This window comes from Aythya ferina (genome assembly GCF_964211825.1).
Source record: "Aythya ferina genome assembly, chromosome: 12".
Taxonomy (NCBI): Eukaryota; Metazoa; Chordata; class Aves; order Anseriformes; family Anatidae; genus Aythya; species Aythya ferina.
In genome coordinates, this window is record NC_140308.1 from 21265668 (window position 1) to 21554025 (window position 288358).

A 288358-nucleotide genomic window follows, 5' to 3' on the forward strand; every position below is an offset into this window, starting at 1 on the left:
CAGCACTTTTTTTTTTTTTTTTTTTTTTTTTTTTTATAATACACTGTCACTATCATGTGGCAATCGCAAGAAATCTACTCTTCAAAAACTAGCTCTTAACTGCTGCTCAAGACCTAAAAAATGCTTTTTTTCCAGATGGCCTGATGATAATGGCTTTTCACAGATCAGCCACAAAAGTTGGTTGTTTTGTTCTCACTTCAGTGAAATAAAATGCCAGCAATGCCACAGTCAAGTTAACCTCAAAGAAAGCAGACACAATGAACACAGAATCAGGGGATTTGTCTAAACAGTGAATTGGGTAAAATGCTATATTCACTTCTGGGGCTGCTAAACCTCATCCGGAGAGGTGGCATAGGAAAGCTGAGGCTTCCTGTACTTGCTTTAGGAGTACACACAAGTTGACACACACACACAAACTCACATTAATAGAAGCATAATTTTTGTTAACTGATCTTAAGGTCAGTGCCCAAGTCCGAGTTGCACCCTGTGAAGCATGACACTAAGAGAAGTATCGTGGGGCTAATTACAGCTCAGTAACTCTGAGACCAGTCTGCAATGGTCCCCTGCTCAAGTTTAAGCCATGAGGGTATTTGCCTATGGAGCACCAGCTCAGGTGACAGCCACAGGAGTTCATACCAATGAAGGATTCTCTTCGATGTCAGAGATTCTGAACTTTAAACTCGAGTGCAGTTTGGTAACCACTTATCAATAAAGGGATAATAGAACTCAAAAGGGCGTAAGAGACAAGAAACAAGAGTAATCAGAAGTACAGAGTTGCAACTCACAGATTGCTGATTTCCACAAACAATGAGAGCATATTCGAGAAAATATAACACTACTTTTGCTCTGCTACTTCTGCTCCTTTCCTCTAAATCCATGAAGGTTTTTGGTCTGCTGTAGAACAGTTGTTCTTAGGACCACAAATTTAAAGGCAGGAGCAAGCACTAGAGTGCCACGTCCCATTTCAGGAAGTTTCAGCTAGCCACGCACATGCCAGATCAGACCTTCTTAATTCCCTCACATTAGAGAATTTAGACCAATTATTTCTCGAGTTCCATAAGTGTATAGATTATCCAAAATGCACTATCACCATTTAAAAACCTGACATCTGCATTTTAGATGATACTGAAGCATCATACTCTGAACAAGAGCATTTAAAATTATCTCAGAGAATGTTACATATTTTCATGGACTTTTGCAGTCTTACATCTGTATCTATAACAAATGAGGAATAAGATTTTTTTTCTTCCAACCATGCAGGAGTAACATCTACAGTGATAAGCAGAACTCACTGCATCAATATTTCAATCCATTTAACACAAAAAACTCATTTTGGAAATGAAATTTAAGGTATTTTTTTGTTCCACAAGTCATAAAAACAAGAAAACCCTCATTTTCAGTTCAAATTTTTCAGTATCTTCAATAAGAAAAAAAATATATTTACTCTTCTGGTTTTCATTCCATTAAATCACTATAGTTATCAAATTTAATTATATTTTTGCCTGACTTAAAACCTTTGTATCTCAATATTTTAAGGTATGAATAGCAAAGTTATTTAAACCCAGTACTGAATAATTAACGTAGTCAGTGAGAATAACTGTGTAGGTATAAAAAAAAAAAAAATTAAGTCATTTTTATTAATTCCTTCTCTTCAACTGGGATATTTTCTGAACAGTCATTTAAAAAAAAAAAAAAAAATCTAGTAGAAGTACCCAATTAATCAAACAAAAATTTCATTTATATATCTTTTTAGAAATACTGTCTGTATAGTGTTTAAAGAGAATCACTTTTATTCAGACAACTTAAAAAAAAAAAAAGAAAGAAAGAAAGCTTGTGGCAGTAAGATTTTTTTTTTCCTCTATCCAACCTGTTTGTACACATAGTTGTTTGCTTAAGTAAGAGATCCCGATGAAATCCCATCACCTGTTTCTCATAATTACAGCAAAATGTCTGGTACTGAGCATGATCACATAGGAAGTGGAAATATATTTCAGCTGACAGATATCTTCCCCTAAAACATTTTCTTTGCATTTTTGACAAAAAAAATAGTGAAAAATACAGATACTGAATGTATTTGTGATATGTCAGTATTTTCTAAAACAAAATGCTAAGGCAACAGGCATATCATAGCCTGATCTCTGACAAACTGAAGCAGTAAAATAAATAAATAAATAAATAAATAAAAATTATAAAAAGAAAAATTCCTAACAAAATGAAGGAAGCATAAGAGATGCTAAAAACATGGTACATCTGCAAAAGTAAAAATCGTTTTAGAAGTTCTTTGGCCAAAGAACTCTCTCCAAGATAAGAGAGCTTTGAAGGAGTTTCTCAGTCAACCCATGTAACCTACGTGCTTGCAGCAGCAGCAGCTCTTCTCCAAAGACAAAGCAGAAGCCTCATTTTTAAATCCACTTTCTGCCTTGCAGTACATCAAAAGTTGTCTGGTTTTGCTCTCTCTCTCTCCTCTAAGAAATATTACTTTAACTTCTCATCATAAAAAGATATGATTCTGATGTTTATACTATGAGCTACATTTGTCTTTAAGAGCAAGATGTTGAGTTTATATCTAATGATGAAAAAAGCCTTTAAAAAGGAAAACTCATCACAACTCATTATGTACTATAAAGGCCACAATTCAAGGATTCTGTAATTCCAGTGATGATCATTTTAAAGTAGATTTACAGCAGAAAATAGTTAGATCCTTTGACTTTAGTTATAATTTTCCATTTTGTAATTTAATACTCCTTTAGTTTATATTTGCACATTAAAAATATAGCATCTAAAAGTCCGTCATTAAATACTTTTAATATGTGTAATAAATAAGTTTTACAGTATGCATAAATCTAAAAACAAAACACAGCTTAAATTGTTAATCTTACACTTTTTCTCGTTAATTGCAATACATAAACATATGCTTTATACAAAGATATTTGCTACAAAATAACTATAATAAATACATTTTACCACATGTATTAATCTTAATAGTTACAAGCTGTTAATCTTATATATTAGGTAATAATTTGCAATAAATAATTGTTTATTATCTTGATGTTTGCTTGTCTTGGGTTTTAGCAATATGCAATAAAGAAACGCAATTTTGAATAATTTGATTGTAAGACTGCTGGGAAAATACTGTAAGTTATAATTAGCCGAGGGAGGATTTTGTTCACTAAATGAACTATATAGATATAGTTCAATAACAAAAACATGCATTATTGCTACCATAAATAATTTTAAAAGTTAACTTCGGTTTCAAGTAATAAGAGATTTTTAAAACTTAAATGCAAATAAAATTAGTAGAATATTTCACATTCTTTACTTCTTTTATCATTTTATGTTCAGTGAAAACGGCAACAAAAGAGAAGCCTTTCAGCATTTTCTAAATATTTGCACATGAATATAACTTACATATACCTGAATACAAGTACCCACTTCCAATGTTTGTCTGTTCAAAAATAGATTTCAGTATCGAACTATCTTCTGCCCAGTTCTAGTATAATATGCATTTTACCATGTTTGCTGATCTTAATAGAAGCTTATACATAAAGGATAATAATTTATCATAAATAATTGTTCGTTATCTTGATATTTTCTCATTCTGGAATTTGGCAATATGCAATAAAGAAACACATTTTTGAATAATTTAATTGTAAGACTACTGGGAAAATGGGGACAATTCTAATTAACTGAGAGGATTCCTCTGAAGGAGGCTGCTGCCTCAAAAAAAAAAAAAAAAGCTACAAAAGTTTGCTTTTAAGAAAATGTTATCTCAGTTTAGGTAAACAGGTATGGTTAAAGCATTTCAAATGTATCACATCTACAGAAACAAAAGGACTGCTATGATACTAAATTAAATGCTGGTCCTGAAGCCACAGAGAACTTGCATTGGGCATTAAAAAACAGGTTAACATCAGTTAATGTCTCTGTACGTAACACTCAACCGGTCAGCACATAATATGCATTTTTAATGCAATGGTATAATTTTGTATGTGTTCATTATTGCCTTAAGTTCTAAAACTGATAAACACAAAAGTGTAACCTGCCTATAAGAAACTCAATAAAAACAAGGCAAAGATAATTGTGAACTCTGCTGTCCACTGGCAGCCTCAACAGGACTGTGACACACTTTAATCACCACCATGCCAAAGCAGAGTGCGCTTGTGCTTCCTATGGTCTGTATTCAAAGAACAGGCATTCCTGTCACACACACAAAGCAATGTCTTCTTCTAAAGTGAAAACTTATTATGAAATCATAATTTGCAGAATGTAGTCTTAAAATAATTTAGGGATTTTATTCAACTCTGCTTTCAATGCAGTTTCACTCTATTACCCTATTTGATTTCCCTCTAATCTGGCTCTGCTTCCAATCTGTAAACCATGCAGGTTAAATAAAGAGAAATTACCTTACAGTACATACTGAACGATATTTTACCATACATACATTACCATACAGTACAACTGAAAAATAAAATCCATCAGCAGATCACAGTATTTCACAGCTTGCTTATTCCTTAAGTTATTATATGTATACCTATAGAAGCTCCAAAAGTTATCTGCAGATAAACACTGCCATATGTTGCTATGTTTATAACACATTACCACTTATTATTAAAAAATAAATATGCATGCACTTATGAATTTACAGTAATACATATAACAATTATCATATTGTAAAAAAACAGTGGTAAAAGAATAATGTATTTGGAGGTGGATTTATAAAAAACTACTGATATGTACACATTTTAAAGTAATACAAATCTGAATAAAGGTGCTCATAAAATGGAAATTATTGTTACAGTCTTAAACATTACAGAACTTTCAATACATGATCAAAACAAAGTCACTAACTTGAATAATCCCATCGATTTTAATGGGACTATTTGAATAAGTAAAGTATGGAAGGATGAACATGATACCAAATCTGTGATGGGAATGAATTCAGAAACCCTTCACACTTTATCCAGGAATGATTTCCATCTAGAACTTGGGAACTAGAATAAGGCTAGCTCAGGTACCTAAAGGATTTTGTATCCAGCATGTAACAGGAGAAAACAGAAATCCAGATCTTCCATTCACTAAGGATAAAAGGGAAATATCCTTAAAACAAAAAATGTTTTTTGTATCAGATGAAAAGCATTTGTTAAACAAAGAGCAAAAGGAGCCTGCTATTCAAATGAAACTCTGTACTACAAGAACACAGACCTGTATTATTAGAGGCTTCACAGCAGATGGAAAAGCTACTTTGTTGTAGCCTAAAGATGTAAAATGCAATACCAGTCCCTAAGTGGCACTGGTACAACTGTGGAAATCATACAGCCAGATGAAGCACATAAATTTCTCATATGAACAATTGTTTTCATTTTCCTCCCATGCCACTAGATATTATAAGTGGAAAGTAAAACAAAAGTAAATATGTTCATTCCACTCTTGTGATCAGTGATAAATGAAAGGCTATTGAGCCTGACAAAGGTCAACCGTGGCCTCATTGCAGCTCGCTGATGCACCGGCGCGCCGCAGGTGCGTGTGCCTCCACTCCCACCAACCGGCCACGCGTGGGATCGCCCCGGCCCCGCAGCGCTTGGCACCACCCGGAGCTGTTTTATCAAAGGTGCGGAGAAAAAAACAAACGCGACGCGTTCAGCCTGCAGAGACCACCAAGAGCCTGCTGCCACGGCCACGAGGCTTCAATCGAGCTGGAGGAAACGATGACTTGTCGGGAGTGCTGCCTGCTAAAAATCCCCCAAATGCGGCAAGAGCACTTCAGAATCTTGTTCACAGAACCAAGGCATGATTTCACTACACTTATGTTTTTAATAAACTCCAAATCATCAGTGACAAAGAGTAAAAACTAAGAGATTAACATACAAGTGACTTTCCTAAAAGTTCTCTTTCCTTCCACTTCCCATTTACACAACTACGGATTTTCCCAAAGTTCTTTGCATCTCAGCTATAGCTGCCAGCTACAAGCCAAACGCTTTTGGGTGCTTAAAACTAATTTGTTTACTACTTCTATATCATGCTCGCCCAATATTACCATATATTCATAAGAGCCTTGAGTCAGCCAAATTTTAGAAATACTCTGAATTTTTTATTCATGTAACTAATTTCTAATCACTCAATAGTATTGTTAGCCATAGCAGAAAAGGATTTCAGGAAATGGTATAAAGTATTCAGAATAAGCAGAACTGGAATAATGCCTTATATTCTGGACATCTGATTTCATTTCACAACAACATATTAACTACTGTGAGATGCTATGATCAGGATACAAAAAGAAAAGTTATCCATTACTATTACAACAGAAAAGTGGGAAGATGCTGCACCAAACTGGAAAATGCGTTAGGTGGGGAGAAAAAAAAAAAAAAAAAAAAAAAAAAAAAAAAAAAAACAGGAGAGAGATAGAAATATTCTAGAAGAAGCTAAGACCTAAGAAAACATGCAAGTCAGATAAAACTTTTGGAAGTGGCCAAGAACAAGACCTGTTTAAATCAAAAATGCTTTATTTTTTTCAATCACTTTTATCATGTGATATTTGACATGGCAGCTCCATTTTCATTTATCAGTCTCAACATCTGCCTAAAACTATGATCTCTGTTACTTGGTTGTGAATTTACATAGTGTTTATTTTCCAGCAAATAGCACAGAGCAACTAATGATAGAGAAACTAAAGAAAACAAGTACTGTTATTTACATGTTCTCATTATCTTGGAAGAAGGAAAAAACACTGAAGACATTAAGTCAAGCATTACAAACCCACCATAAATGCCAGGGGCAGCAATGGAAGACAGTAAGATGCATGAGGAGAGGCAGTACAGATGCATTTCAAGGGGATGGCACAACTGCAAAGCTCCAAAGGATGGCACATGTGACACTGAAATCCCAAAAGAGAAATCAGACCTAGCAGAAGCATAACTATCTCCAAACAAAACGCACACCCTGGAAATAGTCAAAGGTGTACGTGACAGTAATCTACCTGCAAATAACTTAATGGGACATGGATGTCTCATTCTCATTTATGTTCCTAAGAACAGCCCATTTGCAGTTCCTTGTGAATGACAAACCCATGTTTTTGTTGTTGTTTTTCACATGAATTACAGACTTCTCAGATTTGATTAATTCTTCTTGAATTACCAATAACTTCATTTCATCTTCAAAATGAAAAGGACACCATAAAGATAATGCTAGGTATGTACAGAAACAAACAGCAGTCAGAATATGGCTCCATAGTACCATTACTGCAGCCTTGTATATATTTAGCTATTCTGGGGACTCATGTCCTGGCACTTTCCAGAATCTGGACAGGACAAAGAAAAAAGTTACGTGATGTATTCCAAAGTTCTCAAACCTGTTTCTCTGCCACATTTTAAATTTCATGCTTAGGGGATATATTGGATATTTCTGGCAACATAGCCAACAAAAGATGTACACAATCTTATGCATTCAAAATTAAAGTGGAAACAACTAGCAGAGATTCTTGTGAAGTGAAAAAGAATTCTTCAGTTAAGGGTAATATTCCATAAAATATGAATGGCAAAACTTTAAAGAAGATACACCACAAAAACCTCATTTCCTACCACAGATCTAATTCTAGATGTAAAAATAACACAGTTCAACCTTATTAAAAAAAAAATAATAATAATCACTATTTCACTATTGTATCTGGGAAGAAGTAACTCATATCAGGTGTCAGGCTGAATGTTACACTGCATAAAATAGATCACTGACCCCCAGTATTCTTTTGGCAATGAAGTTTATTACCTCCACTTTCTTCTCTTCCTCACAACCTGCCTCCTTTACAGCCACCACCTTCCCTTTCCTCCCTCAAATTCACCACACTGCTTCTCACCACTGCCTGATGCTGTCTTCTTGTCTTCCCTCCTTTGTTTTTGACCCCTGCCGCTACCTCCCTCGTCCCACAGCTGCCCAATTTGGCAGTGTCAGCACAGGGCCCAGCCTAATAAGCCTGAAAGAATTTATTAATTTAGGCTTTATGCCATGCCTCAACACTACTGGTGTACCCTGGTAGCGGGGATCCATAACATGGAGAGTTTCTACTGTTTAATGCAAAACTCAAATGTTTCAGAATTAAAAACAGAATTGACAATTAAGATATTCTGTAGGTAGACAAAGTTTGGGAACAATTCTCTACATATATAAGACAATTGAAGGTACAACTGCTCCTATTCATCCAAATCATTGATACAATATAAAGCACTGTAATTCCTATGCTGAAGATGTCTTATCTTCATACTGTGTGGGTTTTGTGTAGCTTGCTATTTTAAGGTAAACCTAAAGAAGACTTCTGTACACATGGAAAGCATCACAATTTCATTGCACATAGAGCCATAAAGGGAAGTCTTGTGTCTTGTGATGCTCAGAAAGGCGTGTTCCCCTGCACCCCCAAAGAAATAGAGAATAAAATATTTTTTTGAAAAATGCTGTATGGACCAAAAAAAAATTTTTTTTTCCTAGATGTGATAAAACTATAAACCATTAGTAACTTGACACCAGATAGTTAAGCAGCCCATTAATTATCAGTTAGTACTGGCAAACCTGGTAGTGTTTATGTATTTTGCATACCTTATTTTGCCAACATCATTTACACTTCATTAGCACTATTAAACCTTAATATCATTTTTGTAATGTAAAAACCACCACTACTGTCTCCACCAAAAAGAAATACTTAAAACAGTATTAATATGATACAATGGAAAATTGCTAAACAATAAAATGGATCCCTAAGAAAATTTGATATAGATTTCCTGTATTTTCCCTGCACTATATTCAACCCTTCTCACAAGGCATACAGCAAAATGGCAATGAAAAGTGAATTTCCTGCTGTTACAGCTACTTTGGATGCTCATGCTTCTGTTCCTGTGGAGACAGCTTGGATCAATTTCAAGAAAATAGCCTTTATCTACACTTTTGCACAGAAAACACATTTTTATTTTGAGGAGATGCAGTATTTGTCTGTGGTCAGTATTTTAATTTGCAGCATAACAGTGTTGTAACTTGCATATAATTAAAGCACTGAAGACTATCAGACAAAGATTTACAAAACAGTTGAAGAAAGACATTTTTGAATTTTCCAAATAGAAAAGTATTTAGTTCAGGACTCTTAATATCATTTACACAGTGTACATATACTATTACATACACCTACCTACAGTTTTCTTTATCTGTTAAAGTAGAAGCAGAAAACTAACTGAGAAACAGTACGAACACGATACTGGGTCTAAAGATACTTGTATTGTCATTTGTAGATCATCCATGTCTTCTGAGTTCATCAGGCTGAAAAACAAACAGCTAATCCTAATCCAGTCACCAGGTGTGACAGTATTCAGTCATTAGCATTATATTGAAGTTTATGGCCTGCTTGTGTCATCAGGAAGACAATGAAATAAGGCTTATCTGTTTTCAGATACAGACATTCAAGTAAATTAATGCACAAAGAAATGAAGTGTGAGGTACTTGCTACCATCACTGAGAAATTAATGATAATCTGTATTTAGTTAAGGCTGTAGTTTCACAGAAAAAAAATGAGTAAATGCACTTGTATACAGAATCACAGAACTGTAGGTGTTGGAAGGGACCTCAAAAGATCATCGGGTCCAACCACCCTGCCAAAGCAGGTTCCTTACAGGAGGCTGCCCAGGTAGTCCAGATTGGCCTTGAATATCTCCAGAGAAGGAGACTCCAAAACCTCCGTGGCCAGCCTGTTCCAGTGCTCCGTCACCCTCACCGTGAAGAAGTTCTTTCGCATGTTGGTGCGGAACTTCCTGTGCTCAATCTTGTGGCCATTACCCCTTCTCCTGTCCCCGCAAACCACTGAAAAAGAGGTTGGCCAAATCCCTCTGTCTCCCACAGCTCAGGTATTTATACACATTGATGAGATCCCCTCTCAGTCTTCTTTTCTCCAGGCTGAACAGACCCAGGTCTCTCAGCCTTTCCTCATAGGGAAGATGCTCCAGGCCCCATATCATCTTTGTGGCCCTCCTCTGTACTCTTTCCAGGAGATCCCTGTCTTTTTTGTACTGGGGAGCCCAGAACTGCAGACAGTACTTCAGGTGAGGCCTGACCAGGGCACAGTAGAGGGGTTAAGGTCACCTCCCTTGACCTGCTGGCCACGATCCTTTTAATGCACGCCAGGATCCCATTGGCTCTCTTGGCCACGAGGGTACACTGCTGGCTCATGGTCAACCTGTCATCCACCAGGACCCCCAGGTCCTTCTCCTCAGAGCTCCTTTCCAGCAGGTCATCCCCCAGCCTGTATTGATGCATGTGGTTGTTCCTTCCCAGGTGCAGGACTCCACACTTGCTCTTATTAAATCTTATTTGGTTTCTTCCTGCCCATCTCTCCAGCCAGTCCAGGTCTCGCTGAATGGCAGCACATTCACACCATAGCTAGTCTCATCATATCTTGTACTTAAACACCCTCAGAAGTCACAGACTTCAAGAGTGCAAGACCAGACACTTGGGCAGTTTGACCGAACACCAAGCAGAATGTTAATGAAACTGGAATCATCCAGTAAGCCAGGTCTGAACTGAATCTGACATTCTGTTCAAACAGACAACATATGCATTACCTGCTTTTTGTTCTTACTTCCAATCTGTTGGATAAATATGGAAAAGCATTTATAAACTGCACACTCTAAACAGACAAGTCTATTTTGTAATTAAACAAATCAAGCATCTCTGCAAGCTTTGCACAAGAAAAACCAAAAGACTCATCAAATCTAAATATGAGCATAGATGTTCTTGCATCACTTAGAGACTTAAGAGCTGATAAACAATAGCCTAGCTAGTTCCCTGTTTCACTCACCAATTTCAGTGCAAATATAAATGTAAGGTAAATAAAATATGATGATATACTGGAACAAATGGACTAAATTAATAAATTACTATTTCTTTCTCTGTAGTACATGAACACACCCTACCAAAAGCATTGCTCCCATTATGAATGCCAACCCTCTGGAACAGCAAAAATGTCCACATAGATGTAAGCACTATTCTCAGTTGTAGAGGACATAGCAATAGCTGTAATAGTGGAACACAGCAAAACAAGGACAGTCCTTCAGTTTTCTTCATACAATTTCACACCAACTTACAGATATTTGTAAGGGAAAACAATGGAAATGAACTACTTTGATTATTGCTAAAACTGTTAGATTTGTCTCATAATAAAGAGTTTAAATACAAAGTACAGTAGGTGTAGTTCCTTCTCTATATACTCCATAAATCTGCTTCTTCAATATACAATTCAAAAAAGCCCCTAATTGCTATTGCTATCATGATAAACATTGGAAAGTTCTGCTTGACCTTTTATTAAAATTTTTCTATACCAATATGGTTCTTTTGCTACAAGCACCCTAAGGAATTATGAGAAATACTTTTTTCTGTAGTTTAGCCCATGTGCACTTAATAGGCTCACAAATATAATACCATTATAAAAAAGAAAAACTGCCAACACTGCTAAAAAAATTGTCATAACACTAAATTATTATATAAATATAAAAGGAGTATGTCTGTAAAATATTCACTCAATGAAGATCCCAAGGTGATGATTTTGCTATGTTGTTTTTATTCCTGGGAGATCCATAACGCATTTGGATATGCCACATGTCACCACATGAATCAGGCAGTTAATGCATGTGCTTTTAGAAGCAGAGATGTCTTCCCAATAGAATGTGCTATAAAAAAAAAAAAAAAAAAAAAAAAAAAAAAAGTTGAGATTCTGTGCTGCTTTGTCTGATAGGCATAATTTAATGTCTTGCTTATAGTGCTGCATCTTAAGGAAAAATGTGTGCTGTCCTATGTAGTTATTTACAACATATTACTAAATCTATGCAAATATATTTCCCTGAGCTTGGTATTATATAAAAAAGGTCAACAATGTTTGAAATATTTTGAACCACATTCCCAATATATTTTGTATATAGCACTAATGTCCAATATACATATATATATCTTAATATATTTCCAGATTTTTCTATTAATTTTATCCTACTGTAGATTATTAAATAAATGCAGGGTTTTTATTGTTTTGGGGTTTTCTTTGTTATTTTTAAAGACTGTAGAAATTTTCCTATCTAGCTATGGCTTTTCATTATGAACGCTAACCATACATTTGTTAATAATGCATCAGTTAAATTACTACATACTATGTTGGCATTATTTAATAAAGTAAATAATAGTCAATATCCAATAGGTAGACACTCGTGAAAAAAGTTGAGAGGGGAAAAAAAGTGTTATATTCTGCTTCCTATATGATTTACTCCATAATTTCTACCGTTCATTTTCTTTTCTACTAACTTTTAGACAGAAGATACCCAAGTACCATTTATCTGTCTCCTTTTGCACTGAGTATTTCTCTGTCTTTTAGGAAAATTCTAGACATTTAATTACATTTACATACCCTCTTCTCATTTTTACCTTTATATGCACATTGTTAATGACAATTTTTTCCTGCAAATGAAATTGTACCATTGATTATTAGTTTGTGAAAACTTGTGCATCTCAGAAAGCAAGAGCAGTTTTAAAGGGAGTATATTTTTTTTCCTCCTTTTTTAATACAGGTTAGGGACAGTGTACACTTTCCCTACAGAAACTTGGTGTTGTATTTGAACTCAAGATTTCAAAGCTGAAATGTTCCTGTATGGGTAGGATACATTAGATCTACTGAAATACGAGAACAATTTGTCAAGTAAATCATGTCTTTCCCAATTTTGCACACCTATGTTTTCAGTAATGTTCCATTAAACTGACATGATGCAAGTTTCACTTAGGAAAGGTGTAGAAAATTTCAGAAGTGTATACTACCTTACTAATTTCTATAACATTTTAGCCCTGTAATGTCATTAATCTGCTGATGATTTAATTCTCTGTGTGGAGTTTGTTATTATCAGAGTGTTTTAATTTCTAATTTGTTTCAGTCATCTCTGACAGGTTGTACTCTTCACCAGTTCACATCAGTTGCTTACTTTAATATTCCTTTCAGCAACTACTTCATTATTATCTATCCTCATTTTTCAAGTAGTAATAAGGGGTTTTGTTAATTACTTACATAGTTAAATTCTAATTCTAATTCCACCAAACTGGCAGAACTGTAGTTCTGAAATTCTATTCGGGGACATATTTCCCATAGAGAACAGCGTGTATTTGCGCATGTGATAGTTTGTGTTTCCAAATCAAACAGTGTACCATGCAGGTAATTACTTCATCAAAACTGCATACAAAACCATGCTCAGCAGCGTAACACAACTTAACCCTGTTTTTACCATGCATATTTCCAACATTGACTTCCTACTTTCTTGTTAAAATACTCATCAGTACTTTCTCTATTTCTTTCCTTCCTTAGTATGGTCTGTTATCACCTGTGGATTTGCTACATGTTCATTCACCTGAATGACGAAATAGCATGGTAATTTGGAAATGATAATATACACACGCAGCTGTGTTTAGATCTAGGATCATCCTGGTGTGGTGGTTTTACTCAGGTGGGCAGCCAAGCTCCACCACAACTGCTCTCTCACTCCCCCTCTCCTCAAAAAGGAAGGGGGAGAAAATACAACACAGAGAACTTGAGGTTTGAGATGAGAAAAGTTTAATTAAAGGGAAAGGGAATGGGGAGGAAAAAACAGAAACAAAAGAAACAATCAGTCCGTGCGGAAGCACAGACAGAGAAAAAAATTATTCTCTACTTCCCATCAGCGAGCGGTGTTCAGCCACATCCTGGGAAGCAGGGCCTCAAAACGTGTAGTGGTTGTTCAGGAGGAACAGCCCCCTCCCCCACGAGAGCCCCCCCTTTTATTGCTGAATGTGACATCAGGTGTTATGGAATATCCCTTTGGTTGGTTTAGGTCAGCTGCCCCGGCAATGTCCCCTCCCCATCACTTGCCCACCCCCAGCCTGCTGGCTCTTGGGGGCTTGGAAGGAGTCCTGACGCTGTGCCAGCACTACGCAGCAATAGACACAACACTGGAGTGATATCAGTGCTGTTCCAGCTACAAGTGCAGAGTACAGCACTGTGCAGGCTGCTGCAGGGAAAAGGTGACTCCAGCTCAGACAGACCCAACACACCTGGTCAGTCAGCATTAGCTCCCAGTGAACTTTTAAATGTACCAAAGTCATACAGAATATTGATAAAGAAAGCAGATGTTTAACACCATAGTCATACCAAGTAACAGTAATCAAGTATACTAACAAAAGAAAGCTCTCAAATCCTAGTACACACTCGACTTAAACAAAAACAAGAGTTTTTGTTTAAAACCACAATGATAACAATGCAAATAATATCTACAACTGGCAGAAAGTTGTTATGAAATTGTTTCTGGGAAAATACTTCGAGTTGTGCCCATGATACTTGTCTAGAAGAATTAACAAATTTCTCCAGTAATAAGATCCTTACTCAACATTGGAAGTTAGTTTCTTAGTGTTATCCTTCAAACGTGTACATCAACATCACTGCAAAATTTTCCAAGGCTCATTGTCTCCACTTGACAAAGGTCGGTATTTATTCTAAGGTAAGGGAGACCTGTGAACTACACTGCACATCTCTTCACATCGTTTCCCCAATTCCAATAAAAAGAGGTATCTTTTCTATTATACTTCACACATTTTCCCCCATTGATGCACAGAGAAGATACGGGAGGAAAACTGGCAACATATGATGCATTAAGAAGACTTTTCAGAAAAAAACTGTACCCCAAAAAAGAACAATACCTCCAGCAAAGCTGCTTCACCTCGAGTTTCTGTGATGTATACTACTGCAGAGGAGGTACAAAGCCATATCTTTGATATTTGGGACAACTGTTTGCTTTCTTCAATACCAAATCTCCCCTAGCTATTATGACATTTTCATACCTCTCTAGCATAAAGGAAAAAGGAAGCGGTACAAAATTTGCAAAGATTCCCGAAGTCTTTTTAAACAAAGACATTCAACAAAACTAAACATTATGTTTTGTAGAGGACTTAACCAACATCACCACAAGTGATAGATTGCCTTATGATAAGAAGGTACCATTTTCAGACTCCTTAAGAACTAAACTGACAAATATGAACTTCATGTCATAACAAATTAGTAAACAGTTAATCATGTAAATTTGTCAGTGAAGGTATGGTTACTAGAATCTATTTGTATATTTAAATAGTGAGTCACTTTAATATCATTCCTCAATAGTAAACTAATTTAGCCAACTAATCCGGTTTATTTCCTAAATATTGTTCATTTCTATCAGTTGGATGATTTTTTTTTTCCCAGACACTTACATAACAAGCATTAAAAAGATACATTCGGCAGCTACAATTGTTAACATAACAAAGGCTATATAGAATCCAGAGGTTATTGCATTCTCCCAAAAGTGTTTAAATAATAGCCTAAAATCTGAAGAATTACTTTAATACTTCAATAAAAATAACCCAATTCAAAGCATTTTCAAGGAAACAGAGCTCCTTGCTCTAGGCTACCGAATAATGGCTGAAAGAAAGTATATAGCTTGTCACTTCTGATTAGAGAACTGTGCCTCTGTGCTTTGAATGAGAGGCATGTCTGGTAATAAGAAGTGCAGATATTAAATTTAATAAAATAATGTGGAATACAATATATATGAACTTGACCAAGTATAGCACAAAATGTAACATACATTACCCTGCTCAGTCAACTACTGTGGCCTAACATCTAATGACAGACTTAATTTCCATTTTCCAAGGAGACTACTACAAAAATACAATTTTCAGATTATACAAGTATTTTATCAGACTACACAAAAATGTAAGCAAAATTGCTTTACATATCTACATGAATACATAACAATAGCAGACCATTGCTAGACTACAAGCTGCTCAGCCCTAGAAGTCCACAAAAAAATACATTAGGTCTTGTAAATAATTAGTTACAGAGACCCTGATGCTAATATGTCACAGCATCATATTATCCACAGTGTATTTCTTTCTTTCCAGACTTAGGGATACATTGGTTTGGGGGTTGATTGCTTTTCTGTTCTTGCTTTTTAAAAACACTATCAGGATACAATATTTACATGTTAAATATAAATAAGTTAGCTGCTTATAATTCAAGTATTCCAACAGAAGCCATAACAGCTTTGTCTTTCAATACATTAACCTTCAGCATGTATTTTCACAATTAAATAACAAGCTCCATACAGTGCTTTCCACTCCCTTTCTAAGATAGAACTATGCTACCTGTGATATGACACATGAGGGATTTTAAAACAATTCTAAGAGCTAATCCCAGTAAACCCAGAATTAAAGTTCTTGTTTCTATATTTCACTTTCAAAATATTTAGAACTTTGACAGATGTGACATTATGTTTTCATTAAAACAGCTGATTTCAAAATGCTGCACTGTGCAAAAGCACCATAAACAGTTTATGATGAACTGCCACACTCTTAATTAAAACAATAAATCCAGTGCACAATATTTGTGCAGCCTCTGGTTTGACCTTTGCCTCTTACTATCCACTACCAGAGCTGCTGCCTCATTCTGTGCACCAGATGTAGAAGGTTTTAAACCATGATCTGAAAGGCAGTAAAGATAAAATAGGAGAAAATGTGCCATTACTCTTTGTAGTTATGATTAATTCAGTTCATATTTTACAATCTGGTTATGGAGTAAAACTGCAGACTTTACATCAAGTATTTGCCATTCAATACACCAAATGTATAAAAATGCCTGATATTTTAGCAAATGACACAAAGCTAATTCACAACCACCACATGAAGGACAGAAACATGAATAATAATAAAAAAAAGGCATTAATTAGCTATCCAACTAAAAGAACAAATCTGTCTCTGTCAAAACCACTTGATGGTCAGTCTTGGCAAAAAATGTATGTTACAAAAACAAACAAACAACAAAAAAAAAAAAACACTTTCCCTTATTTCTCTACCACTTGATTTTAAGCTTAAGATTAAATTAGATTAAATCTAATTTTAAGATTAGATTTAAAGATTAAGATTAAAATATCCTTGAAATCTATCTGGTATACATGAACAGAAATCAAATGTTATTAACTACTATAACTACTACTATTAACTACTACGCTGTAATTATACCAAATTTCTTCTATTTTCACAGAAACAAAGTTGAACGCAGAAATAACTCAAAGAGCTAAGTTTAGGAAATGAGCTAGGATCCTGGAGTACTAGTTATTCTAGGAAGATATCTTACAGAAAATAAGACTGTAAAATCATCTAAGTTGGAAAAGACCTTCAACATTGCCAACATCGACCATTAACTTGAACTGCCAAGTCCCATCGCTAAAGCACATCCCTTAGTGTCCCATCCACACATCTCTAAAAAAGACTCCAGGGATAGGCACTCCAGTTCCCTGGGCAGAAGAGAAACATGCAGTTTTCATGAAAAGAGAAACAGATAAAACATGCAGTTATTGGAGACTTCAATATTTCCGCCTTTCTGTGACTCTTCCCACCTACATTGGTGAGACTATAAAAAAAGTTCACAGTGAATAAGAACTTATAAATTAAAAATTGGATTATACTTCTGAAGATGTATTTAGAGTTTTACTTGCATTATCACAAGTCTTACAGAAGTGGTTCTAAAAAAACTATGGAAAAATAAAGACATGAATTATTAAGAGAGCCAAGAATCTCTGCTTTTTTAGCCTAACTCAGGCCAATGATTCTTCCAAAGCCTTCTAGACTTGGTGATTTTCCTGCTTCCATTTCCAGATTTCTAAAGAAAAGTGGGGGAAGTTACTGTGTTTGCCCAGTCACTGAAGTTGTTAGCTGATTTCTGCAAAGCAGGAAATTCTTACAGAATACCTATGATACAGGTATGCAAAGGGAGAAATTTCACAGAAGCTCCTTTGTGACATACACAGTACTATACTTCTTAACAATAGTCACCACAGAGAGAAGTATTTACACACATTTAAATTTATCTGAATTCTACTGCATAAATATGAAGCCTATTGTAAGTGCTGCAAATTCCTCTTAATTTTCTTGGGTTGCTTTGTATACACTACAGTTTAATCATGCACTGCGAGGTGAAAATTTCAGATCCTTGCCAGCTGATTGCTTCGTGTGTAGTCTGAATATTGCAAATCTCAAATTCAGTGTGAAGTTTAATTGCTAAAATATGTCCACAGTTTAAGCATAATGGAATAAGATGCCCACATCTGCTCAGAAAAGACTACACTTCTTACTGTTTCCAATCATTAAAAAAAAAAAAAAAAAAAAGTCTACTCCAACAAACCCCAAACTCAAAGAAAACAGAGGACAAATATTTTCTATATTACAAAACTTCATTTTCTATGCCAGCAACATTATTATAGAAGGCCTGAGTCTGAGTCATAATATAAGAATGTTTGGAGTTGACCTACTTATTACTCCTCCACAATTTTCATGGAAACTTTTAAAGATAAGCAAAAAGTCTAACTTGCCATCAAGTAACTATTATTGCATCAAACAATTCTTGTGAGAACTCTCTTACAAATAGAATACGTGTTTTTTACACCAGATTTATATATTCACACACTCTATATATGTACCTTTTCCATCAGAAAAACAAAAAATTGAACTTTTTTCCTCACAAACGTATGAAAACAGGAATACAGAGTGTTTTCTGGAATTGTTCTAACTGCTTCAGCTGCTGATCTGAGCAGTAGAACACCCTTGCAAACAATTTGGCCCAGGCGGTTTGTGATTGCCATGCCAGTTGCAGACACTTTGTACAATGAGGTTCTGTAGCAAGCATTAAGGCTGGGTGAGGGAAGGGAAAAGCGTTGGGGAAGAGGGTGATTTGATGTAAAGAATGACTGAGACTTTTAATATAAAATAAAAATCAAAAAGCCAAAAAACATCACAATCCCTTTTTAGTCCTCTACAGGAAAATCTGGTTTGGACAAGGCTTACTGTTATTTCATCTGCAACTTTTCTTCTGTCCCTACTGACACAGCAGGATCCCATCAGCCAGCTTGGCTACACAAGTAATATCCATGTTGGAGTACCAAAACCCCTGCAATTCTTTAGCCAACAAGGAAACAGGAGCCAGAATACTGTGCAGTTGGTGGGACAACTTCCAAATAGCTAACTAATCTTTAATGCTTTCACAATACTGAAATTATTTCTTCTAGCATATCAACAACAACATTTCATCAACAAACATTAAAATTCCAGGAGGTGACTTTTAAGATGTAATTCAATTCTAACATAGCTTTTTCAAAGCAGAAATCTTGACCCCGCCTGCAGCAAACTTACCTGTCAAGTTAAAGCTTTCTAATGAACAGATGAACATGTATAAGTGATGATTGTTTGTTTTTAAATGGACACTGACATGCAATAAAATAAAATCTGCCCTTCTTCTAAATATCTATTGCAAAGAAAGGGAATACCAAAATTTCCAAAAATCAGGTGTAAGGTTATTTGAACATTAACCAACAGCATATTTTCTCTAACTTAGTTCTCAGAAACACCTAAAACGTTTTATTCAAAACACTCAAATGTTTCAGGAACTTGCAAGTTTGGGCCCATAAAAACAGGTGACATTTGACAATGTTTCAAGACACAGAAAACGAGTTTTTAGAAGTATTGGGCAAACTTAAATGAAGGGTGATGCACAGGCTGTTATAACAGTACTTGCATGCCTACAGCAGAAGAGTTCATCCTTTTAGAAGAAAACATTGTGCTACAGAGTATGTCACACAGGGCATAAAATTTAAATAAGCTTTAAATAGGAATTTTGCCTGAAGATCCATTCTACTCAAGGCTCTGGTAGATGCTTTTCTGAAGAATATTTTTGATTCCATGCAAAGATTAATTTGCCTTCCTTTTCCTTCCTGAAGGAAGCAGTTGGTCAATTTTGATGAGGTTCCTGGTGTAGACAGCCTCACAAGAAATGGCTTTGCATAACCAATTAAAGTAGTGGAGTTCTGATTCAGAAAATATACTGAATACAGAAATTAATACTGGCACATCTATGTATAGAATACAGATTAAAATAAGGAAGTAGAAAAGAAGGCAGAACCCTCCCTACCCACCTTTTCAACCAAAAAACATCTGCATGGTTTTCTCTGGTTGGATTACATTAACAGAGCATATCTGGGCAAAGACAAGTTATGCCCAGACATAAAATGACCACAACCAGCCAGCAGCAGCCCACCTGTGCGACAAATCCAGAAGCAACCAAGATCACTCTAAACTTAAGGCCGCAACCACTTGAAGAGCTGAACAAAGCTACACAAAGGCTTTAAAGTAACATCAGTCTCTGAATGGTATTTCCACTAGGTCAATCAACAGTCCACCAGCTGGAAATTATAATTACAGATTTAGCATGATGTAGAACCACAAGACCACATTCTTATAACACTTTATGATCCTTTGAAAGGAAGAATGAAACACATGGAGAGAAAAATTCGCAAATTCACCCTCCCAATCAAAATACTTTTTGCTTTAGAGTTACCTTTCCTATACCACAGTACTCTCAATATTTCAATAAAGAGAAATTAAATTTCATTTTGCAGAGAAAAAAATAATAATTTAAAAAAAGTAGAAATTCACTTTTTTTTTTTTTTTTTTTTTTTTTAAACAACAAAGGAGCCAATGAACTGCTCAGACTTTTTTTTTTTAAACTAAGCTTTGGCTTTTAAGAGCTGTCAATCTTTTCAGGATTTCAGCTTACTTCAGCAGAACCTGCACATGCTTAGAACCCTAAAAAAAATAAAAATAAAAAAATAAAAATAAAAATATTTTCTCCAAGTCATATTGCAATTAGAGATGTAGTCTGGACTGCATGGTACCTGACTTTGCTTCTAAATTGAGAAAACTTAAAATCAGTCATTCAGATTACTAAATTTAAAATAGTCATAATAACTACTTGCTGAATAACAAAGATCACAAATGTTACTTCAGTCCTTACATTCAGAAAGAGGACATCCGTTTGTCTTCAGCAGAGACATTCTGTTTGAAAAGTGCACACAATATACTATTGACATTGCCAGAAACAAATCTGTAATGAGATCTATGTTTTTAAAGTTCTCCTAGAACTAGAAAGATTTAGCATTTTACTTTAAAATAAAATTAATTTCTGTAAAAGTGTATTAACAATCATTGACGGACATTAAATGTGCCCAATAACATAACAGTTCTGAATTATTTATTTCCAAAGTTCTTCTAAAAGCTGAACTTTTATACTTTCTTCTTTATCCTGACTCTGAATAGCAAAGATCTGAAGAACTGGAGAAGAGAAGATTATGAAAAATAAAATATATGCTTGAGTCACGCTATTCTTTAACCTTCTAAGATAGATCCTGCAAGAAAACTGGGCATGTGAAGATCAGCATGTGAAAGATAGCATCCATTAAGGTTTATGCTGCAATGGCTTCAGGTTTCATGAATAAAAAATATGAGTTCAGTCAAGAAAAGTGGTTGCATAAAATTGAAAAAGAAATACAGTAATCATGCAAGGCCTAAAAAGTCCACGTTCCTTTGCACACAGTTACTGCCATTTACCTATTATTAGAGTAAGAAAAGTATTTAATGACTATTTGTTTAATTTCAAAGCAGACATGAGAAAAAAATAAGTAAAAAGGTATCTTGAAGAAAATCTAAACTTTGCAGACTATTATACTCAGGTAATGGGTCTTTTCTCACTGGAAAATGCATGTAAAGCATGGAATGGAGGAACTTAACCAATATCTTCAATGTCTTCTAGCTCAGTAAACGAAGAAGTATCCGTAGAGGTAAGAAATCTGTATTGTAACAAACGGACTAGGAAGAAAGAATGATTTTTTTTATGGCCTACATAACAGAGTATTTTTTTTGCATTCAGTGGATGAATCCCAACATCTAATCTAAACAACACTGATGTTCCCCTGAGCCAATAAGCATTTCCAGTGAAAACAAGTTTACCTACTTTAATGACAATAATCTAGAATAGCATGCCTCATATACAGATGATGAGTAGTATAACTTTCGTTCTCCCTGCTTGATTATCAGTGTTAGCAGTATTCTGGAATGAACTGATATACACTGGGTACATCTGCATACCCATGCAAAGTCTTCAGGGCTCCAAAACATATCTACACTCAGATTTGTAGAGGTTGGTAAGTGATTAGTTGGCAGACGTATACGGTCAGTTTAAAAGCCCAGCTCTGATAAGACTATCTGAATGAGAGAAAACTCTAGATTGCACAGAGCAGCAATCACAAAACTTTGTAAATGAAACAGGTATACCTTTCTGGTAATGTTATCCACTGACCATTTATCACATTTATATAACTGTAAAGAATCTTCCTTTTTAAGGCTAAGGAAAAGGAGTTCTGTTTACTAAGCTGATTAAACAAATATTGAATTTATCACTTTCCAGTGTTTTCATAACTTTTTATTTTTTTTTTTTGACTATTTACATTATGCACTGAAGCTACAGCAGTTCTAAATAAGACAAAAATCTTGCATTAATGTTGTGAATAAATTCTCCCTAATGAACAATCAGTACCTGTAGGGTACAAAGGAAATCCCAAATATCATGATGCTACTATATGATTTGAAATCTGTGAGCATTATTCAAGGAAAAAGCCCACATTTCATGAAGAATTGTTCTCAAGTTATACCTGAGAATTTTTTTTTTTTTTTTTTTTTTTTTTTTTTTAGCAGAGGCTTTAGGATATCATTCCTAGACTAAATCAGTTGAAAAATCAGTACTACTACACATGGAAAAGCAATGCTTAAAAATAAATAAATAAATAAATAAATAATCCTACAAAATGAGCCGTATTTCATCTTTATAAGAATGTCTTGGTAAATTCCACCACTGGGATACTGGAAGAAAGAAGAGGGATACATCTCCATCCCATTTTTATGTCTTTTCCCAGTGCCATTAAACTATTCTCCCTCTCTCTCTCTTTTTTTTTTTTTTTTTTTTTTTTTTTAATTGTGGTATCACCACTGGGAGCAGGTGCCTTGAAGTGGAGGCACACACCAAGCCTGACCTCCCTGTGAACAGTTCTGAATTCCCTGATCTTGTTATGAATATTTTTTCTTCAAGTGCAAAGCTGCAAAATGCATGAAAACTGAAGTAATTCAATTAAGTATCTATTCTGAGCTGGAAAAGACCATTTTGTTAGAACCAGTGGAGCACTAGTTTAACCCTGGTGCTCAGAATTCCCAAGCAAGTCAGCACATTAAGCCAGCTCTTCAACTTAAGAACAATTACTGTCATTTATCAGCCTGAATAGCAATAATGCACAAATCGACAGCTTTCAAGAGGCAAAGAGCGAACTAGGTGTAATGATATGCAAAGCCACAGCACTCTACATTTTGAACTGTCTTCAGCCCATCAATACATCTCCAAGTACCTACAATTTATCAGCACAAATGTGGTACCCAATGAAGGCAGGACCAAAAAGATAAATATGAACAGGGTGGAATAAAAGGTTTGAGAATGTTTGAATTTTATAATGATGAAGTACAGATCACATTCTTACAGCATTTCACATGCAGTGACCTGATCGCATCACATTTTATTCAGCAAGAGGAAACTAGGATAAGAGATAATCTTTCTTTCAGGCAGTTGTAAGCAGCTGCTCTGCTTTTTTTTTCTTCTCTTTTCTTGTTTCTACTCTATATTTTCCTTTATTTCTTTTTCCACTTCCATTTCTATTTCAATCATGTACCTATGCAGCAGTTATATAGTACAGTTACTTTAATTGAAATATATAATTAACAATATCATTGTTTTTATCTCAAGAAATCACAATATATACAGAAGGCATCACTTGAGTCTCTCTACCTCATAAACCCATTTTAGCTATTGAAGGTTTAAAAGAATACATTGGAATTACTGAATAGCATATATACCAAATGGCATTCTGCTGATGACAGGCTCAAGAATACAGAACTGATTTCATCTGTACCTAAGCTAACTGTGGGGGAAAAGGGGGGGAGAGGTGACTTCTTTTAACATAAATAGCTCTGTTCTGAATGGAACATTTCAGCAACTAGAGCTATTGCAGCAATTAAAGGCATTTAGCTTCCTCTGCTCATATAGGGCTTTGCAGGCAGGGACAGGCATTTGGATTACAGGTTAACGTACAAAGAGAATAAGGACATCTCTATGTTCTACCACAAGGAAAAAATAATAGGATTGTCATTATTTCACCTGAAAGTCTGGCAGTTCAGAAACTACCTGGAACTGCTAGTTTTATGCCTTTTAATTTTCCTTACTTTCTGATTATTACAGCATGTAAACTACTATATGTAGTCCTATCCTGAGTCAAGATTCCAAAATGTTCACTTGAGTTAAACAATTGCTTGGGAATGTATCTTGCACAGAGGATCTCACTGTGCAAGCTATTTTCCTGAACTAATGTCCATCTTCCAAAATTTAACAATGTTATAGAAAGTACTAAGATGTTCGGATAGATTAAATGAGATATAAGGAGAACTGAAAGTGGGCTTTGCCATGATAAAACAGTTTTGTAGTTAAAGGATAGAGATCAAGAGGCCTGAAGTTTATTCCTAGCTTTGCTAAGGATACTTCTCATATAATTTTGAACACATCACTAAAACCCATGCTTCCTCGGTTCCCACAGAGACAGCTCTTTTTCTAAACACAGAAAATAGCTACTTCAGGGAACAGATGACAGTTATTGATCAATGGAAAATGGAACATCATGATCCATGAACATCTGTGTGGTATTCCTCTGCAGAACTCTAGAACAATATTGTCTTCAGCCTTCAGAAGACAGAATTTGCACAGAGACACAATACATCATATGATATAGCTCACAGTTGAGAGGGGTTAGCAGAAGCTTTCGTATTATTTAAAATATGATTTTAACAAGAAATGCAATTTCCTCCTGTTCTATCTCTCTGGAATTCATTCACCTACCTTTAAATATTGGGGGGCAGGAGGAGGGAGGAGGAAAATTAGTTATATTCAAGTGCTCCAGGTTTGTTTTTCACATTCCTTTTCATTCCCACTGACAACTTCTTTTCAACTTCTTTTACCAACTTTTACCATCTTACCATGTGGGCTCATTACAGTTTCCTAAACCTGTAGGTTTAGTAGCTAGTAGTTTTTAAGACACCCTAGGTTACCAGCTGCTGAAAAAGGTGCAGGTTTCCTAGAGATTGAGAGGACATCAACCCACTGAGAATACCTTAGAGATCATCAAGATGTCTCAAATGGCAGAAAATGTCATAGCATGGGATGAGCTAAGCCTAATGCATCCTTTCCCCGTAGATCTTTCTTATACTGTTGATTACGCTGGACTACCAGTTAGTAATACAAATATTCAGTCACAAGAAATAACTTACTATCAAGAAAACTGATGAACAGGCTACTAAGGAAATAATGTGTAGCATCATCTCATCTGAAGGGAAAAACAGAAATCTACCACTGATAAAGACAGTACAGTTTTGTGACTAAGAACAGCTGTTCTGTAACAAATGGCTTCTGCATTTAGTCTAGTAATCTGATTTCAGCTCATTTAGCAACTCGCATGCTTATCTATATACAACTGTGTGGATAAGAGGGCTATAACACTCCTGTAGTTCCTTTGATAAAAAAAACATTTCAGTTTTAGAAACCTACAATTTCCAGACCAGCATATCTTAAAAATCTCATTGCTCCTGGTGGGTTATTTGTACCAGTTGCTATCAGAGTATAACCAACTCACAGTTACTACTCTTAGCACCTTTTCCCTTACCTATTAATTAGATGCAGTTATATCTATTAATTGCACTAAAATTTGAGAAGCTTTTCAAAAATTACTAAATTTGTTTTACATATTCCTGCAATATATACACACACATACAATATTTTTACTCTGTATCATTATACTAAAATTCATTAAGGTCACTATTATATTGCTTTCAATATCTGCTTTTTCTCATATTCTGCATGGCCATCCATATAATAAACTTGATCTATATGAATCAGTAAAATTCAACATAAACCACCATCAGTGAACCAAGCAATTCAACACCACATTTCCACCTTCTTACAATTATTCTTATCCTTACGTTGTCTCGGTCAATACTTGGGAAACAATATATATGTACTAATTGGTAGTCAGAAAGTTATTAGAGTTCTTTTCAGATGCAAGAGAAGATTCTACCTTTTTTTTTTTTTTTTTTACTCAGCAGCTCTTTCTCATTTTCTCCAGGAGATATGAAATTTAGATTTTTCTTTTCATCTCAGTCGTGCCACAGGAAAAGACAGTTTCTTTCAGATTTGATGTAGAATCTATGCATGATCTCAGAATGCATTTTGTTAATGACTGAATGTCACCTGTGTAAGGTAGAACAGTAAGGACAGCCAGGTGAGCAGACTATCTAGGTCCAACATTTTACCAAAGGGAATCCACATGAAATGAAACATAATAGTATAATTTTCCAGGAAGCTGAATGTGAAAATGTCTAAATAGTGTACAATGGATGCTTATTTTGATATCTCTCTCTCTTACTTGTTACTGTGTTGGCAACACTCATGATATTATCACAAGTCTCCTGTTAATTGGTATTCCTTCTCATCTAACAACTCCCACAGCTGTATTATTATGTAAAGAAATCTCATTTCCTTCTTTTTTTATTGTTTCTAAAATTCAGTAATGATGAGAAAACAATGCAAGCTCGAACCCAAAACTTTCAGAATACTAAAGGAAAACAAACAAAAAAAAAAATCTGAAGTTAATTGTTTACAAAAACTGTTTTAAACCAATGTCACTGCTTTATCTGAAACACAGTGGTCATTGTTACATTGTTCCTATAAGTAACGGCTCTGAAGCTACAGTAATGGTAGTGAATTTTCATCGCTGTAATTTCTGACATGTTTGTGTCAGCCTCACTACTGTTATCAATTTCTATTGCTCCTGTCTAATAGCAGTATCAGAAATGCAAATGTACTATAAAAATCCAAATGTAAAACATTAAGTTGATAAAAAAATAAATAAATTATTCAGAAGAGGAAAAAATCAAATAAAAGAAATGTGTACTCTGAACAATCTAAATGACAAGTAATTGTGTCAAATCCTTTTGTTCATTTCTTATGCCTAAACTGACTGAGAGTTTCATCTTGCTTCCTCTGAATCCAAAATAAAACTTCCATCTTTTTCTTTGAAAGAGTGCAAAAAGATCTTTAGGAGTGAGATACTCTGTTCAAAATACTTCAAATTTATCTACTCCTTGCCTGAAGTAATATGCAGAAATAAAACAGTAAGAAAAATTTCTAAGAGTTACAGTTTCAAATGTTAATTCACTTAGACAAAAACTACTGGCTGGGTTCTGCTTGGCTATAAATAGAAATTTATTATGGCACAATAAAAGTTGATTACCACATTTTGGCTAATTACCTAATTAATTATCATAACCAGTTGTCAGAACTCAAGATGGCTTGAAGTGACCTGGAGGTCCAGGAACTTCTAGGCTACTTACACCATTGGAAGAATATAAAGAGTGGACTGGCAGACAACCACATTATTCCTCCTTCCACAAGATCTCTGGTAAAATTACCACTGGCACTCAGAGTTCCAAGCAAATGTTCCTTAACAATGTTTTTCACAGACATGGAGAAATGATTCACCACTACACTGCCCACAGCTATGAGAGAACTGTTAAAATGATTATGAAGCTAACAGAATTAACCACACATACTAGCAATATAATCTACACCCAATTTATCTATAGATATCACAAAGTAATGACAGATCAGCAGCCACTTAAAAGGCTCACTTTTAAAAGATGCAGTTAGCTTCCAATTTGTAACAAACCCCCCCAAAAAAAGAGGAACGTGCTCTGAAGACTATTTGAAGATTAGTGGGAATTATGTCCGTACTTTTAGAAAATGTTTATCCTCATCTTCGTACACAACTACTTTATTACCAATATAGTTCTGAGTATGATTTAGTATCCATCAACTTAATTAAACTGTTGATTATAGTGAATGATCTCTAACTTTTAGTAAAATTAGATGAAACAGCAATATTAACGATTAGTTATCGATTACACTTCTGTAGATAAATGTATTAAGTACTAACTATATGACAAAGATAGTAAGAAAGCTCTGGCCATGACCAGGCAGCAGAAGCCTATGCTCTGCCCATTCACACTACAGGGCTGAGAGTACTTAGGTTCACACTAATGTGTAGAACAGAGCCCTGAAGAGCACCTGATTCTTTTTTCCCCAGACTTGGCATTTCTTCTTTGTTTTGAGGGTAAAGTAGTAAAGCTACAGAATACTCAAGGAACTAGAGGAAGAAAACCTCTGAATACCAATTCCAGCTCATCCACAATTTTGTTGCCTAGCAGACATCAATGTTCATACACCTGAACACTGGTATGGCTTTTTTTAGTTCCATAAGATGGTTTAACCTGACAGCTAATACCGTCAGTATCATAGAGGGAGCATACATCATATGTCAGGAGCATGGCAGTAACGAGGAATTCTGGCAGCAGCAGTCCAGCCAATCTCCTCCTGAATAATGGCCACAAAAGACACAATTATTTTGACACAGCTGGATCATCCTTGGAGTTATCTTAATTTATGTTAAGACAAAATTGATGCCAATGTATTGCAGAATTTTTCAAAAGGGGATAGCAGAATTCACTCTTTCAAAGTGCCACAAAGGCTGATTTCACTTAATATAAAAGATTTCAGCTTACCATAATCAGTCCTAAGGGATCTACTAGCACAAAGCTCTTCACTGGAAATGCAGGTATTCTTTTAAAACAAAATATTATTAACTATGGATATTTAATAAAAAATTGCTTACAGACATGGATTTTAATGGACAGGAAAGACACGACGCTATAGCCTTTTTATCCTTGTTTCCGTTAACTGCATAACAAGCATGAAATATATATATATATGAGATGATATGGAAGACAAAGTGAAAAACAACATAGAGTAAAACATTCTCAAACTGAAGAAAACTTCTTGACTCTTGTTATTCTTCTCTTTGAAGTATCCATTCAGTAATTTAAAAGAGTGTAGAGTCACAAACTGAGAATAGAGTGCAAATCAGGGATATTTCAGATATTCAGATCAAATGTTGATATGATTAAACATGTTACAACCCAAAGAGGGTTTTCTTCAATGTCATCTTATTACATGGCAAGGTAGGAAAACAGACAGTTCAATCACAAAATCATAATGTTTAAGCAGCATGAAATCATAAAGCTAGCAACAAAACAGGTGAAGCATGCTACATTTAAGATTCATATGCTTCCTTTTACCCTAGCACAGTATTGGCTTACTGATAGCCCTAAATGGCCAGTCCATGCTGGTCTCTCCAGCACAAGAGGAGTGAGCAATATTATTCTTTTGGGTGTACTTACTCTACTGCACTCCATCATATAAAAATAACGCACATGAATAGTTAAACTGTTTGTCCAACTGTAGACATAGGTTACAAGCTACCATAAATTGTGTTGTTGTTTAGACACATACATAAAGCTCAATGCATACAAATAATCTTTACTGTCACATTGAAGATCCATTGAAATTGGCATACTGCTACAATATAATTTGGTAATTTTATTTTGTTACAGACATCCTGATCCTCTTAAAAACTGATGTGAACTAAAATAACAAAATATTTGCACAATTGTCTCTATAATAGAAAGTCTAAATGTGTACTTTATTTGGTTATTTAGTGTTTGTTTTTTTGTTTGTTTGTTTGTTTTTTAATGTTAGTTGATTCTGAGATCACAGGTGTTGACATTCTGAAGCTCTTGGGGAGCAAGCACATCTTGAAAGTGCTGTCTTCGTAAGTTTTAACTCAGTATAAATCCAGACTACACCTCAGAGAAAATTCCCAGTTTTATATTGTGCCTGAATGTGGCAAAATAGGCGTTTCTAGATACTAAACTGAAATTAGAACATCACAAAATCAAGAAGCATGGTCATTTCCTCTCTGCACTGAAAACGGACTCAGTGCAGAAAGGAAATGAAAAGAACAGCTTGTGTGACTTCATTGCTTCCCTTACACAAGGTACGTTGAAGGTTTCTTCATTCTCTGCAGCAACTCATGTTGGATAAGTGTGGAACTGACCTGCAGAATTCAGCCCATCAGTTATTATCACAGATCTTCCTCATGCAATTTACTTCCTACCAGAGGGACAATAATATCTTCAGAAATAACTAAATAACCTGAGAGAAGTGAATTAGGTTCCTAAATCACTTTTTACAAATTTTAATCATATGTCTCATATAGTAACATGTGCTCATTACCACATAAATACACCTGGTATACTCCCATCAATCAATAACACAGTATCAATGACATTTATAAATTGCATTCATTGTTCTTAAAAAAAAATATTTGAACCAATTTTTCCCAAATAACATTAATGCAATAAAGATTTTTTTTTTCCAGATATGCTTTGTCCTAGCATATGAAACTTATTGTTGCAGTCAGAAGAAAAATAAAATAAAATAAAATAATAATAATCACAGAATCACAGAATTTCTAGGTTGGAAGAGACCTCAAGATCATCGAGTCCAATCTCTACCTAACGCTAACAGTCCCCACTAAACCATATCCCTAAGCTCTACATCTAAACGTCTTTTAAAGACTTCCAGGGATGGTGACTCCACCACTTCCCTGGGCAGCCTGTTCCAATGTCTAACAACCCTTACGGTAAAGAAGTTCTTCCTAACATCTAACCTAAAACTCCCCTGGTGCAACTTTAGCCCATTCCCCCTCATCCTGTCACCAGGCACGTGGGAGAACAGACCAACCCGCACCTCGCTACAGCCTCCTTTGAGGTATCTGTAGAGAGCGATAAGGTCGCCCCTGAGCCTCCTTCTCTCCAGGCTGAACAAGCCCAGCTCCCTCAGCCGCTCCTCGTAGGACTTGTTCTCCAGGCCCCTCACCAGCTTCGTCGCCCTTCTCTGCACCCGCTCAAGCACCTCCATGTCCTTCTTGTAGCAAGGGGCCCAAAACTGAACACAGTACTCGAGGTGCGGCCTCACCAGAGCCGAGTACAGGGGGACAATCACCTTCCTAGCCCTGCTGGTCACACTGTTTCTTATGCAAGCCAGGATGCTGTTGGCCTTCTTGGCCACCTGAGCACACTGCTGGCTCATATTCAGCTGACTAATAATTAATAAGGGATGAATTAATGGAATATTCATTTGCTGATGGTATTTTTATTTCATTTCTTGAATGCTATCTATCAGAACATGTTTTAGTATTTTTTAGATTTGTCCTCAGGTAAGACTGAATCAAAAATTTGTAAGTTTTTCCTTTCAGCCAGAAAATCACAGAGACTGAAAACTTCTGCTTTAAAATATTGAACATGAAGATCAACTTATCAACCATACTACTAAGTTTTACTTCCAAAACACTTTAAGTAGATCACAGGTATTCTAAAAGTAATCCCAGTTTCAATTTGTAATGACTTGACAAACCCCATGAAAAATCAGGGTTACCCTTGCCTTATGGATTATCTGCTAAAGTGGAATCCATTTATTTTTTTTACTTTAAAGCATTGAAAGGAAACCACCACCTAGAATTCAAAGAAATGTGTCCGTGAGCACTCACGAATGTATCACCATAGATACTTAACATGTCGCATAACAGCAAAATGTTTTGTAATTACTCTATGAAGTTAGTCTTATCACTTGTAAGTTCCAAAAAAAATGAAAAGGGGAGGTAGGGGGGATAATCACTTTTTATTTCCTCTCAGTTTTAACTTAGACATTTCTACCTAACGTTTATGCATCATACGACAGAGATTCTATATAATTGAATACATTCAGTTCTCTCTTTTTTTTCTTAAAAGTACAATATTAATAAACTCTTACATGCAAATTTATTTGCTAGCTATCAGATATTTGATTATAAAGTTTTCACAGTTACCTAACAGGTTCAAGTTTAATTCACAAACAACTAATAATTCAGCTTCCGAAACTTTGTGTTATTTCCCACCAAAGGCATTCACCCACATCTACAGTTCAAAAAGTTTAATCTTTTATTGCAGCATTACCAAGGGTCATGATGGTAACTCCAGCCAAGATAGGAAAACAGCACTGCTATTAATTATTGTTATTTACAGTATGCAGTAGTAAATTAATTGGGCAATAAAAGGTATTGCTATGATTTATCAGAGTATTAAAAACTCATTCACTTGCTTATTTTTTTTCTGCTGAACTACTGCATTCAGTATCATAAAGCAAGCTATTTACTTTTTTATTTTAATTAGGTGACCTGGTTTTGGAGAAAGTAAAATGAAATCATTATGAATCTTAGTGAGAGTAGATGTCGTATTATTGTTAGGAGAAGGAAGATTGAGGTTAAATATTTTAAAAAGATTTCCTTCATCTTACATTTATGCAACTGCAGAAAATCTATCAAAAAGTTTGTTCAGGAAGTCCAGTGTCTGGATAACATAAAACCTAGACAAGACACAAGAAACATGAGGAAAGTCCAGCTTAACAAAAAGAAATGATTAGTGACTAGATATGTTTTTCTCATTATTTTTTATAATTTATGGAAAAGTATTCACTGACAATGCCATTGCCTTTGGCTGTTAAAAATAAAGTTTTTCTGCTTCATCACCACCCTTTTACAGATTTTTTTCATATATAAACTATGTCTATTAAAAATGGAAAAATGTAACTAACATCTGGCAAACCTTTATGTTGTAACATATTCATTATTGTTGTACAAATAATTAATAAGCTATTGTCTATTTCTTATCATCAATACAGTCTCTGGAACTACTACCTTTGTGCTAAAACTGCTAAAATAGACAATATGGTGCAAAGATGTAAAGACCTGGATTACTGAGCTCAGCACTTCTGCTTGCATGTATGATGCTCACCAATATATTCCGTGTAAAAAATAATGTATTATTGCATAACATTCTTAATTGCATCTCTCCCTGCAGGACTCTGCCAGAAACACTGCATGTTGTATCTTTATAAAGCATATTATGTAGGAGTAATTTAGAAAAGCAGAGAGCTAGTAAATAGATAGCTATTGTACATACAGTTACCATGTATCATGCATTTAATAACCTACACTTTTCTGTGGACAGTGAATATTTTAGTAAACCTAAATGGACATTGAGTCTACATGCTTATATATGGCGTGATATTTAACTGTTCTTATAAAAAAATAAGCTATTAGCCCTAATTACATATACTGTTTCCATGCTTACAAACACTGTCAAAACAATACTTCAGATACAGGCATAGTTAGACTTGATGGTTTTCCAAATTTGAAGTTATTTAAAAGTTGGAGAAGAGGAAGGTTTTATGAACTAGGCTGCCAGGGGAAGTGGTTAAATCTGTTCTCTGAAAGCACGTTATCATTGTGCTTTCTAGAGAAGAGCAACAGAACATGGCACATGCAGGGCTTACACCTGAATGACTTTCCAAGACTTCTTTGTGTACAGTCTCTGACAATTCTCCAATGGTCACTGCTATTTAGAGCATTTATCTATGTCTAAAAGGATGGAAAAGAATAGAAAATAAAAAATAAAATAATAAATAAAATAAAATACCTTGTATATCTGCAGATAACGTGGATCCTTGGGATTTGCATGCAAAACCACAGACAAAAAATTTTCTGTCACTTAGGAACTACCAGAAGAACCACAAAGGTTTCCTTTAATTTCCATTACAGCAATTTGGAACAAACTCTTCGAAAATGCTTACAGGAGGATTACCTCAGTTTTCCTCCCATTCCCGTTCTTTTTATGAAACAGGAGAAAACAACCCAAACAGCAAATTTGCAATGGTCAAAACAGTATGTTATGAATCTGTGACAGTAGTGAAACCTTTCCTTCCACAGTCATACAGCTTATCAAACAGCTTATGAGCAGATTTGCCATTGAAAACTGCCTCTTAGGCAGAAAGAAAGCTAAGGTGAAAGTGAAGAAAGGACTAGAACAGACATGCAGATGGCTTGACTTGTATTGCTCCTCCCCAGTTCTGTACTGACATTCACTGGCAGCCTTTCCACTGTCCTGTGTCTACTTACCTAACTACTGTCCTTAATAACAGATCGTATTCCATGGTCATAGATGGAGAGAGTTTGTAAAAACATTGGATGCCATAGTCAACGCAGGAAAACAAACAAACAAACAAAAAAAAATGTATATATATATATACATATATCATTCTCGCTATGAAGAAAGTAGGTCACATTTTTTAGGAATTTTATAGAATTATTACCCTCACAGGGTGAAGTCACTGCATCTTCCCAGACAAAAAAAAAACAAGTTCATTAATATCAATGGCAGTCTTACATGAATATTAAGAAATTGTTAGTACAAAGCTGTATTGGGTTCCTATACCTAGGTTTCAGGAGCAGCAGCAACCTCTGTGAGGAGAGGCTGGGGATGGCCAAAACCGGTTCCAGCTGGTTCCAGCTAGTTCCACAGCACCTGCTGCAACTAAGTCAATCAGCAGCACTGGGACACCTCTGGGGCAGTGTGCTGGGGAGAGGGCTGCCAGTGCCTGTGAGGAGCCAAGGAGTGTCAGAAATAGCTCTGTGAGCACCCAGGTCAAAGCAGAAGGGGAAGGCAAAGAAAAAGGAAAAGAAGAAGGAGAAGGAAATGCTCTTGATGCTAGAGCGGAGATTCCCCTGTGGCTCTCCACCACAGTGGTGCTGGTGGCAGTTTCTTGAAGGAACTGTGGCCTGTGGAGAAGACACACGCTGAAGCAGGGGAAAAGTGTGAGGAAGAAGAAGGAGCAGAGAGGAGCTTCTATGGACTGGCCATATCTTAGCCTGTGGAGGGTAGGAGTAAGGTGAAGGTGGTTCTTCAATTTTGACTTTGTTTCTCACCATCAAAGTCTGTTTTAATTGGCAATAAATTAAATTATTTTTCTCCAAATCGAGTCTGTTTACCTGTGATTGGAAAGTCTTTATCTTGACATATGAGCTTCTTCACCCTTTCTTCTCTCCCTGTCCCATTGAGAAGCTTAGAAGTGAGAGAGAAGCTGGGTAAGCACCTCCACAGACTGCTGGATGCTACCAGCTGGCAGCTGGGGGAGAACTGAAAAGGGGTGAAGTTAAAGGTAGTAAATATAAAAACTTAGGGAAATGCAAGATTTACGTGAAATCTTATCCCCATCTAGATTATTACATACTTTAAAATCTGCAGTCAGTCTCTGATACATTTGGATATTTTGATCACACATCCATACTGCCAATATTTATTTCAGTGACACATTTGGGCCTGTGTGTTCATTTAGTTCCATTCTCAGCACAGAACTGGAACCCTAAATACAGCCTTAGTCTGTCAATGAGTATCATACTCTGTAGCTACAACACGCATAATACATATTAATTTCTTCCAGTATCACACAGTTCCTTATGTGTTACACTCTGCTGATTCCACCTTGAATCACAGGCCTACCATCTTCTCTGACATTTTGAAAAGTGACTTTTTTCTCGCAGTTTCCCCCCTTCCCCACCAATTTCATGCTTCCATGTCTCCTTTACTTAAGTTACCATAAAATTCTCCCAAGAAGGCTTAGCAAACTTCTTTCCTATCAGTAACGACACTCCTGACTGGCCACCAAAGAGTACCACTCTTACACACTCGATTTGTGTAGCAATTGTGATATTGATCTAACAGTCCCCAGAAACACAGCTTTCAATGGTTACAATAATTGAGCAAAACATGGGCATTCTGGAATTATTAATACTATCACAGAAAGATTAATTTCCTTTTGATATTCTTCTATCAGAGACTCTACTTTGATTCACTGATGTCACAGAATTAGTGCAATACATAGCCAAGCAGTATGATATTAAAATCAGACATTATTCTGCCTCCAATATCAAACAATAAAGAAGCAGGTGGCTTGTTTCAGACATGGCTTTCATGTCTGAGTAAAAGGCTGCATAAATGAAATTTATCTTTTTTTCTGGAAGTTGTTCTTGTTTCGTTGCATATATGGATGAAAATCTTCAATGTCTGAAAAGACTATGTGATAAAAGGCCAAACATTCAACGGTATACAGAAGATAACTGGTTTTATAACCTTGTATGTATGGGGTCTTCAGCTTCAAAAGGGCTACAAAAGAAAATGTGTTTAAAAAAAAAAAAAAAAGTTCAACTCATGCATGTACTTTTGCATAATATACTTGCTAAACATTCAATTCTAATAACATTGTCCTTCTGTATACAAATTTTACTTAACAACACGTGCTACACTTGCTCTGAAAGGAATTTCTCCTCATAGTTAATTAAAAGCAATGACACTGGGTTTGTAAAGTCAATCATTAGTCTTGCAGTGTTCTACATTTCAACGCTACACCTGAACTTGCCTCTCCAGTGAATTAAACAGAAATCCTACTACAATTTTATCATTTGTTTCAAAGGAAGGTAAATGAGACTCAATCTCTTCCTTCAGATGTGTCTTCCCATGAGATTATAATCTAATGCAAGTTTTAGACAGCTATTCTTGTCCACCAGTAGATGGGTGGAACATCAGATGTCGCAGAATCTTTGAACTTCAATTGCATATATAAGGGCAGTGTGGGTAACACATTCCTGTATGCCAAAGGGTCAATTCTACTGCTATGGCTTCATGTAATACAGTTTCCAACAGCATAGGAAAGTAAATGATCAGAACTAATGAGAATGGGAAAGGAAGAGCAAGCAAATATATATACATATTTAGTCAAACAAGAAGAGTCAAAATATAGAAATTAAAGAAATCTGTAGAATCTTTAGAAAGAGATAATACCTCACTACTTCTTAAAATAAAAATAAAAAATAAAAGAATAAAAGAAACTCGACAGAGAAACATGAGATGCTGCTAAGTGGATTAGCTGCAATACAAATCCTATTGAACATAACAGGCCTTCTAACAACTTGCAATTTGCATTTCTCCATGGAGGGTTGATGATTAGTTTTACATTAATTGCAGCAACCTGTTAATACTACCCATGCCAGCTTCCACTGGCATTCAGAAACACTTTTGTGTTGTTGTTGTTGTTATCAATTCTTATTTGTTGTTTTATGTTTTTTAGGTTAACATATCAGTCCAGTTGAGTTTTGAGTTAATAACATAAAAACCAGATATCTTTAGAAAGTTCAATATATCCAATGATTTTGTTTTATGTAAAATGTGTTTAACAGTCTCAAGTCTTTTTTCCTATATTCATCACCAATTTTACCAAAATCCTTTGAAAAAAATAAGTATCCAGACATGCACAGAGGATACATTTTCAAGTTATTTTTCTTTGTTGTGGTGTCCCCTTCTCTTCCACCCCAGAAAACACCCTGAAAATTGTATTCAGTAGCATTTTAACATAAGTGATGTTTAGAAAATACACCATTCAAGATAGTAAAAGCTTTTTCTAAAGCTAAACTAATAACAAGATCTCCAATTTTTGGAGTTAAATAAAATAATTCATTTTCTATCAAATTAATTGAATGGCCAGTGAAATCGTAGTCATAGAAGGTGCATTGTATATTCACTGAAATATTTGGCTTTGCTATCAACAGATCAAGTACTCTGTTTTATGTAGAATAGTATGCGGTTTACTTAGCTTGGACATAAAGTCAGCAGAAAAAGAGTGGAAGCTTTCAAAAACAGAACTTCAACTTACTGCTGTTTTCCCATAAAGCTGCAGAATACAAGTCCCTTTCAGCTGTTAAAAGATTGAAGAATGACTTGGAGTAGACCAATAATGTCAGAAGAACGGGGAAGTGCACACTAGACAGCCATAAGAACTTCATTTGACTTGTATTGGCAATTGATTTAAATGGAATTGCAACTACCCATCAAGGTCAAGAGTGCTTTCTTGACATTAGGGACCTCTGTGTCAACTGCAAATGTACAATGGTCATCTATTTTTTACAAACATGTTCAAATCATTATAAATCATGTTTTAGAATGATTGTTTTAATGTTATAGGTAATGTGATTTTACTGAACAGTAGCATTTCTAACTGAACAGTTTGCAATATGTACTTTGCTACCCAAATTATTCCACAACATAATAAAATAAATTTTATAAGACACTAGACATCTTAACCAAAAGAGATCTCATCACATACCTTCCATGCCAGTATAGCAATGGTACTTTTTAAGACAGCAATATTGTGACTTTAGGACAACATGGTGACATGTAGCATTGGTGCATGAACATTAGACAAATGCTAAACTAACACTTGAGCAAAACCTAAAACACTGGCTTCAGGTCAAAATGTCTGGGGTATTTGGCAATTTCTGTAATAGATTCCTCTCTCACTGAAGGTGAGGACAAACAGTCTATTTGCATGTTGTATACTTATAAAGAGCCCCCAGTGTGACAGTCTAGTTATTTTCGTCTCCAACAACATGTGTGTTTATGGTGTTTTGAAGACAAATAAAAGGCATGTCTCTGATTTTGAGATACCAATAATCTAGTATCCTGACCTACAGAGATTAGGGGTACCCTCTAAATCTTATTTCTATTTATTTCTAAGACATTACTTATGTTAGTTCCTGTGTTAACTATGTTTGTCTCATAGATATTTTTGCCTTACTGTTATTACTGAAGTAAATACATTTTGACAATAAAGAGCCAGGAGGTTAAAATTAGAAAGAAGAAAGCAAGCTCACATTGAATTAAATTCCTCACCAGAATAGTATTATTATTCTGCCTATTTTGTCAATCACTGCATTCATACGTTTGGAAATGTGGTAAAATGACAGAAATTAGCTTAAGAAAAAGAAAATTGTGACAAAGAGAAAACTACAGTATATGTCAGAAGTAAAAGACCAGATCTACATCTCAGTGAAGTCAATATTTATATTGGTGTTGGTAACCATTGGCACAGCCCTAACAGCATTCATGCTTTCTAAACTCCATTTGGCTTGTGATTCTACCTCTGCTTTATTTTCTGCTGAATTATTTTACCTGTTTCATAGCTTGTCTTTAATCTGTTATTGGGACTCCTTTAGCAGTGGTTACATACATGTTTTCCTTCAAATAATTTTGTGGCATGTATAATCACATTGCTATCAGTTTTCTGCATTTGTTAAGGTCAATACTTTTGAATGTCATTTCTTTAACATTAAGTTGCATAATAGATACTTAAACTTTTGACTTCTAGACCAAGCTTTTGTTAGCCTTGCTGAAGAGCAATACATGACTAGTAATGCAGCCCAAACAGCAGGATTGTTGTGGAGTATTACAACACTCTAACTTACTAGCCAGACACAAGTTGCTTTAAAAGTTTGTAAAAACAAATGCTTTTAACCTTTTCTTCTAGTGCCTCCTATCTTGAGTAGTTAGCTAATAATAATTTAGTAACCTAATAGTAATTGACAACATAGTAACCATGTATAGTAACAGTATAGTAACCATGTCCAGAAAACTGACATGAGCAATATTATATCACCCAGTATACTGGCTTTCAGACAACTATTTCATTACCTGCAAACTTCTTGGTAATGAATATGCTATTAAAAGCATTTTTTGTTTGTTTGTTTTTTATTTCCATGTTTCTCATGTTGTAATTCTCCAATAAATTTCTCTGACTTCCTACATAAATAAATATCATTATTCCTTATTATTAAAAGAAACAAACACATTCTCCTTCACAGAAAGGGTGTCATATAATTAGATGACCTTCCTACATAAAACCATGAATGAAAAAGTACCTGACAACTTGCAGGAAAATATTTAATCAGGCATTAGGACATTAAATATAGTTAGTCAAGACACAAGACATTATTGTACTAACAAATGCATTCAGAAACAGTCTTTTATACTACAAGAGATCAAAACAGACTTTAGTTTTACTACATCAAGACAAGTCTCAGCTTTCAAATAAGTTATCACCAATTTCTTCATTTGGTTGTTTTAAACATGCTTTTAAAACATACTTGATAACTAGTAAAAATTGTATACAATGCAAATGACATTTCAGATAAGTTTTATTGACTTAATGCTCTGGTAATAAAATTATAACAATCAGTATTATTTTGATTTATTGCAAATTTTACTTTCACCTTTAATGGATTTGGTGTATGGTAGAATTGAATGTAATGCTGCTGCCACCTCAAGGTCACTACTGAAAAGTGTGATGGTTCATTTTGGTCTGCTCGCATCTAATAAGCAGTATTAGGCAAGATTCAGTAACTAAGAATGAGTGGACTCCTTTGTTTTCATTCAACCGTTCAATGCTCATTGTGTGCAGGTGTATGTTTCCAGTGAAAACATAGTTGTGTATACATGCACATGCATACACATGCACCTGTAGACCCGCATGTATGCATAGTGCTAATGGTTGAAAGAAAATCTTTGGGTATTCAGGAATTTTCATAAAGTGAGCCAAACCCTGAGTTCCTAATTTTATAAAGAAATTCACAAACAAGAATTTAACTTAGTAAGATTGAAAAGGGACTTAAAAATTTGGTCCAGTATCTTCTCAATTTTTTATTTTTTTTTTACATTCAGATGAAAATCATGGTAGGATGTAGAACTACAGTTTTTCCCATTTATATTATTATTTTAATATATATTTGAGGGAGCAAAGCTGTAAATGTACAGTAAGTTCTATAGCACAGGCAGAAAAGTTGTGTACATTTTCCCATTTAAGGTTTTAAAGGAGAAATAAATATTTTAATTTAGAAAATTTGAACAATGTATTTATTAGGTGCCACGGAATATCTACAAAGTGTTGCAAGTTGTTCAGAAATTATATAAATTTGTACTCCTGGAGGTTCTAGAGGAGCAAAACAGAAGCCTCATTATACAGATGACAAACATGTGGTCAGCTGTATAAATTTTGCAAAATTTATCAAGGACAATGTGACTGCTACACTGAGCCTATATGAAAAATGTTACACTAAAATTTACATTTACTGCTTAAAATCCATCTGAAGCCTGTATGTGTCTAGATTCAGGGGGGGGAAAAAAATCCCATCTGGCAAAAAAACAGGATTGTACTTCAAATAAAGAAGTCTGATGGAGAATTTACCTAAGTAGAGATGTCAAAAAGAGCCTCAACAGATCAGAAGCAGCTTAAGAATATGGGAGGAAAAATATGCATATAATTATCAAAATGAATCTTCAACTTAAACTGACACAAAAAGATGCACGTTACCACTTACTGAAATACATGCTCTTAAGAAAAAAATCCCCCCCCCCCCAAAAAAAAACTACAAATATTTTCATAGCAAGCTTCTGAAAGCTGTCAATATTTTGAAAGAGTAGCTGACAAGCTTCAAATGTATTTGTGCACGTGTATGTTTATAACCAAACTCAGATGGAAATCTTACAAAGCCAAAGCTCAGATGAACTTTTCACTGACAGACCTAACCATAGCAGTGCAGCAGCTTAGAATCAGCAAAAGTGATTTCTATTCTGTCCACCTCATATCCACTTATTTACACATAATACGTATACACATGTGCCCAACTACGAAATACCTGTGAAAGGCAATTCAAGTCCATGGGTCAAAGAGATGCCATAGCACACCCTGAACTGGTACACAGACTGAATAATGAGGGATTCAGGGTACCATCAGACAGTCCATCACCTAGCCATGTAGATCTTTCAGCTTTTAATCCTGAATTACCCATAATGAGGAACTTGTGTTCTCCCAAAAATGTTTTCCATCAGTTGACACTTAGGCCCAGGTGTGCAAAGTTCTCAGTACTATGAACTTTTCATAGAATCATAGAATCATAGAATCATAGAATATCCTGAGTTGGAAGGGACCCTTAAGGATCACCAAGTCCAACTCTTGACACCGCACAGGTCTACCCAAAAGTTCAGACCATGTGCCTAAGTTCACAGTCCAATCTCTTCTTAAATTCAGACAGGCTCGGTGCAGTGACCACTTCCCTGGGGAGCCTGTTCCAGTGTGCAACCACCCTCTCTGTGAAGAACCCCCTCCTGAAGTCCAGCCTAAACTTTTCTGCAGTCCTAGATTGTTCAAGGACTTGGGTAGCTTCTAAGTACCATTGTATTTATTTTTCAATTACAAAATACAAGACCATGTAATATTTTGAATTACTCAAAAGTGCTTGTTATTTTTTATTCAAAGTACACAGTTTCCACCCTGAACATGAAAACTTAATACCTTTATTCTGGCATATATTGATAATAGATACTGAAATTAAGTCATGAATATACCAGAGTTAAACATGACTGGATTAACAAAAATTTTGATAGCATTTTATCCTTTGGGAGCTAACATGTAATACATACTCAAAGAGTTATTTCTTGCACCAGGAAATTAGTGTATTTTAGTTAATGATGACGAATCTAAGAAGGAGGAAAAGCAATGCCTTTTAACTGCAACAAACAAACAAGCAAGCCATAAAACAAACAAGCAAGCAAACAAACCAATTATATCAATTACAGAAATACTAGCTATATTCAGACTTCCAGTGAGTCCAATTATTTTTAGGCCTCTTTTTATATGTGATATACTAATTTATGTACTGTAGAATTTATAAGTGTTCTACACTTAGTGTGTAGAACACAATAAAGACAGTCACTACTAGGACATATATGAATGGCAAATTCAACAACTGGGATCAGTATGCACCTGCTATAATGCAACACGTCATGCACAGCTAATTTCTCTTAAGAATGTGAAGGACACTTATGTATTTTCACCAACTGTAACAAGAAAGAACAGTGGTAGTTTGCTGTCACTGTTGTAGGAGTCTTTTGTGTATATGATTCTCCTTGCTACATCTGCCAATAATAAATCACATTTTACACTCCCTTCATTGGATTACATACCTGAGAAAGCACTGTTCTGAGTAAGAGCTGGCAAAAATATCAGTATCTATACAAAGAAGTAAAAGGGAAAATAATCATGGATGTTAAAAATCACGTGTACATCATATGGCAAGTGTCTGAACTGCCTTGGTATTTTCTGTTTAGCTGTATTTTTGTGTTTCTTTATTCTAAGTGTAGCATTCCCATGGCCAATTCAGCAATACAAACGAGTCCAAGCTTTCCTCATGATTTCCACTAGATTAAAACATATCTGTCCACACTGCCTTTATGTAAGGCATAAAGAAAATTGCAGATTCTAATGCAGTGAAAATTGCAGAAAACTGCAGATTCTAATGGCTAGGAGAAAGCCTGGGTATTTTGAAGACAATGGTAAAACTTCTATTAAGAATCACACCAACTAATTTATCATTTCCTGAAAAAGATGGTGGTAAAGTAAAACTCTTTCTCTACAACCATAAAGCTGAGGGAAGCAAGGGATTGAATATAAGGATTTTTAGTCTAATTTTCTGTACAAATGTCCTGGTTTCAGTTAGAACAGAATTAATTTTCTTCCTAGTAGCTGGTGGAATGCTGTGTTTTGGCTTAGGATGAGAAGAGTGCTGATAACACCCCGATGTTTTAATTGTTGCAGAGCAGTGCTTATACCAAGCCAAGGACATCTCAGCCTTTTGCTCTGTCCTGCCAACAGGCAGGCTGGGGGTGCAGTAAGAGCTGGGAGGGGACAGACCCAGGACAGGTGACCCAAACTAGCCAAAGGGGTATTCCATACCATCTGACGTCATGCTAAACAATATATAGGGGTGGCTAGCCAGGGGGAGGGGGCCAGACTGCTCGGTTAGGCTGGGCATCGGTCAGCGGGTGGTGAGCAATTGCATTGTGCATCACTTGTTTGTACATATTATTATTATTTTCCTATTATCACCATTGTATTATTATTATTATTATTATTATTATTGTTATTATTACTTTTGTTATTAATATTTTCCTGTCTTATTAAACTGTCTTTATCTCAACTCACGGGCTTCATTTTCCATTTCTCTCCCCAGTCCCAGAGAGGGAGGGTGAGCGAACGGCTGCGTGGTGTTTAGCTGCCAGCCAGGTTAAACCACAACAACAAAGTAAAGTAAATGTGATTTTAGGAGACAGAATAAGTCATGAGTAAGAAAAGTAAAAGAGATTTCCATTTAATTCACAGAAAAGTATACTTAAAGTACAGGATGGAAAAAAATCTCATTATCTGATAATGTGTCATAAGGTGTAGAGTAATGAGAGAGATTCACTGATTTGCAATGTTAGCAGTTCTAAAATAATTAAAACACAAGGAAAAACAAAACAAAAAATTTAAAAATGTCAAGGCTGTTGTCTGCATATACAACATGCGTTATATTTACAACTTCTTAGCAACCTAATAATTTAGATTTAGTAAACATATTAGTAACCATCTTCTCAAAAAATGGAAGACACAAGTATAAATTAAATTTATATAAATCAGCCCCTAGATGTCATTGCTGCAGCTGAAATACCACTCCTGTGGAATTAGGTAAATTCTGTATTAAGAAAGGGCTATGTAAAGCTAAATAAACTATCTCTGTAATATAAATTCTGCTCAGTTTTAATGCCTCAGCGAAGCACATAAACCTCTGAGGCTACAACAACAAAGATAACTAACAATACAGAAGAATGCACTAGATTCTGGTTCCAACAGCAGGTGCACACAAAAACCTCAAAGGACTTTGGAATCTAGAAGTCACAGTATGAAATATTGACATTTCATGTGATTAACACATCTCTAATTCTATCTGGAACAGATGTACATCTTCTCACTATATATACAGAAGTTGAACTATTTTTTAAAAATAGTACAAAGCTTTTTTTCTCTACAATACATGCATCATGGCAGCAATGGGTTCCAGAGCTTACTTGCACATGTATAAGAAAAGAAATCTAAAAATTCTTTAACTTGTTTTGAAAGTTCAACCATTTGACTTTGCTGATTATCTAATTAGCCTAATGGTACAAGAATCAAAATTAAAATGTAATTTCTTTGTACCACACCATTCATTGCCTAAATGAAACAATGCATCAAATTTTTGGTACTTCTAGTAATTCTGAATCCATCTGCAATATTTTCTCTCAGAGTATAATATAGACCTATTTCATAAACTAATAATAGTATCATTTTTTTCCTGTATAATGTTCTGACTTTTTTTTTTTTTTACTTACTCTCTGTATTATTGTATGTTATACACCAGGGTTGCAAGCTCATATATTGAGAGGATCAAAACATCCCAAGCATGAGGCTCCATTTCCCACTAAAGAATCCCAAGCTGCCAGCCTGATAAATTTACCTAGCCAATACAAATGCAACTATGTAAGCATATTATCTTGCAATTTTCTAATGAAGAAACTTGCAAAACTTTATTTTTCATATAAGTATTTTATGATTTTATGCATCTAAAAAAAAAAAAAAAAAAAAAAAAAGAAAGAAAAAGAAAAGAAATTAAAAAAAAAAAAAAAAAAGATAAACCTAGTATGCAGATCTGAAAATACTGAACAGATTCTGCTATTCGTAGAATCACAAAATCATAGGACCATAGAATCATAGAATGGCTTGGGTTGGAAGGGACCTTAAAGATGATGTAGTTCCAACCCTCCTGCCATGGCAGGAATGCCACCCACAAGATCAGGTTTGCTAGGGCCCCATCCAGCCTGGCCTGGAACACCTCCAGGGACAGGGCATCCACAAGCTCTCTGGGCAACATATTTCAGTGCCTTACCACTCTCTAAGTAAAGAATTTCTTCCTAACATCTAATCTAAATCTCCCCTCTTTCCATCTAAAACCATTCCCCCTTGTACTATCATTATTTTCACAAGTAAAGAGTCCCTCTCCATCCTTTTTATAAGAACCTTTTAAGTACTGAAAGGCCGCAATGAGGTCTCCACAGAGCCTTCTCTTCTGCAGGCTGAACATCCCAAGCTCTCTCAGCCATGTAGGAGCTATGGAATACTCTGTACTCTGTTATTCTTCTTTGTTAAAATTAAAGCTAGACTAAGTTAAAGATTTCATTCTCCTTGTAAGTATGATTGTACAAACATTTTTTTACACTTTTACATTAATTTGAAAAGCTTCTTAATTCACAAAGTTCTAGGGTAGAAAATACATCTTAGGATAGGGCAGTGGTCAGATTTGAGCAATTCTGAACTGCAGGGCAACCAGCAGGCAGACAGAAATGCAAGTCTGGTATTTGACTTGTATTTAAATCTGCTTTAACGTTATTCAGGGTACTAAATTTGCCACTGAGGCAGTTCAAAACCTAGTGGTTTTAAACTTTAAACTTTTAAACATTTTCTCCAAACTGTATGGGTACAATTTCTGTTCCTTGTATCCTACAAGAAACTGCACAGACTTCACACTGGTCAGCAGTCAAGCTCTCCCAGAACAGTGTTTCTGCAGTTCCAAAACAGACTGTATTGTAAATAAATGTTATATGTGAATCCTATACTAATGGTTAAATAACGCCAAGTGATTACACACTAATAAGCAAAAAATCAGCCAAAAACAATGAGAAGAGTAAATCCAGGATTATGTGTTGCAATTAGTCTATAAATATGATAGAAAAATTCCTAGATGCCAACAGTCTTTCAATGCAACTTCTAATTTCACTTTTTTATTGTGGATCTACCTTACAATAGATAAAGGCCATCTCCAGGCTGCCAAGACCTAAAACTTAAGTGAAATGCAAAAGAAAAAACTTTCTTCACATGCCACTCAGAGTGCTCGGACAGAACCACTTTGCACCCCAGCAGGAGATGCACAAGGCAAAGCTCCTGTTCCAACATGTGCACCATGCAAGATTCACTACTGTTGTACATTGAGCCATGAAGAAATTTAGCTAATCTTCACTCAAGAGACTCAGGGGCCTCAGTTATATAATACATTATAATAACATGCAAATTATAAAGCTTTTGGAATGATTTTGGAACAGCCAGTCACCAAGGTACAGAAAACTCATGGACTAAACTGAATTTTCTATTGACAACTATATAACTCATGACTCTACAACCCATTAATGAAAATAAGCCTAATCATTAACCAAGATGACTGAAAAGAGTTTGAGACTGAGACCATGAAAAATAAACAGAGACCTTATACTTACTATTTGTATATTGCTATTATTTAAAAAGTTTAGACAAAGTATATATTTTCCAAGTATTTACTTCAAGATAGCATCTTTGCTGATGTAGCTTCTAAATTTTCTAAAGACTATGCATTACTCTTTTAAATTAAGCCTATAATGTTTACCATAAAACTTATGCCACAGACATTCTGTACATATTTACAATGATTACAAAGCAATTTTGTATAAACTTCTTACAAAAATATCAACATTCTGAACATATTGTGCTCAATACAACTGTCTCATCTCTACTACTCAGGGACAGTTGCCTTACCCAAATTTCATTTGATTTCACGTTTCCTTCAACTTGAAAGCAATGAAAATGAAAAATATGAAAAGAACTTTGTGAATAAAGAAGCTTTTCAAATTAATGTAAAAGTGTAAAATCCATATCTGTTTTTGTTGTACAATCATACTTACAAGGAGAACGAAATCTTTAACTTAGTCTATCTTTAATTATAACAAAGATGAATAACAGAGCACACAGAGACCGTTAATTATTATCAACCCTATCAACCCAGTATTTTTAATCCAGACATGTCAGATCCTGGCATATTTTGATTGGATAAAGGAGGGTGAGAGTTCAATGTCTTCAAGAGTGTTTCAGTTCAGATAACTTGTTAATTAAACTATGACAAATATCTGTTATTTGTGGAAACTAAGCTTTTAAAGAAACAGTGCCCACAAAAGATAATCACATTTCTACAGAAAGGCCCCAATTAATACAGTAGGAAAAAGATGCAACAAGCTCCTACTTTTATTACTACTACATTTTGAATTGTGAACACTGTGCAGTTTCAGCTGTTGGTTTTTTTTTTTTACTTTTTTTTTTTTTTTTTAATGAAATGTATTTTGGTAGCTGTTAAGAAGATTGTGAGGTTGTATGCCTACATTTTCCCTCTAGTAATTTCTTTAAAAGGAGATCTTATTAAAATCTTTGTGTTATTTAACTGCAGGATAGTGAAATGAAAATCCTAACTCTAAAACCAAGGTAGTTAAATAGCAGGAGAGGTAGAATTAATCTTGTTCTGCCTTACCACCAGCAGTCCATTATTCTTACCAGCTGGTTTACTTCACACACTCAGAACTGAACAGACAGATCCAGTTTCTGAAGTTGTCATTAGAGCTTCTCTACTGGAAAGTCAGGACCAGTTTTAAGCCTTGAGTTCTTTCCACATATGCTGTTTTTACCTAGAGACCTCTCATCTTTAGACTCAAAGTTGTGTACTTGCTGGGCACAGCCTAAAGCCCAACTGGGCCTGCACTCAGCACCAATATCCATGCACCTTCCTTAGCCCAGCTGTCTTTGCAACTTTACATTGTGGATGCAGACCCAAGTCTGTACGTGCTGGTCATCTTCCAGTGCCTTTTCCAAATCTCTCAAAATTCCTTCCTTCCCAATATATGAGAGGACAGGTCACATGACTAGGAAGAAGAAAAGAGAAAGCAGTGACCTTTCTCATGGCATACATGTAAGAGAAGTTGCAACACCAGCTGTAGCAGCAGCAAAGCAGGTCTTTTGCACAGGTGTTTTTGGCACAACTAGCATATTTCTGCCACTCGGTATAACACCCTTCATCCCACCCTTAGTATGCAGCTGAGTCAGAAAGGCAAGATAATGGAAGGCAGCGCTTTAAAGAGTTGATGTGTAGGTGTAGGGTGGGAAGTGCACAAAGTGTACAAAGATTTAGATTAGAATATTTATTTGAGGTAACAAGGGATGATCCTTATGGGTCCCTTTCAACTGGGGATATTCTATGACTTCTGAAGGTCATCTAGCACAACCCTTCTGCTCGAATCACCCATCAGCTTTTAAGCAGACCTTGTTATTTAAGCTCCATTTCATTCACTGTACCTGTCAAAATATATATATATATAATCAAAAGAAGCAGTGGCTGAAGAATCATCCTTTCAGTATATTACTGACTGGGCAGAAAGAAATTAGATTGCTTTGGACCTCTGTCAGGAGATATGTAGGACTACATTTGGGGCTCTGGATCAGGTTAAAGTCACAGACTGTAGGATAAGGTTTGAGATTTCCTAAAGCTTCATACAATCAAACAGAGGTTAAACAGTGAATCCAAACACGGTAACAAAATAAATAAAGACAGAGGAAATAATGCTTATTGAAAGCAGGGCAAAATCCATCTCTTGAACAAGTATTTTTTATTGGCCAGTATTTCAAATGCATATCCTACTCCTACCAAACAATGCACAATCATTAACAAAGCTGCAATATGCGGAAGGAAGCAAACTTGCAAAAAGTTCCTACAATTTTACAAGGTCCCCCCAAGTTCAACTGTAAACCCATCCATGTCAACACACTTCAAGTCACTTTCTGGGACCAAATGTTAGATTTTACTTGTCATCGCTTAGCTGTGAACCACTGTTGAAACTCATTGTTCACTTGACTTTCCATATGAAATATCTCAAATTGACAGCATGTAACATTTTTGGCATGCAGCTTCTAAGGTTGTCCCTGACATGCAGAGTATGCTTTCCAACTCCATCCTCATGCTAACTTAAATTACAAAAATCTTCTTGTCAGTTCTCTGCAGGTTATGCTTGGTAACATTATCATTGATTTCTTGCTTAGGACCCAAAATATGGGTGTGGGGGGGAGTAGGTTTCTTGTTTTAACAACAGGTGTTTATCATTTGCAAGTTTTGCTGAAAGTATCATCTGAAAGAATATATTATTTCTTGAAGCACACATTGTGCTGCCTGGCTTGGCATCAGCCTGCACTGGAATGCTTATAAACTTATTATACAGGCAAAGGGCAGGCAGGACAGGTGAATTATGTAAAATGGGAGGTGAAAGGTAAACACCAATTATTTTGAGACAGCCTAAAACCAAATCAGCTGCACTGTGCTGTCAGAAGTGACCACGCATTGCTGTGGGGCTTCGCGCTGGTTGGAAATTTAAGACAAAAATATTAACGGAGCACTGATCTAAGCCCCTACAGCCTTCGCAAGAGGCCGGTGGCGCTGTGTGTGGAGAAGGTGACAGGGACACCACAGCACCCCAAGACGGGCTCGGTGCAGGTTGACGTCAGGGAGGAGCTGGGCCGCGCCGCGCGGGCTGGGGGCGGCCCGGGCCCGTCCCCATGGCAACGGCGAGGAGGCGGTGGCACGGCAACAGCGGCCACCAGCCGGTCACCTGACCCGCGCCCGCCGATCACGTGATATGATCTCCATCGACGCCATCTTGAAGCTGTGTCCGAAGGTGAGGAGTTTTTAAATTTTCTTTTATTGGGTTTCTCTTTAAATTACCTCAAAACCGGCCCTTGGCGCTGCCAGCGCGAGCGGAGAGCGCCACAGGAGCAGCAACCGGCAGGGAGGGTTCGGGGAGCGGCGGCGGCGTGCGGGTGGGCCCTGGACCAACGCGTGGAGCCGAGCCCATGTGCTGAACCTCCCCCGGGGAGCTCGCCGGCTGCTGCCCGCTGCCTCTTCCTCCTCTTCTTCTTCCTTCTTCTTCTATTCTTCCTCCTCATCCTCTTCCTCCCTTCCCACCCGTTCTGGGCCGCGCCGGCGGTACCTGCACGCTGCCGCGCGGGGACCGCGCGCGGCTTGGCGGCACCTCGGGGGGGGAAGGGAAGGGGCAGCCCCTCTTTGCTCTCCCCGTTCCTCCACGGGGTCTCGGCCCTGAACCGCAGGTCATGGGCTGGGGCTGCTGCCTGTCCCATCCCGTCCCCTTGAGGTCGGGGACCCGCGCTGCTTGGGGTAGGCATTGGGGTTCCGTGCTGGCCGTCCCTATATAACAGAGCAGCGATCTGCGTTAAACCTGCGCTAAACAGGGAGCGCATAACTTAACTAATGTGCAAGTGTGTGCTGTAATTGCACAGCTGATAACACGCATCAGCTACAAGTATCAACAATCGGTGCATCTGAACGTACTCTGTTTTCTGCTTCGACATAGCAGTGTTAAATGGCAGCGCCTTTCATTTGTGGGCTTCCCTCTTAGTTCCTATGCTGCTTTCAAATGAAACAGGTAAGGAAAATATTTGCCTGCTTTGCATTACTTATAAAGGGTTAAAATTACTAAGTTTGATTTAAAGTAGTGCCATGTTCCTATAATTTTCCCTAAATGACTCTGAAAATATTTTAGCTTGATGTTATTCCTTGAAGGGCTTCATGTGATGGCAAGTCTGCTTGCAGGGGGAAGAAGCACATTTATTGTTACAATATTATTAAACATGTTGTAGTCAGTATGAAACAAACAGCTAAATGTTTTTCTATAGCTAAATAGGATGGTTTTCAAACAATAGATAAGTGAAGTAAAAGAAGTGGTTGAATGGAAGGTCAGTCGCTATTAACTTTGTTGTTGACATGTCACCCATTTGCTACTGCAACATCTTTTATGTATAATTGGAAATATATGAATGGGATGTAAGTTTTCCTAGCCACATAGACAAGAGTTAGTCATTCAATCTACTGTACCAAGCAGACAATAGAAATTGAAGCTGAAAATGCACATCAAGACATCTGTTTTATATTAAAGTTAAATAGTTGGATATTTCAGTTTAATAGTAACTGAACACACATAACATTGATTCCTGTTAGTAAGATAATACTGAACTTGAATTAAATAAGCAGGTTTTTTGGTATACTCACATGTAAAGTGATACTATCTTGTTTTAAATAGATTTATTTTTTAATTTGTATTTCTCCTAGTTGATTTACAATGGCAGTACAATATTGATAATTCTTAATCTGCTTACATGTATCCAGTTAAAGGCATAAGGCCTTTAAGTTGTTTTATTTTCTAATTATCATGAATCCAATTACCTTAATGGCTTCTTTTATTTTTATTTTTCAATTTTAATTTAGACTTTAGCCATTAACAGGTAAATATTCTTGAAACTAACACAGCAAAATAGTAACATTGAAGACAGTAGTCTTGTCTCTCCTAATAATTCAGAATTTAATAATATTTTTGGATGTTCAGCTAAAATACATAAGCATATCAAGTGTGAATGATATTAACATTGCTTATATTGATAATTATGATGCTTCTGTAATAGATTGCTTCAATTGGACAGATCCAACTGGGAATTAAATACTAAAAACTCTCAGAGAATCCATACATATTGGAACAATTATTTCAAGGAAATGTTCCAAATGTATTTCTCAGTGTGAATCTGTGTTTTCCAACAGGTACTGAACTTTGCAATTATAACAGACTCTGTAGATAACCTGAGTAGTAAGGTGAATGGCAAATAAAGATAACTTGACATTCCTGCTTTGAATTTTTCTATAGATCAAAATTATGACATATGTTTTTGAAATAAAAGAAAAAAGTATAGTGGCCTTAAGCCTGACAAATTTTTATGATCCTGCAAATATTATCTGCACATAAATTAAACAATCAGTAGCTCTACCAAATCCATGTGGAAAATAAATCTGAGTTATTCTGAATGAGTACCTTCTGGGATTTGTTTCTGCTTTAAAGAAATTCTTAAATTTCTATCTATAATTTTAGTACAGAAAAGCTATAACAACCTGATTTTTATTGGTGGAAATATTTAACTGCTATTGTGGAATAATTACATATTATTATATATGCTTATTTTCTTGATAGATCAAAAATAATCTGTATATGTGTTCAGACCTTTAACGTACTGCTTACCTTAAAAATATTAAAATATTAGAGTAAGCAATGTATTATGCTTACATTCGAAAAGATGAGGAAGAAATTGTATCATAAAGTCCCATATGTTTTCTAACTAGTGTGTTTTAAGTAAAAATCTGAAAAATAAGAAAGGCATGTCTTAAGTAAACATCACTGGCTGTATCAAATAATAAGAAGAAATTCTATTTCTTTGCTATATTCAATTAAACCAGAAATTGTATGTTCTTGTGTCCAGTAGTAACAGATTTATTTAAAAATCAAAACACCTGCAGTGCTTTACAATAAATGCATTTCTTACAGTTTGTATTTAAGTTCCAGTAAGTGTGATTATTTTTTTTATTTTTTTTATCTTCAGAACATACAGTAACTGGAAGGTGCTTCATTCATATCGCATGTGTTGCCTCAGCAAATAAGCCTGCACATCTTCTGCTGACACTGGGCAATCCCATGAAATCTTCCAGTGTTAAAACAAAAATCCAAAGTTTCCCCAACGTTGTTGCATCTCCTGCAATGCAAAAATGTAAATACATTTCTTACGTTTGTCTAAACAATATTTTGAAGTAGTGCCACATGTGGCAATAGATCCATGCTGCGGTTGCCTCTTTGAGAGGGCCACCCCACCTGACCATGCAGGCATGGCTGAGGCTTAAACCTGCCCTGAAGCATCATCATGGCGCTTCTGTCTTTCTTCCTTACACTGCCTATGGGCAAAGTAAGGCCAGTGGTGCTTTTTATTCCTAGTAGACTCCTGCCAGAGTCAAAAAAAAATTATCTAGAAATACATTCTCATTTTTAAATTACAGCTGTATACTACATCCACAAGTCCCCTTTTTCTTTTTTTTGTGGGCCTTTTGGACCAGTTCTGGAAGTTCTGCTTTGGCCAACATACCTTTCTTGGAAAAAAAAAAAAATTATTCCAACTTTTTTTTTTTTTTTAATTTAAGGATAACTGATAAAAGAAGTACCTGTCATCTCTCGATGTTCTACATTTTAAATATAGTATTAAAAAGAAGTATATTAAATACCCATTTGTGTGGGTATTTAATAGGAACCTGAATAGGTTATTTTCTGGCATTTTTTCAGAAGTAAATTCCACTGAAATTCACTGTCCAGCACCCCCATCTCTACTCCACAACTTTGCCCACATCACAAAGTATCCTTTCATGTACATTTATATGTATTGGCTTCTAACTTAATCTTCAACGCTACCACATTATTGCCTGTGGTTTATGGTTAGATATGTTTAAAGAAAGTGTAAGTGGAAATACTATCTTTAGCTTTCCCTCAAAACAAACAAACAAAAACGTGTATAAATTGATTTTCCCTACAATTAAGGAACTATAGGAAAAGCTACAATTAGTAGCTTTTCTAGAAAATGACACTTTTAAGTATGCTTTGACATTTGAATGGTCTTTAATACAGTCAAAGCGAAGTGACTAACGTAACTACATACCAGAATTACTTATTTGTACCAACTTCTCAAGGGAAAAAAATGCTTATTTTTGTAAATTATGTTGATGTAAATTGACATTTGTTTTAGGAGACATCAGTGTATCAGAGTGAGTACATCAGGAATACGTTTTCATACCGTATCATGAGTTTTACTCATAAATGTGCCAGTTACTATTGATTGGTTTATTTAAGTGTCTAGCATTCAAATGGGTAGTCCTTGTAAAGAAAAACAATAGTTGTAACAATGCTAATCAGCTTATGCTTGAAAAATATTTATCTTGCCAATATACAACTTGGAGGCATGCAGTTAGAGGCTGTCCTGGAAGTACTCTGTCCAGATATTTTGAATAGTATTTATACTATCTACATAGTCCTCAAAATATTTGGCTATTTAAATAGCCATTCTGAAAGTTTTTATGAAGTTGGTGGCTTTGGGCTTCCACATTTAGTAGATAAATACTACTGGTTTGTGTTTTTATTATTGTATTAATTTTTAATATTTTATAAAACACTTTATCCTAGATATTATGGAAGAAGGAAGAAACGTTGCAGTACTGATGCCAAGTATTAGAGAACAGGAAGCTGTACTGATTTCTGAAACAGTCATTGGCCCAACACTGCAAGCCAGTGAAGATCAGAGGAAATGTAAAACTGATCCACTAATCCATGTTATCCAGAAGCTAAGCAAAATAGTTGAAAGTGAGAAGTCACAAAGATGCCTTTTAATAGGGAAAAAACGTTCCCATCCTAATGCTTCTGCACAGTCCTTTGAAACGGATGATCTTTGTGAAATCCCAGCTAAAGCAATTGAGTTCTCTGTTATTGCTACTAAAAAGACTGAAGAGTTACAAGCTGATTGTTTTGTGACTGAATGTCTTCCACAAAGCAAAAAAAAGGTGACATGCTACCAGTGTAGTCTATGTAAGTTTCTATCACCTTCTCTCTTAATGCTACAAGAACATATAAAACAACATGGGCAGAAAAATGAAGTGATATTAATGTGCTCAGAATGTCATTTTGCTTCTAAAAACCAAGAAGAACTTGAATCTCACTTCCAAAACTACCACGAGAATGGTAGTAAAATGCAGACAAAAGTACAGCAATGTGTAGATGTCTCGAGTTCATTTTTGCAAGGGCCAGTGGAAAGAAGTGTCAAATCAGGGACTGATCAGACAGGAAATGTGGAATGTAAAGATATAACTCAGTCTACTCATATACCTGAAATGGGTAGGAGGAAATGGTATACTTACGAGCAGTATGGCATGTACCGGTGTTTAATCTGTCGGTACACCTGTGGTCAGCAACGAATGTTGAAAACTCACTCTTGGAAGCATGCAGGTGAAGTTGATTGTTCCTATCCTATCTTTGAGGAAGAAAATGAAACTGCCAACTTGTCAGAGATGGTTGTAACTCATACACCTCACAGCATGGATGCAGTTGTTCTTTCTTTGGAAAATAATGAACTAGATATCCATGGTGAACCTACTCTTCAACTTCAGATTTGCAATTCTGAGCAACTGTCATGTAAATCACCAGTAGGAACAAATGTAAAAGAAGAGGTGATAAATCAGTCTCTAGTGCATTCTCCTACTACAGAGGTTTTAGAGGAGACTGTATCAGATACAGAACGGGATAATTTGGTAACTGATAGCCTACTTTCATCAGCACAGAAAATCATTAATTGTAGTCCAAATACAAAGGGTCATGTTAATGTAATAGTCGAACGTTTGCCAGGTGCTGAAGAAAGTGTCTTACAAAAGCCTTTCTTGATAAACACTGACATTGAAACAGAAACAAAAATAATCTCAGAAGCATCCCGTGTTACCGGTGAAGAACCTGATGAAGTTTATCATTCAGATGAAATCCAAGAAGTAATAATAGGATGGAATAATACCGAGAAGAAAGAGAATGAATTAAGCCCTATTAAAAATGTAGCAACTGATGAAAATGCACCTCCTGTACGAAGAAGGACAAATTCTGAGTCTTTACGACTACACTCATTAGCTGCAGAAGCTCTTGTTACAATGCCTATCAGAGCTGCAGAACTAACAAGGTCTAGCTTTAGGACTTTGACTGGGGAAGACACTGTGGTTGCAGATACGGGGCAGGGAGAGGCTAATGGCCTGTGCATGGCTCATCCTAAATTGGTATCCTCGCATAAGAGTCCTTCAGAGGAGTTTAGTGGCTTAAACCAAAATGAATGTGCAATAGTTGAGATACAGAACGAAAGGCCAGAGTTATCAGAAGCACCAATTAAAATGGGCATTAGTATGTCACTACTCACTGTCATTGAAAAACTGAAGGAGAGGACAGATCAAAATGCTTCTGATGATGACATTCTGAAAGAATTACAAGACAATGCACAATGCCAAAACGCAAATGATGCAAATATTCCAGGAAGTAACCTAGTAGAATATATACCCAGTGCAGATCGGCCCTACCGCTGTCGCCTCTGCCATTACAGCAGTGGTAATAAGGGCTACATAAAACAACACTTGAGAGTTCATCGTCAGAGGCAGCCCTATCAGTGTCCGATCTGTGAACACATTGCTGACAATAGTAAGGATTTAGAGAGCCACATGATCAACCATTGCAAAACAAGAATGTATCAGTGCAAACAATGCAAAGAATCCTTTCATTATAAGGTAAAGTTATTTCCTGTGCCTGTCTATAATTGCTAAATAACCTATTTGTCTACTTTTTTTTTTTTTTATAATTGGTGATCCCTCTTTCTATCTTGATTCAGTCTGATATCCTGGTTTCATTGTCATTACAATTGAGGGTTATTGCTAGCAGTACTTTCTGAATATACCATTCAGCTATAATTACTCTGCCTTACCCAATGAAATAAACTTGCTTCTTCACATAAGTTATTTTCATGAGAACCATCTTATGAACATCTTAATATCCTGTTGTTCTGCTAACCTGTAGCAACTAAAAAAGTGGAAGCATCAGAGAACTTAATAGCAGAAATTTTAAGAGAATGCTCAGATGCACCCACTAGTTGTGAGTGTGAGCAAAAGCAATAGTAATTGGGGGTAACAGGAGAAACTGCAAAACAGATTATTATTTTTTAAATTTCTTTCTCTGTTTTTGCTTTAGGCTGGATGTTCTGTAGAACAGAGCTGCAAGATGAGTTGCCATAGCAGAATATTTTACTTGGGCCTTTTTTTATCGTCTCCATTTTAAGCATTGATACTGATGGTGTGTGTGTTCCTCTGTACTCAATTCAGTAGTTACAAATAAAGAATAGATAACAACAGTACCCAGTCTTAAAACTGAAACTCTTTTAGGCAGCGATAGTGCAAATTTTGCTGTATTTCCTGTTGTCTGGTCTTAGTTTGAAAAACTATACTGGTTGGGTAGAAAAAGGCTTTCTCTCCCTCTTCCTCCCCAGGCAAGTAGAAACCACAACAACACATTCTTAAGTCAGAAGGCAAAAAGAAAATGGAGCCATTTTTACACAAGCCATCCTCTAACCTCTAATCTTATATTGCTTTTGGAGTATAATAATTCTGGAGGAAAAACTGTTTGCCACTTGTACATGAGAATGTAGAAGATGGGAAGAAGGGGGAAGAAGGAAATAGGGAAAAGAAAAAGCTTGAAAATAAAAAAGTCAACATGACACATTACAGTTACAGATAATATGTATATAGTCATTTTTCTAATGAACAGTTTTTTTTAAATTAACAAAAATCACAATCATATGAGTCATTTTCATCAATCCTATATGTTATTAATTAATGTTATGTATTTTGTTTTGTTTCCAGTAAAACTAACTGAGGGATAATCTGTATATATGCTAACATATGTTTTATAACAGTTGTCATTAAAAGTTGAGTAGCAATGTCATATATTACTGCAGTGTCTGAAGTGACCGGTGAATGTTTGTAGTATGTATTTAAACACGGGCAATTGTTTTTTCAGAGCCAACTGCGAAATCATGAGAGAGAACAACACAGTCTTCCAGATATCTTTTCAACAGCCACATCTAACAAACTAACTGTTTCAAATGACATAGATGAAAGAGAAGGTACTGTTTATATTGTCACTTAAAACTACAAAAAATCATTCATAAAATGACTTGTTTGCTATACTTGCGGGCTTACTGTTTTTAAGGTCCTTTTCAGGCCAAAATGTTTTCACATCTATACCTAACCTAAATGCGTGGCCTTTTCAGTGTGCAAACTTACCTAAATGATCAGTTTTGAGATCTCTTACTCACAGTTATTAGTAGGTAAGACATTCTTTGCACATTTAATCAGATCCTCTTTTTCTTCTTTTTGAAAAACAATTTAAATATTTACAGATAATAATTGTTATGGAGTATTATTTTGCATTTTTAAGAAAAACAATCCTTTTTATCTTTCTTCAGCAACTATAGTATTTTCTAAATTTCCTAGAGTAAACAAAATAAAGCCCTTTTTTTAAACTCATTGTGGTTACACAGTTTTCTATCAGCATATACATACAATACAGTCTATTCTGCTATTAGAAGTTTCTGTTTAATTACGGTAATGTCCAAAATGAGTCCAAAATGAGTTTTAATCCTGGAGAGGCAAATGTAGAACATTTTAAAAATGCAAGCTATATATGTAATAGTCACTAGGGTAACCAAAGGTATGCATTTCTAAAACGTTTGGTTAACTGTGTATCTGCTTATAATTTAACAGTGTTCTTAAGAAAAACAAACCTGATGTGTAAAGGTAGTGAAATAGGAAGAAAATAGCTAATCCCTGAAGTTAAGGGAAATGTGATCCTAAAATCCTTTCAGTGCTCTTGGAGGCCCAGTATCTAATATAACTTCAATGCATCCTCTTTTCTGGTGAGATAAAGCTCCTGAAAATATTTACAAAGCTTCTATAGGCAGAACTGTAGATTTTTTTGTACTTAGCAATTTTAGAGTATTGTTGAAAAATGCTAGTAATTATATCACCTCTGAACAACTGTGAGATAAAATATTTCACAGTTTGTGTTCATAGTTCTCTTCTGTCCTAACTATGTCTCTTGTTTGTTTATATAGCAAAATGTGTACTATAATAGTACTTAGATTGCAGTTGAAATATCTGGGTTCTACTCTCACCTCATTGACGTTAGCACAGATACTTGTGAAGAAAGGTACTAAGCAGCATGAGCCAGGTAGACGGCTTGAACCATTAACAGTTTGTCCAAAGCAACATGGTAGGCGTCAGAATAAAGTGAGATCCTTAACTCCTGACTGATTCTTAACTCTTGTTCTGTTAGCTCACACTGCCTCTTGTTTTGGCTTTCAACATACGTGATGGGAAATTAAAAATTAATTGGCTCACTAGCCTCAGGTAGAATGACCCTTCCTGGCTCCTTTTTGCTCTCATCAATGCAGAAGACATTAAGACATTTAAATATTTAAATTCGGGAAATTGTTCTGTAGTGCTTATTATATCCATAAAACCTAAGCTTCAGATAGCTATCTGAATTCCAGGGGAGCAGAAAAAAGGCTAGGGAGGGTCTGCTGGTAGTGAGAACATTAAGTTTTGTGTTTTATTTTTCTTCAGAAGAAATAGCATAGTAAGAGAAATGATAGGAAAAACATTGTGAGTTTTGCTGGTTACAAATATATGGTAGCACAGCTTGGATTAGTAGTTCTGACACTGTTTTGACTATTTTAAACCAAGATTTTTTAAAGATGACCTAATAAAGCAGTACTTTGAGATTCCTGAATCATATCAGACTTGTGAATACTGTACCTTTTGAGCTAAAGTCCTAAGGTGACTGAAAATCAAGATAGCTAGCTGCTTTTGAAAATACTACATTTTAAAAGGTGTTGTTAGATGCTATATCCTGACCTGGTAATTTAACTTCCACAAAGGAGGAACCTCTGTTTGTGAAAACTGTCTGCCTTCGATGTAGTTATTTCAGAGATTTTTTTTAAAGTATTTATTGCTCATTACTGTCTTAAAAGTGTTACATCCAGGCACCTTAATTAAATGTTTACCCCACATGAAATTCAGTAATGGTGATTCGAATTAAAACAGTTTTCCTTTTAAACTTTTATTAACTCATGCTTTGGAATGCTTAAATTATTTCAGAACCAATTTATAATCAAATTACAACACCACTGTAGTACAGCAATCTCTTGTCAAACAAATGTCATCCCTGTAAAGCAACACAGAACAAAGAAGTTTATGGCATAGCATCTGTTTATGTGAAAGATGCCTGAGCTGGAACAGTTCCATTTCTTGTTTATGAAATAGTTAGTCCTAAAAGTCTCTTTATTCATCATGGTTGTACTATAAATTAAAAGAGAACATTATGAGACTGGATATGATTTGATTGTAAATGTCTAATAATGAGGGAATAGGATAATAAGCAGAATTACAGGAGCACCTGTTACTGCTGTGAGAATAAAGATCTGTCATTCCATGTTCACTTTAAGAGACCTGATGTCCTCAATCCAGAAAGCAAAAAAATCCCACAACCTCAAGAAATAAGCTGCTGAAGGAGGCAGGGGACATGACTGCTATTTCACTTCAGTTAGAGATTATATGATGTGTTACATAATTCATGTGCATTTTGTTGAAAGGCTAAATCTAATGTAGTGATTGATATAAATAATTGCTCCTAAGTTACTAAGTTACTGGGTGGTTAGCCTCTTACAACTATGCAATAGATAATATGCTTGTGTAACATTAAAAATCTCATTAGATACTGTTTGTTTTAAGCAGCCTGCCGAATAAAATACCAAATTCATAATATAAAATACGTTTAGAAAAGGTTTATTCTAAAGTTGCAGAATTTAAGAAGGAAAACCCATTCTGATAGAGCATGCAATAGACCAGCCTTCACAAAACCCATGCTCTACCAAAGATCTGCAGTCCAGTGTCTTTGTGTTCATTTGCACTCTGCATAAATGTATATTCATAAATGAATAACTACAGAAATGTAAAATATGATGTCTCCAAGGGTGAAATTAAGATTATTTTTTTTTAATTTAAATTAAAGATTTTCTAACAGTAGTAAATTTTAAAAAGTTATATGAGCAGATAGTAGGAAAAATTCTGATATATTTTGCTTTAAGAACTTTAAGGTTGAACTGCAAATGGCTTGACTGTTCAGTCAGTGAACAAGAATTTGATGTAAAGTTGAAACGAACTTAAGCACCTACCTTACTTGCTCTTCGAAAAGGAAAAATCTAAAACCTTCAAATAGTGAAGAGGTTAGATGCAGAAAGCAAGACCTTAGATTTTAATTAAATGTTTCTTTTGGCAGTAGTCAAAGTAGTTTTGATTTAAGCAGCTCCAGATTGGTATTCCTTTGTGTATCTGCGGTTAAAGTCATTTGAAGAGTGTATGAAAGCTGCTGTATGATGAGCTGGAGTGGGAAAATGACCTGCATAAAAAATACCATCCCTCCTCTTAAATGTTCATATTTAAACCCAGATCAGTTACATTATTCAGTGAGGGAGCAGGAATAGGGCTGGAGTGTGACTCTGTGTCTACAGAGTCACATCCCAAAAATGTTCAAACTGTGCACTTGTAAGCACAGATTTTCCTATGTAAAATTAGTCATTAGCCTTTGTCTCTGCAACCATTAATTTTTCAAGAGTCTTTTTTATTCTGGAAGGAGAAACAATTTTTGTTGCTATTGCTTTTCAGTAATTTGGTGATGTTCCAAATTATTTCTTTATACATCTGGTCAGTATTTTGTTTTGTTTTGTTTTTTGGTGGCTTGATTTTTGTTGTTTGTTTTGGTTTGGGAGGGTTTTTTTAGATAATCTCAGATCCTTCTGAAAATGGCTGTGAATGTAGTGAGACTACAGTTAGAAACTTCTCTTTTCTCATTGCCCATCTTCTCATGATTTGATTCATTCTACAAAACAGTGAAAAATGATGGGTTCAGCAGCTCCCACATTTTTTCACCTTTTGCTGTAACTCAGGATTTTGACCCAACTGGAAGAAGGGAAGAGTTCATAGAAAGAATGTGTCTTTCTAAAAATTTTAGTAATTCCAGTAGAAGGTAGGGCAAATGCAGAACAGCATGGTAAATAGAATGTACCTTTATTATCTCTGTCTATTGCCAGTTTGCTCCAGATACTAAAGTATTACTTTCAAGTGTTAATTCATGTTTCATAATTCAGCTGTGCTGAAATTATCATCTGAGAACTGACAATGCTGGATTCAACTGTCGAAAATGTCGTGTTTTTTCATATAGGAAATAAGTCTTCACTTCAGAAACTGTACAGATGTGATGTATGTGACTACACAAGTACAACTTATGTTGGTGTACGAAATCACAGACGAATTCATAACTCTGATAAGCCCTATAGGTAAGTCTCAATTATTGCTAACTAATGCTAGGCTCTTAGTCTGCTTGTTTTAATGCAATTTTGAATATATATTAAAGAATGTCAGTACTATAATTTTACTGCAAATTTGAAGGAGCCATGCTTTCTGTTTGATTCAACCCTATGTAATTAAAATTTCCTAGTGTCTCCAGGATGCATTGCATTTGAAAACTGCTGGTTTTCAGTTTCAAGCATCCAGATGTGGAAAGGGAAATAATTATCTTGTAATATTGAACTTTGGCCAACAGCAATAATTTATTTAGTACTCATTAAATACTTCATTTTATTTTGGATTTACCTTATTTCAAAGTGTTCTCCATTGTGATATTGCTGCTTTTAAAGCTTTGTTTCAAAGCAGCAAGGTAAACAGCAAGATTCACATTCCTTAATGAAGGAAGGAGGAGGAGTCAAGGTACATCCATAAAGTCTTGGCTCCTACAGTTCAGCAAATTGCTGCCCTTTGTCCTGTCCCCTTACCTTTTTTCCAGGTTTCAAACAATATTAATACATTTAGGATCAAATTGTATAGCTTTTGTAGATGGATGTTACATGGATTTACAGAAAAACTTGGATATCTAGAATTACATTTAGTACTATAGGTTCTCAGCAGAAAAAGCAAATCATGCATTTTTCTGTATGATTCTGGTTGCTGTATACATGTAAATTCCTGCCTTTTCAGTCCGTGCTCATTCATCTCTGGATCTCTGTCCCTCTCTAATGGCTAGAAATAGATCTGAGTTAATACAATTTTTGAGCTAATAAACTTCCGTCTTTTTAATGCAAATTGTGGAAACTCATCTTAACACATTGAAATGCTTAACTGAGCCAGTAGCTTTCTCTTTTGGCTAAAAAAAAAAAAAAAAGGACGTGTGTTTTAATTTATGCATTGTAACAATATCCATTATCACTAGCAAAAATTTGAAAGATATTTTCTTGGAAAGTAAGTGTGGAATACAAATAGATATTTTTTTCTTCTCCGAATCTTCCCTATTTCCATTATTTTTAACTTAGTTCTGTTGGAACAGCAGATACTGTAGTATCATGGTATTTGGTAGTTTTCTGAGTTGGTGTTAGCCCACCCTGTTTGATTTAGGAATCTTTGAAAATTTTCCATTGATGATACAGACTGCTGCTTACTAAATTTAAGCCTACAGATCCAGCTTGCTTTTCTTATTATTTATGCATGAATCCTTTAGACACATCTGCAGACCTTGTAGGATACTCAAGACACAGCTTAAAAACTGTAAAGATTCAGTATTTATGGTATTTTTTTTCTTTTGAAAGATGTATTCCTCAAGCCTTTCTGCTTGATCAGATAGCAACCTAAGTACATTGTAGTGATTTTCACACTCATAAAGGTATTTTATTATTTGTTTAACAAAAATTGCTGGAAATTAAACTGTATAGCCTCTAATTATTCATTTGTATTGATTTGATACCTTCTGGACATTAATACTGCACAATTAAATCCTTTCAAAAATAAAGTTAGGAACTTCTAGATAAATATCCTGTAATCTCAACCTTTTTCACTCTATAGACCAGACTTAGTAAATGTTGGACATTTTACCTTTTCAAAAAAGAGACAATTAAAAATCCTGATAAATGTGCAAAGGTTTAGCTGATCTTGATGGCTTCCATTAGATCTGTTATGTGGTACTATATTTATGCATATCTTAGTATTTTGTGTAATACTCTGTGGTCCAAATCCAGGGATCTCAATCTAGGATCTCATCTATATTGTTTTTAGACAACGATACCATGAAAAATGTAAAAATAAAAATAAAAATTTAGACAGCATGATGCAACTCACTTGTCTTAGGGCACTTGAATCTAAACATGTTGATCTTGTCCCTGACTTTTACTTCAGCTATCATGCTCTGAAACTTAGATGTTTTATTACTTAATAGATAGTTTGGCATTTAAAATGTCATGAGAAATGCCTGTTGCATTAAGCAGAATACATATTCTTAAGGAACAAGACTCGCTTCTAAGTACATTGTCTCCCCTATAGCTTTTATGGCCATATTGTGCCTTTGCGTAACATAGCCAAGCAATCTACATCACAGCTATTGTAAGTGCATCCCTTACAGATCATGAGGCATACCAGCTTTAGTAGAGGTGCACAAGGTAGCTGTAAGGATGGACCATGGTCAGTATTCATAGTGATTCTAGCTCGGATTCTAGTTGGAGTCTTTTTTGGAGCGCAAAACGTTCTCATAGTCCAAAAATTGAAAGATGTCATCACTTGGACTTCTGTAAATATTGTTAGCCTTTAATTGTAGTCTTTCCAGATACCTTTGCTTTCTCTTAAATTATATTTCTGGAAGTGTTAGTAGTTAATTGTCAGATTAGTTTACTTCTTGTTGTCTCTTTAGATGTCGAGTATGTGACTTCGCCACCACAAATATGAATAGTTTGAAATGTCATATGAGGCGCCACCCCCAGGAGCATCAGGCAGTGCAGCTAATGGAACAGTACAAGTATGTAACAGCTCTGATTTAGCAAAAAGCTATGATAGTACTGGTTTGGTTGTGTTAAGATATAAAGCAGAGTTTAGATTATATTCTTTTCCCTTCTATATTCATTCTTTGTTCCAGTGACTTTTTTTATTGAGAGGGAAAGAGAAAAGGAAAGAGATTTGATATGGTGTTCCCAGGTGATATTTATGCTAGCTAATTAAATAGGTCCATGGCATCCCTCTGGTACAATATTCCGCTCTCTTTCCAAAATGGGGTGGTTGTATATAAAATATGTATTACAAGAGGCTTCTGGACCGTGTTAATTGCCAAAGCATGGGTGGAATTGTTTAGGAAAATGTATGTGCCAAAACCATGCCTGGGGCACTTCTAACACTGTAACAATATAGATTGTTAAATTCCAGCACCCAGGAATGTTCTCTGGCGTTGTTTAATATCCTAATCTAAGCACAGCCTAAGTATATACACGTTTGTTAGAATCCAGATTGGAATCACGCTGCCCTAGTTAAGAATGAGTATGAATAGTCATTGTTTAACTGATGAGTGTAGTTTTTAGTCTGTCCATCTATGTTTATATACATAGAGAGAAAATTAATGTACTTCAAAAAAAGAGACTGTCATTAAAAAGGGTTAAGTCACTCAACTGTTGCTTCATTCACTGTGTACCAATCCACTGACCAAGCTGTGCTAGTAGTGCAGAAAAATTATATATCATCATATAATAAAAGACTAGTTGAATACATGTGCATACAGAACAGAATTAAGATTATTTTTTGACTCTTGTGTTTTGCAAAAATTCATTGTGACCTAATTTTATCTGTAAATGAATGATAAGGTCTGCTTTTTATTTTTAACAATGGCATTGTTTTGAAAAAGTCTTATTTGAAATACTAAGATTCTCAATCTGAGGGTGAGCTTGCCTATTTTTGAAAACATCCATTTTCTTTACAAGGCTCCAAATTAGAAGGAAGAGGAAAAAATAGAGTAGCACATTACAAAACACGTAATAGAGACAAGTGAGCTAGAAAGTCATGCCTGTTCCCCAGCAGGACAGAATTATGTCACTACCTAAGGAAGGCAGTATACCATTGTAATTTTTAAACACTGTTTTATGCAGGCCTTCTTGTGTTTCCAGGTCCTATTTCTGAAGAACTCTTTCTCAGAAATTTACAAAAATTTACTAGTATAGTAGTAATTTTAATAGACTTATCATAATACAACTTATTAGGGGATCCCATTGCTCGGGTAGAAATCATTTAATTCTTATTGACAAATGAATGAGATAGACTGAGATGCATTCCTAACTATAATTTGTTAGAAACAGTTCGCCTTCAGTATCTAGGAAAATTTGATCCTAGTCTTCTTCGTGTGATTTGAAAAGCTTCCTAAGTAGCTAAGCAAAGCAGCTTTCTTGTCCAAAAGATGATGAGCTACCACATCTTTACCCTGAGTACTGTTCAGCTCCAGAGTGATGATATACAGTATCACTCATCTCCTTCATGCTCAGATAACTAATTTATCATCTCAGAAAACACTTGTTAAAAAAATAAACTCCTCTGTTGTATGTTCATGTATGAGAAAAGTCCTGTGGGATTTGATCAGTCATATTATTTGTCTGTAAATATACAATATGTCTATGTAAATGGAATTTATTTTTCAATGCTTTTGAACTATCCAATCAAATTCTAGCAGAGGAAGAAACATTTTGTGTTCAGTTCTGAATTGTGCTGTGTATTTATCTGAGTGTCATAGAATTTGCAACTGTTTTTAGAAAAGAGATTGGACTATTGGGAGAAAGAGAGAAAAAAGTACCAAAGTATTACCTTTATTAAATGTTCTCAGTTGCATTTAATTAAGTATGGGCTAAAATCTTCTTCCTACAAGAGATAATTGGGATTGGATACATAAAGGCCTTACTTCCTAAATACTAGGAGTGTAAATTAAATTTAATAGGACAACTACCTCTCAAACTTGAAAAGCATTTCTCAAACCATTTTTCTTGAAAAGATCAAGCATAGCTTAATAATTAGGATTATTTAGGCCGTGTTTTTGTCCATCCGTTCCCCCCCCCCCCCCTCAGAATTTTATGTATAAAATTCAAACTTGGTTGAAGAACAAGTCAGTGTTTCTTCACTGTATAAGTCAGTGTTTTATAGGGAAATAAAAGATTTAGCCTTCTACTACCTTGGGCTGCTGGAAAACTCTATGGACAAAATTATCAATCTGTGATCGTTTTCCAAACCTGGCTGGACACTGTGTGGGGAACTGCTCTAGCTGATCCTGCTTGAACAGCTGGGTTGGACTTGGTAACCTCAAGAGGTCCCTTCCACTTTCAATGATTCTGTGATCCTCAAATAAACTACTATATGCTACAGCAAAAAAGGCTTTATTAGTTCAGTTAAAATTAGCACTGCTAATTATACAGCACCTGCTTGGTTTAGAACAATGGCGAAGAGAGCTCCCCACCTGGCTGCCAGATACCACACAGACATCTCCATGTTTCTGAACTATTGCATATTTGCAGTATTTAAACAGTTTTATCAGGCCAAACATAAGATTTCAATTAAATTATTTAAGAAGTCAGAAGAGCCAATTTTAAGTTCTCAGACTGTATAAATAGTCTTAAATTTTGGAATAACCATTTTACAAACTTTTTTGACCTAGTTACAAAACTGAACAGGGCGACTAAGAAGAGGATTGACTTGTGTCTTGCTGCTTACTCATCCTTTTGGAAAAAGCAGTGAATTAGTACAATAGTAAAACTTAACTTTTAAATGCATCTCTTCCCCACATCTTTTCTCTAGATGTTCTCTCTGTGGATATGTATGTAGCCATCCTCCATCCCTGAAGTCTCACATGTGGAAACATGCAAGTGACCAAAACTATAACTATGAACAAGTGAACAAGGCTATTAATGATGCAATTTTGCAAAGTAGCAGGTATGTCTTACCTATTTTCAAGTCCTATTATCTAGAATTTTCAAAGGAGCCACCTCTAATCCAAAGTACAATTCCTGTCAAAAAGCAACAGCTGTACATTTTGATAGTTGTTTCTTTTATTATTTCAGGTTTCAAGGACAGCTTCCTGACAAAACCTTGTTGGAAGGCACAGATGAAAGTACAGTACCTATACTAGGAAGTTCAGACAACCTGGTGTCTTTTACAGAGTCTATTAACCAGACTAATAATGAAATTTCAGGTTCTGATGAAAATGAAAAACCTAACTTGATGAATACCTCAGGTGGTTTAGAAAAGAACTCCACTCTACCCCATCTTGGCACAGAATACTGTGTTCTTCTCTTCTGCTGCTGCATTTGTGGTTTTGAGTCTACCAACAAAGAAAATTTGCTGGATCACATGAAAGAACATGAGGGTGAAATCATAAACATCATCCTAAATAAGGACAACAGCACAAATCAGAGCACAAACTAGGTGAAGCATTAAGTTGAAGAGGGGGTTTCCTAGAGTGACATTTTCTATCTTCACTAATTTTGCCTGAAAAACTTGGTAAAGAGAAGAATTGCAAGCAAAACTTGCCGATTTCCCATTCTAAGTCCTTGTTTCAATAAGAATTCAAATTTTTAACTAGGGATCGATGAATCGTTTTAGAGATAAATATCAGGAGTAGGGAACAGAATGATCCATTTTAACCTGTTATTTCTCTGTATGGTGCCAAGAACGTGGGATTGTTGTTTTTCTTCTTTCCTTTTACTGTCTGGTACTGGTCAGTAACAATGACTTAGTACAGTATATTAAAACCTAAAGACATGAAAGCTTTGTTGCTTCCCAAATAGTTACGCAAAAACATTTTAACCCTCTTTTTTGAAGATAGCAACTTACCAAATACAAATTTTACAACAGGATTTCATCAAACTCAGCCTGAATTCTGGAAGGTAGAAAGAGGGGAGATAAGCGCATATGTGTGCTTGCATGTGTATTCCCAATCTGTTTTTAAGACCTTACAAACTCCAGGTTGTCTTTCAAAAAAGAGTGGTATCCTATCCGTTGATTTAAAGCACCAGGAACTGAGTAAACTAGAAGCATTTTGCTAATAACTGTCTCTAATTGGATCCTAACTATAAGCTGGTATCTTTTAATTGATGGTATATAAAAGATTCTTCATAATAATGGCCTGCTGTTTCTTAAAAGGCTTTCTTAACACATTCAGCAGAACTATGTAAGAAATAAATAATAATTAAAAACAAATTTAAACTAAACCTGCAAAACAAGTCACCTCATATGTCACTATTAACTTGTGGTGATTGTAGTACCTAGGAGCACCATTTTTTATGAGAACAAGGTACTAACAGTAATTGCCATAAAGATATTTTTAAATCTATATAGATTTCTAAGGATGCAGATGAAGAAGGAAAGGGATTTTGAGGAATGCCTACATGTTCTGGAGTTCCTTGAAAGTTGCACCAGCTGTATAAATAATCCCATTTGTGTGACAGGGTTTAATTGTAGATATAATACACAGAAGGATAAAGTAATCATAGCAATGTTCCTATAGAAAGTTATATTTCAAAAAATAAAATATGGAAACCATATTTTAAGCAAAATCATCAAAAACAGTCACTTGTAGAATAAATTTTACTAGTGTATATAATACAGGCTCAGAAGGGGAATTAGGGATTACTTTGTTTTCTAAAAAACATATAGAAATCTCTCCCTTGTAAAGCACCGTAAAATTAGAGTGCTTTCTTTTTGTGTGTTAACAGCAGTTTGCAGAAGACAACATTCATCAACATCTCAGTTGGAAATATATACAGGCTAATCACCTTGCAACTTTGCTAAGGTCATTCATAAAGTTGGCTACTTAAATTATTTGAAATACAGACTTCAATCAAGAGAAGCAGTAGCACTTCTAAAAGAAACCCTTTTGTAACCTGATTTAAGCTTTCTAGTGTGGCCGTTTATTTCTGTTTTTAAAGAATGGCAGTTGCACGGAAGCATACCTTGTTCCTGACATGGGAATGCAGTTACCTGATTTTTTAGAAGCTCATTTCTTAAAAAATGACTTACTCTTAGAAAAATAGTGTTTTACATTTATTTCATATTTATACATTTCTGCTAGCAGAAATGAGCTAGAACAGTAAGTCTAAGAAGGTGGTATGTGTAGCATACAGTCTGTTGTGCATTGCTGACTGTAAGTGGTAAACAAGTCGGGTTACTACTTTATGAAGCAGCACAAAATCTAAATGCCAGTGTAAAAGGCACTACATTCCACGTACATTCAGCAATTTTTGTTGTTAAGTGGTTTCCTTAACTTGTTCAAGTTAAATATCTGTAGTTTTTTATATATAAAATTGATATCAGAAAGTACACATTTTACTTTAAAATTGATATAATGTCAAAGCATTTTTGTGTCATATTTGAGATATTTTAAATACAGATTTGTAGTATTTTCAGTTAAAAGTTATTTTTAATATTTCTACAGATTTTTCATTTAATGAACAAGATTTATTCACATCTCAAAATCAGTTAGAGATAGTAAACTTCTAATGGGATATTCATACTGTCTTATTGACACCAGTATTTTATCTATAGATACAGAATTCAATATAGAATTCATGCAAAAGTAGTAAACTATTTGCAGTATATCTGATCTTCTTCATTCAGAGATCCTATTTGTTGAAAAAATTAAAGGTAGGAAGAGATCCAAGATAATGTTAAACTACCAGCCAGTATTCACAGAAACAGTATTTTGCCACTTTCCTTATTTTTGCATAAAGGGATAATTATTTTAACATTGCTCTACTAATGAAAGAAAAAAAGGTGAAAAGCTTGCATTCATAAGCTAAAAAGAAGGTGGCAGCGAACCAAGACTTAAAAAGCAAGTAGCTTTCAATCAAAGTTAAGAATTCTGGTGTACATGTTTGCAACATTTAATATAATGCACCGAGACTGACTGTAATGGGATTCCTAAGCAGGATGTATCTATTTACATTTGCTCTTTTCCATCTCGTTGCTTTTTTTTGTTTTGACCATGTGTTACTATAAAATAGTATAAAGTTAGTTGCCTCTAAAAAGTGTTATCAGTCCTATCAAATGCCAACAAATAATTCTTTCCCATATGCACAGAGGTATGTTTAACTGTCTCCCTGCTGCTTGCCATTAGTTACCCACTCACAGTTCTCATGGCCTTTATGAGAAGTTCTGCATGTGAAGTAATTATAGGCTTAGTTTCTGAAAGTAAAGTATTTCTCAGGTTACCTGCTTTAGAAAGTGTATGGTTGGCTTGTTTGCATGTTATGTAAGGGTTTTTCAAGCACATTTCAAAGTCACCAACTCTGCAGTCTCCCCCTTTCATATTTTCAGATCTTCTGTCACAGCACTATGAGCTGATCAGCTATTTCACTTGCTGTTTGTTTTATTAAGAGTTTGATCCATTATATGAACTGTAACTTGCAGCTTTGATTTTAAAGGCCTATACTTCTATTAAAGAGAAAACTTCCTTCCTACTAGACAACACAGATAAATAGGTGCGTATTTCATCTTTCTGATTTATGCTTGGAGTGGGATTCAGTCAGTTATTGTATTTTCCTCTTTCAGAAGCACTTATTTAATCATTTTAAAAGATGTACGGTTGGTGCTGAAAGTAACGTTTGTTAAGATATATTTAATAGAAATTTACATTTGCATTTGATATTCATGGACATGGGTACATGTATTTTTTTAAGAAAAGGTATTGTAACACTATGGCACTGCTTTTATAGCCAAAGTACAAAAAATTTAGAAAACTGACATGTAAAGACTGCAGTTAATTCTGATACTGTATCTTATTAAATAGGATGACTTCCATTTTATAAAATTACCCAGCACATTAAGCTGCATGCCTTAAGCTCTCTCTAGGATTGTGTTCCTGATAGATGACTGTTCGGAACTATGAAGCAAAGTCTGTAGTACTACTTTAACTACCTTCTGAAATACTGTACAATGTTAGAATAATTTATTTTGCTTTACAGGAGTTTGTCACGTATTGACTTTAATAATGTATTTTGGTAATAAACTTTTTTTGTTAAACACTTTAGTCACTTTTATTTGACCTGTATGAAATAAGGTTATGAATACAGAAAACAGAGACAAGAACCAGTGTTTAGAGATAGGAATCTGTTTACATCAAAAAGTACTTGAAATACTTCACTGCCATTTCACACTCTTGTATCAAGATATTAGTTAATGTTACTACAAGTTTTGTAAAAGTAATGGTAGTGATGAAATAGGAGACTATTAAAGCAAGTTCTGAATACAAGGAAGTATACAGGGAAGCATGCAGTTACATTGGAACAATGCTGAAGGACAGAGCTGTCTTCAAAATTCACAGTGAAGCTAGTGGGACTTTTGTCCCTAATTTCAATGGTGTGAAAGCCTTACACAGCTTTTTTCAAGTGATGGATTCATGCTTATCTATCATGTAAGCTAAATCTTGCAACCTAATTTTATATACATGCTACATTTCTTGGCCTTGCTGGAGCTTTGCTTCCTATCTTTTTCCAAAAATGGAACCAAAACTTAAAAAAAAAAAAGTTCTAACTGCTGCTGCTGGCCAAGGAGAGAAAGTACCACCAGAGTGCCCATTCCTGGTATTATCTGGCTTACACTAAAATAGGTTATTTTCTTTCACTTCATTATTGCTCTTACGGCCCTGGGCCAAATACGTTACAGTACAAAAACTGGAACTTAATACAACAGAAGAGCCTCAGTAGAAGATACTGGGGGGGAAATAACCTCAGCAGAAGTTATTTCCCCCCTAAGCATCCTGCTCCTGCGATCCCCCAGGTTTCCCCTGACCCATTTGCCGTGTTTTACACAAGAAATGCGTGGCTCCGTTAGGTCAGCACGGGCAGCACCATCCAAACCGCCGCCTTCCCCCTGAGGAGCCCTGCGGCCAGTCGCTACTGGCAGCGCCCAGGACGTGCAACTTGGGCTGTAGGTGTCCCAAAACCGAGTTCTGGCGGCCTTGCCCCCGCGGCGGCTCTCACTCGGGGCCCGCAGGCCGCCGAGGGCCCCACGGTGGGGCTCTTCCCCTCGCGGGCCTCCCCCGTCCCGGCTCGCCCCTTGCCGCCCAGTTCTGCTCCCCCCGGCTCCGCTCCGCCCGTCGGAGCCGAGCAGCTCGCACCGCGGCCACCCCCACGCCCGCCCCTTCCCCTCCTCGCGGCGGGGGCTTGGCGGTTCCGCGCAGCCGGAGCCGGCTCCAGGAGCAGCTACCGCCGCTCTACAGCAACCCTCGGCCCTCGCAGCGCCGGCAGGTAGCGGCCCCGCCGGCGGTGGGTGGGGGGGGGGCGGTGGGGAAGCGGTGACGGGCCCAAGCGGGGCAGGAGCCGATCCCCAGGCCGCGCAGGCCGCAGCGCGCAGCCCGTTCCGGGGGGGGGAGCTGCGGCCCCAGGCCCGGCCCTCCTGCCTCCTTTGCCCAGCCCCGGGGCCGCTTCATCCCTCGGCCTGCCCGCAGCCGCCACCGAGCGGCCTCGCCCCGACCTCCCCTGACTGAGCCCCGGACCCGGCCGCAGGCCCTGCCCCGCCTCGTCTGTTCTCACCTCCGCAGGCCACTGTGGGGTCGGAGGCAGGACTGTCCCATTCCTTCCCTGAGCTTCTGGCTTCCTCGGGCGTACCTGGCAGAAAAGGCATTCATCCCGGCACAGGGCGTTTTGAAGAAAGCCTGGTGGTGGGAAAGACCGTGGTTGCGATGACCATCTTGCCCCCTATTACGTTATAGTTGGATTTTATACAAACAAGCTACTTACAAACCGATACATGCTCACATAGTTCCCTCCACGTGCATGTTGTTTGGTGTGTGTGTATGTTTTTTCCCCCAGGAGTAAGGAAAAGAGTTGAAACCAATTCATTGCAAAAGCTTTAAAACCACAAAGAGCATGCAGCTGAGGCATATTTCTTAGAGCAGCTCCATTATCACTCACTCAAACCAGTGGTAACACAAGTACCCCTGTCTGCACTCTGGGAATGGTAATGTGCCTGCATTCAGGACTGGACATTGTTGATTTTCAATCGCAGAGTAGCAGGGTAAAGCAATTTTACTTCTGGCCTGCTCTCACAGAACAGAGAGAACTGTGAATTAACAAGAGAATGACTAGCTGTTCTAGCTGTTTTGTTGTTGTTTTTTAACGTTTTCAAATTTTACAAGGCTTTGACAGTACAAAACATCAAAGATTTTTTAATGGTGTTGCTGTAGTCTTTTATAGTGCATGTTCTTTGGCAATGTGTCTGGATCTTATGGCCCACTATGGGGGGATTTCCTGAAAGCCAGGATTTAAACAAATGGTTCTCCATTCTAGGTACCCAACTAAAACAGCTTAAAGAACATTTTTTTCTGTGAAGGGCTGACATTTCATACTGTTCAAAGAAGTGGAGCCTGATAGGCATTTTGAGTCAAGGACCCAAAAAGTGAGTGCATTCAAAGCTATGATCCGTTCTAAAACCTTGTCAGGAGTATGGAAAATTATGAATTTCATGAGTAGATTTAGCGTAATGTTTCCTATACTTTCAACTCAGGTAGTTTAAGGTCTCTGATGGCATAAAATATGTTTCTGTTTTCAAACATTTCATACAGTATTAAATGAGTGTTGGGTAGGAAGATGCATTGCTTGAATGTTTCCATTTAGGAGTCAGACTGAAGAATAATGGATTAAAGTGACTGTCATCATGACAACTGTAAGACAGAGAAGGGGTGGAAGAGTCACAGAAGGAGCTGAAGATCAGCCTTCAGAAGAGAAGAATGTGAAGTCTGATGGGAAAGTTCTGTCTGGTAGGTAATGATTAGGACATTATGACTTTGTACTAGTGTTCAGCATCTGGTGTCTGTCTTAGACACAGGTTAGAAATAGGTAAGTACCGAATAAATTTTCATACTTGAATATCTATTACCAAAATTAGTTGGATGAGAGAGAGCATGCAGATTACTGCATGGCAATCTCACTCCATTTTAAAACTCTAATTTATTCGGTAAAAACAGTTTTTTTCTGTTTACTAATAGTGATGCATTGTCAGATTTCTTATAGTTGTCATCCGTTTTTAAAGGAATCACAGTTCAAATCATTGGTAACATAAAAAGATTTGAAAACCTCTAATTGATCGTACTTAAATATAAGCAGATTGCATATGAAATATTACTTGAACTAGAAACCCTTGCTTTTTGGCTGCAGGACAGACTGGCTAGCTAAGTTTAAAAAAGCAGGCAGATATATTAAGAAGTTTGAAGATTTGATATCTTTGTGATCTAACAGTCATCCTCTACAGCTTTGATTTAGAAAAGATGCCCTTGAGGATATTCCAATTTGGATTTACAAATTAGATGTGATATATATCTAGATTTATGTAGAGTTGTGGTGTTCTTAAACTATAACTACATTTTCCAAGTAAGGCACACTTTATTTCATTTTGCGTGAATTGCAAAGAAAAAATGTAACTTTATAAAGAGCTCTCAAAACCCTGTGTCCTGATGCCAGAATGTAACCTGTACTAGCACAGGCAATGTATCAATGAGTTTCCAAAATTCACTGAAATTGAATTGTGTGCTTCACAGTTACACAGTCAAATATTTCTCTTCCAAGATCATACAGGTGGAAAGCTGTGGAACATACTTTCAATAACTCTTGGTGGAATTGTTGCCATTGGTCTTGGACTTCTTACTTCTTTTTATGTTGCTACGCTGCATGAAAATGACCTGTGGTTTTCCAATATTAAGGTAACAGTCATTTTCATAGTTTCATCGATCAGTGCTTTTGTAGAGCTTTAATAAGAATGTTAGTTGAAGTTTCATTTATTTATCTGTCTTGTAACTTGCTCAAAAACATAGAATATTTCAGTTGTTTTTTTGTGTTTTTTTTTTAATTTGTTATGTAAAATCAGAAGTTGTGCTTCCTCCCCACGACATTTTAAGTACTCAAGTCATTTCTGTAAAGACCTTTCACCAGTTTTTCCTCTAAATGCATTGTTATACAGCTGTGTGTGCCATTATTCTGCTGCCTGAGGGACAGCAATGGTTCTTCCAAGCACTGGTCATTATCAAGAAGAGAGTTTTAACAATCTGCTATGTGTTGCTTTATAAACATATCTTGTAGCAAAAGCAATCCAAAACTACCACCACCAAAAAAAAACAAAACAACAGTTAAAAATAATACACAAGATCCTGGCACACAGTTCTTTAATTATGTTTAAGCTGTGATCCTGTAATACAATTTGGGCACAGTCTCTTACTATTCAATACTAATCTTATATAAGACTATTCTAAATGCGCAAACCTCAAAATACATTTCAGACAATTATCAATATAAAACACTCTAGGGGAATTTTTATTCCCAAGATCCATAACTGACTAGTTTTCTTCCCAGAATCATTGCATGGGAAAATAGTACAGCTTTATGCACATCTAAATTTAACCAGAGAAAAGAAACAGGTGAGTAATTTTTCTTTGAAAATGCCTAAGATTGGTAGGCTCTGTTAGGTCTCCATGTATTATGTTATTCAAATATCTGTATTTAACTGGAACACTTGTATTGCAATATGATTCTTTCCTATAATAGGCACTTTTCCTGTCCAAGACACATTTACATATTGAAAATAAAAATAGTTGGTACTTACTGAAGCACTTACTGCTGTATTATACATATAATAGAGTTTTGTACCTGCTGTCATCTTTCTCTGAATGTAGAGATATATCGTATATTATATACGTATTAGGTGCACCTCAGATTTACCTTGTCCTTCCAAAAACAAGTATTGATGAATTCCACAGGTATTTTGAAGTACAAATATAACTGTCTACAAGTCCATGTCTGAACATTATTTTCTTTTCTATTGAACTGATACACAGGGACACAGCACACTAAGAGAAGCAAGTCTGTAGTTGCAATTAAGTTGCCCCCCCAGTGGATGAAATGACCATTTTATTTGATCATTAAGTACAGAATGCCATTAGATTTCAAAACTGGAAAACACCCTAACCATATAGATACATTTTTAGTCTGTTGTCTCTGTGCCTCTCATTCCATCCTAAGGAATTGATATGATATCTAGTAACATTGGAGTATGTTGAACAATTTTAGCTAATTTGATGGAAATATTCTTAAAAGTATTAAATTCATCTACCAACAGGTTAACTGAGAAAAACATACAGATACTCTTACTGAAGAATGTATAATATGAGGTCAAAGATGTTAACTCCACCAGAGAATCTGGGAGCCCCCAGGGCTAATTTTAAGCTGACAGCAACAGGAAAAACTTTAATGGGATTTCATATACATGTATTATTAGAGATAAAATAACCAGTTGTAACACAGAGCCAAAATCAGACAGGCTTTATACATACTGCTTTTTGGAGCAGTGAAAAGCAGTATGTATTCATGTTTGTATGAATATGTATGTATTATTCAGTGAAAATAGTCTATTTATGTTTTGCATGTGCACATTCTCAACTTACATTGGTTCTAAGGATATCTTTCCATGTAGAAGACTATCATTATACTTTGATCAGACAAATGCAATTTAGTTTTGTAAATGCTTACTTTCCAAGAAGGATTCAAAGATACTTCAAAAGACTTGTTTTTACATGATGTATTACAGGTTGAAAACAAACAGTTAGCAACCCCTGCAGTTTATTTGCAAATACAAAGAATGTTGAGAATGATTTGAGTCTGGTAACATCTGCAGTTGTCTGCCAGGCCAGAGTTTGAACGTGCTTTCACTATGGTTAACACAAAGCTTTCTAAGGTTTTAACGTTAACTTAAATATAGGCAAGACTAATTTTCATGCCAGTATGCACATCTCAGTATCCATATTTTATACACATTTTTCTTGCCAGTATACCTATTTTATGGTGAGAAGTCAGACTAGCAAGATAAGAAATCTAAGCTGTATGAGATCCTCGCAATTTTTTTTTTTTTGAAAATAAATGAAAAAAAAATTTTTTCCTCTAACATTTTATAGTTTAGCCAAAGCATAAATATTTGCCTATCTTAAGCAAATATGAGAATTTTGAAAGATTTTGGACTAAAAATTTGGACTTTTGGACTAACCTATACAGAAGCTTTTACATATACTGCTTAGGTAGAAAGGTAGATTTTTTTTTCTGAATTAAGACTACATTGATGCATGAACATCATAATTGCTTAGTTACAGAATTACACATTTTGCCAATTGTATTCAGCCCTAAAGACTGGAAGTAAAAATGACTTAATTGTGTGAAGTCATGAATTGTAACTTCAATGTAATTGAAGTAACAACTTTTGTGTGCGCTTGTAGCGATTGCCTTTCTGTAATTTCAATTACAGTCAACAGAAAGCTGCTTCAGTTTTGGGTATTTTCCAGCAATGGTTCACCGGACTACCAAGAACTGTGGTCTGTGCTTGTTGTACTGTTTTGTATTATTTTAAACATGGCTTTCAACAGTGTAGTGATTTCAGCTGGTTCAGTATGTGTGAGTCTTATTCCTAGTTGCTAATAAATATGCCTGCTATTGCAAATTTACCATCGTCATTGGAGAAGGCTATAATATTGTTTCTTTATCAGAAAAACTGAAAAAGCAGATTTTGAAGAGCCGTTTAAAGTGGTGCATGACTGGTATTTGTATTTTTTTGTTGTTGTTGTTGTTGTTTTTTACTATCCCAAGACCTCCTGAAAAAAACTGCAGAAAAAAATTAGAATGGAAAATACCATGTCACATAATCAGAAGAGGTGTTTTCATGCACTTCTACCAGGGATCACAGAAGGTTACAATGACTTATCTTGGTCAAGCTATTTGAAGAAAAAAAGCTTGAATCTCCTCTCATATGCATCAAAACAATAAACATTTCTCTTTGTGATGGTACAAGCCAAAACAGGTTTCTTAGCCAAAAAGCCTTTCTCAGTTTTCTGGCAAGTCTATTTCCAGTATTTTTCAGCAATTCTGATTTTTGATTGAGTTTATTGATTGCTTCTCAAGTGTAGTACCATTTTGGAAACATGCTGTTCTACAGAAATTAAAAAGGGTGGGAATTGCATCACCTTTCCTGTCAGCTGTTGTATTGCTTGTTCAAATGCAAACTCAGAAGAAGTCTTGAACAGGCCAAGGCCACACAACAAATTAATGCTCTAACACAAACAGTTAAACATGCAGAGCTTTCATTTGTTCTTCATCCCCTCTGAGTAAGCATTTAGGTGACTGCTGTTTCCTTTTCCTCGAATAAAGTTGCTGCTTGCAAGAAACCAGGAATAAAAATATCAAGCTTCAAATCTTTCAGACATACAGCATAAAAAGCCTAGGATTCTTTCTCTGAGTGCCTCTATTTTACCTCTTTACATTCTGAATATAAAATAAAGACGAGAAAAAGTGGAGAAACTGGTAGCTAGATAATTAGAACTTCCCAAAGTGAATATGTAAGCCATAAACAGGGGGAGGGCAGTCCAAAACTTTTGTGGTATTTTTCCAAAGAAGTATCCATTGAGTGGCTGTTGGGTGCTTTTATTCCAGATCAAAAATCATCTGAGTAGGAGCCATGCCATCCTAACAGGTGCGCATAAGGTTAACCAGGCAACAGACCATGTACATGGATTAAATACGTTTGCTGAAGGCATGATTTGCAACCAGAAATGATGACAGCAGCCATCTGTATTGAGTTGCCACTTGTACAGTTGAGGAGATTTTCAAATCTTAAATGGAACAGCTAAAGGATGTTTTCAGTAACACAAAATGTGCTTTAGTTTTGTCAAAAGGTAAAACAAATTAGAGCTTTGCTTGTGTTCTTTATTTGTAGAAAAGCTCAACTCAGACTTTGGCTGATTGCTCAGTATCTGGGATGACTCGGTTAGGGATCTTAAGGAAATTTGACTTCCAGAATTTTGTACTGCTCTAGAGAGGAAGAGTCCTTTGTATTTTGTTTTGAATGGTTAATACTATTAGACTACAATTCCATAAATTGAAATCATATGCCATACTATACTGGAGGATTTTTTTATAACAGTGATAACTTTGTTGAACACGTACAAATTGAATATACAGTAAGGCAAACGTGCTTTTATAATGCTTACCCGTAAGTCCATATGTTTTTATTGTCATGGAATACTAGAAAAAGTATAAGTTGCTGTAGAACTGGAAAAATCTTGCACGTGAATAAAACAGATGTTATCTTAGCATGAAACAGATGCAAAGCTCACTAGTGTTTGTCTCATAAAGTATAGAATTTAGTTGAATACAGCTGGTGCCAGGATTACAATTTAATCATGTTTGAATGCATTTTTGCTGATTAGATCCCCCTCTGTGACTCTGCTCTCCCCCTTAATAAATTCCAAATGTTAACTTTTTTTTTTTTTTTTTAAACACTTTGTATCAGCTGCTTTTTGGTATTTTGGTATTAGAAGACTTCAGTAGTGATGAATTTGAAAATAGAGCTCATTCAAAATCCAGCATTCTCATTTTGCTAAGTATGTAGCTTTTAGTATGTAGTGCCAATATCAGTTTCTTCTGCTGGTATTTGTATTAATTTGTATTAATTATTTGTATGCTGCAGAGCATCTGGAGAGTTTAATTGTGGACTTATTTTGAATCAGATGCATTTTTATCTGTTGATTTTTCTCAGACCAGAACTAATATTGATTTATTCTGTCAATAGTTAACTTCAATAAAACATGTGTTTTGGTTTAAGATATGGTGTACTGGGCAGTAGAGAAAGGAGGAGCATGATTATGATTATTATTATTATTATTAATCCCATTTTTTTTATTATTATTTTTAACCCCATTATGGGTTCTGTGCCAGCAGAAGAGAAGAGACTGTTTAAGAGAGGTGAAGGTCTTGAAATTCTGTGCAAGGTTGCTTTAACCAGAATGGCATTCATAAAAATATCAGAATCGTATCATTCTGTTACTTCAGTAATTTTGTAAAAAACAAACAAAACATGAATTAATAAGGTTATCTTTAGAAATCTCACCAAAATTTCTTAATGTATGACTTCCTTACACCGCATATGGGGACCTCATCGGATTGCAAATCGGGATATTAACCTTTTCTAATTAAATGCTTAACAGAGATAATTGAAGGAATGTGTTTATCAAAACTACTACAAAGATGACTACTAAGAAAATAATTTTGTATAAGATGCCTATTATTTCTCATCACATTGGCTGTTCATGCAGTCTTATCTTGGTTAAATGTGGTCATCCAAGACTCTGATTTTTTTTTAAATTTCATTAGGTTTTCATAACTAATAAGTTAACAGAAGGAAACAAATGCCTAAGCCTGTCTGAGAGCAGTTTTTTTTTTATCTAGGAGAGCTTTCACACTTCACTAGACCTCACCTGCTTTAGCATCAGCTAATAAAAAGGTAGAGTTTGAAATGCACCTAATTTAGATAATGTAAACATTTTTGGATTAAAAAATAACTCTACCTGTGCCTAAAAACAAGTAAATAATCTCTTTTTTTTTTTTTTTTTTTTTAATGTATATTTTAAGTGTGAGTGTAATGATTAGCTGGCTTCCTGCAAGAAACAGCTGTTAGGAAAATGGGCAGCAGATTACCCTGCCAGTTGAAATCTCAGAGTTGGGATAATGATGTAGTCCCAAGTATAGCACATTGATTTAATCAAGCCTTAAGGTGGCAAAACCGTGGAGCACTACAGTGTAACCACATCTGGAAGAAAAGTTTAAATGCATGGAGCACACATATGCAGTTTTAAAGTGCACCCCTTGGCCACTGCACCTATCTAAACACTGAATAATTCAAAAATAGTAAAAGATCCAAAATGTTTCAGAACTGCATATCAGAACCACCAAAGGCACATACATTTCTATAGTTAACAGAAGCATCAACGCCTCAGTCCTTTTGCCTCTCACCCTAAGTTGTTCGTGTATTTTATTTAAATTAAGTTGCATAGAATACATAAATCCAAAGACTCAAACTACTGAATAGGCCGGTTCCCCCATTGTAGACAGAATTAGAATTTCATGTTTTTATTTATACTGAAATTTGAAATAAATTTTCTATTTTAAAATTGACTCTTTAGTAATTGTTATTTGGATGAGTATCCGATGAAATTAATTAGATCAGAATATTAGAAGTTTACTTACATAGGCAAGTTTAACATAATTGGTACCAAAATTCACTAGTTACCGCATCCACTGGGTTGACTTGATGGAAAAACATGGCAGCTTCATTTGACTGCAAAAAGCAAGTAGAAAGTGAATTTATTATTGAACTTTAACTTGCAGGAAGTTGAAAGAGAAATTTCATTCAGAACAGAATGCGGACTTTATTACTCCTACTACAAACAGATGATTCAGGCTGCTTCCATCCAGCAAGGTATTGTAAACTGTAAAGTAAGTTTTCCTTTGTGTTGCCAGCTGACTGTTTTTAACATTTTTTCAAATATAGTTGAAGACAAGGAATACCGTAACTGTGAAAGATGGTGTAACAGTTGTACTGGAGACATATTTGTTCTGTTCATCCACCAAGGAGCCACTAAGTTATGGATGTAATCAGTTTCACAGTGATATATTGGTTTCTGTCCCACACCTTCACCTTCAGAGGAAGGCAATGTCTTTGGGAGACAGCTTTCATATTTGTTCAGATTTCTGCCTTGCTGGTTTATTCAGTTTATTACTCTCATTTTTACTCTTCTCTTCTTGTTCAACTTAAATGATGAATTATTTGCGGGAAGGGACAATTTCTTGTTGTATGCCTATACAGTAAGTGACACAATGGCAGTTTTCAAAAGCAAGCCATATACAATGACAGGGTTTTCTGTGATAGTGTCGTGTTTTCTAGATACTTAAATGTTGCTCCCTATCAATTTTCCTTATACTACATTTGTCAATATTAACATCACCTGTGTTCAAAGTAGTGACAAGAATGGTTCGCAAGATCTAGTACATACCACTAACTCTATACTAGGAATGTAAGTGTAAAAAATAAATGTTTTATGCATTACTAAATATATAGTACCTGAATTAGCACTCTAAGTCACATTCTCAGCAGGGAAGCTGAGGACAGCAGAAGGTCATAGTGATTTAGAGGTAATGTAATCTGAATCCTTGGCTCAACATATGCAGTTTTTGGTGAAAGATCCTAAAATACCTTTGAAAAAGTTATTCACTGTTCAAATGAAGATGGAGGGGGGAAAATGACCATCTCCTATTTCAATTTCTCTTTATCGTTAAGGTTTACATGGTTTAGTATATGACAATAAAACTGAATCTGTGAGGACAATTAACATACTTGAAAGAATGAATGTTTACCAGGAGGTGTTTCTCAGCATTCTGTATAGGATTCTTCCAATTCAGGTAGGCATTTATTTATGGCTTTAGATTGTAAGTGCATTATGAAGTTTGCCCAGTGAATCATAGCTCCCCTTTTCAGTTATTTTCTAATTAGAAATATTTCTGATACCTTTTTAATTTATCAAAGCAAAACTTCATATATATTAAGTATAATCCTCTCCCCAAGTGTTTTATGTCAACATCAGTGTTCTTGTGTTTTACAGCAATACCTAGAGCCTGTTTATTTTTATATCTACACTTTGTTTGGACTTCAGGCAGTGTATGTCTTTGCTCTGTATGTAACAAGCTGGCTTCTTAGTGGAACATGGCTTTCAGGGTTATTGGCAGCTTGCTGGTATATTACAAACAGGTAAGTGAGATTCAGCATTCAGTCTTCCAAAAATTTTTACCTCATGTCAAAGGTAGAGCATTAAACCTTCAAATGCATGATTAATTAGAAGAAAAAATAAGGTCTCTCTCCAGATTAGACACAAAATGGAAAAAATAATAGAAAATAATTAGAAAACAATCAAAAATGAGTTGAAGATGCAGAAGTTTCAAGAAATTGGAGTAAAAAAATTGTGTAAATTAGTCTCTGAAAATGGACTACAAATATCAGATATGCCTGGATTTCCAGATACGTCCTGTATTTTCCAGCCTAGGGTCCCTTAGATGTTAAAGACATCTGCTAATATGCCCTTTAGGTCTCAGCTTAGTATCCACCCACCAGAGATTCTAAACAACCTAAGATCATCTTTTTATCAATTGATTTCTCCATTCAGAGAGAAACATGGAGGAACTGGCTTTACATCAGCACTAAGCTGCTGGAATGAAGCTAAGACTAGTGACATAGACTGTTCTGTGTTGATTTTTTTTTTTAACTTTTAATTGAGATTTTGTAACGACTGCCTTTTGGAGAGCTTGTACTAATTCCTGTAACATACCTTTTATGTTAGAATATTCAAAAACTTAGCTCAAGCTTCTGACCACTCTAGTGGTTTTCAAATCCAATGCATTGGGATCACATTGAAGAACTTGATGTCTTAATATTCTGATATGCGCTTTACAGAAACCAAAAGACAAAGTGTAATTACCTGTAGCTTAAATTCCACATGCTGGACTCCAGAGGTGATTTTCGGGGAGAGGGGTTGATTTTTTCATTTTTGGATTACTCAAGCTGTGTTTTAGAAGCAAGATTTAATCCATACTATATTCTTTTTCTCACAGTAAGTAAAGTTAAAGCACAGCAGCTGAGGTACAGAAACAGCTTGCAGATTTGCAGGACCTTCATAATGATATTTTTTCTAGAACCAGGCATGTTAAGTTTAGAGTCTTCATTTCTAAAACACCACAAAACATGCCTGTCATTGCAGCCTCTCTGTCACCCAAGCTAGTGTTGTTTGTTTTAAATTTATGAAACTGTTTGTTTTGTATAGAATAGATACTACAAGAGTAGAATTCACCATTCCCTTAAGAGAAAACTGGGCACTACCATTCTTTGCGGTTCAGATTGCAGCCATCACATACCTACTCAGAACACATTTGCAGCCAGCTCAAGAAGTGAGTATTTCTTAAAAGTATGACACAGCAAAACTAGTATCAGAAAACTATCTCTAAAACTTAGGAGAAAATACTTAAAAAGCATTTATAGCACTGGAAATACATATGTGTACACACACACACACACAAAAATTGCTTACAAAGATTAAAATATCCTTTAGATTTAGTTGGAAAACAAACATATATATTCTCAGCATTGAAAAAAATATGGTGAAGCTTTTAACTTTAAAATTAAGCTCTATAGAGTACAAAACAGCAGCACAGGAGACAGGAAAAAAGCTTGTTGAAACTCAAGTGATAAAGCTTTTCCTTTGCTTTCATTTGTATTACAAAAATAGGAGGTTGTGCCAATCTGCAGAAATAAAAGTAAGTTGATGATAAACTCTGACAAACAGTCATTACTCCTCAATTTGTTCAAGTCAACTACTATTTATAGCATAATAAATCACATCGCATGTCAATCTATGGGCTGAACATATCTGAAAACTCACCATTTTCTTGCAGCTATTTTGAAGCAAATTAACTCAATCACAGCTGAAACCAGAACATATTACAGTGATAAAACACAGGTGTAAATACAAGAGCTTGAGGTCTAAAAATATTATCTTACAAGCAGTTACTGCAGAGAGCATGTATTAGCAATTTTAAAAAATGATTTAAAATAAATTAAATCCCTGATTTTTTCTCTGATGAAGGAAAATAAAGTTTAATAAAACTTTTTTCCACCCTCCCAGAGACTGACACTTCTCGCTGTATTCGTAGCAACCTTCCTCTTTAGCTTGACTTGGCAATTTAATCAGTTTATGATGCTGATACAAGCATTGGCATTATTCATACTGGACTGCTTTGACATGCTTCCCACAGCAAAGGTAAGAACCAAACTTTTCTCTTTTCCATCATCAAGCTATGGAAGCATTGCATGTATGCCTTTCAGATTTTGATTAATGATAGTGCATATATTTTAAGTGGGAAAAGTGAACAATCAAATTTCTCATTTTTTTAGCTGATTTTATTTCACTTCATGTAATTCACTCCAGTTAATTTTAGTCTAGTTTTGTTTAGACACAACTGGATTTTGACATTACTAAGGCAATGCTTTTAAACACCATCTCAACAGTTATCTAGTACCACAGCTTGAGCATGTCCTCTGGAAGTGACTAGGAAAAAAAAAAAAGGCACAAGAAATCTTTGCCTAAGCTGAAGTCATAACAGGCTATGAATTTTGCCTCAACCATTCTGCATCCTTGTTTGAAAGTTAGGTTGTAGGCACTGTACCACAAAAGAGGAAAATAGGCTGGAGGGCTCAAAAGAAGCAGTTAGATTTCATGCATTGAAATTCACCACAAAATAACAACATTATCACTGTTGCTAAAGAGAAGGAGCTGAAAAGTTAAACAAATGTCACTAGGAAATTAAGGGATCATGTACTGTCAATCTTCAGAAATGGAAGCACATTGTAGAAGATGAAAACATTGAACTCAATGTCAGTGTGAAATTCTACTGAGATTAAATCTAAAATTTTCATTATGTGTTCAAATGTAAGCTGAAGTTAGCAATTAATGTGACTAATTAGCTACCTTAACGTTTGGCAATCACAGAATGTTAGGGATTAGAAGGGACCTTGAAAGATCATCTAGTCCAATCCCCCCCCAGTTATACTATAATGGACTTACTGCACCACTTATTCCATGTTAATTTTTCAAAAGCGCTACTTAACACTACTGGTGTTTGATGGTCATTTGGTACTGACTTTGGCCACTGCAGTAGTACAAGACTAAACTTCACTTTTTGTAAGGTAAAATTTGTGTTTTGGTACAACAGTATCAGAAAATCAGCTGACTTTTTTAGCACATGCATTCAAGTGAATTGTCGTAATAGTTCTGTATTGTTTGAAAAGACATAAATGAAGTTACACAGAAATCAGATGTTTAATTGCTATACTGCACTGTGCTGTATGTCTTTGATTGTAAAGACATTACAGAGGCTACAGATACAGTTTTATGACTAAAGAAAATAGATAACATCTCCCAAATTCTAACTAGTTAATATTTTCCTCACTCTGCAAGTGTTTAACTTGTCCAATTTATGACAGCATCAGATTTTCTTAGGAAAGGTATAAAATACTAAATCTATTTCAAGACATAAATATAGGAAGAGTATAGTAATGGATCTAGGTGTGATGATATAGTGCAAGACAACATATTTTTTGTAAAAGTAATTGATGTTGAAATAAATTATAAAACATATTCTAAGAAAAGCAGCTGACTAAAATTTTGTAGGTATAAAAGTATCATTATTTTTACAGGTTACATGGCTCTATATCATCCAAATTTCTGGATTACTGCTAGTCTGTGTCCTACAGTTTTTTAATTCTATGATTCTTGGATCATTACTTATAAGCTTTAATGCTTCTGTCTTGATAGCAAGAACAATCCAGGTATGTACTGAAATATGTTTGAAGTAAATATCACAATATATACTATATATATATTACACGTTATAAATGAAAAATTTGTATGCATTACAGTCTTAAATTACTAATACAAATTACAGGAATTACTTTAGAGTAGAGGAACAAAAATATTGCGTGAACAAATAATGAATTCAGTTACACTAACTACAGTGTAACTGAGCACATTGAACACCATAATTCTGTGATTGCTATTATCATATGATTATGTAAGCTTCAGTTTTGATCCTGCAAAAAAATTGCATAAATGGACTACACTTGTTTCAGCAGGACTCGTCTTAGGTTTACAGATCTGCCTCTAGCAAAATATTCTATGAGATCTAGATATATGTTAAATTCAGTTTACAGAAATCTATTGTTTCTTTCAAAGATTAGGATTTTTTCCTCTATTTGCAGTTCTTTTTTTTTTTCCTATTACTAGCATTGTTGATTGCCTCTAACCAGGATATATGAACCTGTAGAGCCTTTCCTGCTCTCTCTCACTATTGTGACTTTTTAAAATCAGGACTGTTTTTTTTTGTTTTGGTTTGGTTTTATAGTTAATGTCTGCACCTAATCCAAGTTGTCTGTGAGCATGAAAAGTTCAGTTCTTGGATCTGGAGCTTTGACCTGGAAAATTGGCCAAAATCACATCAACTGATAGTTTTAGTCAGAATACACGTTTAATTTGACTCTCCACCTAAATGTGGCAAAAGGCACATAATGCTACTGAAGTTAGAGGAATCCTGGATCACAACTGCAGTTTCTCTGGGTGCCAGTAATTGTGTAAATATTCCTTTTGGTGCCACCTCTAACTGAAGGCTATTCGGCTAGTTAAATAACTGTGCCAAAAAAATATGCTGGAGAGTTTTTTATAATGCTGTCCCTTCAGTTTCAGGGAAGAAATGTATCTTCTTTCTGGATACTTGGTTATGTTTGAATTTTTGCTTACATGAGCCTAATACATATCCTGATAAAAGGCCTAACAAATAAGTGGTTTCAAATAGTCTTTGTTGGTTTTGTTCCAAATATATACGAATCCTAAATATTTTAAATATTGAAATACTAATATTTTCTTCTCTCTAGAAAAACTTAAAGAAGGGCAACTTGTTTAATAGGCTTGGGAAACTTATCCTCCATGTACTATTAGTCTCAAGCTTGACTCTTCTAGTAAATAAATTCATTAAGGTAAGGAAATATTTTTTTAACACAGTAATACTACAAAATTTAATTTTGTAATATTGAAAGGTACTTGTAAAGAGATCATCTACAATAATACCTTTAAATAAAAATTGCAAAGATATCATTGCATTTCTAAGAATAGGTTTCAGAAATTAAAAGATTGCTTTGCTAATCTTTTTGGTATACTTTAAAACATACAATCTTAAAACTCTTAACATAAAACTACAGGTGAACTTCAAGTTATGAATGTGTATTTGAATATGTAGTGTTAATTTATAAAAAATAGATTTATACTGCATTATGATACTGCTGAGCATTTGCAAAATTTCATTTAATTCACTTTTCAGTGAATGCAATTAAAATAAATGCTTGCTGTAAAACTGATGTAGACTATTCCGTACTTTTATTTACTTCTTGTGCATCAAGAGATCTGCATAATAGTACAGACAGAAGCAGTTTTCTGCTTTTCAAGAGATTGTAAAAGTGACATTAAAACTTAGTACATATCTAATATAAAATACCATGGTAAGATGTAAAAAGTCATTGAAGTAAAAACTTAAAGCTAAAACCAACCTGTCATGGGTAAAATTTATCTGTAAATAAGAAACCAGTATATGTATTTTGAAAGGTAAATAACTTGTCCTTTGAATCACAGCACCAAATTACAGAGTGCTTTGCAATCAAATAAGCACTCATTCTATCTCAGTAAGCCTGTGTGCTTCATAGTTTAATTTCAAAAGTAAAAAACAAGTTTACTAGGTGAAGCCTAATTTTTCAGTACTTAGAAATACTGATTTTTTTTTTTTTTTATTATTTCATTTTGTAGAAAAGTCTTAATCTTGAATCAGATGAACATATATTCAAATTCCTGAAAGCAAAATTTGGATTCGGGTCAACAAGGTATGAGTTAGCTGCAATTTTACTTTTTGTTGTAAAGCTCCAATAACTGAAGTCTGCAGGTTGTTGCTTATTTAAAATCTTACTAATGAATCATTAATTTTTACCATGTTTATGTCAGACTTTTTTTTTTTTTTTCCATAAAAAGCTATACAACTGTGGCTGTATAATTGCTTGGAAAAAAGGAAACTTTGGTCCTTTTTGATATCAAGTTATGAAATACATGATGACAAGTATTATTCTTTTTTCTTTAGAGATTTTGATGCTAACCTCTATCTTTGTGAAGAAGCTTTTGGTTTACTACCATTAAATACTTTTTCAAGACTCTCGGATACATTACTTTTTTACGTCTACATATTCAGTCTCTTCCCTTTGACAGTAGCAGCTCTCATTGTTGCCTTTCGGAACCTCAGGTAAAATATGTTTTAAAAATAATTCCCCCTTTTTTTTTAAATCAGTTTTCTTCAGCAGGCCAAGAAACTGACAGTTGAATGCAGCAGCATACATTACGACTTTCCACATGTGCTAAGGAAACAATAGGATGTACTACATAGAGATCAGGCAGAATAAGTGATTTCCTATTAAAGCTAAAATTACAATCAGCGTAACAGGTCTGAACAAAGAAATAATCTCCGCAAGATTCTTCCCAGTTCTTTTGTTTGCTGTTGAAGTTCTGCAGTATATACAGAGTTGTTTGTTGGTTGGGCTTTTTTTTTTTCTTTTTTTTTCTGGTGAAGGGAGGAGAAAGTGTGCTTTTTTATTTTTTTTTAAACATACGTGTTAGTTTCTATAGTTCATCTCATTGCCCCTGTGAGTACCTTACTCACTTGGTGGGTGTCCTCAAGCTGCCCAGATAGGAACTAACACACTCTGACCTGAACTGTTGCAATCTGTGTAAAGAGGTGGCAAGAATGGTAGATTGCAACTGCCCATCACCTGCCACCAGGTAATTTAGATTAGTTCCTGTAGCTAAGGTGTAGGATTTGGAGGAATTTACAGAACAGTAGAAGAAAATTAGTACTAAATACTAATTTAAATTTATTTTATTTTTTAAAGTAAATGATTAATTATAAACTACTCTGTTTCACATTTATAATGTGGGCAAAAGTTAGAAGGGATGATAGGAAACCTGATTAACGAAAAATTAAGGAGTATTATATTACTAATATCAATCACTGTAGGCTTTATGGAAAACAAGAAAAAGGTGTGAAGGGCAAAGGGGAGTGAGACAGGGTCTGGCACATAATGATTCTAAAACTATGATATGGTGATTGTGAAGTCAGTCCTCTATGAGGCATTTTGGTGGCATTCAATGACATATTGAAAAACTAATTGCAGTAGTCAATTTTTAAAAACTAACAAAAGACTCTACAGCTATTTATTACTGTAACCCTTAATGTAATCTAAGACTTCACTGCAGTTTTTAATACTGACCCAGTTATGTCAACTACCCCCTCAAAACAAACAAACAGGGAAAACCCCCACATGCATTTAAGCAGCTTCTTTTTTGACCAGACCTTTACGAACATTCACAAAACTGGCCACATTAGACAATAACCAGTTCTTCAGCACTTCCTTTCTGTAAGCTTACTTTTCTGTAGATGGACTAAATTCTACAGTTTAAGTAGCATCCAGGTATACCAACAGAGAACCACAAAACACAGTAAAGTTTTTTACTGTCATCAAAAGCCTTGTGAATCCTGTGGGAGTAGCCGCTTCAAGCAATAGACCAAGTTGTTCAGCTATACCTTTCTGTAAATAATTGTGTCTCATTCTCAACATATTTAAACCCACTGCACATGCAGAAAACCAAACATGAAAATGTTGCTCTATCAAGTTGGTGATATCAGGCTTAATTATATCGTAGATGTAATATAAGATTGTGGACTGATAGCAGCAGTATTGCTCTTTTGCATCAGGATTAAATGTGCTTTTTTTAAAATACTGCCAACTACTATGATGTGTGTAACAGAACTTAATATAACACTTTGTTTCTTGTGTTCAATCAGTGGTTCAAATCAAATTCAGGAAAAAGCAGAAGAATATACAATAACACTGAAGCCTGATGCTGCTTACAACTTAATTCACACAGTTCTTTTTGGGTGTCTGGCATTAAGCACAATGAGGTACAACATTTTTTTGTTGTTATTCTTGTTGTTATTATTCTAAAGGTTTTTGTAGACAATATATTTTAGTAAGAGTGTAAAATGCTGACCATAACCTGATAGCGCCATGAATCTTCTTTTCTCTCCCTGGTGTATCACCTCCTCTTGACTGAGACATTTCCCCAAATTCTGCCAAAAAATATTGTTTGGAATTTGGGGAGCAGATATGTTTTCAAGAGCACATACCAAAGTGATCTTTCATTAAATTATTTAAGAGTCCTGAAAGTCCAAGAAAACTGTGTTCAAAATGTTTGTAATATAACTGCTCTCATCAGTACAGCTTAGCAGAGTTCCAGATGATAAGCAAAAAAATTGTGTGCATTCTTTCAGAATGAAGTACCTGTGGACGTCCCACATGTGTGTATTTGCATCTTTTGGCCTGTGTAGTACAGAAGTATGGCGACTAATCCTGAAATGTGTTCATCTCTACACATCACAGCGGGTTGGCACTATACTTACTGGATTTCATGAAGTTAATTTTTGCTTCATAGCTAAGTCAATCAAGACCCAAAGCTATAAATATTGTTTGTAGTCCTCTTAAAATAGTTATTTCTGAAGTATATTTGTATAAGCTTATCAAGTAAAATATATTTTCCAGTATTTTATATATTAAACAATTCCATTTGAATACACTAGATGGCACTATTGATGTAGCTGTGAAAAATAACTACAATTTTACTAAAAAAAAGTCTTAATAATAAGAAAGCAGCAGTCTGAAGAGAACTTTAGAGTCTGTTAAACTCAACTGTACAGTGTTTTATCTTGGTAGAAGATCGATTAAAGAGATATAAATCCATCATTTTGTGGTAGAAGTATAAGGGCCTTACTTTAAAACAAAATGAGAATATGAACTTAAAATTCAAAACGTGTAAATTCTACCACATAAGCATGTAATATATATCAATATATTGAAAATTAAGTATAAAAAAGATGTATCATCAGAATAACTTTTTTTTTTGGGATTTCTTTTAGACACAAATGATTAAATATTCCATACCAATAATTACATTGCTATACATTTCATATAAGGTAAGTATTTTTCTCTCTCAGTGTTTTGGCCTTTATTAATTGCATGGGATTTTCATTTTTTACTAAGGAGATGTTGTCTGTACATAATTGCACAGAAAGTTTTTTAAAAAAAAAAGTGTGTACACCTTTATTCATAAGATATTACATTATAATACATTATAATATATTCATAAGATATTACATTATAATATATTACATTATTCATAAGATACTACATTACTCATTTGATCCAAAGGATTGTTCATAGTTACAAATGTTTGACTGCATTTATATGCATAAATTAGCAGGTATGATTTATATGCCTTACTTTCTGGAAATTTGTTTTGACAAAGTTGCAGATAGTATGCAGATAAGATGCAGATTGTTAAATTGTATGATGATGTAGGAGTAGAAATAATCAAAACATTCTCTACTGCAGTGCCTCCTCTGACATTTTAAAATACAGAACAGACCAAAAAAACATAAATAACAGGCTAAAATAATAACTTTTACAAGTTTATTAGTCTGTCAGTCTGTCACAGCAGTGAGAATTATATCATAAAATTAATGGGCATATCATCCTTTTAATCTGCATTTGCAAAGAAAAAAAGTCAGAAGGCACTTGGTTGCAGACATTTTTTCTGCAAGACCTAGTATGAGATGAGACTATTTCTGTTAAATAATAACCTTCAGAGAAACTCCAGGTGAATTTGCATTATTAAAGTTAAAAAGGTAGTAGTAAAGCGTAACAGTTAAGAAAGTTGCTATGAGTTCACTCCAGAAGTATGTTCTTTGCTCCTCCACTTTAATAAAATGAAACAAAAAGTCGGAAAAAAAAAAAAAAAAAAAAAGGAAAAACTTTATTTAGCAAAGTTACACTGATGAATTCTACTTAAATTTTCCTGTTACTCTGCTAGAGGATTTTCTAGGATTTTTTTCATTGGTGTGCTAGCTGAGAAGGAAGTTTTCTATCATGTTTTCCCTTTTTATCATCTCTGAAAATAATCAAAATAATGCCATTTCTTTTGACACGGGTGATGCTAAGAGCATAACATTCTAATGACTTAATGTGACAGATTAGCCTGAAATACTTTTCCTCCTACTCTCCATGAGGAGATACAAAGTTCCTGAATCTGTCAGATTCAATTCTGAAGTCAACAAAAATCAATGATTTTCATATGCTTTAGATCAGTTGTAGTTGTGCTCAGTCTGCCTGACAAGCCTTATTTTTTGTGTTTCTTCTAAATATAGGAAATCATTTTTATTGACATTAAAAATTAAATTTTTCAGAAGTGCTCAGTGGGAATAAAAATATACATCAACCTAGTATTTTTTTCTTTCAAAAGTCATTTCTTTCAAGTACAGAGGAATATATGATATATTTGTGCTTTGTGGGGAAAAAAAAAAACAAAACACTAATAGTGAGCTTTCAGGAAAGAAGCCTATGGGATTATTAACCTAATCCTAAATAAGCTAATGAAAGCCTCTTTTGAGGCTTGTGGTTACCAGAGTCCCAAATACATCACTTGAACAATAATTTATTTAGATACAGATTCAGCTAAAATGCTAGCTGTCTTTCAGGCTTCATGTAAAAGTACGGTAATATCTCTGTGCGTTCTTTAGCTGTGTCACAGGTAAACACGTGGATATAATGCAGCAGTACTAAATATTCTCCATATTTCACTTCATATTTTTATAGACAGATTTTGGTTGTATCAGTGTCCGCTGCATTTAACTTCTCAACAGAATAATACCCATCAAATTGTGTTTGCATGTCAGTCATTCCTAAATAAATTGTTGGTACTGGAAATTGGTTCCTGAGCTTCAGCAAGTTTGCAGTTAGTGTTTCTGGCAAATAATCTTGATTTTGCTTTGCTACTAAACTGTTGATTTATCCAGTTTCTTAAACTTTATTTTTATCTTTATCATGTCCAAGTCCTTTTACTCCAAAGGTATACATACATTTGTTTGAGCTCATAGCTCAACATATACTAATGATCTGAGCTGTCTTTGGCTGAAGAACTCCTTGTATGTACTGTATGTATTTATTCTTTACACCTAAAGTTTGTGAATGTGAAAGTCTGGAGAAGAAATGACAAAAGAAAATACATTTATTTTGATTCATAATATTTAATTCAGTTCCTAAGAAGATTGCTATTTTTCATTCTTTGGCCAACAGTATGTATTTATAATATGGTAGTTTCTGCTTTACACTAAGAGGCCAAATAATTAATACTTAAACATTTTGAATTCAAAATTATTAGCCTTGTATTTGAAAAGTTCTGAACTGCTAGGAACCTCAGTGACCTGTTCAGTACCTCCAAATTTATGGCTGGGATAATTATTTAAAGTCTAGGCTTTCTAGATAGAAATAAAAGATTTTATGTGAGGAAACCTACAAGCTTTTAAAAATTCCCGAGTTCTTACCACAAGCATTGAGTTTAAATTGCCAAGTGTATATCCTCAAGGTGTATATCCATTGCATGGCAGGTTTGCAGCATAATCTAGACTCAAAGCAGAGTCCTTTTCCTTCTGTCTCCAGTCTGAAGGGACTCCAAGCAATTGGCATTCCAAGCTTTCAAAACATTTGGCTACCTGGGATAGTTCAGCAGTGAAGAAAGGAATTTTTGTTCTGTTATTAGATTCTAAAGTCTCATTTCACAACTGCTTAATTTATTTACCAATCTCTTGGGAGATCTTCAGAAGAACGGAAATACGTTACAATACTGTAGTACTTTCCAAAACACTACTAAGGCTGTGTTTCTGCCACAACTGTCTTTTAGACGTTTCTCAATCTACCAGTCAGTATTACTTTAACAAATGTATCAAATTAACAGTTACGCTAATAAGTGTCTTAATTGACCCAACTGTATCTCCTGCTCACCAGCCCTCCTACATAAATACACTTGTAGTAAAAGAATGCATATTTTTGCTAAGTACCTCAGCAGCATCACATTCAAATTCCTCATGAACCCTTGGATGGAAATTATCTAAATTGGATGATTTATGTTTTTTTAGATCATCAAGAGGTTTTTCGTATACTTTTTCCCAGTGACATTTCACTTTGCAAGCCAGCAATGCTTATTATCTAAGCAAACAGGTCTGGAATAGGTTTCACCACAATGTCCTCTGTAGTAAAGACAGATGTAAAACTATCAGTTAGTCATTAACACTGTCATCATGTTTCTTAACTGCTCCCTTTTGCCCTTGAATATTCTCTAGCTTGAACAAGAAACCCTTCAAATATATCTCTGTTCTGTTAGTTTGGTGGGTTGGTTGTTTCTTTTTTTTGGTCAGCTTTCAAAAATCTGTTTCAGTCCTTCTCATTTCCTTCCTCCAACTTTGATTTATGTACTGTCTTCAGTAAGTTTTGAAACGTTTTCCCCAGATGGGAAGTTACTATTCACTAGTACTCTCCTTTTTTCCTTTAGTGATTCTCTTAATTCAAACTTCTGAAATGCCATTAAAGGCATCCATAGCACATGTAATGATTTTAACTTCTGATACATATCTGCTACCTCTTTGCATTTAGTCGTAAGTTGCTTTTCTAACGTTATTGTCAGGTTCTGGTGCCTTTCCTTCTCCTGTAGTCATTGACATTATTTAATGGCTTGCCTGTTGTGTAGTGAACTGTTACATGATGACTCTTTTTCTTGATCTTTTTTCTTAAAGCTTGCCCTGTCAAGAAATAACTTAAAATATTCCTATTCATTCTATAGTCCAGGGAAAGGAAATGGCTCGTGTAAAGCAGATACAATGCACAACAATCACATCTGGTGACAACTTGTGGTTTCCCACAAGTATCAAGATACAAATTGATCTTAAACTATAACAGTTCTGAAAACCTCTCACCAGAACCACTCGCTCCAGTGAGAGTTTTCCAGAGCTCTGAGAAAAGTTCCTGAAGGTTACCACAGCATGTTATTAAGTTCCTTTTGGTCATCTAGCAAGTGCTACGTATCTATAACTTTGAAACTGTGTGTTTATGTCATAATAACAGTCACACATCCTTCATAAGGGTAGATACGCTTAACTCTTGCAATCAATGAGCTGGATGAGATCAATTACCAACTGAGAGGAAATAATTAAACATCCAGAAGTTGTTTTCTTCATTCTGTCTTCAGTTTATTTTCTTTTCACTGTAGTTCTGGCCAGGAATAATGGATGAACTGTCAGAGCTGAGAGAATTCTATGACCCAGACACTGTGGAGCTGATGAATTGGATTAAGTAAGAGGATTTTTTCTCTATTTAAGTTAAATGCTATTTATGTAAATCTAATGTTCTTAGTTATAGTCCTCTGTTTTATTTGTCACAGGTCATGAGTGATCTCTGGTGACCCACAGAGATAGTTTCAGATGAATGGGGTATTTAGAGGTTAGCATATTAACAGCTGTGGTGGACAGCAATAGGCGAAGGCCCCCCAGTCTGCTTTTGTTTTCTGGTTCAGTACCATGCTACTGTACTGCATGTGTGCCAGGAAAGCTGTTGATTCCATTTGCTCCTGTAAGCACACTGTTTTCCCAACTGAAAGAGTCATTTTGGAGGTGTCAAGCTTCTTCCATCATACCATGTCTACCTCTTTACATTAGTAGTTCTTTGTATTGAAACAATTTTCTTTTGATTTCCCAGTCCTCCACCCATTCCCACACCCTTTCCGTTTTCTTTAAGAAAAAAATAGAATGTTTATAATTGTAAAAAACTGGCATGTACAGTTGTAGGGCCAGGAAAGCTGTACCCTACAGTATGTTTCTTGACCTTTAAAATAGTAGAATTACTTACTAGAATGAATATGTACCAAACTGTAAATAAAATATTTGTAATTGAACTTGACAAGGCTAAACACAAGTACAAAGTCTGTTTCAAGAGTGTGAGAATCATTTCAGCCCCAACTCATCACTTCTGCTTTCTCACAAAGTATAGGAAAGTACTTTTTTGATTAAAACAGTTTAGAACACTCCAAGTAGAAGATCTGATAAAAAGGGCCAAATAGGACATTCTATGGAGGATTGTGAATTTAAGAGATATATTCTATTAACATACAGTTAACCACCGAAATCTTCCAGATTAAGTTCAGGTTAATATAGAGATAGTCCTGGGATTTTTATTTATTTGGAACATTTTTCAAAATCAGTTTCATGGTCTGGAGGAGACTATTCTAGACCTATTACATTTAGCACTGACCTAGTATTTCCTTGAAACCCTCTATCGTGTTTTCATATGCAGTGAATTTCAGGGAAGCCAGTCACCCGGCCCATTCTACCCATAGCAGCATATTTGTACTCCATCATCGTGTATTTTTAATCCATAAACCAGAAGGAGTAATTCAGAAGTAAAATGCATTACAAGCCTTCCCTGACTTATTTTGAAAGCAGACCATGTTTTTTCCATCATTTAGAATCTCTGCAGCCATATTGACACATTATTGTGACTATTGTTTACCAGCCAGTTCAATTTAGCACTTCTGTTGTATTAAAAGATGGTAAATGTCTGATAGTTCAGGTCTCCTGTGTACAATATATGGAGTTACATATAGATTTGTACATAAAATATGCATGTGGAGTTATTCCCAGTCATGAACTGGATTTGACTTGATCCAATGCAAATAATTTTTCATATGTTCTTAGTGCTGAAAATGCTAAACCGGTGCTTGTCCTCTTTTCATGTTATGACAGACAATTAGAGGTAAATTTTCTATTTGGGATTTATTTTGTTTAGACATATTATTCATACAAAGCGGAGTTAATTATTAGTGACTTAAATACAAGCCAACAAAAAATAATGGTAAGTTTCTAAAAGTGGGACTGATTTTCTTAAGTTTTGATTCCTAAGAAGAGTATTTTATGATACTGACACTTGATAACTCTGCTACAATTAATGATCCGTCAAGGTTGGTATCAGGAACTAATCATTCATTACTAAAACTCAGCATAAGGTGCTCTAATTTGTCACATACAGCATTGAATTAGGAATAACTCATCTGTGTTTTAGTCTCTCCACATCTCTTGATCTGCTTAGATCTAAATGCATACTAACTTGGCCAAATATACAAATATATAGTCTGAATCATAGCCAACTGTTAGTCTGTCCACTACGAAGGGTCTCAGGTGTATTAACTCCTTCCCTTACTAACATTAGCATAACGTTTTCAGGAAGATATACTGGTTTATATCTTTAAAATAAAGTGCCTGCATAGTATCGGACTGCATCTATTCTAGAGCACAATTTTTGACATAATGAGCTTGCATATCCCAGTCTTGTTGTTTCCTACCCTCCACCTCATTTTTCTAGTTAGTAAAGAAAAAAAAGAGGTCAAGGAGGTCCTACCAGTAACACAGGGATAGTTCATAGCATTGTTCCCAGATGGGAGGTATATTAAAATTCTTAGTTTTGGTCTTTCTCCCTAAGACAACAGGAACAACTTGCTCATTTGTGAGATGGGGAAGAGTATCAGTAGAATGAGCAAATGAGTAGCGTGAACTTCCCTACTCTGTTTTCTTCTGGTAAGTGTTTAAGAAGCAATGTCTTCTGCCTTTAAGGGGGAAAGCTGTCTAGAACTGTGGCATATTTTATCAACAGTTAATAAAAATCATAGGAAAGGTGGTTTGTTTGTTTGTTTTTGTTTTGTTAATTTAAGAAATCTCAGACAACAGCCAAAATAGAGGGGAAGTTAACTGAGACTAAGATTTGGCAGAGCTTAGTTGTGTGTCAAATGGATTTGATTCAGACATGGGGATCAATCAGGCAAATTTTATTTTAGTAGAGACCCCCCCAAATTTTGAAAGTGCAGCTAAGGGTACAAAAATAGAATGCCCATGATTTGATAGGAGTTATTTTATCCAGTAATTTGTATTAACAGTTATATTTTAATTTCAAGCCCACTATAAATTTTAACTCTTCACTCTGACTTACCTGATTTTCAAGGGTAATCATACTGAAATCAACACATATTCCAGACTTTAAGGGCAATATTACACTTGTTTAAATTACTCTTTCCTGAAATTCTTGGGCGTATCCTTTGCTATTGGCTCTGATTTGCCTGTAAAATTCAGGCACAAACTTGGTAGTGCCTGAGAATGATGTTTTTCCCAGCAGTGTAGGTGCACTCCTTTATGTGAACAATATGTGCATGCAAGAAATTGAGGCTGGAACTAACAAAAATGCATCTTGTTGCTCTTTCTTTGTGGCTGTCATCTTCTGTTATTTTCTATCTTTCCAAATGAGAGGAGAGGGAAAACCATGGTAGTCTCATTGCATATGTTTTACTGCCTACCAGTTTCAGCTATATTTTAGTAGAGCATTCTGCAATTAAAAGGCCTTTGTTTTCAAGACAAAGAAGATTCTGGATTGGCATGATTGAGAAGCTCTTTTCAGAATTTCCTTTTCTCAAGTCCCTTTGCTTTGTTTATTCATCTCACACCCAAGTGCACCCAAGTGCTAAGAAAGGAATAATCTGCGATTTGCCTATTTTATACCTTTGAAAGCTGACTACTGAGTTTACTTTCAGTAAATAGAAATAGCTGTTTTTCTTTATAATGATATAACTGTGATTACAACATTTGCCATTTCATTAGGGCTTCCTTAAAACAAACTTGCAATAATTCTGTAGCAGCTTATTAACAGAAAGAATTACTACAACTTGTAGAGTCTGTGCAAGTTGAGCATAGACCTGTAATTCCTGTGAAGCCCTTTTCTTTTTAATGAGTTATTCTTTAGTATTTACATAATTCTCTACATTCTTAAATTTAGGTAAAGAAAAGCTTCACACGTTATACTGTAGTGGTTAGTTTATGCGTTAGTTGAGCTGTAATTAACTTGTTGAAGGCTTAGAGCTTCAAAAATAAATGAAATTATTTGTTCAAAATGCCATCAAGTCTGCTTGAAATGACATTTAAATTACATAATGTAAATCAGTTTGACCTTTAAGTCCTTGTCATTATTTAGTGACATTTCATACAGAATAAATTGTTTGCAGGTTGGGCAGTGTGGTATGGAGCTTGGCGGAAAGCTATGGAAACAAATTATCCTTTCATTTTATACTTAATTTGTTCAGACATTTGTAAAAATTGCTTCATTTTTCTATAATAGAGAAGTGTCATTCAGCGGTTTGAAGCACATTTGCTGCCTTGGATACAGACCACAGCATTTAGTGACTGACGTAGGTAACAAGTATTAGAGAGGGATGCTTGCATGAAATGTAGAAATTACCCTGTACCTGAAAAATATTAGTTAATTGTCATGTCCCCGTCTAGTGGTTGTTTCAGAAGATAAAAGCTCAGTAGCAACTACCAGTTAAAATTCTTTGAGATATAACTAGAGCTTAGAATCACATGAAGGTCACACTGGTTGTTGGCCTGGGAACTGTTGGAGCTGGCCCGGGTAAAATATGGGCAGTGGTACATGTAGGTCTTCAGACACGTAAATCTGAGTCTTGGGGAAACATCTACCTTCACCTGGAATACCTTGTTCCCAATTCCATCCAGGACCAAGGCCTGTAAGCCAATTTTTTGGAAACCAAGAGAAGATCATTGGATTGCTTTTAAAATACAGCAGGAGGGAAAATGGTCAAAGCTCTTTACGCCCAATAAATAAAGAATGCACTGAGCTGTATTTCACCCCTCCTGGGCAAGAGGTATTACTCTTAGAAACGGGAATTGAGCCTTGTGCATCTTCTACATTTTGGACAAGCATTTTAACCAGTGAATAATGAAAAAAGGAAACTCTCGCCATTTCCTGAAGATTTCTTTTGTAAGAAAAGAGGCTGTAGGCTGCTTTTGTTTGCTTATGAGTTAGTTGTGTTTGTTTTGTTTTGTTTTTTTAAAAAAAAGTTTGATTATGCAAGTTTGCTCTTGGACACTTCAGGAATCAGAGGTGCCAAATTGCCTGGATGAGGCCAAGTCAGGAGATAAGTATTGCTGAGCTATAAAACTTGAACTAATCTGGAACTGAAACAGACTTCGCACAGTAACACAGACATATTGAAAGCGTTCAGAATCATCATTTTCTATTTAGGTGTCTTAAGCTCTCTGAAGTTCCCATGTGAACCTAGTCCATGTGTTTTCAGCTTAGTCTAAAGAACTGTGCTTCTTGCAGATGAAACAGTGAATCCTAGCTGACAGCCTGTCAGTACCATTACATTTACATAATATTCTAAGATGAATTGATTTATTTTAATAAAACATTTACTTCATGACGCCTAATGACTTTCAATGTTTTAAGTAAAAGAAATTTTAAAGGAGATAAAATATTTGCAGAATTCCAAGTGAAGCTACTTAAGAACTAGTAAATCAGTAAAGTTAAATTATCATATTAAATTATCATATCATTATTATCATATCTCTGCCCGTCCCAAATGAGATCAACATAACAATGCAAGAATTTGTAGGAAGGGTTTGTAGTTATTAATTCATTGATAAGCATAATCTCTTGCAAAGCAATACTAAAAGCTAATACTTGTCTCAACATTTTCAAGCCTATCATTGAGCATAAAGATGACTGAGTTTGTAGCTGCAATTTCAAAAGGCTCCCTAAGCACACCCTGAAGTGTCACACTTCTTTGACTACCATAGGTGCCATGCATGCATGCATTTGAATTTTAGGCATCTATTCATGTTTCCTCAATTTAAAATTAATTGGCTTAGTGTATGCTTCTTTCTGTTGTTTTAATCTCTTCCTAGAACATCCCTTAGTTATATACCCACTAAGGGCTGGAAACCAGTTAAGCAATTGGCATACTATCACCACTTTTATTAGCCTTAAATTATAGTAGCCTCTCTTGCCTGGCATATTTAACACTTTTCTTCTACTGTGTCTTAATATATTTAGGTTCTAAACTTGTAGGGGGAGTATGGGCAAAACAGTGCTTTCCTGGGGAGGTGTTTAAACAATCCCAAAACACCAGGACTTATTTAGGTAACAATTCTAGGCATTGGTTTTGATTTTCAGATGAGATCACTGTATCAATAATCCATAGTATTTCTGTCTGACCTCTTCCTCCACGCTGCATCCCCCTGATCCTGCAACAGGAACCATGCTTTTTGCAACTAGGGTGACTTTCCTCATAACTTCTCTCCCACAATTGCTGGAATAGGAAGATTGATGTGTGTGACACAGCAAAATTTTCATTCCATATGAATACCAGGAACAAGTTTTTGCATTCAGATTATCTGCTTTATGTAGAATACCTTGCATCATATACAAATGTATGTCACAATAAATTTCCTGATTTTTTAAAAATAATTAGGATGTAGAAAATTATGAATATTGAGAGGTTCTATGAGCCCAAGAAACACATGACATGTGGAATTAGTTAACATTTTCAGGATCATGTTTTCCCTAAGTTTCCTCATAATGCATTTGTTATTTACAGTTCCAGAGTATGTATTTATTATTGAGATTTATTGTACACTTTCAAGTGTACATCATTAAAGGAAATATTGGACTTTAAGGCCTCATATTTGAGAAAAAACATGGTTGCTTAACAGTTTGGTCCCTGAATAATGAAGACACAAAAATGTTTTTCATTCCATTGGATCTGTAACAAGTGATGCAAAAATACCCCCACAGAGACTTCCTCAGACTTATCAACATTTGTTTAGGTCAAACACTCCAAACACAGCAGTGTTTGCTGGAAGCATGCAGCTATTAGCAGGAGTCAAACTGTGCACTGGACGGACGTTAACTAATCATCCACATTATGAGGATAAACATCTGAGAGAGAGAACAAAACAGGTAAGAGTATTGCAATTGCTTAAGCTAATTCCTATTCATGTCGCTGGCTCCATTCAGGAAAACACGTACAATCTCTAATGGCATAGTGCAAGTGACATCATGTGCTTATGCATTGCTCTAACTTACTTTCAGATACAGTTCCAGAATATAATTCCATTTGTGAAACTCAGTGCTTTGGGCATCTGCTAAGTCACTTCTGACAGCTGGTATGTCTGAATAACTGAACTAGATGCTCAGGCTTGTTCTGAACAAACTGTTAGGTACTGTTGCCATTTACAGATCCTGCTGCCCAGTTGGACCACTCACATGGAGCACTTTCTGATTTGCCCTTGAGTTCCCAGATATAACAGCACATGACATTTTATATAGAAATTTTATATAGAAATTACCTTGAGAAACTCTACACAGGGGGGATTGTTTTAAACTATCCTTTCCTATAGTTTAGACATTCTGAAAGTTTTACAGGCATCTACCAAGGCCTTTCTGAAAACAGCAGCAGTATCTTCCAGTTCCATAGCCAGCAGCAGCACTGTTGTGCATTACAGTATGCATACCATCTTGTAGAGACTGTAAATGGATACTGAATAAAGATGGGTTGTTGGTTTTGTTGGTTTTTTTTGTTTGTTTGTTTGTTTGTTCATTTGTTGTTTTTTTTTGTTTGTTTGTTTGTTTTTGAAATACCTATCATGTGGATTATCAATCTCATTTCTTCCTCTGGTTCAAAATAACAGAATCATGAAAGAGCAAACAAATAGGTAGTGATTATGCACTTACCTTATGACTCAGTTTTCTTTTATTATAGATTTATCAGATCTATGCCAAGAGATCTCCTGAAGATGTTTACAGAATACTGCAATCCTTTGGCACAGACTATGTGATCCTAGAAGACAGTATTTGCTATGAAAGAAGACACAGTAGAGGCTGTAGGTTACGTGACCTGCTTGATACAGCTAATGGTCATGTAAGTATTTCATACAATATTTATACAGAAAATATTTTGCTTAGCTTCTTGTTGAAGCTCAGCTAGGATTTGGAGTAGTTTCGGTTATTTCCAATTCATCATAAGTGTAGCAAGTAAAACCTAATGGAGCTTTTAGACATTCTCAAAATTGCCAAATTGAACCCTCCTTGCTTTTAATAGTATTTGATGGAATTCAACCTATGCAAAATAAGCAATCACTTGTGCTGAGCATCAGATTAACAGAACACAAATAATGCTCCCTTTCACAGGGTAAATCACTTCATAGCTTTGGTTCCCTCAGGGAAAGTGAGCAGTTGTATTACTCTGTTGTGCAAGTACAATTGTCAAACATTTCTAGAGCTAACATGGAACCGTAGCAGACCACATAACCCAAAGCAGATATTTGCCACTGACAAGTTAGCATTTTGAGAAACAATGATACTGTAAATCTTACTGGTTTCATGTTACTTTCTTCCTCTCACTTGTTTCACACAGTCACTGTTAACAAATCTGGCCAGTCTAACCCTGATTGTATCACCAAGGTTGTTTTCAGTTTCTTGTTATTTTATAAATCTTCATAAAGCTGTTCAATTTCATTACAGATCATGGATGGTTTGGGAGAGAGTGAACCTGATTTGAAGCCTTCCTTGTATCCTCGCTTCTGTGAGGAAATTAAAAAAAATCTGCCTTCTTATACTTTACGCTTCATTAGAGTGTTTCAAAACAAAACATTCCATGTTTACAAACTTGCTAAGTATAAATAGCATTTCCAACAATGGCTTCAAGTTCATTATTTTTTTTAATGGCAGAACCCACATTAGAAAATACAGAAGTTTACAAACATTTCATGTTTGTGAGACATTTTACATTGATGGTTTCTTGTTTGATTTTTTGTTTTAAGACAGTTTTAGTTTTGATAACATTCTTGATGTTGCCAGAATTGTCAATGATTCATAAATGCTAACTGGGACCATATTGATTATAAAATCTGACCTTTGAAATACCTGTGAAATTGTTTTCAAGTTGTAACCAGCTGAAAGACGCACAAAATGAGCAGCCTGCATGACCACTGCAGAATAGCTAGCCTATGAAGTTCTGCTCACCGTTTTGGATTTTTACTATAAAGTTACAGAAATGCAATGAAAGTAGGCCATGCTACTTCTATACTGAGTATGTGTTATCTTTGTGAATCTTTAATTAAAAAAATAGGGTTTAATCTTACAATGTGATCTATTTTGACAGATCCTTATGCTCTTTCAGTGCCTCTTTTTTGAATTCATTGGGAATGTATGTGGATACGAGTTTCTAAGCTTGTGGGTGTGATTGCAGAATCAGCAAACAAGTTTAAAGAATAAAACTTTAATCGTTGTCCTGCATTTTTAGTGATAAAGAAACATACTGTTTTATAACATTATGCATATAACGATGGAGTGTTACCTATTTCTAGTGAGAGTTAAGGTTGGAGCATGCCTGATACATGTTGCATGTATCCTTGTAAAATATCCTTGTAGAATGCTCAGGACAAACAAAACACGAATTTCTCAGCTTGGACTCTTGCATTATTTTCTGTATGTAGTTTATGAACTATAGGGGAGCGATTTTCTCCCCACATGAATTCCAAAAGTAAGATACCAAAACTGAACACTGCCAACCTTACAGAAGAAACATTCACCCCTAAAATTGACAGGAACCTTAAGTATTTAAATATGTTTGGGTATTAGAGCTTTGCTTTACATTATTCCAGTCACAAGGCCTTTTATTTTATTACAAAAATCAACGTATCCTTGCTCTTTAGCCTAAAATACCACAATTTTTTTAAATTGGTTTGGAAGATTGCGTGAAAGCAGTCCTCAATCCTGTGAATTTGTGATTTGTTTGTAGTCTTTGTCTTTTTACCAGGCTAGAATTTCGTGGATTGTATTGACTTTGTAAATGCTCAGTAGATAATATGTCACTTTTACTGTGTTTTAGGGCTGCTTTGGTTTTATATTGAAATTAGAGATTAAGTCTGATTAAAAGTCTAACGGTACTCCAACTTTAATTAGACATCCACTGGGATCATTTGTTTCTTATGAAAAACAGAACTGTAATAATTAAGCATCTCTAGTTGAATTAACATTTGAACACCTATAAGAGTGTTCGTGGCCTGTGCAAATAACTCTGTTATAATAATTACCACTGCAATTAATTTCTAATGATGGGAAACTTAAAGTGCTACTGATAGCAAATTCCACATTTAATTTAATCAAGATGTGTAATAAGATTAGCTTCCAAAACTAGCCTGTGTTCCAATGCCAAATGATTTAAATGTTTTCCCTTTTCAGTTGTACTAAGGTAAATTACTGAAGAGATGGAGATGGTTATGTCACATGCTCAAACAATTTTATATTCAGTAAATACTCATTAACAGTGTTCAACATCCTTCTATACTTCCATGCTAACACAAAAAGAAAGCATGCTTTAATCAGACTGTATTTAAATCAAACATTGACAGTAGCTAGACTGTTAAACTGTGCAACTGAAACTCCTGAGTAAATTCTATCCTGTATCTCTTAATGAGGTTGGAGACCACTGCAGTTTAACATAATACAATAATAAAACACTTTAATCAGTATTAAAACTTTAATTAGACTTGTAATGATGCACGCCTGTTCTTGCTGAAAGCATGGGTCAGTGAATTCCTCAATAAGTGCCTTACAGTAATTGAAAACAAGCAAATGTAAGGTAAAGTGTATTTAGGCTGTACTGTCTTATTTTAAAATGTGGTTTTATCTTTCTTTAAAGGTGCAGTAACTTTCTTATGAGAGATTCCAAGATCCAGTGGTACCCCAAGATTTTCACAATTTATTTGTAGGTAACAGCTCTGACTAGAAGTCCAGGCTATAACAATTATTTTAAGTAGACTTTTTTCTTCAAAAACAGCCTGTGATTTTGCCACAAGAGAAATAAAAATATAGAAAATAAAAAGGTCTATTTGTTTTTTAAAATAAAATCCAAGCTACCTTTGTTCTTGGGTACACATAAAAACCACAACTCTCCTGATCCAGAACTACCACAGTAACAATTTTTTGCATAACACTAATATCCCCCAAAGTAGCACACCAGAAACTTGAAGCATTAGATTCAAACCACTTTTGAAATTTTTGCAGCTAGCAGTCAATAAGGCCAGGTAGTTTGTGACGCTTCCAAGCTATTCCAACACTTCTGTATTTGAAAGATTTAAGAGGAAGGGTGTATTTCAATGACCGTGTAATAAAGCATTCAGAAGAATGATCTTTTTAAAACAGTAAAATAGAAAATGTCAAGAAACAAAAACACCTACCAGCTCTGAGGAAAGGTACATACACTTGTCAACACAGCACTCAGACAGCAAGCAGCTGCTCCTCTGCCCCAATTTAAAGGCTTGCCCGCCACAGCAAGGCATGCTGGACATGGCGGCCAGTGGTGTTGGCCAACCTACTGGTCTGTGGGGACTGGTGGTACAGAGGGCTATGCTTCCTGTTCCTAGAGGTTGTCTCTAAATCCAGGTGATTTCTAGGAGGTACGTGGTGTTTTACTTGACTGGATATGTTCTCTACTTTCTGTGTCTTACTATGGTATATATTTACTGCATTATACATGTGCATTTTTTTTATAATAACTTCACCTGTTCCTGATCTACATCATCTTGATGCACCTTATTTCCAAGCAGCTGTAGTGATATCACTGTTTCATAGTATTAAGTATGATGCAGCCCCATGAACAACACTCGTGGCAATGCACTTACCAAAATCTGAAATAACTAGCTATGTGAATGACACCGTCATGATTTCATGTGTGTTACATATTGTCTGGAAGGACTCAAGCTGTGCATTATCAGTGGAATGGTTGGCGTTGAATGACATTTTTAGATCACAGAGGCAAAATGTTATCAAGTGGCTGGAATGTTTTTAGGGGAGAAAAGCCTTTGAGGACCATAAGTATATTTTCATTTTGTTTTTCACAATTCTGCTGGTGAGATCTAACATAGTTATTTTATATGTTGTTGTAAAGAGATGTAGTGACTCTTGTATACTAAATAAATTGAGTAATTTGAAAATCAGATATTTTTGTTTTTTTATGGTGGGATTGATTGAGAAAGGTGCTGTTAGGGAATCTGCTGTATTTCAGTCCATATGAAGGAAAGGAAAAGATTTTTCAGCAGACAGGTTTTGAAGTTCTTCTGACTCCTTGGTTTACATTATGTAAAAAAAAAAAAAGTGTAACTATAGTTACAAACGCAAGCAACTCTGAGGGTTGGCTTGTTTATTTGTGTATGTATGATTACAAATCACAAATATGCTGCAATTGGGGAAGTAGTTAGAGGAGCAACTTCAGCTTGGCTTCCAAATTGCCTGTTTGGGAATGGAAATCGGAGACATCTCAATCAGAGTAACTCTACAACTATGCTGAGCAACCCAGTTCCTCTAGTGCAAAGTCACCATGCTACAAGAATTGTGGTCTGGCTTGCTTTTACTCCCACCCAGTGACCATTCAAGTATTTCACAGATGGTCTAAGCACTTAAACAATGTTGAGCTCTCCATGTCACAGAATACCCTATAATCAGGGCACTTTCCTGGGAAGGTAAACGTTTATAATTTTTCTCAGAAGCTCAGAAATGTGTTTAAATGCAGTGGAGTTGGAGCAAAGCACTACTGACTCCTCTGTTTATTGCATTCTGTTGCAAATCTCAACCTTTTAGTCCTGTGGGAATGAATTAAAATAACAGGGTAGGGAGGAAGAGAAAGGAAAACAACTGGAACTTTATGAGATATATTAGTCTCCATGCCATTTGTCCTGCCTCTTGCACCTGACACTGTTAACCATCCACCTTTTGTAAGTGTCCTGTTGCTTGTGGTGAATGTAAGGCTCAGAGCAGCAGGGCATACTGCATGTCAGCTTCTTAGCTCCCTATTCCCAGCCAGAGGGTTGATTGTAGAGTAAAGCCAATGGGGAACACAACTTGAGTAAATACTGAACATAAAGTTAGTAATTTCCTTCTCAGAATAGTGGTCTGTCTGTTACAAAAAGCATTCATATCTGAGAATAGTGCTGGCCTGTAGCCCCAGCAAGCTTGCAGCCGTCTGTCTGGAAAACTCAGAGATATTAACAGTGCGTACCTAAAGCTTGAGTCCACATGTCAGTCAGAAGCAACTGCTGCCTCCCTCAGCTTCTCTTCAGACAGAGAAGCATGCACGTTGTAGTCCGTGGAAGTGTCTGATCAAAGCTGAGAGGGAAGTAATTCAGCAAAATCCAAGCTTCAGTCAACCTTAAATAGATGCAAGGAAGAGACACCATATACAGAAGGCGTATTTATTACTCATACGGTGCTTTAGATACATATGACACTTCACAGGGAAATGAGATGACAGTCCTTGCCCCAAGGAGCTTACAAGCTAAATTAAATGAAAATGACCAAAATGACAGTCTGTCCATAGTTGTGGCAAGAACACAAGGAATGCACATACAATTAATGCTGTCTGGGGAAATGCTAGATTTTTTTTTGTGCTTTGCAACTGCTAAAGTAATGAACTATAGACTCTGACATACCTGACTTGTGAACATGACACGATACTTGAACCTGTGTTTCCTCCCAGGTAAGCATATAAGTAAAATCATAAAATCACAGCCCATGTACTGTCTGTGAATCAGAACTATTAGACATGGGTAAAAATGGCACATAGCTGTTCCTGATGAAAATGCCACATCATCTGAAATTTGTAGCCATTAGTTGATGGAGTGTTCAAGGTTATTCGAAGTGTGTCACAAATGCATGCACAAAGAAGATCCTGCATGGACATTTCTCACTTGGACAACATGCAAATTAATCCAACCTATAAAATGAAAATAAAAGCCAGACCTCCCAAACAAGCTACTTGTGTAACTGTAAGCAAAGCTATTTTAGTGGCTTCATTTTACAACACCTCATATGAATGGTGCCTTCTTTCTTCCAAATATTTTCTATTAAAAACAAACAAACAAACAATAATAGCTGAACATTAAACAGTCTGAAAAGAGGATTGGTAATTTAGAAGGTATTTCACCCCTAGCAACTGCTGTTATTTCCTCCCTCTCTTTGTTCCCCAAACAATCATGATTTTCTACTAGCATGTATCTGAGAGCTGCATTATTTTGTGCTATCATACTGCTATGATACATTAGCAGCCAGAATAGTTCCTGCATAATTTTTGAAAACTACCATCTTTTAATTATTAACCTTTTGGCAGGATTTTGTTTATCTAGAAATAAACTTTTTTTTTCTGCATTAAGGTAATATCAAGCTCTTTGAGAGATGTTGTGTACATGAGCTAACATAAGGAACTCTCAAAGAGCCCATTATTACCTTAGTGACAGAAAAAAATGTTTATTTCTCAGGTATTTTATGTGAATATTTTATGTGAATATCGCTCTTTTTAGGTACCTCAAGGGAGGCTGTAGCGAGGTGGGGGTTGGCCTGTTCTCCCACGTGCCTGGTGACAGGACGAGGGGGAATGGGCTTAAGTTGAGCCAGGGGAGTTTTAGGTTAGATGTTAGGAAGAGCTTCTTTACAGAAAGGGTTGTGAGGCATTGGAACAGGCTGCCCAGGGAAGTGGTGGAGTCACCATCCCTGGAAGTCTTCAAAAGACGTTTAGATGTAGAGCTTAGAGATATGGTTTAGTGGAGGGCTGTTAGCGTTAGGTTGGAGGTTGGACTCGATGACCTTGAGGTCTCTTCCAACCTAGAAAAATTCTGTGATTCTGTGAATCACTTAAGTAGTCCGAGTTGTGTCTGAATTCTTTCCCCTTACTTAATATCCCCAAAAGTAAATGTCCAGAATGACCAAAGACAAGCTCCTGCTACTAAATACATCAATTAAGTAGGAATTTCAAAAAAAAATAAAAAATAAAAAATAAAAAGAAGGGTGAGAGCAGTAGTACACAATTATTGAAAGTAAGCAGCAAGAGCATGAAGTCCTTCACACTTGCTTCCAAAACTCTGAAAATAGCATACCTGGTAATCTACAGGTCTTCTGCATCTGTATGCAAGTACAATTCACTTAGTTTCTCAAACTTTGTTCCCCAGTCTTTAATGTCATCATACACTATACCCTCATCCAGGTCAGAGGAGCTCAGGGCACTGGACTGCTAGCAACTGAGCCTTCTCCTTCAGTGTAAAACACTTGCAGTGAGTCACAGGGTACAGCTTGGTGGTGGTGGTCAGCATTTCTAACAACATCTGACAAGTACTGACCAAAGTCTGCACTAGAAAAAGAGAGTTTTGTAGGCACCGATGTTTTTTGGTCTGCTCCTGCATGCTTGGGGACGCACCACTAAAGAAGCTGTTCAGATTTGTTGCCTTTTCTTTCTTCTTGCAGAGGAAATAGGCTGGGCTGGTTTGAATAGACACCTGCAGTTCTGCCATGTTGTATGCATCCTGGAGTGAGAAACCATTCACGTTAAATTTATTATGTTCTCTATAGGTCCCCAAATTCCATGTTCTATTGGACATCAACAAGAAACAAACAATCCTGAGGCAGTCTGTTTAGTGTGAACACTACACAAGGATTGACTTGTTCAACCTACTCTGCCACCTACAATGAGCTATAAGAAAGCAAAAAACCACCATGCACCCTGCATTGCTACAGTCAGGTTAAAAATCAAGTCTAATTTCCTATTAGAAGCCAAATAAGAATGACAAAAGTCCCAATTTTTGCTCTGAAATTCAGATCTGAGTGTTTTTCATCACTAAACCCTGACACTGTGTATAGTACCAAAGGTAAGAAAATACAGTTCAAAAGTAGCTATTTAAAGTTCAAACATCTACTATAATTTCTCTTCAAGATCTATCAATTTGGAGTAATTGCCAATTATCAAGTGGCATGATTGTAAAAACCAAATAAGAAGGATATTAATGTTATTATGATATTAATGTTTATTTTTATTAATGATATTAATGTTTATTTCAGGTGCAGTAATTCAGCCTTCTTTCTTGTCCCAGTATATCTACTCTCAGCTAACATTCCAAAGACAAAAGTCTCTGTTCCACATAAATGTACCTTTGGGATCCTTTTGTTAAGATAACATTATAATATACCTAAATTATTGTAATTCTGGGTGTTGGTTGTTTTTTTAATTTAGACAAACAGTTAGGTATTAAAAATACTAGAGTACTGGAGCTGCAATCCAAGCAATTACAAAATCTGAATAATCTGAATATAGAACCTATAGACAGAGGCTTCACTCAAAACATTTCTTCAAGATGGAGTAATAGCCTCAGATTAAGATCATCAAGTCATTAATTTAGTTGATTCAACTGCTTAATATCAGAAGTGTATTTTAAGATCTCTCCAGAAGTAATTATACTTGTTGTTATAAGTTGCCCCCTTAATTAATTTTCAGAGAGCATTGCATTAATAATAGAAAGGAATTTATTGAGTAAGCAACAGCAAGCAAAACAGCGCTGGGTGGCTGGGGAGTCTCGGCTCCACCAACGGCGCGCACCTCACCCCCACCAGGGTCCCTTTTTATATCTTGGTAATTCTGGGATTACGCAGCACATCCTGGTATATTCTGCGACTGCGCGCACTGTTGCTAGGGGGTCGTCTCTGTCCCTCTGGTGGTCGTGAAGATGAAGGCCGTAGTCTTCCTCCGCGTTGTGGTTCAACTTCTTTTTTTTTATTTGGTCATGTTGGCCCAGCGTGAGACAGGAATGCAGGATGTTGATACACTAGTTTAGCAACTTATCAGGAGATGGTTACATGAACTTTGCAGCAGTGTCTTTGAACAAAAGAGGCAACTGAGATGCAGAAGGAGAGAAGGGGAGGGGGTTCTCTTTTTGTTACATTAAGCAAAAGAATTTTCATAGTGTCTAGCCAAGTATTATACATCTTACTTCAGCAGGGAGCTTTTGCAACTCCTGCTCCTCAAACGGAACTCCTTGTTTTATAATACAAAAGACAATGAACAAACATTTATTGTGTATTACACTTGTCATAGAGTAACTGTGTATTTCCTTAAGCTATAGACCTTCTGGGTGCAAAATTGCAAAATGCTGCAGAGAAAGTTCATCTTACTAAAGAAAACAGAATTTATGTATATAGCTGTATGTATCACATGGAAAAATGCACCTGTATTTAATATTCTCACAGTAATTTATCAAGAAATTAAGGACACTCTACAAGAATGTTTTCTCACATGGCCTTGTAAAACACTCTTAATATGTTATTACTAAAAATTCTTGAAGATATGTTGCATTTTGGGACACTTTTGTTTTCTTTAGCACTGGCTTTTTTGATCTGTCACATTAATGCCCTGACAATTATTTCCTCTGCAGTGTCATGGCACCTTTTGAACCCATGAAATTAACTAGTTCAAAGAAGGCAATGCATATTTTTAACATGGCAAACATCTGTGGGTCAGCAAATAATCTATTTAAATTATTCATCTGTAATACCTGCAACTTCCTCTCAAAGTTATGGCTTAAAACGCTGTGTAGAAATCCCTAAAACAGTTTCTTCCACAGCTACCCCCATATACATTAAGGCTTAAATGGAGTACCAGAATTTCTTAACAAGTCAAGTCTGAGTAACTCTGAGGCCTTTGAGAAAACTAATATACAGAATAGCGGACAAAATACTCTAACGAACAGTCTCTAAGAATAGACAGCCTACGTCTGTGGAGGAATGGTTAAGTAAAATAGGACATGTGGATGTTGGGCAGTTAGGAGGCAATGGGCTAGTAAAGTACTGTACTCAACTCACATGAGTCTGGGCACGTACGCAGCTGGCTGAGAGCCAATCAGGCTCAAGGACACGATGCCCTTGGGCGATTGGGAAAGTCCCTAAGGCGGGATGGTGGCTAAAAGAAGGAGGAACTACCTGAAAAGAGCAGGAAATGTTAGCCAATCCTGAGCTTAGTTTTTGCAATATGTATGAGTTGATTATGTTCGAACTAGATAAAAGGCGACTGAACTATCCATTAAAGTTGAAGTTTATTGTTCACTCATATTGAGTGTCTGTGTCTTCCTTCCGTCGACAACATACGTCTAAGGAGAACAGTTCATGTTAGGCTCTTTCAAACCCTCAGTGCTACAGCAGCAATTACGGGAGTACCACAGCATCTCCCAAGTCATGAAACCAAGGACATCAGCTGTTGGTTCTTCGCTTCTAAACTCACACTATAGTAATTTTAAATATGCATATAAGATCACTTGCTTTGAGAGCAATCAAAAATTGATAGGCATTTATCTCTGCTTAAAAAACATAAACTCTTGTGTACAAACCATTGCAAATAATTATCAATTGCAGTAATGAATCAGCAAAACAAAGACTAAGGTCCTCATTTTAAAGGAACAGCATAATACATATATTCATTAGCATGGTGAGCCCGCAGTCCCCTTGTAATAGTAACATAACACAATGATCCTTACTTGGTCTTGTTCCCCACCCCCTTCTTCACTGTAGTTGAGGATACTTTCTCTGATGTCCTCCAAATCATCGTGATGGGCCGATACATGGTATATGCCTCCATTCACACTCTGAAGTGACTCTTCCAGCGAGCCCACAAGAATATAGCACTGAACAGAACTGTGTAAACACACAGGAGTAAAACAACATAATTCAGAAATAAATATGACATTTACATAGAGAAATACTGCAGTGTGGCTAAGACAGCAGCCACTCTTAATGAGGACTGCAGCAATGGCGTGCCATCAGAACCAGTAAGGCTGTAGTTTTGTGTTTCTCAACACGTTTGATTTTTTGCACTCTTTGCATACTTGTAGTTACAAGTGAATACCAAAGATACAAGAAAATGCCTTTAGAGAGTATCTTAAAATACCCTTTAAAGTACAGCTTTGGAGTTAGAAGCTTAGCTGACTGAAGAACTGAATGCCGCAAGTGGTGTTCAGAGACCCATTTACTGTAGTTATTAAACTTTTTAAGAGAAACTAGGTACAAAGGGATAACACATAAATAACAATGAGTTGAGAGTCACAGATACAATTAGACAGAAATGAAGCATAGGAAGACATGAGACTAAAGAGGAAATTACTATACATACTACTAGAAAAAAATCAGGCACGTTGTACCTTTAGCATCCATGAATATAAACACTTTTCTCAAATGCTTAGGTGCATTTTATACACAGAGTTATAAAACGTCAACATAAGATACTGAAAACTATGTAAATAGAAGCTTATGTACCAGTGTGCTACAAACTCTATAAAATAGATGATCATTCATAGTAAGACCTTAAACTATTGGGTACCATTAACTAACACTGCAGTGAATTAAATGGACGGGAAGATCCTACAGAGCACCCACTGCAGAGTGCAGTTCTATAAGAGCACCTGGATGAGCTGAACTGAAATCAGTGTACACTGAGGGCTATGCCCTGCACTGTGCTGTGCAGCTACGCTTTTCAAGCTGAATCAATGCACTTGAGATAAATATTTATTTTTTCTTCTTCCCCCACCCCCGAATTACCAGAACCACAACACACGAATTTTTACACATGGTAATTTTTTGGCGGTCATTTAGCTTAGCTGATTTTTAGATATTTGATATCTTTTAATGTTCTACATCTCTCCTATTCAATTATTGTGACTGCTAATAATAAGCCAATTCTTAAAATGAATATAGACCATGTTCTAAGACATAATGGATTCCAAACCTGAAGGATTCCTCCTGAGGATAGTACCTCTTTCATACAGATATCAACACTGTAAGTTCCTGCCTGATTCTCTGCTCAACTAGAAATGAATTTATGATCTCGAGCTGTCACTACACGTGGTTGTTATCAAAAGCATGTGATATCAAACCAAGGTGAAGCCACCCCAGTATCACCTTAATTGCAAAGTGGTTCCATGTTTGATTTTCAAAGATGTAGTCTAATGTCAGAGAAGCAGTTTTTTTCATCTACTGGAAGCTAACAAATTTATACGTAAAACTGCATTAACTTATCATTTTATAAGTGCATTACCGGTTTTTTGGAAGCTATATATGAGAAAGGGCACTTGAAATCTTGAGAACAGTGATTTTATTAACAATTCTCCTGACAAAAGTTGCAGTTGTGTGATAACATCATAGTTAACCACATCTATTAAAACTTTCATAACAATGCACACCACTTGGTTAAAACCAACTCTTTCTAACATAATTTAGACCTGAAAGATTAGAAGGTTTAGTATATAAAGTTCTTGTTGGTTTCTCAGCCAGACTCAGTCAAGCACAGGTAACAATACAAAACTCACATCAAAACTGCTATGACACAGGGAAAAAAAAAGTCCTTTAACATAATGATCTCCTATCAACATTAAGTAACTCTGATTCCAAAAGATGCAAGAACAGTTAGCTTCCCACGTTACTTGCTATTCATATTTGCACAGCAAATATTGTACCCAGCAGACTTGGGGAAAGAGATAGTATTTCATGTAGCTACAGATCAATTCAAAATAGTCTGCAAAAAACTTTCATACTGTTACTATAACTTCTGACCTCAACTTAATAAAAACTGTAAAAGCTACAAGAAAAAAACGTGTCCTGACTTCATGAAATTTGAATAAACAAGAACTAGCAGATGTGATCCTTCCTGAATAGTGAGATCTTTCTTTTTCACTTCTTTCTGAAACCAAATACCTGAAAACAGTTCAAGAAGCCAAAAGTGGCTGTCAGTTGTGATACAACTGGTTAAGGTGCAAGAAACTATTCTTGTCTGACTAAGTACATTTCTATCACGCAAGGTGTTTCTCCTGGACTGAAAAAATCTGTTTCATGATCAGTAGTATTTCAAACTGCTAATTTTGTAGCAATTTTTCCTCATTCTGTTCAAATGAATTTGCTTCCCGCTATGCGTCTGAAGAGTTCCTTAGCAAAGAACTGAAAATCTGCATAAAATAAACTGCAAACACTTTCCACAGCTATCAAATGTTGATTCACTTAGGAATATATGCACATGGGGATGAGAAATAAGTTTGCTGATGGAGCTGAAAGCATGGCAAAGAGTCAAAGGCAGAGTCAAGTCTCCATTAGGAAACATTTTTTTCAGCAGGAGAATGAGATGATGACTATTCAGGACAAGATGGATAAATGAGTTCACCAAAGGTAGTACAATATGTAGTTGCCATAACTACCTAACAGTGCCAAAAAACAAATGCAGATAGCAAGCATGAACTAAAGGTCAGGCTTGTGTCCTTGTGAAAGATCGCCAATGTGATTTCACAGTTACGTCCAGTATAGCCATCAGGGCAGTGACGTTGGAACGTGGTTGGTGACTGCGAGATGCACGTACCATAGTTACAGGGCCTTTTAGCACATGCAGTGTAGACACACCGTCTACCAGAGACATTATCCATGATCATGTGTCCTGGAGGGTAACTGAAAAGATGAAGGCAAAATGAAACAATTAAACTTTGAGAAAAGTAGACATGAAAGAATATTAATTTATCATTTAAGTCTTATGAATTATCATTTAAGTCTTTAAAACAGTCTTCGATGACTCTATGTAGTTTCCAAAGTAGCTGCTATAAGTTACTTGTCTTAGAATAATTATAGGACTGTAGTCTTTTCTAAAGCAGTCATACAACAATGTGCTTCACAACTTTAAACCCTTACAGCTGGGGCTTTCAGAAGTCAGGTAGTTCTGCTGGCTTCTGCAAGATTATCCATATGAAAAAATAGTTGTATTAGGGCCATGGTCTGCAGTTCTGTTTCAGCAGGACAAGCTAAGCTATGTTCTTTGTGTTTCCACTACAGTGAATTTCCAGGGAGAAAAAAAAAAAAAATCTTCCTTTGTGTGGCTTTGTGTGGCCAGTGCCAGTCAGTAATGCTTCAGGTGTACATTTTCACTGCACAGCTATCTTGAATTATAACTGAAGTGGTTGTCCTAAACTCAGCCCCAGGCACACAGAACTCTTAGCTTAATATGGTTCTTCTAATTCAACTCAAGAGGCCTGTAAGGGAACAAAGGTCATAGCTTAAGATGGCATAAGAAGTTAGATATTAACATAAGAAAGCACATTTACATTGCACAGCACAACCTTCAATTGAGACAGGCAGAAGAAATCATTGCAGAATCAGTGGAGACACTGCTTTGCATCATCTAAGGTCACTACCTAAAAGGAGAGTGTTCTCTAAGGAACCTGATACAATGCAGACATCTAGCTCAGTGTTCTACTGCAGTTTGACTGATTTGGTAAGATTGTCAGTGACAGCCTTCAAGTTGCACACTTCTCCAGCATCCACCCTTTCCCATCTGAATCTGGAGATATTCATTTCCACCACTTACTGGCATTCATGCATCATCCACAAATCAATACAAATAAATTCCTGGTTACAAGGGTTATTCCTGCAAGCCTCTGAAGAACAGCCTTCTTTGATGCTTTGGGCACTTAATACTGACACCAGCTCCTTTGTGTGAGTATCCAGTGGGATCCTGTAGTTATTGAATCTGACATCTTTCATACATCCAGAGGCAAGACACAAACAGATTATTTTACAAACCCTTGTAAGCTGTAAGCCTTGACATAATTTACATTTAACAAAGGACCCAGGCTACCAAAGTTTAAATCTAGGACTGAATTTACCTAAGCTTCCATAGTATTGTCCTCCATTTATTGATCAAGATTCAAAATGTCTTCTACAAAAACCAAGTGCTGCTGCAAACCTCTATCTTCTTGTGTTCAAGACAGCAGAATATGTACCACCCCTTCACTGTGTTTTCAAAAGAGAAGTCCAATCACTGTGGAAATTTGCTACGTTCTTCAATGAATACCAGTATAAATTCGGCTTGGTTGATTTGTAACTGTAGTTTTCAGCTTAACTTTAAAAAAGAGCAAAAAATAACAGGCTGAGACAGCTTTGCATCACTGATAGAAATCTTGTACAGAAGATGTGTGGCGTTCATTTTTTATGTATGAAATGCCTCAGCATGAAAGTATATACCTTGATGAATTAAGTACATTTTACAAATTCAAGACCCTTAAAGTTTCATATGCTTAACAGCAGCATTAATTGTACTAATTAAAATGATCTTTGTGTAACCTCTTAACTTCTTTAATCTATTTACTTCAAAACAAATACTACTAGTCCCACAAATAAAACTTCAAAACACAGTCCCTAGTTCTCATCGTAAATTACAATTATGGGAATACTTCTAGTAAAACAATAGAAAACTTTTTTTTTTTCTAAAAAACTTGTGATATGCTTACATTGTAAGTTGTAACAATAAACCTTCATTTTCACAGGTTGATATCCTGAACAGTGAGATCATGAATTCCTTACCTTGAAAACTCTTGTTTAGATTGAATGTGTAGGTGTCAATCACAATCTCTTTGTATATTCCTGCTGCTTTCAGAATTTCTCTCTTCCCACCTCCTTCATAAAGGCGAAGAGTAAATTCATTTTCATTTCTGTCCAGAGTGATATGATGCCATTTGCCATTATCAATGTTGTAGGAAGGAAGCCTCACAGAATAGTCTCCATCACCCAGTTTATATGAGACCACTAAGAATCCCTGAACAACCTTGTGGATAATTAACAAGGTAGTAAGAAAGAAAAGAGAAGTTACCACCTAACAGTTTATGTTGATCTGTAAATGTCACATTACTTGAAATAAAATTTGTACGTAGCCATCGATCTAAAATAAAGCATTTATTTAAATTTAGGGTACATTTACACTGCACATACTGATACGACTGCAGTATAATATAAAGGTACTTCAGGTACTACTGAACTAGATAATCTAAATACTGGTAGCTGTGTACTCAGAGCAGTATGTAATTCATTCAGAGCAATTCTACCCTGCTTCTCTCTTTGACAAATTTACAGTGTTCAGATGGTTGAGAATCTGGTGCATCACTTCTACACTGACAGCCCAAGCCAACTTAGCTCAAGAGGTAACACATTCAGTGGTATATATAAAACAAACAGGATGTAATTTTCAACAACCAACAATATTAGAACTGCAACAGGCAACTTTATTGGCAGAGTCTGAACTATACAAAACCAGTCAATTCTGGCCATGGCTGAACAGGACACCAGGGCAGACAGACTACTCATAGTGTTTTGCATAGCAAATGCTACTTCAGCATCACAGGCAATAAATTCATTTTAAATCCAGCAGGATTTCATGATTGTAGAGTCAATGTCTTAAGTGAAGGATCATAATGTCTTAAGTGAAGGATCCATAAGCATCTTTAAAAAGAACTCCAAGGGTTTTTGTGCTTGGCTTAAGGTTTTTGGTTCTATTTCCAACTCTTAGACTAGTTTCTCTGGGCTAGGTATAGGCTGAGATTGATTTAACTTTATGCTGTTACTGTCTGGGATGACTTGCTCACCTGCAGGGTTATATGTTCATCCTTATTTCGAGACAACATGCTTGTGATGACACTGTCAGGCTGCCGTGTCCTAATCACAGCTTCAAACTGTGTCCTGCGGGCAGGCACGCTGATGGGAAGTTGATAGCGAATGGTACTTCCTGGCCCAAACATATATTCTTTGGCAACTAAAAAGATAGGGGATAAAGACCTTTAAACCATTCTATAGGGAGAAGGAAATGTTATTATTTCCATTATTTTCATAACAATTAGAGTTGAAAGGAAAATAAATGATTATAGTGCAAAGCATGGAATCCATGAGACATAACTTGTACATGTCCTTTTTATCTATTTCCACAACTTCCCCACTCACTCTCCTACTTCTTCTTCCTCTGTAAAGAGGCAATTTCCTTCCTAATTTGATCCTGCTAATGATTCTCCTTACAATGTTCACAGGATGACAGCAGGAAAGCAGAAGCTCTGACCAAGACAAAAGAAGAGACTGCAGACAAAATACCTCAACCTATTTTCACAATCTGGTGTTTTTTAAGTCATCTTTTGCTGTGAACGTGGCTCCATATGGGCTAAAGACATTAAAGAAGGATGCTATACTGAAAACATAGATCCCTTAAGGCAGTAGAGTCTATTTCAGACATCATCAGAGCAGTAACTTACGATTCCAGTTGCGTACTACTTCTGCACAGTGTGTGGCACTAACACACTAGCATTTAAGTTCTAGGTTATTCTGAAAGTGTAAATAGATACGAATTCAAAAAATCGTAAACAGAACAAAGCATTTTTTTCACTGTTTCTTTGACATGCAATTTCCATTACACGGTAAATGCACAAACACCTTCAGAACTAAAGAAGTGATCTAATACCGAGAAAGTCATTATCTCACAGAATCACACAGAATCAAAGAATTGTCTAGGTTGGAAGAGGCTTCCAAGATCATCTAGTCCAACCTCTGACCTAACGCTAACCAGTCCTCCACTAAACCATATCACTAAGCTCTATATCTAAACATCTTTTAAAGACCTCCAGGGATGGTAACTGAATGACTTCCCTGGGCTGCCCATTCCAATGCCTCACAACCCTCTCAGTAAAGAAGTTTTTCCTAATATCCAACCTAACCTCCCTTGGTGCAACTTTAGCCCATTCCCCCTCATCCTGTCGCCAGGAATGTGGGAGAATAGTCCAACCCCCACCTCACTACAGCCTCCTTTATGTACCTATAGAGTGCAATAAGGTTGCCCCTGAGCCTCCTCTTCTCCAGGCTGAACAACCCCAGCTCCCTCAGCCGCTCCTCGTAGGACTTGTTCTCCAGGCCCCTCACCAGCTTCGTTGCCCTTCTCTGCACCTGCTCAAGCACCTCGATGTCCTTCTTGTAGCGAGGGGCCCAAAACTGAACACAGTACTCAAGGTGCGGCCTCACCAGAGCCAAGTACAGGGGGACAATCACCTCCCTAGCCCTGCTGGCCAGACTGCTTCTTATACAAGCCAGGATGCTGTTGGCCTTCTTGGCCACCTGAGCACACTGCTGGCTCATATTCAGCCAACTATTAACCATCACTCCCAGGTCCTTCTCTGCCTGGCAGCTTTCTAACCACTCATCTCCCAGCCTGTAGCACTGCTTGGGGTTGTGCCCCAGGTGCAGGACCTGGCACTTGGCCTTGTTGAATTTCATACAGTTGACCTCAGCCCATCAGTGCAGCCTATCCAGATCCTCCTGCAGAGCCTTCCTACCCTCGAGCAGATCGACGCACACACCTAACTTGGTGTCATCTGCAAACTTCCTGAGGGTGCACTCAATCCCCTCATCCAGATCACTGATAAAGATATTAAAGAGGACCGGCCCCAGCACCCAGCCCTGGGGGACGCCACTAGTGACCGGCCTCCAGCTGGATTTGACTCCATCTACCACAACTCTTTGGGCCCAGCCATCCAGCCAGTTTCTAACCCAACGAAGTGTACGCCAGTCCAAGCCACGAGGAGCCAGTTTCTTGAGGAGAATAATGTGGGGAACAGTGTCAAAAGCCGTACTGAATTTAAGGTAGACCACATCCACAGCCTTTCCCTCATCCACCAAGAGTGTCACTTTATCATAGAAGGAGATCAGGTTCGTAAAGCAGGATCTGCCTTTCATAAACCCATGCTGACTGGGCCTGATCACCTGGTTGCCCTGCAAGCACCACGTGATGACACTCAAGATAATCTGCTCCATGAGCTTCCCTGGCACTGAGGTCAAACTGACAGGCCTATAGTTCCCCGGGTCTACCCTCCGGCCCTTCTTGTAGATGGGCGTCACGTTTGCTAGCTGCCAGTTGACTGGGACCTCCCCTGATAGCCAAGACTGCCAATAAATGATGGTAAGCGGCTTGGCCAGCTCCTCCGCCAGTTCTCTCAGTACCCTCAGGTGGGTCCCATCCGGCCCCATTGACTTGCGTACATCCAAGTACTGTAGCAGGTCACCAACCATTTCCTCATGGATAGTGAGGGCCACATCCTGCTCCCCATCCCCTTCCACCAGCTCAGGGAACTGGGTATCCAGAGAACAACTGCTCTTGCCACTAAAGACTGAGGCAAAGAAGGCATTAAGCACCTCAGCCTTTTCCTCATCTCTTGTAACTAAGTTTCCCCTCGCATCCAGTAAAGGATGGAGATTGTCCTTAGTCCTCCTTTTTGTGTTGATGTATTTATAAAAACATTTTTTGTTATTTTTAACAGCAGTAGCCAGTCTGAGCTCCAGATGAGCTTTGGCCTTTCTAATTTTGTCCCCGCACAGCCTTGCAACATCCTTATAGCCCTCTTGAGTGGCCCGCCCTCTTTTCTAAAGATTATAAACCCTCTTTTTTCTCCGAAGCTCAAGTCACAACTCTCTATTCAGCCAGGCTGGTCTTCTTTCCCTGATGGCTCGTCTTTGGGAGCTTGGGGACAGACCGCTCCTGAACCATTAAGATTTCCTTCTTGAAGAGTGCCCAGCCTTTCTGGACTCTTCTGCCCTTCAGAACAGCCTCCCAAGGGACTCTGCCAACCAGTATCCTGAACAGTTCAAAGTTAGCCCTCTAGAGGTCCAATACAGCAGTCTTACTGGTCCCTTTCCTGGCTTCTCCAGGAATGGAGAACTCTACCATTTCATAGTCACTCTGCCCAAGGCAGTTTCCAATCACCACATCTCCCACCAGTCCTTCTCTGTGAAGAGAAGGTCTAGTGGGTCACCTCGCCTTGTAGGCTCACTAACCAGCTGCGTCAGGAAGCTATCTTCCACACTCTCCAGAAACCTCCTAGACTGCTTTCTCTGGGCTGTGTTGTGCTTCCAGGATATGTCTGGGAAATTGAAGAACAAGCGCTGACGATTTCACAACTTCTGCAAGCTGCCTCTAGAATTCCTCATCCGTCTCCTCATCTGGTTCAGCAGTCTATAACAGACCCCCATCAGCATGCTTGCCTTGTTGGACTTCCAGCTGACCCTAACCCATAGGGACTCAAAGTAAGCTTTACAAGAAATTGTTAAAAATGGACAGCAACTACACTGAAACATGGCTTTACACAATTCAAACATCAGAAACCAACTCAGCAAGCATTACTTGTAAACATTTCAAGTTCTCTGCCTTGTAAAATGACCGAGCATTTCTGCATTGTAAAATGAAATGTAATTTTTATATCAGAAAAAACAGACTTCACCTTTATCACATCGATAGCCATAGTAACCAGGCAAACAGTGACAAGCAAATGATCCCCAGGCACTCTCCAAGGCACTTCCCATGAACACCACAGGAAGATGACCCCATGGTCTCACAGCTCCCATCCGTAAGTGTAGAGCCAGGGAAGCTATTCAGGGATTCTGCAGGAGATTGAAGGTCATATACCTTCAAGAGAAAATTGTTTCACACCAAAATATTATTTTAAAAGTACTTACATTTCATTCTTAAACAGAAATAGCTGTACCACATTTGTCTGTTCTTCATTGTTTAAAACACTGTTTGCTTTTTGACAGTGAGATTTTAACTTATTTTTAGTGAAGTCCAATTTCTAAATATTAAACACCAAGACCATATTTTGCTTTGAATAAACTCAACTGACTACAAAAGCAAAAAAACACTAATATTTCCTAACAAAGCAGACAGCTGGTATAAATATACCATTATACTACTGCCATTCAGAAGTTCCCTGAATGGGCAAAGTAGCTTGAAAGACATCTGCATGAAGTAGGGAGATAAACAAAGGTAGAGTTTTTAGCTCACAAAAACACCTGTTTGTGATTAAGAAACATTTTTTCCAAGGTAGTTATTCTAATTATGACAGAAAAATCCAGAATTTCCTTGCATTTTACACTGATGCACACAGGCCTTGAGTGGATTAATGGAAGCAGTAATTTCAGGTATAATGAAAATATACTACAATTTTTAAAAATAAATGTTCTCCATTGCTAAAGCAAAACATTACACTTCTCTTACCTGAGTATCCAAGACGATATTGCGCAAACAACCAGTAAAGTGTTTGTGTAGCAATTGTAGGTAGGAATATAACGATTCTTTTACACCATCCAGCTGAAGAACATGGTTCACATTCAAATATCTTTTAAAATGATACGCATAACAAAAATAAATGTGAATTTACCTTCAAACACAGGCATTACATAATAATACAGATAAACATCTAGAGTGCATTTCCAGTGAACAGAGGCTCTCTACAATAACAGAACTTTATCTGCTTCTTCCTCTGAAATACAATCAGTCAGTGAACAGAAACTCTGGCCCTTTAAAATTAGGGGTAATGTATTTTTCAAACATGACAGTGAAGTCTACTGGGAATTTAACTGTGGGATACTTCATTACAATTCATCTGTGTTCAAGTCAGGAAAAGCTGTAATACCCTAGAATCCATGTTCTCCTTTAACTGCCGTGTGTGCACATTCATCCTATTCTAAAGCAATACTAAAAAGAAGATGGTTTTGCATATGACAGAGGCCAGAAACCTGAAAGTTGGCTCAACTTGGTCTTAAAGGTACCATACACATGCTTATGCTCTGCAATTTCTTCCAATTACCCCTGTGAGCCAAAAAATTCCATTTATTTCAGTCCTCAGAGAGCTGCTTTTTCCCTAAGGTAGCAGCTCAATTTCCATTTTTGGTTTTCATTTGTTCTTACAGTTTTCACTTTTTTGTGTGCACCTTTCATGAACAGGAGCATTACGTGCATCTGCTGACATGGCAGATTTCAATTAATCTCAATTCTCATCAGTATACTTCCTGGGACTATCTATTCCATGCTCAAGTATTTTTATTAGTACAAAGTTTTCCCAATAACCTGAATAACCTAAACTGTAACTTAGAGCTCTGTAACTTGACCCATGTGTCCAACATGCTGGTTGTTTCTCCCAGTTTGGTGTTATCACCAAGGGCAGTAAGGATTGAATTACACTGGATCCAAACACTTGCAGAATGCAACTGAATGTTCCCTTCTGCTTTGAATGTAGTACTTGCTTTGTATGTTCAAAGGCCTTAGACTAAACTGACTTTCAGTGAATCTCCAGAAACATACCTTGCCCTTTGTGGAACATACCCAAAGACTTCACAATTTGTATAATCTTCAGTAGACAACCATTTGCCTACTCCTTCTGTCTCTGAAACAACAGCCGTACTGCAATGATCCAAAGTGAATCGAACATCCTACACCAAAACATATCGTTACTGAATGAGGAATTACTGTAAGTTTCAATAAGCGTGTGATATCGAATTCTCATCTTTTTTTTTTTTTTTTTCAGAGCATCATCCAAAAAGTATTGTGGTTTCTTTTTCCATGTTTTCCTCCTCACAATAAACACTAAAGCCAAAATGGAACCATTCAACAGAAAAGGCATTTACCTTTCCATTCAATTTATACCTCTGAGTAGTTTAACCACTTTTACAAAATATGTAACTGCATTTGCAAGTAAGTAATATCTGTTTTTTGTGCATAGGTAATGGATCTCAGTGTTCTTCAAATAATACCTGAGTGCACAAATTACAATTAAGCCTTTATGCACATTACACATGTGCATAAAAAAAAAAAAAAAAGATTTCTCTGATCCCAGAAGAAGATTACAACATAGGTAGATTTGGAATAGACAATGCTGTCTTTCCAAAATTTGTATTACTCATCAAATCTACAAGCACAGTTAGAATAATACATATAATTATCCAGTCTCTTTTTTCTACCATCCTGTTGCTACATAGGCAAATGCTATTGGAAATAACCAATATTCTGAGGCAGAAAACCAAATAACCGAACTGACCATTGGTTCTCACTTCCAGCTGATGCCATTTTTTGTCTGTTACATTCAGGTGACTTGGAAACTGCAGTATCACAGAACCTGAGCCATGGCTCATCTTCAGCACAGGAATGCCACTGGTGAGTTGTAATGCCACATACACACACACACAAAAAAAAAAAAAAAAAAAAAAAGAAATTAAAAAATTAAATCTAGCAACAAGTATCTTTCCATTTTGGGTATTTTAGCACATTTAATGAATGTACTTATTTAATGCTCATTGCCAGTGCCATGAAGTGGGGTTCAGCATAGAAGGTTCAGTACAGAAATAACTAGAATTGTATTCTATGACTTGTATTATGCAGAAATACTAATTTAATATAGTATGTATTTTTATACTTTAGATTGTGGCACTTCTTCGTCAAAAGTAAAACACTGGAACTTATTCCTGGTAATCGATCTGTATTTTTATAATGCTCAAAATGCCCTGAGATGGGAAGAAGTTTAAGTGCATTTCCTTTCTCACTAAACTAGACGAGAATGACACGTGACTAAGACTGCATTAATCATGTAATATCTATCTTCAAACTACCTAAATTCCTTTTATAGTACTAGAGTTTTCCTGGGGGAGACTTTCTCTTTAATATACAAATCTGTCTGTTTTATTTTCCCCTGATTTCTACAACTCTGCAATGGACCAAAGCCGTAGCTGCAGGCTACAAAATACATTACATCAAAAAAGAAATACCTATTAGAGAATGTTTCAAACTATTTTCCAACATTTTCAACCCAGAAAATAAATTATCTCGTGAGATGGAAGGATAGAACTCATTGACTGCTACATTGTTCACAACCCATGCATTCCCAGAAGATGTTTTTTTCCACACACTTGCTGAAGTACCTATTGCAATGAAGTTTTCTGTACTCCTAGGTTCTGGATTTGATAAAGGACCACTGTATAATAGAAGTCCATCTGGAACTGCAGTAATAAACTCTAGAGAAAGTGAGCTTTAGAAACAAGGCCTGATGGGATGAAACCATGCATAACCATTTCCATGGAAACTGTGCTTAGTCTGCTGGCAGTCTGGTCCATGAAACGAAGCAGGGCAAAGACATCTGAAAGAGCATAAACAAAAAAACTGTTAGAATTCCCAAATGTTCAACTTTTTTGTGGGGTTCTATATGTAACAAATGTAGCACTTGCCATGCTCACAAGCAGAAGTGAAACAAGGATTTTAAGTATCTCAGGTATAGTGGTGCTCAGCAATTATTAAAATACTTTATGAGTACAAAGCATTTTTATCCACCATATTATCTCTATCCAGAAAGTATTTCTGAGTTTGTGACTTAAAGAATAATGAATTATTTCACTAGGTAAGTGACATGAAACATCAAACATCAATTGGCCAGTTTATTGCAGCAAAAACTCTGGGAGGTAAATTCCTAGCTCGAATGAACAGTTTAATTTCACCAAAGGAATACTGGTACATGCCAGATGCTATAGTAAAGCAAGTTTACTATCTAATATTTTCTAAAGTCCTTACTGCCCATTCTTCAAACTACATTTTATTCCCCTCCACCCTGCTGCTATTTAACTCCTACTGAATTAAGTGGTCTTATAATGAGAGATGTTCATAAGGCCACTGTTTTTTCCCAGGGTTTTAATTCTTACACACACATAGTATTTCCATTGATTTCCAGACTAAAATGGTGTTACCGGGCCACTGGTAAAGGCACCATTGTCATTAAGTTTACACTCCAGTATACTTGTAGGTTCTTTGTTTTTCCTTCAGTCAGCATTGCACTCATTATATTTAAAAAGATACAGGTCTAGAAAAACATTAGACATTTTAAAAACAAAAGGAAAAAAGTTAAGGTGCAATCCCAGTTTCCTCACCTGTAACCATTCAAAGTGTCAATACACATTCCACCATTGAGACAAGGGCTTCGAGAGTAGGAAGAACAAGACTGATGAACTCAGTCCCTAGCTGAGCAAGTGCAGACTGCGCTGACGGTGGTTGTTACAGAGGCAAATGAGACAGTTCCAGTATCTATCACTGTGGGGACATCGCTCACACTGAGGTAGTTCATACAACCATTGCCCTCACTACAATTTGCACTCCTACATTCATTTACATCCATCTGTGAAATACTTGCTTGTAAAGCTGACTGGACCTAAGAGAAAACACAGTTTAACAAATTACCATTCTGTTCTTAATGAATGTTTTTATGTACTGCTTCATTTCTAAAAAAAAAATCTAAGTTATTGTAAAGTTAATGGAATGCTTTAGTTTTCTGATCATTAGTAACATCTCTGACTATACAAGCAAAGTGATTTCATAAATACAGGAATTATTTTAAAAAATTCATAGTAGCAATATTTCCTGAAAACTTAAATCCCTGATACAACTGATATTGAATGTGTTAAATTGGTACCGGACTACCAACATTTTTGCTGAGGACCAAAGCTGTGTGGTCTATGTCACACTTCTTGCACTCTGACAGCACCATAATTCATACCCAGTGTTTCTTAAGTAACCTTTCCCATAAGGATGCAAGCACTGGAAAATGCAGTGCTGAGCTGCATTTAATAACATCCACAGAAAGTGACTTGACAGGTTTGTGGCAATTTGAATTCAGCCTATTCATTCACGTCCTTTAAGCTTCCTTTTCATGTCAACTGTCTCAAACAAAACACAATCAACCTAGTGTATGGGATATCATGTTCTATTCAACGTTAATCTTTGCTATTTCATTATTTTTATCATGAATTGGGCTTGCATCTGAAGGTCCAAATAAAGCAAAGAGCCTCACTGTATATGTGTGTACACACACATATATATACACTATATATACTACATATATATAGTTTTTGTAACACAGCAATAGTGTTCTTGCAGTTTGCAACTCCTAATCCAAAGAGGAAAAACAAACAAACTATAATAAGGCACAAGGGAAGTTAGTTGTTCACAATAACCCTGAGGAAAATAACAGAGCTGTGACTATTTCACACCTCTTGTAATTCAGCCAGTAGCCTATGCACAGGACTACAGTATCACCACATTTGTTCCCTAGTATAACACGTTTGTTCCTTTCACTTGTCTTGGGATTTTGCACAGGTGCCTATAAAGCTTCAAAATTTGGTTTGTATTCGAAGATTCAAATACACTGAATGACATGCATATAGTGCCCAAACCTGAATACAAGAGGCCTCACTATGGTCTAGTCATGGGCAAGGGCGACATACAAATGTAGAACTAACAAAATGAGATCAGACCTTTCTTTGTACATTTAACAAGTATTTTTTTAAACTATAAAATGCATGACAAATATTTTAAAAGTAAGTTTTTAAAAGACCAAAACAAATGCATAACTACTAAAGATCTTTTTTTAAATTTTATTTGTACTGTCACGCCAATTTACCACTCTAAGAACTCTGACCTTTATCATCAATTGTCAATATACCCTCAAATATCATAACATATGGAAAACCATGTCCCCAGAGGCATAAAATATACTTTATAATGACATGATGCATCCTGTCAGCACTTTTTGGTGTCTGCTGCCCACAACAATCACCATTAGCAGGAAGTAAACAAACAGCTATGCAGTACAGTCACAAAAAAGCAGCATATATAAACAACATTAGCTCATTTGCACTGTTATGGAGGATTATTTTTGCCGCTAAAAATAGTTGTAGTAAAGCTGTACCACAAGGAAGTAATGCAAGCATATTATTTATTTAGCAATTCAATGAATAATTCCAGTTCTAATTACTTATTTTCTCTATTTATATATAAAAACTACTGCAGAAATTGTTCAGTTATGATTGGTTTTCGGTAGACTACTGGTGATTACTCACTAGAGCTATTAATTAAATATTGAAAGGTGATATATAATCGATACAAGCTTGACTTTTTCATTAAAATATGTGAAGCAATCCCTTCTTACCACTGTCATGAATTCACCTGCCATATCTTATGGCATAGAATATTTAAAATCTATGCAACTTTCCATAGTATTATTGCAGTAACTCTATAAATAAGCAAAAGAAGAAGTCATTTCATGAAGAACCTTCATGAATAGAATTTGCCTCTGTGTATTTCCAGCTTGGTCATTGTGTAGATTCTCACAATCCACACTATTTAAGATATTATAAGATGTGGGCATGTGGTAAGAAAGATACTTTTTGGTTCCAAGAATCATGGTATTTACACAAATGAAAAGTGCTGTTTTCTCTTCAGGAAAAATCCAGCATAAATGCCATGTATTAAATTTAAATATGCTCCTGTAGCCGCACGTAAAATGTCAAGAAGTGCCATCTTGTCCAGAGCAAGTTACTGCCAGTCAACTGAGCAGCAGCATCTTGCCTTTGTGCACAGCAGCAGCTTTTTGCCTACTCAATAGCATCTGCAGGACTTCAGCAAAGCCAAAATCTGGAAGGCTGCTGAAAATAGAAGAGTGGAACCAGTACAGACTGCATATGGGTAGCTGATTTAAAGGGCATGCAGAATGTGGTAAAATAGTACAAGAGTTAAGTGTCATCAGGAAGGGAAAGAAAACATCTAATTTCAAAAACTCTTTTACCCCTATCATAGGAAAAAAAAAAAAAAAAAGGAGGGGGGGTGTCACATTGTATTTAAGAATTAACCTTTGGTGAGTTAAAAAAAATGGTAAAATTGGTTGTCTACATCTCACTTTAACTGTTCTTCTAACCTGCATATTCCTTCCAGCAGGATTATTTCTATGGACTATCATCTCTTTGTATAGCAGAATTTCAGTTTGGGTGACATCAAGCCTGTGGTAAGTGTCTAACCACAAGCACATGATTTGGTATTTCCATCAGCATCTAAAATGTCCGAAGAGCTGTCAATTTCAACACATTATCTGTATTACAGTACTGCTTTGTCTTTTATGGATTCTTCTAATATCATACTCAAAAGTCTGATAGATTATACAATGAGACACTGACTAAAGAAGACACAGGCAACTGTATTATGATTAGGAATGGAGGGACATCTTTCTGTGACTACAAGTAATTATATCTATTGAAACTAAAATGAGTACAACTGTATGATAACAAAATGTATGGGATTAAGGAGAATGAAGACAACTTGAATTTAGCCATTGTTTGACAATTTTTTTGTCCTGAGTGAAGCAATACCTATCTGTAGGTCTTGCATATTCTTCCACTGAGGTTTGTGTGAGGTCTGGGATACATAACTTGCATCTATGTCATTTACCCAAATACTAAGTCTGCAGAACAGCCCTAGAGAACATACCTCATTTTTAAATGCTGCCATCTCAGCATGCAGGTCTGAATACGCTGAGCCATCAAAGACCGCAAATCTTACATCTGCCTGTTTTCCATCAATGTTCATCAGACTGAAGACAATGATATCACTAAGCTGAACTGATAACATGTTTGCTAGTAATTCCTTGAACTTGACATATCTGTTTTTGCCGTGTTTATCTCTCTGTATGAACTCCTCTGCTGTGACATCTGAGTTTGGGATTCAAAAATAAACATGAAATAGTTAATTTCTCAACTGATTTCTTATTTAGCAATATGAAAACATACTGGAAAGTGCATCTGCCCCATAATGACATCTAAATCAAAATCATAAAATAATACCTACATCATGTAATCATTCAAATATACAAGCAGCTGATCTAAACTCTCAGTAGGTACTAAAACTAACCTGATAGACGCACAGTGGCTGAGTTTTGTATGTCTTTATCTTCCAGCTCTTTGACATGGATTTGTACTGTAGACATAACATCAGGCCAAACTCCATCAGAAACTATAACTTTTAAACTGTGTATTCCTTCAGGAGCATTATCCACCATCATCAAAGAACCAGTCCTCTGATTTAATCTGAAAAATCTAGACATATACTTTCAATTAGGGAAACTTAATAAACCAAAACTGAGAACTTACATTAACATAACTCAAAAAGCCGTAAATGTTGCTATGAAGGTTACAGGATTAAAACTTACAGCAATCCATGAACAACCTCAACAAAGCACCAAAAATTATTTAGCTGAGAAGTGATGGTTTTCAGAGCTTATAAATAGATGTTTCTTCCACTCCCAAACCCCTATGTCTTCCCAATCCTGAATAAAAACAACCAGTCTGCAGGAGACAGTGTAACCAGGGGGTTCAACATAGCCATCATGTACAGGTCTATACAAATATAGAAAGTGACAAAAACACACAAATTCCTGATTCCCGTTTATCAGTTTGGAATAGGGCAAAGTCTGTATGAAATTTCTGATTTCATTTTTATGTGCCACCTCAAAGGGACAATGAGCAGTAATTATGGAAATATTCCATGAACACAACTGTGGAACAGTAACCTCCTAAAATGTAAACAGGCCTACTTATGATATGGACAAATACTATGTTAGTAAGAATTAAGGATCTAATTCGATACATGAATTTGCAGAAATAACTCCACTAAGTTAAAAGTTATGGCTTTCCCTTGCAATTCTAAATGTATTCATCAACAAAGATCATCAAATTAACTTCCACTTCTGATGAAATTATTATATTCTGCCCTTTTGAATTTGTGATTTGTATTGCATCAACTTTAACAGCTAGGGGGAGGCATTAAAAACTCTGCTTATTGTTAAATTGGGTCTTACAGACCCAATGTTTAAATAAATTAAGGACAAAAAATAAACATCATGGTATGACCCTGCATTGTCTAAAATAAAATAAAATAAAACAAAACAAAACAAAATTAAAATTAAAAAATAAAATTAAAAATTAAAATTAAAATAATGCATTGAAAGTTCTAGGACTTAGTTACCCAAGTTTAGAATCATAGAATCATAGAATCATAGAATATCCCAAATTGGAAGGGACCATAAGGATCATCAAGTCCAACTCCTGGCACCACACAGGTCTACCCAAAAGTTTAGACTATGTGACTAAGTGCACAGTCCAATCACTTCTTAAATTCAGACAGGCTTGATGCAGTGACTACTTCACTGGGGAGCCTGTTCCAGTATGCAACCACCCTCTCGATGAAGAACCTCGTCCTGATGTCAGCCTGTTTAAAAACAAGAAAAAGCACATGAAAAGGTACATTCCTTCATACACTCAATAATGTTGTATTGCGTGCATCCTGAACATAGAGAAATATATGGTGAGTAAAATAATTACAGAAGCGTTAAGTATTACTAATTTTGACACAAATACAATCCTCACTTGAGCAGTTTTCCTTCAAAGAGAAATGTTTTATTGTCCCAGTCATCCTGATCTGGTGCAAACACTTCCCCAAGCACTGTTGTTGACCATTTTCCTGTTGAGATAAATTATAATAAATCTGCATTTAATTTTCTGCTTTTTGGTACACTTAATATTCCACAGCATTCATTACATTGTTTATTATTTTCAGATTGCTGCTTGATTTGGTGACGGTTATGATCCAAGATTCTTAACATGATTCACAGCTTGCCATCTGATTTCTGTCAGTTCTGGGAAAGTGAGTACACTGTGGATGGCATAGTAAGGCATAGAAGTCAAAACTGATCCAAAACAACACAAAGATGAATGCAACTCTATGTAAAATTCTCTGAACAAAAATAAATAAATAAATCACTGTATCAGGAGTTAAACCAACTGCTACTCTGCTATTTCAGACAGCACCTGCTGGAACCCAGCAACAAAGGGAAAACATCCTGTGGACTGCAGCTGGGAGAGAAGGACGTGGCCAGGAAATGGGCAAGAAGCCACTAAGCTGTGCCAGTTCTTGGCCCTTTTTTCAGGCCTCTGTGGACCATCACAAAAGTGGAACATCCACTAAAAATAGCGAAATAGTTCTAAAATAGCAAAAGGAGCATCCTATAGGGAACTACTCCAGGGAAGGAGACCTTAGAACAATACAGCAACATATGAAATTCTCAAGGTTCATATGTGGAGCCAAACCACCCTAGAAAATTCATTCTCTCACTTCTATGGTAGGATCTCATCACATCTTTTTCTAATTCAGGTGTTCTGAATTCAGCAAAAAATAACTCAATGAAAAAATATCTTCTGTAGATTACACTTGTCTGAAATTCTACCACTGCAATGATAACTGAGAATAGCCAAGTTTATCTGGAACAGAGTATCTGGGAAGAGGCTTAACAAACCGTACTTATAAAGGCCACCAAGGCTTTATTTACAGTCAAATTTTACACAGATAATTTCAGGAAACAAACAGTAATAGAAATTCAAGACAAATGTTAGAAAATATTATTCAACTGCTTACACATTGCTAAACCACTCCGATGAGAAAATGTTAAGAGTTCACTTAATGGATGCATTTGCTCTGTTCTTTCCCACTACAAGGTGAAACTCTTAGTATTGTGGTTGCTGTCACAGAGCAGATCTCCTGATAGTATTTCTTGAACTAGGTACTGCGCACCACTCAAGAAAACATCCAGAATAGCATCTTTTGTTTGTCAGTCCAAAGGCTCCATGTTCTAGAAAGTAGTTACTTACTGCATCTCAAAGATTATTTTTCACTTTTTTTTTTTTTTTTTCTAAAAAGGCACTGACCCAGCTTTCTCTCAGATCCTTTCTTGCCAGCTAAAACCTCCCTCCTCCAGATTTATATCTTGCTCATCCACACAGTAGGTGTGGCATCGTAGGTCTACAATTTCTGACTCAAATATGAATCTCTGCTATTTCTCAAAATTGCTTCAGTTCCAGCATTCTCATCTCCAGATCACTCTATGTCAGATACTTTTTGAATCCCGTGTACACATAAAAGTTTTCCTCTGGAGAGGCAAAAATTAATGAATGGAAAACAGATTTTATTGATTTATAAAAATACTGCATTTTCTGTACATGCAGTATGTATTTGTTCATAGCTAACAGTCTTTTGGTAGATTATCTTTACACATCAGGGTTTGAACTTTGGAACTTATACTCTACTCTGATTTATTTTGTAGTTTACAGAATTGGAGCTTTAGTTTAAAAATACGTAAGCCATTAAAAAATAGAATTTAGAACTGTTAGAACCGTAAAATTGTTATATTAATATACCTGATGTAATATCCAGACATTACTTACCATTGTTACTGTACACACAGATTTCCTTGTGGCCAGATTTATGGCAGTTGTCATTTTCATCACCAATTGTTATAGTTAGGATGTTTGTAGAGCTAATAGCTGGAATCCCACTATCTGCTATAGCTATTGGCAGATGAAAAACCTTGTGCTTTTCTCTGTCAAAGGACCTCAAAGCAGTTATGGTTGCCATGTTATTTCTGTTGTCAGGAAGAGAAAAATCCAAAGAATTCTGGTAATATGGTGGCAGTGAAAATGTAAAAGGTGGCCCATTTTCCTCACTGTCTGGATCAAATGCATGAAGCAGCTTTGAGGTATGGTTCATATGCACTATTTCAGGCCTCAACGCATTTTCCCAAACTACAGGCAGGTATGGTACCTCAAACTTTTATCCATTGTCATTAACATCAAGCAAGTTAATCAAAACTGTAACACTTCCAGTTTGGGTGGGCATCCCTTGATCTGAAGCTTGCACAATTAAACTGTATTTCTGCATGACCTCACGATCTAGTTTATTTGCCACAATCACGTGACCATGTTTGTCAACTGCAAACAATCTCGTAGGATCTGAATTTGACTTTATAGAATATATAATGATCCCATTCAAACCAGAATCTTTGTCTGTAGCTCTCACTGTCATTACTGTAGTACCTATAGGCTTATTTTCAAAAAAAGGTTTTGTCTGAATAAATTGAAAAGGGAAGACTGGGCTGTGGTCATTTGAGTTTTCAACTTCAATCAGGCAAACAGCAGTACTAGAAAAATCAAGATCTTCCACTTTAATAGTAAGATTAAACTGCCTTTCATGTGCTTTCTCAAAATCCTTTTTTTTTTCAGTCGGATAGTGGCACATTGCCATTCTTTGTCACTCTTAATAAAAAACTTCTGATCCAGGTCTCCCCCGATGATACTGAATGTTAAGCGAGCATTTTCCCCAGCATCTGCATCTACTGCAGACACTTGCAGAACTTCTGAGTCGATGGCACTGTTTTCAGGAATTGTTGCCTGCCACAACTTTTTTGTGAATCTAGGTACATGGTCATTGACATCTGCAATCCAGATAGTGGCAGTGCCAGTTCCTGTTAGCCCTCCCCATCTCTTGCTTCAACAGTAAGAAAGTAATTTGCCGTCCTTTCTCTATCAAGCACTCCCCACACTACATGGATTGTACCAGTATTGGGATTGATACTAAACATGTCAGTACCAAACTCATTTTTTACATTCCCTGTAATTCTGTAAGTCAGAACAGCATTAAGACCTACATTTGGATCATCTCGGTCAACTGCATTCATTTCCATGACTAATGTATCTGCAGGAGAATTTTCAAAGGCACTTCCATTGCAATCATCAGGCATGCACATGAAGAAAGGTGTGTTGTCATTTATACCCCACACATTAATAATCACATCAGGAATACATTATATTACTACAATCATCTTTTATATTTTTTCTATTTATAGAATTAATTTAACTATACTATTCTGATAGCTACTTTAAAATATTAATGATCTGCATTTTAGGATCACAAATGATCTATTCTGCTTATCCTGCTTAATATCTTCACAATTATGCTTCCTTAAAAGTCAATTTCTCTTCTTCAACTGACAAAAATACTCAGTAAAATTAAATTACAATAATATATCTGCGCTGGATTATTATTCATGTAATTGTACCAGAGTAATCTGTGCTCTTTCATTAAAATATTATAATCTCTGAATGTGCACGAAAGTATACTACCTAAAGTACAAAGACTGGTAACCCATCCAGTTCCTCAATTATACTTCCATAGTATTCATTGATAGAGAAAACTGGAGACTCATCATTTTTACTCATGACATTGATGATGGTAACTGCATAATCTTCCCATTTCCCATCAGAAGCCAACAAGTGTATCTCATGTATTTTTGTTTCTTCATAATCCAGTGGCTGGGCAACAAAAATAGTTCCTGTTTCTGCTTCTGTATCAAGCTCTCCTCCTGTGCTTCCAGCAGTGATCTGATAACATAACTTAGCATTTGTTCCTGTCAATTACCAACAGTGTCAGAAAACACACAATTTCTTAAGTACACAAAAACATGGGATGTTAAGATGAAGTACAAATCATAACTGATTTTTGATATTATGGTTTGTTAGTCTGTTAAAATCTGCAGCTATGTTAGATTACTGATTAGTATTTTCAATTTTGCTATGCCCAGTTACAGCTTGTGTCTAGTTATGAAATATACCTTTGCAATTGTTGAGGGATTTTTTCAAACAGCAAAAATCCCATGGCTTGCTGTAGCTGAGCAAACCAAGCTACCAGGGCAACTATGAAAAGTTCCCATGACAGTGTTCCCACATCACCCAATTGAGGAATTCAGAAAAATATTGTTACCAGTAGTTGGCTTCAAGGACAAGGTCTACGTGACTGCTAATCACAAGGGGGTTGTTTTCTTGCAGGTGGGGTTGTTTTCTTGTAGTTGTTTGTCTGAGTGCTTTTGACCAATAATCTTGTGTGAGACACTATCCGCCCCTGTTATGTTCACTATAAAAGTTAGTCTATTTGGGCAATAAAATGGAGCGTGATCTGACTCTACTGATGTCTGTCATGCTTTCGGCTGTGCTTCCTGCAACATGCAATGAAGTATTAATTTTGCTTTTACTTATGATCCCTTCAATTCACTTAGTAATCAGTATGAATGGCCAAGACTATGGTATCAAAAAGACAAATTGGTATTTGCTAACACCCAGCATGTAAGAATCACAGAATCACAGAATTTCTAGGTTGGAAGAGACCTCAAGATCATCGAGTCCAACATCTGACCTAACGCTAACAATCCCCACTAAACCATATCCCTAAGCTCTACATCTAAACGTCTTTTAAAGACTTCCAGGGATGGTGACTCCACCACTTCCCTGGGCAGCCTGTTCCAATGCCTAACAACCCTTTCGGTAAAGAATGAGTTATCATAAAATACTTCATAAAATAGAACCATTCATTTATTTATGCATAGATTTTACCAAAGAGGATAATTATGATCTTCTCCTCTGGCTTAATACTGAACAGAAGTTCACAAAAATTCAGATGCAATCCCAATTTGCCAATGGTTTCAGACCAAGTAAAGATATAGAGCCTTTCATTCTGAAAGCTCTACCTTGAAGTTACCATTCTTCTCTCCTTCTTTCATAGCTACACCTTTAATCATTTACATTATTAAGAAGACAGAAATGAAGGGTGGTATTTCTGTAATATCAGAACCCTGATCCAACATTATAGAGTATATTTGCAGGCAGCGTAAGTAATAAACTAAGAGTTCCTGGTGCAAGTAAAACCTTCAGTAGAGCTTAGCCACAACTGCCTCAATCTCCTTGAATGGAGGAGGCATCAAATGTATTCAGGATGTACTTGCACATTACAGATGTGCTGACAGAAAAACCCTCTGGGACCTGTGCAACAACACATATGGTTTCACCATATAGCAAAGTCAAATTAGTAGTGCACAATGGACAAAAGAGGGAAGCCTGCACTTTCCCCTCTCTAATTTATGAGCACTGGCTATGTACTTGTTTATACATGACTTACTGCTGAATTCCTGACTGATCTGTAAATCAACATGGCTAAGACTCAACATATGTCCTTAGAAAGTCTCATTTCCAATATGACAGCAGGTGCCAAAAAAATAAAGAATCTTACAACTGCACAGTCTGGAGACAAAGTAAACAAATCTCACTGAATATAAGTCTGATATATTCTAGTTAACCAGGACATTTTTATTGGTGCTTATTTGGGGGAGAGAAAAAAAAAAAAAGATATGATCTAAAATAAATTTGTATTTGCTGGCACATAAATTATTTCTCAACATCCCACATTGCTTCATGTAAGTCCTTTCACTTATGTGTCACAGCTTCATTATCAACTAACATTCATGCGTGAATGCACAATCAGTTCACACTTAAAGAAGTTTTAAAATCTAGAGACAAGAACACATTTTCCTTCCTAACCCCAACAAAAATATGTCTTGGGGTGTTGAAATTAACTCATTAATATTTTAAACATAGGTATGTGGAATTCCACTACTTTACCTTTGTCTTCATACTTAGCACTGACTGTAATGATAGGTGAGACCACGTCCTGATCTTCATCCACATTTACCTCATAGACATGCTGAGAGAAGACATGCTTGTTATCATTCACATCGGTGATAAAAATGCATACATAGGGCGTGTCTAGAGAGACAAGAAACGAGATTAAAATACTCATCTGTGCCACTGGTGTCAGCTACAATTCCTTAAACTGTCTAGCTGCACATTAAATGAAGATGAATATGAAGACAATACAGGAACAAACCCTTAGGGTTGTGGACAATATATATACCAACATTACTCTGAAGCATCTGGATATCAAACAAATGTCACATCCAATTTGTTTAAGCAGATAGTATGTGAATACTTGATGCCTAATATGGCAATAGTATAGTTTTAAGTCATAACTTTTTGTCCTGAAACCACAAAAGCCAAACTTTTTTATTTAAGCACAACTGTCAATTGAGAATAGGATTTTCTGTCTTGAACATTCATACTTCATAATTACTCTTGAATTAATACAGTAGCATATGTAGTGCTTTGAGAAACTCCTCCACTACCTAAACAAGGTCTGTATTCTATGGATAATAGGTACATCTTTGCCAGGTAGGAAATGCTCCCTAAACTCTGACTATGACTCTCCAGTTTTCTTTCAATTTCAGAACAAACAGCTTGCCTGATTGTCATAAAAAACATCTCTCTCAGCTCTGACACAACTGTTGTGGACAACAAATTTTTAAACAAACATATACTTTTACAAGTACAATTGAAAAAATACATATATTTTTGATTTCAGAGCTGCTGTTTTCAGATACCAACCCAGGTAAAATCATGCTTGTCACAGATATCTGTTTTTTACCAGAGTTTGGTCTCCCATGTTTTCCAGGTCGAGCTGATTCAGAGCCATCTACTGACTTGACTTCTAAGAGATAGGACCTCTTCTTCTCTCTATCAGATATTGAGGTAGTGTATATTGAGCCTGTCTGTGAGTCCAAGCGAAAACATGTTTAGTCTCTGCTACGGTCATGTAACAGCAAATAAATTATCTAAAGAATTAAAAACAAGATGTTAATCTGTACTTTTCTTTCATTAGATACCTCATAACTAAAGTAGTACTTAAAGAGAAGAACAGTGTCGTGGTTGAGAATTTGACGAGATCCAAGAAAACTAGGTAAAAATGTAAGTTTGATCAGTCTCTAGTTTTAAGTCATTTAACTTCCTTCTACTTCGCCCATCTGTAAATATTTCTTCTTGTTTTCCATCTCATACCTACCAGTTTTAGTTGCATTCTTCAAGTGACAGGGCAGAGAAACCTGTAATTAACTACTTTATTTCACCTCATGTCTTCCTAGTAGCCATCCCTTTTCTATGCTGAAGACTCCTAGTCTATCTAGTCATTATTTACACAGAAGGTATTCCATTGTACAGAAGATGTAGGTACACACTTGCTTACCTCACCATTCTGACCAAGGTCAAGGTCGGTGGCAGAGACCTTAATGACAAATGTCCCAACATCAGTTCCCTCCGCCACTGAGGATTCATAAACAGATGAAGTGAAGAATGGGACATTGTCATTGACATCTAAAACATCAGAACAAGCACATAAACAAGTATAAAACAGAAATAATAAGAATAAAAAATATGCACTATGGTTATATGATCACTGAACAGCTTACACACCCGTTACATTAATACAGACCACAGTGAATGCTGCCAAGGGAACTGCAGCAACATTCTGTGCTCAAACTCTCAGCAGAAAGCTCTTTGTAGTTTCATAATCCAATGGCTCAGCTACTAGGATTGAAGCAGAACCATCACCTCTGTTTGGAGTCAAGTAGAAATGAACTGGCATGTTGGTTTCCGGAACAAGTCCCTCTTCTAGGTTGTAAGTTATGTGGGGATCACCAAGGGGAGAAGTTGCTTTGATTGTCTGTACAGTTCAAAGAGTTTGTGTAATTAACAGGTTTCTAAGTAGAGCAACGTTTCCAAAAGTTTCAGTGTACCAACTCTCTCAGATCTCCATCTCTCAACTGAAAACAGTAGGACAAGTATTTCTGGCTATCAAATTGTAACCCTACTCGATACATCCCCAAGCCACAAACAGCTGTAGCCAAAGTTTAACAGTTACTACAGGATTGGTTACTCACTGTTTTACTCTACAAACATTTATTTTGGAATTACTTTGTAAAGCTGTTCTGTTTACTTGTTCTGAGCCAAACCAATCAAGTCCAAGTATTTTAAATCTAATAATTACCACAGGTAAGATGGCAGCATTCAAAAAATTTGAATATCCAAGTGGGAAGGAAATTAAATAGTGGTTGCACTCACATAAATTAAAGCAAAAAATGCTGGTTATTGTTAGCATTTTTGAAATAAAACTAATATCAAATCATTGGCCACTGCAATACACAAAATTATACAGCTCACTATATTTAAGCAAATAAGCATATTCAGATATTCTAGAGCCTCAAAAATAATCAAGTCTGTGCTAAACTTACCAAAATTGACGTATTCTGTGTAGTATTCTCTGGAATAACAACTTCATAGCTGTCCCTTTCCCACTGTGGAGGTTGGCTTTTTGCACTTGTAATAGTTACCACAAGTTCAACTTTACTGCTCCTATTACCTCCATCTGTAGCAATAATCTCGTGAATTATAAATGAAGAGCAAAAGAGTGCTCGTTACAGAGGGTTTTGATCAGGGCTCAGATGAGTTTTTTAGCAAAATAATGAAAACATGAGTTAAAGGCATACTTAAGAAAATCTGCATGAAAGGAAAACATCCATGAATGGAGAAGACTCAACTCAGAATACGAAGTAGGTGCAAGGTTGCTGAATAATCTGCTCTTTTTCTTTATTAATGATTGCTGGTAAACACTGACATTTGTCTCAAAAAATTAGAAAATTTTATACATCCTAAATTTAAAATAAACTATCAACAACAACAAAATCTTTGTCAAATCCCTAAGTTCTTAAGTTCACCTATCAACCGTTTTTGTTACTAGGTCTGTAGTGTTCTTAGAGTCAATACTTTCAAGCTACTTTCAAGCTGAAAGCAGGGCTTGCTTGCATGCAATTCACAGTCAAGGAGCTCATCAGCTAAAAGCCTGAGACTCAGGTTTAATTTGAACAGAACATACTAATCCTTTAAAATGAAGGGGTAACATGTCAATGAGAACAATGTCATGACTTCCATGCCTCTTATGATATATTGAGATGGCCAGTTCAAAAGGAAAATAAGCACCATACCTGAGATATGGGTTGGTTGACAAACATCCAGCCTGTAGTAGGGTTAATCTGTAAATAATCTGGTTCTTCATTCGCTATGGAGTATTTGAGCCGTAGTCATCATCATGGGCTGCAACTCAAAGAAAGCTGGTCCCAACTATTGTGTGTTCCCTTAGGAAATCTAACGTAAGGGAAGGTTATTTCAAGCTGATCATTAATTCACTAAAGTACCATGAACATCTTACTAAGAAATATGAAGAAATACTAAAGTAAAAATGTATGGAAGACATCACTTTTTCCCCCTTGGAACAACGCCCATAAAATCAAATGATGTTTTCAAGAGCTGTTATGATTACCAGTTGTTTCAAGAGCTGTTACTATTACCAGTGCAAAAAGCCAACCTCCATAGTGGGAAAGGGACAGCTATGAAGTTGTTATTCCGGAGAATACTACACAGAATACGTCAATTTTGGTAAGTTTAGCACAGACACAGATTATTTTTGAGGCTCTAGAATATCTGAGCTATGGATCACATTTAAATTTGTATTATCACATTCATAAACTGGAATGCTTATTCAGTCTATTACTTTTTCCAGTTTTCTGGTTTTGCTTTTTTTTTTTTTTAACTAAAGGACTAATTGCTTTGTATGAAATATAAGCAAATGGAATTTTAGCTTATTGCACAAAATCAGAAACTACTTTCTTGGATTTGTATATTATAACTAACTGAGAAATACCAGGTTTTTAATGAATATTATACATGCAATTCTGCAATTAACTAAGATAAGTGCACCTCTGGCTTCAATCACTCAATTAGTCACAGAATTTACTGCTATGAAAGACAAAAATCCAATAATTTTAGACATCAGTTAAGCTCACACTCAAGGCACTGAAATTCTATCCAATGACTCTCAATTACATTTATAGTGGGTGTTTTCAAATCTGGGATCATTGTCATTTTGGTCCAGAATGATAACATTTATCGGACATATTCCAGTGAGTGGTTCTGCTGCCTGGTCTGTTACCGTCAGAGTGATAGAATATTCCCTCTGTTTTTCTCTATCAAATACTTGTATAGTTGTCAGAACTCCTGAAAACAAATTAAATACCAGAATTAAAATACTACGCATTTAACAATACTGTATTTAGATGTTTATTTGATTGTCCATACATTGAGATATAAGCCAATAGGCTAAATATACATATAATGCAAATTCTAGGTTCAAGGCTTCAGTCACAAGATTTAACAATTTCAAGAACTTAAACTGTACTGCTCAGGCAGACACAATCTTCATAAACACTCATATCTATATACAATTGATTTTAGTTCAGAAAGATAATACCAAACTAACTTTAAGAGACAAATTTCCATGTCCTTTATCCTCTAAAAATTCTGCCTGCATTTAGTTTTGCCCTTCCAAACATTTTAGTCTCTTGGTCATTTGTAAGACTACTCTGTCATATGGATAAGTCATTTATATACCATTAACAATGCTACCAGAGAATGTGCACCTAAAACATGTATTTTTAAAATCTACTTACAGATACACAGAAGTTATTTCACAATGCAGAATTTCCACGTTTCAGGGAAAATATCAAATCTAGTTCTAGTTCTACTGGACATGTATGAAGTTAAAAGCAGAATGTTCATACAGTTAATACATCTTATATTTTGTCTGCTATCAAAAAACCTCAATGCAAAGCACAAAGTCTGATCTTATTTAAGCTTGTTTTCCATCACCCTAATGAAGTGGTTTCTATGTGCCAGTATCAGTTACAGAATCACAGAATCACAGAATTTCTAGGTTGGAAGAGACCTCAAGATCATCGAGTCCAATCTCTACCTAACGCTAACAGTCCCCACTAAACCATATCCCTAAGCTCTACATCTAAACGTCTTTTAAAGACTTCCAGGGATGGTGACTCCACCACTTCCCTGGGCAGCCTGTTCCAGTGTCCAACAACCCTTTCGGTAAAGAAGTTCTTCCTAACATCTAACCTAAAACTCCCCTGGTGCAACTTTAGCCCATTCCCCCTCATCCTGTCACCAGGCATGTGGGAGAACAGGCCAACCCCCACCTCGCTACAGCCTCCTTTGAGGTATCTGTAGAGAGCAATAAGGTTGCCCCTGAGCCTCCTCTTCTCCAGGCTGAACAAGCCCAGCTCCCTCAGCCGCTCCTCGTAGGACTTGTTCTCCAGGCCCCTCACCAGCTTCGTTGCCCTTCTCTGCACCCGCTCAAGCACCTCCATGTCCTTCTTGTAGCAAGGGGCCCAAAACTGAACACAGTACTCAAGGTGCGGCCTCACCAGAGCCGAGTACAGGGGGACGATCACCTCCCTAGCCCTGCTGGTCTCTGATACAAGCTGTTTCTGATACAAGCCAGGATGCCGTTGGCCTTCTTGGCCACCTGAGCACACTGCTGGCTCATATTCAGCCGACTATCCACCATCACACCCAGGTCCTTCTCTGCCTGGCAGCTCTCCGACCATTCCTCTCCCAGCCTGTAGCTCTGCTTGGGGTTATTGCGCCCCAGGTGCAGGACCCGGCACTTGGCCTTGTTAAACTTCATGCAGTTGACCTCAGCCCATCGGTCCAGCCTATCCAGATCCTCCTGCAGAGCTTTCCTACCCTCGAGCAGATCGACACACGCGCATAGCTTGGTGTCATCTGCAAACTTACTGAGGGTGCACTCAATGCCCTCGTCCAGATCATCGATGAAGATATTAAAGAGGACCGGCCCCAGCACCCAGCCCTGGGGGACGCCACTAGTGACTGCCCTCCAACTGGATTTGACTCCATTCACCACGACTCTTTGGGCCCGGCTATCCAGCCAGTTTCTAACCCAACGAAGCGTGCGCCAGTCCAAGCCAAGAGCAGCCAGTTTCTTGAGGAGAATGCTGTGGGAAACAGTGTCAAAAGCCTTGCTGAAGTCAAGGTAGACCACATCCACAGCCTTTCCCTCATCCACCCAGCGCGTCACTTTGTCATAGAAGGAGATCAGGTTCGTCAAGCAGGACCTGCCTTTCATAAACCCATGCTGACTGGGCCTGATCGCCTGATTGCCCTGCAAGTGCTGCGTGATGACTCTCAAGATAATCTGCTCCATGAGCTTCCCTGGTACTGAGGTCAAACTGACAGGCCTGTAGTTTCCCGGGTCTGCCCTCCGGCCCTTCTTGTAGATGGGCGTCACGTTTGCTAGCCGCCAGTCAACTGGGACCTCCCCCGATAGCCAGGACTGCTGATAAATGAGGGATAGTGGCTTGGCCAGCTCCTCTGCCAGTTCTCTCAGTACCCTTGGGTAGATCCCATCTGGCCCCATCGACTTGCACACATCCAAGTGCCGTAGCAGGTCACCAACCAGTTCTTCGTGGATGGTGAGGGCCACATCCTGCTCCCCATCCCCTTCCACCAGCTCAGGGTACTGGGTATCCAGAGAACAACTGCTCTTGCCACTAAAGACTGAGGCAAAGAAGGCATTGAGCACCTCAGCCTTTTCCTCATCTCTTGTAACTAAGTTTCCCCTCGCATCCAGTAAAGGATGGAGATTCTCCTTAGTCCTCCTTTTTGTGTTGATGTATTTATAGAAACGTTTTTTGTTATCTTTAACGGCAGTAGCCAGATTGAGCTCCAGATGAGCTTTGGCCTTTCTAATTTTGTCCCTGCACAGCCTCGCTACATCCTTATAGTCCTCCCTAGTGGCCTGCCCACTTTTCCAAAGATTATAAACCCTCTTTTTCCTCCTAAGATCAAGCCACAATTCTCTGTTGAGCCAGGCTGGTCTTCTTCCCCGCCAGCTCGTCTTTGGGCACGTGGGGACAGACCGTTCCTGCACCATTAAGATTTCCCTCTTGAAGAGCGCCCAGCCTTCCTGGACCCCTCTGCCCTTCAGAACCGCCTCCCAAGGGACTCCACCAACTAGTGTCCTGAGCAGCTCAAAGTCAGCCCTCCGAAAGTCCAATACAGAGGTTTTACTGGTCCCCTTCCTGGCCTCGCCAAGAATAGTGAACTCCACCATTTCGTGGTCACTCTGCCCAGGACAGCTCCCGACAATCACATCCTCCACCAGTCCTTCTCTGTTTGTGAAGAGAAGGTCTAGCGGGGCGCCACCCCTGATAGGTTCACTAACCAGCTGAGTCAGGAAGCTATCTTCCACGCTCTCCAGAAACCTCCTAGACTGCTTTCTCTGGGCTGTGTTGTGCTTCCAGGATATGTCAGGGAAGTTGAAGTCCCCCACGAGAACAAGCGCCAACGATTTCACAACTTCTGTCAGCTGCGTGTAGAACTCCTCATCCGTCTCCTCATCCTGGTTCGGCGGTCTATAACAGACCCCGACCAGGACACTAGCCTTGTTGGCCCCGCCGATCCTAACCCAAAGGGACTCAACCTTGTCATTCCCAGCCTTGAGTTCTACAACATCGAAAGACTCTCTAATATAGAGAGCCACACCACCATCCCTTCTGTGCTGCCTGTCCCTTCTGAAGAGCTTATAGCCAGGCATTGCAGCACTCCAGTCATGAGAGTGGTCCCACCATGTCTCTGTGATGGCAACCAAGTTGTAGCCTGCCTGCTGCACGATGGCTTCCAGCTCCTCCTGTTTGTTACCCATGCTGCGTGCATTGGTGTAGATGCACTTCAGCTGGGCCTTATCCCCCGGCCTTGCTATTGTTCCCCCTGGCACAGCTCCAACAATCCTTGCTTCAGCCCAGTCCCCCTTCTTACCTAGTTTAAAGCCCTCTCAACAAGCCCTGCCAGCTCCTGGCCCAGGATCCTTTTTCCCCTAAAAGATAGGGACCCGTCTGAGGCCATCAGGCCAGGTGCTGAGTAAAGTGCCCCATGATCGAAAAAAACAAGATTTCTGCGTTGGCACCAGCCCCGGAGCCATGTGTTTAACAGGTGGGCTTTCCGTGTCCTCTCTGTACCCCTCCCTGCCACCGTAGGGATGGATGAAAACACCACCTGCACTCCCGCTCCATCCACTAACCGACCCAGCCCCCTAAAGTCTTGTTTGATAACGAGTTATGATATTCCATTTACCTGTGTCAGGATGAATACTAAATGCTGGTAGGATACCATCTCTGTGCATCAAGCCATATTTCACTATACCATTGGCTCCTTCATCAGCATCAGTGGCTTCAACTTGCAGTACAACTGTCTCTGAAGGCTGGTTTTCCAATACGGAAGCATGTTCCCGATAATACTGACACTGAGAGGGGATACAAACAAAACCAAAAACAATCAAGCATGTAACTTGCCATATGATTTAATAATACATTAGAGGGAAAAAAAAGAAAAAAGAAAAAAAAAAACACTATTTAGCCACACTGCCATTCAGATATGCTGATGTTTTTATCTGTATCATGATTAACTTAAGCACTTTACTTGCTATTTTGTGGTTATATGAAAACTATGCAACTCCAACTGATTAAAATATTTGGACATATACCAGCTTTCTATTCAAAGTAAGTTTGTCAAGAACAGATTAATGATAATTTGCAAGACTTAATTAAGCAGTCATGGACTTTTTAAAACGTGCAACATTATTCATCAACATATTAGCCATTAGCATCAAACTTGAAATTTTTTGACAACAGAATGTTAAATACAAGTGAACATTCTGAAAACACATTCAAGCATTTATTTTTACAGTACTTTACAATTCAAGATAAAATACCTTCAATCTTTTCTTTCATCAATTCCAGACTTATCATCATCACAAGAAGACAATGAAATTTAGGGAGGTGTTTTGGAACACTTTGGAACAAGTCCACTGGATAGATACACCTATTGATCCCTCCTCATGCGTCATAATGAAACACCAAAAGTTATTCACCCAACCTAATCTTTTCTAAAATGACAGATGAGCTGGGGTTCAGGAAAAAGTCTGCTTACAGGAGCTGCTCTGCCACAAGAGAACAAACCATATAAGGCTCAGGAGAGGGACGGGAAAGATGGAGAAGACAGTGGTATCAAGAGGAGAAAAAGAAAGTGGATCATGTCTTGAATAACTTATCTGCTGCACCACTTGCAGTGGCAACAGTCTTAAACATGCACCACACAGTCTAATGTATATCATCTAGCCTCATGTATTCACCTTCTGAAAGACACGTTTGTTGTTGTTGACATCATCAATTTTCACAATAACCTGAGCAGTACTTGTAAGAAAACAGGTCCCTCCGGAGGCATTATCATCAGTAGCTATGACATTAAGTATGTACTCTGTCCCATGCAACTTTGGAAATGGACTTGAATGAAGTCTAACTAGCCCTGAAAAACAACAGGTTTTAGCTTTTCTTATTTTTTAGTACATTAACCAATTACTGTTATTCTTCCAACCTTTCTAACTATTCACAAGACTGCTACATTTTAATTATTATGGTATTTTCTACTGCAGTCTGATAATAAAATGAAGACAGCACAACAGGTCTGCACATATGACTACACAGCTGAAAGAGACAACAGCTACAGCTCAGCTGACCTGCACATTATCTTCATCTGCTGCAGAAGATAACAAAAATAAAAATAAAAATCCAGAAACATTGTGGCAAACTTCTGTTTAACCTGTTTCAGCCCTACCAGGGAGCATGGGTACATTCCTTTATTATTGCAATGAAGTCTGTCTCCTTTGTGCTGCAGTCTTTCGTGTTAGCTCAACTGAAATTAGCAAAAGTTTTCCTTCCTGCAACACAATCACCACAGCATTAGGCTGTTTAGACATACCCTCAGAAACATGCATTTTGCTACTCTTCCAAGTCTGAGACCATGTAGAAAGAAGCTGTCATTCATCCACTTCATCATCCATCAGTCACCACCTCACTTATTCATCAGGGATAACAGCAATTGTCATTACAACAGAGTATTGTCACAGCATCAATGTCACTCAATTTGCTTGCAGATGTACTGTTTTAGCTGCTTCACTTATTCTTGACATATTTCCACTTCTTGCCATTTCTGTGACAAGGGAGTAAAGACTATTCTTCTGATATCATTTGTGAAATTAAACTGCTGCAAGTCACTACATAAACTTTTATTGGCTTACAAAAGCAACAAAAGCCAAAAAATGTTTTGAAAAAAAAAAAGTTAATTTTTCTGAATTAAGCTTGGTAGACTATAAAAATTAATTGCTAAAAGGTTTAAGTTTACTTATACACAGTCATCTATATAAAAAACAATGGATCATAACATAAGAGATGGTATCCAATCAACATTCGTCTCTTAAGTTACCCATTATTAATAACAATGCTCTCTATTAAATTACTGACTGAATTTTTGTCTGAATTATTATTATATATTCATAATTTGTCTGAATTATTATTTTGTCTGAATTATTGTCTGAAATCAGACAATAAATAAACAAAATAAACAAATAAGAGTTGTCAATTATACAGGGGTTTTAGGAAAATGATACAATTTTTTAATGTTATGAGAGAGTCTAGAACACTTGCACCTTTCTCCTGCATTTTTTTATTACATTAGCACTAGCTCCAAAAATTGTATATGCTATTCAGTTTTTATAAATGTTGTCTAATAAAAAACAATCTTAATGTGCATCACAACAGAATCAACATTATGGCTCTGTAGCAGCAAAGAGCTAATACAGTATTACCTTTCTTAGGATCAATAACAAAATTTCCTTTTTGACTCCCAGATAGAATATCATAGTTCACACCATCTCCATCAGGGTCAACAGCATTAACTGTAGCAACCAGTGTATTTGGGCCTGCATCTTCAGAAACAAAACTCCTGTAACTGTTAAATGAAATTATGACAACATACTTACAAATTTAGACAGAAAACAATATATACATAGAGGAATATTTTACAACTGATTTTACTGATTACCTATACAAAGGGTACTGCAGAGATCTGTAATTTATTAATGCAATTACACTGTTAAGATGCTACTTCATAAACCAAGGAAATTATAGTATAGATGACTTATCCAACCATCTTTCTGTTGCTCCCTCCCATAAATTTCCACTGTAAACTTTCAGCAGTGTTGATGCTTTCAAGCTGATCTTCATGACAACAATTACACTGAATGTAGAATTCTTTTTTTTTTCAATTTACAAGATTCACAGAATTAAAGTAAACATTTAAAAACATTGTTTGTTATAATGTACTTTCTGACACAAGTTGTCAAATGCTTTCAGTGTACTCTTTGCACCAGCATGACTAAGATGAGAATCAGATCCAGAGGATATGTGCGTAACTCCAGTTTTACAAAAAATCTCTTCTCAGGACCAGACACATCACTGACACTGTAAGCTCTTAAGCGGCATTATCAGCCTAAGCTTAATGCTCTCAGGAGTAGAAATTCCTCTGCCTTAGTAAAGTCCCAAATATTTATTATTTTATCTGACTAGATCAGGCATAGGCCAGGCTAAGCATATTACAGTAGTAGATATGCCAAACCTCAGCCATAGCAAGGAATTACAGCTGGCTCTATCCAACAATACACATGGGTATCACTGGGCTCAGAGTACCTCAGTCTGCTCATGGGCCCACTTTTCATATTTCATTGCAAATACAACCCCAGTGACTGCAGCTGTTACATGAAGTCAATTACTATCACACCTCATTGTCATTATGCTGAGAAATGCATAAATATCAAAGCAAAAGAACATAGGTGCAGAGAAAATCTCTCCCTTAGCTTTTGCTGTCTAGATATCCATTTTCACCAAAACCTTTGTAGTGACAGCTTTTTTTTTTCTCCCTCAATTTAATATGCAATGAAGTAGGAGAAGTAGATTATTCTGGTTTAGCTCAGTCACAAACCTCAGGACACTGTTTTAACTCTGAATCTGGAATGCAAATGAACAGCAGTTCTGATAATTGTGAACATGAAATTTAGGGACAGAGGAGCTCAAGTCATCAGAAGAGGTTTCTTAAAAAGCAGAAAGTGGAAACCGACAAAATGAAAGAGCGATAGTCTTAGGCATTTCATAATTGAGACACAGGATAACTGATGAAAAAAAGCTCATGGCAAGGAATCTAGAGTTTATACCGGACTATAAATCTATTTAAACAAAGGATTAGAAGGACGTCATCATCATCTGGATTTGTATTAGCCTTGCAAATTAGTCTCTCAACAGGGGCCAATTTATGGGTGTTCATGATGATTTATCTCACAGAAAACTTCATCTAAGTTATGTTTGAAATTTATCTTTTGAAATTTTTTTCATTACCTGAAAGATAAAGTAAAATTAAATCCTGGTTAACATGGTTAAGCAAACACTTGAAACAATTTGAACTGCAAGAGCTGAATTAACTTCCAACACCCATCTATATAGATATAACTTGTACTGCATAGGGAACAGAAAAGGTTCTTATTTATGTTTGGCAATTTAAAATAATATTAATTTTAATCATGTTCTTCAGTAGGCTTTAAATATGAGCTGGTGGGTTTTTGTTTGTTTGCTTTGTTTGTTTAACTATGAACTCTGCTTCCAATATGTTATGGAGATGTTTACAGCATCTTTATGCTATCTCTCATTTCTGATTAAAAAATCGGGAATAGATACAGGACTTGGCATTCAATCACCTTGAATATTAATACAAATGAATAAATGAAAAGTAGGCATCATCTGAAGAGTGATAAACTTAATCTGTTTTAGTATTTGAAAATATTTGGATATCCACTAACTATTTACAAAAGATCATTTTTTTCTAAGCCGTATCTCCTAAGCAACATTTAGGAACAAAAGGAAGACATAAGATTTTGAAGCCCGAGGTTACTTTTACATAAAATGACTGTCAGCTTTGACATTTTGTTCAACTAAATCACACTGTTGAAATCTCTTCCAAGGTTTTGTTCTGAGCCTTTCTACTCTAGAAGGCCAATGCAGAAGTTCACAATGAATTTCATTACTAAGATAACAACCTGAATGCAAATTTACAGCGTTTCTGGCATTGCTTCAGATACCTCTGGGTCCCAAATACAGAATAAAAATCATTACTGAGGTTTACGGAAAAAAAAAGGAAACAAAATATCATTTAACAATAGTCTATTGTATCTCCCATAGAGTAGCAGGAATAGTGGCTTCCCACTGCTAACCTTCCCAAGCATCCACACGGTGAATAGCAATGTAAGCCATCCATCTGATGTGCAGGAAAAAACTACTTAAAACACAGCAAAAACTGGAATATACTGTTTACATATTTATGTATTTAAACTGACAAGATCTTCCAATCAAACATCTTGACTTTAGCAAAGTAAGTGAATGGAAGATCATTAATTGGTAGGCTACTAATGGAATTTCATTTCTAATTAATCTAAGATTAATTGGAAGAACATATTGGAAAAACAGAAACACAAGATCTGCCAAAAGAGACTGTCTATATACCACCCCTTTCTATGCGCAATTTCAATGTCTAAACCTTACAATTAACCAAATTTAAAGCCTTAAAAAAAAAAAAAACTGTTAGTAACAAGATCTCAGAGCCAAAAGATCATCCTGCTTTAGTCAGACTAACTGAAATTTGATTGAACACAAACCAGTTAGCCGCCTATAATGATCAGCCTTCTGACCAGGATAAAAAACGCAACAGTAAAAGACAGTAAAAGATAACAGAATTTTAAGAATATGCATTTACATTGTCTGGGAAAACTCAAGTGCTTCATCATTTACATTTGAAATATGAATCCTAACAGTTGCTGTCCCAGTCTTCATCTCTTCCCCTTTATCCACAGCCATAATTGTGAACTCATACAGATGGTTAGGTCGCTCATAGTCCAATTTTGTTGCGGGAAATATAGTACCATGAGAAGTAATAGTAAAGTCTGGACTCAAAGAGTAATACAGTATTTCGGCATTCTCTTTTGAATCACAGTCAGTGGCTGTCACTGTTAAAAGAGAAGATAAAAACACTGCATAGATCAAAGTCTATAAATTGGAACATTAAGTGCTTTAACAAAAGAATTAGTGCATAGCATAAAACTGTAATAGTATTTCTCTTGGCATATAGTGCTTGAAATAATTTATAAAACAGGTGAAGTCCTGTTACCTCAAAATCATATGAAGATTTGTTTACTTCAGTTCTCATCCTCCAAAATTATATTATATTTACAATATAATATATATAATTATATATAATTATTATATAATTAAAATTATATAATAAATAAATATATATATATATTATATGGCCGAGGCAATAGTAAGTAATTATGACTTTTGACACCGTCTTCCACAGCATTCTCCTCAAGAAACTGGCTGCTCTTGGCTTGGACTGGCGCACGCTTCGTTGGGTTAGAAACTGGCTGGATAGCCGGGCCCAAAGAGTCGTGGTGAATGGAGTCAAGTCCAGTTGGAGGGCAGTCACTAGTGGCGTCCCCCAGGGCTGGGTGCTGGGGCCGGTCCTCTTTAATATCTTCATCGATGATCTGGACGAGGGCATTGAGTGCACCCTCAGTAAGTTTGCAGATGACACCAAGCTATGCGCGTGTGTCGATCTGCTCGAGGGTAGGAAAGCTCTGCAGGAGGATCTGGATAGGCTGGACCGATGGGCTGAGGTCAACTGCATGAAGTTTAACAAGGCCAAGTGCCGGGTCCTGCATCTTGGGCGCAATAACCCCCAGCAGAGCTACAGGCTGGGAGAGGAATGGTCGGAGAGCTGCCAGGCAGAGAAGGACCTGGGTGTGATGATGGAGAGTTGGCTGAATATGAGCCAGCAGTGTGCTCAGGTGGCCAAGAAGGCCAACGGCATCCTGGCTTGTATCAGAAACAGTGTGACCAGCAGGGCTAGGGAGGTGATCATCCCCCTGTACTCGGCTCTGGTGAGGCCGCAACTCGAGTACTGTGTTCAGTTTTGGGCCCCTCGCTACAAGAAGGACATTGAGGTGCTTGAGCGGGTGCAGAGAAGGGCGACAAAGCTGGTGAGGGGCCTGGAGAACAAGTCCTACGAGGAGCGGCTGAGGGAGCTGGGCTTGTTCAGCCTGGAGAAGAGGAGGCTCAGGGACGACCTTATCGCTCTCTATAGGTACCTCAAGGGAGGCTGTAGCGAGGTGGGGGTTGGCCTGTTCTCCCACGTGCCTGGTGACAGGACGAAGGGGAATGGGCTTAAGTTGAGCCAGGGGAGTTTTAGGTTAGATGTTAGGAAGAACTTCTTTACTGAAAGGGTTGTGAGGCATTGGAACAGGCTGCCCAGGGAAGTGGTGGAGTCACCATCCCTGGAAGTCTTCAAAAGACGTTTAGATGTAGAGCTTAGGGATATGGTTTAGTTGGGACTGTTAGCGTTAGGTAGAGATTGGACTCGATGATCTTGAGGTCTCTTCCAACCTAGAAATTCTGTGATTCTGTGATTCTGTGATATGACCCAATTCTACAAGATGCCAATTGCCTTCAGAGAGTTGTGGCTACCCCTTCTTGGGGCAGGATTTTGCCTTCTTAATTGAAATCTGATTAGTGGGGAGAGATTTGTTACTCCTGAAGAGTATAACAAATGGTTTTAAAAGTACCAACCTTGTAGAAGTGCAGTTGTCATAGTAACTGTTTCAGGAACACTAACTTTGCTGTAGATCGACTGATGAAATTCTGGGGAACAATCATTCACATCTGTGATTACAACTGAAACCTGAACAGAAATCAAGAGAGTGTTAAGTGGCATCAAAGTGAATCAAGGCAATGACTTCATTGCTCTAGAAATAGTGAATAGAAGAATTTGTAAAACAAAACAAAACAAAACAAAACAAAACATTATTGTTGAGGTCTTTGGAAGCTGTAGCATGTAGGAAAAAAAAACAAAAAAAACTTAGGTTGTTCTTTTCCTGCTGAGAATTGCTTAAATATTAAATTCCAAAACATGTGGAATTGTCAGGCTACATACATCAACATTTACTATTTTTCTTTCACCTCCTTTGATTATTTCCTATGATTAATTTAAAGAGAAATGGACTGTCTGCTTTCAAAGCATTCTTTTGCCATTATCTTATCTTCCCACACTTCTGTTATTTTTCATACTAAAAATTCTACTGCCAAGCATATCACTTTCTAGCAGTACAAATCTCCAAGACAAAGTTCGGAATTCAATTGCAGCAGTGTAAATCAGTGTCCTGGTTTCAGTTAGAACAGAAGTTTCAGATAGAACAGAATTAATTTTCTTCCTAGTAGCTGGTGGAATGCTGTGTTTTGGCTTAGGATGAGAAGAGTGCTGATAACACCCCGATGTTTTGATTGTTGCAGAGCAGTGCTTATACCAAGCCAAGGACATCTCAGCCTTTTGCTCTGTCCTGCCAACAGGCAGGCTGGGGGTGCAGTAAGAGCTGGGAGGGGACAGACCCAGGACAGGTGACCCAAACTAGCCAAAGGGGTATTCCATACCATCTGACGTCATGCTAAACAATATATAGGGGTGGCTAGCCGGGGGGAGGGGGCCGGACTGCTCAGTTAGGCTGGGCATCGGTCAGCGGGTGGTGAGCAATTGCATTGTGCATCACTTGTTTGTACATATTATTATTATTATTTTCCTATTATCACCATTGTATTATTATTATTATTATTATTATTATTGTTATTATTACTTTTGTTATTATTATTTTCCTGTCTTATTAAACTGTCTTTATCTCAACTCACGGGCTTCACTTTCCATTTCTCTCCCCCGTCCCAGAGAGGGAGGGGGAGGGGGAGTGAACGGCTGCGTGGTGTTTAGCTGCCGGCCAGGTTAAACCACGACAATCAGAAGTAGATAAAAGTATCTGTTCATGTTAAGACAAGTAAGAAATACAACTCTGCTTCTAACACCATTAAAAATGTTTTCTTATTTCTGTGTCAAATGAGAGCCCACTGTTGCACCGTTGACAATCCAAGCACTAAGGAGTGTGTTAAATTAGCCTTTACAGCAGTTCATACTGCCACAGTTCATGCTGAAGTCTGAAGCTGGCTCACAATGCAATAGGTAGCCTTATACTCACTCTACTCTTACTTATGTTAGTACAAAATGAAAGTTGCCCTCTCATGACTGCTGAAGTTCTATTGGTGTAAAGCATATAAAACTACATTTAGGCCAAATGTATTTATACAATCATCTTAGAATCCTCTTTCAAGTCTTATTCTGTCATTCTTCATCTTGTGGTACCTAAAAGGGACAACAGAAATTATCAATCTCTGGTGTGCTACAGCCACTGTTTTTAACACTGTTGTACTCTGTCCTCTCACCTGTTCCTCTACCTCCCATTCCTTCTACCGCGTACATCTTATTTCCCACAGCAGGAACAAACTGTTATATTACATGCATTTCCAAGCTTGGCAAATCTTTGAATTCACACAACTGTAATAGCTGTATTTAGAAATATTTTCTCCTGTCAAACAGCTTTCTAAAATACCATGAACTATCATCTTTCAACACCTATGACTTACTACCTCCTGTCTTTACAAGTTCAGTTTGTGTTCTTGAAACAAAACTAGCAATTGTCTTTGTGGTTTCTGTTTTGCCTTTGTTTTAAATTGGAGTAATCACAAATATGCATCATTTATGAAGGCTGAGAGTAAAACAAAACCGCATGTTAGCCATGGCTGCATCTACTCCCATCTTTTTGGATAAAGACGTTGGCCCTATGATGGGATGGTATTATCGATCCCTAAGCAACAGCTTTTTCAGGATTAGCAAAAATGAGCTCTACCCAATAGTACCTGAACCAGCCCTCCTAGTCTATAGAGTTAAAAAAGACTTTTAAAATTAACAACAGAATATATAGCATGAGCTGGAGAAATGACAGCTCCTCATGAATCTGTGCAGATATTTGTGAAGACTCAAGAAAAATGCAAATACATACCGAATGGCAGAAGTGAACACCTACCTCAGCTGCGCTACTGAGCTGTTCCTCGTTTTCCTCTGCTCTGACCAACAGAAGATACTGGTGTTGGTCACTCTCATAATCCACATTCCGAGTTAAGCTGATATCCCCTGTTGACTGACCAATGCTGAACAGACCACTCGGATTAGTTAGCAAACTGTAGTTCAGGGATTTGTTTTGATATGATATAGCAGTGACTCGAAGAAAGCTGCATAAAAATTAAGTAATATAAAAAAAAAGGTCTCAAGCATGTAATACAACATAATAAAAAATAAGGCAAAAAATGCTACACAACAGAGCTGAAGGTGCAAGCCTGTAGGTCTGATTAGAGCAGTACACACCGAAGTCAATGATAGCTATACTAAACTCCAAATTCAAATATTTTTTTTATACTGTATTTTTATCATCTTGAAGTTAAACAGAAAAAGATTTTTGGAAGCAGAACACAGAAATAGAAGATTAAAAACACAGAAATAGAAGATTTATTTTTTGTTGCAACTGAATTTGCTTACTCTAATTTTCTTTTAAGGTGGTGATGATTTTCAGGAAGGAAACTAAAAGATAAAATAAACTACAAAAGATTCCTTTTACTAACAGCATAATACAGTTCAGCATACTGTTCTAAAGTTTCAGATACCTGCAAAAGGAAAAAAGCCAGTCACTAGCAGTGTGCATGTAACAGCATATACCAGGACATATTATATTTTTTTTTAGCTCAGCTGGCACTTTTTTCCCATGAAAGTGCTTCAAGTAGGAAAAGCATTTGCAGAATGAAGTAAAAGAAATGAGTTATAAAACAATAATTTTAAGGGTTTAAAACAGAATACGAATTCCTCTAATGTTTGTTGTCTTATCATGAAGATTTCTTAGGAGAAAAGATTCCACTTCCCAGGAGAACCCAACAACACCTAAGATCCAGTGACAACTGCATTTAAAAAGACAAAACTCAGTTTGTCTGAACACTTCTTTTCCTTTTATTATTTTCATGCTGCTGTCTTCTAGCTTCCCTCAGGTGCAACACTGAAAAAAAAATACTGCAAAAGGTTGCTGTAGGTCATTATCTTGCTTTATTCTTTTTCCTTATTTTTCTGTGATATGATCTCACAGTCAGTTTAAGCCAGCACAAGTCAGTGTTCCTGCCAACAGGAAATACTTTGCCTTCTTTCTAACTCCCTACCCCAGCTGCAAGTTCATGCCACCTCTCCTCTCCTTCTGTCACCACGAACAATCACGAGGCCCTCCTGTGAACACATTTAACAACTCAACTGAATTTTTTTTTTTTTTTTTGCTTTGTCTTTCATTGGATCAGCCTGCCAACGCAGCTAGCATGCTAGAGCCAATGCCAGATGAAAGGAAAAGAAAGACTTGGTAACACTTCTTGTCAGCAGCAGTTTTAAATCTACCTACAATTGTGAAATCCTTACCCCAGAAATCCAGCGACTGTTTTCCTGCAACTGGTCTAATATAAATATCAGAATTTCAGGATTCTGCATTAATTTTCAGGACCACACACAGGTTAACACACAACAGTAAATCACTTTTGCTGGGCACATTGTTTATATTCAAGCCTCTTATGGCATAGTAACAACCATATGAAATATTTAATTCCTTTTGGATATTACCATGTAACTTGACAAACTGATTAATCTACTATCACCGTAATTGTGCAAACATATTTTAAATAGTGACAAAAAAATTTACAAAGAATTCCACTATTTTTCTTCCTAAACATTATTGAATCCAATATAGCAATACCAGTTAGGTATTGTAGCATTCCACGGTTCTTTAATTTCTTTTATACCTGTGCTAAATAAGTTCATTGTAGTTTTAAAGAAAAAAAAAAAAAGAAAAACCAACAAACAAACAAACTTATTTGCTATTAACAGCTGCTGATTTTTTTTTTTATCTTAACAAACCTCAGACACTGTAAAATTGTTGTAGACTCAACAGTAAAACAGAATACTACAGATAACATAGCATTAAATAACAGTTGAAAGGCCACACAAGGAAGACATTTCTGGACAAAAGTATTGTTGTTTCATGGAAAAGGAAATGTCTGCCCTAAAACCAAAACAATTTGTGAAAGACAGAACTGAGTATTCAGGTAGACCTATGTTACTAACGTTTTCCGTGATATTTAGATCCACATGGTTAGACAAAGGATGGAAAAGTAAAATGACAACTTTTGCGTCATCTTCATTTTTGCTCAGTTGGTCACTGTGATTAACGAAGACAGCAAAGACAGTCTCCCCTCTTCCCCCTACCCCAATATTCACTTGGTGGAGAAGGCACTTTTTAAATGTTGACACAGAGAACTCATACATGCGTTTACACAAGGTATCTTTCTTTATGATGTAATGGTTCTGATTTGTATTTTCTTTGAAAATTAGGACACAATCATCATCAGATAATACTTTTGGTATCATTTAAAAAGCATGAAATTATAATTATTCATTACCACTTTTCTTTATAAAAAAAGAAAGAATACATTATATATTACAATATACTAAGAATGCATCAATCAAATTATATTTATCACTTCAATTAAGATATCTAAATTGCTATTTACGATTCATAAACAATGCTGAGGCTTTGGAGAGATCAAAAAGAAGTTAAACTAAGAACACAATCCCACTGCATTATTTGTTACTGTTACTTACGATTTTCCTTGTGGCATACTTTCAGGAACGTGAACAAAGTATGACATGTTGCTGAACTGCGGTGGTCGAAATCCAGCAATTATAGAAACAGAGGCTGGAGACCCTTTGTTTCCAAGTTTATCTGCTGCCAGTACAGTCAGTAAATACTCCTTGCTCCTCACCAATGGCAAACCTGTTGTTTTAATCCAGCCTGTGTTCCTCTCGACTTCAAATCTGGCTTCTCCACCTAAGAAGACAGATCCACAAACTGCTGTCAGCAAGAACACTTTTACTTAAGTAAAACAGAGAAGAAAATAGGGTATCAATTCCTGAAGTGGTTTTCTTTTAGAATTGACAAGCACACAAAAATATCAAGAGTTTGTCTTGAACTCACTAACTACATCAGTGATTACATTTCTAATCTCATTTTACTTTCCTGGGCAATTATTATTATTCTTCATCCTCCAATACTTTGCTGTTATTTGACCCCTAACTGTCCCTTAGCAGAAAACTCTGTTAGGGTCCTGGTCAAGAAGAACAGATTCACCTTTGGAGTACATCACCACTCCCTTTCTGCTTAGACAGTTTTGAATTATTATTGAACTTTATTTTAAGAGCCTCAACAAAGAAAATCATCAGCAAGTCAACAAGTACCTGTGCAAAAATAAGACATAAACCATACCCTTACAGATTTGTTTGGAATGATCCAGAAGCACAACTCCTGCAAAGGAGAAGGAACATTAGCTTCTTCCACCCAACAAACTCTGCTTCAGGTAGCGTCCTCTCCAATAAAGAGTCAGTGCAGCAGAAAGGTGCTGATGATGGCTCCCATTGCCATCCCCTCGCAAAGCCCTGCAGCCCAGTACCACTACAGTCGCCACTACCCCTGTGGGCAATAATCTGGGCAGGAACCCAACTTTACAGAGAGAACTCACTTCCAATCTGGCCAATCTGTCCATACGCTCACTAGAAGTTTATTTTTTTCACACACAAAGCCAAAGGCTTATGAATCTTTTTGAGAAGCAAAGGAAGATTTTCCACTAAAGAAACTGAGGATAAGAGACAAAAAAAAAAAAAAAAATAAAAAAAGTTTAGTGAAGCTAATAGTGAAGTTTCATACAACTGTAACAAAGAGATTTAAGTTTACCTTCCAAGAGAAAGTATTCTACAGTTCCATGGATCCCTTCATCTGCATCCACCGCAAGCAGCTTGTATACTTGAGTACCTTCGGCAGCTTGAGGAGAAACCACGGCTAAGAACGGGAAGGGCTCCATGGCCCATTCAGGTACATTGTCGTTTGCATCTGCCACAGTAAGTGCAACTAAGTGCAACAAGTACTGATCTTTTCCTAATAGTAAGAAAAATGAATAAATATTTAGCTATTTAATGGTACTCAAAGTAGCAAACACATATCAACTCCTGAGGGTGTACTGTCTGCAATATGGTTGGCATTTAATTCAGAAAGACTTCTTTGGCTCTTCTCCTACAACCAACAGCATCCAGATACAATGGAAAAAAATAAAATAAAATAACCAGCACAAGTACTGCCAAACTGCAACACCAGGGCCACCCCATACTACTTCCTACCAATGTCTCTTTTTAGGAAAGATCACACATTCTTAAATTTTCAAAGGCTAAATACATGTTTCCTGAAAGCACTTTGCTGGAAGAAAAAAAAATATTGTTTTGTATATTCAATGATTACAACAATTCTGAACATTGAAAGTAATTAAATTTTTGCTGTCAAAAAGATTCTAACCAATCTACCCTAAGTAATGAATTTCCTAGATGGAAAGTTCACTTAAGTCTTAATATGGTTTTCACTTCTATTAAAAATTAAATGCTGTTTAAAAAAAAATCCATCAGAAAATGGAACTATTCAATTATCCAGAAATCAGAAACAGAATATCCTTAAAAATTAATGGAAAAGTACTTGTTATGCTGCTTGCATTATTAAACCAACCAGTGAGGGCAGCAGAGCTGAACAAGTAATAAATAAAGGCAGGTATCATTGAAAAAGTAACAAAAAGGAAAAATGTCAGATCAAAGAAAATGTTCTGATGTCTCCACGCATTAAGTTAAAGGAGGAAAAAGTAGAAACAAACCCTGGTTGAAAAATGAGACTTCACCCTGGGTGAAAAATGTTTCTAAATAAAAGACAAAAGCATTGACTAAAATCTTCAGTGTCAAAGAAAGCAAAATGCTGCTGCAGACAGAAAGCCTTTTTGTCTCTGCACTCCTTAATCAGCTCGTATATGCTTCCAACTGGTAAATATTTCTTCCAAATACACACAGCTAGCTCAGATTCTGAAGCAACTTCCTGGGAAGACATAAAACTATGAAACTATGATAAGACTATAACAAAGACTTAAAGACTTTTTTTTTTTTTTTTTTTTTTTTTAATGTAACTGATGACATTTTATTTACCAGTAAGACCAAAGAGCACAGTATAAAGAGATGTAGGCCTTTTGGCCAGTTTGGCTGCAAGTGGACTGGCACCGTACTTGTAGAAAGCCACATTACAGAGGCCAACTTGAGTGTTCCTGCCATCCATGTTTATAAGAGAAGACTCAGCTTGGAAGACTCAGCTTTTCATAATTAGTAACCTGTCTGATAGCAAATGGCATATTTAGCACACCTTATCATAATCTGCAGTCTATAAACAACCAGTAAGTGGATTGTCGTAAAGAAAACTCCTTGGTGCAGTGATTAACAATGTCAAATACAAGTTTCTTAGTTCGGCTTCCACAAACTTAATCCATCATGACCTCTGAGAACTTTCTGTTCTTACCAAGAAAACTGTCTTAGTATAAAAATCAGCACTCACCCAAGACAATCACAGAAGTTCTTCTCCATTACACTTGTAAAACTGCATTCATTCATCTAAATTCTAGCATAGAAACTGAATTGATGGTAACTTGTTAAATTCAAATGAATTTCTTTATGATTATATCCTGTACTCAGAATCTAATGTTACAGCGAATTAATGTTAGTTTAAGATGACACGTATATAAAAGCAGAGGCTACAGCAAAAACAAGCTTCTGAATTAAGGAACAGTAAGTCACCGAAACAAACAGTTTCCTGAAAGAGAACCTGAAATATTTCTTGCATCACCATAGGCTATGAATACATACAACTCCCCTTTTTACGTTTTCACAAAAAAAAAAAAAAAAAATCCAGTTACAATGTGCAGCCAAGTCTTACACATCTTCTAGACTCTGAAATAAACTGCAGCCAGAAGTGTTGAAAGTCCTGGTGTAAGGATGAGCAGCTTGACTTCTCTAGCATATAACATTGCACATGAAGCCCACATTTCCAAAGATATGCTGAGATTACCTCATCACAAAAAGAGACTGACCATTAGGTGAGCCTACTGTACTGACATCACAGGGTACCCAGATATGTCTCTTCAACGTTTAGAAAGACTCAATGAAAGCAGTTGCATACTTCCTCCTCTGCTTGCAGATGCTGCTGAAATGTTTATCATACAAGAAGCCAGAAGGAACATAAAAAAGGATTGGATTCAAAAATGAGGATGTAAAATGCAGCAGTACGGATATTCCTTCTGACTACCCTAGTAAATAAAACCAGATGTGTTTCAAAGAGACATGTTTCAGAAGGTGCTTTCCATCAATCCCATGACAAGCAGTCTGAGAAACCTAAAGAAAACGCAAAGGTGAAAATTTGTTCTTCGTTGATCTGCGTCTGAGGGTGAAATATACCACAACAACTCAGAACGAGAAGAGTTCAATATAAGAAGTACCAAATCAGAAGCAGATCAATGTCTGCTTGAATGTTCTGAAGACTTTAATGAACACGTTTTCCAAAAAGACTTAAGTGTAAAGGGGAGAAGTTAGTGTCAAAATTGTCTGACTTTTCTCAAAAGAACAGGTCTTAAAGAAGCTGTCACATGTTTATCAACATCCACTATTGGCTTGGTTTGCCAGGGCATACTGCAGGTTTATGATAGCAAGCACTAAATTAGAAACTGAGTTAAGAACCTCTGAAAATGTGCCTCCAAAACAGAAAGACCTACTGAGGATTTGAGTGCCACCTTGGCAACATAATCAGGAGTAGAAAGGCTACCAATTTTTGTCTTTCTGGAGTGGTTGCCACATCACTGAACATTAATAAGCTGGTTCTTAGTACCTAATTATAACTGGGAAATACCTCTTGCAATACTGTGGAAATACCGTGTAAAACTGCATCAAGACTGAGATTAATCCTCTAATGAACTAATAAGCTTTATTAATCAGAAACTGAAAGGACTTGGAAAAGTTCCTCCAAGTACCTGTGTTTGAATAGTTAAGAGACCTTCATGTAATTTGACATCTTGGCAAGATCAAAGCTTTCAGCAATGTGTTGGCTACTTCTGAAACATCTGAATATTCTTAAGAATCTCGTTAGGATAGTGCATGAACCACCATGCACACCATCAGACAGACGGGCATAATTACCTCTCTTGACCAGTATAAGTATCCACTGCATATGACCTTGCAGGTCTTACTGGTATGTTATTTTCCTCCATCAATCATAGGCAATCTGATTCTCAAGCAAAAATACTAAATAAATCATCAAGATTAGACATGATTTCACTTTCAGATAAATGCAGACCAGAGGAAAATGACTATATGTAAGTGTTCCCTTGACTGCATACCATATATTAAAGCAAGAACTGTAACAGAACTGCACAGGACTGTTCTTTTCTGCAGAGAGACCTACAAATGCAACCTGACATCTTCTAGAAACAACATCAGGGTGTCCAATGAAGCATGATCAGACAAGGACTTACCAGAGGACAACAAATGTGATGAAGAGACTGACATGACCAATAATGTGTAATGTAAGTATTTCAAGGAGTACAAAACATTAAGAATTCCAAAGTATAAGTACGTGAATGTGATTTGTTTCAAGGATAACTTCAGACTCTTAATGACTACAGCATTTCATTTGTTATAATTGTCATGAAATATACATTACAAAATGCAGTGTCTTGTAACTGTCATCTTTTTTAACTAACATAGACATTTTCCCACAAAATAGTTGATTTTCTACAGAATGGAGCTTAAAACAGACCTTTAACTATTTTTAATATGGTACATGAAATTCATTTTCTCCCATTTTATGGTTAGACACTATCCTTTATGAACACTATTTGTGCTTCAAAGATAGTGGAAGGAAGAGAATTTTCAAACAGTACCTCACTTGATAGTTTAAGGTGTCTCGATGCTGCCTTCCATCAAAACACGTATCACCATCCCCAATATTTACCCAGCACCTATACTAATTATACATGTACATTAGCATATTAACAGTAGTACTAAATTATTGTATTACATCTGCACTAGAATATTATGGTTAATAGTAATTTATTGGTAGTACTACACTATGGGGGACATAATAAGTTACAATTCCACTCAAAATCTTAGCAGAAACAGCTTAAAACTGGTAATCCTCTGGGTTAAGTCCTACAAGCACACAAACAGGTTCTACTTAAATTATCAGTTCAGAATACCAGGCCCTGACAGCAAGTATGCAAACCTACAACCACATTCAGCAGTGTAAGTCCCACTACAGTGAGATCCAACCCACTACTCCAACCCACTACTGAGATCCCCATGAGGAATCTGACAAAGGCCTAATTATCCATAAAAGATTTGTCAAACTGTTCTGTAACACACTGACAATAAGAACTTCTCAATATTAAATACAGGATACTTGATTTTCAAGCCAGGCACGCTGAAGATATCTTACACAATTTCATTCTTTCAAAGAATCCTCCTTTAGTTCTGCTGATTATATTGGCACACAAGCAGATTTTGCATTTGACAGGTTTTTTTCCCTAGCTTCAGAATACAGAAAAAAAAAATTGCTTCTTCATATAATGAGCAACAAGAGATAAAATTCGAGGTGCCTCCTGCTGCAAATGATGACAATTACATAACACTGTAACACTTAAAATTTTTTAGAAGTTATACTGAAAATATTGCTTCATATTCAAAATGATAAAATCACCTTTTTATCTGATCAAAAATATTTTTCCCTCTATTTTTCTTCCCTACTGAAACTAATGAAAACAGGTTATGCGAGCAGATTGCTTTTTCAACACATTTGCAAACACCACTTATTGGCCCTTTTGCAATATCAAAACTCAGCAATATAATAAAAACCTTTGCAATATCATAAACTCTTTTGAGTTTATGTATTAAAATAAATAAAACCCAAAACAGTAAAATTATAATCCAGAATCCAGAGGCTTCTCATGCTTTAGCTGATTAATTCCCTATTACAGTCACTTTGTCATTCTCACAATATTTCTTCATGTAAATTATCTGCTGACTTCAAATTTGGGAAGATACATTTCCAGAAAAATTCTTAGTGTCCTAAGCCTCTAGCTGCAATCAGGAGAAATCTCTGTTCCCATTTTCATGCCACACCATGAGATAAAAGCTACTGGTTATTGTACCCAATCATACCATACAGTATGATTGAACAAAAAAAAAAAAAAAAAAAAAAGAGCAATAATGTAGAAACATTTCTCTACTGTCATTTTGGAAAATTCATGAAGTATATGATATATGACAGGCCACTTTTAAGTACAGTAGCTTGCTCATTTATAAAATATAAACCTTCTAAACAGATAACTTTGATGGGCTCAAGCTGTGGACAGCCCACGTTCCCTTCTAATATGCCTCATCTTTTTGGTAGATTGCATACTGACAGTCTGTCATGTCCTTATCCTCATCTGGCTTTCAACATAGAAGTTAAAGCATAAAAAAATGAACCAGAAAACAAAAGTAAAGAAAAAGTCAGAGCTACATGATCATGGCAGGGTGGATCTTAACATAAATTACTAGTTAAAAGAGAGTAAAATGATAACCATTTTATCAGGGACATCCCAATGCGGTATCCATCTGCTGACAGCAGCAGGCAGAAAAACCAAGCATGCCCAGATGTGAAAGAAATTATAATCACAACAGACATCCTTAGATAACAAATCATGTGTCTTAATTAATGGCGACTGATTACCAAAAAGCATTATAATGAGTGGACTTTGCTTAACAGGTAACAGCTACTGGACTAGTAAACAGGAAGATCTCTTGAAGTTTTGTTTAAATTTTGGGGAAAATATCTGGCTTGGTTCTTTGAAGCCCAACGTGCAAGAAAAAAAATGCCACTGAAATCAGCAGCCTCACAAGCCCAGTTGCTGTACTTCTGCATCACAGAAAATCATTTGAACTAGCATTACCTGATCTGCAAACCTAAATACATGAAAGCAGGAAAACTTGATTAATTTAAGCTTTCAAGAAAAAATAATAATAAAAAAGAGAAAGATTATCATAGCATATCCTGTATCAAAATTTACATGTATCATAAGTAAACCGAGCCAATTCATACCACTGATGTGAAAACTCCTCTCACTAGAGCTAAGGAAGTGCAATAAAGTGATAATTTCTCAGTGCACTGTTATTCCAGGGAGAAAGGATACTTCACTGTGAGACTTCACAAACATTTATTGGCATCACAGAAGAAAGACTGAAGAATCTCAGGTTCCATTACAAGCTATGGTGGGGAGTAAGCTGTCACATATACAAAGCCTTCCTATCTCTTTCAACTCTCTTCGGCTCTACCACCCCCAACTGTCCTTATCCCAAAGCTGGCCCTTCCTTAACACTTATTCCAGTTCCCTCCATCTGCCCTCCACTCTGTTCCCCCAGATTTCCTGCTCTGTTCTCAGGTTCCCTCATAGCCCTGACCATCCATTCCCAGTACCACTTTTCTACACCCAAAACCCCTCACCTGATCAGCACCCGTTCTTTCTTATCTGGTCTGTCATCCAGTCCAGCTCTCTCCTGGACAGCCTTCAGGTGGACTCTTCACCACAGCCTCCACCACCACAGTCACATACACCTTCTTCCACCAGCCATTTTTCCAAATTCTTAGCCTTGAAAATGGGCTAGGAATGAGTTGGCTCATCACGCAGGTGTGCATCTTCAGGAAACCCTGCAACTCTAAAAAAACGGCAGCAAACCTAAAACTGTGAAATACCTCCATAGCATAATGTATTAATAGCTACTGTTACACCCTGTATGGAAGTGTTGTAGGCCACACTATGTATCTTCAAATATCTTCAGATAGTCAAACCAAATAGAACAGCTTTCTCAAATCTAATATTTTCATATGCAATTCCCATCTAAAGGTGTAGAATTTCTTTATATGCATAAGATTAACCATCTAATTCATAGTAAGGAATTATGACCTCTTATCAGAATAAGGAAAAAAAAAAGTGGAGTACATGCCTGAATACTGTATATTATTAAGTGAACCAAAAGACTTCCTAACACTGAATTTGTTTCCTGTTTACAGCCAAACATTTGGAAGTCAAAGGAAAATTTACTATGTGTACTGGGTCTGGCTGGGATGTTAGCTTTCCCTGCAGCAGCCCATACAGTGCTGTGCTCTGCACTTGTAGCTAGAACAGCAGTGTTATCACACCAGTGTTGTGTCTGCTGCTGAGCAATGCTGGCACAGCATCAGGACTCTCTAACCCTCCTAGGGGGTGGGCAAAAAAATAGAAAGAAACATCACCAGGGCAGCTGACCTAAACCAACCAAAGGGGTATTCCATATCATATGATGTCACACTCAGCACTAAAAGGTGAAAAAAGGAAGAAGAGAGGAGGGGTGGGCTCTCGTTGTGAAAACGCCTGTCCTCCTGAACACTGGCTATGTGCGTTGAGGCCCTGCTGCAAGGACGTGGTCAAGCATCACTCATTTGTGGGAAGCAGAGAGTAATTTCTTTCCTCTGTACTTCCACACAGCCTTTACTTGTTTTGTTTTTTGTTTTTTTTTCCCTTTCCCCCTCTCTTTTTCCCTTTCCCTTTTTTCCCTTTAGTTAAATAAATTGTTTAATTAATAATAATCTTTCCTTAATATTTTTTCCCTTTAATTAAATTATCCTTATCTCAGCCTATGAGTTGTTCTTTGCTTTACTTCCCTTCATCTTCTAAGAAGGGGGACTGAGAGAACAGTTGTGGTGTTCAGCTGGCTAGCACAGTAAAACCACCACACTATGAGATAAGTCTCAGCCTTTTTTATTCTAAAATCTAAACTTGACTATACTAAAAAAGTTTTGAGATAATCTTTTTACAAATTTGGGGTATCACTTCTGAGACTAACTGTAACAGGAAAGGTCAGCAAAAACTGAATTAAAACTATTTCATAATCAAATAAAGTGTAACATAATTGCTACGTCAGTCATGGAATCAATATCCAGTATGTTATGCTAGAAACCAGCTTTAAGAAAGATCCTTTTCATATGCTCTATAATTTACTGCTTCCCTCAGATTAACATATTTGTGTAACTGGAATTCAGTTAGATCTTTAAAAAAAAAAAAAAAGCTTATTACTTTTGTAGAAACTAAATGTTTGAGATGATAAACAGAACAGCCAGAAGAGCTAAACAGCTTCAGTGCTCAAATCCCAGTAGTCTCATAAAGATATTTTTAATCTGACTGCTTGCCATAAGAAGGTACATAGCTTCAAAATGTTCAGACTGAATAAACATCAAAATGGTGCTTTGAAGCTTCCTGAGATATTCCGTTCTACCACAAATGAGTAACATTCCAAAACTGTAAACACCCACAGTTGTGCCAAATGCAGACAGAACATACATTTTCTTTCAACTTCAAAGCATGAAACCTGTTGTGGGTTAAAGAAACACATCTGCCAGATGATAGACAATAATTTCAGCTTAAGCCCTGCTTGATGTATAACTGTCAAAATAATTCATAAAAGAAAAGGTAGTAAGAATCGTAGAAGAAAAAGATCCACCAGGAGTTACTTAGTACTTAGGGATGATTCAGAGAATTGATACTGCTAGTAAGGGAATAAGGCTGCAGATAAAATTAAAACAGACCATCCTCAGTTTCCAAACATGAAAACCTTCAAGGTTTAAAATACACTCATCACTTAAATTGTTGGTACCTCCACTCTGTATGTTGATTTAAATGGGACAAATATAAGTGACCGCTGTTAACTACTGGGAAGGCATGCCAAACATCACCCTCAGTAAATCCTCTGGTAAGAAAAAATGAATGACAGGGGATTACATGGCTAATGCCTGTGGATGAAGCAAGGTCAAAGGAGCTTGAGATGACAGATGATTAGAGAGATGAGATCTTTCATGCACTTCCCCCAAGCATTAATGAAATAAAAATGGCTCCTTCTCAAATTAGATGTTAACTCAATGTTAAAATATTAATGTGCATAACAATCTAAGGTATTATACCTTCTATCTACCGAGTAAAAACTTAAAACAGTATTATGCTTCGGTGAAGACTAAATAAATTATTTGTGCCCTAATAATTGATATGGGATAAAAAATGAAATGCTCCAGAAAACATGAGCATAACCATCACTTCTTCCAGGAAAGGTTAACTGAAGAACATGGCTCAGAGATGGATGAGCAGTGGGGTCAACAAGAGGAATGTCCTCATCAAGGACCACATACCAAAAAAATTGCTCAGGAAGTCAAGCCCTGAAATTTAGGAATTCTGTTTAGCATCTGGTTGCGCAAACTTATGTACAAGTTTTCCTGGTGTTTCTCTTTGGTTTTGTTTGTATTTTAACAACATATTTGTAAGGTATGGAAAATGTAAATACTGTTGGTTCATATTTTAATTTCAGATTAGTGGCTTCAGCTCTCCTAAGATTACATTCCCATTCCTGTCCAGCATCTATACAAAGCAATTTAAGCTCTCAAGGCAGAGAAAATATTTCTCAAGGTAGAGAAAATATTTTATGTAACTGTATGTACGCTGCTGCTGAAGTTGCAGAATTCAACTGCTAAGGAGCAGCAAGGACAGGCTGCTCTGCCTGTTGAAGGTGAATCAGGAGTACAGAGTGACAGCAAGTCAGGCACGGACCTCAATGTCACTGAGCAAGAAGAGCCAAACAGGTCCTGTGATGTGAATCTGCTTCACCCAGCAGTTCAGCCATCACCAGACGAGTGTGCAGCGATGAGGTGCATCCGAGGCCAAGCTGGAAAGCCAGTCAGCAAGGCAGCATCAGGGTCAGCAAGGTACACGGCCAGGTATAGCACACCGTGTCCTGGTGCAGCAGGGGAAGGGAACCCTGCTGCTTAAACACAGCTCCTGAGATGTGGGGCAGAAGCCACGAACTATGAAATCTATCAGGCTTGACTGATCTGTGATTATTTATTCCCTAACCTCTGCAAGATTTTAAGCCTGTCTTCTAAGAGTTCACATAAGGAACTCACCTGAAGTTGAACTACACAACAAGATGGTATCTCCTCCTCTGCAAGTACAGCAGAACTCATATAGAAAATTGGCACTTCACACAATAGGTCCAAATTTCCTGTTGCTGCTTGATATGGTACGGTATATTGCTTTGGTATATTGCTTCCAAAAAAGACATAAACTATGTTAAAAACTAAGTCTACAAAATATCAAGTATCCATGAAGAGATATGCAGTGAAAATTCTGAAAATTCACTTCTGAAAATTCACTTCTGTACTTCTGTAAACACTTTTTTTTTTTTCTTCTCCTGGAGCTTTTGCAATCTTGTACACGGTCCTTATTTCAGTTTAATTGAAACTTCTAGTTCTGCTAGTCATCTTTCAGGAAAGAGGCACAGCATTCTGAATCCGTTTCAAATATCTATGTATTGTAACTCCTATAAAATGAGAAAGCAAGCATTCTGCAACTTGAGTTTTAAAGGTGTTAAATCATTGTTAACCATTATCTGAACAAAAAAATTATTATTAATGATGTCATATTTTTCAGTTTAGGCTCCTTTAAAGAAACTTACAATCACTAGCATCTAAAGAACACCATATTTATGCTGTGTACAAGTAATTGCTCTCTACCTAGTCTCTCATTTATACATATTCTGTAAAGATTATTTATATAGTTGGTCCTACCAGCAGTAATATATCAGGATAGTGGAAAACACAAGCTATTTACTAGAACTTCAAGACAGAGGGAAAAAAAATCCCTAAAACTAAGTTAAAGTTTATTGATCCTTTTCTTTTTTTTTTTTTTTTTTTTTTTTTAACTGGGTTAGCAAACCTTGCTTCAGAAAACACATCTCTGGCATGACAGTGTGAAAAGCCTTGTTCCAGGCAATCTCAGACTTCAATATTCAGACTAGATGAGAGCGAAAACGGTCACAAAGGTGAGACTTGTCATAACCTGGGGCAAGGTTATCTACCACTTTTGTAACAACATTTTCTTGATCCTGACAGAGGGAGCTGTGGCATCAACAAAGGGCTGAAACTTGAGCTATATGACAGAGAAGGAGAAAAGCCCAGAAGCATGCTCAGATTGACCTGATAGATATTGTCACTGCCTCTGAGTAATGACAGTCCCATTGGCGTACAGCGTTGCTCAGGATTGAATAGCAAAGACAGAACATAGCAAGCATCTGTATTCTGGAAATTAGTCCATCAGCCTCCTGGTTAGCAGCCAAAGCTCAAGCCAGAGCACTGTGCAAGCACAGTACAAAGGACTGACATCCATATGCTACGGTGATAGGCATAACAAAAGTCAAACATGAACAAGAGCAAGATCTGAGAGCTGTTGCTCAGGACCTGTGAGTAAAACAAGTTGGTGATCTTGCCCCGCTTCACAAGGAGATACATCCGTGTCACAGAAAACTGCCAGCGCTAATTAGAATCCCTGCAGGCATCCTCTGGGATTTAATAGGCACCAAGGAATGAACTGTCTCTCGCTCCTATGGCTTGCCCCTCAGTTAGAAAACCAAAAAAGATAAGGGAAAGGAGTACTGAGGGAAGCTTTCCACCTCTCCTGCCTGTGCGGCTCTGTGATTAACAAGAGTTGCGGTTACACAAAACAACAAAAAGACCTGAAAGGATAGAGATATTCACCATCCAGTGAACTGAAAGTAAGCTTAAAGTAAGCTGCATTTTGATAGGTGGAAAATATTAACCAAGACAATGCATTTTTTTTTTCTAAAAAGAAGTTTTAAAAATAACAAATGTAATCAGTCAGAGACAAATCAAATCAGCTATCCTATTTAACTTGAGTAAGCTCCTGCAAATGCTGATGGCATTTAAATCAGAAGCATGACATTTCAATGGTACACATGGGACTTGTCTGGTATTTTGTTTTAAAAGAGCTGCCATATAAATACAAAGGCACTAATGTTGCAAAAACTCACATTGTACCTGTGAGTAAGACATGCCTAACTTCAGCACCGACTCAAATCTCAACTTCAGCTGCATGCTTCCAGTCAAACGTACACAGGGTTGGGAAGGATTTTAGTGGAAGCCACTCGGGTGTAAACAGCAGGGCATGCTTCACCTCAGCACGTGTATGACACAAATAACACTCTGGTATTTAACTGTCTATAAATTTGCTGTATGCTGCTCATGAACGACAAAGAACTTCAAGAGCTGAAACAGCTAATTTCTGCTAACTGCCACGACACAGTTGCGGATCCCTGCTCCTCAAACTGCGGTCCTGGGCACCTTTAGCGCTACCGGCAGGCGGACCACGAGGCTGATGACCAGGAGAGGGGCTGACTGCAGAGACGGGGGCCGCGGGGACGGGGGCCCGGCACCCACCTTGCCGCTCCAGGACGCGCCCCAGGCGCTCTCCACCGGCCGTCCCGGGGCCGTGCACGCGGGCAGCCGGCCGCGCCACGCCGCTCTCCGTCTCCACAGGCAGCGCCGACTCCTCGATGGCCGGGGCCGCCGGCTCAAAGCGGCCCGGGGGACGGCCGGGGCGGGCGTCCTCGGGCAACGGCGATGACAGCGACAACGGCGGGGTCCGGCGGCGGCGCTGAGGGCCGTCGGCGGGGCCTGGCGCCGGGGGCAGACGCTTGGCCTGCGGCAGCACCTCGAGCTCGAGCGGGGCGCTGAGCAGCGCCGGGCGGCCGCGGTCCCTCGCGTAGAGGCGCAGCGGGATGGGGGCGCGCAGGTGGAGCAGGGAGCGGACGAGCAGCACGCTCCCGCTACGCGGCACCACGAAGAAGTGCTCGCTGGGCGGGCGGGCGAAGTAGCGCAGCTCGGCGTTGGCGTCCGCGTCCGCGTCCTCGGCGCGCGCCCGCCACACGGCGGAGCCGAGCGGCAGCGTCTCGTCCAGGCGGAGTCGCGCGGGGCGGGCGCCGACGAAGCGCGGGGCGTTGTCGTTGGCGTCCAGCACGCGGACGGTGAGGGCGGCCAGCGGCTCGGCGGGCGCGGCGGAGCGGCGGGCGCAGCGCAAGGCCAGGCGGAGGGAGTAGAGCGGGCGCGCCTCCCGGTCCAGCGGGCGGCGGGTGCGCAGCCAGACGCGGGCGGCGCGGGCCTGCAGCGCCGCCTGGAAGTGCGCGTGGCCTTCACCCAGGAGCTGCAGGCGCCAGCGGCGGCCCCGCACCTGGGCGCACCACGGCAGGGCGCCCAGGCGCGTCAGGGGGACGCTGAGCCCCTCCACGCGCGTGCCCGCCGGGCGGTTCTCCGCCACGCGCCCGCCGAACGACGGCGTCCTCGGCAGGGCGGCGCGAGCAGAGCCCAGCGGCAGAGCGCAGCACAGCAGCAGCAGGCAGCCGGCCGCGTGCCGGGTCATGCCGGCGGCCGGACGGGCACTGAGGCGCTGCGAGGTTCCGCCGGCAGCCGCGCGGGGACTGAGGTAGGAGGGAGGGCGGCCCCGCATTCGATCGCCGCGCCCTCGGGGCCGGGCCGGCCGAGAGGCAGCGCCGCGGGATGGGGCTGGGGGTGGGGCCGGCACCGTGCGGCGCCCTCCTGCGGGCACGGCCCCGCGGGGGGTCCGGCAGGCAGCTGCACGCTAGCCACAGATCCCCCGAACCCAGCTTGTCACGCCTGCATCCTTATTGAAGCGTATTTGGGCAGCCTGAATCTGAAGTTTAGTATGAATAAAAGTCCATAAGAAAGGACAGTAGGACAATACAGTCAATATTTGTCAATCAAGCCAACAAATAAGCGATTCATCTTGCAGAAATTTTACAATACCTCCAATACTATTATGAAAGAACATGATGATATGATTACAATTCAAAAAGTTGAAAAAGAAGTTGTAGTCCTCCCCTCACTTCATGTATGTGCTGATAATGCAGCGTTTTATTGGTTTTGCTGTGCTCCAGCTCATTAAACACTGCTGACTCATATGAGCACAGACACTTTACCCAGAAAGAGAATGAACAATCTAAGGTACAAGCCTTTGGCCAAAACCCAAAGCATTTATGCTTTAAACTCATGATAATGAAAAAATATATAATGTTTAAAAAAATAACCCATCAAAGATAGCTTCTTAAAAGTCACATGAATGACTTCAGCCAAGTTCCAGAAACTATTGGCACTTTTGTAGCATAGCAAATGCAAGGGTGAGAATCCTAAAGTAAAGAAATACTGCAAAAGGCTGAAAGTCAGGCATGAACTCAAGCACTTTACAGATGTTGGACTTAAGCCCTGATTCACTTCCTACTGAATTCTCTAGGACACTCTCAAGGATTTTACAGGCTTCAGCATCAATTATATGCATAATATAAGAAGTTTCAGTGTGCTCTGCAGATTTGATGTCACCATATGGATTATATTCCTTCAAAACATTTGCTGTATATTGTTTCAGGAATGCCAGAGCTGGAAAAAAAAAAAAAAAAGTAATAAAAAAAAATCTAACATAAACATAATGAATAATGTTTTTCCTTTCTTTTATTCCTGCCTTTTATAGTCTGAGATTGCACATCTCTGACTCACATGTCCACATCATTCAATTTCCAGGACTATTCTCTTGTACTTTTATATTTTTGCATAAATATCTTTGTAAACCTGTGACCTCAACAGGGCACAATGTTTCTCAAGACTGGATTTATTGATTTAGACTCCACTCCTCAACTGCCTGTTCAGATTGCTGAGTTGCAAGTAATTCTTATTAGCCTTAATGTGCTTATAGAATGTGAGTTAAAAGAAAGATTTTCTATGGCTTTCCTTTGGAATGGGCATGATGTGATCACACACATAACAACTAATTAGATAGTTAAAATTTAGTTCAGAAATGACTAAACAAGGAATTATAGTTTATCTCCCAATCAGAACTACTATACAGATTTTGCAGTGTTGTCATACCTGTAGATATTTGATTTGATTTACAATTGCTTGAGGAAAGAGAATGTTTTGTTTATTATCTTATTCATTTGTTGCCATTCATTTGTTACTATTATACGGTGTAATTTTTAAGGATAATTATAAAGCTAATGTAAGCATTACTAAAAGAGAAGTATTTATTTATTGAGATCAAAACCTTGTGAAAAAAAAATATGTGTTTCTTGGGCCCTCCAGTGTCTGAAATAAAGTCTTGCCTTCTGACGACGTGAATTTGAACTCCATAGAATTTGCTGATATTCATTTATATCTGTGAAATTTGACCTGATATTTCAGGTAGGACAAAATAGTAGCCACACAAAGTGGTTTAAAATTTAACTACCACAACAGAATCCTGTTTTTCATCTTTTAAGCCCTCATTGTCCAAGCAATAAAGCATAAATTTTCAACAATTTATTTAGTTTAGAAGCATTCAATAGTCCAGTTATCACTGGAAAATTATGTCTCTTAAAATAACTCAAAACAGTACATACCCAAAGAAATCCCTAAAATCTTTTTCTTTAATTATATACAAAATACTTGTAGCTCCAAATATATTTATATTGTATAGAGAGATTATATGTAGTATGTATAGCATATCTAATCTATATGTTATAGTACATAATTACAGCAATATGTGATTATATAGATTATATATAGTAGTTAGCTATCTGTAACATTTATATTCTACACAGTATGTTTTATATCTAGTGGCACTTACATACAATTTAAAATAACTCGGCCAGTTTTGAAAAACCTGTATTTATTCCTTTATACTTCCACATATGCAACTGTTCAGCTTACAGAAGAGGTATTGATATATAATCTCCAAGCTGATGAAAAAGAAACTAGGCAGCTGACTAGACAAAAATGAAATACAACTCAAAGCACTGGGTTGCATTTGCCTCCAATTTTTTTAAATGCCTCCAGATTTTAAAGCAAACCGTACCTTCCTTTTTTGATTCCTGAAACTCATATTGTAATTGACAATAACTACAATGATACCTTCTCAAAACATGAAAAATTATCAACTGCCAGCTCACGCTAATAAACCCATTTAAAACAACTTCTTAAGACATAACCTTTAAGCGTTTTTGCTTTATAGCATAATGCAACAAATACTCTTGTGTAGAACTAGGGCTCCCTCTGCTGTTAATATGGAAGTAAAAACCAAGACCTAACTACCCACATGCTCCTGAAACAGACCCTGATTTTAAATTTAGCAATAGCAAGGTATAAGCATGATGGAAAGACTGCTATTTGGATAGATGCAAGGTTTTAAGGTAGGACTGACAGGCTCATGTTATCCACATCGAACATGTGACTTGCAGAAAACTGACTCCACAATCAGTAAGATTGTAAAGTAGGTATTCAGCGCTGGGCAGCACGGGGGTAGTCCCACCAAAGTCGTGCGCCCCTGACGCAGCAACTTGCCTTGGTTATATGCAGTAAAGAGTTACATATGCATGAAGTTTCACAATACGCCTATACATATTCATAACCTGTCCATGTTTCATATTAAGATTAGTTCCACGGAGTCATTTCCATAAACTTCTCCCATCTGCACTTCCGCAGTACCTTGTGGTGGTGGGCGCTGAGGGTTGTGGGGATGAAGTAAGATGTCTTCATCAGGGTTGAACTTTTCACCTCATCTCTTTGCACATGCTCTATGAGGCCTTGGTCACAATCTGGGCCATAAGGTTGGTTTGGTCTGGTTCTCGGGGTCCTAGCGGCTCCTGTTATCTCGAGACCTTGTATGTTTGACATTCTTTATCTTGTTCTTTTGTGAACAGTCCTCCTTATCTCTGAGCCCTTGGTCAAAGTCTGAACCATGAGGTTGGTTTGATCTGGTTCTCGGGGTCCGAGGGGCTCCTGTTATCTGGAGGCCTAAGCGCAGCACAGGCACAGTACATTGCAAATATAGCACATATTCATTCTTAATCAATCGCTCCCTAATTTCTAATCCCATATTTCAGTCCCTCCTTTTCTGGAAAATCTAGTAAATTCTTTAACTTAATACACCCAATCTCTAAGATATGTGTCCCTCAATGCCTTGCCATGTACTTTCATCAAGGAAGCTAATATCGCCATTCGTTGTAACATTTTCCAATTCCAAACAAGTATTACAAAAGATAATATTAAACTTATACCAACTAATATAAATAAAACAATAATTGGGTGACATAATGTGTTCAAAATCCCAGTTGTAGTTGATGACCATCCAAAGAGTGTGTCCCAGCAGTTGTGATTTGTGTCTTGTTTTACTCCTTAAGTAACTTGTGATACATTGTGTTGTTAGGCTTCATCAACTGGTGGGATACCACTGGTGCCAAATAGAGAAAGTCACACCTGACAATTCTAAAAAAGTTACAAATACAAAAGTTAGAATGATTTATTGATTTATTTATTTTTTGCTAGAGAGTTATGTTTTCCTTATCTACTTCTACAAAAGCACAAGCAGTTCTTAAACATACACAGCCTTGACCAAAATATACAGGCAGTCTTTTAACTAGTATTTGGATGAATTTCAAAGTGGCAAACACCTTGCTCAGTGTCAAGACATATATCCTGAGCATCAATTGTATTGCTTTCACACAAATCCTTGTTGTTCCCGGGTAACACATGATTCTAGATTTACACACTGCCATTTCCCATTCACCATCCGTGCACATGTTCTGTGCTCTGAAGGATAAAGCCACTAGGATTAAACCACTGTCTCATGGTTTAATCCTAGTGCAATGATGGGGTGGATAACATAAACTGTAGCATTACATATAGTAAGTACGAAGGCAGTAGCCATGTTAACAACAGGATCATAAGTAAAATTCACCAGGGTCTACCAAGACTGGAACTTCTTCTCAAAATCATTGGCATTGTCCCAGTCACTGGAAAAATGCTTCCACTTCCTTCCCTAATGATCAAGGCAGCCGTTACCTGCAACCATAACTGTGCTTGCATACAACTAAGAGCCAAAGATACATTATCTTGAACCATACTAAGTGCATCTATTATTAGTTTGTAGTCTTGGTCTTCAGCCTTTTCCCATCTTGGTAACACCTTTGAAACTTGCCATTGGCTAGTTCCCAATGCCAATAAGGATGACTGTAGGGGCTGTTAATTATCTGGCACTCTATTTTAATTTCATCCCCTATGGTTCTTTAGTGTGTTCATTCTTCTCCTAATTTTTGCCATTCTGTTAATGTATATAAATGGCCACCATTTGTTCACCACATAACCACAACTGCTAACTTTCCATTAATTCTCTTATCCTCCGTTGTTACGGCTTCAGACCAAGGCCACTCACCATCCTCTATTATCATAGAGGCACCTTCCAATTCTTGAATCACAATTACGACTATAAGCCACAAAAATAAAACAATTCTGTTAACGACATTTTCTGCAAGTTATATTACTAAATACTCCTGACCATAATGTCCTCATTTTGCTCAAGTGAGCTTTAGTTTCAACTCACCGTTACCCAGGTGAATCCAGGCACTCTGTTCCTTGATCTTAATTGCGGTGAAGGTAGTAAGAAGCACCTGGTATAGTCCTTCCCGCTGTGTTTTCAAAGTTTTTTTCTACAAGAGACTTAGTTACCTCTCGGGCTTTGGCAGTCCTAGTGGGGAAAGCCTCTGGCCATCCTGAAAAGGTATCTGTTAACACCAGTAAATATCGACACCCCCCTTTTCTTGGAAGTTCAGAAAAGTCAATTTGCCACCGTTGACCGGGCCCATGGCCTTTTCCAATTTGACCCAGTTTTGGTTTGGAGGTGTTTTTGGGGTTAGTCTGGAGACAAAGATCACATTGTTAAGTTATCTGAGTAATGGTAGCATATAAATTCCTGGCAATAATTTTTCCAATTAGATAGTTATACAAAGCATGTATTCCCCAATGTGTTTTCCACTGTTCTGCCTTTACCAGTGACCACAATAAATTGGAAATGACTTCCCCTTCCCTTCTTTGGTAACAGCCCATCCCTCTTGGTTATATTTTCCCTTCTGACTTTTGATTAATTTTCTATCCTTTTTGTTATATACAAGCTTACCTTCAAGAGGAATTTGCCTGTCTGGAATCAGGGCTCCCTCAGTAGCCACCTCACCTTCTGCTGCTTCTTTTGCCTCTCTGTCTGACAGATCATTTCCTTCCTCCAATTCTGAGCTCACCTTTTGGTGTGCCTTAATGTGCATGATTGCTACCTTTTCAGGCAGCTGAACTGCTTCCAATAAACTCATTATTGAGTCTGTATAGATGTTTATTTTCCAGATTCTATTACATCTTTGCAAGTGGTAACTGCATACCCAGCATGTCATTTTCCGCTGATGATGTAGCTGCTCCCATATTTCCACATCATCAAAAGGAGTGTCCTTCAGATCTGGACAGCTGGAGTAGGTAGGTAGCTCCTGGTGGTCTCCAGGCAGTCATGGTGTACTGGCTCCCCTTGGTTTCTGCTGATTTCAGGAACCTTTGTGGGGAAAGCCAGTGACCTCCTTTCACTTCCAGCACTGTGGACACTGTGAGACACTAGCACAGTTATTTTCTGTCCCAAGGTGAACTTGCATGCTTCCTGGATATTTAGCACCACTGCTGCAACAGCTCTGAGGCATCCCAGCCATCCCTTGGCAGCAGCATCCAGCTGCTTAGTAAAATAAGCAACTGCCCTTCGATATGGGCCCAGGTCCTGTGCTAATATTCCCAAGGCTATCCCGTTTCTCTTGGGAGAAGAGGAAGAATGATTTATTTACATCTGGAAGTCCCAGAGCTGGAGCTGACATGAGAGCTTTCTATAGTTGGTCAAAGGCTCGTGTGGCCTCCTTTGTCCATTTGTGCCATTTGCAATGAGCACATACAGCAGTTTTACAAGCAATCCATAATTATAGATCCACAATCTGCACCACCCCATCATTCCCAATAAAGTTCACAGTTCTTTTATTGTCTTGGGTTTCAGGGTTTGACATATAGCTTCTTTACGATCTTGCCCCAAGGCCCATTGTCCAGCACTAACCTCATGACCCAGGTAGGTCACCTTCTGCTTTACCACCTGAGCCCTGTACTCCCATAAAGTTTAGGAGGCTTACCGTCCAGGCCACACATGCTTCTTCTGTCTGGGTAGCTATTAGGAGGTCATCTACATACTGCAACAGCCTTCCTTCTCCTGATGGGGCTTCTTAGGTCTCCAAGTCCTTTGCAAGTTGCTCTCTGAACAAGGTGGGTGAATTCTTAAAGCCCTGAGGCAACCGTGTCCATGTGAGCTGTGTTTTGCACCCACTCTTAGGGCTTTTCCAATCAAATGCAAAGATTTTCTGTCTGGCTTCATGGAGAGGGAGGCAAAAGAAGGCATCCTTCAGGTCTAAAAGGGTAAACAAAGTTAGCTCTGGTGTTGAGCCAATTATCAATTATCAGGCTAATTCCTTCTCTATCTTCCATTTCCAAGAGGTACTGTCTGTTATAAATGAAGATACAACTCAATCTGAATTTAGTAATATTTATAAAAGGCAATTAAACAGCGCTGGGTGCATGGGGAGTCTACGCTCTGGTTTCACATGCAAGCATGGAAAGCTCCACTCAAGGAAAATTAATCCCACTCTATTAACTGTCTCTGCATTAGCTGCAGCAGGTCTTAATTAAAAGTAGTAATGAAACAGGCCCTTGATACTTTTTGTTATTTTTTAAAACTAGACTAGAAATACTTGGTAATGTATTTCTATAGAAACCTCTATTTTTAGAAAATTGTGGCTTACCTATAAAAAAGCAGCTTTTGGTGTTTAGCTTGTTTCTTTAGTTAAGTAAAATCTTTAAGTATGACTAAAAAAAATACAGCCTTTAAAAAGAATGCGTGAATGATCAACATAAAAAGGCACAATCTCAAATATCAAAGTTGAACTCAGTGATCCAACTCAGGTCATTCTCCAATTCTATGATTCCATGACAGTTACCCATTTGATGTGATGGAAGCTGTCGAGGGAGTGTGTCTCTGAGAGAAGGCTGAAAGAATTTTAGTAGATAAGATAGGCTAATGGGCATGTAAAATGAAGCCTGTAATACACAATAAATGTTTCTTCATTGTCTTTTGTATTATAAAAACAAGGAGTTCTGTTTGAGGAACGGGAGTTGTGAAAACTCCCTGCTGAAGTAAGGAGCTGTATAATGCTTGGCTAGACACTATGAAAATTCTTTTGCTTAATGTAACAAAAAGAGAACCCCCTCCCCTTCTCTCCTTCTGCATCTCAGTTGCCTCTTTTGTTCAAAGACACTGCTGCAAAGCTCATGTAACCATCTCCTGATAAATTGCTAAACTAGTGTATCAACATACATGCCTTCCTGTCTCACGCTGGGCCAACATGACCAAATAAAAAAAGAAGTTGAACCACAACGCCGAGGAAGACTACGGCCTTCATCTTCACGACCACCAGAGGGACAGAGACGACCCCCTAGCAACAGTGCGCGCAGTCGCAGAATATACCAGGATGTGCTGCGTAATCCTGGAATTACCAAGATATAAAAAGGGACCCTGGCGGGGGTGAGGTGCGCGCCGTTGGCGGAGCCGAGACTCCCCAGCCGCCCAGCTCTGTTTTGCTTGCTGTTGCTTACTCAATAAATTCCTTTCTATTATTAATGCAATGCTCTCTGAAAATTAATTAAGGGGGCAACTTATAACAAAGCCCAAAGAAGTTTAGTAAATAAGACAGGTAAGGGACATGTACTATATCTTCTGCTCCCTATTGTGCAAAGAAACTGAGGCAGAAAATTCTGGGATTCCTCATGAACAACAGTTCCTCATAGAAAACAGGAAACACATTTCAAGTACCAACTGAAACCTAATCTGCAGTTTAAGTAGAAGCTGAGAAGCTTATAAATCTGCACTGAGATGAGAGGTCAACCAGCGGTGATGAGAAAGACTCACTAATCTTCATCCCCACGACCGCTGGCAACCACTACCAGAAAACATTGTGTAAGCGTGAATAGGAGGAATCTATGAAAATGACTCCCTGGAACTAATTTTAATACAAAGCTGGGATAGGTCATTCATATATATAGGCATCTCGAGAAACTTCATGCATATGTAACTCTTCACCACATATAACCAAGGCAAGTGCCGCATTGGGGTATACACGACTTCGGTGGGAAAGTATGCCTCCATGCTGCCCAGCACTGAATAAACATACCTACTTTACAGTCTTCCTGAGTGTGGAGTTTGCTTTCCACACGTCACCTGCAACAGCCACTTTGACTAGATACTAGAGTGACTTTGTACCAAAATGAATGTACCAGTCTGATGAAGGCTGGCTCCTTTTGTCAATTTCCTACACCTTTGGTTTCTTTCCTGAGAAGGCCAGACCTCATGACAGAGGGGCAGGAAGCAGTATCATTTCATTCTTTTTTAGTCCTAATTGCCAACCACAGATTGAACTGGAAAGGTGTGGTAAAAGCATGGCAAGTTATTCTTTGGGGAGTCACAGCTGAACAGATTGTGGAAATAAGTCAAGGAAGCATGTGTGGGAATGAGAGAGGGAGTTTCGTGAAACTTCATACATATGTAACTCTTTACTGCATAAAACCAAGGCAAGTTGCCGTGTCAGGTGTGCATGACTTTGGTGGGACTACCCCCCCGTGCTGTCCAGCGCTGAATAAACATACCTACTTTACAATCTTACTGATTGTGGAGTCCATTTTCTGCAAGTCAGGAAGCATAACCAAAGCACTGCCTCCTCCACTACCCCCCCTCCTTTTTTTTTTTTTTTTTTTTGAAAACAGATGAAGGCGCTGCTGAAGCACTATGATATTATTATCAAGATACAATTATGGCAAGCTGCACCAATAAAGACAAACGGGCACACCAAAGCAAAACTCTTTCTACTGGCCCAGTAGCAGCTTACCTGGTGTAAGGTAAGCACCCTTCAAGGAAGAGGAGCCACAGGGAAGGCTGGCCTGGTCTAGCCTGATTTGGGCTCCCTGAGCATCGATCAGGTGTTCTCGAAAAGGGAGCTGTAATTCCCCACATGCTCTTCTCAGACCACCACCACTGCTACAGCTGCAGTCATGTTACAGAAGCTGAACTGCATGTGGGTTCACCAGCCAGACAGGTCTCAAGGAGATAAGCTCACTGACCAAGAGCTCGGGCAACGCTGCCCACGGCAACCTGCTGAAGAACCATCCCGCTGCGCAGCGGGAAGTTTTTTTCCCCCGTGAGCTGCTCTGTCCAGCACGGAGCCTTCAATATCGGGGCAAAGAACCATTTCGACGTTTGGGGGAGAGACGGGGAGCAACCCCCTGAAAGAAAAAGACCCCAGTGAGGGAACACAGCCTCCTCCACTATCGTTCTTGCCGGGGCCGGGCGGCCTCCGGGGCAGCCTCCGAGGTGGCCTCCGGTGTGCCCCACACGGCTCCCCGAACCCCCTCTGCGAAGCCCCGCGTTCGGCCGTGCATTGGCAGCGTTGGCGCAGGCGCAGCGCCTGGCGCCCGCCCTCAGCCATGGCGGACGAGGAGCTGGAAGCGCTCCGGCGGCAGCGGCTGGCCGAGCTGCAGGCCAAGCACGGGGTAAGGCGCGGCTGGGGAACCCCGCTCCCTGCCGCCGTGGGGTCTGTCCCGCCGCAGCCCTCACCAAGGCGGGGACGGGCGCGATGTTCCCCTAAGTGAAGGCTCCGGGCACAGGCCGGGTCAGGTGGCAGCGGCCTGGCGGTCCCTGCGCTGCGGCCTCGAGGTGCTGGCGGGGGGCCCCTGGTGCTGCTGCAGCGGGAGCAGGAGGTCCCTGAGGGGCGTTGCCTGCCCCGCCAGGCCCCGCACGCAGTCTTTGCCCGCCTTTGTCCCCGCCACCCATCCTTTCAGTCACATCTGTTTTGTGAGTGTCTCAGATTTCCCGTTCTGCTCTCACACTTTGAAGTGTCACCTGTAAAATTTGAGGTGTAGATGCAACGTTAGGTTCAGGTGAATCTCGTTATTACTTCTGAATAGTTACCTGCCAATTTAGTCCTGAAATTCTCTGATAGGATTGTGTTTTCTTCTGCATTGATAAATGCAAAGCATTGCATTGCATTTCTTGCTTTAAAGGATTTAATATCTTTGTTTTCTTGGCTTCAGGGAAGTTTATTGTCTTAGATCTAAACGTGAGGCTTTTTAATGTCCAAACCTAGAACAATCTGTGGCTAGATCCAGTAGCAGCAGTCACCAGACTAGTTTGCATTACTGCTTTGTGAGGAAAGAAACAACTAGCATGGCATGTGTATTTGCTAGGGCAGTAGATTTTTATTTCTAGGATCTAGTTTGTGGTCAGGCAGGTTTGGCTGACAATGATTTCTACTAAAATACTTAAAGTTGTCCTGTGTCGAATGTTCTTGAATTATAGTATTTTATTCTGATCTCATTCTTTAGGATTCTTCTGCTGATCCGTCGCAACAGGAAGCAAAACAGAGGTATAAATGGGAACTGTTGACTTTCGGTAGTGTCTTAAATCTAATAGTTTTGAATCTTTTCTTAACTTCTTTTTTAATATTGTGTTTCTTTGGAATACTCATCTGATTTTTTTTGATCTTGGAAAAACACCAACAAAGAAACAGAAATATGAGAGATTTAAGAAGGGAAAAAAAAAAAGTAAATTTTAATTTTTCCAAAGTAAAATCATATGTTTGAAGAGCCAGACTTCTGTGAGAAGTTGAGATGAGAGCACACAGTTGGGGCTTGTATTAACTGAAATACTGAAAATAAAACAAGTAAAATTCCGTTTTTGTGAACACCTAGGCAAGTAAGTACATGAAGACTTACTGAAAACTGCTAAATAAATGATGAGGTTTAGTTCTGTCTTGGAGTTGCACAGACTGTTCGTTATTCATGCTCTAAAAAACTACCTTAGGTGAAATTCTAGATGGAAATGAATTGAGAATCTTTACGGGGGTAGCATGGCTTCCGTTTTTCTATCAGGATGTAATAATCAACTTTAATAAGGGGTAAGTAGTAAACTCCATCTCAATTTCTTGCAAGATGCTGTCAGCTATATAGTAACTTTATTGCTGATGTATGTACAGCTCTCCATGACAGAAAATGCTATAGAAGAAACCATATAAATGTAGGGTTTGAAGGGACTTCAGAACGTCACTTAAATGAATGGAAAGTCTTCTGTAAATTTTATTGTATTGCACATATTATTTTAGGTGTTTGAAATCCCACTTTTAATGTGTAGCTAATTTTTTGTTACAGGGAAGCAGAAATAAGAAATACTATTTTAGCTCAAGTTCTCGATCAAGCAGCACGTGCGAGATGTAAGTATCCAATAACTTTCTAATAAAGACTTCTCACCTAGTGTACTCAGTGCTGCTCAAATCAAGAACATATGCCTGTATAGAGGCTAGAATAGAAAACGTTGAGGTGGAAACCACTACAGCTTTTCGATTGGTGATACCAATGAGGGGGGTGGTTAACTGATGTCTGAATGACATTAATCCAACTTTTTTGAACTAATAGTAGGAGCTGTAGTGATTCAAAATTAGTTAAGAACAAGCATTTAAAGAAAGAAATATGTAAAAAATACAGCTTTTTTTTTTTTTTTATATGTCTTACATTGAAGAAGGGATTTTGATTTATATTTCACTACCCGGGCATGAAGTCAGTTTGATAAGGACTTTTGTCACTTTTTAGTTACTAGTGAAGCTATTCAGGTATGAATGAATAGAGCCTGTTTTTATTGCAGTGAGCAATCTGGCACTTGTGAAACCAGACAAAGCAAAAGCAGTAGAGAATTACCTTATACAGATGGCAAGATATGGACAGCTACCTGGAAAGGTGAGTTATGGCATATTTTTTTTTAATTTTCTCACATACATCCATTTTCAAACCTAATTCCTTCAAAAATATTGAATGTATTTAATGTTTGCAAATTAACTGAAAAAATGCAATTAAGAACTTCTGAAGGCTATTACAAAATTCTATCAAACACCTTTTATAAGAAGAGAAAGTGAATTCATTTTTTTGTTATTAAACATCTCTCAGAATGTATTACTTCTTTCCTAGATAACAGAACAAGTTTTGATAGAAATACTTGAGAAAGCAAGTCAGCAAACAGAAAAGACAACAACAGTAAAGGTAAGCTTCATTTCCTAAATATATATTTTTAAATAGTTAAAAAGAGAGCAGAAAAACTGCATGTAGTGTACCACTTCGGTTCAGCATAGAAGTGAACTTCTTATTTACCATCACTGCTACACACACTGATAAGTATTGGGATTGTATTGTAGAAGTCCTTCTCAATAGTCTAATTTGCAGATATTAGCACTGGGATATTGGTGTTTTGTTGCGAGACAGACTGCTGTGCTTTTGTACTGTACCATTATGCCAGGTGGGGACTGGAAGGTTGTGATGGGGTGACTCTTCTGTTCCCTTGTAATATATTAATAGTTAAGTGGGCAGAGTTTGAAAGGCTTGTTCTATGTTGGGCTTACTGTGCCCCTTGTGTTTTCATTTTGTATATTTCATTTTAGTTCAACAGAAGGAAAGTATTGGATTCTGATGAAGAGGATGATTATTAAATACTACTGTTAGACTGTCTGCCAAGTAAATGGCCTGGAAAAGGGCAACAGTTGTCAGGCAGAATGGAAAACCTGAAAATGTTTACGTTTCTTTACTTTTTTTAAATATAGATACATATAAAGGCCAAACAAATGAACTTGTCTTGTAAAATGGCGTGAGAAGGGGATTTTATAACTTAAACTTTTGTAGTATAAGAAGCCTGAGCAGCGTGGAGTTCCCCACTGCTTCATTAGCATGAGCGTTTTGTTGCCCCTTACTCAGTGCGTAAGCTATGCTTTCAGCACCTGCACACCCTTAACTTACTGTTATTGGACAAACCTTAACATGAAGACAAGTTAAGTGTAAGGCTTGGAACAGCCAGTCCCTCTAGGAGTTTAAAAGACTTAGCTCCAGAGTCTATAAATTAAAAACTGTTAGAAACAAGATTTTCTGAGCCCCTGAAGGAAGCCTCTCCAGCAACTCTCTGACTCTAAAGTCTTCACTGGAAATTTATAAAATAAAGTGAAAGTTTCAAAGTGGTGATGATTGGTGTGTGGATCAGAGGGCGTCTTCTCAGGCAGTCTGTGTAAAATTGTTACCAACCATAACTGAACTGTTTCCCTATAAAATAATCAAGCTATCTCAAAAAAAGCAAGTTAAAATTAACCGTGTAATATAGCACTGTTCAGACACTTGTTGTATATTCTTAAAACTACCTCCATTTTGTGAAATGGCTGGAGGGTTTCCTATCTTTAAAAAAAAAAAAAAAGGCAGTTTTCCTAAATTTTCTGCAACTCTGCATGCATAAAGTAAAACTTGTGCTGTACATTTGTTCAAAAATATGGTTATGGAAAGATGATAAATACTGTAATGTGCTGATAAACATTCTATTACCACAAAGCCTTTTTCTGACATTATTTAATAGAAACATGTATGATCTCAACTGCAGTGCTTTTTTTTTTTTGGAATGGAATAAAATTTTTTCAAGTGAGCATTAATGTGTGTGTTCTTCATCTAGTGCAAATGTGGTTAAAAAGTATTTAAACAATTATTTTTGTCTGGTTTGGAGTAGACTAGTTGTTTTTCGTTTGTGTTTGTTTACAACGAGGTTTCCTTAACTTCAGTAATTTCATGGGAGTATGCTAAATTACTTAGACTTTAAAATGACCATTTATTAGTGAAGATTTTCACAGATTGTTGAAAGGTTTTCTCTTTGGGTGTATCTTAAGTATTCATGTTCCATGTTCCTTTTCCCAAGTTCATTACATTCTACTTCATTAAGTTTTATTGCCTTGTTGTTCTTCTAAAAAGGCTGGTCTGGAATCTCAGTTACCAAAAACAGAAATAAACTGGACTGTACAGTAACATGCTTTGCAGACAAATCATAACAAGGTTATGAAGTTGATTTTAGCATGTTTATACTACAAATTGATGGGTAAAGCTTCCAGGGGTGCTCCCTTGTAATCCTATTCCAGTTTAGCCTTTGGTCATCATATCTCTGAATGTTGTTTAATTGATAAGCTTGTTTAAGCATGTCAAAGGAATGTTGTGAACTATTTCATTTACCTGAATCAGTTGTTAGGCATTATCTGGAACTGGTCAGTAAGCAATCCTTTTTTATTCATAAACTATATGTCCAAAATGCTTGGAAATAAGCTTTATCCTAGACTGAACATTGAAGTAAAAGTGAGGCAATTGCCTGGTCACTTAAATAGGTGTGGGTTCAACAGGACAACTGTTTTGATACAGTAACAACAGAAAACACAAATTAATTCCTGTGAATTTGAACTTTTTCTACAAAACTCTAAAGAAAAAATGTATTTGCATGTTTGCTATATTACAGTACAGATTTTGTTAAAAGCTACTGTAGGCAATAAGCACCAAGTTAGCATTAAGTTGCATTAGTAAGCTATTGTTGGTATGTGTGTAAATTTATTTCGTTTGAGGGGATAAAAGTTTTTCAAAGGTAAGTACTAGTTTAACATGTGGCCAGTTCCTGTAAAATATATCAGAAGTACTTTTCCTATTTAACCCATTTCCTTATATTGGTATAGTTTTTGGCTTAATGTTTTACACTTGTGTGTAAACTTGTGTGTAAGTGTGCCACTTTCAGTGGCATCTGTACTACCCACAAATGTAATACTATTAAGTTGACATGGAGATTTGTGGCACTTTGGAACATCGGTGTTCCTACATTCATGCTCAGTGACTGCTTATTGTGGATTATCTCTCTGTCGTGTTTAGCTCCATACAAAAGCGAGTTTAAGATGACTAGAACCTTAGGTCTTCCTCAGGTAGGCAGTTGCAGGAGTATCCAAGTATAGCAGGTACATGCATACTTGTCTAATCAGACTAAATTTTAAGAGTAAAATCAAATAATTATATAGTCATTCATATCAAGCTATTGTAGCTATTTCATTGCTTGCACAGAGTACACAAAACATCTTATGCTTCAAAGATAAGAATAATTTAACGTCTAGCTTTCCATAATCTATTGCAGTTAAAAGTTGTTTTTAATAGAAGGAAAAAAAAAATCAGAGTTCACATCCTCTGATACTTACCTCTAACACTTTTCAAAGGTATTTAATAACCTATCTCACAAGTCATTCAAAAGCTCCTCAACTAGACTACCATTATTAGGGAATAAGTAAACAGACTTGACACTGAATTTACTGTCACTGTGCTGACTCGTAGTTAGGGCAGTATAATCTGTACATAGTAGCATACTGTACGTAGTAGCATAGTCTCACTGGTATTAAAAAGCTATTAAGCTGATTTTTCTTATCTCTATTGCCAGGGAATCTTGATACAAGAATCATTTAGTTAAAAGATTATACAATTAAGATAAACTAATTTCTCAATATTTAGTTTGGAAATTAGATCTATAAAAGTTTAAGTAAAATTTAGAAGTAGTATCTAGGCATTTCAAAAATAGCATTGCCTGGCTTTAAGGTAATAATTCTTGTTTTTATTGTAGGTAAGTATAAGTGACTTACTCTAAGACATAAGGAAGAAAAATCTCTTTTTGGTTCAATCTCTTTTTCCTCTTGCTCTTTTGGCTTGCGATAGCTGAACATCAATCCTACCATTTTCTTTTTGTTAATGGGAAGGTGGAGCAGGAGAAGAAAGTTTTAAGTGAAAATGTTCAGTTTTACTAACAATTCTGTATTGTGCACCTCTATGCCTTAAATCCAAAACCATACAGCCTTGTAGCAGCAGTAACTATATATCCATTAACTAGTTGTAATACTATTATCTACTAGAAATCTATGAATGTAGGGCAGAAGAGGGAAGAAAGTACTATTGAACTTGAGAGTAAATTCCAACAGATTCCTCAATTTACAGAGATGTGAGGTGAACTCTTCAACTGTCCACAAAAACAAATGGAAGTAAATCTCCATAAAAGATTCAATGCTTTAAATAAGCACTCAAAGAAAACAGTGTTTTTAAGTATTATTTTACTAGCTTTTTCTTCCCATCTTTTGGCACAAATCCAAGGCACATTAGAAAAATCAGATAAATTCATAAATTATTAGAAATATAAACACATGACCTTCAACTACAAGTGTCTGTATGTGCTCTTAATGCACGTTTTATCTCTTCAATTAAAAAGTTACTTGAAAAAAATCACCGGTATGTCCTCCAGCTTTGTACTTTGCCAGGCAGTTTACAGATATTGCAGCTAAAAGGAACAGAATTATTCATACAAATATTTTATGAAATAAAATGCAAGCTGGATGTGATGAGCCAAGAATGAAGAATACTGCACTTAAAACTGCACTTAGAACTTAAAACTGCACTTGTACAATTTACACATTCTCCTCCCATAATCAAACAGTAGAAAATGAAGTCCAAATCTAAGCAGTCAATTCAGTTACGAGCTTTCAATTCTTCAGTCATCGCACCTAGGAATGGTGTAATACCTGACATATTCCAACAAGTGCATACTGATATGAGAGGTACCTTTCAAAAATGGAAGTCTACCTGTTTAAGAAACAGTCCATAACAGGTTTTTAAGCAGCAGTTTTGTCTGCAGATGTTACCCAGGTTCAGAATCATGAATATTTGTGCATTTTTTTGAATGACTTGCTTTAGAGGAAGAAAAAAAGTGTGTCCTTATACATGCTTGTTTCTGCACATTTTCTAATTAGGCTGTGAACAGTGAATCCAAAGTTCAGGTTCACAAGAGTTCTCTACTTTTCTCCGCTGTCTTGGCTCTTAAAAAGAACTTCATCTTTAATTTAATGCACGTTTTATCTCTTCAATTAAAAAGTTATTTGAAAAAAAAAATCAAGATCCAACACAGGTGAGCATTACAAAGAAATTAGCAACGATTAGTTCCCTTCACATTAATAGCATGTATAAATGTCTTACATGGTGTCACAGATGTTACAGACTACTGTTTTCCCAGCTACTAAAATATACAGAAATATATACTATAATGGTTTGTAATATTACAATAAAAATAGAAACATTTCATTTACCTCTGGCAATAAATAGTTTGTTATCCAATATATCTTTATATATATAAATACATATATATATTTATATATATTTATCCAATGTAGTGGTAAAACCTGAAAATGCAAAAATTATTCAAAGACTTCTAAAAACAAAGGGGGTGACTAAAAAATACAATACAAGATTTGGTTTGGTTTACTCTTACATGCAGTTTTTTTAGTAAGTGCTAAGTAGAATAGGAAAGTAATTTTGCTGTCTACCTCTCAGTACTTCCCTGTTGAGATCAGAAATGATTTGTTTGTGTAGTTACCTCCAACATTAACAGTCTTTGAAAGTGCTAGGAACATTCTGTTTCTGTTGAAGAGTCATCCTTGTGTTCTGTTCTGAAGGCATAGCTTGCAATCGTCACTGAATTCTTTGATACGCAGCAAAGGAATATAGAAATCAACACCACCTAGTTCCTCAGCTTTTGACATCAAGTTTGCACTTCCTTGTCAGTGTTTGGAAAGCAAGTCATCACAGCAGTCTCTTGATTGTGAAATACGTGGATTTCTAGGGCCAGATAAACTATTGTCACTGACATTCTCTGCTGAAAGCTGTACGTTAACAGTGTGTCTTCGGTGCATTAATTTACTCCTTTGAGGAGCTTCTAGCATGTCATCATGTTTCACAAACCCACCAAACCATCCTGTGTCAGTCATTTTAACTTTGCTCTGGTCCAGTGTTTCAACAGATTTTAACTTGTTTTTGTCAAAGCTTTTAATAGCTAACTGTGAGGACAGAAAAATGGTACATTAAAAGCATTGTCTAGTTTCTTCATTACAAAAATGTAAATGAACGTAGTGTTTCTTGAATATAATTACCACATTAATTTAATGGTATTCTCAACACTGAGAACACAGCCAAGGATTAGAAATAGCATACTTTGTAGGACAGATATTATCTTCAGTCTAGATGTGAGGAAACGAGAAGAGACCAACCTGCCCCAGGCTACATATAAATCAGTACCAGAACTGAAATTGAAGCATTTCACTGCATTATGCCAGTATGATCCCTAACTCTTCTGAATAGCTTTTATAATACAGGTCTCAAGGTACCGTAACAACCATTTCTCTTAATGTTAAGAAATAAGTAAGCAGCAATACAGACAGGACAGTGCAGAACTATGTCCAAAAGCCAAACTGTCTGCTTCCAGATCCTCTCTGTCACGGAAGACACCCCTCTACTGCCTCTTAAAGACTCTTTTTGGTTATTACAACTATTCTCATCTTCCATTTCTGTAATTGCTCCTAATCTTTCCTTTTTAAAGATGACAGCCTTCCTTCATTACTGGTCACTTTGCAAATGTTAACTAAGATTTAAAAAAAAAAAAAAAACAGTAAGAGGCTAAGTATGCTAATGACAGATTTTCTAAGATAAGAATTAAAGGCAGAAATCATGATAGCCTTTTACTGAAATAACAACAACAATTTTGAAAAAGTTTCAGAAGGACATTACGTATGACTAAAACCACTAACAATTCAGACCTGTATGGCTCGTAAATTCAGAGAGCCGTGACAATCACACATATTAAAAGTGCTACATATCAGTTGCTTTTTGACACCTGCTATATTTGCATGACATACTGCCTTCAGTGATCCACAACTATAAAATTTAAATGCCATGTTTAATTAAGTAGTGGGATGTTATCATTAATACTAGAAAGAACAAGTAAAATATTCAATTTTTATAACATTAATTTGGCATTCCCAGGGTTCTTCGCAAATGTTAAATCTCATAAGGGATCCATGAAATAGAACAGTATTCTATTTCATAGATAGAGATGAAAGGCAAAGACCTGTAAAGAGGAAGTACATGGTCAAGGGCAGCATCCAGCAGTTACTCCACCCAACCATAGATTAATTAATCACATGATATATTTGTGATACAGCTGACATTGCAACATGTAGCTTGCTATTTCCGTTGCAAACACTCTCCGCCTAGAAGTAGATTTATCATACAAACCCCAGTTTTAATTAACTGAGTTTTCTGCCCTGCCAAGAGCACCTCTGCTTGGCTACAGCTGTTCTCAAAAGATGCAGTTTTTCAAGCATTGGTATATCCTAGATTTTGCTGGACAAGAAAGAGAAAACAAGACAGAGATGAAGCGCGCAATAAGATACTTAAGAGGTTTAAAAGGAAGAGTAAGAAGCTTCAAATGGTGTAGAAGCACTGCTGAAGTTCAGACAAGGATAGAACATTATCTTTTTAGCAAACAGGACAGAACTTTCACAACTCTCTGACCACCAGTAAAGTTATACGTATCTACATTAATAGCAGATAAAACAAGTATTAAACAAATAATTCAAGTAAGTGTTTCCTCTTACCTGATGCAATAATTCATAGTCAAAATTTGGGACACTTTTATCTCTTGTTATTGTTCTCCATAAATGGTTCCCTCTAAAACATATTAAAAAAATAAATTTATCTTCGTAAAGAAACATACTTCCAAGTCTTTTCACAAGTCTTGATCACTGAAAATCCACAAGGTGGCACTGTCTCAACATAGAAGGGCTACAATATTTTTTTCCTGAAAAATATCAGCCTTCTACTATTCCCTGTATTTTAATCGCAGAATATACATTGAAGTTTAAAAAGATCATAGCAAAACCCAACCTCTGAGTGAAGCACTAAGAAAATATTTTTAACAGTCTGGCTCAGAAATTCCTGATTTATAGTACACCAAGTACCAATGCAAAAACAATTTTAAATACGTTTGCAAGTACTCCTTCACGGGCCAGGTTTTCCCCTCCCTCAAGTACAATAAATGTATTTCCGAGGAAGTTTCTATACTTACTTGTTAAATCTGTTAATTGATTGGACCAGTTGATGTTGTCTGCTTAAGGGATCATTGGCTTTCTCACATGGCTTAGAATTCACTAGGGATTGAAAAGAACAAGTAGATAAAATTACAGGCACACTTAAGATTTTTTTAAAAAATCAGTTCTGAATGAAAAGTGATATCTCCTGACATTGGATTTAAATTTTTACAGTAAAACTGTAATAGTAGTAACTTGAATCAGTCATCATTTCTCTTTGGAAACTTCGAAGCATTTTAAGTTCTGTGACAAAGCATTCTTGATCAGATTATCATGACTGGCCAAGCCTTTGTAGACACTATATAATTCTGGACTTTGAGAATCTTAATTCCAGTTTTTACAAACCTGAACTAACATACATGTGCTATTCCACCTCCTCATTAATATTACTTACTCATGTTTTCTACTGGTCTTTTTAAAACTATTCCTACACTATTTGAAAGGACTGTCTCAGTCTTTGGCATCAGTATACAGTGATAAATTTTAACAAAATATTTACATTCTTTCTTCAGGAAAGAGACAACAGTTATTATGAAAAGTCTAACTAAAATGTGTGTATGCCAAAATGAGCACTACTTCTCCTTATTTTCCCTACTTCCTGGTCACACAGCCTCATTCCCTTCTTTCCACAGTTGTGGTGGCAACAGACCCTTTGCTATGCTGAGTTATCTAGCTCAGCTCAAAACTTGTTACATCTCTTTCCCTACGTTAGTGAACTATATCAGCTGGGAAATCATCTGAGAAACTTCTGAGGCAGCATAAGGAAGCAGTGGATAAGGAGAACCAGAAGCTGAGGGAGGAGGTGGTGATGGACCAGGAGTAACACCATTTCTTCTAAGCGAGCCATTGCATCAGCTCGGCTGTGCTGTCAAACTGGTACCATGTTTCTCAACATATTTGCTTAGACTGTACTATATATGCTGCCATTTATAGAAATACCTTCTGCAAATCTTGCTTGTTGGCCTAGAAAGCTTTGTAGCTCTTAATTTCTGTCGTATAACCTGAGAGACAGTAACAAATTGAAGTATCGCTCCCTTATCTGTTTAAGGGCAACGTAAATGATAACTACAGGTGATTTAATCTGTTTTACTTTGCACTGAGATGGACAAAATTACATGGTTAATTATATCATCTCAAATGTGCCATGTTTTTTAACGTGAAATGCTTTTGCCTGTAAAATTCCACCCACCATGCACCAAACAAGTGAGAATTGAGTTTGTGGAAGAAAGTCTGCTGAGTTTAGTTATAGTATTTTAGGTGTTCCAGTAATAAACATGAAAAATAGTTTGTTGTTCTTTAATGATATGTAAATCATATCGCCACATATTAATTCCTAAATCTTGTTATTCATACCAGTGGAAATTAGACATGTACCTTTTTTTCTTATCTTGATAGTAGCATGCTGCTCATACTCCTTTTCTCCTTCTGCTGATGTAGGTACATAGCTTGGTGCTGTTTCCAGCAACTTAATGATATTTGAATTCTTAATTTGAAAATTTTCACCAGTATTAAAAAAAAGAAAAAAGGAAAGAAAAAAAAGTATAAATTAGAATTCTAGTCTATTCAAAGCATGTTAACTGCCAAAATGAATTTAACAAACACAAAAGTACCTCTTTATAAATACAAACTTTAAACTGTATCTGTCTGACTAGGGACAAAACCAGTGTTCTCTAAGCTGCATTGTGCCAAAATGCTTTTGTAGTCCTGGATTACTATTTTAAATTACACTATTTACAACTAAGCTATTTATGATTAAATTATAATATACATACTGAAATTGATGCAATACAGAATTCCATGGCCATTATGCTACATCTCAGAAGCTACTTAATGTATAAAGGTAGGGACCATTCATCAAGTCGATTCAGAAGTCTTCGCTAATGATGGGCTGAAAATGTTGTAACAGTTACATTTGTTTTCCTTCTTACATTATGTTTATGGAACATGAAAAAATCTAACCTTGGAAACAAACTTTCTGCACTCACCGGCTCAGCACAGTCTGCAGGGGTACAGTTCCTTTCATTCCTTATGTGTGTCATGGCACCATTCTGAAGCAGCAAGTCTACCAGGGCTTCGTTCTTCCCTATCACAGCCTCATGCAGTGCTGTATTTCCTTTGGCATTAGAAAGGTTAACAGAAGCTCCATGCTGGACAGCAAAATAAAATAGAAGTTACAAAGAAAGAGCAGCATAAAATGGAGATAGCACATTATTATTCTGTTTCTCTCCCCTTTCATTTTCCATGTATCAATGAGAACAATACAACAGCAGCCTTGTGGCTGTATGCAAAAACAAAGCATATGCTAGCAATCACCAGTTCAACAATAAGCCACCTGGCCATATTATTTCCTACTCTCTCACAGCCACAATTTCATGGATAAGCTCATTTCTTTTTTTGCATGTATCTAGTATATATTCCAAGTTTAAAAGAGATCAAAAAAAAATCACACAGAATGCAAAAAACCCTATGCAACAGAATCCTAAGCAAGAAAACCTGCCATCTGCCACAGAGAAGTTCCATAAAAACAATAAGCTGTACAATAGCAAAGTAATATTTATCTAATCAAAAGCTATGAATGGAGAGGGTTGACAGAAGTGCGAGAACAAATACTCTCCATTTTTTTCTGAGTAGTTTTGATGGAGAAATGCTTAAAGATATACTAATCCCGAGTACAACATATCACAGATATGTTGTATGTGATAGCACAGATATCACATACAAAAATTCTATTCTGAACATTGTTTTCAGTGATCCTTCTCACCTGTAACAACAAGGCACTAGTCTCGTACTGACCATTCAAGCATGCATAAATTAAAGGAGTATTTCCATATATATCCCTTTTATTTTGTTTAGCATTGTAATCCATCAGACGCTTTACCACCTGTTGGAAGAAGTAACAACTTTTTAATTTAATCTAACCACGATCACACAATGGAAGTCCTTCCCACTTGTCTTATAATATAGTTATTTTTTAACTTAGAATGAAAAAAAGAGATGGAAAAAAAAAAAAGATTAGAGAAAAATCTCACCAAACAGATGGTAAATATAAGCATCTACTACTATCATACCAGTTTTCACATTTCAGTTCTCACATTTCAGTTCTCACACTTAAAAAAAAAGGCAACTTGAAGAAAGGCTAGAAAATAATAAATAAAAAATACAATGAATATTCATTAACCTAAAAGTTTGTGTTGTATTCTTGTTTCCTTCTTGCTTCTGTAATGTTTTGTCTCCCCATTACCTTCATGATTCTCACAATTTTTACTCCTTGCATTTCTCAGCTCCTTACTCTTAAGCCACCTTTTCTGCATTTTCCTACTTCCAGTCTCCTATCTGCACCTGCTTTTTCCTGGTTGGTATTCTTCCTGTCTCATGCACTTGCTGTTTTGTACTAATATCCTACTCTCAATAGCTCATGCTTCTGCTTCATTGCTATTGCCTCCCTGACCTCAAGTTAGGGATGAGGTTATCAGCTACCCTAAGAGCTCACTTGTCCCATAATCTACTAAAATGAGTTACATTATTGAAAATATAGTAAATATTTAACGGTGTGGCAAACTGAAATTGCCAAGTCTATAGCATCAACAGATGCATACATACCGTCCTTGAAGAGGAAGAAGGGAGGAAGGCAAAGAGAAAACATACAGAAAGATTAAGCTGCACAATGTATGTTTAAATGTTTGATGTAAGATGGTACCTTTACTGGCAGCACCTTCATCAAAACAGTATTTTATACCATTAAGATAAAATGGTTGCCTACTGAAACTGCTTCATTGGAAAGAGACTGACAGAAGATTTTAGAAATGGACAAGAAAAAGCAAACATTAAAATTCATTTAACTGTTACTGGTTTAGTCTCATTGCTAATCTCACAAAACAGCTTTTTGCTGGTGGTTAAGTGTTAAATAGCTTGTATTTAAAGAAGAGGCTTAAATACCTGGAAGTGACCCTTCTGGCAGGCTAAGTGAAGAGGAACTGCATGTTGAGCATTCTTGGCACTGACACTGGCTCCATGTTTCAACAAGAGAGAGACAAGTTCAGAGTGTCCATGCAGTGCAGCCATGTGCAGTGGTGTAAAACCATCTTGGTTTGAAACATTTACGCCAAGTCCATTAGTAGGGATCCTTGCAAATTTCTGTTGAGGAAAATATACAACAAAACTATATAATTAATCATGTTACTTTCTATTGACCAAAGAAACAATCAAAATCCATTTGATGTGTACTTACACATCAAATGGGCAGACAAACATTACAAAAACTTTTGCTACAGAACTTAATTTGAGACATTCAGGAAAACAGATGGTAAACCAGAGCAGCTCAGTAGTACTTCTCAAGAGAATAATGAGTTTTAGAATAATGAGTTTTATTTTTCTCTCTTTTCTTCCAACACCATAGCTTCTTATATAGAAATTCCAGAAATTCTGTTTCAGAACCACTGAAAAGATGTTGGCCAAATCTCTGTCTCCCACACCTCAGGTATTTATACACATTGATGAGATCCCCTCTCAGTCTTCTTTTCTCCAGACTGAAGAGACCCAGGTCTCTCAGCCTTTCCTCATAAGAAAGATGCTCCAGGCCCCATATCATCTTTGTGGCCCTCTGTTGGACTCTTTCCAGGAGATCCCTGTCTTTTTTTTATTACTGGGGAGCCCAGAACTGGACACAGTACTCCAGGTGAGGCCTGAACAGGGCACAGTAGAGGGGGAGGATCACCTCCCTTGATCTCCTGGCCACACTCCTTTTAATGCATGCCTGGATCCCCATTGGCTCTCTTGGCCACGAGGGTACACTGCTGGCTCATGGTCAACCTGTCATCCAGCAGGACCCCCAGGTCCTTCTCCTCAGAGCTCCTCTCCAGCAGGTCATCCCCCAGCCTGTACTGATGCACGTGGTTGTTCCTTCCCAGGTGCAAGACTCTACACTTGCTCTTACTAAACCTCATTAGGTTTCTTCCTGCCCATCTCTCCAGCCTGTCCAGGTCTTGCTGAATGGCAGCACAGCCTTCTGGCATGTCAGCCACCCCTCGCAGCTTTGTGTCATCAGCATACTTGCTGAGGGCAGACACTATTCCCTCATCAAGGTGAAGATGTTGAACAAGACCAGACCCAGCACTGACCCCTGGGGAATACCCCCAGTCACAGATCTCCAGCCAGACTCTGCGCCGCCGATCACCACCCTCTGAGCTCAGCCAGTCAGCCAGTTCTCAACCCACCTTACCGTCCACTGTTCTATCCTACACTTCCTCAGTTTTGCTATCAGGATGTCATGGGAGACAGTATCAAAAGCCTTGCTAAAGTCAAGGTAGATGACATCCACTGTTCTCCCCTCATCTACCCAGCTGGTGGTATCATCATAGAAGGCAACAAGGTTGGTCAAGCATGACTTCCCCTTGGTGAATCCATGCTGATTACTCCTCATAACCTTATCCTCTTCCAATTGCTTGGAGATGGCATCCAGAACAAGCTGTTCCAACACCTTTCCAGGGACAGAGGTTTTTCACTCCATTATCAAGTAAGCCTTTGAACACTTAATCCTGTGCCCAAAATTTTCTACAGTTTAGTTAAAAAGAAATAATTTAATATCATCAGGTGAGCTCTGTTATCGTCTGTACATATTTTATTACTTTTTGGATAGAGATACAGAAGTGTTGGGCAATATGAATGCTATTTCTCTAGAGCTAGAAGTTGAATTACGTGAACACAAATTATTCTTTTTATAGAATGAATATTCCAACCTTTTGTGCTGGCCCACATTTTGAGCACTGGCATAATGGATGGCAGAATTCTGGTTTTGATGTACCGACTGTGTCATCTTCATCTTCCAAATCTTCTTCCATCCACTCTAATAGATAACGTACCTGGTATAAAAAGCAAGTCTTTCTTTATAGAGCCCAAGGGCTCCATAGCCTGATAAATCTGCATATCAGCATCTTACACAAGCAAGATTTACAAACATACACTTGTGAATAACTCAGACTATATATCTATTTCCTGGTATCATCTCCCCAAAGCCAAATTACAAAAGTCAAATGTTATTGTTGACAAAGCAGCTAGAAAGTTCACCAAGTATAGCAGTGAAGTAAATTATAAATGACTTCCTGCTGCCTAATCAAGACTTCAGTGTTCACCTCTGCTCAAACCCTCCAAATCCTTTTAGCTGAGATGATGATTAGACCAAGATTTGTGTCAGCTCACGTCAACATTAATTTTGTTTCATCTTTTGCTTTAACTAACATGAGAAGTGGCATGGATAATGATATTTAATGAATATCCAAACATTGCAGGGACACTGACTTTTCTTAGGCCTGTAACTTCACAGGAGCTTAACAGTTTTACTTCTTCCTCAACATATAATGCCTCCTTTTTGTGAGAGAGGCCCTTCAGTGAAGCTAGTTTTAGGATTCAGAGCATTCATTCCTATGCTATCTTCCAGCAGTGATGCTTACTGCATTTCATTCTGACCTTAAATTCTATGCAACAACAACAAAAAATTAAGAAATACATTTTTACACTGAAATTCATTAATCCACATAAACTAAAGACATCTCAGAATTACTAGTGACTGTATTAAGACCCCATTTATTGCACCATCTGACCATGTTATGCCCAACACCTATCGTGTATCATTCTGGGTTTGTACTACGCTCCGTGAGGCAAGACTCTTCAATAGCCACTTTCCCCCTCCTGTCACAACTCAGTACTGGTACTCTCATTATCCAAATGCTCATCTCTCAATATATCAGAGTCTCGCCAAAAATCTGAACATGCTAATCCCATGCATTATCTCTATCATAACAGTGGAATTGCCCTTTTTTTTTTTTCCATTTTTGGTAAAAACATTGAACGTACACACACTGAAGTATCTCAGGAAATCGTTCATAATCTCATTTTGCCAGTTAACTTTATCATCTAACACCTCCTCTATATTTCAAAATAACACAATTTCAGGAATATATAGCAGAGCTAAATTGTACCCCATGTGCCAGACTTTTAGCTGTTCCACAGGAGTTCTTTTATAGAGGAGACTTTTCTTTCTCTTTTTTTTTTTTCCCCCCCACAGTGTACAGCTGACCACCAAATCCAATCATAACAAATGAAAGACCAAAAATTGATGTTAAGCAGTATTGACTACTACTACACAATACTAACTTTTAGAGTCATATAAAGCTTTCTTACAAGCAACATACAGTGGGCTAAGGCAATTCTTAACAATCTCCACCCATAACGGATCTATAATCATCTACCAATTCAGCAGCCACTAAACATATAAAATGTATAGCTTGAGAACCTCCTCCCAAAAAACTGCTACATAACTCTGAAACACATTTTGAGAATAAAGCTTCGCATATTCTAGGTAGATCCTCCCTCCATGCTGTCCTCGTATACTTTTTTCCCCACTAAAGACACAGAAAATTTATCAAAGCAAGCTAAATTTTATATTCAAAATGCAGAATTGTTTGTCATTGGGTCAGCTAATTAAGCTAACAGCCACTGATTAACATCATTATCCCCAGTCTAAAGTATTAAGTGCTTTTGAAGTTCGCAGGTGCTATGATGATGACACAGGTTATTTTTTTGGGCTTCCTGAACAATCACAGCATATTTTTTTTATTTTTTTAATCTTCTGGTTCCATAGCACTTTTTTAAATGCCTCCTCATCTGGCTGTCACAGTGGAAATCTACAACAGCACTAATGACACTTCTGATGCTTCTGTTCCTATGAAGACAGACCTCAGGCCATCAGAACAAGATAAGAATTTTTAAATAACCCTTTTTTTAATAGATATGCAAGCCGTAACCATGCCATCCAATAGGACAGTCCTCATTATAATGAACAGTTTTACGTGAACTTGAGTAATGTGGAAAGTACTGTAGGTAAAATGACTTGGGGATATGGAGTGAAAATTCTTGGTAGAAAATGAGCTCTACGTGATTGTTTCTGAAGGAAGATACTTAGCAAAGCGTCCTTCATTTACTATTATTTACAAACAGCTTCCTCAATTTGAATGACTTAAATTTGAATATTCAACAGCCATTCTAAGACTCACCATTTCTAGATCTCCATCAGCAACTGCTCTGAGGAGTTTTTCCACCTGTGTATGAAGAAAACAATTTATTTGCTTTGTTAATATTCATATTAAGCTGTACATGGAAAATCCTGTGTCCTTTATTAACCCTCTAAGCTCAAGTAGTAAGATTAGTGCTGGCCCATTTCATATTTGTTAATAAAGTTTTAAAGAAAAAACCTTCTTCCTTTATGAAATACAAAAGATGTGAATATGCAGCCATTTGATGATCTCTTGACTTGCTCAGTTAAACAGCATTTACCCAAACAGAAGACATGTAAGCTAACATACATTATTATTCTGCTTCAGCAGGAACTGACCATACATTTCTGTTGTGAACCTAACACTGTAAAAAAATCTGCTCAGGACAAACTCCTACACTGATGAACACTACTACTGTCTGGGCTCTTGCATTGATATGCTACCAAAATCACAAAGGATGACAAGTTGTTTTATTTTACTAGGTAACAAAGAACAGTTTAAGATCAAAAAGATGCTTTCCAGTTGCCCACTTCACATCTACAGATTATTGGTTTATTCCTATGTTAAAAACAAGCATTTATAAACCTGGCTTGATTGTAAGGAATAAATTTGTTTTCTTACTTAAAATGTTTGATAATTAAATATCAAAGGGTATGTTCGCACCAGCAAAAGCCAAACCTCTTCTTCAGGAATGGCACAGTTGCCAGTGAAAAGTCATGGAGACTCCATTAAAATTATCACTAGGCAACTTGTTTAGCACCTGCAGAGTGTTGAAGGATCATTCAATAAGCTTTGGGAAAGACTGATTCATCATTATAGCAAATTATTCTAGTACTGTGCCATTATCACCAAAGATGCTGCTGTGTGAGCAAAGTTGTTTCAATATTAAGGAACACCGTGCAAGCTGAAGATGTCATGGAGCTAGTCACACTTCAATCTTTCTCTGGAAATGACTGCTTTGTTCATTACAGCTGCATCTCAACATGCTTGTATTATCAAGTGTTCTGTATACAGTACAGAAAGATATAATTGAGAGCAATAAAATATTTTTACCTCCCACTGTTCCAGAAAGCATGCTACTATTCTTGGAGCTGTCCTTTTAGATAGCACATGTGACAGTATCACTCAGAGGAGGCATTATTATTCACAGAATAGAAATAAATGGACACTCCTTGAGAGTTCATAGCTCTACTTACGTTACTAATTGCAACTTGTACATCAGTAACACTGAGCTTGTGTTTCACCATTACAGAACTTCAAGCAGTCTTCACTTTTCTGGAAGGGTGGGGAGGAAGGGAATTGCTTATTTTTAACTAAGTTGAACGTAGTTCACTTTAGTACAAACTAGTTATTCACATTATTCACATTATAACTCTAGCATATCCTGTGAATCAGAAATATTTATCAGACAGCTGATGGCAAAAAAAATATTGTTTTTAACTTTTTGAAAGGCATGAATGGACAAATTATTTATGATAAACTCTACATTTTGTGTAGAAACTATCAGCTTCTTTCTACAGCATTTCTGTAAAGAATTATATCATTTATTACTTTAATGTCAGGTTACAAATACCAATGATATTAAGTATATTTAATAATGTTACATTTGGATAAACAGAGTGGTTAAGTAGGCCAGATACAGCTAACAGATGCAGAGCAGCCAACTCTGCAAGAACAGAAAGTGACTTTTAAGGGAATTTAAGAATCTCTCTGCAACTATGCAGAATAGAAAGGGGATCTCAGAGGATCTAAATCTAAGCCAGTCATCTAAACTCCCTCTCTGGTAACAACAAAATAGAAGGCAGTCAACAAACACCTGAGTGCAACTCAGCTCAAACAAATATCTAAGGTGTCTGAGATGAATTGCTCTCTGGAGGTACTAATTTTTCTCTACCAATTAAGGAGGAAAATAGGTGACTAAACTTAAGACGATTGTCTGTCAGGCATCTGAAGGTAGTTAAGCCATATCCCAGCCTCTGCACATGTACACCTAAAATGGACAATATTTATTACAGAGTTTTGTACTTCCCACAGATTTCCCTTGACATGGCTCCCTAATCATACAGAATAATGTCACCAGAGAATGTAGAGTTCTTCACAATTTTCAGGAGTCAGTCTTATCACATAGAAGATGCCTAAGACCCACAAGTTCCACTAATTTCTTTCCCAAAATAACAACTTCCTTGTTCTAAAACTATCTCAGGCCCTAGCAGTAGAGAAACGTATAACAACTGTTATGCAGCTTACAGATTATTTATTATGAGTACTTAGGGTAAAATGTCTGCTACTTGCATTTCTCCATCTTTCCAGCTTGCTTTCTCCCTCCTGTGGAACAACAGAACCCTCCTTTAAATACAAAAATAGATTAAACAGAAAGCCACTTGATGAAATCTATTGCAATTCACTTGCGTACTCAGTTTTCCTGTTGCTGAACAGAATTTATGCTGAGAATTACTAGTTCTAACAAGAGGAAGTTCCAAATTTACATGCTTAGTTCTTTTACTCTCTGTTGTAAATAAGCCACATACAATACAAGACATATGCCATGACTGACTCATTCAAGCAAAGAGTTTAATTCATACGCAGTATTGATTAATGAAGATTTCACTGCATTCCTTTAACTCATTATTTAAGCCTTGAAATCTGGAAAACCAACCTTACCAATTTCCTATACTTCCAGTGGCATTCCCTTTTTGGAGATCTCTCAGGATTAGGTCGTTGTCTCTTTGCTTAGTAAGAATAACAGCAGTGAGCCCATGTGAAACTTGGCAAACAGAAATGACCTAAAGCTGGATTACAGGAGGAGGTCATTAACCTCAAGAATATAAGGTGTAAGCTGCTTGTAATCTTTTTCCCTGGCTTAAACTAGTCCTAGCTGTCAGGAGTGATAAATTTGTTCCCTCAAGGAAAAGCAAATCCTCGACCTAACAGGTGAACATTTATGTACATTAGAGCTTATTTACAGAGCTTGACTCTGCACAAACAGGGAGGTACAGTCCTACATTAAGGCTCTCAGAGTAAATGACACTGAAGCGTGAATTAATATTGTCCAATCAAACTTTACATCTTTGAGTTTCTTGAAGATTTTTAGAAAACAGGAACTTTTGGAAAGAAAAAAAAAAAGCATTTCAACAGAAGGAAGAATTTCAATGAAGAAATTATATGGAAAGAAACAAAAATATTGAGAAGGTCATATTGGAAAAAATGGACCAGGAAGATCAAGAAAAAATAAACAGAGAAGTATCAGAAGGAGTGATGATATGACAATCTTGGGAGGACATAAATGGAAAGTATGGATTTGAGGTCCCACACAAGAAAAAGCCAAAGATAGAAAACTCAGAGAAGAAACCTTGGTTGGTACAGACATAGCAAAACCAGCAAAAACATGTGGAATATATTCAGTAGATTGTACTTCTTCACATTTCACAAAATTGATATCCTTTGCCTATTTTGAAAACTTGTCCTAACATTCCAGTTTGATACATTGTTTGCCAGTATGCTTGTATTAGTTTGTTTTTCCTGAGAGATTCTGTAACCTAACAATAGCATTTAATTCTTGGTCAAGACATCAAGGTCCTTGGGACTACTGACTGCCGTTATAATTATTTTACAACTCAACAAAATCTCAAAGTATGTCATTTACTGTGGTAAATATGACCAACTACTCCAAATGAGCTTTCAATTTTTCCCCAGAAATACACAGCAGATCAGTTCATAAGATACAAAAATAAGTGTTGAGATACAAAGGTGAGAAGCACCTTAGGATAGCAGCATTTTCCAAGCCTGAGAAAAGGCTATTTTCTGAAGAACCAGTTTAAAACAAGGCTGCAAAGTATCACTCTCCCAGCTTCCTTCACATTGCTTATACCTGTCTTACCTCTTTATAACTGTTTTTTATTTCTTCTTGTCTTGTATCAATTGATGCTGATGACAAGCTTGAGACAGATGATCCTCTGCTAAAAGTTTCTGCAGAGTGCTGAGGAGACCTAAGTGGTAACTTCAAGTTGGCAAAAAAGCAAACAGAAAAACCTACATTATCAGATTAAGCATGTTAAGCACAAGCAAAAAAAATTAGCAACTTGTACTGGTTGTTACCTCAGAAGCACTCTGTCCCCTTTCAAACGTTATATAGTTTAATTCCATCAGTGACAAAATCTGCATAAAAATATTAAGAAAACCAATGTAACTCCACTGACGGAAACACAAATTAGCTGACAACTTAATACTAGTAACAGATTATCACTGAGCAAATTAAAAGTACCAGTTTACAATGTTATGGTCTATACTATAGAGAGACTGCATTCATGCTATAAGATTTAAAATATGACCCTTCTTCCTCAAAGGCAAGCATACATTTTCACTTTATTCATACCAGACCACAAAAACCTGTTAACAGGTAAGCATCTACATGCCTGTGGAATTGATCAGAAAGAACTCAAGCTGGAAGATAAACAGGAGTACCTTGGAATTTAATGCACACTGTAGGGAAGTCTCTTTCATCCGGTTTTGAATATCTGGATTTGCCCCATTTTGCAAAAGCACTTCTATGATCCCTTGATAACCCCAACGAGCAGCTATATGGAGAGGAGTATCTCCCTTTTCATTTCCAATATCTAATCTACAGGAACGAACATCATAGTAGACTAAAGCTTTGACACACTGGAAAAAAAAGGAAAGCCATCAATAAAATATAGTATCATCTCTCAATTCACGTAACATGGGCAATCCTAAACAGGTTGTTTTCACAGCTACTCATATAATCCTTTGCCTAAAAGATAGGCTTTTACAGTTCAGTGCCATTAACAAAAAAGTTAAAATCAAATAACTAAATTTGTACGATAATACTATCTTTAATGTGAATGCATAATAAAAATTGCTATGAACTACTGAATAAAGTCTGAATTTACAGCATTAAATAGCTACCCTCCCAATCTCTTTTATTTACTTTTTTTTTTTTTTTTTTTTTTACAGTTTAATGCAAACTGGCATGACAATTTAATTCCATTCCATTAGGATGTCCATTTAGTTTGTCACAAAACAATTACTTACATCCTCATGACCATAAGTGCAGGCTAAATGAAGCGGAGTATTTCCATTATTGTCTTGAACGTCCGTACTTGCCTTGTAGTGCAATAAGAGAAGCTTAGAAGACAAATGAAAAATAGATATCTAAGTAAGTAAAAAAATTAATGGACAAACAATTGCTACTCTGTATATTCCTTTATATTTCTAGCATGATGAACCACTTCATGAAGAACTATCTACTTTTCTCCTGCTTCAAATAGTAACACAGTCCCCCTTGGCATTACAGCACTGTTTTTGCCCCACCCTGAGAACCAAATAAAAGCTGCTGCTTACATATTCAGAGTTGTCATTGACAAAATGAATCACCTACTGCAGCAAACACTGCAACATATATGCTACGTGCTAATTTACCCTATATATTAAGAGCCTACAGAAGTGAATATAAATTAATTTAAGCAATAGTAATTCAAGGATCTTAGATATACAACATTCAAGTACACAATAATTAACAAACACAGTCTATCCTAAAAACAATTTGAAGTCATTTAATTAATCACAATGACTGCAGTGGCTCTTTTGCCTTAATCAAGAGCAGAAAGTTAACAGGCTTTCCATTTGTACTATGTACCAGAGGTTTGTATTAATAAAACAGATGAATTATCAGGCATACATACCTGCCAATTACTTGGTTATTATGAATGGCAGAAAACCTTCTAATATAGGAAAAAATAAAATATGCAAATAAAGATGCTGAAAGAGTCTCAATTCTGACAACACATACAATTCTAAGTAAAACTTCAGAAGGCCTAAGTGACAGTAACAGTAGAACAGATTAGTAAAAGTCATACATTTATTATTTAGGTTAAGTATTTGATTTTATTTCTAACTAAGCCTTTTAGTGCTTACTGTAACATTTTGATATCCCTTCTGACAGGCAAGGTGAAGCGGAGTTGAACCATGGTAATCTGTAGCATTGACAATGGCTCCTTTTGCAACTAGTAAATCCACTAATGATGTTTGCCCTTGAAAAACATACAGTCATTAAAAGAGAAAAGTAAACTTTGCAAAAGAACATTGCTATTTTTCATATTCAAACATAATATCCTGCATTTTGCATACTATGTTTCTACATACTATATATTTGCTTCCTACTTCCTTGGTATTTGTTTTTCCTGTTGCATAGTAAGGTCAGAGCTCAAGGTCAATGTTCTGTAAAAGAACCTCCAACTAAAAGCAAATGACATTTGTAACTTATGAGTAAGAAAAGGATGGAAAATAAAGTCATGTCACACAATGCATTTTCATGTTGGGATTCAAGATAACAAAAGAAAGGAGGTAGTTAAAAAAAATCAAAAAAGTTAATGTATCTTCTAATAAATGTAACATCCGTAGCATGGCGAACATTACAAGTCAGGAGATAGTACAGATCTGCCATGCATAGTCAGCTGCAGTTAGAAATTATTAATTCTTCAATCTGACAGTTCTTTAAAATATGAGACTGTTTTCTGATGACACATTTTTACTTTTTTCACAGCTGAAAAACTTCTGTAGTAAACACTAAGGCAAAAGTAAACAGTCAGCAAACAAACAATAATCTACTCATAAGAAACTGAGCTTAAAAGAAAATTCAGTAACCTCAGTGTAGGCCAAGATACCAGTTCCCACAGCTAATACGCAGAAAATAATTTAATGCAAAATTCACTGTATAATGCAATGTTGGAAATGATGCTAACATGAAGATAAAGATAATAAGGAAGAGAAGGTATTAATGAAAAAAAACAACAACACTCACCACAGATAGCAGCTATATGAAGTGGCGTGTATCCCCGGTCATCTCGGGAAAATGGGGTGATAATGGAAGGATCATTCAGTTTTCTGAAACGATTAAAACGTAAAACGTTTTAAAAGCAGCTCAGTTATCTATGCAGCAGGGGAATGAGGAGATGAAGAGACGAATTATTCTATACAGAGCTTTACACACTGACAAATTATTCTATACAGAGCTTTATACTTGTTGAAAGTGTTTTTCTCCATGATGTGTAAGTTAGTCTCAAGAGAAGAAACTTTCTACACTACACTCATCCAAAGACATACGTAGCTGGAACAGCAGTGTTATCACACCAGTGTTGTGTCTACTGCTAAGCAGTGCTGGCACAGCATCGGGCCTCTCTCTAACCCTCCTAGGGGGTGGGCAGAAAGTGAGAAGAGAAACATCACCAGGGCAGCTGACCTAAACCAACCAAAGGGATATTCCATACCATATGATGTCACACTCAGCAATAAAAGGTGGAAACAGGAAGAAGAGGGGAGGGGTGGGCTCTCGTGAAAACGTCGGGCCTCCTCCCGAACACTGGCTACGTGCGTTGAGGCCCTGCTTCAAGGACATGGTCAATCATCGCTCATTTGTGGGAAGTAGAGAGTAATTTCTTTCCTCTGCACTTCCACATAGCCTTCATTTATTTTATTTATTTGTTTTCCTCCCCTTTTTTTTTTTTTTTTTTATTTTCCCTTTCCCCCTCCCTTTTCCCCTTTCCCTTTTTATTTCCCTTTAGTTAAATTGTTTAGTTCATAATAATCTTTCTTTAATTATTATAATTATTTCCCTTTAATTAAATTATCCTTATCTCAACCCGTGAGTTGTTCTTTGATTTACTTCTCCCCCTCCTCATCTAAGGACGGGGAGTGAGAGAGCGGTTGTGGTGTTTAGCTGCCCAGCACGGTAAAACCACCACAACATACAGCCTCCATCACAAAATTTGCCTGGTTCCAAGGTATTCAGTACCCTCTTAACATTTCTTCTGCTTTTTCAAACCATATGAATGTATGATCTCTCTTATATTCTGAAGTGCTCCCAACATCCTCTGAAACTGAAAACAGCATACTTTCTAAAGGAAATCTTAGATTAAGACATGTACATAGCTTTTCCTGTATTTGCAGAGATGAAAAGTGCTTACCCAGAAACTAGCTTCTCGCATTTGTCACAGTAACAAAGTGGATGACACATTTTTTGTACGGTGTCCTTGTCACTGTCACCTTGACTTAGTAATCGCTCCACTTCCTCCTGATTACCTGAAGCAATATGCTACAAAATGACAAGGAAAGAGAGAGAATGAGGAACCGATATAAAAAGAATTTAAAAAAAAAAAAGTAATTTACTAAAACACAAAACCAAAGGAACTGATTATTAAAGACATGTATTCAAGCATTAGAAAGCAGAAATTAACAATGTCACAGCACAAAACCCCTTAACAGGCATTCAGTACTAAAAAGAATCTGTTCTTGGCATACTTCACTTTCTATAAAAAAAAATTAAAACAATCCCCATTATTCTCTTTAGACTCAGTCACAAAATTGAGTTCCCCCTTTGCAAAAAACATTTCTATACAATTACTAAGTCTCTAGCCATAAGCTGCAAACACACATAATTAGAAGTTCTGCTTTATTTCCTTGTATAGGCAAAATTCCTTTAGAATGACAATATGAGATTAGCATATAATATGAAGCAGCTGTCAGGTGACTGCATTTAAATTATTTTAGCAACCTCTTTAATTTTAAGCACTGAAAGTAGTGAGTGACAAGCAGCTATGTGTGCTTTAAATGGGCTGATCAACACCAACAGCAGTAGCATTTCATCCTCATCTGAGTCCAAATTTCTTAGGCATTGAAATCCGTAAAACTGTTTTAACTTGGTAATGTTTTGGCACAGAAACACAAATACACTTTTAACGGCTACTAATATACATGTATATTTTGTAGTACTAACATAATTAACACTGCATTCGATTTCAGAAAATCAGAAAGGATGGTATACAAACATGAAATAAGTAGTACATACATAATGCCACCATTATTTACCTTAAATAAGCAATCTATTGGGGTAGCAGAAATCTGGGACAACAAGTTCATCTTTTGTCTTAAAAGCAGCTTGTCACACAGTCTGTCAGATTCCTGAAGGTAAAATAAATAGATACATACTCACATGCAAGTAAAAATGAAGTAGCTTAACAACATTATTAGTTTTTTAAAACATACATCATCCATTAACCACTTTTTAACTATTAGTCAGTTTCACATTTAGGATCCTATTTCTAAGGCTTAAAGGATCGCACAACTGCTGTCCAAAGAAAAAATAAGTGGATGTTCACTAGAATATTCCTTTACTGTAGCTCTCCATGAGCTAACTAGGCAACTAGAAAAGACAAAGGCAACAAGAACTGTTGCCTTTTTTTTTTTTTTAAGAACTGTAGAGAAGCTTTCTCGTGAACACAAATAAGGATTCTTCACTCTGGAAAAGATTTGACTGTGCAACAGTAGTCTATAAAATCACAGGAAGTCTGAAGAAAACAAAGAAAGAATGATTACTCGCTGTTCCTCAAAAAACTGTGACACCCAACGAAATCATCATGTTAGGTTTGGGAAAGGAACAGGGAGAAGCAAGAGAGGAGACAAAGTTCTCTTGCTATGGAACTCACTGACATGGGTGCTGCCAATGTCAAAAGTATAAATGGAGTCAAAAAGCCATTAGGCAAATTAATGTAAGGCATGCCTACTGGTGGCCACTAAACAGGATGACCCAGTTGCAACTCTGAGTCAAAGACACTCATGAACTCTCTGCTGGTTACTGGAAAATAAAAGGTTATTTTATTACACGTGAAGTATTACTCTGCACCAGACTCACTCGTATTGCGTTTCCTACCAGTCTCTTGAAAACTGCAGATTCATCTAAGCAGACATGTAGCTCAACCCTCACGGTGGCAGCTCCTATTTTCTAAGAAATCTGAAGATATACTTTAGAAGAATATACATGTATATGCTTCCAAAAACAGTAGAAAATTCTCAAGTAAGATTTTGAAATGGCAGCATCGAACATCACGGGAAATAAAACCTTAATCCAAAGAAAACACTTTTCTTCTCATAGATGAAGACACTGGCACATAGTCATCATCCAAATATAACCAAAGAAATGGCATTCATTGCCAACCACAGGCAGTGGTTGACTACAATCATCTAACCCCCTAAAACTGGCAAGACTCCCAGCATCCACCAAACTGAAGATCACTGCAGTTAAGAATGAACACACAATTATCAGATCAACTTTGATAGTTTAAGATCTATGCTGTGGCTTCTGCAGTAAATACCAGATATAATGTCTGATTGAGCTCTTAACATGAGTAGCAAGTCAGCATGAACTTTCAGAAACTAGTGAACTGCAACTAAACAAGATCACTTGGACACCGAAAATGAAAAGTTAAGATTTTCTAGAAATTTCATTAAGGAATTTCAAAAATCAGCACAGACGTCTCTTGTAAAACTGACTAAAAAGCCCTCCACTGTTAGAGCCAATAATGCTGTTAGAAATATGCTGTTAGAAATGCGTTTGTGAGGCCTACAGAGATAATAGCTGAGATCTGTACTTCATGGTAAATTGTCTGTAAACAGAATTTCTTTCAGTACTTTAAATATTCATACAGAGATTTTAGAATAGAAAATTATCCAAGATCACAGTAGAAACTGAGCAGCTACAAACAGAATAATATAGATCTGTTCCCTATCACAACATTAAGATCTCTTTCATAAAAGTCTCTTTGTAAATTCACTAGTCAAGTCAGCTTGTACATTCCTAACACATCTACACAGCCATGTGGCGGTATGCTTACACGTTCTTCTTCCCTTATAATTGAACTCACAGTTTTTAAAGCATAAACTATTTAGGTAGAGGCATGCTATATTGGGCTATTTATGCTAACCTAAGAAACACTTTTTTCCTTGTACTGAAGGGTGAAAAAACATTAGCACATATACGAAGAATAAGTTGTTAGCTGATTTGAAATTATTTTTACTGGTTTTGTATTTAGATGCATGAAGGTGATGACATTCACTGATTTTTCAAACTTAAGTACTTCAGCGAAAGCTATCTATACATTGTCTTTCCAGAATTACAAGGCATGTGAGTGTGAGTGGTGATCTCCTTAGATAGGTTCTTCAGTGTGATTAGGAAGAAATATTTGATCAAAAATTTGTATTAACTAGAAAAAATGTTAAAGCTTTACTACAGATGTCAGTTTCTGAAAACTCTCATCAGAACTTCATGACCTGCTCCCATGTTTTGCATTTCCCCCCTCAGAATCCAAACAACCAGTAAAACTTAGTGTACTTTTAATATCCTCCCTTCCACAGTGTATTTTATACTAAAAATTTCCCCAGTGTGAAAAAATTCGAGGGCCATTTAAGACAGCAATCCTTACACAGAGAGAAAGTCTTCATTTTATTACATGAATCAGGAAAAAGTCCATCTCAGGTGAAACCTTGTATCTTAAAAATAGTACGAAGGTGGGAATAAAAAAGGAATGGCAGAAGAATCAGATATTGGTCAAAATATCAAGCAAAATAAGGCCTTCAAAGACAATATTCCTTGTAACTGCTTTACTTCAACTCCAGGAGTTACATAAAGATTTGCTTAGAATGGGACTTTTTCTGGTACAACAGATTTTAAATCTGATCACCTAGATTTGGATATACAGCCAAATATTAATGAGCTTTTTATCTAACACTATTTCCTATAAATAGAAAAAAGATTTGTACCTATAAGGGTATATCTACACACAGACCTAATCCAAGATGATTTCTACAGATAATTCAGGACTCGCAAAAAGGATCTCCCACTCTTCATCCCAAAAACTTTATTATCCTTAGCTTGTTAGTCTTCCTTTCCTGATCTCTCCTATGTGCACTTCTTCAGTTCCAACTTCACGGCCACCTACAGCTTTTTTCTATGCAAAAAATCTAAATACTACTGATTTTCTAGTGCATAGCTCTTACCAGCTCCCTGCCTCAACCTTCTGAGGTAGGTCTTGCTACATATTAGCTGTGCATAGAAATTTAACAAGGATCCAATACTCATTAACTGGAACCCCATTAAATAAATTTGGCAATTGACAAGCACCAGAAAATATGGAGTTCTCTTGTGCCATCAGTTACACACTTGTCTCCTCCTCTTGACCCCCACCCAAAATGTCTTTCCAAGACTCACATCATCTTGGGTGAAGGAATTCAGCACGTTTTCAAGTGCTTACTTCATGAAGGTGATATGCCCATTATCCCACAGGGTACATTAGTTCCCTGCAGAGTTCTCCTTCTGTAGTTAGTTAGCTTCTTTAGGGATTGGAAAAAAGCATTCATCAGCTGCCAGAAGCTCCATCTGAAGCCATCTATGAAATTAAATGTAGCCACATGAGGGGCTGTAATGAAGGCCAAGGGCACAGCAATGTTCCTGCTCAGATCCCACAACCTCTTTGAGCACAATCTGGAGACAGAAGCCATGGGACATCAACCTGACAACTGCTGCCCCTTGAAGGTCAAAGCAGCTCTTTTACTATACGATAAAGGAAGTAGGATGTATCTCAACTAGTAAGTCCCTGAAGGGACAGCAATTCCATCAGAAGTTCCTGCCGTGTTCTCCCACCTCCTCACTCCCCTTTCCCACTTTCTGTCAAGGAGCTACCTGCTACCTAGTTTGTCTCCTCATTGCCTGCCACCTTCTCCCTTTCCATTTACACCAGTGAAAAGGGTAGTGCAGCTCTTTCCTTTTCATGTGTTAGAGAGCAAAGGGTCGCTCACTTCCTTGTCTTCAGGGTTCTGCTGTTCTTCCATCTAATCTTCAAGCCACACCTGGGAACTCCCCTCCTTTACTCTGCCTTTCACATTGTTTGTTCCCTATACACTCACTGAAAGTAGAGAGCAGGAAACTAGCACCCCAAGACTGGAGCTCTTCCAGCTGAGATATGGAGGAAAACATTGCACTACTATATTGTTCATAAGAGCAGGTAGACAGCAGCATGAGACTGCCCTTATATCAACTGCACAGAGATATTTCATCTCTCATATTTCAAGACAAACACCTCCCAGAGAAATAAGTCCATTTTACTTGGCAGCAGCATTTATCAAGAAGTCAGACGGCAATCCCAGTAAAAAGAATGCTATCCTCAGCCATGTAAGGAAGGATAGGACCTGGCGTTTCACAGGAAGTAGTTTATTTTCTCCAACTTGCTCATGTTTTTGTGGAAGACAGTTCTACTTCGGCGTCAATTCTCCATCCAGACCATCAGCATTGCTATTTGTACATTGATAATTAATGACAGCCAAGTGACTGCAGGAAGCAAAGTTGACTGGCAGGTTTTCATTTTCAACCAACATATATTTTTCTTAATCAGAATTCAATACAATACAAACAAGAAATACTACAGTCTCTTTACACACAAAAAGAAAGTGCCTTTTTTTGTGTACAAAAACTCATGCATTACAAGTTAATGGAAAGATTCCAGAAAAGAACAAAACCCACACCAGCAAAAGACTAAAATGACAAGTGTTTTTTCTTTAAAGATTATGCCCCATGTTGTCCCATCCCAAGCACTGCACACTGAGCCGTTGCCAGCCCCTGCTTCACAGTTGGGCAGACAGACATATTGAATTAATTCCAATTCTGAGTTCACTCCTTTTGATTTCCACATCAGATCACAAAAATCTAGTTTTGCAATAGCAGATTTTTTAAATGAGTAGTTAAGACTGGATTCCTTTAATAAATAAATTAGATTACAAAAATTTAGATTCTCAGATTACTTTTAGAAAACTTTTTAGATTACAAAAGTTTCTAAAGTTACATCAGTATCATCCTTGATTGGCCTGCAGGGATTTGACCTGATTAACAGAAGGTCTAGCTGCCCAGGAGCAAGTAACTTACGCATCCACAAGCTTCCTAACCCTGCTACGTTAGAAACCCTGAGAGCCAAACTTGACCTTCAAGCACCACCTAATATAGTCCTGCGCTCCCATTAAACTATTAACTTGGTGCAGAGTAATCTACACTGCAAACACTTGGTATTTAGACACTATTAATATTTACTAATTTTACATTACACTGCAATCTCCATTCTGCTAGCCAGGTTTTTTAAAATTAAAAAAAAAGTTTGTGTAAGCTCAAGCTATGCCTACTCTGATGTACTGCATTGCTTTCACAACCACAACTACAGGAGATATTAAAAGCTTATTGAAAATTCAGCTATTGAAAGTAGGTCTGTCATTTTTTTCTGATCATATGAAGAGGCAAACTTAACATTTAACTACTTCCTCTAGGAGTGTACAGCGAACAAGTGTTGCTACTGGACTAGGACTTCATTCAAATATTTTAGATTCTGTTTCAGGTATAGTTGCCTCCTAAACCAATTCCTTAAAGTGGGAAAAAAAGGAGCTCATTAGCTGTTTGCTTCTTTTGACCAATTTACCCCTACAGTGGTACAGTCCAACAAGCTTATCAAAAATCACATTTAACAGTCTTTAAGAGTAGCTTACTGTTGTTCTGTCAGAGAGGTTGCCTTGTCGTATATATTCTATTGCAGCCTCAATTGAGGTTAGACAGTATCCTAATTCATCCTTCACTGAACTGCAAAGCCTGAAGTTCTTGATGTAACTCAAGTTGGCCATCCTGAAATAAAAAGTTAAAGCCTCTAAAGATAAGATGTCACTATAGCAAGACATACTTTAATACAACTCATCTTAGGCAGTGCAGGCAGACAGTAAATGGAGGTTAAGAAAAAGCTTCTAAAGAAATTGTTAGGCTAGCAAAACCATAGCTGTTTTGAGCTTTGTGATTGGATTAGAGCACTACTACTTTTAACTGTCCGATAAAAATTTAAGAATTAGATATAAAGTACATGAAGGATGGGATAAGGACAGTGGTAAGAGAGCATATCACAAGTTTCAAGCATCTTAAGCACCAGTGTAGATATCTAAATATTAAAAGGAAAAAATTCTAATGTTTGAGATATGGGATACACCAACACAACTCAGTTCAGGTACAGATGAAAGGTTTAGGTAATTTTTTCCTGGGAGTGGTGTGAGATAAATAGAAGGGCATAAACTAGAAGCAAGCAATTAAGCATTCAAACTATTTCTCTACATAAAGTGTATCAGGCACATAGAATCTGCATAAAGGTTATAGTTCCATCATAGATGAAGTCTATATGGGATACATAGATCGAGTAAATGGAAGATCCTCCCATTAAAATTGTTTTCTAGACTGGGAATCAGAACATACAGCACTTCCTGATAGCAATTCCAGAATTCCTGATAGGCCCTTAATTCTATTACATTTAACACATCTTTGCTGTTTGTCCTACTAAAAATAGCTTACTGCATTACAGCAGCTCCTCTAACACTTTAGGTAGGTTGTTACTAAATATCCAGAAGCATTTGCCCCTACAGCACTGTTATGTAAAATACAATTGAGCTATATATAGCCAAAGAAGTTACATACCAGTTTGGGATTTCTGTTTTTACAAGTAAATAAAGCAAAACAGAGAGAAGATCATCTGCACACACAGCTTCCACATTAACTAAAAGAAAGAAATTACATATTAGTCATGCCTCTTAAGATTAAGGATCAGCTCTTAGTAGAGAGTGTATTAAGTAACCAAAGCAGCCTTTCAAAAGTATGTTCTCAATCTCCCTTCAAAATAGACTGCCAGGAGCCAAAATAAATACAGTTGCAGTATTTGATTAGCATTTCCTCCTTTCTACACAGGAGGAGACAAAGCACTAACTCAAAATTTCTTGATGACAAATGCTACCCTTTAAGTTGACATGCTTTTCCATATCCCAAGAGTCTTCCTGAAGAAAAGAAAGGATGCTGCAAAGAAGTGCTAGTTTAGGATAATACTACTAGGTAAATGGAGTAGTATCTTCTCTTTCCAGGCTTGATGAAATAAATATCAGATTAGGAGGTCCATCGCAGAAAGGCAAGCCCATCACAGAATGATTTCTGTGAATTCAGTGGCACTTTGAGTGGCACTTGGCCTGTCTGACCACCCCCTCAATAGTGCACACTCCAGAAGATGCATCTCAACAGTATTGATTTCAAGATTATCACAAAGCACAAACACTGAGCATCGCTGCTAGATCATTAAAATGGATCACCCTCATTTCTTCTACATGAGAAAGTGTCCTAACACGTACAAACTTCTCAGATGCTCTAGCTAAAACACACACCTAACCAAGTACCTCATCTCACACCATGGAGAAGCATCTATCTCACATCCATTTTGCTTCTTGGAACACCTGCAAAGTAGACCTCAATCTAAATGTTAGCCCACAAGACTAATTCAAACATCTGTTTACACACCAAAGTGCTTTGTGCATACTAGTTAGGAAAAATAAAGCTTAAAATCAATTATTAATTCACTATTTACTGACCTCTTTGGCTAGGAGACTGCATAATAATTTGCACCACTTTTCGTAGGCAAAGTAGCTTCTGTTGAGGGGAAGTACATTTGTTCAGCTGACCCAGTTCTCGTTTTGCACGTGGTATATTAAAACTATGAAATAATTTGAAATAAATAGTTAGCATACATCATGGTTCCTATGCAGGATGTCCAAAACCAGAAGTTTGATCTCATTCAGAGCTGAAATAAGAAATGGCATTAAGAAAATTTCCATCCCCACTCCAAGTACATTTGCACTTTTGCACCCTGTAGAGTCAACCTTATGCACAAGAACACAAAAGAAAAGGAGATAAAAATCAGCACAACAGCTGCATTAAAATAAGAATTGCAAAGCTTTATTTTTTTTTATTTCAAATGAATAGAAAAATAAGTCTGCTATTGTCTGAAGGATTACACTTTTTGGCCTGCCTGAGACCCATTTAAGATAAGATCCCAGTGGCTGCTCAAAAATCCACTCATCTCTCACCTGAACTCAGGCTTTACTCCAATGTCTTTTTGCTGGAGGTCTTGAAGGCTCCTCGTGATTTTGTTGAAAGCAGCATCCTAATCAACAGAAAGGCAACAGGTTTTCAAAATGCATTGAATTAATGTAACTAATCTTTAGCAAAGAAACTCACCTCACTTGCCTCAATAGTCCCCACATATTTAAAGACTAGATCATAAATAGCATGGTGGATATACATCTGTGGGGAAAAAACAGTAGTTTAAGTATGAAAGGAACAGTTAAAATAGTTTGCCAATTATTTCCCTTAATTTCAGAAGCTTACTTCAACTGCTTGTTTAATCATATTCATCTGCTCTTCTTGCTTTGCAAGCATCTTCTAAAAAAAAAAAAAACACACAAAAAATGGCAAAAGTTAGACAGTTGATTGCTTACATAACACCATGTACTGTGCATTAAATGAAGTATTTACCAAGTGTGAATCTCTTAAAAGATGCTGGAGACATTTGGTATAAAGCGCATTGACAGAATCCTGAGGAGGAAAAAAAAAGGCTTTAAGATTTGGGTTAATCTGACTTGAAGCAACAGAGCATAAGTAAGCAAAAAAAGGAAATTTCTCCTGCCTTAGAAGTGTACAGTATCAACTACAGTAAGATAAGATTTTTAGCTAGAACAACTGCCTTAACCAGACAGTTAAGATGTAATTTGTAATTACAAATTTTCTCTCTTCCCACCTTTCCCACAACTCTGGAAGATTGACACAGAAAATCTCAGGACAAAGATACCTAAAGCAGTGACAGGAATTATATTTAGTAAATTAAACATCGAGCAACTAGATACTGACTATGTAGTGGCGGAGATTTTTCCTTTCATGTTCTTTAAATGTTCGGTAGAAAGATGCTATGTATTTATCAAATCTCTCACAATGCCTTCCCAAGGATTCTCTAACATCTTCAATATTTTTAAGAGAATAGGAATTTGATGAAGCTGTAGATTCACCTAAAACAAAATCCAAGAGTTAACTCATTGAATATGTAAGCATGGTAAAGTACTTTCTGTCCCTAGATATCTAGCCAACTTGTGTGCAATGAAACATTAATTCAACTTAACATACTTTTAAAAGCAACACCTTCAGTTAACTAAGAGAACCTAATGCAATTAAATAACCACATTTAGAGCTGGCTCTTTTGCCTTTTACATCAAGCATTGGTTCGGAATATCTAAAATTAATTTTGCGTGCTTTTTTGCTGTGTGGTAATTTATTGCTACATACACAACTCAACTGGCATTGCCCAGGCCTGAAAGAAAAGCACAGCAACGTACTGACTGAATACCCATGCAGGAAGTCAGTGTGCTCTAAGCAAGCTGTAAAAAAAACATCTTGGATTTTTACATAACCTGTTCTTTTCTGAAAGCTTTTCTCTGAATGGGAGGGCAAAATCACTCCATGTAAACGTTAAACCAAATCCCCTTTCCTTCTGAATAACACAACTGGATCCCTCACTTCAAATTCATGTGTTTTGTTTTGTTTTTTTTTTTTCCACAAAAATTTCTCTAGGCAAACCCTTCATTTGCAACCAAAGGCTAGCTAATAACATGCTTAGCTCTCATTCATTTCAAACTACTTTAATATTACAAATTACCTCACTTCTGAAAGACCGCTATACAACTACACTAAATAGCCAAAAAAGGAACTCCACAAGAATATTTTTATACATGCATTAATATTTATAGTTTGAGTCTATATGTATTCCAGGTATTTTCTCTAGAATAACTTTAATACTTCCCTCACAGTACTGTTTTCACACTTGTCTGGCATCACTTCACTTTGTCCATTTGAAATGAATAATGACATTATGTATTAAGATCACATCCTTATATTTCAGAAAAAGTGTGTGTTTTAAGTAGCTTCAGTTACTTTTAATTAGCTAACATAGATTTGCTATAAAATTTCACAATGAAACCCTAATACATTCAAAACTTTAATGACTTTGGAAATAGTGTTCCAGCCTCATCAAGAGGATTTTCAATGCTAGGCCACAAAGTAACATATTCAACATAATGGGGAGACACAATCACCAGATGCACTACTTTGTAGCTATGCAATACAACATCTAAACACTACAGTGACTGTGAAAGTTTATTTCAATCTAGTCTTGTGCATCCACCTTACATCTGAAAACAGATGTCAGGTTTAAGAGATTAAATACTACTTTTAATTAGTCAACACTACACAGTCAACACTGCAAAAAAAATCCAGCTGGATCAAGTTTTCCACTTTTTTTTTTTTTTTAAAACTGTGGAGACCAGGATGCGTAGACTTAAGTATGGCTGGCAGCAACTTCATATGTCTTTCCACCAACATACCAGCATCCACATCAGCACATTAGTAAATACTGGGAGCTTTCAACCAAGCCAGCATTTTTCAGAATGAAGAAAATGTATTAAACAAAAACACTAATTTATTCACCATGCAAACAAGACATCACTTCAATACATACCTGAGCTTTCTGTTTTTTCCAGTGGATGAGCTATGCACAAAATACTAAAGCTCTCTTCTTTTTCATTGTAAAATGTTTCTTCAAAAAGTACAGGGACTGAAACATGGTGACTAAAACCAGTTCCTAAAACGATGAGGTTTCCTTGTATGAAGATCTCCTGAAACAAAAAAAAAAAAAAGATAGTGTAAAGCTCCTGAAAAAAAAATCATAATAACTAGGCAATGAAGAAATGAGTAATATTTTCAGGGAAAGAAGAGGATCTTTCAAGACAAGAAAGCCACAGATTTGAGATTTTTTTGTATTCTCATGCTGTGTAGACTGAAGTTGGAATTCCTTCAGCCTGCAACAGGTAGCTTAACCTTGCTTACATCCATTTTCCTTACAAACTCACTATTACAAGAGGTTTCAGACATCCTACAAACTAAAGTGACTATTTGCAGATTTTTAAAGCACTTTTAGTATAAAGGAAACAAAAAACGACTTATATTTGAAGTCTAGAGCCCAGCTTCAGAAAAATACCATATATCTTTGTCTACGTTTTTCATGCTTATCTTCTAAAGCAATTCCAGTGTGAATATCTACAGTAAGAAGATCTAGATGACTGCTTGCAAACCAGTGCAAAATCAGACTATTGCAAAAATGACAAGTGAAAAAAATTCATTAAAAGCGTATGCAGTGCTAGCATTGGTTATCATGCCTTGTCTTTAGAATAAGTCTCTACTCTATTTATTGAATTAATTAATCAGGCCTCAGATACAACTCAATACCATCCAAATTGTCTTAAGCATTAGTGAGCCTGAATCCGTGTACAATATAGGCAAGCTACTATTTGCCTGAAAGCTAAAGATCACTTGGTTATCTTAGTAATAACGGTCTTTCTGCCTCGCAATAAAATTCCTAACAGCCACAAGTGGGAATGACCCATTTTGTTCACAAAGATTGAATTGCTAAAAAACACAGACAAGCTTGAAATAGTAGTAAGCTGAAAATGAGAGGCAGCAACACCATCTAAATAGGACAACTATTCTTGTGTACATGCCAAGACACAGCTTTTGCTAGAAAGCAATGTAAACCTTAGATGAGCTTAGATGGGCAGCATACTTCTTTTGCAAGTTAGCTACAACTCCTCACTAACTCCTGTAACCATTAGTTCACACTGTCAGTCACAACTGCAGCAAATAATTTCCTGGAGTGTCCCCAAGCCACATTTAGATATCATAACAGAACTACCTTTCCATTTAAGGTCTGAAAATTTTCCTCTAGTGGCCTCAAAACATAGGATTCAAACTGGCAGGTAGAAATACGGTTGCTTGAAAGGCTTCCTTTGCATGGAACTAATACCTGGGGAAAAAAAAAAAAAAAAAAAAAAAACAACTCAGACAAATGCAAGACATCACCAGCTAAACCCTAATCACTTTTGCCTTTTACATTCCTTTAGAGGCATGCAGTTAAATCTGGCTTATACACATTTACCAGCAAGTGTGGCAACTGAGAGCTGTTTTCAGGTGTGGTTTTTTTGTTTTTGTTTTTTTTTAATAGAAAGGAAAAGCCATACATACAGCTAACAAAGTTTAATTTTTTGACTTATCTGAATGAGAACAGATGGAACTGAAGCAAACAAGGAGATGAAATCCCATATAAGTTACCTGCACCAGTCATCTGAATGATCTAAACACGGCAGCTAGTAAAATTGCAATATATTTTCAAACTAAAAGGAAATATTATCCGAATGAAGAATAAGCCTAAGTTAAAAAACAACTTGGGCCTACTGTAACTAAAAGATTGGCAGATGGACACATTCTTAATTAGCACACAAGACACATTTTAACATTTGCATACACTACACGAGTCTAGTTTTCAACCTGAACAACCTGTTGGTACTGCCAATTTATTTCTTAGTGATATTTCAGGCATAACCAGATCAGAACTAGACTGTTTTGATACACAGAACAGCGCAAAAGGATACTAAAAACTTCATTCCTTTTTGAAAGTTTGTCTTTTTTGCCAGATTAACCTTTAGTATGACTAAATCATAATGTAACATGCACATCTGGTTTAATATAGTAACACGCATTTATTCATAATAGAGCCTGACTGAACTCACCAATTGTCTATTGAGGTAACCAAAATAACTACCACTAGCTGGCAATTAACGTTATCTTAAGCATCTTGACTTCAGTGCAAAATCTACATTCTTATTATTAACCCAATCTGTCTTGGAATTTTCTTTTAGTCGCATTATTCTCCACTCAGAGGAACTTATGTACTTTGGAATATAGCACTGGATGGGCACTTTCTAATTACAGCAAAGTATAATGCAATTAGAAAAAAAGTGAAGGAAGCGTGAAGTCTGTACTCTAACAGAAGAGTGGTGTTCCCTTCAATACAAGGTACACATTATACACGCTGTAAAGATCTCTCATTGGTAACAAACATGAAGCAAACGTTCTTCCTGTACTTGGATGCTTTCAGAAATAGTGTCTTCAAGACAATTCTACTCCTAAAATAAGATACTTTTTTTTTCTTCAGAAATGACAATGACTCAATACAAATGTTTTTATCCTAGCAACGTACAGCAATGCCATTATCAGTACCAGAATCACCAGCATAAGAGGTCAGACTTGAGAACGGAGACTATTTTTGAATATTAACTGCTCATCTGAGTTCTGCAAATATTTGACAGATTGTTGCCTTAACAAGCTAAGTGCTCAACCATTCATTGTTCATATTCCCCTGTATTCTTCTTAACCTATACAAATCACTGTATTCAATTTTAGTAAGTATTTATAGAAATATGCTTGTTGTTCTACATATGAACACTGCAATAGACATACCCACTAAAAGCTAGCAAGTTCATATGAACCTGTAGTACAGTTAACACAAAGAATTAAGGATAAGATTAGGATAAGGATGTCAAGGATATTTGATAACAGCATACAGACAAGACCAGTGAACAGATTTTACCATTTCTGCTAATCTACACCACCTTGGTAATAAAAATTGAAAAAGCCCTATCCAATTAAGACTTAAATTTATAATCTGGTAGCAATAAAATGGGGGTAGCAATAAATAATATTTTTATATATATATATAATATATATTTTTATATATATAAAATATATATTCCAAATATAAATATATATATATATTCCATTTGGAATGGGTTATTTGGATCAAGACTTACTGCAGAATATTCAAATCAAGCTTCTTAAAGGACTGCATTTTTTTTTTTTATTCCAGCTCAGTTTGTTAGCTTTGTTTTGCTATGTAAAATGCTGTCAGAAACAAGCGATTGTCTGTCCACTAACGATTTCAGGTGGTCAATCTTACCTTAAGCTTTACAAGCAAGTAGAAGGACACGCAATGCTGTTCATATCAAAGAAAAATAGTTTTGTGTGAAGTTTAGAAACAGTACACACTTCCATCTTTTACTACCATGCATTTATTTGGAGGTCCATAAGCATGTCGTTAGCAGGTAGGCTTGCACTGATCATTTATGAGTCTTAGGAGACATGATTTAAATCCATATCATTACTATTTATTAAGCAACTTTCAAATACACTGTATACTTACAATACCATGGAGCTCTGCAACTTTAGTACAGAGATCAGGACGACGCTTCTGAATGGCCAAATAAAAGGGATTTTTCAAGATATCTTCATCATACATAGCCATATGGACTTCAGATATTCCAAGGAGATTTTCTTAAAAGAAGGGCATATAGAGAATGGTTAATACGTCATACACAGTATCTGTGAAAGTACTATATACAGAAATACCACAGGAGCAGTTTGATTCCTTGTCCAAACAGAAAAAAGCAGTTTCAGGTCTTAATATCACAGAATCACAGAATTTCTAGGTTGGAAGAGACCTCAAGATCATCGAGTCCAACCTCTGACCTAACACTAACAGTCCCCACTAAACCATATCCCTAAGCTCTACATCTAAACGTCTTTTAAAGACTTCCAGGGATGGTGACTCCACCACTTCCCTGGGCAGCCTGTTCCAATGTCTAACAACCCTTACGGTAAAGAAGTTCTTCCTAACATCTAACCTAAAACTCCCCTGGCACAGCTTTAGCCCATTCCCCCTCGTCCTGTCACCAGGAATGTGGGAGAACAGGCCAACCCCCACCTCACTACAGCCTCCTTTAAGGTATCTGTAAAGAGCAATAAGGTCACCCCTGAGCCTCCTTTTCTCCAGGCTGAACAAGCCCAGCTCCCTCAGGCGCTCCTCGTAGGACTTGTTCTCCAGGCCCCTCACCAGCTTTGTCGCCCTTCTCTGCACCCGCTCAAGCACCTCCATGTCCTTCTTGTAGCAAGGGGCCCAAAACTGAACACAGTACTCGAGGTGCGGCCTCACCAGAGCCGAGTACAGGGGGACGATCACCTCCCTAGCCCTGCTGGTCACACTGTTTCTGATACAAGCCAGGATGCCGTTGGCCTTCTTGGCCACCTGAGCACACTGCTGGCTCATATTCAGCCGACTATCCACCATCACACCCAGGTCCTTCTCTGCCTGGCAGCTCTCCAACCACTCATCTCCCAGCCTGTAGCTCTGCTGGGGGTTATTGCGCCCCAGGTGCAGGACCCGGCACTTGGCCTTGTTGAACTTCATGCAGTTGACCTCAGCCCATCGGTGCAGCCTATCCAGATCCTCCTGCAGAGCTTTCCTACCCTCAAGCAGATCGACACACGCACATAGCTTGGTGTCATCTGCAAACTTACTGAGGGTGCACTCAATGCCCTCATCCAGATCATCGATGAAGATATTAGAGGACCGGCCCCAGCACCCAGCCCTGGGGGACGCCACTAGTGACCGGCCTCCAATTGGACTTGACTCCATTTACCACGACTCTTTGGGCCCGGCTATCCAGCCAGTTTCTAACCCAACGAAGCGTGCGCCAGTCCAAGCCAAGAGCAGCCAGTTTCTTGAGGAGAATGCTGTGGGAAACAGTGTCAAAAGCCTTGCTGAAGTCAAGGTAGACCACATCCACAGCCTTTCCCTCATCCACCCAGCACGTCACTTTGTCATAGAAGGAGATCAGGTTCGTCAAGCAGGACCTGCCTTTGATAAACCCATGCTGACTGGGCCTGATCGCCTGATTGCCCTGCAAGTGCCACATGATGACTCTCAAGAGGATCTGCTCCATGAGCTTCCCTGGTACTGAGGTCAAACTGACAGGCCTGTAGTTTCCCGGGTCTGCCCTCCGGCCCTTCTTGTAGATGGGCGTCACGTTTGCTAGCCGCCAGTCAACTGGGACCTCCCCTGATAGCCAGGACTGCTGATAAATGATGGATAGTGGCTTGGCCAGCTCCTCTGCCAGTTCCCTCAGTACCCTTGGGTGGATCCCATCCGGCCCCATCGACTTGCACACATCCAAGTACCGTAGCAGGTCACCAACCAGTTCTTCGTGGATGGTGAGGGCCACATCCTGCTCCCCATCCCCTTCCACCAGCTCAGGGTACTGGGTATCCAGAGAACAACCGGTATTGCCACTAAAGACTGAGGGGAAGAAGGCATTGAGCACCTCCACCTTTTCCTCATCGCTTGTAACCAAGTTTCCCCCCGCATCCAGTAAAGGATGGAGATTCTCCTTAGTCCTCCTTTTTGTGTTGATGTATGTATAGAAACGTTTTTTGTTATCTTTAACGGCAGTAGCCAGATTGAGCTCCAGATGAGCTTTGGCCTTTCTAATTTTGTCCCTGCACAGCCTCGCTACATCCTTATAGTCCTCCCTAGTGGCCTGCCCACTTTTCCAAAGATTATAAACCCTCTTTTTCCTCCTAAGATCAAGCCACAATTCTCTGTTGAGCCAGGCTGGTCTTCTTCCCCGCCAGCTCGTCTTTGGGCACGTGGGGACAGACCGTTCCTGCACCATTAAGATTTCCCTCTTGAAGAGCGCCCAGCCTTCCTGGACCCCTCTGCCCTTCAGAACCGCCTCCCAAGGGACTCCACCAACTAGTGTCCTGAGCAGCTCAAAGTCAGCCCTCCGAAAGTCCAATACAGAGGTTTTACTGGTCCCCTTCCTGGCCTCGCCAAGAATAGTGAACTCCACCATTTCGTGGTCACTCTGCCCAAGACAGCTCCCGACAATCACATCCTCCACCAGTCCTTCTCTGTTTGTGAAGAGAAGGTCTAGCGGGGCGCCACCCCTGATAGGTTCACTAACCAGCTGAGTCAGGAAGCTATCTTCCACGCTCTCCAGAAATATGGACTGTTCATGGCATGCTTAACATGAATGTAACTACAGTCACACATAAGTTATTAGGAAAGAAGTTTTCACAAAAATTTCCTTTTACACAGCTATCCTTATAATGTTTTCTTACCCCTTTCAGGTAAGAGAAGTAACAGCATGTGATATGTTTAGACAAAGCTTACGGAAGTTTAGATCTACATTATTACCACTTTGATACACTAGGAAACTTGTACTGCTAATTTCTAAAACAACCCAGAATTGAATTTGAAAAACAACCCTCAATTGAATTGACTGCTCCTTTGTAGCAGATTAGACCGCATCACAGGACACTGATGCTTCCACAATAAGCTCATTTCAGTCATAAGACTTACCTACGTGAGGATTACTGACTCACACAGATCAATGAGACACCCAGACAGTGTAACAGGAATTTGTGTAAAATGAATATTCAACTTTTCAGGGGAACTTATAGGAAAAAAGTACAAGAAAATATGAATATCCAAGTCGTAATTTAAAAGACACCATGAAAACAGATGTTTGTGGGCAATTCCACTCCCATGAAAAAGGTCTCAACTATCTGAAGTGAGTCTGACACAAAATCTGGCAGAACAGTAAGCAAAAGTGCCTGCAGACAGAAAACTGAATCTCTAGGCACTGGAAGAGCTACCACTAAGTGAGCCACAGGGCAAAGATAACTTCTAGAGGCACTAAACCCTTTGTTTACTTCCTCAATTTTAATTCTCAATAAAAACTATGTCCTAGACACAAGGGTAAGAAAAATCCTAATAGGACTATTCTGGACTAACTTCAAAATTATTTTCTTCAGAAGAATGGAGATTAACAGGTTTACAAGTGCTTAAGTAGTCTGTATATGTTTCCCCCTGGAGTCAAGGAACAGAAATTGGATGATTTCCTCCTGCAATTTCACCTATATGTTCCAGGAATAGGTGAGAAGAGCAAGAGAACTTTAATTTGAGCAGGTCATCCTTAGACAATTAGTATTTTCTTGTTTTCTTCAACAGAGTTATACTTCACATGTTACTTGCTCAGTGTGAGCTTCTAATGCTTGTTCTGTTGTGTTTGTAATATTGACTACCTCATGCTGCACTTGTACCAAAAACCACATCCTTCTCCATAGATTAGGAAAGAGACACAAAACCATTGCATGGCAGTTTAAAGGGCAGAAAAAAACATCTAAGAATCTGTGGGATTGGTTGTAGTCTTTCAGTTTCAGCTATGCTGCTACCTGATGCACAGTCTGTTAACTGATCTACATACAGTCTGAAGGTTCCTTATAATTAGGCACAAAGAGAACTCAACACAAACGCGATCAGATAAGCCTGCATGCAATTTCCACTGTGAAGTTATCAGCAGTTACAGCCTGGATAACCACACTATGAACCACTGAAGTCTGGCAGTGGCTGATAACTGCCTCAAGCAAAGTTTTCCTGTGAAGTTCTAAACAAAATAGTTCATCCACTTTCAAAAAATAATAACATTAAGAGCTTCTGTGGAAGAATATTAAGTTAGCAGTCCCAAAACCATTTTGGAACACAGCTTTGAAGTTTACTTAGAGGATGGGAGAGAAAAGGATTATCCTTTGACACCTTCAGAAGACTAGCTAAGTTCAGCAAGTAAAAGACATCCAGCCCTGTAAAAGTACAACTTCACACAAGGTCTGTCCTATTGCAGCGCATGGGTCAACAGTATTATCTCTAGCAATTCCACAGCTGATTGCTGTAAACACTTCCATCAGGCAGCTGCAAGGCAAGTTCCTAGACCAGCGGTGTGGGAAGGAAGAAAGGCGATGCAGCACAGCAGCAGGTCTGCTGCAGGAACACAGACATCTCAGCACTGATACTCCACAGGTGTGTGATAAGACAGACTTCACTAAGCAGTACTCATCAGCTATGGAAAACATTTCTCTGAACAACAGGCTAGGCAACAGGCCATAAATGACTACAGCTTGGAGTCCAAACATGAATCAGCATCAACTTCTTACAAACAAGTTGAACACTGCAAAGGGCTGTATGAACACATGCACAGCCCACAAAATAGTCTACTGTGACAAGACTTACTTCAGAATCCTGTGCTCTTTTTTGGGTGCTACACTTCAAGGGAGATGGAACTGACTGAAGAATCTTAAGCAAGAAAGGCAAGATGCCTTGGAAGCAGGATCTGAGACATGTTCCTTATGGTGAAGAAACTGCATGAAATAGGTTAAAAAGAAAATCCCCAGGTGCATCAAGGTCTCAGTAAAGAACATTTTTTTTTTTCCCCATATCTGCAGATAAGAGTTTTTTCTTAACATATCTGAAGAAACAGGCCTTAGCTGTTTCTTCAGTCTCTTTACTTAGCTCTAAGTAAAGAGACTCAGATTACAGATCAGGAACACCTTTCAAAAGAAGGTGAACATGTTTTAGAAAGCTTTGCTAAGCAATCAAGTCTCTGATATGGTAAATCTTTAAGAACCTGTTAGACAAACCTCTACTAAAGGTGATATGGATATAGTGAGGCTAGGAGGCTGGATTACATGCTCTCTCAAGCTTTCTAACTCAAGCTTTTATTAACATAGTTAGCCCACTAACACATCTTCACCTACCTTTACTGGTGAATTCATGTTCAGTATCTGGTCAAGTGGTAGATGAGACTGCCAAGACCTTCTACACAGGGAAAAAGACGATTTGGATGCCATGCACTGGGCAGCAGAGGAGATGATGGAAGAGCACGTTGACACAAAAAAGCAACTGAGTATCAGACTGCAGAAGCAAAACTGTGCAAGTGCTTCCAATCGCAGTAGCTATAATGCCAGTTTTTCAGCTTAATGGATCTTTAAGTCCAAGGAGTTCTTCCCATAGCAGAAAAGGGGAAAGATGAACACTTTCTATAAACTTCCCTTATCTAGAAACCTGTACCTCATTATCAAAAAACAGCAAGAAGCTTTGTCTAAGAAGAAATTAAGATCACCATTTAACACCTTGACAAAACAGGTGGAAGAGATGTATTGAGGGGTGGAGAAACTCCCAGAGACAAGCCTGCTCTTATGAAACTAATTATTTGATTCACAAAGCTCTTAAGTCATCACCTGCACCTGAAAAAAAAAGAGACTAGAGTCTTCAACTTAAGAGACTTACAGACCTGAAGAACTGTTTCAGTTCACAGATCACCACAGTAATTTTGAAACAGTCTTCAGTTCTAGTTCATGAGTTACCACATATAAGCAGTTTTAAAACACTTAGTGGTAGGTATTTCTTCTACTACACAACTGTTGAACAATTGTGTTGAATCATGCTTGAGACCTCCAAAAAGAAGTCAAGTCACAAGAAACTGCATTGAAACATTCAATTCTGGCATTTTAGCTACTGTAATGCAACTAAGATGCCACCAGCATGCTATAACCTCAATAAAGGAGCTTAACTCTTAGTTCATCCAAGCGTTTATCACTCAGCTTGAGCAGAGGCAGACTTTGAAGACTCAACTACTAGCTTAACATGTGAAGCTGCACACAGCAGCAAGTAAGTACCAGTAAACAAACAAGTACTGATTTGAGAATCACTTCTGAATATCCCTCTCTTAGTGCTTCATCTGCTCATTGCTACATTAGTGGATGGCTATATTATACGATTATAGTGTGGGTATGCAAAAGGAAAGAAAGTGCTCATTAGCTTGAACAGTTGCTATCTTCACCTGGACCTCCTCTTCACCTATCCACAGCATTCCTGATGGAGAGGCAGAAATGGGGATGTATAAGCTGTATACAATATAAATAATTACAGTAAAGTCAAGTCCTTTATGCTACACTTCAATAGATTAAGTCCACAGAATCAGAAGAATACATTAGATTCCCCAAATTTTGACTCAGGCATTTTTGAGATTAAGTCAAATTTCTTTCCACCTCAAAAGTTAAGTGCATATGAAAATACCAGCTAATGCATTGCAGTAATTCTAGAAATGCATTAGAACACTCCATTGAGAATTTGTTGGCAGAACACAACATCCAACTTCAATCTAATTTCACTGAAGTGGCAGGTGATAGACTTATTCCTCTAGTTGCACCTTGGACAGCTTTAGATTTACTAACATTAAGAGGGCAGAAAAAAGCACAAAACCATGTATACGTTATCAGAACTGTTTAATGCTTAAGTGAAAGTCCATTAAAAATTGTCAGAAGCCATACACACTAAGTTTCTTAAATTCTATCATGCTAAGCTGTAAAGCAATACATAAGTACTAATCTCAGAATGTTTACATGGAATCACTTAAATGCGAGGCTTCATTCCTGTAAACACAGAAAAAAAAATAAAATTGCTAGAAGAATAAAAGCTAGCTGATCACAGAATCTAATGGGCATTATGTTACTCTCTCAAAAAAAAAAAAAAAGCATAACCTTAGAACAGCCAAATCCTTTATAGGTTAAGAATAGACTGATAATTCTAATGACATATATGTTGATTTTGTTTATTTGTTTGTTGTTGTTTTTAACTTTAGCTATTCTTTGTGCTATACACCATGGAATCCAAGCATGTCACTTTTTCCCAAAAGACTGGAAACAAAGTCTTACAACCTTTGGTACTGAAAACAACGAGCAAGACTTAACTACAAAAGTTTATTTTCTCACTGATGATTTTTCCTTCAGAGATGCTCAAGTCAGGTACATTTACAGACCAATCAGTCTTCAGATCCTTCTAAGAAGCATTTTGAAATAGATAGTCATTAACGTAGATACCACTGCATTTACTTGACAGCTACATCACATCTACACCCTACAAGTTATATATCACTATTTACTCAGTTCTTAAGTTCTTCTGAATATCCTGCTATACCATTAAGGACCTAAAACACACTACAGAGAAAATACTTTTAACATAACCAAGGATTCTGTATAGAAACACTTCAGATTCGGTGTTGAACAGCACAAGGCTTTGTTTGGCTCGTTCATTTCACTACCAGGGCCAGTTAGGGAGGAAAAAAACAACTTCTATTCCTTTACATTCAGCTGCAGCTTATAGAGATTTCTGTGAAAGTGAGATAAGTCAGAACACTACCTCTGAATTATCAGGCTATAGAGCAGTGAATTTGCATCAGTCAGCTCAAAGCTTCCTAAAAAACAGGGAAAAACTAAGTTTAGTTATGCCAGACTGAGTGTGACAGTGATGCAACAGATTCTGGGAAGGAGGGGACAATGTTATTACAGGAAGATGCTCCTTTCTCTCAGCATCTCTCCTGCAGTCACATTTTTCTTCAAGTGGAAGGTAAAACATCTCCAGTTCCCAGCACCAGCTCTTTATTATTTTTTTTTGTCTCTGCCCCACCCCTCCCCACGCAGACACCACTTCCCTTTTTAGGGTCTAGCAGCTCTGTCTCTCCTACCACTTCTGCTACCACTGCCCCCACACTCTCACACAGGACTCCCACAACCCTACAGCATCTGTCAGCAGCAGGGCAACACCACGCAAGCAGGTTTTTTTCAGTTCTTCATGCTGCTTTTCATTATGAATCCCCCTCCTGTAACCTAAAACAGAGCTCATTCTTAAAAAAGTTCACCCTTTCAATTTTAACAGTGTATTTGCACTATAGCTTGATGTGGAAACCTTATTTGCCTCAGACTTGAGGCCAAAGAACACATGGGCTTGACTCTTAAATCACCTATTTCTTTCCTCCAAGGAACCTGTTTTATGAGCAGCTCATCCTTTACCAGGCGAGCTTTTAACTAGCCACCTACCCTGATTTTGGAGATCATCTTGCTCAGTGTTAGTCAAGTGTTAAGGAACAAGCTGCATTCTCCACAACAGAATAGTCCAGATTCTCAATACTTCATTCTAGCAGGTTTAAAAATATACTAGAATAGCTACAAGTCCACCACCCATATCCCTTCTCTGGCTTATCATTACTAAAGCTGCATTTAAGTCTCAAATAGGAAAGCCTGAGCTATTCAAAAACAAGCTGTGGAAAAAGAATGCAGAAAATGCTGACCAGTGAGCCACAAACATTAAAAAGGAACACATATACAGGAAAAAAAAAATAACAGAAGGTACAAAGTTCCCAAAACATTATCAAATATGGATGCTTCCTCCAAGTATTAGTGAACTGTATTTACCTCATCAGGCTTGCAGAGGTTGCAGCTTGCACACACATTTATTTGGGGGTCACCTGGATGGACCGCACAAACACAGGCTGAGATGAAATATGAGGATAAGCAGTATTTTACTTAGGCCAGTTATTTTGATCCTTTAGTTCCTGAGGCAAGACAGTGGTAGAATTCCCCAGCCTGTGTACTTGCACCTGAACACTGAACATACAGGGATGTGAGGCACAGAAGTTTATGCTGTTTCTTGACTGCAGAATTATAGACCACCACTGTTGACAGCATATCATATACAGTTCAAATTTAATGAATTTAATCCATTTTCTGCACTTCTCAATAGGAAAACCAAGTTGCTGCAGGCCAGCTATAGTCTTACCTTATCACTGCTAGAAGCTTAGGTGGAAAAAAAAAAAAAAAGACCACTACTAGACACTTTACTGGCAAAATGCTTAAAAGGAAACTAGTCAAAGGAAAGCTGCAGTGTTATGAGACACAACCAGATTCATTTTCACTGTATCCAATTCTTCTTTCCTTATCTCACAATGGCTTTCACTTTCAACTTTCTCATACCAGAGCACAACTGAATTCAGTTTGTGAGCTTATTCCAAAAGCAACACCATCAGACAAAGTTTACGAGCCATTTAAACAAAACAGACTTGTATTTACCTAAAATACTGCTTCAGCCTATTACAGTGACGATATAGGATTAAAGAAGTAGTAGTGTTCAAGATGCACCACTGAAGACTTTGCAAATATTTAAGAGCACTGGAGTAGGAAGAATATGGTCGTCATTGTCTGCTGCAAGGAAGCCTTTCCATAGAGCCAGCAAATACATTTCTGTTCCTACTCATTATGCTGCTCCTAATAGTTTTTCCAGGACAACACTTTAGCTAGTCAGCACATTGTATCAAAGTAGTAGCAAGATCTAGATTTTCTTAACATCATGCCTGACAAACTACAACTTGAGTTTTAGGAGTTTCCACAATCTACCTGAACTGGATAAATGCATACAGCTGGACTTAATTTAGAACTAATCTCAAGAACAGCCTCTTTCTTCCCACCTAATGCTTCAATACATCTTTAGGAGTATTATCTGACACAGATTAAAGCCCAAAGGTACCAGCAATTCTAAGTAGTCACAAGTGGCTGAAATAATATCCCCTTTCCTTCTCAGATACTTTCAGAGAAACTGAGCTCCAAGATCCTTGTGTGCTACAATGAATAGCAGCTTCAGTGAAGTGTAGCAGACTTTGAACATGGCTACCACGCCCACACACAAATGCATTCTTTGGTTGGGATTAAATTTAACGCAAGTCACACAGGACTCCAGATTCAAAATCAGAGCTAATCCTTCTTCCACCTGACAATAATTAAGCCATTACAAGACCTCACTTACAAGGTCAAAATTATCTTGTATTTCTTCATTCCAGCAAGGAGCCGGACATTATTGGCTCATCACTTCTTGACTATCAACACACAAATTGGCAGAGAGCTGCTCAGCACACTCTGTAGTAACTTGGCAGCCTACCATGGAAGTTAAAAGGTAACTTCTTCCACAAGTGGTAAACCTGCAGCAGAAGCTACCTGACTTGTAACTAGGTCCAAAAGTAATGCAGAACAAAAAGTTAATGGAGCAAGTAACTGATTTCCAGAACTACTGAGATCCAGAAGAGAGCGTAGTCTAGACAGACTCTCCAAACCAGGCTCAGCACCTTAAAGCTGGTTTGCCTGGAGCCTGCTCCTCACAGCTAAGTATCTTGCCTACAGCACGCACAACACCAGCATGACATGGGAGTGGGTCACATTCCCCCTTCTTATGGAAATAAGTTCTCACATCTTTTAAGTTACTATCACATCAGAAAACCATTCTGTTAGCCACAAACACCAAGGCACATGTAGTAGCACACGTTATGACAAGAAAGTTCTCCAGAAGTCTGCTTTGGCAAAAGCACATCACAGATAATAAAGACAACATAATTTCATCTGCTCTGCAGTGCTCAACATCGGTTTTATTTGTTGTTCTAGAAGGCTCAGATGTACGATAAACACACAAGAGCTCACTGCTCTTTGCAGTAACAATTTCAACATATGTGCAAGGGCAGTCTGTGAAATATCATTTTCACTGGTAAGAAACTTCAGGGTTTTCTACCCCTTCTGACATATGGTTATTTGACTCCAGCTATCCACAGCCATTCTGCACTGCATACTCACATTTCTTATCGGCCTTCTCAAAAAAAAAAAAAAAAAAAAAAAACAGAAGAGGCGAGAACAACGCAAACTCTTTTCCTCAAGCACCTGCGACACTCGTGCATACCCAAAGCACACACCACGAAGCAAGGCAGGAAGCGGGGAGCGCACATAGCACACAACCACTGCCCGCACTGACGTTAACCCCACTTCAGCAGCGCCCCGTGAGCCTGGGGACGGCGGGATAACCGTGGTCACCCACTGGGGCCCTGGGGCACGGGTACAGCGCTCCGCCACCGCCTTTCCCTCCTGAGGGAGGAGACTCCGGCCCTGGAGCAGGCCGCGGCGGACGCCGCCGCGCCCCCCGGCCGCAGGGCGACTCGCAGGCCGCTCCTGGAGCGGCAGTGCCGGGGGTGCTGCGGGCACGGAGCGCGGCGCCGCCTCGCCAACAGCCCAGACTCGGAGCGCCGCCGCCGGCCGCCCCCCTCCCCCGGCCGCTGCGCGCCTCAGCCGAGCCCTACCGGGATCCAGGGCGGGCCGGGCTCGGCGCGGCGACGCCGCACGAAGCCAACGGCTGGGCGGCGGGGAGCGAACGAGGAAGCAGGCGGGCGGCCTCGGAGTCGGAGCCTGCGGAGGCGGAGTCTGTGAGGGCTTATAGGGCCGGGCCCAGCAGGCCGCGGGCGTTCCCTGCGCGGCGCCATGTGACGGGACAGCTGCCGGTCGTCCTCCGGAGCTTTGGCTTTTCCCTTTAGAGGCGGGATGAGGCGGCCTGGTCCCACTGCACGCCGGCGGTAGCGGGCAGGAAGCGATGCTGCCCGCTTCCCCGGCTCCCGGAGGGGCCTGAGGAGCCGTAAGGGGATCCGGAGGAGGGCGCGAGGGAGCCGCCCCTCGCCATGCCTGGTAGTGCCGGGCTCCGGCAGCTGCCCGGTCCCGGTCCCGGTCCCGGCAGCGGGTGAGGGCGGCGGAGCCATGGTGAAGGAGGAGTGCAAGGCGTTGTTGGATGCGCTCAGTAAGGTGACCGCCTGCTACCGGCACATGGTGCTGACCATCGGCGGCACCTCGGACTCGCAGAACCTGCGCGAAGAGCTCAAGAAAACCCGGCAAAAAGCCCAGGAGCTGGCGGTGGCCAACAGGAACAAGCTGACCGCGGTCCTGAAGGACAAAAGTGTGAGTAAGGAGGACAAAGCCGAGTTCGAGAGGCTATGGGTGATTTTCTCCACGTGCCTAGAGATCCTGGAGATCGACATGAGGAGGGCCCTGGAGCTGGGCCACGAGTTCCCGCTGAACGTCCCCAAAAAGCACCTGATACAAACGGGCATGAGCGGGGGAACCTCTGGCGTGGCCGCTAGGGCGATGAGCATCCAGAACATGAAATATGAGGCTGAGCACAATATAGATGTGGTGGATTTGAAAGACCTAGAAAACGAAATCAATCAGGTAGGAGAAATGATGTACGAGATGGAAATGAAGGTCAGCGTCCCTCAGTGGACAGTAGAGGCTAAGCAAGACCCTGGGGCTGAACTCAAATCCACCATCAGCGTGGGCGCATCTTCTATTGGCATGATCTCTGTGGAGGAAAATAAATCCTTCTGTGATATCAGCAAAATTCTAGCTGGGATTATTTTCTCCGCTGTCCTCATTATTGCCATTGTCCTGGCAGTGTGCGTGGTAAAGCTCTCTTAGGCTGGTGCAGGCTCTGACAAGCAGCCCCCATGGCTGCCTGTGAAGCACTTCATGCCTCACATCTTCTCAAAACGGGTCACCCGGGTGAGCTGAGAATTGAAACCTAACACTTGAAAAAATAAAGCAAAACTTTTGCCTCTCAAAATCCAAAAATGCACAGTTTCTTTCTGCGTGCTTTTTGAAGAAAACAGATCTAAATCAGCCTGCAAATAGGACGTGTTCGTTTGCTGGACTTGTAACAGTTAACTATGAAGTATCAGGGTATTATCACTACTGGCTATAACAGGGATTTGTCTGCTATTAATAGATCACTAGTCTCAGAAGCATGTACTTTTTGTTCCCGAATAGGCTCTGCTGTTTGCTGCTGCTCACTGTTTACAGTATTTGGGAGTAACACAAATTTGGAGGCTAACAAAGTGAATAGAATGCACTGAGATTTTTTTCATCAAATACGCAAGATATTATTTCAGTGGACAAAAGGGGAAGGATGAAAACCCCAATAAATGAATGTAAGTGTCTATTCTGGATAAGTTAATGATTAGGGAAAGAGGAGGCGAGGAGGAGGACTGAGAAAACAAAACAAGCAATGTTCAGAAAATACTGATGGGAGATTTAGACTGCATTGTACAGAACCCAGTTACGTGGGTTGGCACAGCGCACACTAATGACTAGTGGCTTTCCACATCCAGAGAGAAAAAAGGGAGAGTTGCATGTTCAGAAAAATACCAGCAAGCCTCATGGTTCTATTCCATGTTTATCATGATTTTATCTTCCCCTGCAGAAAGTCTAATTCCTGCCACTGTTTCAGATTCTTTCTGTAGAATGAAACTGTCTGAACATCACAGTTAACTATGAGGACAGGAGCAGTGAATCCACCCACAACAGATGCAATAATTTTTGAAAGGAGTCTGGCAAACAAAAATGATGTAGAGCTAAAGCAGACCTTTCTAATCATCCCAAAAGAGATTCTCTCTTACATTGACGGGCAGGGATTTTTCCCTTTGTATGTACAGTCACATTTCCACAAAACCTTTGAGTTCTTTGCAAAAATACAGACAAAGCTAAAACAAGAAGTCTTGGTTTCACATTTCATTCATGTCTGATTAATCATGTGGGAAAGAGGAAGTCTGTAGGACTGGACCCATAATTGGTCCCATTTAATGCACTACAGGTTTGGGGGATAAATGCAAGAGCAGCAGAAAACTTTTCCAATGCTTACCTAAAAATTGTCAGTGATGAAATGTAGAACTGGGGGGATACTAACTTTGCAGAGAAGCTCTATTATTGTCTTGAAAAAAGACCCATGTGTTGTGTTCCTTTATTATGTAACCTAAGGAGATTTGTTCTGTTCATCTAAATACACGCTATCAATTCCAAACTCCACAGGCAAATAAAGGACCCGAAGACGTGGGGGCTTTAATAGGTAATTACACTGCCGCGCTGATTATTATGGGCACATTATCAAAAAGTAACAATCAGATGTGTCTGATGATGTTACTAGACAATAATCTGTAGGTTTGTTAAATAAAGTTATGTTGTCAACACTTGCGAACAGCTGATCTTTTTGAGTTGAGAACTAACCAATATTAAAAACTGCACCAGTTAAGTTTTTAGAACTTAAGAGAACTGGATTTGTGGAGAAAAGGCAAGTAACAAATTTGAATCTAGTCACTTGCAGGTGAGGAAAAAGAATGTGAAATAGAGGCCTGATTTAAAGGCTAACAACTATCATTTCTGTGAAGGATAATGTGAGTTTTGCACATTGATCCAGTCTAAACCTTCTTCTCATGGAAATCCACGGTTTTGTAAAACTCCACAATTTTTTCTTACGTATTTAATTCATTCCATAGGATGTGTCTTGTAAATAGCTAACTTAGGTTCTTAGAGATCCCCAGCAGCACTCTTACCAGGCAAGTCTGTTTCTATCAGTGCTACTGCTTTAGTCTGTCTAGACATAGACTAGATGTAAAAGCTGTGCGTTGATTTAAATGTCAAGATCTCCTTCACAATAATATTGAGTAAACATGTTTATGGAAAATAGAGCAAAAGCTGCAGGAGAATGTACAAATTTTGACTGCCACCACTAGTCACTAAGGATTCATGGACATTTTCACTCTTTGCACTCTCCTGTTACTTAGTTTACATGCAGGTGGATCAGAAGTTGGACTTTATTCTGCACTTCTTGAAAAGTTCATATTCCTTTTGAAATCAGATCATTTAACAACATTTCTGAAAATCCAAGTAATGCAAGTCTAGTTTCTGGTGGATAAGTAAATGGTAATATCTACAGCATTGATTATCTTGTATTTTGGTATCCTAAAGTGGGTATACTGTTTAAAAATGGCTATTTTTGTAGAGCTGTTTTTAAGACTAGGTAATATAATCTTCAAAAGCAAGACTCAGTGAGTTCAGAAGTTGTAAATTTTCAGTCCATGGTGTTTTGGGGTGGGGAGGATCTTGAGTAATACAGGACCCAAAGACTTCATATAAGTAGCCTATAATTATGCAAGTTGTACTTCATTTGAGTATGCACACGACTAATATTTAAAGGAACCTTGGAAAAATATTGTATTTTCAAATCTTAAGACAAAGCTGACTGTGGATTTATTCATCATGAATTTGTTCCTAAAAATCTGTATTATCTCATATTTCAGCTATGTGAAATTAAAAGATGAAGTAGAATTGTAACAGAGGATTGGCACCATCTAAGTGGATAGTATTCCTGCTATTAATTTACTAATAATAAAAAAATGCACTTGATACACACTTGATACAAGTGTACATTCAATGTGACAGGGTTCAGGCACTAGAGCACAAAAAATCAAAATAATATGAAGCCACTACTGCTCAAATAATATGAAGCCACTACTGCTCAAAGATATTTATGTTTCTTTTAAACTAAGAAGTAAAGAAATGTGCTAGATTCACAGCCTTAGATTTTTCCCCACGGGAATGCAACTGGAAGGAGACTAGAAATGCTGTTTTTGTACGTGAACAATGTGAAGTCAAACTTCAAAATACTCTATATTTAGCATGATGAGAATACAGATACTCTGGTGCTGAACAGTGAACGAGAACGATACTGTGTTTTCACTACAAAAGAAGATGCTGGTTGCTTAATTTGAATCTTACTCCGATTCTTTTGTCCTTATTTATAGGATACATATGTTAACTTTGCTATATACTGAAATCTTATTGCTGACATGAATTACTTTGTGTTTTGTTTTGTTTTGTTTTGTTTTTTGCCTGTGCATGGGTGGTATTTTCTACACTTTGAATAAAACTTGTTACTGTCACCATTTAACTTAAAATAAAGTACATTCTTGTAGCTTATTTGTCAGCTTGCAGCAGTAATTAAAACCAAACAAAAACTGAAATATTGACACACCTTTTCAATTCATTCTTCTAAAGAAAAAGTTCCAATTTCAACCAAAGGAATCAAACTAATGCACAAAGTCCTCACGCTAAAGTTTTCTTTAAATAAACATGCCCTTTTCACACACCTGCAGATGAATATATTAATATATCTTAATTTATACTGCAGGGAAATTGGACATTTGAAAGCCAAAAAATCTCTGTCTTAAGAAACAGCTACAACAACATTCAGGATAATAGGCATGATGTTGCCTTCGGCACTGCTTGCTCAGTATTGTTGATTAAAAGCAAGGACACATTGGCTTTGGAAACTGAAAACTAGAGAACATACTAGGCTAGACTAACAGAGGCTCTTGTATTAGGATCCAAACTCTATCCTCGTTCATCCAGCAAAGTTTGCATTTGCTTTAACAGAAGATATACACAGTTGAAGGAGTGATATACACAATTGAAGGAAAGTGAAATTTGGTCCTGTGGTATTGATAGCAACAAAGATAACAGTTGTATCAAACTATCTGAACTGAGTCTGTTAAATGCAGCAGTGTGTGATTTTATTCCAGGACTCCCAGTCTCTCAATGTAAAAAAAATTGCACACAGTTTTTTAATTTGCTAGCAAAGTGAACACAACCAAAAGTAAAGTGACAGTCTTCAATGGAATGTAAATTTAAACTTAACAGCTTTATGAATGTAAAATAAAATTAGTTTCAAAATTCTTCGCATAAAGCATTATTTTTTTAATGTGAATGTAGTTATTTAAAAACTGAGTAAACTGGTTGATGTCATTAGCTTTTGGATTCAAAATGAAATACATGCTTATTGTTTGCAGTCTGAAAGGATTGATTACGGGCTTTCCTTTTCATCTTATATAAGGTTTCTGTTGTTTATGTATAGTTTCCAGAAATACATTAAGTGCTAATGGAACTCCTAGTAAACATATTTACCCTTCACAGATTTTCATTATGTAAAAAGTCATTCTGAAAGACCAATGGATTATAGATCTCTAAGCACTCTCTCTCAATGCGATTATGTAAGTCTTTTAATGCAGGAAAGGCTCTGGACAAAATAGTAGTCCACACGTGAGCAGCATTTGCTATGGTAAGCATACAGTAAAAGTGGGATTAGAAAAGAGTGTTTTTCTCATATAAAATTATCCATATGTGTTGAGGGAGGGACAAGCTAATGAAAAGAGATGGATATATGCAAATAGTATCTTCATCTTATGTTATCGAAGTATGCTTTTTGTTAAATAGAACATAACTGTATCAAAATATTAAGCTATAGCTTCTCTATAAGAAGGTAATGTTAAATCTAGTGAGACCAAGAAAATGTAGTATCTCTAACTGGAACTGGCTACCTGTTCTCTGATTAACTCAGTACAGAGTAGGAGTAAAAATATTTTGATTACAGTATTTTGACTCCTTTTGATACAAGTTGATATCAGTTCCAGTCCAAAGACAGCCCCTTTTCTCTCTGTTTCACACTATTGGGATAAAGTGGTCACAGAAGGCTGGATTCTGCCATCCATTCTGGCAGCTAGCTGTTGCAGTATTGTGATGCAGTTGGAAATGCAACTTAATCATCTATCACTGATTAAACCTTTAAGAAGGTGAAAAGTCATGCAGCATTTAACCAGTGTGAAGTCTCCTCTGCAATCTCCTATATACAGCCATGGACAAACATTGCATGCTGGAGGCTGTGTGACTAGAAGCCATGTAGGTAAATATAAATAAAATTATGGCATTTCTGAAATTCTGTGAACTGCAGAGGCTAGTTAGCAAAAGCAATTGTGTTGTTCTGTTCTAGTAATTCTATAAGAAAATCTGCTGTGGTTTTCCTAAGCAGTAGCAATGTGCTTCCTGAGCCTCTACAGTGCTGTTTGGTTTTTTTTTGTTTGTTTGTTTGTGTTTGTTTGGTTTTGATTGAATAGTGTGTTTTCTTTTATTTATACTATTATTACATAACATTGTTTATCAGATACTACTAATAACGTCTCCACCAAATTATACAAACAAATCCTCTAAAACCTAGTTCTAATTCAAGTGCACTGTAAGGGAAGTCACAATCATAGAATAAATACATGAGCTGTGCCTTTCACCTCCTTGGAACTTATTTTGGTAAATTTTTCAAGACATGTTAAAAAATTCAATGAAGTATATGATCAGGCAAGTCTGTCTCTTGCACGCAAACGTTCAAAGAATATGTACAGTAAAACTCATTGATGTGTCACCATGAAGGAATTACACAGCCTAAAACATGACTTTGAAAATCATGTTGTTGTTGTTGTTTTGCTTTTAATAAGAATAGTACATGACATCATACAGTCATATAATTGTCTTAAGAAAAAATAATTATTTAAGAATTCAAATGCAATTCCTTTGTACAATCTTGAAGAAGCTATATATGTATATATATATACAGCATAATCCTTGGGGGTGGAAAGAGTGAGAAAGATGGAAATGAAAAAAGACAAAAGAAAATATTTAACTATTTATACCATATAAAGTGACTGAGTACCTGACACACCAAACATGATACTCTTTTCACAACTTAATCCAATACACTAACTGGATATGTAACTTTATATATAAATACATGTTGCAGGGAGCATGGCCGAAAGCACGACAGACACCAGTAGAGTCAGATCATGCTCCATTTTCTTGCCCGAATTTTGTGTCGCATTGCGATTACTTCCCGCTTTTCCAAAAAGCGCTGTAATAAATCTAGGGCTACTTCGTCCTCCATTTTCCTGTTGTTCCTGCTCTATGGCAATATCCTGCACTATGACAATATCAAAAGGAAAGCATGCCTTACCCTGTAATCAGCCTGCAGCCTTTGCCCTGTAGCCCACGCAGATGGCGAACTGTTTAGTTCAGGTCTTCGGAGACGACACACCAACCATTGTAGTAGTGTTCGGTCGCTCTTGACCCCCCAGTCGCCGTGTTCTGGTGCCCCTCTGCTTCAGCCACCCTTTGACAGGTCCCTGTTTGGGCGCCACTTTTTGGTTCGCGGCTGAAGGAACAATGCAGCCAACTCAATATGAGTGATAAAGCATAGTTCAACTTTATTGCCCAAATAGCCTAACTTTTATAGTGAACTTAACAGGGGCGGATAGTGTTTCACACAAGATAATTGGTCAAAAGCACTCAGACAAACAACTACAAGAAAACAACCCCACCTGCAAGAAAACAACCCCCTTGTGATTAGCAGTCATGTAGACCTTGTCCTTGAAGCCAGCTACTGGTAACAATATTTTTCTGAATTCCTCAATTGGGTGATGTGGGAACACTGTCATGGGAACTTCTCATAGTTGCCCTGGTAGCTTGGTTTGCTCAGCTACAGCAAGCCATGGGATTTTTGCTGTTTCAAAAAATCCCTCAACAAATACACACTGGAATTCTAGGTCTTAGAAGGAGTGGTCTGAATGATTACTTATATGTGCCATCACTACTCATCTGAAATTACATGTGCAAAGACTACTCATGTAATTAAAGGCTGCAGAATTAGAACCATAATTTCAGTTTCACGAGAAATGTAATCCATTAAGCATCTGTAGGAAGTAAAACATTTGCAATTGTTAATACTATCTTTACCCTAGTTTTCTGATCTGTTTTGCTTTGTTGGTATTTTTTTTGTCTGAAGGTAGCTATAAACCTTATAATGGTGCTATAACTACAAGCCTGCATCTTCTATATTGGATATTTATTCATGTTTTGGACAATACTTGGAAAAGCATACAACAAATTCTTTATTTTTTTATATTATTTTGTGAGTCCACCTATTCAATCTGTTACATGAGCTTAAACAATCTAAAAGTCTCCTGTATTCCCTGCCTACATACTACCCATAATGCAGGAAAGCCCAGCTGAACACAGAATGCTCCTGTGCTGGAATGGTTTTACTCCAGCAGTGGCATAAACTAGTATCCTCATGTTAGGACTGGCATTCCTGATAACAGAGTATTTTTCTAAGTACAGTTGAGATGAGCTCAGCATTTCAGCAGAATATGTTGAAGAAAGAAGTCATCCAAGTTGGAGATGAAAAGAAACATGCCTTATAGATAACCTTAAATCTAGTTTGGCTTTAGGACTTTTTCCATACTCCTTTGAGCTTTCTCCAGCAAGTTAAATATAGCTCTGAGAGAGGAGATGGATGCACATTCACAGCACTTCAGTTTTGCCTTTCTTAGTAGAAAGGGGACAAAACATCCCTTTGCACCATAGGCTTTTGTTCAAGGAGTTTCTGAGTGTCAGTTGGTTCATCCTCAGAACCTCCTGCCACCCCCAGTCCTGATAACTGTGTCAATTAAAGACTCATATGCTCATATACTTCTGGAACTTTGCTTGAGATGGTTTCATCTTTGTCATGAAAGAACACTGAGCTACTTCTTCTAAGACAGTACTGAAAGGAAGATTAAAAATTGCCATCAATAGTGTGAATATGCTTACCCTTAGGCAAGGGATGTCACCCTGCTTAGGGGGAAGAGGTACCTTACACACCCCAGGACTGTCTGGAAAAATGCAGTAACTGGAGTGGAGAATAATCCATTTGTCTTAAGCCACACTTGCACTTGGCTGTGTGGTCCCAGAGGACTGCTCCAGATGCTGACGACAGACATAAATAATGCTATAACCACACAACTATTTTTCTGCTGCAATCCTTGTATTTTATATGTTTGAGGGTGCAAACAGCAGTGTATATGCCATCCACAAACTACATTTACCCCTCCATACAAGAATGCCTATGAAAGTTGATCTGTCAAATTTTTTGCTGTATAGCAGTGAAGCTGGAGGAATTGTCCAGGATATTGCTGCTTGACATACATGTATGAGCACTGGCGAGACTTTAGACTTCTCTGGGCTTAAAAAACAATAACAATAATAAAATATATATCCTGTATAGAAACTAAACAACATAATCACTATTCTCTAGTATCAGATTTTCCTAGATGTTGTGAAATACTCTTCCAGAAGTATTATACATCACATTTTTGCCATAGCAAGACAGATTTGTGTATGTGCAGGTATTACAGCTGATTTTAAAGTGATGCTGTTTGTTATTGTTACACAACTATTTTCTACTTAAAATGCCTTTATGTGGTAATTACCTGACATAATGGACCTTAAATCTTTTTGATCAGCAGTCAAGCTCATCGGACATTAAATCTTGGAAAACCTCAGTAGTTTATTAATATTTCACCATTAAAGCAGCTTTTAGACAAAGCACATTCCTAACAAGATGCATATTTAACTCAATAAAATAGACTACAAGTACAGAATACAAGCAAATGAAAGGCAGACTCCATGATTTTGGGTTCAAAATGCCTTACAATAGGAAATAGGAGCAGCAGTGGACCTCACACTTCCATTGTTTAAGGTTGTAATCACCAATGAGCAACACTGCTTAAGCATGAAAAAAGAGGCCACAATTACAAAATGGTTTTTGCATGTACGTTTATGAGGAATGAAAGGGGAGACAGAGGTCGAACTTGAATGTTGTCTGGCTGTATCACAGATGGTGTTCTGCCTCAGTTTTAGTATAATCAGCTGATTATACTAAATCAGCAGAGTCAACAGTTTCTTGTCACACTCGGTGCTACGAAGTGGAATAGTGGAATAACTGTGAACTGCAAAGTGCCCCAACCCCTACTTTCCCAAATAAATTGCCAGCGGCCGCCGTCAGCCGCATACCTGAAGCTCGTCCACGTTACCCTCAGCCTGTGCCCTGTGCCACCGCCCGGCGAACCCTCAGCTTGTGCCCTGTGACACGACCCCGCGGGTTAGGACCCGGGGCGTTGCTGCTGCCGCCCGCCCTGCCCTCAGCCCGTCCCCGTCCTCTCGCCGCGCTTTGCAGCGGCTCCTCCAGGCGCCCAGGCGGCGCCTCAGCGCCCGAGCCGCCGCCGCCGCCTCCCACTCGCCGCCGGCCCCGCGATGAACCCGCGGCTGCGGCACTGGCGGGAGGCGGCTACGCTGCTGCTGGCGGCGGGCATGGGTGCGCGGCCGGGGCGCTCCGCGCTCGGTCCCTGCGACTACGAGGTGCTGCTGCTGCAGCGGAGCTTCCGCAGCGGCTTCGCGCCCGGCGCACACGTCTTCCCGGGCGGCCTGGTGGAGGCGGCGGACTTCTCGGCGGCCTGGCTGGGGCTGCTGCCCGCCTCGCCGCTCTGCGGGCTGGGCTCCGTGAAGCCGCCGCCTGCGGGCAGCGGCCGGGCGCCGATCTTCGCCACGGACCGGCGGCAGCTGGGCTCGCCGCTGCCCGGGGAAGTCGCCTTCCGTATCTGCGCCATCCGGGAAACTTTCGAAGAGGCGGGGATCCTGCTGCTGGCACCCGGGAGCGGGCCGGGGGAGAGCGGCGGGGCCGGGCCGCTGCCCGCGGAGAGCCTGCTGTCGGCCGCCGAGCTGGGCGAGTGGCGGCGCCGGGTGCGGGAGGATGCGGGCTGCTTCCTGCAGCTCTGCCGGCACCTGGGCTGCGTGCCCAACATCTGGGCTCTGCACGAGTGGAGCAACTGGCTCACCCCGGTCGGCAGGGCCGGCCCCGGCGGCCGCCGCTACGACACGGCCTTCTACCTGTGCTGCCTGGGCGAGCGGCCACCCCACGCCTCCGAGGACGAGCGGGAGGTGACTGCCTGCCTGGTGAGAGCGCTGTGCCACCTTCCCGGGTCGCTGCGGCGGCAGGGGTACCCTTGGGGCGCAGGCCAGCCGCTGTGCTCGCTTGCAGTACAGGCAGGGCAGGTGAAGAGGTGATCAGATGGTGAAAAGGACTAGCTCCCACCCTTCCCTCCCCCTCCTGACAGGGATCCCTTAAGGCGTGAGGAAAATAAGTGTTTCCCTCTTCTGACAGTCCTTTACCGCTTGCAATCCTACTTCCATTAGTAACTTCGGTTGCCCCCTTTAATCAAAAATGCTGACAGACGAGGATTAATTTCTTGAGGGCCATTTCACATGAATTTCCTTTACATCAAACTGTCTTGTTTGTTTGTTTTTTAAAGTGTTTCATATCAGAACATTTACACCTTGAATTACAGATTTTTTGAAAACAGATGACATCTAAATCACTTCCTACGCAGTCATTTGTGCAATACCAACAGAGTGCTGACACCATACAGTTAACACTCAGTAGGCCTAGAGAGATCCGAGTGGTATGTGCTGTGTTTCAGGGCTACAAAAGCTCCTAATTTTGTCTTTTGTAGAGTTAGTTGGAATACTATAACTAACATACAAACTTGTTAAGATAAGCTGTATTATTAAAACTGGTTTCGGAGCTATATTACTTCTGACTTTTTTATTTTTTTAATGGAGTAAAAGAGTAAAGACTGCTCATGAAGTAAAAGACAGCTCAGAGTCAGGTACATTTGGGTATTCACATTTTTAAAAAAATCTAAAAAGTATGAAGGTAAGTTAAAAGAAAAACCTGAAACTTCCATAAAGCTTTACCTAATGTTTTTGGTATTACTAATGTTTCTATGTTTATGTTTCTATCAGATCTTGCTATATAAATTTGAAAGCACCTGAGATCTTATCTTTGAGAGAGTTCATGGTATAATTTTTTGTTAATAATGGCAGAAATGTACTGCAACTGTTTTTGCACATATTTAAATTATCAGAGTCATCACATGAAATGAAATGAAGATTAATAGTTTATAAACCCCATGTTTATTAAGCAGGAACAGCTGAGTATCCGTGCTCTAAAAACAATGTGCACTGGAAGTACTGGTAATTTTAATTAGTCCTTGAAGAAGCCATAGCAAACTTTGTTGATTGAATTCACATTGAGCTTAGGGTTTTCTGCTGATTTCAGTAGACTTTTAGTCAAGTCCCTGAAACCAGACTTGTAGTCTCCAAATTTTGCATGCCTACATTTAATATTAAATGTTATTTATTCTTATAGGAAAAACTTTTACAAACTGCTTTTATTGTGTTTTGTAAAAACTTTTTGAATCTCTTCATGGTTATGTTCTGGTATAGTTTATGCATGACTCTTACTGTGTTCAGATAACTTAGACTGTTTCACGCTCTTTTTCTGTAAAGACTTCCTTGCAAACAGCTTTTAAAGTTGCTGATAATTGCCATCTGCTTACGGAACTAATATTTCAATGCTTACTTTGCTCTTACAGTGGTCATCACCTCCAGAAGCCATTGAACTCTTTAAATCTCGAGAAATATCACTTGCTCCCCCTCAGTTCTATGAATTGTGTAGGCTGTGCAACTTCTCTTCACTTCATGAATTACACAAGTTCAGCTCTGATCGAGCTCTAGAGGGATGTGAATGTTGGATGCCTATAATGTTAACTGCTTCAGATGGCTTAATTCAGCTATTACCAGGTAAGAAAACAAATAAGAGTTCTTTTAAGTACATAAAAACTTTGGAATTGATACATACTCAAGCCACGTGACAAACTAGTCTGTAAAGGTAAGGAAAAACTCTATTAGAAGTCAAGTTACTGCATTCTTGTCCTACATTTTTTTCTTCCTCTGATACAGTTGGTAACAGCTACCATCAGAGACAAGCTACTGGACCACCTGGGCAGCACAGTTTTTTCTGTTCTTGCTCATAATTTCTTTGTTTCATATGGTTGATATTAATATGTTGATTTATGAATAAATTCTGGCATTTCTCCTTCTGTAGCCTGCCTTTGTACATTCAGAAAAATCTTTGTCTTGTTCTCCATCTATTATACAATCTTATATATATATAAATTCCCTCCTGACAAGACATCATTTTAGTATTAGCAAGAGCACTGAATGTGTGCCCTGTGTGTTTGACAGACACTTTAGAAATTTGTGGCTGTATCTTTAAATACTAAAATGTTTGGAGGCAATTTACTTTCATATTGTCAAAATCTATTCCCACTGAGTTTCATGTCTTAATAAATATTTTAAAAACTGATAGTGTCACTCAATCAAAGGCTGAAAAATAAGGTAGGCATTGTATATATAAAAGCTGGTTTTATCTTTTTTTTTGTTTTTGTTAACAGGAGATGAGTTATACCCAGAAGATCCAGATTATACAGGGGAAATGAACACAGTCATGTCAACAGATAAGACGGTTGAAGATTTCATGAAAGAGGGTAGTACGTTTCACAGGATAGTAATAAAAAACATAAACAGTCTTGCTCTCTATGTTAACATTCAAGCAAAATATAAACATATGAATCCGTTGATGATAAACACCGATTGTTCAGACTACAATAGTAGATTATAACATTTTTGGTTTTAAGATAGAATATATTTAACTACATACATATTCACTGTGTTTCTCATCCTTATTAACGGTTGCCAAGTAGTTAGGACAAGAGACTTAAATATACCATTGCCCTGCCACAGCATTTCATATGGTTGTGGGTTTGAGATTTATGTGTACTTCAATCTTTGAGTCTTTGAAACTTCAAAGTTGTGTCAGGTATGGTGTAAAGAAGCTACAGAAAAATTAACACAACTATCAACTTAATTAACTGAATAAACTTTAAAGTGATTTGACAGTGATTATACCGAACAATTAGCATCTTATTCTACTTACATAGTAATAATGGAATATGCTGTAATGCCATTCTGTTGGGTCACACAGGTCTTTTTCTCACTGAAAATTAAAGTACATCTTATGTTTAGAACAAGTATGTTTTGAGTTCAAAAATTCTTTTACCATGCTTCCTAAAGTTACCTGTTTGGCAACTGTAATCTGTGTCTAGAAATGAATGAAATTCATTCAGTTTCTGTTAACATATTCCAGTCTACCTTATTTTAATTGAAAACCAATGTGTATGTGTATATATAGATGTCAGCTAACATTCACTTATTACAAGGAATATTTATATTTGATAAAGCTAAATTGTTTCTATTAATGGTAATTTATTAAAAACTTCACAGTTTTCAAAGGTAGTTGTGATATTTTTATTCATGACATTTTTTTACCTTCAAGTTGATAGGAATTTAAAAAGAAAAAATTGTTCAGCTCCAAAAAGATGCCACCAACTTCAGAAAAATAAAATACTGCCTTGGAAATGCCTAATTCCACAATTCAGTATTCCACATTTTGCTTCTTAAATTTTTTACCTAACGTATCTGTGATATTTAAAGACTTAAGAGGAAGGACTGCTACTTTTTTTTTTTGGTCTTTTTATTTTGTGGCTGGTGCAATAAGTGGAATATATGGAGCTGTGATGTGGTATCTTCTTTATCTGGAAGAATAAGAAGGAATTATGACTTAAAATTATCCAATAAAGCTGTTCTGAAAGCTATGTTCCAACTTTTGTTGTGTAATTTAATTCAAATAAAATCATCTGTAATATTTTCACTAAGTTGAATTGGTTTGTAGCATTCATTTCTGTTAGAAAAATATGTACCTATTTATTCTCTTCTTTCTGAACGTGCTCAGATGGTTCTTGGTTGCAGACCCTTGCTGAAACTTCTATACATCTGCTATGTATGGGTTCTATGATGTAGTGTATTATGCTTAATATCTCCTTCACAATACTCTGGCTGATTCTTCTGAACATGAAGACAAGAAAATTAGAAAAACGGAAAGTGGAAGAAGCAAATAAAGTATCCTGTATACTATCTTATATGATTTTTAGCTTTTGGACATTAACACTGGCCACTGTAGTACTATGAATATAAGAGGGAGAAGCATGCCTAGGATCATAGTTGCTGGAGAGCTATCTTGATCATTATTTATTGGTCTGTACCTTGTGGTTCTAACAGGTTTTTGTTGTTTTTGTTTTGCTTTGTTTTGCAGCAGAAGGTGGCTACTAAGAAAATATTTTGTGGAAATAAATGATTCAGCAACTTAAATATAGGTTGGATTCTTAAATAAGTGTTCTACAAACCAGCATGTTCCAATATTTATTCCTATACTAGCCCTATATAATTCAAGTTCTGCTGTGTGTCAGAAGCAGTTACTTCAATATTAAATCTATCTTCTAGGTCAATACTCTGCCTCTCCATCTTCAGATAGGCTGCTGTCACTTTTTTTTTGTCACTAATAAAAGCAGAATGGTCCAGCAGGGGGAGCTTAAAGGCCGAAAAAGAGCTTGAAGGATTTATAAAAAAAAAGGCAACTAAAAGATGCTCTTTTACCTAGAAAATGAAGCTAATCATCAAATAGAAGCATTTATGTTTTAGAATGCACATACTGTAAATATCTTGTATTATTAACTTTAAAATATTGATCATTAAAGCTGTAGTTTCAAAATAATGAGCCCCTCCAAGTATGGGCTGCTGCCCAAGGGGTGGGCTTTACTTTCCAGCTTGACGTTTCATCCGCTTGAGTTGGCACCTTGCATAAAGCTAAATCAGGGCCGAAAAAAACATTAAGCCTGAATGGAAACGGGAGTGTAGGAGAGGAATAATAATAATGTTGCTACTTTGTCACAGAGCTTGATATAAGAATTAAGTAACACTTCTGTAAGGGCCTGGATGTCAGGGGACATTTTGAACAGCTGACTGTGTGGGGATGCATGTATTTTTTATCATTAGTAGAACACCAGAGATGTGTCTGGTGCCATTGTTCCCCAGCTGCCTCCTTTAGACCTTTCAGGCATACACTGCACTTCGGACTCGGGGTCTGGGAAAGCCCACCTGAAGCAGGAGTAGCAGGAAGGCACAGAAAGGCAGGACTCTCCTGTTCACGCCCACTGACACTCCTCTGCCCTCAGCGAGCCGAGGTCGGCCCCGCGCCACCCCCTACCCGCGGCCTTTTCCCGCCTCTAGCCGCAGTACCTCAGCCAGGCGCCACCGCCTCCCCCGGAGCCACCTGAGGGCGGCGCACGCGCACTGGGGGGCCGCGGGCGGCTTCTGGAGGCTTCTGAGGGGTGCGGGCAGCGCGCTGAGGGTTGTGCTCGGGTCTCGTGACTGTGGGGATGGTGGCAGTGGCTCGGGTAAGGCTCGAGTGGAGCTGGTTCTGCCAGCTGAAGAGTACTGCTTTGACTTCTGACTTCTGAGGACTTCTGAGACTTCTGTCTTCTTTCGTTAGCTGCTCATTCGTGGCATGAATTCTTTGAAGCGGTAGGCTAAGCGCTGCTGTGATGAGGGGTGTTGTGATGTGTGAGGCTGTGCTGAAATGGCATACAAAAGATCTGTTCTGCTTCAGTATAAGTGTGCTGTGAAAAATGAGTAAAAATTTCTGTTACATTAAACTTACTGGTGAATGTTGGGATTCGTGTCTTTGTTTTTTTTTTTTTTTTTTTTTTTTAAATGATGTAAGTTTTTGGTGTTTTGCTGTCTATTTGGTCAAGTAGCTAGATTGTAGCAGCCCCAGTCTTCAAGATATTTCTGTTGGCCTTTGGATTTAAGGTAGTGGGCTATGAGACAGGAGAACAAGTATGTTGTGGCATGCTGAAGATGGGTGTGGTCGTATGTGAGTAAATATGGATGGTGAATCTTCATTGGGATTCAACATAGAGCCCCATTAAGAAAGCTGGCTAGAAGTCTTCCATACATGTAAATCAGTTGTCTGTGCTAATGCTGCTTACACAAGTAGCAAAAATATGTAGGCCTACTTTAGAAGTACACTTCTTAGATGTGCTTTAGAATAGTTACATGTCTGTTGCTTTCCTCCAGTAGCGTCAAAGAAGACTGAGTAGCTGGGCAATATGGAAGTCTTTGTACTACAGGTATGATGGAATTTTTAAAAGTTGAAAGGATTGGTGTTTATTTCAGTAAAACTATAGAAGTCAGATTTACAAATAAGATTATGCCTTAATTTCTGTTCAGCAGTCATTTCTTACACATGGTGGGGTCATTGACAGATTATATACATTTTCCCATTCTTTCCACGTGTTTATCTTGGTTTCCTCTCAAAAGAGGTTAGCAGGGATGCAGCAAAAATCTAAAATGGAAGATATCCTGTGTAATCTTAAATTGAACATAGTAATAGGTTTCTAATTAATGCTGCAAGAGATCATGGATTTTTTTTTCCCCAGAATAGCAAGTACACTTATTAGCTGTAAGACTGGTATATAAATGCTTACAAAGGCTGAGTGGAAAGCTGTGGCCCTATTTTAAAGAAACTGGCTGTGTTACACATCTTCTGAGACTGAAGAAAAGCCTGTCAGTGATTTGTTTTTTTTTTTTTCATTTTCTGAAAATTCTGTGAAAGTAAAATGTTTATATATGTGCACTTAAGTCACTATATTTCATTTAACAAACTTTTAAAATGATTTTACCTTTCAGAATGCATACGTCATTAATTGCAGTGCTAAAGAAACAAGTTTAGAAGTCTTTTATTGAACTAACTGTCTGAACGTGAAAGATGTATTATGCCTGTTAACATTCTTTATGCTGAATATCTATTCCTATAATGTAGGGGGCCATGCTGAAGGTTTTAAGATTCCTGTTTACTGCTCAGATGCTCATGAAAATATTCTATCGCTTCTGCAGGGGATAATACTACTTGTTTGTTTGTTTGTTTGTTTGTTTTTTATCTACTGTTTGCACCAGATTGAAGATCCAAGCTGCTTTTGGGTTACTATGAAAGGATGTGGGCCGTACATAGTTGATGAAATAGAGTATAAAAACTTGAATGCAGAAATGAATCAGTTCTATGACAAATCTTGTGAAAATGTGGACGAAGTAAAGCCAGTAACATTAGAAAAAGGCCAGGTAAAGACATTGCTATGTTGTGTGCATAAAAAGAATAAAAAGAGATCTTTTTTTTTTTTTTTTTTGGTTTAGAGGGTGAAGTATCCAAGTGTATTTTTTTTTTTTTAATATTGCTTTGTAGTAGAAAAGGACATCTATGTGGTTTATATCATCTTATATCATCTTGTCTGTAAGCTTTATCACTAAGGAAGCTGCAGTACTTGCAGTTTATAGAGTAAACTGGGGCTGTATTGTAAACACCGTTTTCTTGCCTCTAAGAAAACTGACGGTGATGTTTGTTCCATTTACAAGAACCTGTTGTTTTGATCTTTCTTTTTCAGATGTGTGTGGTTTTCAGTGAAGAACTGAAATGCTGGTGTAGAGCAGTTATTAAATCAATCATGTACTGTGCAGGTCATTATCAAACAGAATGCTTTCTTGTGGATTATGCCAAATACACTATTGTTAAAACAAAGGAGTAAGTGTTTTTTTTTGAGAGTGTCACTGAAACGTATTTTGTTGGCTATCAGTGTTTATTTAATTTAATAGTCACAAGGCTTTGGTTAAAGTGAAGTGTGGGTCTATAAGAAACTGCTAGATGTGTGATGGGCCCTGGTCAGCGTGGATGCAAACCAGTCTTTGTTCTGTTAATTTTTTAAGATGTTTTCTATTCTATCTTTCTTTTCCTTAAGGACTTGAAACTGGAATAGTGTCCGTTTAATATGGTTGAGATTTATGGTTATCAGTTAACGTTACTGAAACACACCTTATTAAGGGATAAATAAATAAAACCACTATGAAACTATAGGTTTCTAAAATCTTAAAATGTGTCTTAAAAAATCTCTTCCAGCTTTCAGACATGTTTAAGGTTCATTTCTTTGGTAAAATATCCAACTTAATGTACAAGGATCTTTACCAAGTGTTTTTGTAGTATTCAACAAAATTAAGAAATCTTATTTAAAATATTTTAGAAAAAATATTTTAAAATCTTAATTTAAATAACATTTTTAAATAGATTGTGCCTGTATCAGTGAGCAACTTTATAATGCCAAGTTTAAAATACTTTCTAATACAATTAAACACATGATATACTGCTTTTTCATTATGAAATAACTTGGAACAAAAATGATAATTATATGGATCTTAAAAGCTTGGTATAGGTGGTGTCCTGCTGGTTACTAAATGTCTCCCATAAAACCATTTATAAGGGGTAATTACATATAGATCAAGGCTCTAATGATAGCTATACAAAGATTTATTATTATTTTTTTTTTAGGGAAATGAGTACAGATGCATGTTAGTATATTTATTAATTTCCTTCTTACTGATTTTAGTCATACCTGGCTTCTCACTCAGAGGTAAGAATTGCCAGATTGTGTATATATAGTGTATGAGGTCTAAATATCATGAAAAGACTTTAAACTGCACTGCAAACCTTTCTGAGATTTCTCTACTAAATGGGAAGTGCAGTCATATTCAGGGCAAATGTGTTTATTAATTGCTCCTTACAGGACCTGTCTTAGATAAATAAATAAAACGGGGGTTCCAGGGAGTTTCACTGTAGGAGCCAGGCTTCTAGAAGAAATGTGTTGTTGCATACAGGATAATGAAAGCACGTGTTTGAAACACCACTGGAAAATAGTCTGCTCTGTAAAATGAGATTATTTCTGCTTTGTTTTTAAGTGTTCGAGTTGCAATGAAAGCATTTATGCAAATCCCATACAGAGCAAAAAAATGTAGATTGCATTGCACAAAGCCAGTGACGTTGCGTGTCAACTTTTGTGAAGATACAGCAAAAATAGTGTAAGTAGAGTTTAATAATTGTATTCTAGTCATAAATTTCTTAGGTATGAAATTTCATCACAATGTTTTGTTTGTTTGTTTGTTTTTCTTCAGAGGATACTGTTTCAATAGGAACATAGGAGATAAGATGTGGAAAACAATTTATTTTTTACAAGAGGAATTCATAAACTTGCTAATGATTTGGGTTTTATTATTCATCTATTTGAAACTTCTGATGTTTATTTAGAAACTAAGAAATTCAGACAAATTTTTGGCAGTTAATGCCCTTCATCTGCAATCCCAGAACTGTGATTCCAGCAAATGAGCTTCTCTACTAATTGATCCGTGTGCGGTTTCTTACAGGTGCTCATCTTATTCCCTACAATCCTGTTTGTGGCCATTAGACATTCTGACTGAACTGAAGTTCTGTTAATGTATAAACATTATAGATAGCTTTGGTTTTCCCCATTATATCTGTCTCCTTGAAATACTTAGGATTCTTGTTGTACTTTCCGTATCATATTTATGCCAGTTTTGAAGGAGTGGAATAAGGTTTTCTCTGGGATGTAGTGGTAAAGAAAAGTGCTTGTATATCCTTACTTTGAGCTCTAGGATGTTATTGTCAAAGACCTGCCAGATCGTGGGGGAATGTGGCATTATAGCAAGTAACCTATCTTGATTTATGTTGTTAAAGAATACTTAAAACTACATGTAGTTTGACTGTTAGGTTTGTTTTTTATACTGTCCTTTGTAAGGAGGAATCAGTATTTTACCTAGATACTCTAACAAAACAAATACTAGTTTAGTAAGGAGGAATCAGTATTTTACCTAGATACTCTAACAAAACAAATACTAGTTTAGTTAGGATGGAAATAGCATACATCTTGAGTGGGCCATCTTTGTGAATTATCAAAAGACCACTAAGTTCTCTACATATATCTACTATATTTTATATTTTTGCAATGCTGTACATTTGATTCTTTTTTTGTATTTGCAATTGCTGAAGATGGTAAAGAACTTAATTTTCTGTTATAGACATTAAAGTCTTTACAATGTTTGTAAAGTGCTTGTTCAAAACTGGTCAATACTTATTTTAAGTAATTAATATGTTCTACAAACGGGTTCCCACTCTATTTCTAGTTAATATGTTTATTTGTTTATTTGTTTTTTTGTTGTTGTTTTTTTTTTTTTTTTCTGCCTTATTTTATGTTGGATATAAGCCATCATACTTTGACAAATCAATATCTAGTAATTTTTAGGCAGTTCATTTTATGAATGAACTGAAACATCAAAACTGAAATTACATTCAAAGATCGTGCTAATGTTTCTGTTAGAGGCAGTTTTTGAGACTTAGCATGAACTGAGAACATTTTTTTTTTTTTTTGAATGTGCCTCACTTTTCAGATTATTGTTTGAAGTTTTGATGCTGTGGGATAATTGGTTGCGTTTATTTTCCTAGGCCAGCCCAAAGATGGGATAATGCTGCTACTCAGTATTTTCAAAGTCTTCTGAAAGGTAAATATGCTGTCAAAATCGTAATTGGCCCTTCTGTTTTGGGAAATAAGTTGTCAGAGAAATGTAGTACTGGAATATATATTTGATTGTACTTCCTTTTTAATTTTCACAGCATTTTAAAGAGAAGGGAGTTAGTCAATTTTTTTTTGGTGTGATTTGACTTAGCCAACAATGTGTGTAGACTTGCATCTTTACCACACTGCATAAATTGTTAAAGTTGACTAGGTGGTTGCCAGCTTGGAATAGTTTCTTTCAAGAGCGTTTATCTTGGAAGAAACTATCTACTGCTCAAAGTAGTTACTTAGTGAAGTAGAAATGCTTGTTTTCCAGTCTGTTGTCCTTTCCCATGTGTGCTGTTTCAGGAGCTCATGCAGTCTTTTTCATATCCAGCATTCTTTTTTGGTGTGAGAGCGCTTGTTGGTGTTGCTAGAAAAGCAGCCCTTTACTGTTCTTGTCTAACCTTGTTTATGTGCCTCTACCTGAAAAACAACCTACCTGCTTATTTGCAAGTACAATACACAGATATTTGAGGAGGAGAGGATGAATTTATAAAAACAGTAGAGTCTTTAGGCTCTTAATTTCCCATACTAATGGAACATGGCACTTTCATGATTTACAGGTTTTCACACATCTAAGTGTAATGCATTATTATACAAAGTAAAGGTCAATAGGAAGCAATAACAACATGGAACTTGATTTCACAAATACGCATAAATATATAAATAATTTCACTGTATGACTAAGTTTAGTTTTGGTGGACAGGTCATGAATGCTTTTCAGTTCTCAATCTTCCTTCAATGACTGAGGACAACTTAATTTTTCGAGCTCTGTTAATGCCTTGTTAGATTATTGTTTCATTTAAAAGTTACAACATTTGTATTAATTTTTCTTCAAAATAATAGGTTGCATTCATTTAATCATTATTTCTGTTTTTGTATAGCTTGAAAAATACTGATAATTTGATACAGGGTTAATATTTCTCCTTCTTACTACTACATTTAGCAACTACACAAATCAAAGCCAAGTTATGTGCTGTAGAGGATAATACATTTGATGTTATTCTTTATGTGACAATAAAAGATGAAAAGGTAAGATACTTTTTTATCTGCAAACCTATTTGTATGCTTTATTATGTAAATAATAACTTTGTAATCAGTTTAGGACTGAAAAGCATTATCTGCAAGTGAGTTTTGTCATTTGCCAGATACAGTAGAAGCTAAATCATTAACTTATTAAAGGTATTGTTTTATGATTGTGTTGATGTAACTCTCTGGAGGTGTTCCAGGAGGCAGAAATTCCATTTTCATTCATGTGTACCTTTATTTTGAAGGTATTGGCAGGTAAGCGAAGTACAAGTTTGTAGCATTGCACAAAGATATCTTGCATAACAAAAAGTACACGTTCTCATAAGAACTGCAAATTTAGGTTATTTCATGCAAATTTCTTTTTGCCCTTTCAAGTTTTTCTTTCATTTTTAGGAACTTCTGATGAAGGTAATTTATTTTATGAATTTATCATTTGCAATTTGGCTTGTTTTAGGTCTAATTACAACTGTTAGAATTACAGGACAGGGTACAAGAAAAATCACAAATGAGGCTCACAGAAAATGAGTGTTGTGTTCCCAAAGCTCTTTTCCTGCTAACTTGGTCTGGTGAAAGGCTGAGCAGCAATGGATACCAGACAGAGTCAATTCTACTCACTGCAAGCTCATTCATCTTTTTCCTCATTGTTCTAATCACATTTATTTCAGCGACATTTTAAAATTTGAAGTAATACATTAAGTTCTTCACAGCTTAAAATAAATATATTTTTTTAAAGAGCAGATAACAAAAATTTTAGGGCTATCAATATTTTATGGAACTTGAATTTAAACAAATTGGTCCAAACAATGTATTAAATGTGTAAGAAATGTGTGAACACTAACATTAGTGTTAAAACCAGAGCACTTTCATTTTTAAGTTGAATTGTTGGAGATAACTTTAAATGAACTAGAATTATCCTGGGTGAGGTGTTGGTTTTCTGTTGTTTTTGTTTGGTTTGGTTGGTTTTTGCTATTCCATTTGATTACCTGGAGCTGTAATGCACAACTGTTTTGGAGGTTGTGACAATGAACTGCACAGTAAACCTGTATGTCTTCAAGAATCTTGTATCTGTTTTCAAGCATTATAATATTTTCTTTGCTTAAAAAAATACTGTCTTTGAGGTTTTTCAAGAAATATTTGATGTTATTTAAGCTGAATTACTCTGCATCCTACAATGAGATGTTCCTTTAAAATTATAAATATACAGGAAGCAACTCAAGTGGACAGCTACGTGAATTATTTACTGCATTTTCACACCTTTTGTGTTATATTTAGAATATTTTGCAACTACTTCATTCAAATGTCATTAAATACCAGTTCATACTTGCTTTGGATGGGGCTTTGAGCAACCTGATACAGTGGAAGGTGTCCTTGCCCATGGCAGGGGGGTTGGAACTAGATGATCTTTAAGGTATGTTCCAAACCAAACCATTCTGTGGTAAGACTGAGTCCTCAAACCTTCAGGGGAAACAATAACTCCACTTGTCAAAATATCTAACTTCTGCCAATAATCTCCTGTAGTTACTGTCAGACTTAAGTAGCTGTAATGTAGTTATGAAATAATTCACTTGCATCTGCTTGGATCACTCCATGTTAAAGGCTGTTAACGCTGTGGCTGTGGTCTTTGCCATAGGCAATAACTTTGAAGGTACATATAAAGTCTAATACCTTCTATCCGTTCAAATCTATCAGCTTAAACATTACCATAGTTTAAAACTTCAGATATACCCTTAAATAGTATGCAATATTGATTCTGGTCGATAAGGATTTTTTTTTAATTTTTTTTTTAAGGTATGCATTAATGATGATCTTGTCTCAAAGAACTTTGCTCGCTTTGTGGAAACTGAAGAGGATACTGGAAGTCCTGCAAAAGATCAAGAGAACCAGATGTCATTAAATGTTGAATATTTTCCAGTAAAAATCATTGATCCTACACGTGCTTTTAGGCCAGTTCTGTCTGAGGAGAAAGTACCAATGAATCTTGAAACAGGTAGGAACCATATATTTCAGAAACAATCAAATAGACAATATGCTAAGTTTCTCTAATTGGATATATTGAACATGAAGCTACTCTAATGTCTCAGTTTGAATCAACAATTGTATCAAATGGTATCCTAACAAAGAGTGCTTATGACTTCACAAACAGTCATCAAATCACCAGATGTAGGAATACTTTTTTTTGTAGCATACAAGACAAGTGAAGGCTGAGAGGTGAGTTCAATGGGCATTTGTTGATCTGTTTAATAGCATTAGATACTGCTGAAATTACTTGTGTAGTGTGTTACTGATGTTCTTGAGTTTGGAGGGTATTATTTGATCAGAGGTACTTGTACAACTGTAGGATTTACTGTAACTTGTCTCAAGGATTCAAATCCTTGAGATTAGCAACTGATAGAAGAAACTAAACAGCAAATCAGTGGCAACTCACTGTAAATAACAATATTAGCTTTTTATGTGTTCAGATAATTTAAAAATTTCTGATTATCTTCTTAGGTCATAGTGTTTCTATTTCTTCTCCTGAAAAGATGTACCAAAGGTCAAGCACAGATGTAAATGAAGGTACCAAATCTGTAAGTATCATATTGTGTCAACGGTGAATTCGATTAAGCATATATGGGACATATAAGGAATACTGTAGTCATCTAGCTGTTTCTTCTATGTAACAGATTTGTGGGACCGTTGTAATTATTGATAGAGCTAAATTGGAGTGGAATGTTGTCCTTTTACTTTAAAATGCAGAACATTAAAAAGAAAAACACATCCTTGGAAAGGTTGTGTCTACTCTTTCACTCTTTTGCTATGGTTTTATGAAGATAATAAGGGTCTACAGTGGGATGTTCAGTTTTCTAAATATAAAAGAAGGTAAACTTTAACGCTGCCCTGAAAACAAAATAGTCCTTATGCTATAGAATGGTTAACATTTGTTGGAGTTTCTTCTTACTCGTTGAGCAGTCTAATGCCAAATAACCTTTATCAGCCACCTCAGTGATGCAGGTTTTTGACCAAGTCAAGCCTGTTGGTTGCTTGTGATAAAAGATGATTGTTAGGAAAACCCTAGTTCAGAACTGAGGATCTTTTGGATAAGTCTGGATATAGTGTCTGCTACAGGTTATTCCATTGAAGATTTTCACTGTTGTTCAATTTACCTTCATGTGCATTCACTTTGTTAGTTTGCAGGAGGGCAACCTGTTTCTGCTTTTTCCTCCAGTCTGATGTGTGCAGGCTTCTCATGATTTATTTATTTATTTTTAAATAAGGTGTTTAAGAACTAAGCAGTGTGTGTTCATACTATTTCAGATCCCCATTTAGGGCTATTGTTTGAGATATGACCATGACCTAATATTTCTTTTTTTTGTGTGGGCAATATTCTTGTTATGTTCTTGAAAGAAAATACTGTTCTGTAAGAAGTAAGTTTGCTTCATTAAAACTGTTGCCTCAATCAGGCAAACATATAATTTGGTACAAAGAGAAACCCAGAATACTTGGAAAATCCTAGAGTTAAGTAAGAAAACTACTTTTACCTTAGTAGGTGGAAGAAATACTTCTCTTGAACAGTATTTTAGTGCAAAGAAATAGTTCTCACCTTTTCTTGATAGATTGTCAAAGTATTTCCGGGTTTGCCTTGCAAGGAAAAGTCAGCTGTTCACACAGACAGGTATGGTGCATTGTGATAAATATTTGAAATAATTATGTAATCGGAGATTTAGGTGGTGATATATGTTCTGAGTTACTATTCTTGAGCACTTAAGAGAAAAAAAAATGCATATGCACACTTCTGGGGAAGAAGGGAGTTTGAAGCTGTTGATATTTATTCAGAGTACAATAAAAATAGTTCCTTCTCAACTATGGTTTGGCAAAAAATATTTGATGGGGAAATATTTTTCTGCACTCTAAACATGTTAAGTTGCTTTATTATATCAATTGTTAGTGTGATCTTATATTTTCAAACTGAATTAAATATGAATTGATTTGTGCTGTGCTTTGATTTACTATGATGCAGATCAGATGACCCATACTTAATATGCCTGAGTTGTTTGTCTTTTAAATTCACTATGTAGCTGACGGAAAGAACTGTTGTTTCATTCCTTGAAACTCTTAAGAAATCTTTCTACAGTGATGTTTGATTATTTTATTTTTTCCTCTGGACTTGAGAAAGCTACTAATTATCTGTTACAAAAATTTGTTTGGGGCTATATGCAGATACTAAAAAGCTAATGCTACCTTCAGTTTTAAAAACTGTTTTCTTTATTTCTGTAATCAAGTTAGAAGGTTTTGCTCCTCAGCATAGATAATGCATTAAAAGTATTTTGAATTGTGAAAAGTGAATTGCTTCTTGAGATTTTAGAAATATTGGTGGTATTTATAAATTGTACTTTACTTTTGCATTTGTTATATTTATTATTTTTCCTTTTTTTCAGGTTCTTGCAGTTCTTAAATTCTGATCCTCTGAAGACTCCTAAAATAGAAGATAACCAATGGGTATTTCAAACATTTAACTTAAATTTACCTTGTTCTATGCAAATGTACTGGATATGCCTGGAAGGTTTTGTTAGTGGAGGGAGAGGACACAGAGGTGGTCTTTTAGAAGGAAGTTAGGGGCTGATGCTTGTTGGCTCCACATCAGGCCCAGTTCAGGCCAAAGCTGAGCCAGTCAGCAAAATTGGTGGCACCCTTATGAACGTATACTTAAGAAAGGGTGGAAGACACCAGAGGAGGAGTAAGGAATGGAAAAAAAGTGAGAAACAATACAGGGAACACCAATATAAGAGCAACAGGAGGTGTTCGGTGCTGGAGCAGGTATTTCTGAAGGGTCTGTAACTAGTGGAGGACCCACACTGTAAAGAAGTGGGATACAAGGAGCAAGGAAGGCAATCTGCTACATTCTGACTGCAGTGCCTGCCTTGTGCTGATAGCTGCTTCAGTGATGCAGCTTAGTCTAATCTGTGTTCACTTAAAAAGGGAGAGGAGCGAAGTTGCATGGAGGGAGAAAGGTGTTTTTCCATCAGTGTGCAAATGTCCTGTTGTTTTTCTTTCTTAATAACCAAAACAGTACTCAAATATTTACATTACTTAGCAACAAATTAAGTTACCTAAAGTTGAGTGTGATTTGTGTGCATCAGTAGTTGGTAACAACCCTGACTGTATTTTAAGATCTCTTGCTCTCCTGCTTCTCCGCCAACCCTATGGAAGGGGAGAGTGAGCAAGTGGCTGTGAGGCCAAGCCACCACAGTGGATTTTACTAGTAATTTTTAATTAATTGTATTTTTGTTGTTGTAGTTGAGCACTAAGTGTGCATCCAGCTTCTAATGCTTTCTTTTGAGTATCTTAATTAGAATAGCTCAGTCAGAAGCTCAGGTTATCGAGACCAACTGCCTGACCCCTTCTGGGATAAACAAAAGTTGGAGTACGTTATTGAGGGCACTATCCAAGTGCATTTCAATCACTGACAGTCATGGAGTATCAAACATCTTGCTAGGAAGCCTGCTGCAGTGTTTGACCACCCTGACTGAAAAAAAAAAAAAAACGAATACCTAGTGTGAACCTCTCCTGGCACAGCTTTGTGCTATTCCTGTGTGTTCTATTATTGGTTACCAGGGAACAGAGATCAGCTGCTCCATCTCCATTTATCCTCAGGAAGTTGTAGAGGGCAGCAAGGTCACATCGTAGCCTTCTTTTCTCCAGACTAGACAAAACAAGTGTCCTCAGCTTCCCATAGAACTTGCCTTCCAGCCCTTTTACCTGCTTTGTTGTTTCTCTTAAGACAGTTGTGTTATGAAGGTCTTTATAAATCATTCATTAAGAAAGAAATACTGAGTATTTGTCTCATGACTGCTCTGTGTAGCTGATCAGTATGTATGAATCGCATTTAAAATGCATTTACAACTTCTTTTTCCTGTTTGTTTGTTTTTTTTTTTTTATCAAAATCTAATTTTTTAAATACAAGAAATGCTCGAGTCATCATAAGTAAACTATTTTAAACTATTTTAAACCCTTTTATTTCGTGTTGCCTTCAATACTATCTTCTACTTACGGTTTCAGAGTTCTCACAGTGTTAGTGAAGAAGGGAACTTTGTCTTTCTTAGCAACAAAATTGAGCCATCTTCAATTCTGGAAAAAGCACCACTTTATGATGATCTGAAAAAGGTAATACTAATATTTGATTTTACGCTGAATTTCTTCTAAGGATGATATGTTTCAGCCTTAAATACTAAATATGTTATTTCAATACCTTGTTTTGATGGAGGAATGTCTAGGATGTTTGTCATGTGATTGAATAAATAAAGAAGCTTTAGAGAGATGCTGACACAGACACCTGTAAGAATTTCTTACAGGCTTCTGTAAGGTTTCTGCAGGTATGTCAACTGTTGTCATAAGTTGAGTGACTTTAATTTCAATGTCATAATTTAACTCACTGACCCCAAGGAATTTGTTTTCATATTGCATGTTAAGAATATTAGTTATGAAGTGGGTCAAAAAAGTTCTTAGGTCACATAGAGTTTTGTCTTTTATTTTTTTTGTCTTTTTTTTTTTGTCAATATGTAAGTACACAGTTTTCACATGGAACTCTTTATTATCTTTTTCTTAAGGAACTTACTCGGGAAAAATTCTTAGGCCCTACCTTCACAGAATCTTACTGTTGGCCACCAGTTGCTCGAGGATGTGATGTAGTTGCCATCTCACATCAAGGAAATGACCCTTTCTTATATATTCCACCAGTTCTTACGTTCTTGCAATTGGGAAGTTGCTACAAAGCCTTGCCAAACAGAAATGGAGTATGTATATATTAGAGTAGTATCAGGTTTTCTGTTCTAAAGTGCAAAATAGAATAATAAATCAAAAAATAGTGGGGGTTTAGAATGTATGTTTCTAATGTGATCTTAGTGTATCTTCGTGATGTTTGCCTGTTTATAGGCCTTTCAATGTAAAGGCTTATGGAGATGGACTGCATGAATATTGGAAGTCTAAAACTTAGTAAGTTATGTCTAATAAGTGCTTAATGTTATAGCACTTTGATTCTTATGAAGGTTCCTTTTAAAGGACTTAGTCTGTTTTTGCTAAATTCAAATTTGTATTAGCTGTTTGAAATGTTGTAACTTGTTTCATAACTTGTATTAGAGCACAGAACTACAGAATTACTGAGTTTGTAAGGGACTTTTAGGTGAAGATTTTAAGTTACTTGGGGTCATACTAGACCATGCTCCTGCTTCTGTTAAATTTCTGGACCTTTTACACTATGTTACTGCATGTATCCTTTTTGTCTTCAGGTAGCCTGGCATAGCATTCCTTGGGTCTGTAGCATCTACGTTAATGAGATGATACGGTACTAAAAGATTCAGTTTTTAAGCACATAAAGACCTGTGTTGCAGACTTTATTTTTTTACTAAATGTTGAGATGTTCAGAATTGTAAGAACTGTACTTCTTGTCTAATACTATGGTGTAAAATTGTGTGTGTGTATGTAGCCACTAGCACTTATTTTATGTCCTGGCTGGAAGAAGGCACAACTTGTTTTTGAGTTGTTGAAAACTTACAGCAGATGTTCCAGACAGCTTCATCCAATGTTGATAATACTTGGGCAGAATAAGGAAGAAGCTAAAAGAGTGAAAATCCAAGGATGTAAGAATACTTTCTATTTTCTTAATTATGCTTGAGAACAGCGTTACTGGCACTTAGTGTGAAGGAACAGAAATAGATATATTTTTGTTCCATTATTTGAGGTTTGACCTATGTTAGTGGGCATTTTAACCACCTCCTTACAGACACTTTTCAGTATCTTATTCTGCCTGAATGTATGTAGAATCATACGATTTTTAAAGGGGACCTCAAGAGATCATCTAGTGGTCTCTTTAGTAAAATTGACCTGCCCTACAGTGTTTTTTACTTGTATTCTTTAAAATCATAAAAGAAAAATGTTAAGAGTCTTTTTTTCTGACTTGTAGGTGATGTTATTGTGACTACACCATACAGCTTCCTGAGACTGTATGAACATAACTGCTTATTGTTTTGTAGACTTTGCCATCTTGTTTTTGATGAGATTGAGGTACTGTTTTCTGAAGCTACTGAACAGGTAATTGGGTTTTGCATTCAGATGGTAAAATGTTGTTCCAGTTGTTCTGCATGTGGCAGTCTTGAAGACAGTGGAAAATAATGCAAATACTAATCTTGAATCCTTGGCTAGAGTATAAGTTGAGAAGGAAACGGAATTAAAAATAAAAATTTTATCTGTATGTTTCTGACAGAATACAACACTGGAGAAGTATAGCTTTGGTCTATTAATCTAACTTTTTGTAACTATTTTGTAACTACTTGAACATTCATTTTTCTAGTAGATTTTATTGGCAAGGGGTTTACTGAAGCTGCTTCTTCAGGTGTTAGCTGTGATCCTTGATCAATTAATATAGTCAGTTCCAGGGAGGATGTTTGTGTGCATGTGTGCAAACAGTTCTTTCATGTCCTTCTGGCACTTTCTTCTTGCTTCAGAGGTATTCAAATAATAGGGCAAAAGTGCACAACGCTTTCTTCTGAGATACAACACAAAAGATTCAAGTTTTATAATGTGGAAAAAAAAAAAAGTGTTCTGGAGCAATATACACTCCACTGCTTTTACAGATTCCTTGGAATAGGGTAAGAGGATGATAGATTTTTTTTCTTTATAGGTTTTTACTATATTAGATTGCTACAAGAAGACCATTATTACTGAAGAATGGGAATATTTACCGCATCAAATTATTGCTGTTGGAACTCATTGGAATAAACATATGGCACGTTTAATAAAGGAATTCATGAACGATCCTTACATTGTGATAACAGCTATGGAAGAAGCTTCTATTTACGGAAATGTACATCAGGTAAAAATCCGGGGGTGATGTTGCTATTGGTTTACCAAGATGTCTTTCGTCTTGTCTGTACTGATCAAGCTCAGTGTGTGTGTGTGTATTTTTTATATATATATATATAAAATAAAACTGTTTTTTGTTGTAACTGGATAGTGCAGGAATTGTAAATCAGGTTGCTCAGGTCTACTTCCCACATACAAACTGAGGTGATTCTTAGAAAACCTTACTGAATGAGGTGATGGTCACTTACCTTAGTTTCTAGGACTGGGTGAAGACTCAATTAGTTCCATGATCCTGCTTATAAGTCTGGATTTTATGTGAGCATTACCAAATGGTGTAGATTGTGACAAAATTACTAGAAAGTTGTTTCAACTATTAATTGTATATGGCAAAACTACAGGGTAAGTTCTGCCACAACAGAGCTATTAAAAAACACCTTGTTCTACTGCAGTGCGCCATGCAACAAAATACCTTTTTTCTGGAAATCTTAGGTCAAGATATGGAGTGTTTCAAACTGTATATTTAATTTCTAGTAAATAGAGTGTAGCCCTTGAGAATAATACAAAATGTAAGTATGATCTGAATTCGTCTGTGTCTAAAAATAATTTATAATTTATGCCATAAATTGGGGATTGAGCATGTTAGGATACTTGAAAGACTAGATGTTCTAAGCTTCACCCCAAATTGAAAAACGTACCACTCCTTGTGAGAAATCAAGTTAGTAGTTTGGCAGGACTGACAATGTCAGTGTTTTAAAGGCTTTAGTGTTTCACCTGGAGCAGGACATTTTTTGTAGTTTGAAGGTTTTCAGTAGTTCTTGAAAATGCCAAACTTAGAACAAAAGATTGAAAAATCATCTAAAATTAAATGAATGAAAAATCGTGTCTGTCATTTTAATGGAGCATTTCATCAAATTCTTAACATGGGTGTTTGATTATGTGATGTAAATAAATGCTTTTGGAAGGTATCAAGTGGATGTCCTCTGTGAGAACTGCATATCATGTAAGCTTAACAAAAGCGCTACCATTTACTCTTTCTTTCTCTTGATTCAAGCTGTATTGTGTAACAATGCATAGTGTTCATTAAAATGAAGAATTACGCTATAAAGTATGTTTAGATTATATGAATTATCAGTCATCTATTTTGTGTCAATTTCTAGGTTGTGCAGCATTGTGTGAGCAGTGAGAAAACCGCTATATTACTCAAAATGTTGGATTTTACCCCTAATCATCTTCAGAAGGTGTTGGTTTTCACAGATTCACTAGATGAAGTAGAAATGGTACATCAGGTAACAAAACAACCAAACTTAGCTTGTAATATAACAGTTTAAAAAAAAAAAAAGACACTTAATCTATGTGTACTCAGCATTTTAGAGAGGCAGACCAAGGAGTTTTCCTGCAGTTGTTCTTTTTTCAGGTAACACAGCAGTAGAGAGCAATGGAAAACAAAAAATATCCTTTGTACATTCATTGTCTCTGCTGGTCCTTGAACAGTATGAAGCTAGAGAGGAGAACTGTTAGATTTCACTGGGAAGCAAGAGATGCGAAGCAGTGCTGTTAAACCTCAACAGCATGGTGGAGATATAATTATTTTTTTTACTAAAGGAGGCAGGCTATGAGGATATGAGAAAGAAAACATTTAGCAGTAGTTTCAAGGGTGGGATAGCAAAAGAATATATGGCTAGACTTTCCGGATCTAATAGGAATAGTCCTAAAACACAGAAATATATTCTCTCCCAGAATTTGGAATAGATCCTGTGTTCTTTGAAAGATTCTTAATACGTAATTAGTGTATCTGGAATGCTTAGTCCTTGAAGACTGGTAACAGAAACCAATCTGATTTTGTCTTGAGACTTTGTTTTCCTTGAGTGTCTGAGGGTTAAATTTCTTCAGGAGTATCAAAAACACCCCCTGCTCAAATACCACCACTAAAAAAAAACCAAAAGCTTGTCAATGCTACAGAAGTACTGAAGCTTTTAGTGGAACTTGTTTGTAGTAATCCTTGTGTACACCAACTTCAAATACCTTAAGTGACATAGAAAAAAAAACACTTCATTACGCATGCTTTCTTTCTAAATAACAAAGGCTTTAGTAGTGATTAATTTCTAAACAATTTTGAATTGACAAATATATAAAGCCTTTTTGAGACTTCTTCATTCATGCAAGTTAAGTGCGGGAGATCAATGAGAGTTTTTAGCACTTTTTGAGAGTCTGAAATGTGAGCCTGCATGATACTAGAAAATAGCATCCCTTAAAACAGAGAGGTCATCTTAATGGTGGGAAAAGCTTCAAATTGACTTTGTACCTTCTTAAACAGATGCTTAATGTATTAATCCGTAGGAAGCTGGGCTTTATTAGTTTTCATTTTATACAGGAAATGAGTAAGCTTAAGTATTTTTCATATAAATAACCTAAGAATTCTACTCTTTTTTTTTTTTTCTTTTTTCTCCATTTCCCATATACTTAAAATAACTCTAGGGTATGCCAGATACTAATAAGATACACTGTTAGAGTTTCTCAGAGCTGTTATTGTTGTATTGCAAGAATGTGTAACTTTGTCATTAGGCACTGAAGAGCAATTCAATATTTGCCTTGAAAATACATAAAGAAAAGGAGTTTAATTTCACGTATGTCCTAGAGCACTGGACAAAAAGCTATGCTTCTGGTAATCATGTTGTGTTAGGTGAGTATCTTCTCATTTTCTAGTTGTCTATTGTTTATTTCTTCATGGTGACCTATGTTCTACATTAAATACTTAATGAGATTATTTTGTCACTTCCGTGAGGCCAGTCCCCTATGAATTACTGTTGGTTATCTCTTTACTTGTTAGTGCTGCATCTAGTCTTTTTTTTTTTTTTTTTTTTTCCCCCTGAGTGTCAAGGTTAACTGCTGATAGGGAAATCATCAAGAAGCCTTACTTACTAGATGGAGCTTAAAAGAGTTGTTTGATTTATTAGTTACAAGAACTATTAGTTCTTTCAAAGAACTTCTACGGTTTCCCTCTGCTAATACGAAGGCTATTTTCAGTTTGAAATTCAGAATGTCTGAAGCCTTAGCATAATCATTTCCCCGTGTTCTGGTAGATTTTTTTTTTTTTTTTTTTGAGTTCTTTCCCAGAGCAAAGCCTTAAGCAGTTTTAAACTTCATTTTTTCCTTTTATCTGTCAATTGAAGATTAACTTAATTGCATCTATAGGTTCAAGGTGTTAGCATTTCTGCATTACTGGAATTGTATTCTATTTTGTGAAGTATTTGGCTGTGGCCTATTCTTTCTTTGATATTGTTATGAGATTGAGATTTACACAGATTAGAAACTAGCATGTGATGCTGTCTGCCATGCGCTTATGAAATGTGTTGAAGAAACCTAATGCCTTATGTAAGTGTATTGGGAAAAGATTGTCCTCGATTCTTAAGTGGATGGGAGAAGGAAACAGGCATTGCAAATGTGATCTAATACTCCACATGCTTAAAGTATTACAGTTCCCTTATATTTGTGTTTAAACCACGTGTTCAGTTTTAACAGATGACTGCATGCAGTTTTTGGGAATTACAGATGCATCTTGCGTGATACATTTCAGTTTTCCTTCTTCTCCAAGAATCTTTGGTCAACGTCTATACAACATGTCTGACAACTTCCATAATGTGATAGAGGTTTGAATAAATCTTCAAAAAATTAATGTTAACATTTGATAACTATTTGGCGGATAAATAAAAGCTTAGAAATGCATACATATGTTTTAGGAATCATCTGTAGATCAGGAACATACAAAGGCAAGGTCAGTCGTACTGCTAACAGAAAACAACATGTGTCATGCTCTTGGGATCCTGCGCTATTTGAAGCGTGCTAAAGCTGAAATTCCCCTGGAACTGCATGATTTTACAGCCAGGGTGCTAGAAGCTGAAGAAGAAAAGAAGTTTGCAAGGCCACTGTGCACCTATCTTAAAGCATTTGGAATTTGCAAGTAAGGAAATAAGTCATTTTCCTAACATTCATACTCATGAAAGAAGGAATTGCGTGCCTTGAATGATGACTGCTACTTCATAGATTTTTCTATTGAGTACTTTCATTCATACCAGATATTGCTCATTATTTTTTTTCTAAAACTTTTTTTTTAATACATAGGAATAGAACAGTGTGTCCAGACCGTCATCAAATTAATTTACAAATAGACATGCTCCAGAATATGCCAGATAAAATTACACAAACGTCTGGACGTGTGACAGTAAGTTATTGTTATTTATCTTGGGTTTGGGTACTGAAAAGGCAGGTCTTAAATAGGTACTTCAGCATATTACATATTTCTTAACATTTACATTAATACTGCTGTAATATGTGTGCTATATCTCAAAAATGTTTGTTCATGTTTAGCTTTTTTCTTCTCTCCCTTGAAGGGGTTGCAGCATAAATATGAATCGTGCCAGATTTGCCCTTAAATTTGCCCCTTTGAACTGCTTGCATCCTCTTCCCGTCCTGTCTTTTGCAGAGTTCAGGTGCATTCAGCTCACGCAGTTAGTGGGCACTATCAGTACCGAAAGGTCAATGGCTGCAAGAATAGAAAGGAGAACTGAGTGTATTTTTTATTTATTTTTTGTCACTCCACTTCTGCCTAATACAGAAGTTTTTCTTGGTAGGTATGAGTTCAGACTATTTGGCAGGCTATATCTAGTTTTTGTAGTGCCTAAGGTCAGGACTGACTTCGTGATATCATCTGCTTTCTTCTGCTGACTGCAGCATTATAAGTATTCATTAATACATGAATACAGTAAGTATTCATTTTCCTCTTTGTTAGGAAATATTGGAATGGGTTCCATTCTTTAAGAACTGAAGTCATGTTGTGCTCTTTTGGGATTTCTATGAAGCGGAAATCAAATGTCTGGTCTTCTTACTATCTGTGTTGTATACCTAGCTGTATTTCAGTATTTCTATGTGGAATGACATTTAGACAGTACACCCAGAATTTTATGCGTTGGAGTTGCTAGTAGTATATTCTTTGTTTTGTTTTTTATGAAACCAATTTTTAGTGCAAAATTTTCAGAGTGATGGCCTAATAAAGAGAACAATAATGCAATGCCATTACGTGTTTCCCCAGTAAGCTTCTTTTAAAATTCATCATAAAGTTGGAGAACATTAAGAATTAAGCTAGGATGGTGTGGAATGCCTTAGTAGTTAGTAGCTTCACAGATAATAGCGTAGCTCGCTGGCATTAAGTGGGATACCACCAACTGAGGCTTGATGGTTTTTGTGCTATATATTTCCATTGACTGGAATATGGTCAGTTAATACTATTTATTATCCTAAGAATAATATAGTAATAATAAATGATCTTCTGAAATGTGTGTTTGCAGTAGTCTCTCTGCCTACTCTGTGGGTTGTGAATAGATGGCTGGCCTTGAATATGAAAACTTAAACATCTCCACATCTCATTAATTTGAGACATCATCAGTCCTTTTTTTTTCCCTTCCCTAATACGTTTTGTTCTTTCAGATACTGCCTCTCCACATTGTAAATGCAACAAACTACTTCGGTCGTATAGTAGATAAACAACAGGACCAATATACTACTCTTGCTGAAGAAATCAGTGAATATTTTAAGGAGACTAGTAATAAAATTCCTATTAAAAAGGCAGAGAAGCTAGCTCTGTATGGATTATGTGAGGAAACACTTTTTCACAGGTAAGTGTTGTGTGTTGTTTTTTTTTTAATTTACTCGTGCACTTTTATATAAGGAAAAAAAATATCTAAACCTTTCATTGTTTGTTTTTTAAAAACAAAAAATATAATATCCACCTCCCCATCCTGCCCTGAAAACAGCAAAAAAACACTGCTATATTCAGATCAGTCTTTAAAATACCAAACAAACGCATACTTTTTAAGTTACCAAATGGAAAATAAAATGATCCCACATGCACATATGCATATGCCCACACAGAATTCAGTATTTTACTGTGATTTTTTTTTACATGTGCAGATTTAAAAACAAACAAACAAAAACTTCTTACAGTTGATTAGATGAATACTAATTCTGTTATGTTCTCCCACTATATGAAGAGTTCAGGTGGTAGAGACTCCTCCAAAAGAAGAAAACTTATTCTTTAATATCAAAATCAAATACATAGATGAAGGCAGAACACGTCAAGTTCAGAGCTCTCAGCTTCTTCACTTACCTGCAAGATTTCAGCAGCTGCCACCTCAGGCTGTGGAATTTATAGTTTGTAGAGTGAAACCCGTTGATAATGAAATTGAATGGAACCCAAAGGTAATATTCATCATCTCTTTTTTCATAGTATTTCCCTTAGGTTCTTTAATTTGTGTGTTTGTTTTCTAAATGAAAACAGTTATGAATTCAAAGTTAGTTATCAAATTTAATTGTTTTTAGTCTTATCAATAAATATCTGTTAGTGGTCCAGATTCTGAGAAGTTAACTTTTACTTTTTGTTTGCCTGCAAAATAATAAAGTGAAATTTATGGGATTTTCTCCTATGTGACTTAAATGCCTTCTTCCAGAACGTTATTGCTACTTGTAAGTCTGTGGGGAGTAATGGGAGGGCAGCCTCTGTAAATTGACCTGTGGTTGGGTAGTCTTCTATTAATAAGTTCCTTCCTTAAAGACTTAACTACTTTAATCCATGGTAAAATTACAGTACTTCATTAGTTTACTCAAGCCGTTTCGATTTATTGAATTGAATTTATTGTTAAGCTCAGATGATACTTCACTAAAATTCAAATAAATGCAAAGTTACCTTGCTAAACATCTCAGAGGTGGTGTTTTGTTTCTCCTAGGTAACCCATTATATTCATCACAAAATTAAAGGAAAACCACATGAAGCAAAAATAGTACTTGCCCTAGGAAATACAGTTTGGATTGACCCAATGGTAGGTATGGTGTTGTTGAGTTAAAAAAAGAACACAGACAGAAATATATTCTGATTTTAATCTACGTAGTATTCATGTGTAACTAAGCACTGGAACAGATTGCTCAGAGAAGTTCTATACTCTCCATCCTTGGAGATACTTGAAGGCCCATCTGGATGCAGTCCTGGGCTGCTGGTTCTAGATAACCCTGCTTGAAAAGGGAGGTTGATTGACATGACTCCCTCCTCACAGCTTCAGCTGTTCTGCAATTAACGTGAATGTTTGTTTATAGATGGAATGTATGTGAGTGATTAAAAATTGAACTGTAAATCTGGACAGCTGAAAATACGCCAGTAACAGAGTATCAAATAAGTTATGTCATCCAGACTATTTCATGAAGTTAATAACAAAAGTGTTTTGTGGAAATACTACTTAGCTTTTTATAAAATCATTTCTGTGGTTTGCCACACATACCTCTGAGATAGTGATGCTTTGGTCCTCTAACATTATTTGCTAATCTCTAGGATCTCTTACTTTAGGCTTTGTTTATTCTGTTTATATTTGTAAGCCTTTGCTGTCTTCTGGTTCTTGCACCAGTGGGAGTGGGACAAAAAGGATATGCCACATGTTCACACTGAGAATGATGATTATTGTATAACTAACTGTATTGTGTTGCTGTATTGTGTTTCAGTGATGACGATGCTGTTGCTTTTTTATATTCGACGATCTTTTCAAATTACCTTCTTGTTCTTTTGCTTTTTTGCGCTTTTTTTTTCTTCTTGCAACTCTCTTTCCTTAGCCAGTTTTATTCTAAGCTTTTCTGCAAATTAAAAGAACCCTTTAAACTTCTTTCCTTAGTTTTCTTAATCCGAATAGGAAGAATGAGTGCTCTTGTTTGTGTGTGGAGTTTTGTTTTTAACACTTTTTAACACTGCCATTAACTAACATCTGGAAGATGTCTTAGTCTTGTGGAGCATTAATGGGTAGTATTGTGAGGTTTTTCTTCATCAGCTGCATTTCTTTCTATTGGCATTCAAAAGAAAACTAATAAACATCAATTGGATATAAAGGCTGCCTCTCATGTTGAAGATGCTGAAATTTTTGATTTTGTTATGTCTCATTATAGTACTCTTAGACATGATGAAATTGCTTTAATTATTGTTTGTGTCAAAGCTGATTTCTTAGGTTTCCTGAAATCGGCATGTTAAGGTCAGTGCCATGTTTGTATTGTTGTGTCAGTTCCCTGGCCTGTGAAGGTAACAGAACTGGGCTGGGCAAAGTATCCATGTTAGAGGTGCTGACTGGAAGGTGATAGGTAGGGAAAAGTGAGGAGGAGAAGAGTAGGTCATCCATGCAGTGATGTTTCCCCTGAGTATTTTCCTATTCTCCCAAAATCTTGCAGGTAGGAAACTACCTTAAGGCTGTGTTTTAATTGAAAGGGTTTGGGTTGTTTGTTGTCGGCTTTTTTGTGTTTTGCTTGTTTGGAAAGTCAGGAATCTATTCTGAAAGTGAAGTCAAAGGACAAAGAAAAAATCAAGGTGCATTTCATGTCTTCATTAATGACCTTAAAAAGCTAATTGTGTTTTTATAATGTCTGTGTCAAAAACAATTTTAAGGGCAATGAGTTCTTTTAAGAATTGCTGTCAAAGATAAAAATGATCCCTCAGCTTATGAGTTATGGTTGAGACAAGTTGATCAGAAAGGCTTCCCCACACACCAGGATCACCGTGCATTTCTTGTGTCGGCCTGGTCCTGTCCAAGTAAGGTATTTCTGTGCTTTGGAATATATCCTGCTTTATTTTCCTGTCTATTCAATCAGATGAAAAATAAAGTGGAAAGAGAAAATTATCTGAAAGTAATTTTCTTACTTAGCTTGATTTCTGATATGATCTTAATCTTTTCTCTTTGATTGCTACCTTTTGTTTTTATTCCTCTCAATAAAACTGGGGCCCCACCCAAAGCAGTTTTATTGTGATTTGGATCTAGAAGTTATTCTAACTCTATGGTGTATATTTTGGCTGTAGTTTTTGTAATTGACGCTAGGATTTTCTACTTCATTTCCACATTGGTTCTTTTAGATGGGGCTAGCTACTAGTTAATTGAGCTGTTACAACAATTTAAAATATGGTGATCCTTTGAAAACAATTAAACGTGAGTAAGTTATTTCATGTTTAAACATATACTTGTTAATTTTCAGATTTTCTAAATTTTATCTAAAGAACAGCTTAGAATTGTAGAGAAACAACTAATGAGTTATGGTTTTCATTTAGCATGTTTTGTAATTCAAGGTCCGGGTTACCAGGCTTTCGGATTTGAAGATGTATGTCAATGAATACAGTGTGCGATCTGAGATTCTGTCTACAGGTCTGGGAACTGACAATCCAGAACACGTAACACAACTCCAGAAGTTATGTGTATTAAATCACACGAATGACTTGGAGCCTTTGTGAGTGTTTCCAATTATTTGGAATATGTATTTAAAATATGTATTATTTTCAGCATATATTTTACTAGGAAAAAAGTAACTTTATGAACAGGATATTTACATTATTGGTACTGAGTATGATTTTTGTTTAAATAGAGACAGCCATGTTTGTGACATCTGCTTTCCTCTTTCTTTAGTTACATAAGCACCATGGAAAGAAAAATAGAAAGTCTTCAAGATGTTAAACTAGCATTTGATGCAGATAGTCAAGTTTGTCATAAAAATCTGTAAATTCAAATTTTGTTGTCTTATGATCAATGGCTTCTCACATAGCTTGACTGTTGCAATATTTCCTTCATCTTGAGTACAGCTAGTAAAGCCCCTCATTTGGCCAACTAACTGAGTTGATGTAATTTACATAGTGTGTCCGTTAATACCTCACTTTCTTACAAGCACAGAGTTCTTAAAATTGTTATTGCAGGTATTATTTGTAATCTGTAAAGCCAGAGGTCTCTTACTAATATGTGAAGAACTCTAAATATTCTAAAACTTTTATTTTTTCTGAGTCAAAACAAAATATGACCAAAAAGCCCCCAGAACAACTGGAATTCTTTTTTGAAAGGTAACCAGTTTCCTATCCAGGTCCATCGCACACACTAAGACTAACAGATTTTTTGACTCAAAGGAAATACTGCCAGCATCAGAAGTTTAAATGTTCTTCTGACTTGGATTACTGTATAAAAGCTTCTTACTGTGTTAATAAACTTAAGTAACCCTGTGGGTGCGACTTCAGGATTGCTAGAAGTGCATTTTAGAAGTTCCGTGTTTGTTTGTGGGTTTTTTTTTGTTTGTTTTGTATATGTTAGAATGAGAAACATAACTCCAATAGGACTTCCAACTACGATTTGGAATTCACTGAATATTTAACATTCTTAAACCTTTTATTTTATAAATGTTTCATTTTAAAAATATTTTTTTCTGTGTTCAGAAGCATAAAGGAGGATACAGACCATTCAGAGAACATGTCTGATCCTCAGAACATGTCCATACAAGCAAATTCTACTGAAAACTGTAAATCTTCTAAAATGACTATGGGGAATCATCTATGTGGTAAGCATTCTCCTTGTTAACAAAAAATTTAAAGCTTTCATTCAAGCTAAGCCCTAAAATGTTAACATGAAAGTCATTTTTTTCAAATGCAGCCTTTTTTTCTGAATATATGGAGTAGCACCATGTGTTGTGACTTAACATAAACATTATATGTTTATTAAATGTTTATGTTAAGTCATGTTTATGTTAAGTCACAAATACCTTATAGTTAGTAGCCTGAAGATGCTATGTGAGTAAGCCACGTGAATACATCTGTTTCACTGTTTGGGACGTATTCTGTCCTTGAAACATTCAGTTGTTTGGTTTTCTTTGGAATGGTGAGCAGGAAATAACTCCCAAGGAGAGGAAGAGCATTTTACTTCCAAAAGCTGTAAGGTTGAAGGGAGTTAACCTATGTTGGAATATCTGAGGTGAAAAACAGCATCATTCACTGGGAGATTACGTTTTTTTATTATTATTATTTCCCCAGATTCCGGGTGGTAGAAAACAGCTTTTTTTTTTTTTTTTTTTTTTTTTTCCTTAATCTAATGCTCAAGGTTTTGGTATTCAGTCAGCAGAGAATTTAAAAGCACATGACTTGATGTCAGCCATGAAGAGGACAGAAGATGGTCTAGCTCTAGTTAGCATGTGAATTTGGAGAGATGAGGGCTGAATGATTAAAAAAAGTTGCAATGTCATGTAATACTAACCATGGAAGACTTTTTATTTTTACTTGGTATAGTAGAGTGACTGTAATGCTGTGTTTCAAGCTCTGATGATAATATCAATTTTAGCTGTTTAATGAACCCCTGAAACATTTACTCAGTTTCTAAAATTACATGTTGCAGGTTTCAAATAATGTCTGGAAGACTCAAAAAAAAAAAATCCTTTATATGACCTGGAAAGTGTGATTTTTATTTTTTTTAATACCAACTCTAATACTTTTCATTTGAAATTTCAGTTGAATTATTAGCTTAATAGAATATTTCCAGATAGGAAGTATCTGACGTAAGTACCAAATACATGCTTGCAGTAATGCTTGCAGTAGTAATCTGATTGCTGTTGAATTATTTCTATGATGGTACGGGGCTATTCTGGAATCTGGTTTGTACATTATAGATAAGTATAAAATATCTTCCTTGATTTCTTATTTTTAGATGGTGTAGCTCAAAATAAGGAAGCAGAAGACTCCACCCTGCATCAGCACAAATGGTACAAAAATTCAGAGTGATTTTGCTACTATGCTTTTTTTTAATGTGAACTGTCCAACAGGACAATTATCCTTACTGAGATTATCTGTTTTACGCGTAAATAGATACAATACAGGTAGAAGTATTCTTTAATTGTTAAATTGATACTGAGCATGAGAGACCAGTGGTGATGTTGGATGTGTCCCCTCTTGAGCTAACAAATACACTCCTCCAAAGACTGATATCACATTGCTTTTGTAGCAAGTGTGGCTGACACTCTTTTTCCTGACATAAGGTTTCCTGATATTGCTACTTAGAGTCAAATTATTATGGTTTGAATACACATACGGGTGCTGAAACTCATCTGTTTGTTGGCAACCTAATGGGAGAATTCTAGTTGTATGTAAGGCAGTTTATTTTGTGTTTGGGCTAACTCCAATTAATCTTTCTCTATTCTAGCTTTTATCCAGAAATAAAATGGTTTCAAAATGAAGTGACTGTTACAGTGAAGGTAAAAATAGCAGGTATTGCTGACTATAAATGTGACTTCTCTAAAGAGAAAGTAATTTTCAGGTAGGTTTATGAAATTTGAGTTTAATAAACCTGAAATTTGACTGTTAGTTTGTATTTATTTTTTAAAAACCTTTTTATAATTTAGTGCTTGTTCAGGAGACAAACTTTATTTGGCTGACATGGAGCTACATCAGTACATACTTACAGAAAAGTCATCGTGTGTGATTAAGGATAAAGAGGCTGCTATTATCCTCACAAAAGAGAAAAAAGGACCATGGTGCAAGTTACTAAAGAACAAGGTGAAGGGAAAAATGATTTGAGAATTACTGAATATTTCAAACATACTAGCTGTGTTTTGGTACAGATACTTCAGACTGTTTTTTGTTAACAGAATCCTCATGTGTCTTTTGATTTCGAACACTGGGAAGATTTTGAAGACAAGGGTCCTTTTCCAGCTGGTAAGGATAGAACAAGTCAGTGTTTCTCATGTATGAAATGGTTATCATCCTAATTTTTATTGCATAGATGTTATCTGAAATATTCAATTGTTTTATAAGTATGACACTAAGCTGGCTTGCCCAGCTCCCATGAAAACAGATAAGAGGACCTCTAGCAAAGTATGGGCAGACAGGTATTTTTCAGTCAGTATAGTTTGTTGCAGACAGTTTGGTGCAGAATTTTTTAGTGTTTTGGTCTAGTTTGTACCCTAAAGGCTTTTTGTATTTCTACATGTGTGTTTTGAAGCTCTTGTCTTTTCTTGCTTTATAGATTTTACACTTTGTTAATTACTTCTAGGTACTAAAAAGCTGCATTGCACTTCTGCAGTAACCGAAGATCTGGTCGAGTCTTCAGATGACAGTAGTGTAGAAAGCGATGAGTAATTTGGAGATAGATCTTTGTCTGTTAAGGATAATGTTGCAAAGTATTGTCTATTGCATGCCCCTAAAATTGTTGAAACTGAACGTATAGGTTGCAGAACTGTGTTTAATTTTTGGAGAAAAATAGTCCTTATATTCTAAGCATCTGGAAAAAAATACTCTCCAGAAGAACTCTATATATTGTCTAGTGCCTTCACTTCAAAATTGTTGGCTTTAAAGATGATGTGCACATCAGTACTTTTAATTTAAGAAATTAAAGAGCTTTACTTACCTGAGTTTGCTGTGTTAACAATAGTTAATAACTTCTGCAGTTTCATAAACTCTGATGGTCTGTCAATGATTTCTATATTACCCTTCATACACATACAGAATCAGTTTTGTATCAATTTCCTGTTTCAGTTCTGCATGAATAAATGATGCCTGAACTCAGATGGCAATCTTTACCTGACTGGACGTACATGGACTTGGCATGAAATACTGTACTGTGCAGCTAACTAATAGTAAACTGCTGCATATTATTAGCAGAATGAGCATTGTAGAAAATTCAGTGTTTGTTTTCAGTTTGATGTTTGCATGTGTTGTGAATTCTTTTCCTTATCCAATTTCCTCTCACCTAGCTAAAACTCTTGCCTCGTATGCTAATAAAGGACAAAATCTCGTCTGCGTAGCTCAAAGGCTTTGAGCTTCCATGTCATCTTTCAGTAAATAATTTTTCACTGCTATATTTGTACACACCAGAACATCTCACAGTGAAATAATGTAATAGCTACTCATAATAAATTAAGCCGGTACTAATCTCTTTGCAGCTGTAGATCTTAAAACATGTTAATCTCTCTAGTGGAACTATATGATGACTTAAAATAGAGATTTAGCTTTACAGATTTATTTTAAGAAACCTAAAATTTTGTATTTTTAACATTATTCAAAGAACAAAGCCGAAATTTTTAAGTGACGAAGTATCCTTTATTGTCAGTGCTGGATGCACAGGGGATCCTTCCGCCTAACGTGCATGTTTGAAGTGACAAAGTGTCTCATATTTATACAGCAAAACAATGAATATTCAATAAACACCTTTACATATTCATCACCTAAACCCACCTACTCTCACTTCGTATGCTAACTAGCTTATCAGTCCTTGCGCGAAGCCTACCAAGAATTGTGGGCAGGGGTCTTTGGGAGGAAGACCGTAGGTCTTCCTCATGGTGTACTTTTCACCTTTTGCTAAAGAATGCCAAGTTGTCTGAATCCGTTGTTTTCCAAGCTGCAGGAATGCCGAGTTGGCTCAAGTTAGCTCAAGTTTCAGCATAACTGAAGGTCGACAGATAACGGGATGTTTCAATTAACAAGATGCTTCAACATAACAGAAAGTTGACAGATAACAAGATGTCATATATTTTGTTCTCATTACATTTTTAACTGCAAGATTTATTCTATCCTAAAGTGACTTTATACAATATCAACGTGAAGAACGTACTTGCCAGTTTCTTTCAAGAAACACTAGGATGCCTTTGCTAATCTTTTTGGGGAGAGGAATGTTTTATGTTTGTACTAACATCAAGGTGCTAGAACTTGTAGACAGAGGCAAGGAAGAAATCAATTCCCAAGATTATTTTAAGGACATGGAAGGCAGTAATCCAAACCATTCTGACTGCTTTCTTTGGAAGCTGTACAACAAAAAGCCTCTGACATAAATCATTCTTTCACTTCTCTGGATGGCAAGTAGTTCCAGTCAATGCTGCAAGCCTATCGCTTTATACCTCCCAAGGCCTGGCCTGATAAGGGTTTTCAGTCTAATCCTACTCTGCATTCATCTGAACATCACATGATTCAGTGCCATGTAATGCAAACTGATTTCGCCCAAAGATCAGCTTGGCAAAGGAGCAGGCACAATCCTGTAAATCAAGATTAGCATGCACTCGCAAAGTTTAGTAGAAAAGCCTGCTCAGTGCCTTCCTCTACATGTATTGTATCTTGCTGGGCAACTAACTTGCTTGTCATCAGGAACATCACAATCCCTTCAACACAATGGGTGATTTAACCAGACAGATAATACACAATACTCCGTTGTACGTTAAATCCTAAATGTTTTACGCGCATACACACGCCCCTCCCATGAGCTGCTTCCTTCTGCCTGAGAACCACTTCAGTGTTCTCACCGGTATTACAACTAGTGTTCTGGAAGTGCTTATACAATCCTAGAATTTAAAGAAATCTGATACCTTTCCATTTAAAAACAAGAAAGTTCATTCTCAGGCAGAGAAATGCCTTGTCAAGTTTCAGAATGGAACAGATTTTTACAGCTACATTAAAAATTCCAAACTGGATTTGTGATGGAAACCAACAACCTAAACCATAGCACAGTTAGCTGTGTGCTGCTGCACTATAAATTTTTTTTTGTTTGTTTGCCAAATCACTTGTTTATTTTTATTTGTAGGGGAAATTTAACCACTATTTTTAATCACACTGAAAAGGCAATGGGGATATTAAAAACATGAAAACAGTGCCCTAGGGGTTTCCTCCTTCACTTATACCTTTTCTCTTACAGATCACAGAATCACAGAATTGTCTAGGTTGGAAGAGACCTCAAGATCATCGAGTCCAACCTCTGAGCTAACACTAACAAGACCTCCACTAAACCATATCACTAAGTTCAACATCTAAACGTCTTTTAAAGACCTCCAGGGATGGTGACTCAACCACAACCCTGGGCAGCCCATTCCAATGCCTCACAACCCTCTCAGTAAAAAGTTCTTCCTAATATCCAACCTAAAACACTCCTGGCACAACTTTAGTCTGTTCCCCCTCGTCCTGTCACCAGGCACATGGAAGAATAGACAAACCCCCACCTCGCTACAGCCTCTTTTAAGGTATCTGTAAAGAGCAATAAGGTCGCCCCTGAGCCTCCTCTTCTCCAGGCTGAACAAGCCCAGATCCCTCAGCCGCTCCTCGTAGGACTTGTTCTCCAGGCCCCTCACCAGCTTTGTTGCCCTTTTCTGGACTCCCTCAAGCACCTCCATGTCCTTCTTGTAGCGAGGGGCCCAAAACTGAACACAGTACTCGAGGTGCGGCCTCACCAGAGCCGAGTACAGGGGGACGATCACCTGGTCACACTGTTTCTTATGCAAGCCAGGATGTTGTTGGCCCTCTTGGCCACCTGAGCACACTGCTGGCTCATATTCAGCCGACTATCCACCATCACACCCAGGTCCTTCTCCACCTGGCAGCTCTCCAACCACTCATCTCCCAGCCTGTAGCTCTGCTGGGGGTTATTGCGCCCCAGGTGCAGGACCTGGCACTTGGCCTTGGTAAATAAACTTCATGCAGTTGACCTCAGCCCATCGGTGCAGCCTATCCAGATCCTCCTGCAGAGCCTTCCTACCCTCAAGCAGATCGACACACACACCTAACTTGGTGTCATCTGCAAACTTCCTGAGGGTGCACTCAATGCCCTCATCCAGATCATCAATTAAAATTTTAAAGAGGACTGGCCCCAGTACCAAGCCCTGGGGAACACCACTAGTGACCGGCCTCCAATTGGATTTGACTCCATCCACCATGACTCTTTGGGAAAGCCATCCAGCCAGTTTTTAACCCAACAAAGCGTGCGCCAGTCCAAGCCAGGAGCAGCCAGTTTCTTGAGGAGAATGCTGTGGGAGATGGTGTCAAAAGCCTTGCTGAAGTCAAGGTAGACCACATCCACAGCCTTTCTCTCATCCACCAAGCGCGTCACTTTGTCAGAAGGAGATCAGGTTCATCAAGCAGAACCTGCCTTACCAAAGGGTAAGGGCTAGGTTAAGGGTAAGGGTAACAGTTAGGGTTAAGGTAAGGGTAAGGGAAAGGCTAAGGGTTAGGGTAAGGGTAAGTGGAAGGGTAAGGGTAAGTTCAGGTAAGGGTAAGGTAAGGGTTTGGTTTAGGGTAAGGGTAAGGATAAGGGGTAGGGCTAGGGTTAGGGTAAGTGTTAGGGTAAGGGTAAGGTTTAGGGCAATGGTAATGGGAAGGGTAAGGGTTAGGATAAGAGTAAGAGTAAGGTTAAGTTTAAGGTTAAAGGTAAGGGTTAGGGTTAGGGTTAGGGTAAGGGTAAGGGCAAGGTTTAGGGTAAGGGTTAGGGTAAGGTTAAGGGTAAGGTTTAGGGTAATGTTTAGAGTAAGTGTAAGCATTAGGGTAAGATTAAGTGTAAGGGTTAGGGCTAGGGTAAGGGTAAGGATAAGGTTATGATTGTTAGGTTAGTCTAAGGATAACGGTAAGAGTTAGGGTAAGCGTTAGGGTAAGGGTAAGTGTAATGGTATGGGTAAGTGTAAGGGTAAGTGTTTTGGTAAGTGTAAGGGTTACGTTAAGGGTACAGGTAAGGGTAAGGGTAAGGGTAACAGTAAGTGTTAGGGTAAGTGTAAGGGTAAAGATTAGGGTAATGGTAAGGGTAATTGTTAGGGTAAGGGTAAGGTTAAGGGTAAGAGTACGGGTAAGTGTCAGGGTAAGGGTTAGGGTAAGGGTAAGGGTAATTTTTAGGGTAAGGGTAAGGTTAAGGGTCAGGGTAAGGGTAGGGTTAAGTGTAAGGGTAATTGTAAGAGTAAGGTTTAGGGTACAGGTTAACGTAAGTGTTAGGGTAAGGGTAAGTGTAAGGGTTAGGGTAAGGGTAAGGTTAAGGGTAAGGGTTAGGATAACGGTAAGGGTAAGGTTAAGGGGTAGGGAAAGGGTTAGGATAAGTGTTATGGTTAGAGTAAGTGTAACGGTTAGGGTAAGGATAAGGATGAGTGTAAGGGTTAGGGTAAGGGTAAGAGTAAGGGTTAGGGTAAGGGTAAAGTTTATGGTAAGGGTAAGTATAAGGTTAAGTGTAAGGGAAGGGTTATGGTAAGGGTAAGGCTAAGGATTAGGGTATGGATTAAGGTAAGCGTAAGGGTTAGGGTTAGGTTAAGGGTAAGGGTAAGGGTTAGGGTAAGGGTAAGGGTAAGGGTTAGGGTAAGGTAAGTGTTAGGGTTAGGGAAAGGGTAAGGGTAAGGATTAGGTTAAGGTAAGGGTTAGGGGAAGGGGAAGGGTTAGGGGAAGGAATAGGGTTAGCGTAAGGGTTAGGGTAACATTTAGGTTAAGGTTTAGGGAAAAGGTAAGGGTAAGGGTTATGGTAAGTTTTAGGGTAAGGTTTAGGGGAAGGGGAAGGGTTAGGGGAAGTTTAAGGATAAGTGTAAGGGAAAGGGTAAGGGTAAGTGTAAGGTTTAGGGTAAGGGTTTGGGTAAGGCTATGAGTAAGGGTAAGGGTAATTGTAAGGGTAAGGGTAAGGGTTAGGGTAAGTGTAAGGGAAAGGTAAGTGTAAGGGTTTGGTTAAGGGTTAGGGTAAGGGTAATGGTTAGGGTAAGGGTAAAGGTAAGTGTAAGGGTTAGGGTAAGGTTTAGGATAAGGGGAAGGGGAAGGGGAAGGTTTAGGGTAAGGGTAAGGGGAAGGGTTAAGGTCAGAGTTAAGGTAACGGTAAGAGTAAGGGTAAGGTTTAGGGTAAGGATAAGGGTTAGGATAAGGCTAAGGGTAAGGGCTAGGGTAAGTGTAAGGGTAAGGATAAGGGTAAGTTTAAGGGTAAGGTTAAGGGTAAGGGTTATTATAAGGGTTAGGGTTACGTTAAGGGTAAAGGTAAGGGTATGCTTTAGCATAAGGGTATGGGTACGGGTAAGGGTAAGGGTATGGGTACGGGTAAGGGTAAGGGTAAGGGTTTTGGTAAGTGTAAGAGTAAGGGTTAGTGTAAGGGTAAGGACTTGAATAAGGATAAGTTTCAGGGTAAGGTTAAGGGTAAGAAGGATTAGGGAAAGGGTTATGTTAAAGGTTAGGTTAAGTGCTAGGGTAAGGGTAAGGGTAAGGGTAAGGGTTAGGGTAAGGGTTAGGGTTCGGGTTCGGGTAAGAGTAAGGGTAAGATTAAGGTTAAGTGTAATGGTAAGGGTAAGGGTTAGGGTAAGGGTAAGGGTAAAGGTAAGGGTAAGGTTTAAGGTAAGGGTAAGGGCTTGGGTAAGGATAACAGTAGGGGTAAGGAGGGTTAGGGTAAGGGTTACAATAAAGGTTAGGTTAAGCGTTAGGGTAAGGGTAAGGGTAAGATTAAGATTAAGTGTAGTGATAAGGGTAAGGGTTAGGGTAAGGGTTAGGGTAAGGGTAAGGTTTAGGGGAAGGGTTAGGGGAAGGGTAAGGATAAGGGTAAGGGTAATGGTTAGGCTAAGGGTAAGGGTAAGTGTAAGGGTAAGGATAAGGGAAAGGGGAAGGAGAAGGGGAAGGAGAAGGGGTAGGGTATGGGTACAGGTAAGGGGAAGGGTTAGGGTAAGGGTAAGAGTAAGGGTAAGGGTAAGGTTTAGGGTAAGGGTAAGTGTTAGGGTAAGGGTAAGGTTAATTGTTAGGGTAAGTGTAAGGGTTAGGGTAACTGTAAGGGTAAGGTTAAGGCTAAGGGTTAGGATAAGTGTAAGCGTAAGGGTTAGGGTAAGGGTAAGTGTATGGGTAAAGGTAAGGTTAAGGGTAAGGGTTAGGATAAGGGTTAGGGTAAGGTTAAGGGTAAAGATAAGGGTATGGGTTAGAATAAGGTATGTGTACGGGTAAGTGTTAGGGCAGGGGTAAGG

At 37.2% G+C, this 288358-nt stretch overlaps 7 protein-coding genes, 2 long non-coding RNA genes and 1 pseudogene across 38 annotated transcripts; 6 read left to right on the forward strand and 4 right to left on the reverse strand.

Annotated features, from left to right (window-relative positions):
• Positions 1 to 10634: 10634 nt before the first annotated feature.
• On the reverse strand, positions 10635 to 34056 carry LOC311443149. Its single transcript, XR_014697097.1, has 3 exons — positions 33972 to 34056; positions 32312 to 32380; positions 10635 to 11690 (listed from the first exon to the last, which is right to left on the reverse strand). It is a non-coding gene; the product is annotated as an uncharacterized lncRNA (long non-coding RNA).
• A 15993-nt stretch (positions 34057 to 50049) lies between these two features.
• On the forward strand, positions 50050 to 71786 carry ZNF507 (zinc finger protein 507). 7 transcript variants are annotated; one of them, XM_084533075.1, is made up of 9 exons: positions 50266 to 50600; positions 50797 to 50868; positions 52865 to 53029; positions 54484 to 56606; positions 57889 to 57994; positions 62152 to 62266; positions 64660 to 64764; positions 67566 to 67700; positions 67829 to 71786. In XM_084533075.1, exons 1-9 carry the CDS (start codon positions 50537 to 50539, stop codon positions 68190 to 68192), a joined length of 3249 nt encoding a protein of 1082 aa, XP_084389201.1. In that variant the 5' UTR covers positions 50266 to 50536; the 3' UTR covers positions 68193 to 71786. The 7 variants fall into 7 exon arrangements, with proteins under 7 accessions (XP_084389207.1, XP_084389206.1, XP_084389201.1 ...); XM_084533076.1 differs by having other exon boundaries at positions 50800 to 50868; XM_084533080.1 differs by lacking the exons at positions 50266 to 50600; positions 52865 to 53029 and adding an exon at positions 50051 to 50103.
• LOC311443147 lies at positions 52735 to 74043 on the reverse strand. The gene is made up of 3 exons (XR_014697094.1): positions 73505 to 74043; positions 73298 to 73419; positions 52735 to 53014 (listed from the first exon to the last, which is right to left on the reverse strand). It is a non-coding gene; the product is annotated as an uncharacterized lncRNA (long non-coding RNA).
• Positions 72812 to 108034, forward strand: DPY19L3 (dpy-19 like C-mannosyltransferase 3). Of its 8 annotated transcripts, none has more exons than XM_084533090.1 (20): positions 72818 to 73012; positions 74054 to 74162; positions 74381 to 74523; positions 75329 to 75462; positions 81959 to 82049; positions 82908 to 83029; positions 83230 to 83375; positions 84442 to 84565; positions 85300 to 85434; positions 86871 to 87002; positions 88101 to 88202; positions 89023 to 89096; positions 89348 to 89506; positions 91103 to 91219; positions 91589 to 91700; positions 92231 to 92287; positions 96412 to 96494; positions 102863 to 102995; positions 103798 to 103956; positions 106741 to 108034. In XM_084533090.1, the coding sequence occupies exons 3-20, from the start codon at positions 74421 to 74423 to the stop codon at positions 106747 to 106749; spliced, it is 1992 nt and encodes a 663-aa protein (XP_084389216.1). In that variant the 5' UTR covers positions 72818 to 73012; positions 74054 to 74162; positions 74381 to 74420; the 3' UTR covers positions 106750 to 108034. The 8 variants fall into 8 exon arrangements, with proteins under 8 accessions (XP_084389217.1, XP_084389216.1, XP_084389215.1 ...); XM_084533085.1 differs by having other exon boundaries at positions 72821 to 73012; positions 104559 to 108034; XM_084533086.1 differs by lacking the exon at positions 72818 to 73012 and adding an exon at positions 73316 to 73425 and having other exon boundaries at positions 104559 to 108034.
• Positions 108035 to 110716: 2682 nt separating this feature from the next.
• LOC311443145 (neural-cadherin-like) lies at positions 110717 to 174985 on the reverse strand (annotated as a pseudogene). The gene is made up of 33 exons (XR_014698936.1): positions 173914 to 174985; positions 161452 to 161652; positions 160326 to 160551; positions 157669 to 157873; positions 155336 to 155447; positions 153468 to 153717; positions 150478 to 150620; positions 148966 to 149138; positions 147909 to 148077; positions 143793 to 143963; positions 142895 to 143054; positions 142145 to 142312; positions 141327 to 141576; positions 141100 to 141227; positions 140506 to 140692; positions 139647 to 139790; positions 137258 to 137605; positions 135588 to 137034; positions 133737 to 133830; positions 132223 to 132407; positions 131803 to 132023; positions 128418 to 128695; positions 127406 to 127636; positions 126540 to 126657; positions 125812 to 125939; positions 124726 to 124846; positions 123953 to 124137; positions 120290 to 120456; positions 119235 to 119475; positions 118240 to 118420; positions 117086 to 117329; positions 114383 to 114539; positions 110717 to 111388 (listed from the first exon to the last, which is right to left on the reverse strand). The product of XR_014698936.1 is annotated as a neural-cadherin-like (transcript).
• A 2118-nt stretch (positions 174986 to 177103) lies between these two features.
• On the reverse strand, positions 177104 to 237828 carry ANKRD27 (ankyrin repeat domain 27). Of its 13 annotated transcripts, none has more exons than XR_014697098.1 (31): positions 237518 to 237828; positions 226099 to 226229; positions 223756 to 223866; positions 222526 to 222682; positions 220869 to 221023; positions 220497 to 220556; positions 220350 to 220403; positions 220200 to 220265; positions 220049 to 220125; positions 219554 to 219675; positions 218619 to 218697; positions 217655 to 217787; positions 212165 to 212257; positions 211264 to 211391; positions 210102 to 210184; positions 209216 to 209331; positions 208334 to 208426; positions 207746 to 207943; positions 207380 to 207439; positions 207162 to 207281; positions 203285 to 203329; positions 200972 to 201094; positions 199173 to 199370; positions 197998 to 198117; positions 197222 to 197383; positions 196611 to 196719; positions 195215 to 195296; positions 194745 to 194817; positions 181500 to 181771; positions 179897 to 180886; positions 177104 to 178782 (listed from the first exon to the last, which is right to left on the reverse strand). XR_014697098.1 is itself a non-coding variant. In XM_084533101.1 (29 exons), the coding sequence occupies exons 2-29, from the start codon at positions 226198 to 226200 to the stop codon at positions 181766 to 181768; spliced, it is 2925 nt and encodes a 974-aa protein (XP_084389227.1). In that variant the 5' UTR covers positions 226201 to 226229; positions 237518 to 237828; the 3' UTR covers positions 177104 to 181765. The 13 variants fall into 13 exon arrangements, 8 of the variants coding, with proteins under 8 accessions (XP_084389227.1, XP_084389225.1, XP_084389220.1 ...); XR_014697099.1 differs by having other exon boundaries at positions 179897 to 180065; positions 180470 to 181771; XR_014697100.1 differs by having other exon boundaries at positions 179897 to 180077; positions 180470 to 181771.
• PDCD5 (programmed cell death 5) lies at positions 184154 to 188911 on the forward strand. The gene is made up of 6 exons (XM_084533103.1): positions 184154 to 184959; positions 185791 to 185831; positions 186613 to 186674; positions 187103 to 187194; positions 187423 to 187494; positions 187890 to 188911. The coding sequence occupies exons 1-6, from the start codon at positions 184894 to 184896 to the stop codon at positions 187935 to 187937; spliced, it is 381 nt and encodes a 126-aa protein (XP_084389229.1). The 5' UTR covers positions 184154 to 184893; the 3' UTR covers positions 187938 to 188911.
• On the forward strand, positions 237828 to 241887 carry RGS9BP (regulator of G protein signaling 9 binding protein). Its single transcript, XM_084533102.1, has one exon. The coding sequence runs from the start codon at positions 237966 to 237968 to the stop codon at positions 238677 to 238679; it is 714 nt and encodes a 237-aa protein (XP_084389228.1). The 5' UTR covers positions 237828 to 237965; the 3' UTR covers positions 238680 to 241887.
• Positions 241888 to 247923: 6036 nt separating this feature from the next.
• On the forward strand, positions 247924 to 252343 carry NUDT19 (nudix hydrolase 19). Its single transcript, XM_084533245.1, has 3 exons — positions 247924 to 248681; positions 250163 to 250370; positions 251024 to 252343. Exons 1-3 carry the CDS (start codon positions 247983 to 247985, stop codon positions 251248 to 251250), a joined length of 1134 nt encoding a protein of 377 aa, XP_084389371.1. The 5' UTR covers positions 247924 to 247982; the 3' UTR covers positions 251251 to 252343.
• Positions 252344 to 253770: 1427 nt separating this feature from the next.
• TDRD12 (tudor domain containing 12) lies at positions 253771 to 282058 on the forward strand. Of its 4 annotated transcripts, none has more exons than XM_084533351.1 (31): positions 253771 to 253921; positions 254604 to 254656; positions 255483 to 255644; positions 255965 to 256101; positions 257307 to 257426; positions 258865 to 258920; positions 259923 to 260008; positions 261794 to 261992; positions 262496 to 262572; positions 263599 to 263657; positions 264421 to 264481; positions 266042 to 266146; positions 266590 to 266775; positions 267465 to 267618; positions 267942 to 268069; positions 268659 to 268850; positions 269998 to 270126; positions 271403 to 271520; positions 272351 to 272487; positions 272578 to 272798; positions 272960 to 273059; positions 274322 to 274509; positions 274885 to 275092; positions 275617 to 275709; positions 277977 to 278134; positions 279102 to 279223; positions 280360 to 280414; positions 280852 to 280965; positions 281051 to 281204; positions 281297 to 281363; positions 281701 to 282058. In XM_084533351.1, the coding sequence occupies exons 2-31, from the start codon at positions 254636 to 254638 to the stop codon at positions 281784 to 281786; spliced, it is 3693 nt and encodes a 1230-aa protein (XP_084389477.1). In that variant the 5' UTR covers positions 253771 to 253921; positions 254604 to 254635; the 3' UTR covers positions 281787 to 282058. The 4 variants fall into 4 exon arrangements, 3 of the variants coding, with proteins under 3 accessions (XP_084389477.1, XP_084389479.1, XP_084389478.1); XM_084533353.1 differs by having other exon boundaries at positions 272390 to 272487; XM_084533352.1 differs by having other exon boundaries at positions 253881 to 254048.
• Positions 282059 to 288358: the final 6300 nt, after the last annotated feature.

What these genes read in the sequence shown, in the direction of transcription:
- DPY19L3 (XM_084533087.1), top strand. Translation starts at nt 74,421, where the DNA reads ATGACAACTGTAAGACAGAGAAGGGGTGGAAGAGTCACAGAAGGAGCT. An exon ending in TGATGGGAAAGTTCTGTCTG is followed by an intron (nt 74,524 to 75,328) that starts GTAGGTAATGAT and finishes TTCTCTTCCAAG; the next exon opens with ATCATACAGGTGGAAAGCTG. An exon ending in ATTTGCAGCCAGCTCAAGAA is followed by an intron (nt 84,566 to 85,299) that starts GTGAGTATTTCT and finishes CCACCCTCCCAG; the next exon opens with AGACTGACACTTCTCGCTGT.
- PDCD5 (XM_084533103.1), top strand. Translation starts at nt 184,894, where the DNA reads ATGGCGGACGAGGAGCTGGAAGCGCTCCGGCGGCAGCGGCTGGCCGAG. An exon ending in TCAAGCAGCACGTGCGAGAT is followed by an intron (nt 186,675 to 187,102) that starts GTAAGTATCCAA and finishes TTTTTATTGCAG; the next exon opens with TGAGCAATCTGGCACTTGTG. An exon ending in ATGGACAGCTACCTGGAAAG is followed by an intron (nt 187,195 to 187,422) that starts GTGAGTTATGGC and finishes CTTCTTTCCTAG; the next exon opens with ATAACAGAACAAGTTTTGAT.
- TDRD12 (XM_084533351.1), top strand. Translation starts at nt 254,636, where the DNA reads ATGGAAGTCTTTGTACTACAG. An exon ending in TGGAAGTCTTTGTACTACAG is followed by an intron (nt 254,657 to 255,482) that starts GTATGATGGAAT and finishes TGTTTGCACCAG; the next exon opens with ATTGAAGATCCAAGCTGCTT. An exon ending in AAATTGAATGGAACCCAAAG is followed by an intron (nt 275,093 to 275,616) that starts GTAATATTCATC and finishes TGTTTCTCCTAG; the next exon opens with GTAACCCATTATATTCATCA.
- ANKRD27 (XM_084533094.1), bottom strand. Translation starts at nt 226,200, where the DNA reads ATGGCTATGTATGATGAAGATATCTTGAAAAATCCCTTTTATTTGGCC. An exon ending in TGCGAGAAGCTAGTTTCTGG is followed by an intron (nt 210,185 to 211,263) that starts GTAAGCACTTTT and finishes TAATCGTTTCAG; the next exon opens with AAAACTGAATGATCCTTCCA. An exon ending in AGTGTGCATTAAATTCCAAG is followed by an intron (nt 207,440 to 207,745) that starts GTACTCCTGTTT and finishes ATTTTTATGCAG; the next exon opens with ATTTTGTCACTGATGGAATT.
- ZNF507 (XM_084533075.1), top strand. Translation starts at nt 50,537, where the DNA reads ATGGGCTGGGGCTGCTGCCTGTCCCATCCCGTCCCCTTGAGGTCGGGG. An exon ending in GGGGACCCGCGCTGCTTGGG is followed by an intron (nt 50,601 to 50,796) that starts GTAGGCATTGGG and finishes GCTTCGACATAG; the next exon opens with CAGTGTTAAATGGCAGCGCC. An exon ending in AACTCTGATAAGCCCTATAG is followed by an intron (nt 62,267 to 64,659) that starts GTAAGTCTCAAT and finishes TTGTCTCTTTAG; the next exon opens with ATGTCGAGTATGTGACTTCG.
- RGS9BP (XM_084533102.1), top strand. Translation starts at nt 237,966, where the DNA reads ATGGTGAAGGAGGAGTGCAAGGCGTTGTTGGATGCGCTCAGTAAGGTG.
- NUDT19 (XM_084533245.1), top strand. Translation starts at nt 247,983, where the DNA reads ATGAACCCGCGGCTGCGGCACTGGCGGGAGGCGGCTACGCTGCTGCTG. An exon ending in GGGAGGTGACTGCCTGCCTG is followed by an intron (nt 248,682 to 250,162) that starts GTGAGAGCGCTG and finishes TTGCTCTTACAG; the next exon opens with TGGTCATCACCTCCAGAAGC. An exon ending in CTTAATTCAGCTATTACCAG is followed by an intron (nt 250,371 to 251,023) that starts GTAAGAAAACAA and finishes TTTTGTTAACAG; the next exon opens with GAGATGAGTTATACCCAGAA.